The 249,601-nt window shown below is 39.2% G+C and overlaps 2 protein-coding genes across 5 annotated transcripts; one reads left to right on the forward strand and one right to left on the reverse strand.

Annotated features, from left to right (window-relative positions):
* Positions 1-54,841: 54,841 nt before the first annotated feature.
* Positions 54,842-166,950, reverse strand: STS (steroid sulfatase). Of its 4 annotated transcripts, XM_044432594.1 has the most exons (13): positions 166,801-166,950; positions 162,177-162,284; positions 158,443-158,577; positions 141,738-141,926; positions 138,924-139,105; positions 134,270-134,391; positions 131,433-131,555; positions 129,265-129,688; positions 121,690-121,826; positions 95,060-95,197; positions 87,356-87,515; positions 78,418-78,539; positions 54,842-58,507 (listed from the first exon to the last, which is right to left on the reverse strand). In XM_044432594.1, exons 5-13 carry the CDS (start codon positions 139,067-139,069, stop codon positions 58,155-58,157), a joined length of 1,725 nt encoding a protein of 574 aa, XP_044288529.1. In that variant the 5' UTR covers positions 139,070-139,105; positions 141,738-141,926; positions 158,443-158,577; positions 162,177-162,284; positions 166,801-166,950; the 3' UTR covers positions 54,842-58,154. The 4 variants fall into 4 exon arrangements, with proteins under 4 accessions (XP_044288529.1, XP_044288513.1, XP_044288522.1 ...); XM_044432578.1 differs by lacking the exon at positions 162,177-162,284 and having other exon boundaries at positions 141,847-141,926; XM_044432587.1 differs by lacking the exons at positions 141,738-141,926; positions 162,177-162,284.
* Positions 166,702-221,089, forward strand: LOC123024630 (pseudouridine 5'-phosphatase). Its single transcript, XM_044432616.1, has 4 exons — positions 166,702-166,831; positions 186,302-186,520; positions 194,833-195,062; positions 219,573-221,089. The coding sequence occupies exons 1-4, from the start codon at positions 166,753-166,755 to the stop codon at positions 219,750-219,752; spliced, it is 708 nt and encodes a 235-aa protein (XP_044288551.1). The 5' UTR covers positions 166,702-166,752; the 3' UTR covers positions 219,753-221,089.
* Positions 221,090-249,601: the final 28,512 nt, after the last annotated feature.

Here is a 249,601-nt window from a genome sequence, read left to right on the forward strand (position 1 = left end):
AGAGAGAGAGAGAGAGAGAGAGAGAGAGAGAGAGAGAGAGAGTTAACTGCCCAGAGAGCCCTGGCTATTCAGTGGTATAAAAATGGAATGAATGAATGAATGAAAAACATGTCACCCATCATTTCCTTGATAATGAATGTTTAACCTCACTTCAGTTTGGTGAACTGACCAGTACTGATAGATCTTAACAACCAATTAGATTTTATTTAACGTACTTCCTCTTACCTCCTGTAGTCCTGTTGCCAGGCCCAGGATTTCCCCACAGATTTCAGAAAGGGATACCTAGCTGTAAAATGACCATGGACAAATAATACATATACTGTGGCAAATGTGTCTGTTGCACAGTCCCTGGGATGGGGTGCATTTTGAAAGCAAAGAAAGATGCTTAGCATTGCCAAATTGTTTAGGTACAGTCCTTTGGTATTTTCATGTCAAAGAGAAGAAAAACATGTGGTTTCCCTTTTGTACCTGATTCTATGTTGCCAACTGTATCCATTGTCTGACGAACTTTGTCATGCAGTATCCCACAGTACTGAAACTTGTGGTACAGGTCCCTCATAGTCTGCATAGAATGAACTGGTTTCCTGCTCACATCTACAGTACCTATTGGACAGCAACCTTCAGAGAACAGAGGAAGAAACAGGGAGAGAGGAAGGGGCACCAGATGTGCTCAGACATTGCTCCTATCTCAGCCTCCTTGTCACACTGGAGGGAGAGATCAACCTCTTTCCCACTGGGGGTTACATGGAGAGTGTGGGTCCACTGTTCTTCTTCATGCATCTAGGCTATTATCACACCTGGTCAAAGTGCTCATGAATAGCAAAGTGGAGTTCTTGGCTTTTGTCAACAGGAAGTTTAGCCCCCTATGAAGGAACTACTGTTGCTGTGTGGCTGTTGGGTGGGAAAAGTGTTTGTACAATTCAGCTGAAGCAAAATGGAGTTTTCACAGAGAAGGGAAAAGGCATACTTTTCAGCAAGTTTTTCTCATCATTTTGCTTGCCTGTGTCATCTATTCTGTCCTGTTGCTGGACTAAAGTTAAATGAGCATTTGTATCTGGATGCCCAAGGTGATAACCTAATGATGAAGAAGAAAATTGTTTGGTTAAGAAATGGACCTAATTTCACAAGAGCTGGAATCAGTTATGTGAACCAACATCCAGACATCCTTTGCCCTTTTCTGTAGAGTTCTGTGATCAAAAAAGTACCTTAAAATGTGTATATTGAGGGAAAGAGTATATAAATGTGGCAATAACACTTAAAAATTAAGAACTTACAAAAATATGTATTAAGCAAAGTAGCATAGCTATGTATTAGGAGAAATGCATACAAATATTCATTCTGCCTTTCCCCTCATAACTCAGGATGAACCAAACTAAAATACGAAACTGAAAGAATCCCAAATCAATAGATTTCCCTCATCTCAAAGTGTATCTGTCAATGTTCTGGACATAGAAGTGCTCAAATTCCTAGAAATGGTTTGAAGACAGGCTGCTTAGCGCAAAGTGCCTTTTCTTTATTTTTGCCATTCAAATTCCCCCTCCTAGTTTTGAGTTTATATGACACAATATCAGAAAGATACAGCCCTGTGCAATGTGTGCTGTCATTTGACTTGTGGCCTCTCGTGAGTTTATATACTGGAGGTGCTGCTGTGATTAAGTTCTATATTATGCCCATAAATTATGAACTGTCACGAGGACATGGTTAGGGCTTGCAGCTTTTAAAATAGTTATTCCTCCCATTGAATCAGTGGGAGGGATGTTTCTAACAGCAGGTCTGGGGCAGTGTAAAATTGTGCCCCCCATGGGGGGCTGTGGCAATGGAGTCAAGTCATGGCTGGTGAGCATGTACACCATTGTCTCTGTCAGCCAGAATTTCCTGGTGCGCTCATGCATATATGTCTTGGCCAATATGCACCATATGGCATACCTAGGTGCCAGCTGTCATCCCAAAAGCCGGCCAGAGAATCCCACTGCCTTGTGCTGACTGTGCCCCCTTCATGACTCCATCCCTCTCAGCTGTTCCACTAATGTATTTCCTGGGTGGTGGCATATTGGACATTCCCTTGGGAAATCCTAAAGTATTTGGGGTGGGGAAAAGTAAGAACATTTGGCTCCGTGAAGCAGTAAACTTTTAAAATGTTCATCTGTTTTTCTGCAGGCAGTTTTTCTTCTTCCCAAACCATAAAATGATGTGCTTTTAGATTCAACCAGGTTTGGCTGCAATCTAAAGAATGCACTACAATAAACTTTCAATCTAAAGAATGTATTTCTCTAACCCACACTTAACAGGAAAGTCCTGAAAATGGTTTTGTTCCCTGTGTTCCAAAGAAATGTGGGAGGAATATCATCAGAAGCAAAAGGTCTGATTGCCTGATGGCCAAGGTCCAATGTTAGCAGCTGATACTTTTGGGTCCCAGCTGGTGCAATGGTAGAGACTGTCATTCTGTGTCATTCTGCTTCAGCCTCCTGAACCTTATCACCATCACCACAGCAGGTGGAATATTTTACTGCGGCCTGCAATTTACCAAGCACTAATGGTTCTTGTGACTCCATTTGCAGAAAATCTGTTCTGGGAAAGTCAGGAAGCTTTGGTAGTCAGCTGCCCATGCCCCAGATGCTGACACCCAGACCCTGGCCCGGACATGGACCAGGACACTGACACACAAAATCCTTCACATGGACGCAAACCCAGAATGAAACTTAGACCCAGATCCAGACCACAGTACAATAAAAACCTCATACAGACAAAAACATGGAACTGGACTCAGACCTGGACCTGGATCTGGTTGTGGATTGGGATCTGGAAGCCAACTTGGCCTGGAATAAGACCTGGAGCCCAGCCTGAAACCAGACCATGACCCTGACACACACAAACTCTTACACAGATAAAAACCCAGAACCAGGCTCAGACCCAAACCTGGATCTGGATACTGACCCAGATCCCAACCCAGACCATGACCCTGATGCACAAAATCTCCGACATGGACAAAGACCCAGAACTGAACTCTGATCCAAACCCAGACCTACATTCAGATATAAACCTGGGCCTGGACCTGGACCTCGACACACAAAGACCCTCACATGGACCAAATTCCAGAACCAGACATCCTCAGCTCTGAGCAGCCTTAAAATCAAGAACTTGAACAAAAGGCTGTTATGTCCAGGTAACGAAAACATCACCCAGTTTAACATAACAATGTGGTAGAATTGGACCAAGGATGGGTCATACTTTTTGTTAAGGAAATCAAAGCAAAGAGAAAGAATGCAGGCCCTGTGACTATCCCTGTTGCAATTTTGTAAGAGGACCTATGTTTTTTCTGGCATTATCTAGGGATCTGGTTGAGTGCTTTTTGGCCAAATACAAGGCATACATGCCTAGGGCGATGAGGAAATTCTTTGGTATTAATATTTTGTATTTATTTATTTATTTAAAACATTTCTATGCCGCCCCATTCGCCGAAGCCTTGGGGTGGCTCACAACATAAATTAAAATATAATACGTTAAAAATATAAAACAAATTAACAATATAAAATAAGTCGCCCTGGCCAGATAAAATAAGCAAATAATATTAACAATTAAAATGACATTTAAATAAAAAGGTCTTTGCCTGGCACTGAAAAACAAATAACGACAGTGCCAGGCGACCTCTCTGGGGAGCGCATTCCATAGATTGGGCGCCACCGCAGAGAAAGCCCTCCTCTGAGTACCTACCCTCCTAATTTCTTTCACGGAGGGTTTCTGGAGAAGGGCCTCTCCCGCAGATCTCAAGGTGCGGGCGGACGTATATGGATGTAAGCACTTCTTCAGGTAACCAGGACCCAAGCCGTTTAGGGCTTTACAGGTCATCACTAACACCTTGAATTGGGCCCGGACTTCAATGGGAAGCCAGTGAAGCTGACGGAGGACTGGAGTCATGTGAACATAACGCCCAGTCCCCGTCAGCAGCCTGGCAGCTCTATTTTGAACCAATTGAAGTATCCGGACCGTCTTCAAGGGTAGCCCCACGTAGAGCGTGTTACAGAAGTCAAGGCGGGAAGTCACGAGCGCGTGTGTCACCGTCGCCAGGCAGTCGTACTCCAGGTAGGGGTGCAGCTGATGGATCAGCCGAAGCTGAAGGAAAGTGCTCCTCGCCACCACTGTCACCTGAGCTTCCAATGAAAGCTCTGGGTCGAGGAGCACTCCCAGGCTGCGAACCTTGTCCCTCAGAGGAAATGCAACCCCATTCAGGACTACGTTCAATTCACCCTCTCCGAAGCCCGATCCACCAACCAACAGGACCTCCGTCTTGTCTGGATTGAGCTTCAGTTTATTGGCCCTCATCCAGCCCATTTCTCCAAACATAACTCTCAGGAGTATACAGTCAGCATCATATGTGCTATTTGCAAACTTCATCCTTTAAATACCATTCCTAGTAGTCAAAATAACACCAGCCAAACACCCAAGGGGTATCAGCAGGAGATATAGAAACAGGAAAAAGAAGGCAACGGCAACAAATACCAAATGACAATTGAACATGCAATGCTGACTGATTAACATGGGCTTGCTCTTTCAGGCACACATTCTGGGATTTTTATACAGAAAACTCCAAATTAGTGAGACTATTTTAATTGTAGCAAATCCCATGGCAAAAGCTTAACACTCTTCAGATATCATATAGTGATGGTAATTAGCTATAAGTTACATGTAATTCCAGAACTGTCAGAAGCTAATAAGTATAACTATGTCAGGGGCTGATACAACTTGGTGTCCCTTTTGAGATCTCAACAGCACAGGATACAGAGTAAGGGGCTGAAATGAATCCTGGCATAAGCTAACGCAAGCAATCAAAGCAAGGGTTCTGGAAAAAATATGAAGCAAAGGCATACATGCTGAGATTTACTCCAGCCTTGAATTCTTCACTGGAATCTCCATGCTACATGGGCAATACTTTTCAAGGTAGTTTCTTAACAATACCAAGTTCTCAAAGGCAAAAGTGCAACTTAGATAGAGTCCATGTGATGAGCAGCTCAAGAGGCTCAGAGAGTAATAAATCCAAACAAAGAAGCTGGGGCAGTAAAGATGAGAATGTTCCTAGGAAAGCCTCCCAGCAGTGCAATTTCTTAAAAATGAAGCAGTATCTAGGATAGCCTTGCTCCCGAACAACTCTCAGGAGAGTCAAACTTGCCACCACACTCTCTCATGGTCTCCCAGGCAGGTTGTCAGCCTCTTTCTCTGTCAAAGTGGAGTCAAGCTGCTGGATGGGAGTAGCATAAGATTTCCTACACAAGTATGTGCACATTTTGTTCTGTTACTGTCTGGAACTGAAATGGATTTAATTGGCATTGTTGATGTGCTTAAGCTTGACACCTTGAAGGTGCTTTTAAACATGAGGCACAAAAGTTAACACAAACTACCTGGCAATTGTTGATTGCATAAGCTTTCAGCCACCACCCCAACTGGATACTTGGTAGAATCACCTTTGGCAGAAATTTCCACTGAGAGACTTCTAGGGTAAGTCTCTCTCAGATATGTGCAATTGGATCCTGGGATGCTCACCCATTTTTTTCTGACAAAACTCCTGCAGCCCTGTCAGTCTGGGTGGGGAGCATCCAAATCTTGTTGCAGATTCTCAACTGAATTGAAATCTGGGCTTTGAAAGGGCTATTCTAAGGTTCTTGTTTTATACAATTCCATTGTTATTTTGGATGTGTGTTAGGGTCATTGTCCTAACGGAAGGTGAATTTCTGACCCAGTCCTAGGTCACTTGCAGTCAGAATCATCTCCTCTAGGTGCTCTGTATTTGGCTCAATCCCATTTGGTTTCCAAGTGCTGCCAAAAGAAAATATTTACACAACATGGTACTGCCACCACCATGAATCAGCACAGATATGGTGTTCTCAGTGACTCTTGGCTTTGAAATGCACATCACATTTTGCGGCAATGCCAATAACTTCAGTTTTCATCTCATCAGATCACAAAATCTTTCCCACATGTTTGCTGTGTCTTCCACATGACTTCTGGATGAGCTTTGATATAGGTTTGTTTCAACAAAGGGTTTTTTCACATCACTCTTCCAAAAGCCCAGTTTTGTGGAGCATCATTTGTACTTGACCATGGATGGTTTCTCTCATCTCAGCTGCAGATCTCTCTAATTCCTTCAGTGTCACCACTAGCTCCTTGGTTAGTTCTCTGATTAATGCCCTCCTTACCCAGTCACTGAGTTTGGGCAGACAGTCTTTTCTGGGCTGTGTTGCATTTGAACCATATTCTTTCCAGTTTTGTAATAACAATTTAACCTTGCAGTGCAGGATGTTTACCTGTTGTTTGTTTGTTTGTTGTTGCTTTGGTACTCCAATCCCAATTATCCCACTTTATTCTACAGTGTTCTGATAGACAACTGGTCTGCATGATGCTATTTGTATAGATATGTTCTCAAATAAACAGGTTTTCCAGAAACAAATCTTTTAAATCTGAGATTATGTAGTGCTGGAATTACAAATGGTAGATTCCAACCAACTATTTACAGTATGCTGTAAAGGCAAATCACAGCAAAAGTGATGAATACTTATCCAACAAACAAGTGCTAGTTTGTTTTTGTTTACTTTTGTGCCACAATTAAAAAACGCACACTCGCAATATTAAGCATCACATGCATCAACTAGTAACGATAACAATTACATCATTTCAATTCCATGTTGCAAGAGAACAAAATGTGGAAAAATCAAAGTGGAGGTGAACTTTTGCAAGGCAGTGGAAATCTGTTCTGCCTTGCTCTGAGAATAGTGAACACTGAACACTGATTTTGGCATTCCACAAGCTGACAAGGCCCAGTATTACTGGACCACTTCTGATTACAGTTTGACATATGCGCTAGGGACTCGGCCACAACAGAGTTTGATCATAAGCACTGGGACTCAGTCACAACATTGATCATGTGCTGTGTGAGGGAAGAAAACCAGGAAAAAAATAGGAGTGCCATGGAGTATCCTGGAAAAGGACGTGGCTGGCAGCTTAACTTCTTGAACAGGAGGTGGCTAGGCCCCTGCAAACTTTTGTGGCAAATCTTAACTGTATCATTGGAAAGGTGTCTATTTCCATTGTTTCACTGCATGAAACTGTATTAAGATATGGTATGAAATTTTACAGCAAAAAATAAATGCTAAATACTCAGATGAACAGATTACTAAATATTGTGAACTGCCAGGATAGCTTTGGCTATGGGCAGTATAGAAATGTAAATCATCATCATCATCATCATCATCAAAGACAGAATACCAAATTTGAACTGAAACCTACAAGGCATTCTTTGGAAGAACAGTCAAGTGTGTTGTGACTCCATTAAGGTCGAGTATATTCTGTATTAGGTTTTTGTGGGCACTGCCCCTGGAAGACTCAGGTTGTCTTCTGAAAGGTTTGCCTGCAATTTTATCCACTAAAATCTGGCCATCAAATAGTTAACCTTATATAGATTCAATCTGTCCTTTTTATGAGGACACATTTCTATATGAATGAGCAGCTTCACATTCAGAAGGTCAGAGGGTATATCATTGTTGTCTGTCAAAGTATTGTTCAAATGCAGCTGTAATTTAGGAGGCAGTGTTGTACAAATGTCCAGTTGAAAGGCTTTGCCACTGTATACTACATTTTTGAATCAGAAAGCTGATAATACCTGCACTTTAATTCACCACACACACATACACACAAACACAAATAAGCATCACATCTGGGGTGGGAAAAAACACTTAAACGATATGAGACAGAAGCATCTCAGTGAGTTCCTAGAAGTTTAAGACAGTTTGGAACAGGGGAAAAAGGGAAACAAAGGCAAGAACTAAGGTTCTAATAATATTGCTACTACTGAATATTAACATAAGCTTTTCAATTACTATTACTCCTAGGAACAAGAAATGATCTGGGTTGGGTTTTTTCCTTCCTAAATAAACTGAAATATATAGGGATCAAACAGACCATATGTGAAATCCATATCTAGCACCTATGTTCTTTCTTCCATTTCTACTTCAGAGTATGTGTAGAGCTGCCAATCTAGATTTTAAAAATATCCCTACACCTCATGCAAAGATTCTAATCTGAATTGAGGTGCTGTTCTAGAGTTAAAATGGGTTGGGGAAAGATGTAACTGTTAGTCACATACTTAAAGTAATGCATGCTTTAACCTTATCTATCAATTCAATAAAGAACAAACTTTTCAGTTTAACAGCTAATGTTCAGGGCTTTCAACATTCATTCAAGCTACAAAATGTCAGGAAATTACAGCTGTTAAGGACAATGGCAATTTTGCAAAGTAGCCTTCTTTCCTAAGAGAGTGAAAAAAAGAAAAAAGAGAAGTCACAGAAACTCAGAAAAATATATTCTGCAAAATTTTGACTGATCTTGCAATGTTGGCTTAAAGAATGTGTCTAAAGAGTTAAAAAAGGCAAAGTAACTGAAGTACCAAATATAAAAGGACAGAAGGAATTTCCAAATTAAATGATGTTGCTGCAACATTGGAATTAGGGTGGCGAGGTGCAAAAAAAGGACAGGGCTGCTCTCCTGGTCATGCAGGAGAGGTCATTTCAAGCTACACCTGGTAAAACCCCTGCTTCAATATGACTAATCAAGGGGCAAGAGCCTTCTCACCTTTTGCATTTGGCTACCCTACACTGTGAATTCCAATCTGAGCATTCATGTCTTATGCATTCAAAGTTTCACCTTGTTGCCATCCTTCTCAGTTGGATAATAGCTGTAGAGAAAAGGCATGGCATTGCCAAGGCAACAAAGTCCAGTAATAGTTGGAAATGATAAAGCCTATTCTTTTGTTTTGCTTCATTTTAAAGAGGCATAGCTACCAGCTGTGATGGATGACCTCCTAGAGGTAGTGTGAATGATTTTGCTGGCATGTGTGCTCACACACACAAAAAGAAGCAGGGAGGGGAAATAACAATATAATATGACCGTGGAGGAAGACTGAGGGGAAAACTAGTGGACTATTGAAAAAGCTAACATTCTGATTAAGCAGGTTTACTTGGCAGTAAGTTTCATTTATTTCACTGGGAAATGCAAGCAAGTATGCTTAGGAATGGATCTTAAGAAATTTGTCAAAAGAATAAACACATTCAAACAAAAACAATGTTGAGAAATTACAGATCCTGTATAAAAGACAGAACCCAAAGACATGGAATCTACATTAGTTCACACTTTAATAAGATACAGGTATTATGGGAGATCAAAAGGCAGATAAACAAAAATGAGTCAAACATGTCCATGAGTTGCTTTTTACATATGCCAGTAGGAAGCTGCATGGGCTTAGTAGTCATAAGACATTTAGAATTTTCTGAAGAGAGCATTTGCCTTAATCCTGTGTAATAATAATAATAATAATAATAGTGTCAAAATATCACAATTACAACTGAGTAATAAATTGGGAAGAAGCAAGAAATATTCTACAGGCAAAGGGCAATATCCATCGATAGCAATTTGTCAGATCCAACTATGTTTGCCTAGTGAGAATAATCACTAGCACAATGCAAAAGTACTGCTTGCTAGCACAATTTAAGAAACATATTGAAACTATGCTTCTGGAATTGACAAATCCAACAGAGTTCCTCTTGGCAATGCCCAATAACTTGCCCCATTCCTGAAGCAGTAGCTTCAGGCTGTTTCTCATTGCACCAGCAAATGCTACTTTCCCATTGTGTTAGTAGTTGTTTCTACTGATTCAGCAGCAATATTGGATGCTGCTGAAATCATCCCTCAGTAGTATCCAAGTACATCCCGACCCTGCTTTTCTGTCTTCCAAAGTCTTTTCTGTCTGGAAGTAATGGCAGTTACCATAATCAAAAGGAAGGGTTGTTCCCTTCCATTCCATTGTTAGCCCATTTATGTAATGGTGACTATAGGTAGGTCATTCTCAAGTGCTCCTTCAGGACCTTTTGAAAAAGGCACAACTCCAAAAGCATCCTGTCAGTCTGCCAGTCCACATGACTTTGTTAATGGTAGGCACAATGCAGTGGACTCTGAGAACTGTAGTTTGTCAAAGGTGGTCAACCCATGCTTCTAGAGTCCACAATGAACAGTGTTTCATAGGGTGTACATGGAGGGGAGGGGAGACCTAGAGGCAGAGAGATCATATCCCATTTCTACAAAGGGAATGGGGCAAAGAGGTTGTGTCATTAGATACCAGGAGGTAGTGGAATGGTTTTGGAGTACCAGAAAGAGTATAGGACTTCTCTAATCAGGATTCATGCTTTTGGAAAATGCACCTCAGGAACTGGAAAACTCATTTTCCATTTTGGGTCTAATCTTCCAGATCTGTTCTGAGCCTTATTTGGATTTTTACACAATTCCTGGTTCACAGCTGGGCATTGTGTGAACCAGCACTGTATGAAGTAACAAAATATCCAATAACTGACAAGAGGCTTTGAAGCAGCATTCTTCAAATTACTTCCTTTTTAGTCTAGTAGCCTTTTATTAAAAGTAGTACTGGATATGTTATGCTGAGCCAAATATTAGTTAAATATATTGGTAGATGAATCTTGTTAAATCTATACAAAAGCAAAATCAAGAAAAAACAATGACAATGTATTAAATATATGCAGACATGGTAGTAAACCTGTAGTTGTCCATTTGCCAAAAATGCTCTGAACTTATTACTATTCTTCCCTTACTCTTCAAGTGCTGTATTCAGCGACTAGATATGAAGGTGATAATTGCCTCCCTATTGCAAAGACATAAGCTGATTAACATATCTATCCAAGAGAAACAGAATGGCTGTAAAAGTGTAACATAAACATTCCTTTATTTAGAAGTTGCAGTGTATATTTAAAAGATGTGGTAAAATAAAAGCAAATAAAGACTGGCTCAATAGTAATTATTTCATCCACACTTGTGTATTCTTATGCCAGAATTATAGCAATGCCGGGTTTTATATCAGGTTGATATAATGATGGTCCCTGAGTTAGAATAAGCATTAGAATTAGGATACACTTCTAACATGCCTACTCAAAGTCATGCCTACTCAGAGGTCAGTCCCACTGTGTTTAATGGTGTTTACTCCCACTTAAGTGGATACAGGACTTCAAGAGCAGTGCTTGAATGGCATCTTTGTTGGCAAGGTGAAAGGAATGACGGACTTGTTTTTTGTTTCACTGGCCTCCAAAAATGTTAGAGGAGCCTGTACAAGGGACACGATCAGGAGATGGGAGGGTTTAGGAACTTCATATCCTTGGGCACTCCTTCCCTGGCCACTGGCATGCCCCTGAAACTCCCATTGCCCCATGAAGGCAGGGTACCAAATTTGGTGGGCAGCACAGGCCCATGACCTACATTCAGCCTCTGATGACCCCTGCGACCCCTGCTGCACTCCTGAATTTTTGCTTGTTTGTTTAAAAGACAAATAAAATTAAAAGCAACAATGCAATGCTAAAAGGGCCGCATTTAATTTGCAGGCAAGTTAAATATTTACCCTAGAAGATTTTGCATCTTGAAAGTGTCTTGTACCAACCTACTTAACAGGGTTCCTTGCAAATATTTTTTTCCAAATTAGAGTTATTTGGTATTCCACATTTTTCTTCCACACTTATTTTTCTCATTTGCTTACAATTCTCATAAATATTTTGCATATTAATATGCATTATCATATAAAGTCTATGGAATCTATTGAAGCATTCTTACAGAAACATTTGTGTTATTATATTGTAACTTTGAACATTTCAGTGACTTAGGAATATGCTACAGGTAAGATGACATTTCCCAGCTGAATTCAAAGAAGGAACAAAAGGTGTTTCAGAAAAGAAGGTCAGGAAATGAAAGAATAACTGCTAAACAATATACATGTCCAACTATGATGCAAAGAACACAAAATGTTATATTTAAAAAATATAGAAAAGAAAAGAAAAAGACTTAGAAAAGAAAAGCAGGTGGCATCACATTTCATTAAGGAATTGTAACTCAGAAAAGCTAACAAGTAATGAAATAAATAATTACTTCCCTAACACACCTGAGATCTTTGGAAAACAACAGAACTAGAGAAAATCCTGTTTTATGAGAAATGTAAACAATGAACAAGAACTCATTTAAATAATGGAGTAAAACTGCAGAAAGGAGAAAACATTCCACCTTTCCCCACAGAACCCAGCACTGGATGTGACATCTGTTTGCAGAAGATCAATGGCATTTGTACTCGTTTCCCTAATCCATTTTGCTCCCAATTCAGAAATATAATTTAGCAGGAAAGATCCAGTCTGTAAAAGCAGTGTGCCTAGATAAACTTTTAAACTGGGTTCTGTTTACAGCTGCCGTGAAATCTGGGATTTGTTCACAGTGGCAGCTGGTAGGCAGTCTGACTAGTGAGGTGAAAGGCTAGTCACTGGATGCGAGCAGTCCTTTGAATCTCCAATAACCAGCGTCACATACAACACCCAAACTTTAAGTACAAAGGTGTCAGAGGTGAGGACGGGCCACAGAGTTTTGCCAGGGTCCACATCTGTGTCCATCTACCAGCAACGACCCATTGCAAAGGGGCACACACAGAGAACAAGTAGCTGAGGCTGTCCAGAGTTTCAGTCAAGAATTTTTCCAGCCTTGCCAGCACAAGCCAAAAATGGCAACTTGTGCGTGCAAAGCTTGTGGTCCAACTTCTTCTGAACCCCCTTTGCCATCCTGTAAACCTCAGGTTGACAGTGATTACAAATGTTTTAAGTCAGTGTGACCCTCCCACATCCTCCCACACCCATTACATCATTGTAAAGAGCAAGTTTTAATAGTCATCTTACAGTTAAGGCCAAATGAAATGAAGAGTCAATGAACATCTGCTCAATGACAGATATTAATTTATTTTCAGCATAATAGTTTGTACAACATTCAAACTGTTCAGATTCTTGAAAAACCCTTACTTCCCTTAATGAGGCCTCTGAGGGAAGCATTGCAAAACATACCGGAAGGATCCAATTTGAATTTCCATCAGAAGGTAAGAAATGCAATTCTCAAACTGCTGCTCACAAACTTACAGGAATTATAAGCTGTAATTCCTGTTAAAGATCAACTTTAAGCCATCAAATGCTACCACATTATATTCCTCCTTACAGAATTCTTTTACAAAGCAACAACTTGGGGCTAAATTTAGCAGGAGCGAGCAATGCTATTCCCAGCCTCTCTTAGCCTTTTCGATACTTTGTCCCAATCCTTCCCGCTCATTGTCCCTCCTCTGCCCTCCACCTGCAGTAGAAAGCAGCAGAGATTTAGACTGCAGCCTCAGCAAACACATTAATCACAGGTGCCTGAGCTGCACCTTGGTGAAAAATACACCACCACAAGTCTGAAGATGCCACTACTACACACTTAGACTTCAGTACGTAGCTACCTGGCACTGCTGGAGCAAAATTACTTCTTGGTGTCCCCTCAACAACCAACCGTAGAAACTGAGCAAAGCTCAGACATGCAAAAAGGGGGCTTATTGGGTGTGTCAAAAGCTGGCAGTGGTTACAACAACAACAACAACCACAACATCAACAAACCTCTACTTAAAGGCAACAAAAAAAGGTAATTAAAAATTCAGTCTCAACTTAGAAATACAATTAGTTGGAACAAGACAGGATCACGTGTTCTCAGAGCATTCAGGTAAATGTCATGCTTTCCATGTTATAATGATGATAGCAGCCTCAGAGGAGTAGTCCTTCAAATTCAGAAGGAAATCATGACACACTGGGACATACATAACAGATAGCGAGTCTATCATAGATTTACACAGTCAGACAAATGAACACCTACCTCACCCCCCACCCACACATAAACACAGCCAACTAGAAACAGTATTTCAAAGCCACAATCTTCTGTTCTATCAACAAGTGCTACCGCATACTGAATGAAATAATTTATGCTCAATATTTTTGTGGCAGGAGATAGTGATTCACACAAAATACGGCATTATTTCTACTGCTGGTGATTGCAATACTAGCATGGTCATAGCCACACAGAAAAGCAGTCTTTGGAATCCAGCAGCAAGTTGTTAGACCATCCAAATTCTATAACTTTGCATGTTGTGATAATAATGATGATATATCTTTCTACATGTATACAAATTATTTTTAAAAATTATACTGGGGTAAAGGATAAAAGGAAAATGATTTCACCAGACTGATCCACATATACATGGAATTAGGTTTCCCCTGAAACAAATTTCTTTAACCCACCCACGGGAATGAATTAAAATCAGACTGCTGCAACAGCAGCCCTTGCATCTAAATACAGTGATGTCCCTTCCTGAAGAAGCAGGCATAGAATTGTACTACAGTTTGTGGTTTTTGAGAAAGAGACTTTAAGAAATGGAAGAAAAGCACTTGCTTTCTTGGAAGTCAGATACAATTGCCAAAAAACCTCATGAGGAAAGCTACAGAGAGAACAAGAATATCCTAAGGCATGACAAGTTAGGGCCACACTTTCTCCTGCTTCTATAAAATTCTGAAATATATTTTTTTAAAAAAACCAGCACAATGTAGAGAAGAGAAAGAAAATCAAAGTGAAAAAAGAGAACAAGGCATAGACTTGCCTTGACAAGTCAGTTCCACTTGCAATCAGTTCCTGCCAAGTCCCTTCCCTTGATCTATTCCCCAACACCCTGAAAAGCCCCACCAACTTTTTGAAAGGAGGAAAGACATGGGGATACCACCAGAGGAACCTCCAACAAAACCAGTTGCTTACCCACATAGACAAAGTAGCTTTCATTTTGCTGTCCTACCCAACAAAATTTCATCTCAAAGAAGAACCCTGCCTCTATTACAATAGTCGCTGTCTGCTCTGATGCCCTGCTACAGCCAGCCATTGGACAGCCCACCCCCAAGTCTTTTCTTGGTTAGATTGAAGATGATCCAGTCTCCCTACAGCTGCTGGATGGCCTTACCATTGCTCACAATGGTGCAAGCATAAGGATCCGATCATGTTCGGCTTCCCAGGTGAGAACAAAGCAACCTTTTCCATTGTTAGTGTTTCAGAAGGACTAGCCCTCCAAAAAGTCTTTCTTGCACAATTTATTTACTTTGGTCTATCTATTATGTCGAGATGCCACCAAGTAGTCTAAAGCACTCCCTAGGAAACATACTGCAATCAAGACCAAAAATACAACAATCTTAAATTACAAAATACAAAAATTGGTAAAATTGATAAAATTCATCAGTTAAAAATATAAATAACAATAATAATAATTTAACAATGATAATTATAAATCACGTACTGGTGAGAGGACAACCATTTAATAATCTATTAAAACCCTTAAAATTAGTAAAATCATCTCAAAATTAGCTGTTAAAATGAAACTACCAGACCAAGAGTTCAGTCCTAGTTTGCCACTTGGATGGTGCTGCTGAACCGCTGCGTGAGCACTGCTCACAGCCAGAGTTTTACAGAAGACACACTGTAGAGGTTGTGGAAACACAATAGGGTTTTATCATGGACTCCCACCCATGCACATTGATTGAATCCACCCCTGCTGATTCCATGCTCTTAAATCAAATGTTGTTGCAATGCTGTAAAGTCATAACGGAGACCCTAGTAATGAATGCTCTGTAGAATGCCCTGTCCTGGACAGCACTGCTTAACTCTTGTAATGCAAAGCTGTGGCTTACTTTATGGAATTGATCCTTCTCACAGTTGGTGGTATCCTCCTCCTCCTCCATCTTCTACCTTCAACTTTCCCTAGCATTATTGTATTCTTCAGTGAGCCCTGCCTTCTTATGATCTGCCTGCATATGGACCATAAGGTCTCAAGACAAGGACAAACTTGTCATAGGAGCACTACATGCCCCAACAATATTATTTAGCTAGTTATCCAATGTGGCTTGCCAGAGGTGGGAACTGGGGGTCAGTGGTTCCTGGACTTCCCACAGGGGCTCATATCTATTGGAGAGGGAGTCACCATGGAAATCTCCATGGCAGTTGTAAGGAGCCAGGCGAGAGGTCTCAATGTCTGAAAAATTATTCCGTACTTGAAGCTCTGTCTAAGAACACGGAAGAGTTTTCTGAAGAATTTAAAAGTACCCAAGATCCTGTTCAGGACCATTTAATCTTTAATTTGCTTTCTGGAGGGTTTTCGCATGCAAGCATCTCAAACTTCAGCTGCTACTATAAGTCACATGTCTTGTGTTTCAGAATATCAGTAAAAGGAGTGCATTTGAAAAAATAGCCAATAAGTGTTTTTATGGTATTTTAGAACCAATGCTGACATTTATGTGATGTGAAAATAAGTGTAGTCTCATGGCTTCTCCACTGCCTAAGCCTACTGACAGGTTGAAATCTTACACCAAGTCACCTTGGTATACAACTCACTGAACGTGATGGGGCTTAATTCTAAGTAAACCTTTATGTAGACCTGAATAGACCTTAATTTTAAGGTTTCCCTGTAAATATCCTGCTAGGACATGATATCCTTTGTTTTTAACAGTGCATTATTTATGCCTGTTATACCCACAATTATAATGTATTTGCTTTTCATTTTGTAATGATCAACTATTTTGTGTCGTGTCAATGAAATGGCTGGAGGCCAAACCCAGCATAGCTTTAGATCTATGTCTAGTAACTACCTTCTGCTCCTAATTTTTACTGTAGAGTAGATGCAGGGCCTCCAGTTCAAATCAGAACCCTTGTGTGGGGTAGAAAGGCTCTGAAGAGCCAAGTCCACCATTCCTACTCTGGAATAAAAATGAATACAAGGCATAGCTGTTAGGTGCAGATTTAAAGCAATGCCTATTTTGACCCTTATATGTTATGAAGCTTTACAAATACAAAAATCTATGATATGCTACGACATGAAAATATTGTGGAGAAGAGATTACAGTGAACCATTTAAAAACTATTAAAGGATGCAATCCTTCACCCAAACAACTAGAGCTTTTCTCAGGCAATGAATTTTCTTCAGAAAGTTATTATGTGGAGAAAGAAAAATGGATTACTAGTAGAATTCTGCCCTTGGGTATCATGCATCTGTATTTACTTTTGGTTTGTTTGCTTTTTAGCATGGAAGAATTGCTATAGAAACTGTACAAAAATACCACTCAGCAGTTTCCTAGGTTTGAAAATGAGTTCTAGGGTGGTCTCAAACTTCCTTACAAGCTTCTTATAAAGAGGGATGAAAACCACAGCCTTTACTATGTGCAGCTAAGAAAAATGATAATAGGAGTGTGTGTGTGCGCGCATTTCCTATAGTAGATAAATAAAATAACTAAAGGACTTTTAATAAATGAATAATATTGAGAAGCACTACCAACTAGCATGACTATGAATTAGCAATCGGTTTATGTGTAGGTGGGCATAACAGAACATTTATTTAGAAACATTAAATACATTACACACATATTTTACCTCTAAATATCAGGGACTTGGGTTTTGACACTCTATAAATACTGAAGCTGTTCGAACCTGCATTATAAGAGTTTTTGTGGGACAGCTTCTTCTTATGCAGTACACTGCATGCTTGTAATGTGTGATAAACATGTTACCTGCCATGATTTCCCTTTCCGTGTGCAGTATCATCTACTTTACAATGAGTAAAGCCACAGTGGAGGCCCTCACACTTCCAGCTGGGGTGGTCACTTGCCTCTCCACCCAAAAAGTAGACAAGAAAGAGCACAAATTTGCATATCACAGTCTTGTGCAAATTTACAGAGATGCAAATTTAGGAATAATTGTTATAATTTCAACAGAAATGCAATGCAATTTACTAGACGTATCTTGTATGCCTACCCAACCTGCTGTTCATATACTTTAGATGAGTAACATCAAAGGTCCTGCCCTCCCTTCCTGTGGTTCTTTCCTTTTACGCAGGAATTGGATTTGGATTGCCAATCAAACAGAGGACACTTTCAAACAAAGAACTATGTTCTGCCAGTTCTTCCAAACAGAGAACTGTCTTCTGTAAAGGAGGACATCTGGTCACCCTATGTTCAGTTTCTGATTATTGATATAATGTCCTGTATCTGATTTCCCATTTCCCACTGATGAGAAATTTTGAATTGGTTACTTGAATTTTTCCCATCTTAAAAAAAACCCCAACCATTTGAGTCTTTTATATGTTTGCAAATACAGTTTAGCACCAATGTCTTCCCTGATTAAAACTAAATATATTAAAAAGGCCAAAAAATTTTAACATCATGAAGCAGAATTTATTTTTTTAAAAACTTGATAGGTCTAGAATAGAAGTCCCTGAAATGTTTCCCTGCATTTATTGTCTGTTGAGCATTTTGTTTATGTCACCAGGAACAGAAGAAAAATATTCCATTATCTGCCACCTCCTTACATAATTTCAAATTATTTCCCAGCCAAAAGTGTCCATGTATGATATACCATCCTGAAAATGCAAGCCACAGTCATGTTTTCTCTGAGGGTTAAACAATCCATGGCCTGTTTGAGCATTCAGATACACTGAATAGTCAAAATGACCCTGCACTGCATCCCAACTGGACTTAGACATGATGGACTGTTTGATCATGCAAACAGGTCCAATTTCTTCCTTCCAGTATGAAACTTGCACATTTTGAGGTCACAATAACCTGAAGTGCCTGATCCTGCTTAATCTTGGAAGCTAAGCAGGATCGGACTTGGTTGAAATCTGGATGGATGAATTAAATGTTGCAGAACTGCCCAGAGAGCTTCAGCTACAGGTGGTGTAGAAACATTATTTCTACAATATTAGTTCCTTTGTTTTATGAACCACTTCACTGAATTGTTGGAACTGACTTACAGTACATGACCAGTGCAGATGCTACTGAGACTGGTTTAACTGTGAATCACTATCAACACAACTTACATTTGCATTAAGCACAAGAAAAAAAAGATTATTTAACTGTTTTCAAGGAAGCTTTTCCAGATCCTTAGAAATATATATATATATGGAAATACCTATCTTTACTTATTTACAATATCTATTTAAATTATTATATTTATTTTCTACCTTTTTGTCCTTTCAAGGAAGTGCCTTACATAATTCTCCTTCTCTCAACCGTATCCCCATAGCAACAACCCTGTAAGATAGGTTGGACTGCAAGCCTTTTACTGGTCCTAAGTCACCCAGTTAGCTCCCTGGCTGAACTGGGACTAGAGCCTAGATCTCCTGAGTCTCAGCCCCACACTTTTAACCACTGCACCACACTGACCCTTTCATAATAAATTCATAATTAATGCCACCGTATGAAGTGATATGTATTAGACAGTCTCTAAATGGCAAGGAGGTTATTGAGGTTCAGAGTGTCCAAAAGCCAAACTTTTCCAGTGTCCTAAAGCCAAGTATCTTCTTGAAAGCAGCCCAAGTCCTCATAGCCTCTGGTGCTTAAGAAGAGCACCAGAGATAATTGCCTTGAAGCTGTCTTCTCCAATCATTCTTTTCTTTGCAATGAGAACTACCCTTCCAAAACAGCTTCATTCCTGGGAAAAACCTGTATATGTTCTGACAGGCTGTGCGCCAGTGGGAAAGAGGAACTTTATAACATGCATGGCAAGCACAGTCTTTCATTCATGATCTTAGGAGAGAAATTGTCATGTTGCTTACCTAGGCAGCCTCTGGGAGACAATGCAGCATTTCCCGGCCTATTCAGGGATCCAGTAAGCCACAGAGAAGGGAAATGCAAACTTTCTTTCACATGTTTATTGATAACCAGTACCTATTTTTAGGCACTGTGTTCAATGGCCATATTATCTTTGACATGTGAAGTTTTATTTCTTCCTTAGTATCCTTGAACCTAGAGTGCCTTGCCTGCACCAGGCCTCTGTGGTCAGAACAGTTGGAATGGATTCTTTTCAGAACATGCAATAAAGCAAAGCAATCACCTGTGGCTAGCATTTGCACATAAAAATTGGGATTCATGGCATATAAACCAACCAGGAATTTGATACTATCCTAAGTCATTGCACAAAATACTGTGTCTTTTAAAATGATTGGACAGAAGACTGCATGGGTAATCCAGTTCAGCTCAGGATCAGGATGCGATTCAATCAATCAATAAAATGACAATCCATGAGAAGACGCACTAGGACACTAAAAAGTGAAGACAAGGGAGGGCAATTTAAATGCTATTTTCAACCAGTACTGCAAAATCACTGAAGGGAGGAGGAGGTTTTATATTTTGTAGCACTCTTGAAAGCATTCATAACAATTGGAAAGTAGTTTTTCATCTCTGAGCAAACAGTGATCAATGCAAAAGGAGCCACAATAAACTGTGCATACCGAGGCAACATTTTGTGTTAATATGGAATTGATTGACAAAATAATCCGCAATTATTCTGTTGACCTTTCAGTATCCTTGGCCATGGATGAAATGAAGGCGTAAGAGGATATTAATGATTTTTTAAAAGTCTAGATGTTTCATTTCCAGTTATTTCATAGGTGATATGCAGCAGCCTCCACTGTGTTAACAGAAATACTTCTCTTCATTTTGAATAAAGCATTATTGTAAACACTGTATATTGATTTCAAATAGAACACCATTCCGTCCTGCTTTGCTGCCTGTTAGAAATGCCTGAGGAAGTACATTAACATCAAGGACCATACTATTAGAGTACCAGATGTTCCTCCTCTACTGGGAACACTCCAGAAATAACATCTTAGTGCCAACAAATGAGGTTTGTTGCTTGAGGTGTGGTGCACAGAATCTTTAGTTTATTTGACTGAATGCACTTGCTAAACTTGTTTACTTCTTCATTGTGGTTATTCCATTGGTCTAAGATGATATGAGTGATGTACAAATCAATAGGTATAACTTTCATAGGTAAAATCATGCCATCCTTGACATATTGTTAGGCCAGAGAAAAACCCTCTTTTCTAGAAATCAGCACGTGTGAATCCTTGAAACGTAGCTGGCAATGGGCAGGTACCATTCAAAAAAAAATATAACCTGACAGATAACAGCAGCTTGCACAAAGGGCAATTCACACCAGCCCACCCCATCCTCCTCTCTGCACCCCATCTTCTCCGCTCCTTCAGAGGATCTTGTTTAGTATACAAGTAGGAAGGATCATGGCATTGTAACTTTCGTGACCTACTAGAAAGTGTTAACTGTGTTACCCTTGCATAATGTATAAAAGGACCAACTGAGGACTGCTTAGGTGCACCATCTGGATTGGTTTGTTGGCAGACATTAATTGTTGAAACAAATATTTTAAAAGAAAACCTTCCCTGTTGTGTAGTTTGAACACACAGGTAGCAGGATGCAAACCATTTGGTCAACATCAGTACAAACCAGTAAACTTTCCGTAATGCCCAATGTGGCAGATACCTATATTTGAACTAAAGTGTAAATAAAGAAATCCACCAATACAAACACTGATGCCACAATATATGAAGTGGCTCGGCATTGTATAATAAGAAACAAGTGTTCTATGATACTGGTATCTCTGAGATCTCTCTCTCTCTCTGAGCATTCCCTGAGCAATGCCACCAGAACAATGAGTAGTTTAAAGGCCCCAAATGTTATTTTACTACCTGTTTTTATCATTCTTCAGCAAACCTTGCTCTAGAAGGGTGAAGAGCCATTTTGTTCTTGCACTGTGAAATTGAAATGTGACTTGTACCTTAAGTAAACAGGTAGCAAGACTGATAACCTACACTAGGAGGTTTTTTCCCCTCAATGGTATCTATTTGATCAGTGTTTTGACAGCCACATTCATCTATTGCCTTAAGTCTGCTATGTATCCCTGTGAATGTACGGTACATCTTAATTTGTTAAACTGAAACGATTAATGAGAGCTGAGGTAAAGTTACTCAGCAGCCTTAAAGAATTGATGGGCTGTTTCCATTTTCTACATATATCATATAGTCATAGAAATGCATTTGCTTGTACTTTATCTTTCTGCAGAATAATTATTTTTAGTAAACCATTTTCTTGTTCTAAGTGCCATCCCAGACAAAGTTTGGGATGGCACGTAGACTCAATCTCTCAATACCACTCTGAACCTGGTCTGGATGAAAGAAGCTCAAGGACACCCATGGGGCCCAGTCTTCCTTCCACCTGTGGGAATGAAGCAGGAGAAGGGCAGGAGGGAGATGATTTGGAAATAGGTAGTCCCTTGGATGGAAAATGCCAGCCTCCTGAAGATGTCAACCTGAGGGTCCATTGTCACAGCTGCAGCCTGGCCCAATCAGGAGCGCAGAGTGTGGAACACAGGTGTGCCCAGTTCCAAGTGTTCCTACTTCCAGAGACAGGCCCCAAAGGGTTTAGAAGCAAAGTTTTGGGTAAAGAGCCAGAGAGGATTCAACATCTCTTTTTGGTCAGAGGCTTGTGAATGCTTAGAGTCTTCTATGTAGAATAAAATCACTTTCAAGAAGTGCTGGAGAGTCTGTCTTGCGTGTGAGGGAATGCTAGCTCCTGACAAATATATTGAACTCCAGCTGCTCACATCCTCATTTGGCCTGACCATTGTTCATGGGTTCATAAGGTCTGAAGAGGGGTACAAGTGTTTTCAGCTGAACATACTTTCAAAGTGCCCCAGAAGTGAAACCCTGCCTTTTCAGAGCTTCCAGTTGTGGGAAGATGTGTAAGTGCATTCATCCAAACATGCTTGCAATCCCCTTTCAGAGCATGTAAATGTTTCAAAGGATCTGGGTCCATGGGGACACTGGGGCACCACCCCCATCACACTAAACATCCACACTGAGGCAACATTTAGTATATATTTGTTTCCTATCCTCTGCAGCTGCGAACTATGATTTTATCAGTTCTGTCTTTCATACCTTATGTATCCAATTAATGTTCCTTCAGTAAACAATGTTTTCCTTTAGCAGACATAAACTAGGGTAGCACTCAAATGCTCTCCCATTTTAGTTTTGGTGTTGAAAGTAATACCATTGAAAGGATTGAGATATTTTACATTTTTCCTCCTGAAACTATTCACTTGGTCTGATGATGTTCATAGTCATTGGTCACTCTATCCATTGCTAATTGATAAGAAGACTAAACTAGATTTGGTATCATCATGAGGTTTGTTTTAACAGCCCTAGTTGATTCCCTTTCAAATTATCCATGACCCATATATCAAAATTAAAAGGAAGTTCTTGCCAACTTTGGATGCTTTTATGAACTGTTTAAAGGTTTGGGTTAAAACAATATTTTTCTTTGTCTTCATTTATATTTTGTTAAAAAATGAAAGCACATAACTCTTATAGCATCTTTAGAAAGGTCAAAATCCTTCACATGCATAATCTTATTTAGTGACATGGCAAAAGTTCATCCCAAAGATGAAAATTCGAAGGCAAAATGGAATAAAGCTGCCTTCCATCGTTTGGCATGTTATATCCCAAGGAGGATTTGAGAGGTCCTCCTATTGGCATATGCTATTAAAATGATGTAGAGTTGTTCTAAGTCAGTCTGGTAAATTAAAAATGGCAGCAGTGATGACCCAGGAGGAATTTTGAATTTAATGCTCCTACTTCAGACTATTTCCCTATACCTGAAAATAGCTATAATGCCTTCAGATGGAGCTGTGAAAGTAAAGGAAAATTTTATCCCAGCATTAAACTTTAATCAAATTTATGACTGACAGCCTTGAATGGTAAGCCACTCTTATTTTATCTATTACAGTTAAAAACAAAACCAAGACTGAGAAATAGTATTCTTGCATAATTTTCAGGTTCCCAAATGCATAAGCCAACAGTTAAACTTAATTGACAACGTACATGTTATTAAGAAGTCTATTATAAAAAGGGAAAAAATACTGTGACTGCTGCCAGATCACATTCTCCTAAGAGACTCTCCTTAGGATCACAAAAGAATACATTAAGGCACAAGCCTATCAAAGTTACGGACTCCCCACAACTGTGTCTTTCTGAAGGCCAATTCTAGTGAGTGAGAATTGAACCAGGGTTAGCTGCATGTGACTGTGAAACCTGTAGCCACTACAGTTAAACCAACATGTCTTTCTTCCTCCAGTTTCTCTAAAACTAATAAATCAAGAATTACTTTAATATTCTCTCAAACCTGTTGCATCTTTCCAGTTGTCTTTGCAAATGGAGATACAAGAAGCTATTTACTTATGTTAGAGGATAGAAGCATTTAAGTAGACATGTTGAAATACAGCCAACCTTTCAATTCCATTTAAGGTGATTTTCCCTTTCACTTGGATAGTCAGTGACATTTTACTTTTGCTAAGGAAACCTTTCAGAAGAATTTGTTATCTCTGATTTGTGTTGCAAATCTTGTCACTCCTCATTTATGAATTCAGCTGTAAAAATATGGTATGATTTTTTCTTCCCTAGCAACAGCTATTTGACCCAATATTAATGTTATTCTATTTTGATGTCATTTACTTTTAAAAACCACATTTTTATCTGCATTTGCTTCAATGTGACCTGTTCAGCAATAAACTGCAGAATCCTGGGGGAGTGGATACACCATACAATATTCACTTAAAATTAAAATATTTTTGCACCATTATCATAAATAAAAATGTCATTCTTAGCTGGTATGTTAGACTTCTTCCACCAGTCCTAACACTACAAGCTGCAGCTGCAAGCTTTCAGTTCAGACAAGAGCACAATGGGTGGATGTGGGTTTTTTTTTTTTTCTCCTTTTGGGAGAGCTAATAGATATTACGTATATTACATTTCAAACCATTTGCTTCTGTTATGCCATTTAAACTAGTTTGCTATATTTTGTTCCATAACGGATCATAGGTGGAAAATCCAGACACCCTTTTCAGGGTCTCCTTTAGACTCTTTAATAATCAAGCTAATAATCAATGATAATAATAATCAGTCCAGTGCATGAATGAAGCAGGAAGGAGGGATCAGCAGTGGAATACATGTTGTGCATGCAGCAAGTCCTTGGCATTTCCAAAGAAGCTGGAAAATAATCGAGAGCCACTGCTGGTCAATATTGACAACATTGGGCTACTTGGACTAATGGGCTGACTAAGTATAAGGCAGCTTCAGATGCTCTTATACTAACCCCTTGACTTGACAAAATACAAGGCAATTCCCGTGTCCCATTCTGTCTACCAAAGAGCCAAGGAGAAAAGGGTTCAGAAATAACCAATGCCTTAAAAAAGTAAAAATAGTCATCTTAAGGAGCTCTAACGTTTGTTTTCTGTTGCAATCACCTGATAAAAAATTAAACAGATTATTTTTAAGAGAACCACTGTGATTATTGCAATATCTGATGTTCCTTGGGAAGATACCCTTAATGTCTCTGCACACTCAATGTGTCTACCTGGACACAACCACTGTCACCAGCTCTTATTGCTCCTCACCTTGTTCTCATTATAGCTACCACTTGTCTGCTCAACAGGCACAAACCAATGAACAAGTGGCATCTACTTCTCCTCCTCCTTATCACCTCCATGGTGTGGACAAGAGGTTGAAGCAGCTGAAAGAGCAGGTCCCAGTGATCCAGTGGAGGAGAAACTGGACTCCTGCTGGTGTGTAGACTCTCAAAGATGCTCAACTATGCCTGCCTTTAAAGTTAGCCTTTACTTGCTACCATCTTCCAACAGTATGTCCACCCTGACAAGCTCCTGAACAAAATCACTTTCTCATCTGAAAACCCTCCTAGTTTAGTCCCTGAATTTTGCCCTACCCCAATTATTAAGCTGAGAAGTGTCAGTTCAGCTATAACATAAACAAATAAATCATTTGAGCAATGTCCTATGTAGAACATGCATCCTCTCATGACAATAGCAAATTCTTTGGGTGTCACTTCAAGGAGAAGATCATATGTTTAGACTGCTGGCAAACCATTTCTCATGGTAATGAAGCAGATGCAGCTTCCTTGCCTTCCAACATAATGACTTGGTTCTGATGACACACCATGGCCCTTGTTCTTCAGTTGTTGAGTTGTCCAAACTCTGGTCAGCATGAGTTATGTGAGGGTTAACAGAATATGAGTTATTCAGGGGTCGGACAACAATCCCCAGGTAGGGGGTGGCATAGTCAAAATTGTGCCCATACTTGCCTTGCATGCACTTCAGCTTCACCTATATCTGCTGTTGAAGGAATACATGCATTGAAGATCCATGCATACAAGCGTCTTCCCTCATCACCTGTTCTATATACATTGTGTTATGTACTTCATGGATGAATGCACTCATACAACAACAAGAATGGATACCCAGATTGGTTGCTAGATGTGCATATTAAGAAAGGAAAGAAATAAAAATAAAAAGGAACCTGTCCTTGAACTGGTCTCTGTCTCCAGTTCCTTTCTCAGATGTCTTTTGCTTTTATGTACTACCCTCCGCACAATGTTTGTTCCTTGTGTACAGCTGTTAAAGCTATTTTTAGATACAGACAGAGATTGCCTATAGCACTGAGTAAATGAATCTGTCACATTGAAAACCAGCAATTGCAGTCATAAAATAGAATGGATTCCAGGGCATTTGGGGTAGGCCTGCACCAGCTTGTTTTTGCGTGATTTGTGAAAATAGTGTGATGACCTGACACAGTGTGCCCTTCATCCTGTTCCTTATTACTAATAATTCCCCCATTAGTGGTTTACACTCTGAATTGTTTGTGCAAAATGTTAACACTCATTTTCCTGAGATTAGTTCTAACAAATAACTTGCACTGAGCTGGGTATAGCTCTGCTCATCCCCATATAAACTAAATGTGATTCTGCAAGTTCTGCTAAGGTTATGGGAATTTCTGGCTCCACTTAAGATTTTGATAGCAGGATGTTAGAGTGATGGTCAAGGAGTGATGGTATATTTGCCACAGTGCATCATCTGTAGCATTTCAGTGAGCTTGTGTGCATCTGGGTGCAAGAGCCCCTTGCTTCACCTGCTGGTTTTCATGATCCATTGGAGCCATGCTTAATAGGGAAAAGTTTTGCTGTCTCCAGTTTTGGCAGATCCACTAGGTCCTGTCAACTCTTCAGCAAGGGGCGGCATAGAAATGCTATAATAATAATAATAATAATAATAATAATAATAATAATAATAATAACAACAACAACTCTTGCCTTCTCATGCAATGCCATCATTTTCAAGCTTCAGGCAGTAAGATTGACAAGGCTGTTGAAATTCTTCAGTCTCTTTGGTAGCAGCATTAACTGAGTCAGTGGTTAGTGGCTGTGCTAAGAGAATTTGGCACATGGGGGCAAGGATTTCACTTTTCTGTTTGCCATAAAGGTGCCAGACACTGAAGAAGTCTCAGTTCTAGGCTGCAGCTGAGAAAAGCCTCCATGTAATTGGCCTTGGTGAGTTCCATTTTGGTACTCACTCTTTCCATGTAGGAACTGCCACTGCTGTGGCAGAATGAATACTGCTGCTATCCAAGCCTAGAGAAATAGTATTCTATGTTTTCCTGACATATATCCAGAACTGAGACAGATGGTACTCTTGTTATGCTATGATAACAGTTATTGGTTTTCTTGCCAGGTGATGGAGGAGACTTGTGCCAGGGAGAGTCTTTGTGTTTAGGGGAGTATCGTGTGGGCACAGTAACAGAGTGACTTGTTTCATGATTGACATGCAGCTGGAGTTCAGCCAGTGTGCCTCCATCCAGTAGTTTGGTACACGGGACATGTTATGAAGATGCCTCCTCCTTACTATGTTCTAACTGAGTTTGTTTTCCTGTTCCAGGTGTTGATGCAGCATTTGGAGGTAATTGTTATGGGACTTCTGAAGAAGTTTAGGAGGGCTCAGAAACATACAGATGAGGTAACCAGGCACCAGGAATCTCTGGTCTAACATGTTCCCACAGAGGTTATGGAAGGAGAGTAGGGACCATCACATATGAAAGGGATAAGCTGTAGTAAACAAAGATTTCATTTGGCATTAGAGGATGGAAATGGATGAGCCCTTTCACATTCCAGAATTCTTTCATCTGGAATAAAACATTGCAATGCCAATGGCATTCATTCATCTGTCAGATGCAGGGAACGTCATCTTTATCAGAATCTGCAGGTAGAGCTGTGGAATTCCATCTTATGCAGATGAGGGGAGGAGACCAAAGTGGGTCTTTCTGACTTACACTGGCAGGGATGTGTGGAAATTATCAAGAAATAAGTTCTGGTGTGTGCTCAGAAGCTCCATTAAACTGATTGGCAAGTCACAAGGCCAGGGTTGGTCAGCCCACAACCTAGGATACAATTTCCTTTTGGGCTCAAACTCTCTCACTGATTTGGAGTTATGCAGCACTGTGTGGGGGGCAGATGATACAGGGAACCTTCCCCATACACACAGGTGTAGCCCAGGAAGGGGGAAAGGAATTAAGTCTGCCACCTTGCCTGTGCAGAATGATTACCCAATAAGTAGTATAGTTGCCTGCAGGAAAATAAAGACAATTTCCTTGCAGAGCCTAGCAGGTGATTTTTTTGCATTAAATAGAGAGGCTCTAGTTCTGTCCAAGCTCTGGTATCCCTATCTTATTTTGTACCTTCCTATTTCCTCCAGCAACGAGCAATCATAGCATTGCACAAGCACCAGTTTCCACTAGTTCAACATCCATAGATTCAGCAGGAACCTGCCACTGGAGCCTTACCCTCATCTTTTACCTTGATGCTTCTTTCACAAGGGTCAGGATGCTTTGTGCCGAGGCTCCCTTGTGCAAACCATATGTTACCTAATCTGACTGTATTCATGAGGTATTGCCACTGGAAAGTCACTGATGATCTATTGGTTTTATTTGGTGCTTGGAGAAGTGGTATATTTGGGACATAGCTACATGAATATTTAATTTCTAATATTCCTATTTTATGACAAAGTTATTTGAGTTTCGATAAAACTGTAATATAGTTCAGTGCTGTAATGGGGATATTTTAATACAAGCTATTTTTACACATTAAATTTAGAGAACTCTAATGTCGTTATAATGGAGACAGAGCAGAACAAATTCTCCCATCAAGCCATGCAAAATGTTAGGCTCTTTGTTTCATATAAAGAGAACAAGAGCTTTGTTTTATCTTATAGGTATGAAAACACACATTTATATTTTGTTGTCATTGGGGTGAAAAATGTTTCTGTGTCTTTGAAGCATTGAGTTGGGAAGTTTAATCTCCTACCTACAAGACAACATTCTCAGCCAGCCACAGATTAATACATGTAATCAATCTATCCTGTACTGCAGGAAGCAATGAGGACTGGTAATCTATGCTCGCTTGGGAGTAAGTCAACTTGGTGGCATTTACTTCTGATGAAACTACTTTGATTTAAACTATTCACTATAACATACATTGGCACTAAATGTTTACAATAGTTAGCACCACATATACACAACCTAGTCTACAGTGTATTACAAATATGACTTAAATCAGGGTCCAAAGTCTCACTGATTCATATTTTGAGAGTGTTAAAATATAAGTTAAATGGGGTGCACCAAGAAAGGTGTCCATAGATGCACCTATGGGAAGCCTGTTAACTGTGGGGAACTCCATAACTGAGATGATGGTGCTTGAAGGTGGTTGGATTTAGCCACCCTCTTAATTTCCCACACTGCTGCAAGTTAACAATAAAGCATGGCACTGTGAGAAATTCAAGGTTCTGCTCAGACTAGAAAAATGGAAAGGCAGTTGTTTAGGGAAGACACCAACTGTGAGCCCTACCATGCCTGGCAGAAAGTGACAATTTGTGCAGGCAAGTAGACCAAGGCACAAGATACATAGAACTGTCAAAATGGGGGGGGGGGGGTTAGGGCAGGTTAAAGGAAGTATTTCTTCACACAGCATATAGTTAAACTATGGAAGTAGTGTCCTGAGAAGAAGTGATGACCACCAGTCTGGATGGCTTTAGAAAGGGATTGGACAGATTCATAAGGAAGGGGGCTATTAGTGGCTGCTAGCTTTCCTGGTGATGTGCTACCTTCTTTTACTAGAGGAGGCATGCCATTTCCTGAGAACCTTGGGCAGGAAGAGGTCTTGTAGCCATCCTGCTTGACACATCCTGTGAGCAGCTGGTTTGCCACTGTGTGTACAGAGTGCAGGCCTGGGTGGACCTTTGGTATGATCCATTATGGCTTTTCTTATGTTCTTTTGTCTCTTATGAAGGCCCATAGATTCGCTATGTAGTTAGACATGTGAAAATATCCTTCTTGATCCTTTAAGAAGGATGTTATTATTTAGAACTAAAAAAAATGTCTGCAGATCTTGCTTCCTTTAGCCCAGTAGGGACCCTGGATCCATTATGCCAATTCATTGGTATAGATGCACAGGGCTAGATGGACTGAGATGCTGTCATTGACTTACATGCCCTAACCCTACTAGCTACTTTATTAATGTGAGATATAAGAATAACAATGTAATACTATTACTCTTAATCCAGTTAGCTGCCATTCACCATAACTACTGTTGTTGTTGTTCTCCGTGTCATTGTCATTATCATCTCCATCCCAAAAACAAGCTCAGACCCTACACATAATGGTTTTATCTGGCAGTGTGAAAAGGAAAAGAGGGTGTGGTAGGTCAACTCAAATCCTGAAGGTTAGTGTCAAACTCAAATATACAGCTATGCTATGGCAGGCTGGCTCAGATCATCAGGTGATGATTAAGTCTCCTGCTAAAAATTAACAATTAATACTTTTATTCCCTGGAATTTACAGTGCCAGAATTTGCTTTGCATTTTTGAACTTGATCAAAGATTAAGAATAGTAGGATAAGGATGAATACTGAATTGAAGGGTAGCAAAGAAGTGTTTGCTCTAATTTGTATGAACTAATCATTAAAGCCTCTTTGGGGGAAAAATCAACTGAAACTTACACTCCATTGCATACATTAGCAGTGGCTAGTTATTAATCTCATAACCTTTTCTAATTAACAGAGTAAACTCCAAAATGAATACAAATTGAATGCTGCCAAGGACAAAATAAGTGCAGCTATTCAGTGCAAGCTTGTGTTTAGACAAAATTTATTTCATTTATCTGAAGCGCAGGGATGGTGGGTGAGGGATTCCCTACAGTCTGCAGAGATCCTGTGGAAGCTTGGACTCACCATCTTCCACCTATACCCTGATCCAATCTGCCCACTCCCCTAACAACATGGGGCTTGTGATGAAGGTTGACAGTGAAATCTCCTTGTTATCACAGGCTGTGATAGGAGACAAAAAGAGACTTCTCAAATATGGATAAATTTGGGGGGTTGAATGCAAAGGTTGTATTTGTTTAGAATTCCCTTGGCAACTTTGCTCATTGTAGTTTGCTGTGTCTATTTTAGTTTCCTTTTTTCATATTCCTTCTTATGGATTTATGTTAAGAAAAAAAATAAAAGAGACTTTTGTCTACTAGCCAGTTCCCAGTGAGATCCACCTCTACCTTTCCTTTCCACCAAACACAAATGAAGCAGCTGATGTTTTGAACCATCTGGATGATGTTGGAAGAGGGCCAATAAACTGAAAATCAATCCAGGTAAAGCAAGAGATACCTGCTTTGGGCGGTCTGTTCCAGAAGAGGTTGCTGTCCCCCAAAAGAAACAGGTTAGGAGTTTCGATGTGCTTTTAGATTCATTGTCACTAGAAGGCCAAGTGGCCCTAATCCTAACATTTTGTCAGCTTAGGGTGATATACAAATGTAACTCTGTCTGGGAAGAAATTGCTGAAGAATTGCTAAAGAAATAGTCTTGTATTGGTCATGCTCTGGCAACTAGGGATGTGTGAAGATTTCATTTTGGTTTACAAATGACTGAAAAAGGCCCTGTTTGCGGCCCCAAACTTGAGGTCAAACAGATTCAGATGTTTTGTGAAAAATCTGCCAATTCCCAAATATGCCAATTCTTGAGAAAATTAAAGTCCATGTAAATAATAGATTTGCGTTATTAAACTCAATTGACTATGATCCAGAAAAACTTTGGACAGAAACTAGAATGGATGTTATTTAAGGTGCATTTTGTTAGCGATCTTTTTTAGGTTTACGCTGGGTTTTTTTCTTTTTTACTTTAGTAGTTCATGGTCACTACCAAAGTAAGCTACTAGTCTTGTTTTAGCAGTGGGAATGCAACCTCTCCATCTCTTATTTACCATTACATAGTTTATTTTCTGTATTGTCCAACTGTTGATGTCCATGTAAACAGTCACCTGAAAGATATATTTGTGATAAAGAAATTGTTGGCTTCACAGGATTCTATGCATCTCTATCCAAATTAATTTCTGACCAAATGTTTAATTTGGCTTAGTTCCTTACTTTTGCACTCAATTATGATTATCAACATGTCTTGATTATCAACATGTCTTGAAAATGAGTTATCAATTTCTCCTTAGACACTTGCATAAACATTTTTTACTTCTTCAGAATCTCTTCTTGGAGCATAGACTCAAATGATGATCGTCCTGATAAATTTTCCACACATTCTCATTGCTATGATTCAGTCAGACTTTGCATGGTAGCATCTTACTGCTTGTGCTACCTCATTCCTCAGTACTAGAGCTACAAAATAGAACCCAAATGCTCCAAGTACCAGTCCAACATTCTAACCACTACATCACACTGGCTATCAATTCATGTTTGATACAGTGAGACTTTTTAAGGTGTTGGCTTTGACCCCTGAGGTGCCACCTGGACTCCAGGCAGCAAAATATCCTAAGCTTCCCCTGGGTGGATAATTCCACATATCCCTTTACACAGAAACTGTGCACATATTGCTTTGCATGTGCAAAATAAATAAATACATATAAAAATCAAGGGGGCGATTCCATATTCCAATACATGCACATGAACATAGAGAAGTGGTCTTCCAATAAATGATCCCTCCTAGCAGACCTTTGTCTGACTGCAGCTGTGTTAACTAGTCTTCATCCGATAGCAGATGAAACATGCACAGTTCCTCCCATAATCCAGTACCAAAACCAGCACATGCAACACCTTACTCTATGTATGATTCCCGATGCAACACTGGATATGTTAATGGCAGCATGCTGTGTCCCTGCGCATCACACTTGCCGTGCGGGGCACATTTGTGCTTGATTAAAGACAGCAGCTTGCAAAAGATAAATAGTGTGTCTGAGCCTTCGTTACATGAGAGATATTATGTCAAGCCTAATTGATTAAAGAAAATTGTTGTCCACTGGGGAAGAGGGTCATAGTAGATTCATCCGTCCATGGCTTTGAAAACACGAGCTATCAGTATAATATGTCTCAGGTTTGGCACAGACAGTAGATTAAATATAATTATCTGCTTTATATACTTTCAACCATAAAAGATGATAATGAAAATGACATGGTCAGAAGACAGTTATGCTAAATATGAAGTACGAGTCTTTCTAAAATAGATTGTGAATTGCTAACCTCCTCACTGGAGGCAAAGGCAAAATTTCCATAGCACAGAAATGTCTTCTCAATGTAATTTTGAAGGAGTAGCATTTACCTATTGCAGCAAAAGCAACGAAGTATCATGTGGCACTTTAAGAACTCATAGCACTGTATGAGTTTTTCAGGCATAAGGAGCCCTTCTCATATCTCCTACCAATTGATTCCGAAAGTTTTAGGCATAAAACTAACAATGGACCTCTCCATAATCCAAAGCTGTCTGATGCTGTGTAATGCCCACATGAGAATCATGGGCTCAGAATTCCTTTTATACTCCCACATTTTAAGGGCATCCAGTCAATGCTGCCAATAATATATGTATTTCCCCAGTCTTTTAGCTGTATGTAGTCACCAAACCATATTCCCAGATCTTTGTCACTCCACACTGAATCAGAAGGAAGAGACCAGACAGCATGCATTGCTTCTTGAACTTCTTCACCTGAATATTGAAAAAGAATGGAGGTGGGGACATAGTTCACCAAATTGCACTAGAAGCACAATAGAAGCTCCAACATATTTTTAAAAGATGGTCCACCAGCAGTAATAGCAGGAACACATCCTTCTTATTTCTAACATTGCATTATGATTTGTATCCCACCTTTTTCCCTTCTGCAAAGAACCCAAGGTGACACTGGGTCTTTCAGAGACTCTCAGCCTAACCCTCTTCTTTCCAACGTTGCTTTATGATTTGCCCCCCAGCTTTCCCCCTCTTCTCCATTTTAGCCACACAAAAACCCTATGAGATTAGGGTGAGAATCTATGACTGGCCAAATGTCAGCTTGTCAGCTTTATGGCACAGTGGGGACTAGACCTAAAATCTCCCACATCCCAGTCCAGCACCCCAACCACAATATCACAGTGCATTTCAGTGTCATTTTGTTTCTGCTGCTTCTACAAGCAACAGCACCAGCAACTCTCCTGGCTGTTGGCTACCATTCAGCATCATTAACACACTCTTTGATTCACATCACTAGGCATGGAGCAGGGTGAAGATACAGCAGCTACCTGAACAGGAATGGTGAAAGATAGTTGGAGGTAATTCTGTAAAGTCTTCCTTTTTCCTCACAAAGGAGAAATTTCTTCTATGAAATTTCAGTTCAGCTCTGGAAGCAGATGGCTCACAACTCTCGGACTCTTCACAGATTATTATTCATGTGGCACAAGGGCAGCAACAAACATTTCAGTTTTAGAAGCATGTGCCACATATCATCTAACATGGGCAATACTTAGTTATCATAATAAGATGACTAGCTAGAAAACAGCACAGCATCATTTGGCATTGGTCCCTATGCCAGTGTCTGCTCACCCTTAGTGAACTTCCCCCTGTGGAATCTGTTCCTCCTCTCACACACACAGTCCTGCTGGGACAATGCCGATAATGATGATGATTCAAGCTTTGGAGGCAAAATAAATATACAAATTAGCAAGCTTGACTAATTTGCCCAAAGATTTGTTTGTATGGTTGATGGTTTGTTTGTTGTACTTCCCGATCACAAAGCTTGGGATGCAGAAGGCTGCGTATTCATCTTCTTCTTCTCTCTTTCTCTTTGTGTTCTTCTTCCATGCCAAAGATCATATATCTGTGTAGCCTCCAGTGAGCAATACAAATCAAAAGTATTGTTCACTGGAGGCTACATAGATAGATGTTGAGACCTATATCACTAATGACAATGGGTTTTCCTGCATAAGGCATTTCTTGTTCACTCATCATGTCCTACTATCCGTTGTTTATAGGTTCTTTATGAGAAATAGTGACTGCTTCTGTACCTAACGAGCACTTTTTGTGGGGAGGGGATGCTTAGAGCAGCGCAAATGCAGTGCTGAATCATGCAAACAAAAGTGCACTTTTCTCTTGTGTCTTTGTGTGATTCCGTTACACCAGTGTCACAATTACTTTTCTACCAGAACCAGTTAACTGATTGTACCTGCTTTCAGTTTCATAGCAGGACTGAGTTTCAAACACTACATAAGAAACATTTCTTTTACTACTTCTTTGCAGCATCTTGGTGGCACTATGGCATAACAGAACAGTACAAATACACAGAAGGTTTCTAACAATACTTTCAGAAATGAAAAACGCCTTATTTAGAAAAGCCCCTAGAGGTTATATAGGAGAAAAGCATGAAAAGGATATGCTCCTTGCATAGTGTTTGGATCTAAATTCTGCCATGAAACTGAAAAGAGATGGAACAGATTAACAGCCTCATGGAGAAAAGCTGAACGATGCCTCTCTGCACTTGGCAGAGAATGTTTAAGAACCGCTGTAGAAAAAGAGAGTGTAAAGATTACTAGATTAAAGGTTTCAACACATTGGCATAAAAAAATATAAATAAGGGATGCTTTGTTCTGGAGGGCTATCTGAAATAACTTTACTGACGTGGGCATTTCTGAGAAAGAGTTATACATCAGTATGCCAGAAACAAAACATTCAGCCAGTGTGATGTCCTTGGAATATGTTAGTTGCTTGCTTGCCCCAAGGGATGAGAATGCAAACCATTTTTATCTGGGTGTCATGGCAACTAGAGGTGCCAGATCAAGTGCAGATGCAATTCAAAGGATCAGGTTGTCATGCAACACCTTTAAACACCCTGGGTAGCTTCTTGGTGGTGGTCGCATATGTGACATGGAAGCTTTAACATAGTCCATTCATGTTTTCTGTTAGATGTTGAAAGAAGGTCAATGTGAAAAGCTAATAAGAGAGAGTGAAAGGACTGAATAATTTCTTTATTTACTGTTTGCTTTTTTTGTTTGTTTGACCAATTTTTCAGACTATTACTGTCTCTGTGGGGTGGGCAGGGGGTTGACCACAGGCTAGAAGACAAGATGCACAAGAGAAGGGGGTAGAAAAGGTCACAGGGGGAGATGGGTTTTCAAGGCAAGAGCAAAGTGGTGTGTAGGCAACTAATACGCATGCCTTTTTAGTCAGGCAGACCTTCCTTTGCTGGTGGTTCTGTTTCTTTGGCTGATGAATGGAGCCAGAGAGTCTCCCCCTCTTTTCTTTCTGCATTCCCAGGGAAACTTCCAAGGAGCTATGTGGTAGGTGAGAATGAATGAATGAATGAATGAATGAATGAATGAATGAATGTTACACATGACTGCATCTTCTCTGGCCATATCTGTATTATCTGAACAAGAGGTGCAACCTAAATTTCTAATTGTCCTTGGGTTTTTCCATTAAGTACCCGAACTTGTTCTCTCTCTGGAAAACTTGACCATGCTACTAGCAAGATTATCAATCTTTCTGTTGAAAATGCTACAAGTTTGGAGCAGTGGATGATGATCATTTTCCTTTGTTATTATTATGAAATTTATACAATTACAGGACAATGATTTTGGTATCAGTCATCTGGTGAGCTCTGTCTGTCTGTCCATCTGTTCATCCATCCATCCCCTTCATTTCATTTCATTTCATTTCATTTCATTTCATTTCATTTCATTTCATCTTTTCATTCCACCCAGTCACTGAATCTGTCTGATAGGTACACAGCAATTAGAAATTCTGTACATTAACAAAAGAATGAATACCTATTAGCAGAGATGGAGTGGGCTGTTCCCAGATTAAATACTTACAGCTGGTCCCAAGTGGTTAGCAGTGGAGAAAATGGACCTAAGTGCCACGGACTGGTGGGCACTGACAGGTTCTGTAAGATAATAGGGACCTGGCATGTAGGGTTGTGGCACCTGGGGCTCTAGTTCCATTTGATCTTCCTCATCATATTCGGAGACTCTGGTCAAAATATTGTATCTGATCAATGGTCCATCTAGCTTAGTACTGTCTACAGAGACTGAGAATGGTTCTCTGGGATTTTATATGGAGTTTCCATGTCTTAACTAGAAATGCCAGGAAAATGATCTAAGAGATTTGACATACAGAGCACAAGGTCTGTCACTGAGCAGTAGACCTTTCCTAAACACCAGTTAAACATACCCTGAATTAACAAGCAAAAGTATTATTAAGCATAAATTAAAGCTCACATATATTTATTTGCTCAGCTTTTTTGTGCCTTTTGGAACAACTAACCTGCCAGATAAACTTCTGACAAGCCCCACTATTTCCAGATGGCAGTCTCAAACATATATGCAACTCATGGGCAATCATACACAAATCTGTTCAGAAGGAAATCCCAGTGAATTCACTGGGGCTTTAAAGGCCCAGGATTGTGGCCTTTATGTGACCCACAGCACTCTCTCAAGACGTCAAATGGGTTCACCAATCCAAAATGGGTTGGGAGTTCTGACATAAGGCTGTACTTATATGTAATTCTACACAAACAGTGACAAAACAATTGGCCGAATACTGTGGAATACATATTACAATGCATGCCAAATGGCTTTATCTGTGATGCTTTAAGTGGATGGAAGGAACTTCCAGAAGAGAAACTCCAGTCAAGGAAGATGCCTCCGTCTGACCTTTGGGACTTACCCCCTTTCCCCTGTAACACAGTCTACCCCATTCAGCAGGGTCCCCCACCCTCTTTGGAGCATATTGGAGGGGATAGAGGGATTATTGTGTGGAGGAATGAGCAGAAAAGTCTGCTTCCATCAGCCTAGCTGCACGTACATAAATCTGGATCCAACCCTCTGAATTACATTCAACTGCACAGTCGTAGTTTTTATGTTACATATATTATTTAATATTATATTCCTTTCCTGATTCCTACTCTAAATGTGCCAAGATTATAACCCAGCCAGAGAACATTTCAAGGCACATCCTTTTGCAGTGACACATAATTACTCATCATCATTCCTATCAGTGGAGGAAAAGATTTATTGTTTCTAAAGGCAACGAATGCAGGGATAATGGAACAGCAACAGTACTATTTTCCACAAAACTCCCAGACTGCTGGAACATAGGAACAACTTCATTTATGGCCTACCACCCATTCCTTTTGTATAAAAGACCTGCTTTCAGATACATTAATTCTGCAACTTGCCTGGTCAATCAAACTGACAATGACAAAAAGAACCTCTTATTTCAACCAGGCAAAGTCATATCAATCAACTTCATTTTTTCATGGTTCTTTAAGGATTTGAATCCTGCTAACATGAACACAAAAGCTATTTCTAGGGCACTCTGATTACAGGGAACTCAGTGATTTTGACATGCTGAGCAAAGTCGAGGGGATAAATCCTCTTCAAATACTTGCTGAATCTTTACAATCCATATGCATTTAAAAATATTGAACAATTTATTGATGACCGCATCAGGGCCAACAGTTTTCAGCAATAATTCCAAACATGCAGAAAAAGGCTGCCCAATGAGCTAGTGCAAAAAGACAAATTGAACCTAAACATCGGAGTAGTCTGTTTGAATGGTTCTCATGTTCAGGAGGTTAGAATGATAACATGATTAGAATCCAGTCATCATCATTATTATTACAGTTGATAAAAGAAGAAAAATGCAAAAGCAGGACTTCAGGTGAACATTCTTCAGCAATAAATACATTGAAATTGCAACACACACACACACACACACACACACACACACACACACACACCCCTTGGATCACTCACCAATTCAAATGGAGATTTCAACCAAGAAATTTGAAGAAGGCAGAGCCTTGTAAGGGCAGTAATGAAGGAACTAGAAAAGATAATCGACTGCCATTTTGTTTCCTTGGAGACCAAGGTCAAGATCATCCTTTGTATTTCAGGTTATTATGTATGGATGTGAAAGACAAACAGTGAAGAAAGCTGACAGGAAAAAAAAAATGTGTCCAAAACATGGTGCTAGAGGGAAGCTTTGCATATGCTCTGGGCTGACTGAAAGATGAAAGTCATTCCTAAAACAAACTTAGCCAAAACTTTTCCAGGAATTACAATGACAAAACTGAAGTTGTCATACCTGGGACATATCTTGAGAAGGCAATAATTCTATGGAAAGTCGAAGGCAGAAGAAGACCAAATAAGAGATCTGTCAGTTTAGTAAAGGAAGCCACAGCCTTAGGTTTATAAGATCTGATAAGGACAGGATATTTTGGAGGCCTTTCATGATTTAGGGAAGCTCTTACTCATCATAGTATACTCAGATAGATTTGTCCTATTCAAAGGAGGAGGTGGAGGAGCAGAGGGGCACAGGTGATTTTTCAGTTTCAATGTTATATAGCAAAGATACTGGCACAGGGTATGAGGGTCACGTGCCTTGGTAAAGGAAGGAGACTTTCAGAACGGGGTAAGGGAAGAATTAAGGGGGAATTTCTTGACCCTGTCAAAAGATGACAGGCAAAGTGAGCAGACCAATCAGAAAGGCTCCAACATTCCCATCCTCTAGCCCTCAAACAGCAGGAACCAACTTGAGGTGGGAGTCATAATCTTTCTGAAACTGAGGGAAGGAGAGAATGTTTCAGTTTGGAATCAGCTCTACACATGTGCAGAGGCTTCTCCAACATCTCAAAGAGCACCTTTTTAATTATACTGTTTTCTAATTTGATAAGTTCAAGTAAAGGACTGTGCTTCTAAGGTCTTTCTAAGTCTGCTGGAGAAGAATAGAGGGAGGAGTGACCTTCCCACGGCACATTCTTAGGCTGACCATAAATTAGAGATAACTTGACTGCACATAACAACAACAAAGTTACAGTGACCTTTGGTGAGAGACTCGTGCAAAAAGGCTCGTGTATCTCTGTGTTCCTGTGCCTGTGTTCCACAAAGACAGGAAATTAGATACAAGGCTGATGACTTGATAGAAATGCCCTGTGGTCAGTAATAATATTGTGCAATAATTGAATAAATTGTCTTGCTTACAACTTATCCTCCATGCATACATTTTTTCTTGGCCTTTCAGGCCTAAATCCAGATGGGGAAGATGGCTTCCTTGGAATCAGCAGAGGCACCATATTGTCCTAGTCCCGTCTTACTTGTGTCAGGGTTAGAGTCTTACTGTATTGCTGAAGGAATCCTCCTGTGAGCTGACTCATGCCTGGCTTTCATTTGTAAGCAATCACAGTTTGTGACATTGCCATTACTGATACAGGCTGTGTATATTAAGGATCAACCTGTGCATCTAATTTTCTGGTTTCTGGAGCTTAAGCCTTAAATCCGATCCCAAGCCAGCATATTTTTGAATCACTGGATTTACCTGTTATTGCTGTTGCTGTTTTACAGAAAACTACAATGTTTTGGAAAAATACAAAAAATAATTTTAAAAACCCTTATAAGAGATGTGTACAACGTAAAATGATCCTGTTTCATCAGAATGGATTCTGAACCAGATTCCAACATACAGTTTTCCTTTGCTCACCTATTCCCTCTTCATCAGTGATTGATCTATCAGAAAAAGGGAATATTTCAGACTTCAGAATTATTATACCCTTGTCTCTCTTAAATGATTCCTGCTACCCATCTTCCATACTCTGGGTGCTATATGAACACTGAAATTCCTTTAAACGTACTGGACAACTGGCAGCATTCTAGCTTCAATGTAAAATTGAGCATGCCTGACATAGGCTTGCCAGCAGTTACTGCCATAGGCTTTCATGGAGAAGAAAAACCTTAATAGTATTTGAATTGCTACTCAGCACTTCACTGATGCAATGAAAGGTTCCTCTCCTTGACAAACCTGAAAGTATATCAGTAGTTATCACCAAATGCATGTACACACACACAAAAAGGGAGAGAGAGATATACTGATCTACAACTTAAAAAACACACGTATGTTAATTTTCTGCACTTTTTAATTCACTGTCTCTATGGCCATTTTCAATGAATTGTGTTGCCATTTTGCATAATTATGTACTTGATCAGTAGATCATGTTTGCCAAGTTTCACACTATTTGCTGAACAGGTGTCATTTTTAGAAGCAGTACCATCTGGAGGCTTATACTGAGGAGTGCTTTTTTGGTATGACTCACCTTTAACTAAACAGATATTCTTGTGCTCCCTTAATTCCTTCCCATTCAAGTAGCACATTCAAAATCACATGACCATTCATGTGATTCATATTTTCAAACCATTAGATTGGGACCTTTCTCCATCCCTTAGTGTTTCTCTTACTGTCTCTCAAGATGGAGAGAAGTTTGGGTTTTTACGGAATGGATTAGAATGGCCACATTCTAATTCATTTCCAAATGTAGCAAGAGTACTTGTGTCCAACTTGTGCTGTAGCACTTGGCAATATTGTCATATGTATGCATGGTGGCTTGATCCTTCTGCTAAAATCAGGGGGCTGACAGTTTAACAGTTTGACACATTTGTTACAATTAATTTCAATTAGGAACAACAAATGTAAATGAATGTCGAAACACAGTCAACGCACCCATGTGCTATGTCTCTCATCATTAGACATGATTTTCATTCGAGGCAATTACTAGAACTTGTAGACAGTGAATTATCTCTTCCAAACAATCAGCAACATTGGGTAAGCTTCATGGAGTGACAACCCTTAAATAAATTAATATGCTGCTAAACTTTCTAATGAATCATGGCATGCACATGTTATTTTTGTTAATTAATAATGCATAAGCAACAGAGTAGCTTCACCAATCTTTTCATCCATGCTCTCCATTTCAGAGTTTCCAAAACTAAAACAACCAACCCACATTTTCAGGAACATACATATACAACTTTGGCATATTTATCCCAAGGCTTCCATTTTCATGTTCTCCATCTGGACACACTCTTTTTAGGATTTATTAGTGAGGAAGGTAGCCAGTTGATGTGGTTAATTAGGGCTAAATGGACCTTCCAGCAATATTTATCTGGGTCAGGTTACAACCTCAAAGCAACACTGCTCTTCCTCATTAAAGTCACTTCCCTCAATAGCAAAAATAACACAGCCAAAGTAAAAATATGACATGCATATTGTTGATCTCTTATTAAACCCATCAACATTCAAAATTCTGTTTTCCACCCCTCTGGCTCATTCCCCTCTGGTGCCAAAATTGGCAGCTTATAAATATAGATGAACTCTTGACAGAAGAGACACTAATATGGGCCAATAAGCATGCATTTGCTCTTCATTTGTGTAGTTGAATTAGTTGTTTTCCCTCTAAGAGCAAAAACTGCACTTATGGAATCTAGGACCTCTTCTTTAATTTAAGGATGCTATCTACATTCAGTGATGATGTTTTCATTCAGAGGATTTAAAAATCATGATATAAGAAGGAATACTTCTATTTTCAAAGATGAATTTGAAGTGTTATACATAGTCTGCCTTTCTGGACAAAAACACAAGCTGAAATACAAACATTTTCAAGTTCTCTTAAAATAATTGAGCACATGGATTCTTGGGAGTCAGAAACATGCTGTTGAGTTCTTGGAATTTACTTTCTATTGTTCATGGGTAAATCTGGCTTTCCCTCCATGCACTCATGCACACACACAATCAGAGAGAAAGAGAGAGAATGAGAGAGAGAGAGAGAGAGAGAGAGAGAGAGAGAGAGAGAGAGAGAGAGACTAACCTTTGGATGGTAGTGAATTCCCATTGTGATGAATCCAACAACTAATATCCACATGATTACCTATCATATATTTTTTCTATATACAGTATGAAGGAAAACAACACCAAGTGTCCAGTTGAAAGAACTTATTTCTTTAAACCTCTATAAAGAAATACAGGAAATATGAAGAAAGAAAGAAAATATGTACACTGAATGAATGATTTAATGGAGAGGGGATGCATGAAAGCTAGGAAACTATCAATATTTGGTGATGGGGAAAATGGGGGGAGTAGTCAGGGGACAGGACATGGTCTGGAAATTCCAGAGGAACACATCTGACCCCTGGCTCAATGTTCTGTAGTGTCGATTTGGAAGAACCTTCTGGAAGAAGAAACCACTACTGCTAGACTTACAAGGGACTCTCAAATTCATTTAACAGTTCGACATGAGCTAAGGTTGCAACCTCTTTCACTGAATACTGAGCATCTCTTTTTAAACTTCAGGTTGGCATAGAAAAAAGTCACAGTTCCTCCCAGCAATTTCATCCACTCATGTTGTGGACTAACTGTGGAAAAGATAACCTTCTGCTGGAGTTCTTTCTTTTTAAAACACTGTTTTATCTGTCAGTATGTCTGTTGTGCCATTTCATGGTTCTCCAACTTCAAATTCTTAGGTCTCCCTTTTTCCCCAGTTTAATCCCAGGAAAATGGCTGCTTCCCAATTCATACATGCTCTTTTTTGTATGTACCACCTCTCAAATGGCAATGAAAGGAAGTATGTCCCAAAAGAGTCCTCTCATTGGGTAGGGATTTGATGCCCTTCCCACTTTTTCACCTAGAATTGATGGGAGCATGTACTCCTTCACCTCCCTGTTCTAATCAGCATGGTTTGAAGTCCAATATTGTGCTAGGAACTTGATCCATGCACTTCCTTAAAATGTAATATGAGAAAAAGTCTAGATTTCCTTCTCATGCATTGCCCAAAACTCTGCAGCTGGGATGACATATATGACACATCTAGCTGCATCTTTCTACTTTGTACCTACCCACCTTGCTTTTCTGCTATTCTCCCCTAATAAATATACTCTATTTTATGTACATGTGGTACATAACTGTAATAATATTACAGTTTATTCTACCAGTTCTAATTTGAATCTTTTCATTCAAAAGCTTTGCTTCTTTGCTATCTGTTGGGGACTTTTGTCAGTTTTCCATTCTGGAAGAGTTTTCTTAACCCTTCCCATTGTTGATGGTTTCATCTGTTCATCTTAGAGTCTTCTCAGCAGGGAATGTGCGTGGGCAAAGAAGTGTCTCTTCATTTTTCATGTTGCCCTTGTTTTCCTTGCGTTATGATTAGTTTAGATGAGTCAGAGCTCCTTTCCATAATTCCTATGCTACAGCTCTATTTTATAAAAGGAGAGTGTTTGACCATTGCTGCTAATTTCTGCATTTATATTTATGTGCCTCCTGGAAATTTGGTTTATTTATTTATTTGTTTAACCCAGCACAGTTGACATCAAACTCTGAGCTGTGCTAGGTTCCTAAAGCTCATTTGCCTGAAGAAATATAATGATGTGTGGGCAAAGCACCAAGAAAAAGGGTAATCCATCATCATCTACACATACCATATGCTGGACTCTCAAGAAACAGAAGAGACACTGGAGCACTCTGTGGGGAAAAGAGATAGATCCCACTGAAAGACATGGCCAGGTCAAGTGTGCGCAGGACTATGTACGCTATGTATTGACTGGAAGAGAGAGGAAATGGGATTTATATTTGCTTGTCTATTTAATGTGTATATCTTTCAACATATCAGTGGTCATGTATGAAGAAAAATAAATTCCACAGGATTGAAGGGAGGACCTTAGAAGCTACCTAGTCAAAGTCTCAACTTAATGGAGAAGGTATAATAAGGGATGAAATGGTAGCATTCCAGGCAGATGGCCATTCAGCCTTTGTATGCATGCCCCAAGTGAGGAGAGGCCACAATTTCCAAGGCATTCTGTTCCACTAGTATACAGCTTATAATTTGCTTTTGCTTGTCTTTATGTTTAGGCAAAATCTGTTTCTCTGTCATTCCCATTCATTAACACTAATTCTGCAACAGCAAAATCCAGGTCTGCTCCATCTTCTACATGACAGCCCTTCAGATATTTGAAGACCACTAGCAATAATTTGAGATTCCATCAGAAGCTTTGTTGTACATTCCATCACCAAGATGGTTTTATTTATTTATTGTTTATACCACTAAACAGCCAAAGCTATCTCGGTAGTTCACAACAGCACATTTAACATACAACAGAAATATACCATATTAAAAAACAGTAAAAAGTTGACAATACAAAATTTGAAACCAAATTTAAAACAGATGTATGGAACAGATGTGTTTCTGCACACATATGTATAAAATAACTTGAAGAAAAATCTTAAAACTGTTTAACAGATAGCAGGCCTCTAAACTACTTGAATAGTCTGTAGTAAAGGACAGTCTTTCCCTGGTTCCAAAAATATTGTAAAGTTGGTGCTAAGCTGGTCTCAATGGGGGACTTATTCCATAACCATCAAAAAGGTCCATCTCCTTGTTGCCACCATCTGAACCTCCTCTGGAGACATCAGTTGGAAGTAGGGCCCAGAATTTGATAATACTATCTGGGTAGATAAAGGTCAGGAGAGTATTCCACCAGGTATCATGGTCTCAAGGTTAGGTTGGGTCAGGGCAAATTTCAGATTCCAGTGGACTGCACAGCATTGGTGAAGGACTGCACAGCAGTGGTGATTGACTTTGCATATACTTTGTTTACCAGCAAGGCTGGTAGACAAGGCTGTTCATCCAAGCTACTTATCTGCTGCCATGTTACCTACACCTATTTCCCTACCAGCAAAGCAGAGCCACTTGTTCTAACTGAAGCACTTGGCTGCTCAAGCGCTTCACCCACCCTCTGTCATGGCCTTCTAGGAAAGACCCCACTGAAGCCTCATTCCTAGAGCCTCTTGCCCAACCCTGCTGTAACCCCTATTCCAGTTAATGCTCTCCACCTCCCAACTCATCACCTGTCATTGATGCTATCTGCCTACGTGTCCAAGCAGACCATTTCACCTGCCCATCCATATCCAAAGCTGCCTGCAATCTTGCCACAGCTACTGCTACTCCTGCCATTAATTTATTCTTATTTCTTCTCTCCTTTTTACATGTAGCTGTTGCTGCTCTCTTCATTCTCTCTATCCAGTTGGCCCCACAGCTAAATAGACAGACAACTTCCAGGACAAACCCTTCCCCATTTATAGAATTTTAGGTTTTTCTTAACCTTATGATTGAGTAAAAGATCAGGACTCTGGTAATTAGGGAGAAAAGAAAAACACAGACATAGATAGATGCAATTTAACATAATGTTTATTTTGGACCTTGGATATTCTAAATAAAGTAGCCATATATGACCACAAAATAAGACAATGAAAGTGGACACTTTTCTGTATAAAAGCTGTGCATCTAATTTGTATTTATAGATGAAACTTTATACTTAACTATAATGTAAATAGAAATGCAGTACATCTCACTGTAGTATGGAGGACTGTGACCAGTATTTCTTGCTCAGTTAGCTGATCGTGTGCTGTCGATAGGTAGTTTCAAGGCTCCACTCATTGTCTTTAAACTGGACAATGACTGGACAGACTTTCAAGCAGAAGCCATGTTCAAAACAGAAGACAATTTGCTGCCAGTTTTTCGAACAGAGGATTGTCCTCTGTAAAAGAGGACACTTGGCCAACACACTTCTGAACCACAAGCTACTCACTGCACTGCATTACATTACAATGATACTTTGAAAAGTAGCCAAGAAAGAACCTCTATTTTTAGTGCATTATATTTTAATTGATGTTTTGTGAGCCACCCCGAAGCTTCGGTGAATGGGGCGGCATAGAAATTTTCTAAATAAATAAATATTTTAATGAAAAATGTAATGGATATTAATATTACTACCATAGAAGTTGGGTAATATAATAAATGGCTATGAAATGACCAAGAACATGATAGAAGGTTTACTTTAAAACTGAGGGTAAAAAGGTATTCACACTGAGTGCTAAGAGGTTCTCACTGACAAATGCAGTTAATTGTTCAGTTTTGTTCTCTTTGAACATGTTCTGTTCCACAGTTCTGTACATCATGTATAGCACTAATAATACTAATTTTCATCAGACACTTTAGTATCTGAATTTGTTCATAAAATGTTCAGAACTAGTATTAAAAAAACAAAATGAACATTCCTTTCACTTCCTTCCCTCAAAAACAGCATATTTTGTCATATTCCTTGTTACAGAAGTTTTGAAAATTTAATGCTCTAAAGTAAAAACAAAATCAAGGAAAAACAATGGGTTGTTTGATTCATGATTGTTGATTTTCTGAGATAGCAATATAGAAGAAATTAGATATACTGTAAGTCAGATATGTGCTTCTTTGATTCACATATCAAAAACTCGATGCTACAGATTTAATTAAAATATGACATCAATTTAGTTATTCCTGAAATGAAGAGTATTCCTGAACTGCAGAATTATGTGACAGAAAACCTATCATACTTTGTCAAGTGCAAGTAGGAACATATTAATATAATCAGGGTATACTCCTACAGAAGGTTAGTCCCATTGAAGTGAATGAGGATAACTTCTAAGTGGATGTTGTCCTGTTAGGTAACCATCCTAAGCATCTTTAGACAGACATCTTGAAGATGCTTCAATAAATTCTGATCTTGATAGCTAGGGAAGGCAGGACAGAGTCATCAGCTCAGAAGACATCTCTGAAAATATAGCTGGTTGTACACCTGAAGTTCCATCTTCCAACTGATCATGGATGGGTTATAGAGGAGCACACCAATTCACTGGGATGGTGGTTGTATGTCTCTGTGCTATCTATAATTTACATGAATGGGTGCAGGACTTAGGGAATGGTTTTCGGTGGCTATGCAATCCTACTGGTTTCTTTCCTTCCAAAGTGAATGCAAATAGTGTGGAAGCTACCCTGGTTGTTGCTACTGGTAATACATTCACATCCTTCTAGTCTACCTTCTCACTGTGGGTCCAAGCTATTTGGCAGCCCATGCAAAACAGCAAATACCTTATCCCTGAACAAATCAAGGTGCCTCAAACAACCCAAGCTTGATCAAGTTATTTTGGTCCATGAAACCAAAACTCTCACAACTGCCTCTTCCATACTTGGCAATAAAAGTGCACATAGCTATACATTAAAATAGCTATGTGTTAGCTATTTGCAGATTTTAGATGGCACCCTAAATTGGCTGCCTAAGGTGGCTACCTCATTCTACCTAACAGCAGGTCCATGAGCCCCTTTCCTCTCTCTTCATGGTTCCTTTGCTTTCTCTCCTAGAGTGGGAAAACTGAGTCATGCAAGCACTCAGTCACAAAACTATCCAACCCAGCAAGCTGGTCCAGAAAAAGTTGAATACACCAAGGTTTCCAGCAAGTATCAGTATTATTGTCTCAATATAGAAGATAGGCCACATAGTCATTTTCTGTGGATGCTCCACTGTGACCCCAAATGGTTCTTAGACCTACACCTCATATACTTATACCAACCACAATGCCTCCCATCACTTCAAGGTGCCAGTAGAGTATTGCCAAAAGCAGTTCAACACACTCAACATGCTAAGAAATTTTGAGGAGGAATCAGCCACAGGAACCACAAAGGGAGTCACTCAGCTTCTCACTCCAGTCTGATGTTTTCCATGTACAAGGGAGGAGTCTGAGCAAAGTTGTGACTGTTTTCTGTCTCTTTCAGCCCATGTCTGCATTTTGAAAGCTCTCTGTACCTCTCACAAAATTTCTGCAAAGGCCAGAAAGTGCAAAACATCTTGGAAGTGGCCTGATTAAACTCCAGATTCAGCAGGATCTACTGCAGATCCTTAATAATAGGAGACTTATCATGAAGTCTCCCAGGTTCTGGATCTGGAACATCATACTGCTTAGGAAAATGGGTGACTATGTGTCAAACACTTGGCAATTCTCACAGCCTAAATTCTGAACAATGCTATAGCAGGTGGCATCTGCCTTTAACTTTCGAACTAGAAAATGAGCACCTGAGTTTGATGCCTGCAAACATAAACCTCTGTTTCTGTGATTAGAATAAGCAGTCAAAGAACAAACTGCCTACATGGATGAATGACTTTAAAGTTACTGCAAAGCAGTGATTCTAAGCCAGTTCCTTCACTACAGCTCCTGTTTATAATTAATGTTAACAGCTAATGTGCATTTGAAAAGATCTTAATTTACTACTGGCCAAAGTCTATTCTGTTTGAAATAACTCATCTTAGTGCCCCAATTAAAATGTTAGCATACAAAATGATTAGAATGACCTTAAAAACAAATTGCTTGACCTATATAATTGGAGACCTTCTTTAAAATTCTGTCAATAGTATCTTCTATAATGATTTCAAGGGCATACAAGCTATTATACTTTCTTAGATCCTTAGGCTGGAAACCAAAAGAAATTTACCCTAGTCCACTTAATGACTATGTGGAGTGTGGTTTGAGTCCTTTGGGTTCTAGCTAGTGTTGTGCCAAAAAAATTCTCCTACATTGCTTCTACCTTTCTCACTTGTTGTGCTAGAAAAGGAATCACTTTCAAAAATGAATTAAATTGTGAAGAACATTTTAGAGAGACTATCATGGGTTGGGTTTTCTTGTGCTTACCTTACTACGAAGTGGCTGAAGAGTGTGTACAAGTGTCTTGTTTTTCATTTTACAATAATCTCACAGGCGACCTGCAGCCTTCTCATCTTCCCACACTTAAATTAAAGCCTAGGAGAAGACGTCATGAGGTAATTCCTCACATAGGGCTTTTTCGGATCAGGAACTGTTGACAGTCTGGAATTCTGCAGAGTACCCAGCACCACTGGCCACCTCACAGTAATTAGGTAAGTTCAAAGGTACATCCTGAGAATGAGGCAAAACCTTGCAAGCTTCTTTCACAGGAGAATAAAACTTTCAGCCAACTGAAATCTTTGGCATGGCACTAACTCCAGCTGTGTCCTGGAGCTGGGCACGGCACTTGGTCTGCCAACCTGGTGATCCAAAATGGAAACCAGATTGTCAACCAGCTGATGCTGTTGCCATTCTCTGTGCAACACAATCTTCCCCTTGCCTAAAACCTTACAAAAAGAACAAGAGGAGGAGGAGGAGAGGAGGAGGAAGAAGAAGAGGAAGCAGCAGCAGCAGCTGTGCTATCACCCTTACGAGTACTGAGCTTGAACGTGGCAATATCTTCTCCTCCAGGAAAAATTTGGCAAAATGGCCTTTCCAGTTTCCCTGCCCACCTCATATAGGATGGAGACTTTAACAGAGGCCATTTCTGCATGGTGCTAGTTCTAGTTAGTTCTAGCCTCAACTGAGAGTGTAGCTTGCTTTCTTTGTATAAACAACAATCATTTCTGGGAAAGTTCCTGATTTCTTCTGTCAAGATAAAGCAAATTTCATGTGTCAATGTGCTGTCAGTTCTATTCATTCAAATAGGAAAATGGACAAAATATTTAACAGACTATCAAGTTATCCAATGAATACCCATGTAAGCAATCTAGGACCAAAACAGATTCACTTTAAGGACTTAGTGGCTAGATATGGCTTTCATTCATTTTGCTCTACATTAGGCTCAGCTGTCCCAACTGGGATTGGGATGTTCATGTGTGGCACAAGAGTCCTTAACCTTTCCTGTCCACACTCTATGGTTATGCATTTATTCTACAGTAAAAATGAAAGGGAGCCACATAACTGGCCACTACGCTTTTAAACTAACTCTTAGCTCTAAGTTGAGTTAAGTTTATTATCCATGCTTCATATTTGATGCAAGAGAAAGAAGGATGGCCTGGAGAGCTGTGTTGCTGGAAGCCAAAGCCACAATAGGCACAACATAGCCAAGGAAGCTGGAAAGCAAGTGGAACAGTGATGGCTAACCCTGAGAGATTTGGGGGGAAATTTGCTCTGGATCCCCCACAGGCTATACCCCTGCTGCTTTGTCACAGAATTCTATGAACCACTGATCATGAGGAAAAACTCCACCAATTTGCCATCAGTGTTCCTTGGTAAAATACTATGAGAGACTACAGTGTTGTACCATTTGTTCATGTAACTGTTGCACAGAAGTCTGCGGCTGATAGAAGATCCCTTGATGATTGTGTCTGGCACAGCAGAGACAAAGGTCCCCAGGCCTTGGCTCACCGCAGGGTTATTATCATCATGGACTAGCGCAGATGTGGTAGAACCTCTGCTTGCTCAGCTGATGTTGGATTTCAATCTCCATCGGCCCCATCCAACATGAGCAATGGTAATTAGCAAAAGCTGTAACCATCCAGCAACATCTATAGGATCATATGTCATCCAGAGGTTTAAGACTCCAGTGCAGACTAGATTCACAGATTGGATTCATTTTCCAGATGTTCAGTTCATTTTGTCCAGATACATTCATCCTGCTTATTAAAAAATGTGGAGAAGAAAAACAGAGTGGTCTTTCGCTAGGTTTTTTCTCCCTGCTCCCTTACCTTTCTTTTCATCAGGATTCAAAATGCCATTACTCTTCTAATCTGTACTAGCCTGCAAACTGATTTGAGTATGTTATCATATTATTTCATTTCATTCTTTCTGACAACAATCTTAAGAGGCTAATTGAATACATTTCCCATTGTCTCAACTGGGAAGTGAAACTATGTGAAAGGGACTTGCATGAAGTCCCAGGATCCAACTCCTTGCTGCTGCCCTTCTGCCTCCAAAAGTTAGTCAAGTTCAACAATAGCAACAGCAAACAAGAACGACATACAAACAGGGACTTGTAATCAAGTGTTGCGGTATACCCCATTTCCTCTGGGGACTGCTCCTATTCAAGGATCCCTGTATATTCTAGCAACTGCTTATTTAAAATTCAAAAAAAATAAAGGGGGGTGTAAATATAATCTGCTGCTTGCACACTTCCCATGAATGCAGTTGCTTGGGCTTTAGGGAAACACTTTTTGTCATTATCATGAATTTCCAGAGAGGGCAGAATGCCATCTAGCTTCCAAGGATGCTTGCTCATGACAGCATCTCATTGAAAGATAATCAAAGAGGGTTGTCGTTCAGCTGCATAAATCTCTGTGCCTCAGAAAGGATCACCATCCATTTTTAGCAATCATCAGAATGAAGACGGCTGGAACACCGAGATGGTCCTTCGGCAAAGTAATATGTCTCTTAAATGCCTGGTGAATGATGGGATGACAATGAATTGCTGCACTTTTCATATGTAGCTGATGGAGGGGTGTTAAGGCCTGTATTTCCTATTCCTAACAATCTCTCCAGAGCTTAAATACTTACATGGACAAGGACATTAATCAAATATTCCCAATGTGTTATCTAAGATCGACTCTTGCTGAGTCATTGTCAGATGAAAATAGATTGTGTGTTAGTTTTCTTAACCTCCACTACAGTTCTTTTAAAAAGCTGTTGCTGAAGAGATAAATTAGCACATCTAGAAATCCTCTGAGTAATCTTTGTACTAGTATCAAACCAGATAACTCCTTTCCACACTTAAAGACAAAACTTGGTTTTATTCAATAGTGATGAAGAGTAAAACACACAGATAGTATTTTCTGGAGAGTTCACTATCAGATTGTTTTCTCATTTTATCCTTTTATGACAATATGTTACCACAGCAGGTATCTACATTGCTCCAGAGCATGGATAACAGTGTTCTCTTTGTAATGCTTGTAATTGTAATTCCTTTACCATATTAGGATATGGGGTTCAGAGTGGGGATGGAAAGCGTCTGCATGTATGGAAGAAAAATTATTTCAATAAAATGTTGATTTAAAAAATATTGTCTCAGAGTGATGCAGTATAATAATTTCACATTGCCTGAAAAATTAAAAAGATGATGAACACATCAGGATAAAAAAGCATTTTAGAGTAATGAAAAAGGAAGTGGGATTTCCTATGAATCTTATTTATCTATCATATGTTCATATGAGAATGAATGGCACTACCAGTACCCATGAGGAAGGTACCAGAAGGCAGGGTGTGAGGGACGGCAGGTTGCAAAAGCACAAGAAAATGTCCAAATAAGAGGGAGATCTGAAAAGCGTCTATAAAAGAGGGAAGCAGGATAAGAAGGGAAATTTTCCAAACAAAAGCATTCCACTCCAAACATTTTATTACTGATCCCTCTAGTGTTAAATTACTTTTCAGTATGTATATTTTCATGCACTCACATGCACACACACAGTGGCTGGGGTTAACACAACAACAAACCACAGTGGAAGCTATGGTAGCAAGCCTTGATGTTATGTCTGAACTTAGCAACCATGGTTGAAGCACAGTAAGGATAGACTCCATGGAACCACACAGAGAAACTGCAGACTGCTCTACAGTTTCCACACTTCGCCATGGCTTATCTTCTTGTCTGTACCCAGAAACCATGCAGCCGTGCAGTTTCCAGATTCCTTCCATAGAGGTCTGCACAAAGAGCAGCTGCGACTGCAGCAGACACTCCTGCTTGTTCTTGTTGCTGTCAAGGTCTGCCTTGCAGTCAGCAGCACTCTGATTGACTCTCGGTGATCCTTTCTTTCATTTTTCTGTGCACTGCCTTTGGATGCTCACCTGCAGCTTTGGAATTTTGCCAGTATCAGGGCATTGTGTCTCACCACCTCCAGGAGCAGCAACCATGGGGACAGCCATGCCTGGCACCCCTATCTGATTGCTGCACTGAACTGGACTGGAGCTTGGTTATCACACTGTCTTCAGCTCTGCTCTCTTCTGATCTCTTCTGAGGAAAGCTGCCCTGCAGGTGAGGAGCACATGGCCAGTGCATTGGACATCACCAACCGGGTGAGCATCCCAAGGAGCCCATATCCTCTGTGCATGTGGCTGCAGGGGTGGGGGCAAACCCTGGCCATATGTGTGAATTCTGTACACAGAGGAGCATGGACATGTGTGCAGCAGAGGACGATTGATGGGTATGTAGGTGGATATACTTGTATGTTGGCACAGATTAAAGCAGTAATGGGGCATGCTAGTCTAGTGCTACTCCAGAGCAATAGTGTTACTCTATTAAGCAAGCAATTGCTTCACTGAGCAGCAGAAAAACAAACCAACCAAAAAAGGCAGTTGGCTGAAGCCAGACCCAGGAGGCTATGTGGGTCAATGAGGAAGAGCAGGCAATGCAGGCACGAGCAGTGTACTTTGGGATTGGTTTTCAACCATGGGTACTGATGGGATATGTGCCACCATTAGGAGAAAAGTTGTAGGAGGGTGGAAACCACTCACACAGGAAAACCATGTGCCTGTCTGAACCCTGGTCTCAAAGTAAGATGCCATGTGTTTAGTATTAGGTGTGAATGCAGCCAGTGGCTGGGTTCAAACAACATGATAAGCCATGGTGGGCTTTAATCACTGTTGGTCTGCCATGTTGTCCAAACCCAGTCATGGTAAGTCTGGTCTTCAGAAACCTTAGTAAGAAACAATAGCTAGTTCTATGGAGTCTTTGTACTAGTGTGGCTTGTCATGTTATCTGAAACCTGGATCATGGTTTCCACAGTGCTACCAGTTTCCCCTGGAAAGAATGGCAATTGCAGGAGCTGTTCTAGCCATCCAGCTTCTATGTGTGGACCCATGAGGAAGAGGCAGGCAACATAGGAAGGGAGCAATGCATCTTGGGACTGGATTTCAGGCACAGTGGCAGATGGGGTACATGCCAACAACAGGAGGACTGAGCAGGAAGGAAACCATAGTAACACAGAAACCACTTCTGTTGGGCAAATCATCATAAAAACTGAAGCAAAGAAAACATGTGACGATGCTTGTCACTTTGTGTAAACACAGTAAGTCACATTTTTTTGGCTGCATTAGCTCATTTCTGGAATGGCTGCAATCTTCTGTAGAACGAGAGCAGAAAGACAGTTCATATCCTGATAAATGCTTAGCTTAGCATGAGTAAGATGCTGGATTGCTCAGCCTACCATTGTGTGCACCATATAGCAAGGAGCAACAGTGCTGTTCTTGGATAAATCTGCAGTATCAAGCTATGCAGGCAAGGGCAGGGTACTGCAGAAGTCTTTCAAAATAACTACCCACAAGAAATCAAACGAAGAAACCCTTTCTTATAGCATACAACTGAGTACATAGATGTATGCTTCAGCTTTCTAAGGGAAACCTGCATTACTATCTAGTTGTCTCTTCTCCTGAGAGGACATAATAAAACCTATGGGGAGATTCCATAAATTTCCCTATTGTTGGCTTCAACAAGGACAAACAGGATTTCCAAAGTAATGCTGGTGTGTAGTTGTTGTTTATTCTGGTTAGATATAAGTGCAACAAGTCACTTTCAGAACAAACACAATATGGTTTTAAATGCCTGCTGCATCTATTCACAGATAACAGCAGGAAAACACTTACAATTCTGGCAACAAGAGTAAACAAGCATTTTGGCTAAATGTATTCACTGTATCCTGTGATTAAATAAGTGCACAGGAAACCAAGTTGAATGGCCGCCTCTTTTACTAGCAATATAAACAGAGCATTTGCTTTGTGATATCAAAGATATTGCAGTTTTTTCCTCTATACCTGCCTTGTGAACATATTATAATATCTGGAATAGTAGTCAAAAATAAGAGTGCAGTGTATGGCATACAGTATACTGAAAAAAGAATAATGTGCTAGGCTTTTGAAGAAAAGAGTTGGTTTATTTAACACTACGCACCCATATATCTTGAGGTCTAGGCCATGTGCAGTTCTCTTCTCTGAATATTTTTCTCTCGTTTTGCTTTCATTCTTTCACTCAGACTCTTGTAGTTAGACACATGCTTTGCATGTAGAAAGACCGAAGTTCAATCCCAGGTATCTCTATGTAGGGTTAGGAACAACTCGCATCTGAAAACCTAGAGCAGGGTGAAGAAGCTGCTCATTCCAGTGGAAGGCAAGTCTGGAGGCAAGAGTCTTGGACAAAGGCAATGGGGTCTTCGTCAGTCAATTGCACTGTAGAAGGTGACTGTTTATCCTTCTGATATTATACCATCAGTCTTTCAGTTGCCAAAAGGGCAGAGAATTTTTCCTTCCATTTGTTCACTTTCATGAAGTAGGCAAATAATTTAAGAGTGTGTACACCAGTGAATATTAAAGACAAAATTCATGTGCATTACCTCCTTCTGAAAAGAAGCAACTTTTGGAGATCATCGAACATAGCATTCACTGTATTACATCACCATCAACCCTTTATTATAAAGATGCTGTAGGGTCAAATATTTTTTAAAATCCTATTTTGCTAAATAAAATGCAGCCTAAGATAGGCATATGCCAAACAGCAATCCATGCAATCCATACTTATGCATTTTGAGGCCACAACAATCCCTCAAATTCCTAGGTTTGTCTATCAACCCAAAACTGTTAGGGACTCCAGCTGTACACACTCACCTGGCTGTAAATTCTATTGAACTGACTTTGACTTAGTTCTGAGTGCATAAGATCATGCTGGAAATACCCTAAGCCTCGTACTGGAAATATCCTAAGCCCTTAATTTGTAAAAGATATGTCATCATCATGGTGGTGTTGGTGGTGGTAGATTCCACATTTGACAAGTATGATGTTTGCAAATAGCCAAATCTGTTTTGTTCCATGTCAAAACTAATAATAATTAAATAAATTGTCTCATGATATAACATGAGTTTAAAATTATTAACATTGTTCAAAAGCACCACTGACTATTTAAAATTACCAGGATACATTTATCAGCGAATGAAATTGTCTTATGAGCTATCAGTCATCATAGCTATATATATCAATACATTCCCATAATTTTTCAAATTGTAAGGATAATATGAAGTGACCAGCTGAGGCAACAGATGATGGGGATGAGAAACAGCAGTGAGATGTTGAAGGGCAAAGATATGTGTGCCAAGCAAACTGCCTTGTTTCCCATGAGCTTAGTGCTGACCTCAGGTATGTTGGAGAAAGCCACCTTCCTCTGGTCTTGAAATGATCCAGTGATCTTGAGTCATTGAAGATGCTACTGAACATTTGAAAACAGAGTATAGTTCTGACAGGAATGGGACTCCTATTCATTTCATTAAAATAACTTATACTAGCCTTTTCAGCCTGAGATTGAATAAGCCTTGCTACAAAGCAGGGGTGCTAAAACTTCATCCCAAGTGCTGTATGAAGGACCATTCACATTGGAAGTGGGCCAGAATATCAGTGTGGTTGTTTGTTTATCTATTCGGTAAACTCCTGAGAGCAGTTCTTTGAATACTCCTACTTGGTGCTTCAGACAAAAACAGGCAGAAGGGTTCTGTACTGGATGCTTAAATCAAAGTAAATGCGTTTAAGAAGTATGACCTACAGATACTTTGAAAGTATTTTCAGCTTAATTTCCGTATGTGTGAGAAAGAATCTATCATGGTTTAATTTAGAGTAGGCATGCAGCTTTCAAAATCCATGTTTTCAATGATCTGGGCAGGGAATGAGAAATAATTTTGCAATCTTCCCAGCCCCTGCAGGCATGACAAAAGCTTACACATTTTCAGACTGAGAGAACTTATCAGGAAAGGTAGGTACATCTCTATTTTTGTTGCTTTTAACTGAATGTTTCCCAAGTACGGGAAGAAGCTGTGAGGAAATGCAGCCAGTTGGACAGCCATATTTTCCCACAATGCCATTAAAAGAATATTACAATATGAGTTCAGGCCACATCAGGTAAGGGTTAAACAACCAGGCACACATGCATGTATTGCCACCCATGGTGCATCAGCACCCTCCAGGACCAGCAGGTACATCCATCAGATCCCACTGCTGCTGCTTTCTGCTTCTACCACTGGTGTTTTCCTCTACCTGCCACCACAAATTTCCCCCACCCTGCTGCCAATTTCCTCTGCCTACTGCCCTGACAAAAGAGACAGAAGCAGGAGCAGGTGAATGCAGCAGCTGTGCTTTAATGGAAAGGGGAAATGAGAGAAAACATTGGGAGGAGGATAGGAGAGGGAAGGTGAGCGTGGCAGTGATGGGAAAAAACTTCAGGCAGGATAAGGAGAATATGGCAGTCATGGTGGCTGCAGCAGGGAGAAGGAGGGAAGAGGAGAAAGAAGCAGAATTGCTGGTACAGCAGCAAGGAAGGGGCTTTGGAAGGCTAGGACTGAAAAAGTGTGCTCACTCCCTGCCCCACAACAGCAATTTATGGCTTTTTCAAAAAGCCATATATGTTTCTGGCCCTGAAAGGATGACCTCTTTTGCTGCAGATGCATTGAGGAAGACAAGATGGCAGCCCCCATTACGCTTTCCAAAAATGCTGTTGTACTGGCCCTAGATTTCCTGGTAAGTTCACCTTTCTGTGAAAATGCACGCACTTCCAGCAGCCACTCTGTATATGTCAGTGACATACCCAGTGTGTGTGTGTCTGGTGCTATGTAAATGAAAGGACATTTTTCTCATTATATGCTTAGTTATTGTTTGAGGGATGCTGGAGAAGTTCAGGGGGGCAAAAAAATTTCTCCATTTGGGCTGGGAGTCATAAGTTGATCCTCTTTCCCCTTTTGTTTTGTTTATCTCTAAAGCATGAAATGGAACATTTGCCTGATGTCATGTTTCAGGCAAATTTCAGGAATCATGGTCACAGGAGCAAAGCTTAAGGAAGGAGGAGCAACAGGGCTGCAGCCAAGGTTTCCAGAGGATATTCGCCAGTGAAAACTGGTTGGAAACAACAGTTAGTGTCTTGGTGTGGGTCCTCACTGCTTCTTGAATGGCCTGAAGGATTTCATAGAAGCCACTCTCTGTTTCTGGACTGAGTGGGTGCTTTTCTTCAGGGTCCACGGAAAGATCAAAAAGCAAAGGTGGTTCGTGGTATGTGACAAAATTTCCATGACAAAAACACACATGAGAATCATAGCAGCCATTTGAGCCCTCTGGACTGAAATTTGGAGTAAAAAAAAATGCCTTCCAAATCGATTTACCTATAAGCATAGGGAAAAAAGCAAACAAACAGCTGAGAAATGTGAACAATCTAAAGCATACATGCGTATATTAGTTATTTCTGTAAGTTGGAGTATGTCGCCACAGCATTGTCGAAGGAATTGCCAACTCAGTATTCCAACAACAACCCAGTAATTCTTAGTATAAATCTGGAGAATTTGGTTATATCTTATTTTTTACTGTGGCTGTACAGCAGATTCCTGAAGCAAGTTATGCTGGCCTTTTTGAACATCTGCTCTCACATAATACTTCTCAGAAAGAATAAAGGTATTTCAATAGTGATGCCTCTCGGGAGGCTTGTTCACTCATTCCATCCCCAAAGTGTACACTTCATACATGTATAGCTTTTCCTGTACAGACACTGTGGACCAAATACAGCTTAGGCATTGGCGGTTCCATGGCTGGGCATACCCCTGCTTGTACCCCTGCACATAAGGCTTAATGAGCCCACAGCCTTCTAGGAATGCTGCTGGTACTCCTAAAGCTCAACTCAGATATAAAGCAAACAGTACCAGCTCAGTGGTTTTCAGTAGCTGGGATTGTAATTGGAACCAATGAAGAATTAGAGCTCAGCCACCATCGAAACATCTCTCACACACTCAACTTTCTTTCCCCCATCCAACCACTGATTCATTTCCCCTTTCTTTCTGTCCTACTTACCTGGCTACTGGGCTAATGCCTGGACACCAGCAGTAATTGGCAGCACTCAGAAGTTCAGGGGACAGCTGCAAATGTAGATTTTCTCAAGGGTTACTGACCCTTGCTGCCAGGAGGCAGCTGCATTAAAAAAGGTGAGTGGGCTTTGTTTCATGAAAACTTAGTTTTGAAAGCTGCCACTCATTCATGCTGAACAGTGTTTTTTCTAGATAATGTTCTGCTCAGCTCTACTTCTGTCATCTGACAGTTCTCTTGCTTGTTCACACAATCACATCCCAGCACCCTTAAACCCATCTGCCCCACTGAGAATCACACATCTATCATCGATACTTCTGAATATCCCATTTTAATTTAAAATGACAGCCACCCCAATTTCCTGAAGCACTATTTCAGTGCTTTAAAATCCCAAAGAACAAGGTTACTTGTAGAAACTACCAGTCTAGGAACCAAGAATTGGATTATGCTACCGGTGCTACTTCTCATATACATGTGATTTGCCATTTGTTTAGGGTATATACAAAAATTGGCCCTTCCAAATACTTCAGGAGTGAATGTAGAGAGGGAAGGAGAAAGAGGGGGTGAAGGGGCCAGAGCAAGATGAGGTTTCTATATCAACCTGGCTCATGCATTTGAGTCACCTTTGGAGATTCTTTTCAAATTATTCATCACCAAAGTAAGTGATAAAAAGTGAATGAGTGAAATCAGACCTACTTGGCTGAGTCACTTCATCGATGGAATTTCTTCCACCAACATATGAAAATATTTATCAGGTGAAGATATAGGTAAAGATATATAAATTTTCCCAGGTTTTTAGTGTAGCGTTATTTTAGTATGCTGTAGTGATTATATTTTAACCCTGTTTTGTAACTTGTCTTGGAAGCAAGATGCAAATATAATAGTGTACACTAACTAAAACAAAGGATTCTTAAGTATTTAAACTACTAACACTACTAGGAACAGCCCTGTGTTTATTCTTCCCCTTTCCCAACAGATGTATCCCCTCCCTCTATACTGGAACCCATTGCTAACTGCCATGTCAGAAAATTTCCTGAAAAGAGAGAGGACAGGTAAGCAGAGTGTCAGTTGCCTGTCCCTGTTAAACCTAGACTATTCACTCCCCCTGAAGAAAATCCTGGGCCCAGTCCCTGAAGCCCTGGAGAACTGCTACCAGCAGGGACATCAGAGGAATACACAACAGGTTTGAATCAGTTTGGATTTTATGATTGTGCAATGTGGATTCTTCAGCAGACCAATTATTTTCAAGTTGGACAAATTCCATGTTCATGTGTAATTAACACAAATGCATGTAAGTGGTAATAGACCCTTGCACAAGTTAAACAAAATTCTTACGAGGAAGAAAAGGAAAATCTGATTCCAGCAACAAAGAACAGAATGGAACAAAAGATGTCTGACAACCTGCAGAATAGATTTAACACTGTACACCATTAACTGCCAGTCATGGTAGAGAACGCTGAGATAGATGGACTTGATATAAAGCTTGAAAGATCCAACTTGATACAAGACACCTTCATCTGTTTGTAAGCATTGTGTTGATTTTTAAAATATGGCTTATTGTGATTTTATTAGTGACTTCTGATATTAATTTTAGGCTATCTGGGAAGAAATTGGATCCTAAGAGGTGAGATATAAATCACTGTAAGCTAAAAGTAAAGCAATATATGGAACTGCTCATGATTTGTACACTGGCTGGCTTTTAAAAAAATACAGTGGATATATTTAAAGAGTTAATTCTATAAGACACATTTTCTATCATACATCATTGAGTTGGAAAAGTTATTCAGTGACAAATGGACAGAGTTTGGAAATTTCTAGCTGACTTAACACTGGACCGTCACTCAGTAATCAAGGTCCTGTGGGTGAATGTACAACAGCAGATGGGGGAACAAAAGCCCTCTGGATGTTGCTTAGGTCTCTGCAAATGCAGAGCAACACTGCAGCTGAATTGCCTGGACAGACAATAAATCACACCTTCAAAGTCCTAAGGGGGCACTATCTTTAACTGCAGACAGTGACATATGTACAGGTTGCATGTGTTGCCTGAGTGGAAGAAACACAGCTAGCCTTCTATACTGTTCTACACTTCTGAAAGAGCATGTGAGGCCATTTACAAGGACTATTGGGTACTCTAAATGTTGTGATTTTTTCATAGAAGGGAATGCTAGAAGCATGGCAAAAGCGGAAAAGGAAGCTGTATGGAAAATGGTCACGTTGCTTCAAGCCTCTGTGTAAGGTATGTAGAAATCAGTGAAGCAAGATTAATGTTTTGTCTTGTTTGAATAACAAGAAAAAACTAGACAGTGTTCCAGAGACAGAGAAAGTCCTGTGCATGCACATACCAGATAGATGATTCAATTGCTGGTCAGTACTTATATGAGGGCCACATTCCTTCATGGGTAATCTGTCAGGGGCCACGTGCAGACATGGGTGGAAGCCAGTGATAGTCAAGGCAAAGTAAAAAATGAGTGCGTCATTCCTTTCCTTTTCCCTTCCTGTTTCACCTGCCTTTCTTTCTCTCCTTCTTCCTTACCACCCTGGAGACTGCCAGGGTGAAGGTCTGAACTGAGGACATGGAGAAAATAGACTGAGCGTTTGCTTCCCACCACTGGCCTACCGGGTGTGTTAGTCTTAATGTAGCCTTGGACAGTTGACTTTTCTGTAGGGATATTTGGAGTTTGAGAAATCTGTTCTGTGTTTCACAGATTTTCAAATGTAGTTTGTTCATTGACAGAATCAGATTTTTATTTTTATTTTTTTTGAGTTGCGGGGAGGGATGTATGAGAACTGTAGCACAGCTGCACCTGCACACCCAGCCCAATTTAAACACTGGCATGTAAATCCACACAAGTCAGAAGAAAGCTAGTCTTCTATGGAAACTGCACTGGAGGAGGTTATCAGTGGCTACTGGCCTTGTTGGCTATGTGCTGTTGCCTTTACCAGAGGTGGCACATCCACCTACACCAGTTGCTGAGCAGTTTCAGCACAAGGAGCTCTTGCATCCATCCTGCTTGAGGGATCCTACAGGCAGCTGGTTTGCCACCATGTGTACTGAGTGCTGGAATTGATGGACCTTTGGTCTGATGCGGCATGGCTTTTTTATGTTCTTATGGGCACAGATCTATCTGTCAAGCTTCTAACGATCTAAATACTTTGTTCCATACAATACATTATTTTCAAGATCCAGACAAGTAACTGGTTGAATAATATCATACCATCTAACTCTTCACAGTATCTCCCACTTCATTAGGGAAAAGAAGAAGTCACATCAAGTGCATGGCTGTATGCACTGTGCTCTTTGCTGATTTCAGTGTGCATATGATTTGTTTAAAAGATTTGTTATTGATATTGCAGAAAATTTTGGTCTTAATTTCATTTTTTTTAAACTCCTACTAGATTGATTCTTATCCCAGAAGACTTCACATGTTAATCCACCAAAATCATGCTTGATTCAGTTTTGTTTTTATCATTTCCCTTCTGGCAATCTAGTTATTCAATTCCTTCTTGAACTTTGTAAGATATCTTCACTCAGAGGGAGCATGTATCTTAGCAATCTTTCTCTTGTGACCTTAGGATGTTTTGTCCACATCTCTCCATCTATAGCATATCTATAGCATATTTAGCTGAAAAGCACCAGAGATCAAAGGAGGGAAATGTTTCATGTAATGTTAAGAGTTTTGGTTTAGAAATACAATGACTTAAAAATGCTTAGAAAGAGGAATAGAAATAGAGATTTACCAATGTAAGCGAACAGTGCTTGCTTGAAATTCTGAGCTTTCTCTTTCTTTGCATTTTCCAGAACTAGACAGTGGTGAAATATACCAAGCACACTCTTAAGTGGAGATAAAGAAAACAGCCAAGATTAAATCAAGCTTCATAAGGGAGTCAAGCAGGTAGACAGGAAGCATGATAAAGAATCAGAGAAACTGTTTTAGAAAGTTGCTGAGGCTAGTATCAAACAAAGTAAGATAGGACCTTGACTCTGAATTTGCCGGAGATGGCAGCGGGGGGGGGGGGGGCAACACTCTACTGTTCCTTAGCAGTGTCATAATGCTTCACTGCATTGTGTGATTGTGGAATACTGCTGTGACAACAGCAATGAAGCATTAATAGTGGCCTTTCTAATCATTATAGAAAAGTAAAATGCATTAGTTAGATGTTGCATTAGTGGAATGACCGACATAATACTCTGTCAAGACACAAAGAGCTGTCAGAGTAGTAATCTGTAAATTTGATGAACTGTTCTAAGGCTGGTCATTAAAAGGAAGACTGCTCTCTGTACCTCTCCCAGCTGGTATATAATCTCATTGTGTCAGAAGATCGCTGCAAGGATTGAATTAATCTTCCAGCAATTAATAATCCCTTTGTTCTGGTAAAGTCCTGTAAGAGTGAAGCTTCATTAGATACTGAAATTGCTAAATGCCATTCTTTAATGAAATCTACAGTCATAAAAGAATAATACAGCAGTTTTAACACTTAGACCTCCTTTTCAGCAAACTGATGCAGGCTACAAAACTCAGACTCTTATTTGAAGGCATCGGATGCACTAACCCAGCTATGTATTTCATGGGACTGCTCCATAAGTTTCTTATAGCACAATGCCATACCCTTTCAGTCAACATCAAATTGTGGGGTGGGGGGAAAGGGGGGAGAGAGAGTATGAGAGAGAGAGAGAGGTTACAGCTTTGCTACAAAACACGACAAAGCAGCAAAGAAATGGTGGAGCGGTGGGGTAGCTGAGGTTAGGGATATGGAAATCAGAAAACTTGAGCTAGGCAATGTTCTCTGAGTTGCCCCTTGAAACTCAGGCCAATTCATGTCCATATCAGATTGCAAGTTTCCTCTGCTTCTTTTCATATGAAAATCTTCATGTACTTGGTATGTGTTTTTATTTATTTATTTATTAAAACATTTCTAATGTTTTGGATGTGATGTGTACTTGGTATGGACACAGAAGTATGTCATCTTTCACAAATTTTTTTAAAAAAATCTATCCCCCAATGTATTTAAAGTATGCATTTTTTCTAATTTTGAACACATTTTTCCTTCTCTTGTACAGTAACAGAGTTTGGGAATGTATGAGCTTTATGGTAATGTTCAGGAGGTATGAATGGGGTGAATTCTGAGCTTAAACAAACCAAAGTGAATTCTTCATACATTCTTTTATAGGACAGGGACAGGAGCCTATATGGCTGCACTTGTTTTGAGTTGCTCAGATTAAGGACAAAACAACAGACCTATTGCCCCTATTAGTAACTCAAAAAAATTATTAGGGGAAATATCAACACTAATTGAGTATCTGATTATTTACAGCTTGGTAGTCACTTGAGTCTGACAATACCCTTAATATGGAGGGAGGCTATTTGCTGACTATAAGAATATCATTTTTAATTTAACTGGCATCCACATAATTAAAAATACCAGTGATTATTCCTGGAATAAATGGAAGATGACCAGAAGTTAAATAGGGCCAGAATGCACTGAAATATAGATAACGTTCCTTCCAGGCTCAACAATTGCAATGCCTCTGAAAACACAGAACAGAGCAAATAAACTCTCATATAACTATTTTTCATGCTTGTCAAGAGAAACACATCTCCACTGAAAATAATGTGAGCAGAAGTGTGGATCAGTTGATTAGGGATTTTTTTCTTCAACTCCATCTCAACCAGTTTGACAATATCTGTTTAAGCTAGAAATGCTCTCCTCCACTTTGACAGTTATGCAATTTCACACTTACCAAATAAAATACCCTGAAAGTGAATCATGAAAACACCTTCACTGTGACTCTAAAATAGTCATTAAAACAGCAAATTAAGATACATAATGAAGAAGCTGAACTGAACTGCACACCTGACTGCCTTCTGTCTCCCAGCTCTTCTGACAATGAATGGTAGGAGGACCAAGCTAGGCCTTCCTGTCACTTTTGTAAACTGCCCGCTGCTGTCTTGGTTAAGCCGGAGAATAAATAAAACCAAGTGCATGTAGGGAAATGGGATAACTTTAAAAGACTAGAAATATTTCTAAGGAAAAGGATTGAACAAATAGAGCCATGCATGTATCAGGATATCAAAATATTGTGGAACTCAGTTATGTCCAAATAGCAGGGGTTAATCAGAAATGCAGAAACAAAACAGAAAATTGCATTGGCACGGATCTGTACACATTCAATAACAAATCATCATACAGAAAAGGGCTAAGAGAGCCTTCAGTTCTAATACCATACTATCAGCCCATGAATCTACAAATGCATTAAGCATGTGATATCATTGCAGCAGGTGAGTGGTCTGCCCATATTCTGCATTCCATATGCAAAATTTGCTCACCAACTATACTTTCCTGTTGAGCATCTGTAATTCATGCTAGAATTCTAGGGTATGAATTACAAATTATAGATAGTAATGCTTATAGCAACATATAGCAACACTACTTCTATTAACCCTAAAATATGAGGATTATTTGAATTTATTGAGCTGACTCTGCTGAGTCTGATTCTTGGACCATCTAGTGCAGGAGAGGGGAATCTCTGACCTGCCAGATGTTTTTGCCTTGTGACTTTTATCATCCCTGTTCATTGGACATGCTGGCTGGGATGATGGTAGTTTGTGTTCAAGCACACAGGTTTCTCGCGCCTGCTGGGCCAATGTGGTCTACTCGGAATGGCAGTGTTCCTGTTGTTCTGAGGTAACAACTCAGTTCGGAAAAGTGAGGCTTCAAGTGAAGCCAACTCCTCACTACCTCAAGGTATTCATACTATTTTGAAGGTGCTAGAGAGCCATTCTAGCTGTAGCACTATAGCAGAGGCAAAGAAGGAGCTGAGCTGACAATGTTTCTGCATGGATTAATAAGGTTATGTAGAATACAGGAGGCACTTCCCACTTTGGGCTACAGCCCTGTCCACTGCTGCTATGCTTCCACCAGCATTGTTCCTAAAGGCAATACAGTCCACAGGAGCTGAAGACTCCTCACTCCTGGGCTAAAAGAATTGCCTGGTTTTCATTTTGCCATTGTCCTTTTTTGCAATTCTTGTCAGTCTCAAATTCCATGTGCACCTAAAAAAAATTGATTTTATACTAGCTCCTTTTGCAGAAAGTTAAGTCTTGCTATTTATTAATATATGGATGCAAATAATGTGTGTGTGTGTGTGTGTGTGTGTGTGTGTGAGAGAGAGAGAGAGAGAGAGAGAGAGAGAGAGAGAGAGAGAACTGGAACATAGTATTTTTTTTCTTGGTTAATCCACCTGCAGTTCTTACAGTGCATTGTCTATTCTGTTGATAGATAGTGCTTTCTAATAAAGCTTTCAAGTTACTATATTTCATTTCCTTTTATTGTGGAAGACAGTGGTGCTTGCATTTTATTGGCAAAGTTCTTTCATTCCACTTTAATCTCATAAATGCGTGTCTCCATGAATTCCTGCAACAGTTTTAGAAAAATCTTCTTGGCCGATCTGTTGGCTAAAAGCCACTTGGTTAATTTTGTATCTAGTAAGCTGTGATCTGCTTATAGTGGATTTTTGAGCAAATTGTGTACGTTGAGCTTTTTAGCTCAAACTTGCTATGAAAATTCAGTAATAATGCCCAAAGTTTTCCTAATATGAGCCCAATTTCATATCTACTCCAATTAACAAAAGAGATTTTCCCTTAAACATTATTTGCTTATGAATGAATATTTTCTTGAAAATGAACATGGAGAGAAAGCTCCAAATGCTGGATGCAATTTAACTTTATATATAATAGATAACATAACTTTAAGAGAGTACCTCACTGAGCCCCAAACATGGAACAATCTGATGTTGGAGGTGTCCAATCATACTACACCCTGTGGAACTTGGGCAGAAGAAAAGGCAGAGGCTACCTACCTTGAGCAAGTTTGATTCTGTTTGCCGAAAGGGGTGGGAGGAAGTAGGGTATGACATATAAATGGACTTCCAGAAGCATGACTGATATGAAGGTACTTGCAATATGGCTTGACTGGCATAACAATTAGCTCCAGATAATATGTAGCTTGAAGCATAGGCAACATTTCTAAATCTAACTAAAATAATTGTTTAATGTGTTAAAGTGAGACCAACAGTAAGGCATCATTCTATTGACTTCCTTTTGCCAATCTCTCCCCAAAGCCCGTTTCTTGGAAATAGGCTGATGGGATTTTCCACTTGCTGATAGAAAGCAGAATCCATGGTATTAACTCCTAATGAGTCTGCGACATTGAGCTAGTAGAGATGCTTCCAACCTCAAGAGTTCTTTCCCATTTATTTTTCTATAGAAACAATATTGAGGTAAAAGAGCCTTAGAACTTGTTTAAGTCTAGAATGGCAAATAAAAACATTTTGCTTAATTAGGCTATCAAATCATAGAATACTACAAGTTGGAGAGGGCCACACCACTGGATCCAAACCCTTGCTCAATGCAAGACACCATCCCTGACAGATGCCTGTCCAGCTGCATTTTGACTGCCTACAGTGTGGAAGAGACCACAGCCTCTCTGGGTAACTGGTTTGTAGTATCGTAGTATTGATCTAACAGTCAGGAATGTTTTCCTGATGTTCAGCCCAAATCTGGCTTCCTATCACTTGAACTCATTATTCTGTACGCTGCATTCTGGAATGAATGGGAATCCCAGTCTTCCTTTGTGTGACTACCTCTCAAGAGTACTATTATTTCTCCCCTCAGTCATTTCTTCCCAGGTTTAAACATTGCCCATTTCTTCCAGTCTCTGCTCATAAGGCTTTGTTTCTAGTCAACTTTGTTTTCCAGTGTATCTGCCTCTTTCTTAAACTGCAGTGTCCAAAATTTTCTATGGAGGTTGGGATGGGTATGCTTGTTTGTGGGGGAAAAGATGGAACATTGGGTTATCTGCAACTCTGCAACTCGTATGGCTACCCAGATGCTTTCTATGGGCATGGGATCATTTTCCAGCCCTTTTTTAAAAAAAAGAAAACTAAATTACATAAAAATAACACCAATATTTTATTTAGGCATTAATTGCCTTGTTATGGATGCAGATTTCTGGTCTGCAGAGTGGAGGATATGGAAATGACCACATTATTTTATACAATTTTAAACTCCAAGAGGCAGGTTTTGAATTTTACCAGCTTGGGCTTTTTTTACACTGGCACAAATGTATTTTACAATATGACAGCAATGCTGATGTTTAAATAAAAATGGATTATCCTTTTAAAAACATCTGTGTTGATATATGATAATTCAGACCTGTCAACATTTCTTTCTCTTCACAGACATTCCTAATTTAGCACAGGATGGCTGCAATTCAAAAAGATGCTGAAAATAGTCACCTATGAAGAAAAGCTGAAAAACACTTCCCAGTTGTGTTAAATTTTAATCAATTAATTATGCTGTTTTAATATAGAATAGACCAGTACCTAGGTTAAAAATCAAATCTGTTGGTGAATGAATGCTACCAAGTGTCTTCCTGCATCATACATTATTTGTTTCATTCTGCTTCTCCAGTGCTGGAGGGCCTTAATATATTGTGGGATGCACCTGCACCTTTATTGTTGCTGCATTTTCCTAATTGAAGAGGAATGGTGTGGCAAGATGGGAGCATCCCATGCCAATACCCACCTACCCAAATCCAAATAGCAACCATATGTTCCAGTCTTGGCCATCTGGTTCAGACAAAATGGTGATGACTACATTGCTGATTAGTTTCTCTGGGGCAATTGCTAGTCAGGTTGCATCTGCCCAGGAAAACAGCATCATCTGGAAAATCCTTCAAGTGCATCCACATGGCAATTTTGAAGAAGAACAGATGTGAATCCTGTGGTTAAGTATCAGTATCAGTGCCTCCATGCCCTCTAACTCATGACTAAGGCAAGTATAGGGTTACTGTGGGCCATACAACCCGGAATATTGCCATAGCAGCACAAATAACCTGTGTCAGCATCAGGTAGGTACCTAATCTGTCAGCTTTCTACACTTCCATGAAGGGCATAATCAACTAACATTTAGATATATCTCCCAAGAAGTTGCTACTCTACATCCACATCTGTAGGGTATTTCTGCCACAAAACATAACATCTAAGTGATCTCCTTTCCTTGCCAATGAGACTCAGCAATGGAATAGAAAATTACTCCAATAGGTCATAAGAATGTAGACAACTCCCTTATCCGTAGTTAGACCTTTGGTCTATGTAGCCCAGTGTTGTTGACATTGACTCACAACAGCACTTCAGCTTTACAGGTGAGCTTTTTCCTTGCCCTTCCTGAAGATGCCATTCACTGAGCCTGGGGACCTTCTGCCTGCAAGACGGATGCTATGATCCCTTTTCAGCTTACTCTCCAATATCTACTTGCAAATTTGTCTTTCATACTCAAACACAGACTATGCATGAAAAGCACTTCCATTTCATATTTATTCCTGCCCCAGTGGTCCAACTACTGTTTAACAGCTGCTCAGCCAAACACCAGAGTCCACATGAAATTCGAAAAGATTAAGTTATAATATATACTGAGCTACATGGGGGAAGCGGGTGGTGGTAGAATCTTTTCATAAAAGGAAATTAACGAAAGCTGAAAAAAGGAAGAGGCAATATGCATTATAAGAGTTCTGTTCTGCTGCATTGTGTGGCAATGTAAGCATAACAAATACATTTGACATTTCGCATATGAAGCTATTGTAGCATTCATTTTCCAGATGACAATGAGTAGAATTAACAACCCTTTAGTAACTCATATTCTTGGAAGGCTGTTTTTTAATGCAAATCAAATGAGCTGCTTCCTTCTTTCTTGCCCTACAATTTGAAGAGCCAAATATTTCATGAAGTTCATATTAGGAAACATGTGCTAGCATCTGTGTTTTCAATCAAGATAAAATGCCAATTTAGAAGGCCTGGACAAAACTGAACTAGATTGTTTTAAGCAGATAAAAATGTAGACTGATACAAATTCCATGCAGAAGGGAAATGCTTGTGTTTATCAGCTAGCTGTCATTAGTTGGAGAAAGTCCTCTTCTTGTTTTACCTTCAGGTAGACCCAGTTAACTAGGTTTCTGTTTAGTCTCCTGGATTGCTCTTAGGAACTATCATGTGAAAACGGATAATATGACTAGCTCTGTCTTACCAATATTACTGGAATACATCTGTAACTCAGTGGAATAGACACATACTTTTATTTATAATAGTTAAAGTGGTAAATAGTCTTTCATGAAACCAATGAAGCCAGTCTAGGAAACCCAAGACAAAGAGTTCAAGTATAGTGGCAATTCCTGGGTTGTTCAAGTGAAATAAGTCACTATGGTGCCTAATATGAGCCTGTTGCTTCTGCTTTTAATTAGCAATATAGGAATGCTCCATTCCTGAATTATTATCATGACATGCAAAGCCAGAAACTCTGGGTTAACTTAAGGATTAAACAACCTAGAATTAACCCAATGACAAGCCATGAATTAATGCTGCCTTGTTTAACCCCAGAGCAACCAGAGATTCTAGGTTCAAAATGATGATAACAAGCCAAACAAGGTGTTCTGGGGTTAATTAAAGGCAAACGCAGTAAGTGCATAGAAGGCCACATGTTCTTTTTCTGTTGATTGTCCCAGATATCCCATGATTTAGACAAGCCACTGGTTGGCTTTTCATGTGAACTAAGTCATCAAAATGTTGAGACTGTAGAATACACAGCTGAATATTCACAGGTACTGGTAGTTTTAGGGATTTTCTGGTCTGTAACTGTAAAATAAAGACTAAAACTAAAAAGTAAACATACTGGTAGTTTATCCCAGGAATTATCAATCTCTCATGGGAATGAGCAAGCGTACTGTTTTCTACAGGGTTGTAACTTCTGTCTGTTTTCCTTTTTCAAGCACAATTTCATTCCATCATATTTCAACATCAGCTTGTATATATTTAATCAGCACCAAGACCTGTATACAAGCACATTCTCCTGTGCATGAAAATTAATATTCATTTTATGCAATTTCCTCTAATAAATGTATTTTGCAGACCATGTTTCCCAACATGCCTTTATGTATACAGTTCTCATTAACACATTTATGTATATTCTACCTATTCTCAGTACTGGACTCCAAGGTGGCTACCAACATTCTAAGCTTTGGAGACTTGAGAAGAAATCCAAAAAACCATTTTTTCATGAATCCTTTGACTCTGTCAATAGATTCTGTGGAGATCATTTCAACGGAAGTGTTGTTACTCAAAGGGCATTTGAAACAATCACTGTTGTTCTTGAGTATCATTGAAATTACTGTTAAGAAGGAAGGTGGCACAGAAATTCTTCAAATACACAAACAGATCCCTCTACTCTGTGCTATATGAACTGTGGGGTTTTCCAGATGATGGTACACCCCCCTTTTTTTTTCTTTCAAAGATACGATAATCATTTGCTGGATCTGCAAGACCCTACTGACAGGATCCAAAGTTGTGAATGTATTTCAGAAGGATATTATCCTACTACCTCTACTTATTATCTTATGTTTGATTTTTATTCCACCTTATGCAAACCATGTCTTCTGCAATTTTGGTGACATGCTTCTCCGCCTAACCCATCCCTGCCCACACCATTTTGAATTCCTTTTTATATACCACTCATTCAATTCACTTATATGCCACTTTTGTCCAAGGAAGTCATGGAAGCATATATTACTACTCTCCACTACTCTTCCTTTATCCTCATAGCAGCCCTAAAAGGTGGCATACACTGAGAGACATTCAAATTAATCCTTCATGGATTCAGCGCATGTGCAAAAGGGGTTCAGCACCCCAGAACTGCACACAGCTTCTAAGGAACATCTGTTTACAGTGAGGCTAAGTGACATTCAGGTGCATGTAAACAAACCTCCTGCACAAAAGCATTGCAAATCTGCCGGGTAGTAAATTTGCACGTACAGAAAGGGGCTTCTCACTAATGTCCAAGGGGTATTTCCCTGAGAACAGGAAACTGCATAAATCTGCAGTTATGATAGCAGCAACACTAGCTGAAGTGACCTTGGGTACCTCTATGGAAAAGCTCATTTGAACAGCCCTGTCCAAGTTCCCACAGTGAGCTTTGTGTCTGAATGGGGATTTGACCCCGGGTCACCCCAAATCTCCTCTCCAACGCTAACCATCTTCATGAATCTTGAATTTTTCTATTTTATTCTTGTTTCAGAAAAGTAAGCATAAGCTATAAAGTAAAAATACAACCTATTTATGTCTTCTTCTTCTGTTAATAAAACAGATGCTTTCATTGTAGAAAAGAATCTTGATTTGCAACATAAAAGGCAAATATATTGTTGCTGATAAAATCAATTGTCCTGGCATTTATCAGCAGTATCAAAATAATGCTTTTATTAAGAGTATTAAACTAATGTTAGACTTATTAGATCTTTATGATATACAGCTCTTCAAAAGAATGTTTACAAGACATAAAGGAATTTATTACAAGCAGTTATTAGGTATGCGTCTTTATTTATATTAACTTTCACTGCAGTGAGAAGAAAATAAACCTTAGAAAGTGTGATTCAGTGGCCGTATACATTACTACACACTCATTTGCTCTGATATGACTACAGCTCTGTAAGTGGCCATTAAACGACCCCCTGAGTTTGAGTGATGCAAACATCCGACGTAACCAGAGATCTGTTCCTTATCGGGTGACTGCTTTTCCTTGTAATGAAGTTGTCAAAGCAATACATTTTTAATAACTCTGATTCATAGGCCAATAAAGTCCCCAAGCCCTTGCTCATGGTATTTTAAAGCATGACTCCTTTATTTTAATTTTTCAACCATAACAGAAAAAATCACATCTAAAATCTCCTGAAATGTTATACTAGCTACAGGCCCTAAAAGGATGAAAAGTTAGACATAGAGGAAGAGTTCACCACATGAAGCTCGTCCTTATCAGTGCAGCACAAGGCCATACACCTGGCTGTCCTGCGCAATTTTTTTAAAGGAGCAGACTCTGTTCTGAATTTCTGATACACATTGGGCACAGTATATTAAACAGGAGCTCCATCCGCATGGAAGTTAAAAATGAGAACAATGGAAATTGTGAAAGAACATTATCACAAACTTAATCATGCAGTGACATCTGCACTAATAACTTATTCCTCTGTTCCATATCTGCTAGAGTATGAACACCAGCTCTGTTTATGCTCCAGTATTAACTCCTGCATGCTCCAATTAGGACTCTAAGGCATATGCATTGGAATAATCCTGAGCAAATGACAACTGGTTCAGATCATATATCTCCTACATACGGTATTCATGAGCAGAGTCTGTGAATATGTGTGAGCACATGAAATGAATGATGGGTGCGTTGGACATTAGACTGCATTGTTATAGCAGAAGAAGCAGGTGATGTAACTAAACTGTAGTTTTGCCCAATGTTGGTGGACTTGTTTGGGTTCGTAGAGTTCAAGAACATTAACAAGGCACTTGGATAGGTTAGTGCAACTACTTCCATTCTGGATGCTTGCTACCCATAGATTATTAAATCTGGCAGGAATGGAAGACTGGATGGGCCAGGGCAGTTATTATTGCCTCTTTGCAGCTGGGGCCATGAAAGTAACTAAAGTCTCTTTGCAAGAACTGACTGAAAGAGAGGCCATTCTTGAAGAAATCCTCTGAGCCTGTCTAACACAGACTCAGGCCAAGATGACACTTCAGGTGATGCTTCGGCCTGAGATTGCAGAGCCTGAACACCACATGGAGCTCGGTGTTGTTAGTGATACCTTGGGCCCTTCCAGCATCTGGAGGAGAGCTACACCAGGTCCTTCAACAGTGGTGGAGTGTGAGGAACACATCATATGGGGCCTGAGGAATCTGCCCCTTCCATGGCATCAGTGGAGTAGACTAAACCAACACCTACGCCACCCAAGAGAATGCTAGTGATTGAAGGTACAGGGGCAGGCAGGAAAAGGTCCCCAAGAGTAGCATTTTCTCATGAGCAAGGCCTTCTCATGAGTAGAACGTTTGTCAGAGGGTCTATGATGAACAGCAGGAAAGTCCTGCTTGGGAGGTCACATAAGCAGTAATGTGCAAATCAGCAAAACATGAGCTTATCAAACTCTCTAAATTTCATCTAGAAGGACATTCTGTCTCAAGCCTGTATCAGATTGCCAGCTTTGTTTATTCCGCATGAAAATCTATGCATATTTTCTTCCAAATATATATGCTTGTTTTATATGTATTAATTGCATATCTCTTTGAAATGTATTCGGTCTTCTCCTATTGTATTTATGCATATGTTTCAAAAGTACATCATGTACATCTTCCAAGTACATGGATGCTATTATCCTTTTCCAAAGGTTGTTCTCCTGCCAAAGGAGCAGGTTTGTAATTTATGGGTTTTCCTGGGTCAGTCATAGCACTTGAGGCTCAGGTGGCCTCAGTGACATGGAGTATTTCTACTATCGTCAGCTGGTGGCCAAGTTATGTCCCTATTTGGAATGGAGATAATGTGACCTCAGTAGTCTATGATCTTGTAACTTTGCCATTAGATGACCTCAGTACCTGCTAAGAGGAGCTGCCCTTGAAACCTGTTCAGAAGCTGCGGTTTGTGTACGCTGCAGCAACCAAACTGATAACACCAGAAAGTCTGAGCATATGACAATAATTCTGGCCTGCTTGCACTGGCTGCCTGGACATTTCTGGACCCAATTCTAGATTCTACTTTTAACCTATAAAACTTTACATGACTTGGGACCACAACACTTAATGGAACACCTCTCAGATAGAAACACTGTCCAGACACTATGATCAACTTCGGAGGCCTTCTTCTTAATATTTGCTCCAAGGGAAAATCTTTCCACATGGTATGCCATTATGCAATGCTTTCCCACTGAGGTCTTCCTGCCACCCTTTCAGCACTAGTTTAAGAGTTTTCTTTGCTACCAGATATGTTTTAAAACTATTTTAAATTCTTTTTGACTTATGGTATGCCTTGATGATTGGTATTTTCAGCTTGCAATTTTTCTGTACCACCCAGAGATCTTTCCATGCTGGATGGTAAAGATATGAAATAAATGAAATGCAATGTGTATTATTAGCAATGACTTAGAACAGTATAAGATGTACCTGTTGTCAAACCGCTTGTGAAAAGAATAGCCATAGTATTATAAAACGACATATGAGTGGTAAGTGGTGAATTGCCTAGGAGGTCCAGCAAGGTTATATTTAATTTAATAAAAGGGATATGTTACATTAAGAACTTAAGAAATTCATTGCAACAAGATGTGGTATGATCATTGCTTAATTCATGCCTATGAGGGGAGGTCTACTAATAGCTATGCACTGGGTGCAGTAGATAAACAGAAATCCTCTATATGCTACGCAAACAGTGGGTGATGGCAATCACTTTATGCCTGAATGTCCATAAGCATCTGTGCTGGCCACTGATGGATACAGGATGCAGGACAGGGGGAGTTTAGCCTTCCCCAACAATATTTTTAGCTTTCAGGTCTTGCTGACCCATATGCAATTTATACGAATTCTTCTCACATGAATTCCACTGACTTGACTGATTGCAAATTACAGTATCCTGCTCACCTGGGAAATATTTGCTCAACTGGGAAATGTTGTAGATGTTCCGTAATGAGTTTTAATAAATCAAACACTATGCTTGAATATTATAAGTATGTGCCATGAAGCCGACTAACTTGGACGTGAGATCAGCTTATATTGGGGAGACTTCTTTTAATGTAGGACCGAAGGTTAAACTAGCTGGGACACTACATCTTGGGCTGCTAACAAAATTAGTAGGGAAGGCAGATGAATGTTTCTTACTCAATTTGGATTCCATTATATCCAATCGTTAGGCAAGACCACTTTCCATCATGCAGTCTGCAATCCTGCCAGTGCGGTCCCACCACCAAAATTTGGTAGTTTGGTGTCAGGAAGTAACACAGGTTTGATGCCAAATCTGGGCAGCAAGCAGCCAGAAAATTCTGAAGGTCAAAGCAACTCAATTTGTCCTTCTGAAGATTGCATAGCACCTTGTTGCTAGCATTAGCAACAAACCATCACATTTTATTCTTACGTTTCACCATTGCCATGCAATTCTAGGGTATGGCATCAGTTGTAGTAGAGGATCGAAGTTGTTTGCAGCCCATGGGGCACATATTTCTTACCTATGGTCCTGACAGATCACAGGAAACTGGGAAGCTGCCTTATCGGTATAAGTCAGGCCACGGGTCCACCTAGCCCAGCAATCAACATGGATTGATAAGGCTCTCCAAGATTTTTCTGTTCTACCTGGAGATTGCACCTGGGACCTTATGCATGCAAAGTACATTCTCTGTCCCTGAGCTGTAACCTTCATGGCTTAATGTCAAAACAAAGGCTGTCATGTCAGGACATGGCTTACTTTTGACAGATGGAAGGAAAAAAGCTACCTGCGTGGTTACCATTTTAACAGTAGCTGAGTATGTGGTGTCATATCGCTTGTAGTGTTGAAGTGTAAAGGAATTATATTTAATGCTTTTACAGAAATGTCCAAGTAAGTGGTCATAATTTTACGCTGTGAATTCATATAATTTGTTAACAGCATTTTACAGCCTCAGACAGGATCTTAGAGCAACTAGAAAACTGGAGAAGCCTATGACAACAAAACTATCATAGAGATGGTTCTTGTGAATGCCTAACCGGTGCTGATAAAATCAACCACACATCTGAGTGAGAGAACTGATGAAGTGTAGAGATATTTTCTTTGTACAACTGGAGTATGCTGGAGGGAGATAAGCTGTATGGAGGATCTTTGGTGCCTTGAGAATCCCCTGTTTGAATGTTTGTCTATTGTGGCCAGAGAGATAATATATTCATGAAGATTCATACTGGACAAGATACTAGTCAATCAAGTTCTTCTCAGAGGCCGATGGAAGGAAAGAGACATGCATACATGTTTACTCCTTGCCTACATTCCCTAAATAAAGCATCATGAAAATATGAACACCTGAATCTGGTCAGTATCAGTCCACTATTCAGTGTGAAAAAGTGTAAGTGGATCATGAAACAGTGGTGAAAAATCTGCTGCATCTTTGCAAAAGAGCAGAGAAGATGTTGGGAAAATACTTTCTATCCATTATGGCTACCCAAACAAAATACCACTCTTCAAAAAGTATATTACTGAATTCAGGAGAATGTTTGAAGAACACTTTCTCTCTCCTTTTCTCCTGCCTTGATGCAAATTATGTTCATAGGAAGCACATTCAGAGAAAGATCCATGGAGGTGAAAGACTGAAATCTGGATGTTATTTTTTAATTCCTTCTAGGATTAAAATGGCCCTGCAATACAACTACTGCTGTTTAAGAGGTATGAAGGTTAAAAACAAAAACAAAACCTAAGTGTCTAGGCCTTATAAAACCATTAATCTGCCCATTTGTTTTAGCCAAAGAATGAAGACATAGCCATGATTAACAAAACCACAAATGTTAACCCTTCTGGGAATGTTACACCTTTTTTGGATCTATTAGAAAGTAACTAGCATTATTAAAACAGATCAGAATTTGGGCAATAGCGTGTCCAAAGAAAAAACAAAGGGGAGCAGCAAAGAGAGGAGTTCTTGTCCTTTCTAATCAAGCTCTTTGTCATATTTTTGCTTTTTTAACATTTAGAATTCACCCTGATATAGTGAATTATTATACCCTATCGATGGAGGCAGGGCTGTGGCTGAGAAAGTCGGGGTTATACCAGTCCTACAGAGGAAGCCATTTTGTAGTGTACATATGTAGCTAGGGGTGGGGCAAAAGGGGACTGGTTCTCTTGAGCATTGTGCGACTCAGCTGTATGCAAATGTTCAAGTTCGTAAGCTTCAAACAAGCTTTTCAGAACTAAATGAAATAGTCTGTGCCTGCATTTATTTATTTATAACAACAACAATTTATTTTCTTTCTCGGCTGCTATAGGGAAAGCTTTCTGATATAAGGCAACTTTGTCCTCTTAGCTACCCATGCTCTAAAGCTCTTTATGTCAAGTATCTGTCCTCAACACAAACATGGCGGAATATTACAGTCCCCTCAAAATATTGAAATGATGGAAAATTCTGTTCTATTTTACCAAATTAATTATCTAATGCTAAGTTCCTTCCTTGATACTAACTAGCTTTTCCCCTAAGATAAAAGTAAAACAGAGATAAAAAGAAAAAGAAAGGTGAGGCACTTCAAGCAATTTATCCAGAACATAGCCCAAGGCCCACTTTTCCCTGAGACTTTCAAGTTGCATTAAAAAATACATAAAATATTTACATTTGAATAGGCAAATTTACTTACTGTTTCTTGGATGCCAGCGCACTGCATTTAAATATGCATTACAGTAATGGAAAAGAAACTCATGCTTGGATTGGAGAGTAATGCCTTGAAGCAAGGGCATCAGATCATGTCCATCAATAATTCTGAATAAGAAAGCATTTCAAAAACAGGATGTAAGAACCCATATGCTATAGGGCTGAAAAGAAGCTCTTAACTATTAGTTTACATTTCTTAATAAGTGCCATTGAAGTACAGTTGCATCGGGAATACCAGAGTGCTTGCATTTTGTGCTGAGTAAAACCCAATCGGAAGCTGCAGCTAATCCTAGCTTTCCAGTTAGTGGATTTATAAATATCTCATGTGCATTACAAAAATGTAATGCAGTACTTATGCAAATGCAAATACCTGTGAAGCTACATCCTAGCGTTTTCTGTGACATTCTCATAATTATAATAATTCAGATATTGCAAATTTCTTCAATCAAGAAAAGATAACTGAGTTTGCTCCTGATTTTTTCAGAACAAACTACTGCTGAAAGTGTGTGTGCATATATACATTCTATATATAAAAAATATTTAGATCTGGGTTTCCAGACCTGGAAACTGCAACATTGATTCAGTAATGTTGTTACATAATTCCCACAAGAAGATACTTTGAAAAAAGTTGGGAATCACATTTTTAAAATTATATTTAGCTCTCTTTGACTTCATCTATTTTAATTCCCTGTCATTCATTTCCAACCAATGTAAGATAGATTACCACTTAAATACATTTTCTGATGTCTGAAATTCTCCTTGGACAAAACTTTGTCTTCCTAAAACAAAAATGACTGAATTTTAAGAATTGCTGAGAAGCAGTTGTGACTTGATGTAAAGCACTTCAGAGGAACTAATTTTGCCATTTTGAACCTGCTTGGCTTTGTCTTTCCAGACAAATTATTTCTTTAATCCTTCAAGGATAAGGGCTTGTCCTCATACCAAGCTTTCCTTCCATAAGATGCTTCTGAATAGGTTGTATGGGGAAAAGAGTCATGTCAAAATGACAAATCCAAGTGGGCTTTGCTGGAACACTTTAGAGTGACAGGTGCCCTCCAGATGTTTTGGACTACCACTCCCAGCCCAAGACTGGGGAAGACTGACTATGAACTTTATTATGAACCTTCCTACAAAATAAAGATCATACACATATACAGGTAAAGTAGGTACAAAACATAAACCAAATGTTTAAAAAGACACCTATTTCTTACATATCTTCAATAGTTTTCAAAAACCTGCCAAAATCCAGGGAATTTTCTTTACTTTCCACCTGATTTGTTGATTTTCCTTCATGTCAAGCTTTTCCCAAGAGGTATTTATTTATTTATTTATTTATTTATTTATTTATTTATTAAAACATTTTTATGCCGCCCCATTCGCCGAAGCCTCGGGGCGGCTTACAGCAAAAGTATATCTAGGGGTATATCATTTATGTCCCCCTAGAAATGCAGGCAAACATCTAGTTTCCCCTTCCTTGCTGTAAGCTACTTAGGAAACCATATTTGTCACGAATCTCCTTCGTCTGGCCATATTATTAGCAGTTGGTGGAATAGCAGAGAGCAGGACAAGGAGATCTCCCATCACACTTTTCTGTAGCTCAATTTAAAGGAAGAAAAACGAAACAGGATGCCAACTGCCTTTCCGGTGGAAAGAAAACCAGACTTCAGCACTTAATATGAACCTTAGACCAAGGCTGATTTATTTCTGTATGTTCATTGCTTGAAGAAACTAACAGAACAATCCTATGTATGTGTACACCAATGAGTGAACTGAGACTTAATCGAGGTAACCTTGTAAAGGATTGCCAGGTCTAGGATGAACAAATGAAATTCAATTTTAGAAAATATTTTATGAAAGTGGGATCAACTTTATATAAATCTGCAATAGGAATAGGTTTCCATGTCCTAATGAAAGACATGGGACACCAGTTGATATAAATGGCTATTTGGAAATATGTTCCAAACGTTTCCATTCACAGATTCTATTATGGCTGTGAGGGGCCAAAAGTAAACAGAACTGCATTTCTGGAAAGAAAACAGAAGGCTTCCATATACCAAGTTATCTAGCTTTGTATTGCCTACATTGACTAGTAGTACTTCTCCAAGTTTTGAGACAGAAGTCTTCAGTTCTGCCTGGTGACTGAACCTGAGACTTTTTGCATGCACTTCCCTGCTGAGCTTCCACTGAGGATGGCAGGGAGTGAGTAGAGTTCATAAAATGACAGGGCAGACACTATAGCTGCATTTTAATTATTATGCAGCATTAGGTTTATATCACATTGTTTTTCCTAGAGTTCAGAGCAGTTTATATAAAACAACCCTGGAATGTGTATAAGCAACAGGCCCAAGGTCACCCACTGAGATTCATGGTGTGAATCTCTTCAGTCCCAGCCTCACACTATTCCACACTGCAGCAATTGGCTGCATTGGCTAGAGACTGGATGGAATGATGGCTTGGATGCTATGAGAAATGACTAGAACCACACAATTCTAGTCATTGTGAAATAAGGTATTAGGAAAAGGGACACAAGTAGAATACATTTAGGATAGGGGGAGGGGCTTAAGTGTCTCTTACTATCTACCCTTTCTAAACCTGACTTGCTGAAGTTGATTTAGGCTTCACCCACCCACCCAAACACATCTAGTGACATGTAATGCCATTATATGTGGTCTGAGTCCACACAGTGGACTGAAAGTAAAGAGAAGTTTTTCCCAGAATTATCTTCTTTGTTAATACATGCAATCACTGTGTGTTGCATAACAGAGAATATTCTCTTGCTACTTTTAAACTCATGCTTTGAGTAAAGGAATGGAACATTCTACTTAGTGGGAGAGCAGATAGGAGTTGAAGATAGATGCAAACCTAGCAATTATAAAATACCCCATATTTACTTAAAAATGAGACATTTAGTAGATTAATTAATGAAGCTACAGGTTTTGGCATGGTACAAATCACAACATTTACCCCTGTAAAATGTCTTGCCTGGCTATTTGCTGATGAGAGAGAAACCTAGAGATCAGTGTGTATAAGTTTCGTTTTTCCAGGCACTTGATTCCACATTTTATCAGTGTCTTACAAGGTTATACTTTCAGTTTGGAGATGGCACTACCCATCTGCTACCTGCACAAGTGGAAAATAGATGTCTGTCTGTTTTTCTATCAACATTTATCTTATACCCAAAAGCTTTTAGGCTGTACAGGAGAATATCTGAGATTATATTGGATTGTTTCAGCAAGCAAGACTGTAAAAAGTAAAGGACTCAAGTTTTCCTTTGCCCTGTGATGAACCCTTCTGCATCATAAGCTTATTACATATTACTTGCTACACACAGTGACATTCTGTGAAAACAATTTTGCTAGATAAAATTTGTGTGGTAAGTTTTAACTACGGGTAGAATAAAGTAGTTTATTTTATTTGTTCTGAAAGTGTGAGACACACTTGATTCTGATGCTGTGTTTAGAGCTACTGAGTGTGTGTGTGTGTGTGTGTGTGTGAATGAGAATGAGAATGATTACTATACTGTTGAAGCATAAAGCTTTGTGCACGAGGATCTTTCCATGTAAGAAGAAATCCTTTCCAAAGAACTGCATGTCCATGAAATCAGCACACAGTAAGATGACTTGACCAAATGAAAGCATGACAATGTTACCATTTCATGTATTGGATCTCTCAAGGCAATGATGGTTGTAATATTTCATATCTTTTACCCTTCTGTCCTGTCCTGTCTTTTCCTACAAGTGCTTGATAAATCATTGGTTGAATAAGAGTGACTCTTGACCACTGTTTTACTAAAACACCAGTTTGGTTTGTCAATGTGTGCCTCCTCCTACATGGGCTATGCAAAATTAAAAGTGACCTTGCTTTTTTATCTGAAGAATAGTTTGATATCCTAGCAAAATACAGATGGAAAAAGTCATCTGCAAGCTTATTTATTTATTTGTTTATTGCATTTGTATGCTGCCCATAACCCAAGGACTCTCTAATTGTCCTCTTTAAAATGCACCTTAAAAATGGTTGCATGTCCAGAAGCCATAATCCTTAGGGCAAGAAGCATTCAGATGAGAGCTTGGGAAGAAAATGGAATTTGCCAGCAAAGGAAACAGTCTGACTGATCTATGAATAAATTACTTTTGAATCACTATTCATCAAAAGAGGATAGATTCATTGTTGTACTTTGTGATGTGCAAGTGCTGTTATAGTTCTGCATAGTCTACATTCAAATTTCAATCATTTAATAAGGAAAGGGGACAGTGCCAAGTAGTTTGGGACATACTGAATCCAGACAGGAGAAAATGGACAAAAAAATTGCTTAAACGTGCTACCAGCAATAGGTGAATAATACAGTCAATTATTTATGCCTGTGATAGCATAAACCCATTGCAAATTCCTTCATGTTGGGGACAAAAAGTTTAGATGAATGAAAATCATCTTCTGAAGTTGCCTGTTTACAACCCTGCACACTTTTTTTAAAAAGTCCACACATTCCCAATGCATATACTTCAAAAATATATACTTGAAAATGTGCATTTTTCAAAAACATGCATTTTCATGCTTTATCAGTGGATATAAAGCTTTATCAATGACTGAGCCAGTATGGTATAGTGCTGAAGAGTGCAGGGACTCAGGCAGTTCCTGCTCAGCCATGGAACCACCTGGTGACAGGGCCAGTCAGACTCTCACCTTGACCTACCTCACAGGGTTGTTGTTGTGGGGATAAGATTGAGAGCAAGAGGAGAAGATTATGTAAGCCACTTTGAGTTCTTTGTAAGAAAAAATGCAGGCTAGAAATCAAATAAACAAATAAATAAATCACACAGAAATGTGGATTTTTCCTGCTGAAATGCACTGAAACAAGTAAGAAGTTGGAAATGAAAATCCCAAACTGAACTTTCAAGCAAATTGGGGAACTTTGGTGAGTCCAAACATAGTGAGTCTCATCCTAGTAAAAAGAGTTAGGAACTATGGATTGATACTAGCTCAACTCTTCTTCTTCAGTTTTGTTGACAATAGCACCCTTACAGGAATCCCAGAAAAAGCACCAACTTTGTTTTTTTTTCCCCTTCTCATGTCATTGCCTCCTTTTCCACAACTAAGCAGGATGAAATCCTTAATTGTCCACAAAATCAGCCATTAGGTACTCTTGTTCTCAGGTATTTCAATAATGGAAGGGTTGGCTCTTAGACTTGGGTGGGTAGCCAAACTAATTTTAATTGTAAAAATGTCAATAGGAAGAACTTTTAAAATTTGAATTGATTTGCACACACACCAACATATGAACAAGGATACATGCATCCAGCTAACCTAGGTACATCTAGGTAGTGCCCCTATTTTATCTGGCTCCCTTCTAAGTAATAAATTACTGTATTGGCCCAGCTCTCTCAATTACTTCTTCAGTTCCAGCTACTGGTTCTTTATTTCCCCTAGAACTCTATACTTCTGTCCTTTTTCTTTCTCCTTTTGAGCCCTTTTTACCTTAGACTCTTATCTTTTTCCCCTTTCTTCAGCTCCAGACAGTAGTTTCTTGATAATTTCTGCAAACTGAGTTTCTGTTTGAACTGGCTTTTCTTCTTTCTTCCTCTAACCAGTTGATAAACAATACAATCTCCTGCCCTGATAAAGCACAACTTCTAAACCTCTACATTCTAACTAAATCTTTGACCTTTTTGTACATACACAAAAAAGGTGAAAACCCCATTATATCCTAAACACATCTAACACAAAAATGGAAGACAGTTCCAGTTTTTTCAACTGCACAAAATGAACTTTAAAAAATGCATGTGAACTTAAAAAGTTTTAAAGTTCCGAATGAATCAAACTTAAGATCCTTTAAAAAAAAAAGAAAGAAACTCAAGGAAACTGAAATGGACATTTTATCCACCTTTCCATTAGGGCTACATGATTGCAAAGGAAGGAAAGATGGATGGACGGAAGGATAGAAGGAAGGAGACAGGCAAGCAAGCTTATATTTTCAGGACTCTAGTATTATCTATGAAGTTTGAGACCAAATGTTGCCTAGCTATGATTTAGTACCTGGAGAAGTGACTGAAGCTACAGTCTGAAGTGGTATGTTTGTTCCAAAAAAAAAAAAAAAGGCTTTCTAGCTGGACAAAGAGTGGAAATGATATTCTGAATTTAGATTATGGGAATCACTATTACATATTCATGAGCTAAATGAGAACCAGTTGTCAGGATAGCATTACTTTGGCTCTGCAGGAGGGAAGTTCACAGCTGATGATTCATAGACTATTTATAAGAAAGAGCAGAACGTTGTCGGCATCATATCCAAGCATCTATAGTTTGATCAAAAGAAACATGTAAGGTAGGCATAGAGTACTGTCAGGAACAAAACAGTGCTACAGGTGTTATTACGGATCAAAGTGACCGAAGAACTTATTGAAAAGACATGGAAGTTCAACTATTTAGTATGCTGTAGAAATGACAAACGAGTACAATAGCCATTAAAAATACCACCCTTGGTTATGATAGTGCTATAGCCAAGTTACAGGCTGATGTTAATTAATGCTGACTTCTATACGGTATATGCCATTATTAGTCCATGGATATTTGTCTCGTACAGGTTGAGTGCATTTAGTTTCTGTCATGTCCTATTCAAGGAGCTCAGGGACCATTGTGGTATAAACAACCACAGCTCATTTTACCCTCATCTCAATTTATTATGCAAGAAAATCCTGACAGTAAGAGCTATAATCAGAAGAACAGATTGCCTTGGAAAGTGACACCTTTTTAAAGCAGAGGCTGGATGGCCATCTATCAAGAATTCTCTAATAGTGGGTTTCCTGCATTGGTACAGGCTAGAATAGATGGGTTTTGTCTCTCCTGTGCTATCTTTAGTTGAGGTAACTCCTTGTCGAAGGTCATTCCATTCATTTGCTCAGTATTAAGAATGAGTTTCCATATGCATGTTGATCACTTAATGAGTACAAAATCAAGTGAAGGCTGGGTATGAAAGAGACATCAGAAATAAAATACCATGGCTAGAAGCTTCATGTCACCTTCATTGTTTTGATGGGTATAGTTCACAAGGTCACCAAATCATCAAATGATTAATTGCAGAGTGAAGTATATTCAACTATGAATCACCTTTCAGTAAAGCTTTGAGCCTTAATCTCAATTACTTAATTCCACAGTCCTAGACACTGCATTACCTTCTAACAATATCTCTGTTCAAATGTTATGAAACTACATACTTTGTCACATATTTAAAAAGAATTAATAAATAAAATAAAATTTAGGTGCCCATGTGCTTCATGGTGAAACTCCATTCATGGGCACCATTGGAGATGACTGCAGAAACCGTGTGAAGGACCTCTGCATTAGGCTATCAGGTTTCCAGTTTGTATGGAAGCTTCCACTGATACTATGTTCACACTATATGCTCAGATGATTAGGGGGATCATCTAAATATCCTATTTATTATTTTTAAATATGTGTACATATATTTTATGAAATACATACAACTTGCTATGAATTCTACATTAGCTTCAAGAAAATAGACTAAATCTCTAAATAAATGTCTATTTGAAGGGAACATCTATATGCCACCTACATTAACAGTGAAAACATTGGAAGGTCTTCAGTTCACTGAATTAAAAGAAGTGAATGTTTATCCTTCCAATTTTCTAATATTCATCATTTATGCTGAACATTGCTTAATTTACATAAAACAGGTAAATAATTTACTCTGTACATCAATTAATATAAAAGACTATTTCTGTAGAAACTTTATCAGTGTAGTAACTTCTCCCACAGAAGAAGTAACTATTGCATATTGCCATTCTTTTATTATTTTGAAGAAGCATTTGCTGTAACAAACCACCAGCAATTGGCTGAACTGAAGAATACCTTATTAAAGTAATGTTATGGCATCCCATAGCCATGAAATTAAGGTTATTGCTGAATATATGCAATCTAAGGTCCATATATGTGACTGATGCCAATATGGTAACAGGTAGACATATTTTGCAGTGGTGCCTTCAATCTTTTTTAAAATTCGCAAGTGTGTCCAAGGGCCCAAACAGGACTCATGTTGGGAACCCTTGTTCTATACATGTCAATTATAGAGATATTTAGTGTGGGCCTGTTCCTATTTTAACAATGCCTAAATAGAGTTCAAATTAATAAGCTTGTTAAATGCAACAGCAATGATGCAGTAGTTGATCACTTTTCATTCTGCTGAAGAAAAAACCAATGCTGATATAATTAGTCCAGATAAGAGAACCACTTTCTATGCTGAAATAGTGAACTTAGTGTTATATCTAAATAGTGTCCCAAACAGTGTCCCATTTAGTTTATGAAACTAAAATGTAAATATACTTCACAAATTGGGGGTAAAACCAAAGCTAGGATTCTCATCCTTGACTGCTAGTTGGCAATGTGCAGGGAGTTTATTTTATATGCAACTTCAGCAACATATTTGTCCTCTATACTCTGAAGTAACACAGTCTAGAAGTAGTTTTATTGTGTAATAACTTGCCTGTATAGACCCAGGCCAGCCTGTTCCATGAATAAGAAGATATTCATACATTATATATGGCCACTTCACAGACAGTACTTGTCAAGCTCTATGACTAGTGAGACATCTGAAGAAGGAGATCGATTTTGGGTCATTCTGACTAAAATGCTGATTGTGTAGCTGAGCCAGGCAGGGCTGTCTGAGATGATGGAGATGCAGTAAAAATAGCGCACAAGAGGTATGTCCAACAAAAAACCAAAGGGAACATCTGTGTGTAACTATATTACTTTCAGTCAAGACACGAAGAAATGTCTGCCACATACTTGGTCAAGGTGTGAAAAATAATATTGACCACACGTTAGGTTGGTAACACTTGAAGGTGATCAAAGGTAGAGTTTGGTTTGCTTAATTATTTTTTTAGTTATTACAACTAAAGAGACACCTTCCATACCTGTCACTGGGGAGCGCTGCTCCAGCAAGCTTAACTATGGTGGGGAAGACATCCATATTGCTTGTTGGCTCATCAATATGTTGACCAGATTGAAGCAATCCAGGCCAGCGGAGAAGACCAGGCACTCGAATCCCACCTTCCCAATTTGTAGATTTTCCACCTGACAAAAGTGAAGATAATCATTCTCTTCAATGACCTCATTTTCCATGAACAGAGCCCCCTGTGTGAAGGCAAAAACTTCTGCTGATCTGCTGCTGTTGTTACTGATCTGACAATGGTTGGTCAAGAAAGGGGCAATCCAGGGGTATGAAGAAGAGGCCATGGATCCCAAGGTTCCTCATTCTTCTCCCATCCCTGACAAGCACAACCAAAACTAAGGCAGAAACACTTGTTTCCTGCCAAAGCAAAGGTAAGAAAAAGCAAGTTCAATTTTACTATTAAAGTTACTGTTGTTTAATAGCCAAAAGTTACTGTATTTATACTGATAGCTCTCTGATGATTAACAACTATTTATATAAATCAATAAGATACATAAAATACAAGTACAATGAATACACCATAAAATGAACTACAACGGTTGGTATTAATGGAAAGAAATAACAAATTCTGTATAGAGGCTAGAAAAGGGGGGGGGGCAGGTAAATTGCCTTTCTCCACCTGGCTTGCATATATCAACAGAACTAACAGAGCTTAGGAAATGGTGATTCTCTCCCACTTCATGAAAAAGCATATCCTGTTTCTCTTTAAAATCAGTGTGCAGGATTATGAACTATGCATTCTTTTGTAATGGTTTTTCCAATATGCAAGTGGACACACAGAATTCTGTGCTCTTCAGGAAAGTTGACTCCATGAAGTGAGACATCTGAATTGCAATGACCGCCATGGAAGGCTGAAGTGGCAGGAGTATCAGGATTCAGGTTGTAGAGTGGTTTCCTAATTGAAGCCTTTAATTATAGCTGTTCCTGGATTCTATAACATGATGCCCATGAGCACCAAAGCACCCAGCCAGACCTCTCTTGGCACCTGCTTGGGTTCTTGTCCATCCTCATTCTTATTTGATTACTTAGCATGTTTTGTAATTAAACTTCTTAACTGGGAGGCTGCAGTGCAAAGTAGTGCCTTCCAGCAACCTCTTTATTTGACTTCAAATGAATGGTATCGGGTTTCATAGCTCAGGTTCTACGTCTGACTATACTTAGGCTCTTGGGCAAATTCATTTTTCTTTTAATCTCCTCAGTTTGCTTTCTGGAAAATTAGTATTTTGGGGCTTGTCATGCCTATTATGGCAGCCCTTTTGTGAGAAAACCCTGACATATCATCAAAACTTTGAATGTCCACCAGTGCAAAATTTGGTGATAAATTCTAAAACAGCACCAATGCCTACATGCAAGGATGGCTGGAAGGTTTACACTAATCTCACATAGGCAAACACAAATAATTCCGTTGGAAGGATAAAATGATAACGTTAATATATTACTTAGTGCAAGATCAAGTCCCAAGTCTTTGTGATTCAAATTGTGATCAATGATGCATTTTGAAAGGTAAAAGCCTATGAACTGAAAGCAAGGAATCTGTGACAATCGTGTGTCCTTTATCAAGTGGAGAGGGAAGGGAAGGGAAGGGAAGGGAAGGGAAGGGAAGGGAAGGGTTGTCATATTTGCATCTCTCCAAAAGGCACAAAGAGGCTACCAAATTCTTTTTTAAAAAAATATGTAGAGTCATGATCTGGATTAGCTCTGCCCTTCCTCTCCTCAGAAAATAGTATCAACTTGGTGTGCTTTGGTAGTGCAAGTGACAGTAATAGATAAACAAAAGAAAAATGAACAGCAGGAAAAGGCATAGTTTAAGATTTTCTGCTGCCAAGAAAAGGCTAAAGTAATTGTGTAGTTTAGGAAGGAAAAAAAGTTGACTAGATTTGTGGTCCTGTATACAATTGTCTTTAAGGAAATGTTATTGATTTATAGTAGACTGGGTACGATTGCACTGCAAAGCCAACCTATTAAAGATAGATGAAATTAGGGCCAATGCAATGGATAAAAAGATTCCTCTTCCCACTCAAGCTAAAATGAGGATTAGTAAGGATATGGAGGAGAGGCTTGTCCATAGAGGTGAAATGGAACCTCTGTTTAAAGATGCAGTCTATCTCAGAATTCCAGTTTCTAACCCTTCCCAGAGGCATCTGGATGCCCGAAATACAGTGATAGACTAAATCTACTTTGGTACAGCAACTCTTATTGAATATTTATATTCATATTTGCATAGATGCTAGCAAATACATTTTCCACACTTAACATTATTTAATGCACTTCTAAAAAGCAGTTCCCCTTTCTACTGTTTGTGAGTAATTACAGCCAACAGCTTTGTTGGCTGCATTTTTTACCATACAGTACAGTCCTAGAGCATGTTGTCTTTATTGCTGAAATGCCATTGGAGTGAAGAGAGAAAGAAACAAAAATAAAGGCATTTGCTTCATGAGAGAATGAAGAGCAAACATTCATTTCTAAAGCAGAGAAAACCTTGATGATTTCAAGTCTAGAAAACATTATGTCTGGCTGGAATGCATTAGCCAGAAAAACCCCAACTGAATTTCATAAAAGAAAAACAAAGAAGAAGTAAAACGATCTATTATTTCTAGAAATGAAAGGATTATGTGTTCCATATTTTTCTGAAAACAATGACAATAGTAAAAGTTGTATACTCTTGACAGGATAATAGACATTAAATATAGAATCAAAGTGGTGGTAGTTTGGGGAGGGGGTTGCAAAGTCTGGATGGCACTTTAGGAATGCAATATCCTCTGGTGAATAAAAGTGTTGGCTCAAGGGCAGTCTTTTGTTTCATGTCAGTACAGCACTTAACACAACTGGAAGAGCGGAAAACTTTAGGAGTTGAAAGGACCCTTAAAACAAATGCTCAAGTGTTGATTTCTGGCCTACCAGAAATAAACCAGGTACATGTGAGTTATATCAGCTCTTATCCCCCTGCATCACCACACGCACACACTTTTAGGTTTCAGATAGGCTAATATTGTTGATGATACATAGATTGCAACATAATAATAAGGAACAAAGCTATTTGAAAATCTAAAGCTATAGACTAGGTAAAGCAGAGCCTGCTTGTAGGGCAAAACCAACAAAGGCAGTGAAAGGACAGGTGCAGGGAGCTTGCTTCCCCATCCCTGCCAGGAGGAACCCTTCTGTCCAATGGCAGTTGCTCTGGCACTACAGACATAAGGAGAAAGAATGTTCTGGCCCATCATCAGCCAAAGGAATGAGAGCCACTGATGGTGACATCAACGAGGTAAGATCAGCCTGGCCCAAAATGTGTTTAGAAGCCCACTTTGTTCTGGCTAAAACAAGAACAATAAAAACTCATTCTCCTCCACTACCTTTCTTCATCTCCGCCTCTGTTCATCCCTTGTGAGACTCATCCTTTTTGCTTGTTATCCTGATAGCAGTGCCTGCCTGTCCGTCCATCTCTCCATCTGCCTTCCTGTCTATTGCAGAGCGTACATTGGGAGGTAATGACTGGATGACTCCATAAGGCCAGTCGTCACTCATTTTGGCCAGCAGCTGTGAAGAGCGCTCAGCTGACTCCCAAGGCAGCTGAGGCAATCACAGCTGCCCCTGTCTGGCGTTGCAGCCCCTTGGCAGCAACACTGGCAGGGCAGGGCAGGGCAGGGGCATCCCAAGCCACATGGTGGTAGGCTGAGCAAAGCACGGCTTGCTGCACCATCTGGCACTGCTGCTGTGAAGCAGTCACAGTGCCAGATGGCAGGTGTGCACTTCTCAGCCTACTCAAGAGCAGGCTGAGAAGAGTGAGACCAGGTCCCACACCTGCTGCCAAGATCAGCTGCACCTCTGCTGAGATCAGCAGCTACCGCTTTATCACTAAAAGCTCTTTTGCTTCAATATTGGTTCCAATCTGGCTGCACGTAACAATAAATAATTGAGTTCCAATTGTGCGGATGTGTTGAGAGCTTTCGAGCCAGACTAGTGCCAATTACTGCTGAGTAGATTTCAGCATCCCAGATGAGAGGGTTAATTGGGTGGATTCATGGTCATTGGCAGAATATTTATTATTGAGAATCCTCAAAACTATACTGCAAAAACTATACTGATTGAAAATTACAGTCTAATTTCTGTTTATATAAATGAATAATAGCATGTCCTGAATTATAATTGCCATATACACCACTATGCTGTTTTTCTTTACTTTTTCTTTCTGTTTACTGCAGCCCTGAATAGAAAATGTCAGTATTTAGGAGAAAGGACCCCAATAATCCTAATTTTCAGCATGAAGGAGAGTAGTGTCAAAAAAGGGGTGGGAATAAACACAGGTATATTTAAACATATACCTTTCTGAATTCAAGTTTCTTGATCTAAAATCCTGAAGACCATGTTGTACTTTGCCACTGAGCAAGTGAGACAAAGGAAAAAGCTAAATACAGTTTTGAATTTTTAAACAGAAAGTATGGTAAGCAGCTTTTGTCAGGACTGCAAAGCAACTAATAGAACATGAATGTCTCCCAGATTCTTTCTCACTGCAGCATGACAAACAAAGATAAGTTAGGAGGGAGTATTAAAGGAAAAGAGACAAGGTTATATAGAAGGGAGTAGGTTTAATTCTGTAGGACTAAAGTGAGGCTGAAGTCTCACAAGCCATGTCTAAGATATTTTTGTGCCTGAGGCATAACATTAAATGGCTCCCTATACTCAAGTCAAGCTGCACAGTAGCTGAGGCCAATCTAGTTTATTTTGGCACCTGAAAACACCACAAGACCTCTTCTCCCTTCCCTGGCAGTAATATTACTATCATCATAAATCAAATGCCTATTAATTTGCTGTCATTTTGTGACACTCTAACTAGTTGTATAAGAAATGCTATTCCTTTAGATTTTCCAGTATGGCTGGCATTCACCCCTATTTACAAACAAGGCTCTGCATTGTGCTAAGGACAAATCTTGCTCTCCATCCTCACATTGTGTGGTCCAGCTCTCATTGGCATCACACCTGCAGAAAATTGCAAATGGATGTCTGTGTGCCAAATGCACAGCTTCCCTGAGAATACTTGCAATATGCAAGACCTCCCTCGACAAGCACCTGATCTGTAACAATGGCAGACATTTTGCTTGTAATAAATAAAGGCTCCTTGGTCACAATCATGTTCTTCCTGTGTTTCTTTCACATGGGCTGATAAGCATACTCGCTACTCATTACCAAAATATCCACAATTTTCTATTGCCATTTTGTTGGGCCTGACTCATATAGATTGCCAGAGGAGAAATGCTAGTGTAGAAAGGAATCATGTAATTCATCCAACTTATGGGCTTCCTTATAGACATTACAGAGCAATGCGGGATCACATGTAGCCACGGGGAAATAGCAACCATGTCACTATGGCAACCTAGGGATGGTACCTGCTCCCCTCACCCCCCAGCAGTAATCTTATTTAAAATTTTGAATCACATTTTTCAACATGTCTCATTTAATGGCCTAGCCATACAGACTTTGGATGATAGGAATTATACAATCATTTGTTTGATTTTTTTCCTGAAATTAAATTCCAAAAATACTTTATAAACAGACACAAGCAGAATTTTGATATGACTGCCTAGCCTCTCTTGTGCTTGACAAGCTCATTAAACTAATTAGAGACTAAATTTCAGAAGCTGATGTAGCTCTGCTCCCTCTGATATGAAAAGTCAAGCCTTGCATTCATTTATGAATCAAAAAGCATGAGATGTTACAGTTAAAAATGGGAAAAGTGAACATAGAAGTTATACAAGCAGATGAATGTTCATGAATTACTGTGATTTTGTGTCCAGCACTAGAAACTTTGCAGAGGTTGAGATGCTTTGGGGTCTTGGGAAAGGAAAAACTTCAGGCTACAGAGAGTTGATTACCAGTCCTGCCCTCCACAGCTTTTTTCTTCATTACACTTGCCCCAGGTATAGCATACAGAGTATTGGATTCAGGACCTGGGAGATCTGAGTTCTGGTCCCTACTCAGCCATGAAACTCATTGGGTTGCTTTGGGCCAGTCACTCACTCTCAGCCCAACGTACATCATAAGGTTGTTGCTGTGAGGAGAAAATAGAGCTATGAAAACTGCCTCACTTATATTGTGGGTTCCTCACAAGATTAAAAAGGTGGGATATAAATGCAGTAATGTGTACACACACACATACATATTGCCTGTAGCACATTAGTTAAACTTTGTACGAAATGTACAGTTTGCTGCTGACTGATGATTCTTCTTCTGAAGTTTGAACATGGGAATCTGCCTTTATCCTAGAGTGCTTCCAGATAAGGCTTTTAGCATGCAATCTCACTGCTTAACTCATCAAAACTTATGGAGTGGAGTCCAGATGACATTGTTTTTTCTTGCCATCCTTTTTTTTCCCCTTGCTACTTCTGCCTTTTTCTTACCAGAGAAAATGTGTTAAGGAATAGATAGTAGCACAATGCCTTCTGATTGTTTGCACTAGGATCTTTCTATTTGGGATGCCCCTAAGGATGCCACAATGTCCTAAAAAAATCCTACAATACCCAGCATGGCCCAGGCAGCACAGTTTCTCCCTGGTTTGGCAGGGTGTTGGTGCTGTGGACTTGGCAATCTTCTAAGCTAAAATGAAGAAACTTGGAGGGTTTTGCCATCTCTATCCACAATGGCTTCCCACAGCCAGTTCCAATGACTTCAAGACTGCTTCGATGTGTTTGCTTTGTTCATATACTCTTGAATAGATTTAAGATGGAGAAAAACTACTCTGCCACACCATTTTTATGTTGTTTGCTTGTTCTCTTTTGCCCAGCTTGGTGTGACCCTCGCTATATCCAAAAGTTAACCTGTTCACTCTTACTTTGTGATATGTTCTCCATGCTCTGGTTTAGTCTTCCTAACATTTGTGTGAAGTGGGGCAGGGAAGGCATGTCATGTGGCCAAACTGTTAGGCAAATATAAAACTAGAATGATATTGCTGTCTATTCTTGAAGATTGAGACATGGGTGGATGTGATAAATAAATAAGTTTGTTGTGAGAAGAAATAAATCTAATGGGTGTTGTTGACAGACACTGCATGGTAAGTTTAGAAGAATTACTAGAAGGTAGCTGAAATAAGCAACATTATACATAATGTGTTGAATCGCAAACACATTACCAAAATGCACACACTTAGCAGGGATATCCCAAGATGTTTTTCTGTCTGAGGCAAAGGGCATCTGCTTCCTTCCATGTGCAGAAGCTGGTCATATTGGTAATTGAATATCACTTCGACTTTGCCAAAGGAACAACCTACACCTCCTGGGAACAACACAGCTCTGCTTGAAATCATCTCACTACTGTCATCACTCTCCTGAACATGCCCCCTGAAGTAGGTGCCTTCCTCTGCCTAATCTTGGAGCCAGCCTCACATATGATGTTGTGATGTTCTAGGAGTTTAAACACTCACAGACTTGTTCTTAATATCCATTCTTCTTCATTTTTATAAACTTCGATCCAGGTTAGTGCACATGTGACTGACAGGTTGTTGGATTACCGCATCCATCATCCACACCATTGAATAGGGTGGATGATGGATACTGAGATGCAGTAACATCTGTGGCACTACATGCTCCCCACACCTAATGTATTCTTTTACATTTGTAGTTGTACCCATATTCGATCTCTTACAATTCTATGATTCTAAGCAGTGGCCAACTTATACCTTTATATATTCCATTACAGCCACCATGAACTTCTCCATTACTTGATATCTCTTCAAGATGAGCCCCTTGGTCAGATGTGAAGTACACAAGTGTCTTCTCACTTAGTTTCCATTGGTCTAATACATGGAGAACCTGTCCTTTAAAAAGATAATGAAAAGAAGAGTAAAAACAATGACTTAAATAATTCAGTTCAACATACAAAATGTATACCTTGATAAGGAGCTTTGCCTTCAGATTATTGTGAGATATACCAAGCTGCACTATGGAAAGAACTTCTGACATCCTGTCCAGCAAGTCCCCTGGCCATGGCTGGGAAGCTTTCAGGAACGATGAAGCAAGAAAACAGTCCAGTCCAAGGCCAACTCACCGGATCCACCATAGCAAGCATCTAGGTCAGTCAGGGATGTTCAAGAGAGCACTTCATGGGGCAGCTAAAGTTCCACAAACATGTTCAGCCCAGATAAGCAAGGTAAAGCATGGAGTTAAAACTGTTATTTACAAAAGCTAAAAATTTAGCTTTTTAGTTTACAATTTGGCAAAAGAGGATTGGTCATCATAGGGCTTCTGTTTTGAAGTTACTTTTTCAGAGGGATCAGCATATATATTCTAATAGGTAAATATCAATGGAGTCACAACATAATAAGAATTACTAGTAAATCACACATTCAGAAGGACTGCTGTTTGCAGATCTACTTGCAAGCAAATAGAGGGGGGCATCATGCATCTCCTGGGTACTGGGCCTCAACCAACCCCTTACACCAACTCTGCCTGGCATCATAAAATGAAGCCCTGTGTCTGGAATCTTTGGATCCTAGTTGTGTACAAACTCTCTACTCAATGTTTGCATTACAGAGTTTAGGCTAAATAAAAATGTCCCAGAACTAGAAACCCACCTGATATACAGAGATTATTTTTAAAGGTGAGCAAGGTTTGAACGTGACTCCAAAGCCAAAACTGCAGATATCATACTATGAGATCAAAAAATGGATGTTATTAGATCATATAAAATGTTTTTTTTCAGTACCTTGTCTTCCCATAGTCCCAGTATATCTTCTTGTATCCTGTCAAGTCAAACCGATTTATCGTTGCATCTTTCCTGTAATCTATGTTTAATAACTTACTCCTTCAGTTTTTTTAATTATTTCGCTTATCTTTTAGCATGCCAGGGTATTTTAAAATAGGATGCTCCCACCTTTACTTTACTGCATTCACAACTCTTAATTGTCTCATTTCAAACAGAGCTGATCCTCAGCCTTCCTGGGATTCATCATGACATTTTCATTTGCACTCCATTTCAAGCCAGTTTCCACCCATCTTCCCAGCTCACAGAATAGGGCAAGCCTAATAACTATTTCACTCTTCATTCTGATCCACATCTTCTTGTCGCTTGGACTTGTCATGTCTTGCTCTTTCTTTGTTTTGCAGAACCGTGCATCTCTGGCGGAAACTGTTGCCTCTTATTAGATATTAATTTTAAAAAGCAAATATTACTTAAATGAGCACTAAATGATGTTTTATGTGTACGGGATTTTTAATTTTGCAGACAAAAAGGAAACTCGCTGCATTCCTTTTCAATACTGAGTTCACACCACCCATGTCAGGAAAAAAGACAGGCCTCACTTGTCCTTGCCCCACTGCAATATTTGCCTAATTCTCCTCATCCAAACTTGGTGAAGTGTACGGAGGAGGTGCTTTCAAAACACTGAGAACCATGGCTTGTTTTAGGGTAATGGGTTCATTTGCAATCCTGCTGCATGCCTTCCCAAAACTGGGCACAGCACTCTTAATATCAAGAGAGAAATTAGGCAAATTGCACAGTACATGACAAGCACCGAGGGTGAGAACAAAAGGGCACCATATCTTCTTTTCTTTTGTGATCATGCAATCCTGGCACTCTGCAGTTGGTGATCCAGAGCCACAAGTGGGAAAGAGATTATTTTCCTGCTGTTACGTAGACAGGTTAATTGGTCAGAAATGTTTCTTGTTCCCTCTGGCTTTTGTTTTCCTTGGCCTTCCCCAAACTTGCAGACTGCTGTTTAAATTGGTGTTATCTGCTTTATATCGTGTTATAGTATTTTATTGTATATTTATTGCATACTTCCCAAAGGAATATAGACTCATCTGAGTGCATTGTGTGGATTTTGACGGCATCCTTTTTCTAAGCTTGAGGACAGCCAAAAATAACATTAAATAAATGCAGTTAAAATAATTTTTTGTGTAAACCACTGAAAGAGCTTTGGGTTTTGGTGGTATAGAAAAATATTATTATTATTTACTTTTATCAACATTTCATTAAATCTAAGTGCCAAAGAAAAATACAGGCCTGAAGCCCCATTCCATTTAGTGTCACAGCATCCTATGGATGTTTACAGACACACACGTAGCATTATATGCAATGAATGCAGAGATAAATGAAAGTCACCCAGTCCAGAATATGCTCTGGATGTGCAAAGGCAAAACATCAGTGTATACACCGACTGGCCACAGCATTGACACCACATCGCTAGCAAGTTGGGGAGAGTGAAATGTGGCCAATGCTATAAGAACCAAGTCTTTCCAAAGTGACTGTCAGACATATTTTGATGTCAATGCAGAGCTCTGCCACAGGGTGCAGATGCCTTTGCTTCATAGCTTCAAATGCAGCCTCAACCTGTCTCAACCATCACTGAGTCATCCACTGAGAAGGAAGGCAACAAGAGGTCCCTTGTTGTATCCAGTAAGAGAAGCAGAGAAAAGTACAAAACCCATTATTTAAAGGTATACATAGCAAAGGTAGAAGAACTAGAAGCTATTTTGTAGATTGGTTGGCTGCTTGGCTGGTTGAAGTCATACCCAGCATTCCATCAAGAAAATGGCTAACTCATTCACTAAGTGTGGATTGTTATGTAGCCAAAACAGCATCCAGTCTCAAATAACTCTGTCAGAATGAAACTTCTGATGAAAAGAGGATAGATTTGGCTTGCTTGATCTAATGTTATTTGATTGGTTGACTATCAGTAAATATGATATTTTCATATTAACTAATAAAATATGGTATTAATAAATAGGATAGATATATCTTCTACCCTGATCAATTTTGGAATGATTGATCCTCTCTCCATATGGGCTTCCAATACACAAAAACAGATAACATACTTCTCACATTTATAGCAGTGAGAGAGGTGGGATACATGATATCACATCAAATACAATGTGATTCATCTTCACATGCAAAATTAAATGTATGGTGAAACCCAGATTTAAAATGACAAGAAAACTTTGGTGATCTTGGAGAATAGGTTGATTTTTTAAGCTCTGAATGAGTTCCAATGATAATTTCTCTTGTTTCTCATGCTAAACATTTTCCATCAGTTATGGATTAATGGCAATACTTGCAATACTTCTATCAGTTATGGATTAATGGCAATACTTGCAATACTTCTATCAGTTACAGATTAATGGCAATACTTGTTATGAGCAATACTTGCTCATAACTATGTTTGGCTGTCGAGAGGTGCAGCCCGGTATGTAAACATTCCACACATTCTAGAGCAATAAAACCAAAGTCCTTTAATGCTAATTGTCTACAAGATTTACAATTCTATAGATAAGTTCCCTAATAGCGGTCCTTGCTAAGCAGACGTTAGCCCTATAATGGCTTCTCTTCCTGAACCCACATGGGATCACTCTCCCAAGTCACGCCTTTCCTCCCTCTTATGCAGTCTACTTTGCAGCTGTTCAAATCGGCATAAAATACGTCTGTTCTGGGCCCTTGAAAAATCCATTTTTTCTGACGCCTATTGTATCTTCTGTTTCTGGCTCAGGGAGATCAGCATCAGGGGGGAAAGAGGCAGTTTGCTCTGCCTCCTTCTGAGCAGAACTTGCAGCTTCCTCTTTCTCATGACTCTCTCTCTCTGATAATGGTCCAGGCGTTTGCTCAACGTGCTGGGGCTCAGAGGAAGACGCAGCAGCTGGCTCGGCCGTCCCTGCGTTGGGCTGTGGGGTCGACTCTTGGGCACTGGGTGTCAAGTGCAAGGTCTCCTCATGAGTCACTGTTTCTGTTGGGGCTTCATGCATGACATTGGCCATGATGCTTTTACAGTTTCAGGGACCCTTTCATTACTTGAAATGTTAAAAGCTGAGCAGTTACAGCATTCCACAATCCAGGTTTATATTAATTTTCAGTTAATAAATATAATACACAGAATCTTAAGCAAGAACGGAATAATGCATTTGAATGCCCTGCCTTCCCAGTTAATGCACTGCTGCACTGACATGTATTTGAGTTCCTTGCAAGAGGAAGAAATGTGGTATATAAATGTAATATAGTAGTAGTGATATTTCATAAGGGTTAACAGATTTCAGGTTATGTCTAATACAGCAAAGAAAAGATAGACTGGATGTCACATTGTCGTGCTAGACTGGAGTTCACCTGCCTCAGAGGAGGGGAAGTGGGCCCTCTGGAAGACTCAGGTACTCAGCAAGTACCTTTGGTACCAATTCCTGATTCTAGGCCTGGCTTAACGCTGGGTATGCACACCAATCCCAAGAATAGATTTGCTGCTTCTGAAGATCCAAACCTATAAGCTTGATCTACTTAGTGGGATTATACTTTTAGGGCTCTCATGTATATTATGGTACTCTGTTTTAGAAGGAAAAGATCACCCTGCTCTTTCAGACATTTCATGTGAAATTTGCCTCTGATTTCTAACTGGGAAGGCAATGTGCTGGCTAATGACTGACTACTGTTTTAATGCAAGGCAGACACAACCTTTCTTTACCTCAATATATCAAAGTGTCAGAGGCAGAAAGACTGTTCAGGTGAAGTTTGCCCTTAGCATAATTTTTTATCAAACTTTCTGTAAAAGTTATATTTTATGAAAAAAAACAATCTAAGCAGAATTTCTTGACTCCAGTTCTTTTCTTCTTTTCCTTTTTCTTTTTAAATCCATGTCAGTGGCAACACAGGAAAGAATAAACTGAACTGATTATGATGTAGCAGAGCAAGGAGGAAAAAACTGGTTAAAAGAACAAGTTATTTTTAAGAGCATCCATTCCTCATCTGTATTTGACATCTGACAATGTTCCAAGCAGTACATTTTACCGCTTCCCGGAAAAAGACGTCACAAAAATAAGACCAAACCTACATCTCTATTTCTTTCTTGAACACTAAACTTGGGTGCATAAGTGAAGTGCAACAATATAAGGCTATGTGCATGTATTGTGAGATAAAGTAAATCCAATTGGTGTTATGGTTCAACTGTATAAGCTTAGAAGTATTATTGGATGATAGGACAAACAGTATAGAAAATCTAATATAAAGAGTTTTGTGATGAATGCATTACTTAAATGCACACATTTTATTATGTATGTCTTCTTTACAACTATGACTTGAGTGGATGTGACTGAACGGTAATAAAATGCAGTCGTAGTTTAAACTTTGTATATGTATTTAATTCTTATACTTCAATATACGTTATGTGTTTGGTTATGTGGTTCTCTCTTTCTAATGAATTGAGTAATTTGGAATGCCCTGTTTTGGAGCAAGACAAGTAATCACATTTCTAACTAGACAGCATTTATTTCCTGAAAATGTACGGCCACGCATCCATACAGCATTTTTACACAGGCACAGGCATGCCAGGTTACATTCCTACATGCACATGGATCCTGTTCACTAGCTTCTTTCCCTCTGGCAATGGTTCCAGGCTTGTCACACAGTAGATGGAGGGAGGAGCTGATGGCATGACTTGAGGTGTGCAGTAACATGCAGGAGAAGCTGTGGCTGCCAATTTTTCTACTGTGTTGGGGTGGGGGGTGGGTGGGGCAGCAAACCATGGTCCTAACTGTGAAACATTGCTTTCATTTCTGCATGTGAAAAAAGAATTGTGTCTGTTTCAGAGTCTTTTAGCATTGCCTTTCTGCCTTTGAAAGCAGGATGAAATGGTACTGTTTCCACCAATGCCCTTCCTTATGACTAGAAGTCATCCTATATTCTAATTCTGATTCAAGTTGCTGGCTTATCTAGCCAAAAATGACAGCAGCCCTGAAGAAGACAGTATCAGTAGACAGGGTAGGAGAAGATCCTGCAAAGTTAAAGGTGTGTATGACCTTCCACAGTATGGCCCTGCATTCATGAGACCAACTGAAATAAAAAGCCAGATGTCCTGCTTGATTAATTGGGTGAATTTATACCCTATCTTTGCACCAAGAAAATGATATGCTTATGCTGATAGAAAACTCATCTGAGTGTGGAATTTTATGTAGCCAAACCCGCATTACACACATATATACAGCATCAGCATATGGGTATCCAAGTTTCGCAGGTATACAAATGCCTACTAAGGTGCCCCCTCCCAAAAAAAGAGGGGAAAACCCAAGCAAACTAGGAGCTTACATGAAGAATCAGATGCATTCTCTGGAAACAGCACTTCTTGGTAAGCTGGCTGGAATTTTGAGCAGAAAGAATCCACACTTCAATATTCTAGTTGATGTCCATATTGCTTTTTTATGAATGTAATGGATTGCAGGGAATTATTAGTCCTTCAAGAGCAAAGGTTAGCAATAGCTACTGTTTCATAAGTGCAAAATTAAAATGTGATTGGTAATTACTAAGGATTTCCTCAATGTCCCCGCTTACACTGTCAGCTTCTTTCATTATCATAGCATGTCAAGTCACAGAATATGTAGTGTCACCATCCTGACCCTAACCACAGTATGAGCCTGAGAAAGACAGAATTCTCTCTCGAGCAGTTGCTATTAAGACCTCTACACCATAACTGTTTTTGCATTTGCATTTGCATGCAGACTTCTAAAGCTTCAATTGCTTGTTCCCGTACAAAAATAGATCCATTCCTATGGAAGTTGGGATTTCAGCAGATATCAGAGATGAAAATATAGGATGGAACTGCTAGGGGTGTGGGTGGGTGTGGGTGTGGGAACGTTTTCATATTTTACTTTTAGCTTCTGTATATTATGCAAGAGTAATGTTCTGAAGTTTTTGTGTCATACTTTCATAGCCATAACATATATTACATATTAATAAATATTTAAGGTAAACTGCTTTGACTGTATGAAAGATAAATGGTGAAAAAGAATATTGCCTTTCACAAAAGAGTCATATATACAATAAACATTCATTTAGTAGTAGGTTGCAATTCAATAACTAGAAGTTAAAATTCCTGGAAAGTTAACATAGAAACAGAGTGAGTCAGAAGAGGCCTCCTGAGCCATCTAGGTGGCCCCCCAGCTCCAACTGGCTCAGCTCATAACATGCCTACTATGTGCATGTCCAGCCTATCCTTAAACACCATAACCAATGTGAATTCAACTACCTCCCATTAAAGCCCATTCCATACCCTAGGGGTCCTAACCATCAGGAAGTACTTCCTGGCATCCACCCTAAATCTTGGTGCCCTGAGCTTTGGCACACATCCTGCCCTTCACTGTAGGGGGGAAAAAGATCATTATCCACCTCTGCATGGCAACCTCTCACATACCTGCATGTTGCTAACAGGTCCCCTCTGAGTCTCCTCCTCTCAAGGATGAAAAGACCCAGCTCCCTCAGTCTCTCCTCATACGGCTTCCCCTGCAAACCAGCCACCCTCCTAGTGGTCCTTCGGTGCACTGATTCCTACCTTGCTATATCTCTCTTGTAATGAGCGGCCCAGAACTGAACACAATACTCCAGCTGCGGGTGCACCAGAGTTGTATAGAGTTACAGTAATAACTCTCCTGATCTAGAAGCCACACTTCTGGCTATGCATCCAAGGGTGGCATTTGCCATCTTGGCCACCGCATCACACTGCTGGCTCATGTTTAGCCTGCAGTTGACCAGCACCCTGACATACTGTTCACAAGTGCTGCTCTCCAGCCACTTGTCCCCTAACCTGTACTTATGATGCCCATTCCTAAGCATCACTGCTTCCAAAACCATAACTGAAAAACACAAGGGTGCATTCACATGACATAATTCTTCACCCTGCAAATAAGCTGCATACTGAGTGAGTTCAGATAAAATGACAACACACCCTGTAGAGCCATCCTGAAGTACTTCTGAAGTACTGCTTACCCCTGTTGCTAATCTTGCTGCTCATGTCTGTGTAGTTGGCCTTCTGTTTGGACAAAAATGAAAATTTAATATTAAAAAGGTGATTTTTCTCTCTTCAAATCTGGTCTGTAAAGTCTATGACTCTCCAATGAATTTTCTAACATGAGCAACTATGTTACAAAACTTGTTAGAGGCTTTGTACCCATATATTAATTCGGATAATCAAGAAGCCATTCATTTTGGACTTCATTATGTTAGCTTCATGAAGGAACACTTTAAAGAAATTAAGACTTAATATTTCACTCTCTGCCTTTTTAGAGTGCTTTTATTAAAAATAATAATGCTAGGACAGAATGGTTGTGTGCTTTGTAATACTTGAACTGAGGATATGAATATCTTCCTTATAAGGGCTACATGACAAATTCCCTTCAAGGTTAGGCTTAGGAAGCTTTTTTATGTACCCAATGCCTTTTCATGTTCCCTTACATAGTTCTTTATTTGTGCTGGTGGCTAGGACCCAGATTATTTTGTTGTCCAAATCTGAGTGTTTCTTAATTTCATTTTGGCTTATAGATAAATAATAAAACTGTACTTCTACACAGTTAAATATAGCTGTACCTGTGCACTACAACCTCATTTCTCAGGGATGAGGGGAAGATGCATAACTGAAGCTGAGTACGTAGAAGAGAAAGCAATTATAACCTTGGGACCTCAGTTTTCATGACAAGAAAAGGAGGACCAGACAGAAGTATTTAGAAAGACCCTATAATTTTTAGTTAGGTCTCAGCATTATAGAGGCCTTCCAGCCTCTTACTGAGAAGCTCAAATACACAGAAGCAAGGGCCATGTCCTGAGCAGGCTTTCATAGATTAGCTGATGTGATGTAATGCACACTGGAATTCAAGTAGGCCATGAATAAGAACAGGATGGTCCCAGATGGCTACAGGTAAGTTGTGGTATGGAGCTAGAGAAACAAGCTGAATTCTTGCTGTGGCAATTCTTCGTAATTATACCATTCAGTACATATCTGTGCTGCTGCTTTCCATATGCAACCACTTTATGTAATATTTACAGGATCTTAACTGCTAATGTATTTTTATACATTCTATTTTCCGTTTTCACCTGCTTTACTTTGATGAATCACTCTTGCTTGAAAATTGGAGCCAGCTTTTGTCAATTCTGTCCTAATTTTGCTCTCTGTGTTCCAAAGCTGTCCGCAGTGGCATTACTGTCTCTCTCTCCATTGCGTAGCCTATTGACACTGTATTTTCTAATACCATTAGATACTTGAAGAATCTTCTTTAGCTACCAGCTGTAGACAAGGCAAGCTGTGAATTTCTTTGCAGACATAGTTAGGACAAATAAAAAATAGAGCCTGATCATGAATTGCCCTCAAAGGAGTCTCACACAGCTGAAGGCAAACTTTGTTCGGCCTTTCTGGTTGACATTTGGGTTTAGGAAGACAAAACAAGAGGAAATGCATTAAGTTGTGCTTAGTTCCTTATCTGCTGAATCATTTCAGCATATGTGCTCAGGGATTTTGTTGTAGCAGTGGCAGTGACGGTGCCTGCACAGATGGACACTTTGACTAAAACAAACAGGGACTCAGGAAAAGTGACATGAGCCTAAGAACAGGGGAGGGATGCTTGCAACAGATGCATTCATATACAAAGGATCATTTTGCAGGCCAAATCTGCCTCATTTTTAAACATTGTGCATGACCATATTCTACCAGTTGCATTTTGTATTTCTTTACCTTGCAATATAATGTTCACCGCTGCTTTAAAAGCCAAGCTGGTATGTGCATAGCATTCAGTTCAACACAGATTACATTATCCTTGTCCTCTCTCCATTTTTTGCTTTAAAACTCTGTGGAGTCGGTAGAGGCTTTAAGTTAGTAGTGGACTTCATGGCTGAGTGGGGACAAATTTTCATGGATGTATACTAAAAACAAGGCACACCCGGTTGCCCACTTAACTTTTGGAAACCCTGGAGATTTGAATCTAAGGAAAGACAATGCTAGCCATGCAGTAACAACAAATAAAAAAGGCATTGTTATAAACTGAAAACAGGACCAGTATTGGAGAAGGGTCAGGATCCTGAACATGCAGAGAGTGTTTCAGAAGCCAGGAAATCAGTGGAAGGGGGAAGAGTGGAAGAAGAAATGCTCAGGGTGATAAAGGAGAAGAAGTCAAGGAAGGAAGATAAACTGGAGAGAGAAAATGGGCAGATTGGCGAGAGCTCCAGGGCCAGAACTTTGAGAAGCAAGAAGAGCTGTTTATCATGTTTATGACTAGGTTCACATGATCATTTGAGGTGGGTTGCTGCATATGCAAGTATTTGCATTAACTAGAAGTATTTTGAATATTCTTATTGAGGGTAAGTTGTTGACATGGTTAGAAAACCATCCAGAGCCTATGGGCTTGTTTACAGTCATGGATGTTTAGTTAACTATGCCAACAGCTCCCCCTCGGCTCGGACAATATGACAAGCATGGGTGAAGCTTAAGTGTCCATATGCCAGAACCACCATGGCTTAAATAAACCACTGGCTTGATCACATTTCTGTACCCATCTTGCTTGTGGAATCCTCGGGCAACTGATTTGTCACCCTGTGAACAGAGTGCTGGACCAGATGGACCTTTGGTCTGATCCAGCATAACTGTTCTGATGTTCTTTTTAGATCAAAAATTAGGTCAACAGATGGAGGAAACCCTTACTGAATTTCAAGCAGACAAAGTAGTTTGGATAGCTAACATCTAAAAAGACAGGAATGAAATTCAAAAGACCTTGTTTGACAGGAAAACTAGAAAATGGAAGAAAATGAAATTCCACAGTGACACATTCAAAGGTCTACATTTTGAGAAAAGGCAAATGGACAATATAGGGCAGGAATACTTCCCCTTGCCTAAATTCATTGGAATACATATCTCATAATCATATCTGAAGAAAGATGTCAACAAACTAGGACAGAGGAGTTCAGGGATATGAGAAACAAATCCTGTGAGGAAATGTTGAAATGTGGTTATGTGCAGTCTGGAAAAGAGACAACTAAGGAGAGGAATGAAAGCACTCTTCAGATATCTGAAGGGCTGTTATATAGACTAAGGCAAAGATGTGTTCATTTGCTCAGGTTACCCTAGAGGGCATGATTTGATACAATGGGCTTCAGTTAAAAGATGGACTATTTAAGTAGAATTCAGGATAATATTTTAACAGTTTGACAAGGGAACCAACCAAGGAGAGGTGGGATGACCTTTGCTGGAAAGGCAGCATGAGGCAAATATGCTAGAACTGAATGCTGACAAATAATTCTTACTACAGCAACAGTTGCTAAGGGATATGTAAGGCTGGAACTGGGGAAGGAAAAGAAGAGGAGGATAAAGTAGTAGCTGGTTTTGAAAAATAACTTTTTAATATGTGTATGAATGAAGAGCAAAGACAAAGAGCCGCCCAAGAAATGAAAGACCTATTAGGGAAAAGGAAGAATAGGAACGTAAAAGGCATTTAAGAAACAAACAATGGGAGAAGAGCTAAGACCTGTGTGCACATAGTGACACAAACCAAGGAACAGCTAATAGAATCAAAAGGGTTATTTAACTGTAAAAGCAGAGAGGAAATATGTACTCTTATATCAGTGCTATTTAGCTGAAAACTGCAGAAATTGAATTGACATGGTGTTTTTCTTAATCATTTAATTCCCCACTGATATCTGCATTTAAACAAACCCATAGCCTCAACTACCACTGAAGTTTGGGCTAGATTATCTATGAGGTCCAACTCTACTGATTCGCTGCTATAGCATAAGCTGACATGCAATACAGCTGACCCATCTTTAGGTTGCCACAGGTCTCCTTGTTACAGACTGACACCATTAGCAGTCTTCACCTTACCATATCAGGATGGCTAGTTTCATTTTCTTTCAAAGAAAAAAGATCCAGGTTACCTTGCGTAGATCATTAAAGAATGTCTGATCAAATATTATCACTGTGATATGTTGCAATTCTGAACTAGAAGCACAAAACTGCTGGGAAAACCACTGCAGAATTTAAGGGAAGCACCGGAAAGTGTGGGTGGTAGCAGGGGAGAATTGTTCAGAAGACAGTTGGCTTTGTTTGAAAGAGATGGATTATGTCGACTGCCTTACACAAGTCATTCAGCCATTTCAGCCCATGGGTTCTGGGTGGGTAATTAACCAAGGAACACGTCTGAGCATAATTAGGCAAACTGGGGAGATGCCAATGCTACCGTCTGGTCCAAAATTATTGGAGGAATTTCAATTATTGCGGCCCGATGATGTGGACAAGGTGCTTGGACGAGTACGTCCCACCACTTGCCTATTGGATCCTTGCCCGTCTTGGTTAATAAATAACTCCAAGCACGGGATTGGGACCTGGATCTTGGAAGTGGTTAACACTTCTCTGAGGGAGGGTCGAGTGCCTGCCCCTTTAAAGGAGGCGGTAATACGACCGGTCCTGAAGAAAGCGTCACTGGATCCAGAGATGGCCACTAACTATAGACCTGTGGCCAACATCCCATTTCTGGGCAAGGTGTTAGAGCGGGTGGTGGCGGGACAACTCCAAGCACTCTTGGATGAAACTGATTATCTGGACCCATTTCAGTCCGGCTTCAGACCTGGGTACGGTACTGAATCTGCCTTGGTCGCCCTGTACGATGACCTGTGCAGGGAGAAGGACAGGAGGAGTGCATCCCTGTTAGTTCTTCTGGACCTCTCGGCGGCTTTCGATACCATTGACCATGGTATACTTCTGGATAGGCTAGCAGGATTGGGGGTTGGAGGCACTGCTTTGCAGTGGTTCCGCTCCTATATCAATGGTCGATTCCAGAAGGTAGTGCTGGGGGACTATGTCTCTGCGCCATGGCAGCTATGCCATGGAGTACCACAGGGCTCCATTCTATCCCCTCTGCTATTTAACATCTATATGAAACCGCTGGGAGAGGTCATCAGGAGGTGTGGGCTGCGGAATCATCAATACGCTGATGATACCCAGCTCTACCTCTCGTTTTCCACTAATCCAGGTGAGGCAGTGGCTGTGCTGAACCGGTGCTTGGCCGAGGTAATGGAATGGATGAGGGCCAACAAACTGAAACTCAATCCAGACAAGACGGAGGTCCTGTTGGTTGGCGGATCAGGCTTCGGAGAGGGTGGATTTGACCTGGTCCTGAATGGTGCAACACTCCCTCTTAGGGACAAGGTCCGCAGCTTGGGAGTACTCCTCAACCCGGAGCTTTCACTGGAAGCTCAGGTGACAGCGGTGGCGAGGAGCGCCTTCCTTCAGCTTCGGCTGATTAATCAGCTGCGCCCCTACCTGGAGTACGACTGCCTGGCGACGGTGACACACGCGCTGGTGACTTCCCGCCTAGACTTCTGTAACGCGCTTTACGTGGGGCTTCCCCTGAAGACAGTCCGAACACTTCAATTGGTGCAAAATAGAGCTGCCAGGTTGCTGACGGGGACGGGGCATTATGCTCACATGACTCTAGTCCTCCGTCAGCTTCACTGGCTTCCCATTGAAGCCCGGGCCCAATTCAAGGTGTTGGTTATGACCTATAAAGCCCTAAACAGCTTGGGTCCTGGCTACCTGAACGAGCGCTTACGTCCGTATATGCCTGACTGCCCCTTGAGATCTGCGGGAGAGTCCCTTCTCCGGAAACCCTCCATGAAAGAAATTAGGAGAGTACTCAGAGGAGGGCTTTCTCTGCAGTGGCGCCCAACCTATGGAATTCACTCCCCAAAGAGGTCCGCCTGGCACCGTCGTTACTGGTTTTTCGGCGCCAGGTAAAGACCTTTTTATTTAAACATCATTTTAATTGTTAAAATATATGATCTGGCCAGGGCAACTTCTTCTTCCTTCTCTTTCCTCCTCCTATATTCTTTATTTACTTATTTTATACTGTTAATTTTAATTTTATATTATTGTATCTCAGTGTATTTTTTGTATTTTTGTATTTATTGGTAATTTATTATGTTCTATTGTATTTCAATGTATCTTATTGTGTTGTAAGCCGCCCCGAGGCTTCGGCAAGGGGCGGCATAGAAATGTTATAATAATAATAATAATAATAATAATAATAATAATAATAATAATAATAATACCCCTGACATGTGACTGGTACACAGGGAATAGTTAGTAAGCCACCATGGCTTTTAAATGCCTGCTGATCATGTGAACCTGCTCAGCCACCACAAACTTTGTTGACTTGTTCTATAGCCTTAGCTAGACACCATATTTAGGATAGAAGACAGAATGATAGGCAGCTGGGATGGTGAACAACTCCATGTGTTTCGCTGGTGGCGGGGGGAAGAGCTGATCTAATTTGTATTTCCTGGGCTAATATATGGATTGGAGCATAGTTATTCTTCATGTTACACACACCTCACAATTTTGTGATGCAGTTGTCAGCTAAAAAAAATCCTATGTAAATGCATACATTATGGAAAGTTGCATGCAAAAATGCCTTTATTAAGAAAACCTGTATACAAGCATGTGTAGAGTAGGAAAAGATATATACAAAAATAGATTATATTTGTGTGCTATTTCTTTATTCATTCATTTATTTATTATAGTTATAGCCTGCCTTTTTCCATTCAAGGAATTCACATAGTAACATAATTCTCGACCTCCCACTCCTATCCTCACAAATATAATCCTGTGGGTTGGGCTGAGAGTCTGTGACTGGTCCAAAGTCATCCATTTAGCTCCATGACAGAGTGGAGACTAGAATATGCTTTAACCATTACCCCACACTGGCTCTTAAAAATTATTTCAGATGGGTGCTTATCTTACTGTACATCCTATTAGAAAAGGGTGTTATCTTTGTTGCCAAGCATGCCTGGGAGAACACAGATGCAAATTTTGATCTTCTGTCGAATTTACAAGCCTTTAGAGTCATGTTACCTCTTTTCCTTCTGTGCTAGTTAAATGCATTGCTTATTATAGCCTGTAGGATCACGGCCCAGATGGATGTAAGGCACGTGAGCTCCAAGCATATCCATATTGCAGGATAATTTCAGTAGCACTGGGCTGTTAAGTACATGAAGTCAAGGCTGTTTCTCACTTCCTCAAAGAAGTGTAATTCTTGCTACACCTCACAATTAAGAGTATCTAATCAGATTCAGTGAGAAGCAAGTGACTGAATAAACTGGCACTTGAAGGCATATTTTCTCTTAAGCTACCTTGCAAACAGCTTCAAGCTAATGGCTTGGGGGTAGGTAACAAAAAGATTCTCCCCCCCATATGAATCTTCCTAATGTTTAATAAAGGCCTTTCTAGGTGTCCTTGATAGGGAAATTCAGATGGGTGATTATCTTAAACTACAATATCCAAACAGGAATTTGGGTCTACTGGGATGAAGGGAAGTAGATTCTGGCCCCATCATTTGACAGGGGACTAAAGGATGAATTCTCTGAGGAAGAGAAGTCTCTTTTGGGAGCATCTTCTATAATCGGCATGCCTCGAGTATGAAGACTCTGTCCTGTATCTTCCCACCTAAAAGCATTTGGTGGGCACACACAGAGGAGGGCCTCTGAAGGTAACCCAAGGTTCTAATGGGCAGGTATGTGAGGAGAAGTTCCTTTAAGGATGATGACAATTATCTTCCTCCTCCTCCTCCTCCTCCTCTTTCTGTTATTGGTTTCCTGATTTTAGATTGTTAAATTGTTTAAATTGTATAAGATTTCAATCACTTCAGTCACTATGGTGCCCCTATAAAGATAATAAATAAATAATATTGTGTTTCCTTAAACAATTCAAATGACACCCATGCATTAAAAAATCATTTCTGTTCACATTCAGTTTTGACATTACAAACAAGTCAAGCTCTGCTATTTTATGAACTGAACTGAAATTCTCATGCAGTCCTACTGTTGACTTATGGGAGAAGGGGAAGGAGAGCTTTTCTAGCTGAAAATTCCTGGCAAACGGGATGGGAAATTCCTGTGTGTTATATGCATTCCATTTTTTTTTCCAGAAATGAACCATAATTAATCCCACTAGGCAGCATGCTATGTGATCTTACTGCTAATGTAAATTACATTGCACTAGCATTAAGTGACCTCTAGTACAATGCCAATGGCATTTGCTGGCATGACAGATTCCCTGAACAAAAATCTCACTGGTAGACAGTGCTGCCATAATGTACACTAGCATAATGTAATTTACATGAGCTGTAATGTCAAACAGGATACTACCCACTGTTTATGTTTGAAAAGAATTGTCCAATACACATACCGCATTTCCCTAGTGAAAAATATACATTTATGGTGTTATTCATCCAAATACAGTACTGCTATTTCTAAATTCAGCTTACACAATCAAATGGACACTCACACACACACAATGGCATACCAAAGTGCTTTGAAAAAAGCTTGCAGTGAAGGAGAACAACTTCAATATGCAGTGGAAGAAAGACTGCCCTACATAAAAAAGCGAATGAGCCAGCCCTGGATCGCTATTATGGGGAACTACAAAATAAAGATAGTCTGATCACCAACTGGTTTGCTTTACCAGGGTTGGTGTTCCTGATCTTAAATAACAAAGTAAATTCACATCTTTAGTCCCCCTCTCTCCTCAACCCACCAGCTTGAAAAAGTTTACCTGATTAATATCAATGTATTCATTAGATATCCTACCTATTTTTTTTCCTTCCAAGAATTTCTAAGTGGCTTACATAATTCTCTATCTCCTCTCAATCTTAACCTCACAAAAACAACCCTGTGAGATAAGTTGGGCCAAGAGTCTGTGACGGGCCCAAAGCCACCCGGAGCAATGCCCTGATCACCCATGTTAACAGTCTGGGAAGCACTATCCAGACTGATTCAATTGCCCTACACAATATCATCACATTGACTATGTGATCTTCCAATTGGCTGGAATCACTCCACAAATCTGCTATAAGAAGAAGGTTAAGGCACTGAAATGGCAACTTCCTGGGGCAACAATGGCTACAAACAATCTTGAAAGAAAGGAGGAATAAGGGGGTTCCTTCCCCAGAAATAGGCTGTTCCTCTCAAATCTCCCCATTTTCCCTTCCTTTAAAATATCCACAGAGTCATTCAGTGCTCCCCTAAGCTGTTCTAATTTTTAGAAATACAATAGGGAAGATAAAGGTTCTGCATGCTAAAACCTTAGCCATCATTTTATTTTTTTTTTTGTAAATATTGGTTCATTGAACTGAAGATTCATTTTCCCCATACTTACAAATGAAATTACTAAAGGCAAAGCAAATGAGCAACCCTGCCACCAAGCAAAGCTTTCTGCTTAAAAGTTGGGCTCACAACTTCTGGTTGTACATTCTTTAATTTTTCTTTATCCGTCCTTCAAAAACTTCCATCAATACTCATCTCCTAAAAGTAAGTGCATTAATACATTTGTTGAAGTATCATTACTGATGCAACCGGTTGTGTGCATGGTGATGGCAGGAAATTCAGCCTTGTATGTCTAACTACTTGACAGGCAAATTATAACTTCAAGTTTTTATAGTTCAGAACTAAGACTTCACAGACTTTCCAAAGTTTGTCCTTTTCTGCTTTCCTTTCAGTATCCTGAATGGATAATGAAAAGAGTTTTAAGGACCTGCAACACTTGCTTTCATTTTTTTTTTTTCATGTGTTACTAGCATATTAAAAGGATCTGCCAGGCTTTTTCTGTAAATGGTACCAAGATGTACTTTTACTGTAACTTGCATTCTGGCATATCACATCATGTGAGGGAAGGATCCTACATGGACTGATTTGATTTATGTGGCTTTTATTTTACATTGTTTCGTGTTCTATTATAAAGCTTCTTTTCAAATCTTGTGGTGTAACAAACAAATAAATATTCAGAGGAAAGATTCTGCACAAGAGCCAGAACCAATACTGCATTGATACCATAACCCATGATGTCTAGAGTGCAGAACTGGAGGCAGATGGACTGCCAAGCTGCATAGCTGAAGGGTTATCTAACTTATGAATTGTCCTAAAACCAGAGCAATTGGGTCAATTAATGCAAAAAGCACATAAGAATTAAAATAAAATCATTAAATTTGTTTTAAGAGCAGCATCAGCATCCAAATGGAAATAACTAAACAGCTAAAAACAAGGAGATACTTTTAAAATGAAAAATTCAAGGTATTACAAAATACGTAAAAATATTTACAGCTAAAATATTTTTTAAGGACTGTGATAATATACAAAAAAGGGGGGGGGGGTTCCGAAAAGCCAACAAAGTAAGCAGTAGGTACCTTCTCTAAGGAGAACATTGCCCAATTTGGGGGGGGGGGAGCACAACAAAAAAGCTCCGCTCATCAGTACCCATCAACTAATTTTCAGAGGGGTGGGAGCATTTGGAACAGAGCCTCAGATGAAAATCTGGGGTCAAGATCAGAATTGATTTAGATGGTTGATGACACATCTGTTATCTACCAAAACTAAAGATTTGTATGGTTCTGATAGCATTGCCAAAAAGAATGTTTGAGCAAGGACATTGCAAATGACTATTCTAGATACTACTGATGCTGTTCTTCATATCAGCCACATCAGAACCATATTAGATTTGTTATACTGTTTAATCCTCAAGTTTCTTTCTGAGATTAAGGGAAGGATAACACATGTGTGCAAAAAGCATCTTGTGTGTTCTTATAAATGTACCAATATGCTCAGGTCATAGCCATAGATTTTGTTTTTCAAGATATAACACAATAAATGCAACTTTTAATTCAATGCCAACACAATTTAGAAGAAAAGTTATCATCAAGTTACTTACTCCTCAGTATTCTTGGAAATGTCAGTGGTTTGAAGACTGTGGCCATACTTTTTAAACTGCTGCACAGATCAATTGATAAATGCCATCATAGTCTGGAAGCGGGAACATTCATCACAGCTTTGAATTTGTTGGTTTATTTCAATCCCATTTATTGGTTATCTCATCACTTACTGGTTGCTTCCAATAGCATTAAAAGCTTGTACATGTCTTTTAATTTGACAAATGACTATTCATAATGCAAACAAAAATGCCTTCCTTTCTTTACTGAACAATATAACTTTCTGATGGGTTGATTTTAGATTAATTCCAACCATGCTCCTCTCAATGATGTTATCAAATCTGTCTGTTAAACTACTACTCTTTCTTTCTTTCTTTCTTTCTTTCTTTCTTTCTTTCTTTCTTTCTTTCTTTTCTTTAATTCAGTTAACCTGGATGTTTACAGGCACTAAAAATTTTGTTTGCATTGAACTTGTATCATTACTGTTTCTTTATACAATATATGTATATTGCAAAATGGGGCAGGATCCAACTGTGTCCCAGTGATACCACTAATGGCATTGCACTACCATAAAGCAATGCTTGCGCAATGCTTGGACAATTGCTCATGCTAAGGCAATGGAAAAAATGGTTTTATGGTAGAATGTGTGATATAGACATGTCTTTAAAAATTGTTGTTGTTAGTCACGAAGTCATGTCCAACCCATCGCGACCCCACGGACAACATTCAGCCAGGCCTTCCTGTCCTCCACCATCCCCTGGAGTCCATTCAAGCTCACACCAACACCAACTGCTTCAGTGACTCCATCTAGCCACCTCATTCTCTGCCGTCCACTTCTTTTGCCATCTATTGTTCCCATCATTAGGCTCCTCCCCAAGGGAGTCCCTCCTTCTCATTAGGTGGCCAAAGTATTTGAGTTACATCTTCAGGATCTGGCCTTCTAAAGAGCAGTCAGGGTTGATCTCCTCTAGGACTGACCGGTTTGTCCACCTTGCTGTCCAAGGGACTCGCAGGAGTTTCCACCAGCACCACAAGTCAAAGGCCTCAGTTCTTCGGCGCTCAGCCTTCCTTATGGTCCAACTTTCACAGCCATACACTGCAACTGGGAAAACCATAGCCTTGACTATACGAACTTTTGTCGGCAGGGTGATGTCTCTGCTTTTTAGTATGCTATCTAGATTTGCCATAGCTTTCCTCCCCAGGAGCAAACGTCTTTTAATTTCCTGGCTGCAGTCCCCATCTGCGGTGATCTTGGAGCCCAGGAAAATAAAATCTGTCACTACCTCCATTTCTTCCCCATCTATTTGCCAGGAAGTGAGAGGACCGGATGCCATGATCTTAGTTTTCTTACTGTTGAGTTTCAAGCCAACTTTTGCACTCTCCTCCTTCATCCGCATCAAGAGGCTCTTTAGTTCCTCTCCACTTTCTGCCATGAGAGTGGTATCATCTGCATATCTGAGGTTGTTGATATTTCTCCCAGCAATCTTAATTCCAACTGGTGATTCATCTAGCCCCGCCTTTCTCATGATGTGCTCTGCATATAAGTTAAACAGGCAGGGCGACAGTATACAGCCTTGCTGAACTCCTTTCTCAATTTTGAACCAATCAGTGGTTCTGTGCCCAGTTCTCACTGTTGCTTCTTGACCCACATATAGGTTTCTCAAGAGACAAATAAGATAGTCAGGTAGTCCCATCTCTTTAAGAACTTGCCACAATTTGTTGTGATCCACATAAACAAAGGCTTTAGCATAGTCAATGAAGCAGAAGTAGATGTGTTTCTGGAACTCCCTAGCTTTCTCCATGATCCAGCATATGTTGGCAATTTGATCTATAGTTCTTCTCCCTCTTTGAAATCCTGCTTGTACTTCTGGTAGTTCTCAGTCCACATACTGCTGGAGCCTAGCTTGTAGGATTTTGAGCATAACTTTGCTAGCATGTGAGATGAGTGCAATGGTGTGGTAGTTTGAACATTCTTTGGCATTGCCCTTCTTTGGGATCGGAATGTAAACTGACCTTTTCCAATTTGGTGGTCACTGTTGAGTTTTCCAAATTTGCTGGCATATGAAGTTTAGCACTTTTACTGCATCGTCTTTTAAGATTTTGAATAGCTCAGCTGGAATACTGTCACCTCCACTAGCTTTGTTGTTGCTCAGACTTCCTAAGGCCCATTTGACTTCACATTCCAGGATGTCTGGCTCGAGGTCAATGACCACCCCATCGTGGTCATCAGGGATGTTATGCTCTTTCTTGTATAGTTCCTCTGTGTAATCTTGCCATCTCTTCTTAATCTCTTCTGCCTCTGTTAGGTCCCTGCCATTTTGGTTCTTTATCATGCCCATCTTTGCATGAAACTTTCCCTTCATATCTCCAATTTTCTTGAAGAGATCTCTGGTCCTCCCTATTCTATTGTTTTCTTCTATTTCTTTGCATTGTTCATTTAAGAAGGCATTCTTATCTCTTCTACCTATTCTCTGGAATTCTGCATTCAATTGGGTGTATCTTTCTCTTTCTTCCTTGCCTTTCGCTTCCCTTCTTTCCTCAGCTATCTGTAAAGCTTCCTCAGACAGCCATTTTGCTTTCTTACATTTCTTTTTCTTTGGGATGGTTTTAGTTGCTACCTCTTGTACAATGTTGTGAACCTCTGTCCGTAGTTCTTCAGGCACTCTGCCTATCAGATCTAGTTCCTTAAATCTATTTGTCACCTCTACTGTATATTCATCAGGGATATGATTTAGGTCATGCCTGAGTGGCCTAGTGCTTTTCCCTACTTTCTTCAACTTAAGCCTAACTTTTGCAACCAGAAGCTCATGATCTGAGCCACAGTCAGCTCCTGGTCTAGTTTTTATTGATTGCATAGAGTTTCTCCATCTTTGGCTGCAGAGCACATAGTCAATCCGACTTCTGTGTTGACTGTCTGGTGATGTGCATGTATAGAGTCGTCTCCTGGTTTGTTGGAAAAGAGTGTTTGCTCTGACCATCGTATCCTCTTGACAAAATTCTACCAGCCTGTGCCCTGCTTCATTTTGTACTCCAAGGCCAAACTTGCCTGTTATTCCAGTTATCTTTTGGCTTCCTACTTTAGCATTCCAATCCCCCATGATGATAAGGACATCATTTTTTGTGTTATTTCTAGAAGGTGTTGTAGGCCTTCATAGAACTGGTCAATTTCAGCCTCTTCAGCACCAGTGGTTGGGGCATAGACTTGGACTACTGTGATGTTGAATGGTTTGCCTTGGATTCAAACTGAGGTAATTCTGTCATTTTGGAGGTGGTATCCCAGTACTGCTTTTCCTACTCTTTTATTGACTATGAAGGCTACTCCATTTCTTCTGAGCGTTCCTTGCCCGCAGTAGTATACCTGATGGTCATCTGAATTAAATTCACCCATTCCTGTCCATTTTAGTTCACTGATTCCTAAGATGTCGATGTTCAGTCTTGTCATCGCTTGTTTGACCACATCCAGCTTGCCTTGATTCATGGATCTTACATTCCAGGTTCCTATGAAGTATAGATCTTTACAGCATCGGACTCTCCTTTCACCACCAGATACATCTGCAACTTAGTGTCCTGTCAGCTTTGACCCAGTTGCTTCATTCTTTCTGGCACTACTAGTACTAGCCCTTCATTCTTCCCCAGTAGCATATTGGACACCTTCCGACCTGAGGGGCTCATATCTTCCGACATCATATCTTTTTGCCTTTTGGTACTGTCCATGGGGTTTTCATGGCAAAGATACCGGAGTGGGTTGCTATTTCCTTCTCCAGTGGATCATGTTTTTTCAGAGCTCTCTGCTATGACCTGTCCGTCTTGGGTAGACCTGCATGGCATAGCTCATAGCTTCATGAGTTATGCAAGCCCCTTCACCACAACAAGGCAGTGATCCATGAAGGAGGTCTTTAAAAATATCATGAATTATATCCCGACTTAATCAGAGTTGGACTACCAAAAACAATGATAATGTGAATCATAGCTAACTTATGTTCCATTAAATGGAATTACTTTATCACACTTAAACAAATAAGTGTGATAAAGTCTGGATACAATGGAAATGTTCACATATGTATACATTTTTTTCAAGTAGCACTTTGTTGTGCAGCTGGAGCTCCTTCCTAACGAAAGCAATCACTCCAGTTGATACTACAATTCTCTTTATTCTAAACAGTATTGCAATTACAGTCACACAGGATAGAAAGTTGTCCTTTCGTTCTAACTAAGTTCAACCCACACTTGGTTTATGAATCCTTTGTGACCGCCCCTCCAAGGGCAGAGCTCTGTGTCCCTCCTTTTGTGTTGCTCAGTCAAGTCTCGATTCTAGCTGTCCCAGTCTGCCTGTACACCTGCAAGAACAGGCATCCTCAAAAGCCCCTTGCCCCCTATCTCCTTGGTTCTCACATTCCATCTCAGCAACTTGCGAGACTGTTTTCCCATCTACTTCCAAACTGACTTCTACTCACACCTCTGCTTTGACTTCTCCCTGAACCTCCTTATCTGGCCCATTCTCATTCTCAGCATCTGTGAAACTGGGCAGTAAAGCTTGTTCTGCTGACACCAGAAATAGCTCGTCATCAACATTCTGGTTCTCTTGGGAAGTTTCCTCCTCTTGTGTGCACGTAAGGGAATCTTCTGAGCATGTGCACATGACACACTTCCTGATTTTTCAACTGATGAGCTTTAAGTGCATTAATCCTGCAAATCCTGCAAGATACATGATCTCCAGAAAACCCAGAAGTAAACTGTGCAGGAAGTCTCCTGGGATATGCATACCAAATTTATGAAAATTGTACTGATGTGTTCAAGCCTTTTATTCCAATTCTCGAATCAAGTCTCAGGTCTTTACTTTCAAGTGCAAGTCAAGTCTCCAGTCAATGCAAGAGATTTTCAAGTCTATTCTCAAGTCTCTCCCTCCCCCTGCTCTCACCCCCTAGTTCCTTCTTCTCACTTCCTTCCTCATGCCTAAAAGAAGAGCTGAAGTCTTCTTTTCCCCTAATCACAATTCGCTCCTCCCTTTCCTGCATCCACTCCCATGAAACTCCCTCCCTCCTACCTCCTCCGCTGTGTTTGTGCCTGCCTTCCAGCCCATGGCAGATGCCTTCCACCAAGATTGTCCCAGGATATTCTGCTACATGTTGGATGCAAGCAGTAAGCCCTGGAATGACTTGCTGAAAAAACAGCAGAAATCTCAAGTTGAGTTGCTCGCTTATTGCTCCCAACTCTAGCCTGAGTCGAGTTGCTGACATGACTTGAGTCAAACTTGGGAGCAAGTTACTCAACTTGAGTTCCTGATACTGTGGTTTTCTTATGCAAATATATTGTTCCAGGATGATTCTGGCCATGCAGAAAATGTACAATGCAAACTGATACATCAGTTGGTTCCTAGATGAAATACAATGAGCAGCAGAAACAACTGAGGGAAACATAAGCTTACCAGTACTAGAGAGTCCAGTCACGATTAAGTTATAAGTAGATTACTGAATGGTGAGAGACTGACAGCAATTTTTCTATATTACAATAAACAGCAATTTTCAAAGGTTATGGCTAGTTCTGTAAGGAAGAGTACATCTCTTGAACAATCGCTATAGCCTTGCACTGCTCTTGAAATGCATAAAGTGAATTTCAGTGCTAAATTTGGACTACAAATGTGAATGAGCTTGAACTCAGTGTTGCAATCAAAGCATGTTGTTTCAAAGTTCATTATTAAGCATGCATCGACTGCGGAGGTGAAAGTGAGTTTGCGCTAATTTAATAAATACAGCATTGTTGACTGAAAATAATTTTGCACTTTGCTTTATTGAAACCAGATATAGGTTGGAGGTGAATGAGCAGATGGAATGAAAGGTGAACATTATCTTTTAGTTTGGCTGTGCTTCAGCTTGATTGTTTCAAGTATGAACTTGTTTTCACAGATGATTACCTCTAGAGATGAAGAGTCATTCCAATATGCCCACAAATAAAACTGGACCCTTGTAAAACCTGATAGATTAGCACTCTTCTGAAAGCTGTACATATGATGCTCTCTGCCTCACCCTTGCATGTTTATGCAAATATTGCTCACTTTATATGTTAGAATTTCACATAATAACAATTACTGTTGATGGAAAAATCTTACAACAGGTGAGATACATTCACCTCCAGTTGATTTAAAATGGACATAAACTGACAGTGGATTTAGGTGAGGAATACAGGAACTCAAGCCTGGAGCACAAGTCGCTGCCTGAGGTTCCCTGACTAGGCACAGTCACTTATCTTATGGCTCGACTTGCTTTCTCCCAACAATCTATCATTTGGAAGTTTCCTGACGTTGATGCAGTCCTTTGCTTTGCTTTGCTTTGCTTTCCTTGGCTTCGTTACTGGCAATAAGAAATTTAACTAAAATGTTTATTTTATTTTATTTTATTTTATTAAAAATTGTAACCCACCCTTTACAGTGTCTCAGGGCAGTGATAACATAGATAAATAAGACACAACATCACATAAAATATGCTGGGTGGAGATGGTATTTTGCCTCTCCTGCTGTTGTTTTTGTCCTGTATACTACTAGAATAAGGCCTCTGAGAGTTTATAATGTGGGGACCCCACCCCACTTCTAAATTTGCCATTATACCACTGGGCACACAAGTCCATATGAATGAGTACCCGGCATCCAGAAAATTAATCCAGACTCCAGACTGGGCCTGAACTCCTACTAAATGATAATAACAGTGGTAAAAGCATGCTAAAAAATTGAGGACACAAACAGGACCATCCCTGCCTAATTGAACTCTTAAGAACTAGAAGCAGCAGGCTCCATTCATATGCATTTGTGCAAGCTTGGTTGTGCAACCAGTTGAACAAGCAGAAAGAACAACCACTTGAACCACAGAACTCTTGCTGAAGCTCTAACAACACTTGAGTTTGCAGAGTGAGACAGTGGTTACTGCCAAACTATACTAGCATGGATGGCTTACAGCATGTATTTATATAGTACTAACTGGCCATCTTTCATCCAGTAATCTTAGGTGTGAGGTACTGAATGTCATATGGTATTTTCTCTGCACTTCTCCAGTTATTTGGCACAGTAATCGCATACATGTTTCTTAATGTGTATCAAAGATTTTCCCCACCCTCTGGCCACATTTTAATGTGATACCAATCAAAGCACTTTCAGGAGCTTTCTAGGAGGCGGTTTAGGTTTGATCAATCTCTCAGTCAACACATACCTAAAGGAAAAATAACTCACTCATCCATTCAACCCATGTTTCACCATCAAAAATTGCCAAGTCAAACTTTCTAAATACAGCTGTTACATAAAAACTCTAAATTCAGCCATACATGCAGATCTTTGTCTCTTGTACAAGGCAATACATAAAATCACTTACACTAAAGGGAATACCCATCCACAAATGAATATCTGGTCTGTTGTGGGTCTTGATAGGCTTTAGATTCATGACATGGACAAGTCACTGCTTCATGTCTTTTCTGCAACACTATTACCCATGATATCTACATGTAACGTATATGGAATATTGGGTAAGTTTTTGATGGAAAAAACTCATTATGCCATGCATTGCCCTGCTGATACCACCACTGACAGATGATCATACAAGGGTGGGGGGAAGTGGTGGCAATTTTGTGTCTCTGGTTATGTCATTCAAATTGGAAATGAATCACCATGCTTTATCACCAATTTGTCTAATGTCCTTCAAAGATTAAGTTTAGATAGATATCCTGAAATCATTTTAGGACAAAAACCATTTAGTTCTTCTTGCCAAAGCACATGTTGTAACAAGGCTGCTGAAATTTCTTAAAACAAAACAACAAAAAATAGCTCAGAAAACACATAAGCAATCACAGAACATACCTATGCTCCAGTCCACTTCTTCCATAGCATCCCCATATAATCCATGTTCACTCTTTCCTCTAAAGGCTTGGGATGCATAAAGAGCTGTATGGACCTGAGGATAAGACAGGAAAAGAAGAAATGGTGTATCAGTGTTCCTGAAACAGAAAAAAGGAGAAATAAATACAACAGGTAGAAAATTAGAATCCAAGCAATATATAAAAACCTTTCTTTGGCAATATATCATGATCTTTATCAAGAACAGCTCTCAGAGAGAGCGTGTAGCATGACAATACAGTAAGACCCAGTTCTGAGTCAGTTGGCAGTGGCTTGACTCCTATTTATTTCTATGCAACAAATGAAGGTTTTGCATCTGGAAAATGCACCTTCCAATATTTCAGGTGTTACAAAACTTAACAGTTAAACTTAACACCTCCTCTCTCATCAAGTGGGAATATTTCTTCCCCACATGTATAAATATATTTAATAAATAATTAAATGCACAATAATAATTGCATATGTCATAAACACTTTGCACAAAGCAGAGTGTTTCTATCAGCTTACTTCTTGCCCTAAATATTATGACTGGAAATGGAAAGGCTTAACTCTTGTCACTGATGACGTAATAATGAATCAAACATAGATCTTGAGTTGAGAGCTTCAACATAACACTACAGGGTAGAGATCCAGTTTCCCATATAGCAGCACAAAATAATGAAGGGAGATTGATTAAAAACAATACAAAAGGGAAAGCTTATATCTCTTGCAACAGCATCTGATGGGAAGATTGGATTATAGTGCTAAATACAGGACAGGTACAAGTTACCACTTCTATTACAAATGCCCAGTTTCAGGAAAGAACAACTGCAGTTGCAATATAAAATATGCCACCACAAGACAGAGTTCTTACTCCAAGAGCAGGTATCTAATGGATGGTTCATATGGATAGCTATAAAATCAGGCACTGGTTTGCTTTTTACATCTGCCAAGACTGATTGACAGTCAGCTCTCAGGTGAAGAATCTCACCTATTAATATCCTGAAGATTAGAAAATCAGAGGTGGCTGTTTTTCTTATGCCAACCTCTAGGCCGGAAAATAATGATTGACTACCTCTTCTGTGACCTTGAAAATGGAATGGCACATCAACTTGTAAGAAGGAGAGAGATTTGACAATAACAGTTAAAGTCCTGTTTTATTAAGTGAAACACTTCAGCAAATGGCTGCTTTGAAAATTTACTACCGTTCCCTTCTATACAGTTTACCAAGACAGACCTTCCTTTCTCAGTGCATCTAAGTTTTATTCATTGAGGGGGCAAATGAACAGGATTCAACTCACTTTCAGGTGTGCCATAAATGTCTTGTTTAATGGAAAGGAACATAACATTTGGTCTTAAACAGTTGGTCTCCATTAAAAACTAGTAACAACAGATGCTATTGCCTAAGAGTCAGTCTCCTTGAATTGTAGCCTAAGATAAAGTTACCCTTACTGGTACAGTCACAAATTCAACAATATTGTATAATTCCAATAGTGAGAGTTTCAAAACTAGGGATGCCACAAGAAGTCCCCTGATTGATTACTCAGAAGGAGATTGCTTTAATTCTCAAGGTCAAGGCACTCTATTGCTATGCTCTTTCATCTCTTGTCCTTCCTCAGAGGCAGTGCAACTTCTCTGTCTGAAGCTACAGGTCATGGCCTTTCTGACTATTGTAAGCCATAGAATGTGAGAAGAAGGCTGCTGAAGAGCCAAGGACCTTCTTGAAAGTATTTCCAGCAAGTGGAGCATTTTCAACCTCTGGGGATTTGTCTGGGTGTTCCAATTCCAGCCCAGTGTTCACTTACAGAGTGAACCTTGGGCAGTGGAGAAGGGAGGCAGGCAGCAGAGTCATGTGCCTTGAAAGCATTTGAAGAGGATGCTGGCAAGTCCTCAGCAAAGGATCGGGCCTTTGCAAGATGAACAGGGCAACACTCATCCAAACCATGTGACTCTATTTTACAAATGTCAAAATCCCTTCTTTGACAATAGTCAGGTTAAAAAGGTTGCAGAGGACTTGATTGGAAGTATTTCCATGGCCAAGCTTGAGCCCCGGAATCACTAACCTTCTCTCAGTGTGGTGAACTATAATTGCACAGCAGCGCAGAAGAATTCCATTCTCTAATGAGTCATGCTCTACTCATAGGTGATAGAGTCACCTACAGAACCCATATGGAAGCAAGGTCCAGTGGATAGCATGTGTGCAAAGATACCCAAACATGAGGCACTTGACTTTTATGTGCACGTGCAATTTCAGTTCCATCTAATAGGAGGGGAAACCGGGAATGCTCATTATAACGCCACCGGCATCAGCAGATGTCATCAGTAGCCCACACCAAGGCATTTAGTCTCTGATGGAGCCAAATATGGTAGGGTTGTTGTTCCTGATGTTTCTACAAAGCTGTGAGAGGTCTGCCTTTCCCACATCAGTGATAGTAGCACCAGGGCTTCAGCAGACTTAACAGTGGCCTCAAGTTCCAGAATGGGTCAATTATATAATTTGATCAAGGCCTCAATCCAGACTGATGAGGAAGGAGGCTTGTTGGGAATACATGGGATTTCGGATCAATTTTCTCAAAATCATGCCCCTAAACTATGGATTTATCAGATTTGCCTCAAAGGAAACCTTATATTTTTACCCTTTTCCTGAGGAAATATTAATTATATTAAAGCATCCCACCACCACTTGTAGCACAACTTAACTGGCTGTCTCTTTAGGAATGCTGCTTGTACAGCACATAGCATTCAATTCCTGATGAGGATCATACAAACACTAGGCACGTCTGCCAGGAACAGAGTCTTAGAGCTGTATCAAAGCAGGGTGGAACCCAGGGAATCTGACAGGATCCCACTCCCAAAATGGATTCACAAATCCCTCCACTTGCTGATTGGATATGTGCCAATGGTGGGAGGACTGAGTGGGGAGGACGGAAACCACAATAAAGTAGAAACTGCTTGATCATCTGTCGGATAGATCATGGTTAAAAACCATGACTCATGGTAACCACAATGGGTTGCTTGTTGTGTTGTGTGAATGGAATGTATATACAGTGGCAGTTCCAAGTTTTGCACGGGAAGAAAGGGAAATAGGCAGGATGCTTCCAGTGCTCCTCTACTTCTTGCCTGTTGTTACTGGTGCCTATTTCCTTTCCTCTGGGCCCAGCTGGCACCATCTTCCAGAAGAGAAAGCAACATGTGTAGACACCATTCCTTTCCTTTCTTTCAACTGAAGGTCAAGAAAAATAGACCCTTCTCAACACCCCCTTGCCTCACATCACTGTCAAGTTTGCAATAATGATTGTGGAGGAAAATATTTGCTAGTGGGGAGCTGCATATGGCAAAATGGATGACACTTTGTTCCACCCAATTCCTTGTTTTAAAGAAATTTCAGCAGTGCGTTGGTGTTGGGGGTTCCTAATGGGTTCCAGGGGAGAAAAATCGAGATCTCCAGAAGTTGCCCATTCCTGTTCTCAATATTTGCCCACTCAGATAGGCTAAATGAATAGGCAGAAACAGTTGCCAAGAGGCTGGGATCTGGCCTTCAGGAATCCCAAATGCCTGCCCTGTGTGGTGTGGGATTGGTGTGTGTGTGTGCATTTGTGCGAGTGCATGCACATGTGGACAGTTGCTTCACATGTCTTTTTTGCTCTTTCTAAAGGTACTTTATAGGCCTCCTGACTAAGAAACAATGCATACCTATAAATATAAAAGCAAGACATGTACATAGTTGTAAAGCTATTATTTAAGCCAAAAAAGAGTTTGTTGCTTTTGTGAGGCAAACAGTTGATCTAGTTCATATTTTATAGCTTGGCATATATCATGTCAGGAAAGCATTTAAGGTATGCCTGGATTTTAAAACAAGTTAAAAATAAACAGTGTCAAAACCAAATTCAAATATAGAGCAAAAATGAGAAGAATGTGGCTGTCATTCATAGGTTCAGGAGGTTTTTTATTTTTAAGAGAAAAATGTATGCCTGAGTTATCTGTTCCTATACAGAGTAATTTCCCCATGCTTTCAAATAGCTACATATATTTGACATTTATTTTTCAATCCTATTTCAATCTTAAATCTTCAGATATACAATATCAAAAAACTATATATGCTCATTTTCCCCTAAGACTATAAACAGACTTTGCTATCCTCGAGAAAATGTAGAGGATATTTTCTTTTCTTTTTTTTCTTTTCTTGTAAATGCAAGCACAGATAGACCTTTTCACACTGTCACAAATAGAGAAAAAGGTTTTGATCGATAATGAAATCTATGCAATTCAGCATAATGATGTAAAAACAAGAGCATTCCTGAGGCATTCATATGTGGGGTCTTCCATTGTGGGATGTGGGCAGGAACTGCCCTGCTGTCTGTATTGTACTCCTTGTTTTTTCTATTGTACTCTTCTGTTAAATTCCTGCCACCTTCGAGATGTGTGAGAGGGAAAGTCTGAAGAGAGAATTCTACGCTGTTTCTTTTGACATCTTATATAACTTGGTGTGGTCAGGGTTCTAAGAGCAAACCAAAAGTTTTGGTTCAACATTGTCTCTCCATGTCTCCTCTAAGTCTGCACAACCCCAGTTTGGATCTTGACCGTGGTATTTTGAGAAAGAAAGGCTTAACCCTCCTTCCCCATATTAGAGGCAAGGTTTGCTAAAAGAGATGATCAACTGGGATATCAGTGAGACCTAAATTAATGGAGCCTTAAAGTGCTCAACTTTTGAAGGTTGTGTTTTCTATAGCCAGGGAATGGCTTGCTAGACCCAAATACCCGCTTTAATATGTTCTAGGAATATTGGAGGAATGACTTCTATAATATCTAACAACCCTATCTACACACATGCAGGAGTAAACTGAGCTGAATCTGTTTCAGACTATCCATGACTCAGAAGCATCAGGAAAAAATTATTACATTTCATACTTATCCAGCTTCAAGAATGAGGAAAATTTAAATGTATACATTGTATTTAATATACAGTATTAACACATAATATGTACAGTATATATAGAAGGGATGCATTCTATATAATATATAGTACTAATTAATATTCTATAGTGTACAAACATTTTAAGGAGTTTCAGTGTTCTAAACAGTGAGTAAAATAGGATAGTCCAATTACAGACAATCCCAAAAGCTCCACAAATCTTTGAAAAGGAAATGTTGACCATGCCTTTTCTATGATTCTCAACTTCGTTTTTTCTATTTATATTACTTAAAGATAGTTCAATTTGTTTATTTCCAAATAGCAGAGGTCAGTCACCCCAGCTTAGAGAACTGGAGAGTTTACACAATTTTTGAAGAAGGTAATTCCTCTTACCAATGGTACATCTACTGATGATATATTCTAATAAGGTATAAGTGTTAAATACACTGAATGTAGTGTTAATTAAATAATTACCACATGGGGCTGACATCTTTTTGCCATTATCTGCATGTAAATTATAATTAATCTGCTATATACAGGATGCATGCTTATTTCAGTATGAATTTCTACAATTACTTTCCTTTTGTAGGAGAAGGAGAGCGTACTTAAAATTGCTGTTATTTTGTAACATTTATATGTTTATAAAGAGGAAGAGCACAGAGGCAGGAGCAGAGGACTGCAAGGTCTGGGCTGGGTGTGGGCAGCAGGAAGCTAAACAGAGGGACCAGGATCCAGATAATGCAGTCAATAAACTATTTGGCTAAAGTCCAGTCACCAGTCAAATCCAAGTCATTAGCCAGAGCAAGCTAAGGTCAAACCAGAAGCAAAAAGAAGAAGCAAGCAAAGTGTAGTCCAGAGAGAAAAGCATTGCCAAAACAAGCAAGAGGTCAGGAGCCAAAAAGATAACATGAAGGCAGGGATACCTTTGGAGCGCTGGGGTTCAAGGAGAGGATCAAAGTCCAGGAGCAAGAAGAGGAGCCACAGAAGACAGGATCCAAACACTACAGAGTGCTTCAGCTCACTGGGGTCCAGTGTTGCTGAGACAGCTTCTGGAGGGAAGGGCCACTTCTTAAATAACTCTTCTCCCAGGGCTCCTAACTGGAGTTCATGATGTTCCTGGCAGCTGCAGTAGTCTACCAGAGCTGTTATTCTGGCATTTGGCCAGCAGGAGGAGCCCTGAAGCTGCCCAGATCCTGACAATGATGCTTGGTTGAATGTTGCATCAGTTTTTATAAGCACAGCAGTATTTCTGGGTCTCATTTTTTAAAAGCTGTTTTCCTAGAATACTCATACACTTTTCCTAGCATACTCAAAACTAGCTTCTCCAGGCTGCTTAGACAACACTTATTAAGGAAACTAGTTCTCCATCTTTCTGCAGATATGTGTAAACCAAAGTAAGAGGTGAGCCAAACAACATGTTACACTTACATGATGTGTAACTGAGGGTTAGTTTCTGGTTTTCTGTAGTGTAAGAATGCAATTCAGCCCACTGAACACCAAGAATGAAACCTTCCCCACTTACACATATGGTTTTTCTTGAATATTTGTTGTAAGCCACCCTGAGGCTTCGGCAAATGGGGCGGCATAAAAATGTTTTAATAAATAAAAATAAATAAAAATATTTCCTTGAACATATGGGAGGTGAGAAAAGATATCTCTGGGTGTCAATTTCAAGAAAGAAAATGGATGGGGTGGGGGAGCGACTTAACCTTTTCCAGTGGATGCTGGTCCCATGTGGTCTTACATACTAGTATATATTCAGTTCTAACCTTCAAGCTAGATACTACTTGAAGTTACATTTACTATGGCTCTGAGGTGTTCTGCTGCTGTGATCTAAAATTTCTCTTAATGGATATGTCACCCTAAAGTGAAAAGAAGCTTTGGCTGGGTCCACTATAGGCTAATGTATATTAGTAGAGATTTTGATAAACTTTAAATTGATATATATTAGGTGCCAATTGTATAACAGATCATTTTAACCTTTATGTTCAGTGAGCTTTTTGACAAACCTCTTCAAAGTACTCTGTGTATTAAATTACTGAGTAAATATTCATTTACTAGAAAAACAATGGAAGCAAATAAATCCATTGGGATGTGGAATGCCTACAAATATAGTAGCAGCTTTCACTCACATCTTCACACTTCATTTATTTAGCTTTAAATGCTAATGACATGAACAGGTGGAAAATTACGGACACTGTAAGACCATAAGAAAAGTCATCCTGGATCAGACCAAGGGTCCCTCTAGTCCAGCATTCTATTCAAACAATGGCAAACCTTGTGGTGGTCCACAAGAACCCCAAAGCAGGGTGAGGATAAGGCCACCACCTGCTCAAGCTCCTTAAGAACTGGTGTAATGCAGGTAAACCATCTCTGGTAACAGAGATGCACATGGCCAGTAAGGCTAGTGCCATTTATGGCCTCCTCCATGAATTTGTCCAATTTCCTTTTAAAGCCACCCCAATTGGTTGTCACCATTACTTCCTGTGGCAGTAAATTCATAGTTTAACTGTGCATTGAGGAAGTACTTCCTTTTATCTGTCCTGAATCAACCCCCAGTCAGCTGCATGGGTTTGTATTCATCTACCATATCACAGGTACCACTGTAAATCCAATCACACTTGGATTCTAAAACGAGACATACCTACCTTCTTATAAAACTTTTGGCTTCCTCTGTAAATCTTTGAGTTAGGTTCTCATAGTTCCAGGGTTGCTGAATAATACTGTGATTTCTCATCAAGAAGCAGTTTAGATACCGAAAGTTATAAAAGAAAATCAGCAAAATTCCACTTAACACTGCTGCCAGTAGGATGATGTAACCCAGTACTCTGTGAGGAACTTGAATGAGGCCAATATAATGCAGAACCTCCAAAGAAATTAGTGCAATCCCAGTGATCTGAAATGCTGTGGGAATGTACATTTTAATGCCACTGATAAATACGCTTCCCTGTCCAGGTTTGCAATCTCTAATATTGTTCACAGGGATTCCATAGAAATAATCAAATCCATGATTTAAAGGATGGTGGCAGAAGTCATCACTGCTGTGGCAGTTCAGTCCAAGATGCCATTTTCCTAAGCAAAGAAAGATAAATATATATTTCAGAGAGAAATTTAGTTGTAGGCTTGTGGCCTTCCCATTTTAGGAAGAAAGAATATAGAATATGAACCAGGATAGTGAGTCATGTATAACAGGCTGATAAAACTATGAAATATCAAATTAAAAATGGAATATCAACAAAGCAAAACTCCCCCTCTTGAAAGGATACTTAATGTGATAAAGGGGCTTGACAGTGCTAGAGATCCCACGAGGAATGCTGCCAGGAGACCAGACTCGTCTGTCTTTTAGCAGTCACCCATGATGGAATGGTTGAAGCAGAGATACCAGACTAAGATATATTCACCTTCTTCAGGATATTTCTAATAGTGATGGGGGCAAAGAAACTCCTGAGGAGCAGCCACTGGGCTGCAGCGGTAAGGGAATCAAAGGACACCAAGAGAGCATCTTTCACAAACATCAGCAGGGACCCTGAAGTTAACTCTGCTTAGGACTGAGGCAACTGAGTACTGCGGCTTTTCATAGAATCACAGAATAGTAGGGCCAGAAGGGGCCTACAGAAGGGGCCATCATCAAGTCCAACCCCCTGCTGAAGCAGAATACCAGTTATACCCTCCCACTCAGATAACTGTCTATCTTCTTCTTGCATGTTTCTAGTGTAGAAGGGCACAAAATCTCTTAATTTCGTATTTTACAAATTGTTACACCAGGTACTCTCAAGAAGCAAAAGGGGCTGTTTGCCCTCCAGACTCCCTCAAAAGGATTGTGGTCTTTTGTTGGGTTGTATTGTGGACTACCCTAGTTTTGCATTAGCACACGTACAAACCACACAAAGCAAGGAAAGTCTGCTCAGCAGAAAATATAGAGCAAGCATAAAACTCTTGGCCCAATGTTGTCTGGCAGCAAGTATTCCTACTGAATTCCATTCTTTATCTCTATATAAATATAGAACTTCCTACCTAACAGCATTATAGAGAAAAACTAACAGAAATGTGTGTCTCTGTGTGTGTGTGTGTGTGTGTCCTAGCCTGCTATCTGTGTGTGTCCTGAACAGGAGGTTCCTTGTGTGGGCAGGAAGGGGTTTGCAAAGTCCACATTTGGGGTTGTCAGAACTTATCTCACCCTTATTTTCAGAATTTTCCACATTCTTTTTCTAATTCCCTCTTTACCTCTACTTACTTCTATGGCAATAGGAAGCTTCTCATTGTTTCCCAGGCTTATTCTAATTGATGAATGGGTGCTTGATTGCACTTGATGACCTTATCTATTGGTGTTTGCTTCATGATCATGTCTTTGGGTAAAATGGTGAGTTCTTTGTCTGTACTATTGATGGGGTAATTTCCAGGTGCTGGCTATTGGAGAATGGCTATTTTTGAAAGTAAATCAAAGCCAGCTAGATGTCAAGGTAACTTGTAAGCTAGTCTCATAAATACAGATAACTGTAATAATGAAAGTAAGAGAACATTAACAAGCCATAACACCATTTCATCTTAACAGTCATACAAAATTCAATAGTTCAGGGAAAACAAAAGCATCACCCATCAATTGTAATAATCCTTTTATTCCAGAGGGTGTTTGTACTGTATTTGACCATTGGAATTTCTATGGTTTTTACTGTCTTTACTGCTTTATTTTAAATTGACTTACTTGCTGATATTCCATTTCTAATTTCCAAACTGCTTTCAGAGAACCATTTTCTGTCACAAAGAAGGAAATAAATTTCTAAAATAAATTAATCATGCATATTTTATGCACTCATACCTATAATCGCAGTAGAATAACCCTTCTGCTTCAGAAGTTCTGCAAAAGTTATTTCCTCGGTAGGTAATCCCCCAGAAGAGGCAGAAAACAAGAAGACTCCAATTCGATGAAAGCTAGCCATTCCTAAAAAGATTAAAAATACTTTGAAAGTTGAGGAGAAGTTTTCGTTAATAGAATATATTAATTGGTGCTGGCTGGGACATGCTAGTAAGTATAGGGCTTTTTTCTGGATAAACACGCATAAGATTGTACATTTACTACTATTATTGTTATTGTTATTGTTATTATTGCTCTATAAAACTCTTAGGACAGAGGTGCCTAACTTGTGGTTCTCCGGAGAGCCTTTTCCCTACAACTCCTATAAACTCACAGTTGGGTCTGCTAGCTTGAATGTGGGCTGTAGTCCAAAACATCTGGACAGTTCCAAGTTGCTCACTACTGCCCTAAAGAAAAGCTCTACGTGCAAGTATATTTTAATTGGTAATTATTTCCATTACTTTGGTACCATCACTGAAAATATCCTATTTCTTGTGTATGATAGTCTGATTATTTGCAAAGTTGGTAAAGAAAAAGGGCCTTGCCAATACTTTCTTATTTATAATTCGACCCTTTATAGCACTTATTCAGTAGTAAGTTTAGGAAGTTATTCACAGGAAAGTGGGCATAAAAACCGTTGTTCCACACCAGCTGTAAGTTGGGAGTGAGAAAATGGCTGCTTTGGGTGCTTATTCTCAAGGACTGCTGGCTGGGATTCATCAGAAGCAGAAGCAGAATGGGAGAAGTTTGGAGGTATGCGCAGTGTGGAGTCACTGAGATGAAAGATATGGAGGTGTTCATCTCAAGGCCAGGCAGTCCCAGAGTCATCAGCAGAGGCCAGAGGCCCAGTTAGATAACTGGTGCATGGAGAGGAGGTATGCTTGCTTTCAGATTAGCAGCAGCCTTCTAAGGTTTCAGGCAGAACTGTTTGTCAGTGCTACCTAGAGATGACAGGGATCAAAATGGGACCTTCTGCTTGGATGTACTACATACATGAAAAGCTCACATCTGCCATGAAGTCACTGGGTATCCTTGAGGATGCTACTATCTCTTACTGTCAGCCCCATTTCACTTTCAGGGTTGAGCAATAATGACCTACCTTTTGCAAGGCTTAGAAGTTTACACATGAGAACCACTTTGGACAATCAGACTAATACATAAGGGGGAAAGGTTGAAATCTGAAAAAATTAGGGGGGTATTTGTTTCTTCTTGCACCTTTCTGCACACAATTCCCTTCTCCCAGACTTAAATTCCTTCTCTGTTATCAACAACGACATGATATCAGTTGTATGATTCCTTGATAAGGTGTTAGGTATAAAATATATCCAAGGTCTGTCCCTTTGTGGAAGGAAGATTGAAAAATATAAATGACATTACAGGACTGACAGCAGAAACAATACTTATTTTCTCCCCTCTATACAATGTAAGTAAGGAACAGACACACAGGGAGAGTGCCTTAAAGAGGAGATCCTTCCGTGAATGTATAATGATGCTGGGTTGCTTAGGACAAATGTAACACTACTAACACTCCAGCTGCTGAAATATCTCTGTGCATAAATATTGCAAGCACATGTGTGTGTCTGGAATAAGCAAGCTGCTTGGGAAAACAAACTTCAATAGTATGGTAATACTATTGTACAAAATGGTAATAGTACAATTCTATATATGTTTACAGAGAAGTAAGGCCTATTGTTTTCAGTGCAGCTTGCTTGCATGTTTGAAAAGAATGTGGATAGGATTGCAACCTAATCTGCTTAGGTTGCAGTGAGTTATCAGCGCAGATCTTAAAAACTGTTCAAGTTAAAGTTATGAACCTCTACTTGTACAGATTAAAAGAGTTCACACAGAAAAACTGAACCTATAATGGTATGTAATAACACCAACTGTTAAAATGTCAATTATGCCCCAACTGATATTTTAAAAATAATATTCTTGTGATATTCTTCGTAAGTCTTAATAACTTCACTAAAGAAATTGAGAAATTCAACAGAGAAGCCTTATCCTATGGTGGGGGGGGGGGGGGGGGGAAGAAGGCACAGGTTCCTGCAGCGAATATTATCAAAAGAGAAAAGAGTTTCGCAGAAGAAGAAATGCTGCTATCTGATATCAAAGTCTAATGTGAGGCTGCTCAGATAAGCCAGGCCAGTAGAGCAACCAACTGGACTTCTCCCCTTCCTAAATCAAGGTGCAGTGTCGCTGGAGGCAGTCAAGTTATCTTGGCAAATGAGACTGAATCTCTCCTGCCCTTCCAACCCACGACTTCCTGGAACTAAGAACACAGCAGAAATAGAACAAATAATTAACAATTGACTGCCCTTTCATGATGTCCCAAAGCAATGGCCTGCTGCAAATGCCTCAATCTGCCTAATGATTAGAGCAACCTTGCAGATTAACTACTTGGTTCAACAGCTCAAGAGTACAGCACAATATAAAATGAGGGCACTGCAGAGCAAGAATCTGTTTTCATATTCTTAAGAGTATTCATAGTTATTAAAAAAAACTATAAACAACAAAAAGATATGAAATAGACTAAAGGATGGTGCTGCATAAGAAAAAGAAAAATCTCAGCCAGGCAGTTCTCTTATTAGGAATAAGTGGAAGATAAAGACTTCTTGGTTTCCAACATGAACTTACCCTTTTTCTGAGAGTCTCTTTCCTCAGTCCCTCAACCTGCTTTTGTAACATGCTGCCTGAGGAAGAACTATGGAGATTGCCTGCCATTTTGTACATGATGGCCAGATCCTAATAATGGCATTGTCCAACTGTGTATTTTGGAATGAAAATTTAGGAACATACTTTACCTGATCTGACAGGATAGCGGCCTGTCAAGAAAGCAGCCCTGCTTGGAGTACATAGAGGTGATGCAACTATATGATGAGTCAGTTTTGTTCCTTCTTTAGCCAACTTGTCAATATTGGGAGTTCTGAGGGGGGAAACAGCATTATTTCAAATATGAGTAAATGCAGACAATTTAAAATGTTCATGATATTCACCTAGCTTAGGCTTATCCAACTGGTTGTTCTCCATATAGTTTTAATTGTGGCTCTTACTGGCCTGAGACAACATGCTATGGTTAGGGATGATGGGATTTGTTGTCCAAAACTTCTGGAGACTATCATGTTAAGGAAGCCTGCTCTAGGTTATGACTTGTACAATACATACAATATATCAGAAGAGCTGGTTGGCTAGAACTACACCACAGTGTGTGTGCATGCGTGCACACCTGCATGTGTGAGCGAGAGAAAGATGATAATGATGGTGATGATTAGCATACTATATCAAGTAAATAAAGATTTGAAGGAATGTATGCTTTGAAACCACTAGTTGATCATATATATCCTTTACTCAAATTTATTTGCACTCTTAGTCTGTGCTTAAATATGGAGGGAGATATTTTCAGTTCATGTTTTTTCTCTTCTCAGTCTACATAAATCATAACATTCCAAAGAAGGATAAGTGTATAAGCAAGAGAATATATCCCGCCCTTTGCAGACTCCGTAGCTCTCAAAACTGCCAACATCCTTTCTCCTTGGGCAATAATGCTTAGCCTCCATTGCTCAGGGGAAGCAATGGTGACAACTACTATGTCAGTGGGGCTCCTCATCTATGGCAGCTTTTCTTTTCAGCTTTGTAGGAGCTATCTGTGATGCTGATCTCCATCTGAAGAATAGGGTCACTATCCTGAAGCACCATGGATAGCTTTTATAGAGCTGAAAAGGAAAACTTCAATGGATAACATACCTGCTGGCCACAGGAGTTACCAGAATACCCCCCCACCACCACCACCACCATTATTCATGACTTAGTAACTTCCAGAACATTGTATATGGAGCTTCATGGGCAGATTGGAAAGGTCTCCTAGGCTTCACATGGAAACATATGTGGTTATTGTTTAAAAACACAACACATGCTCCCATTCTAATTTTGGGCATGTGCTGTCAATTATCTTTAAAGCATTGAAAATCTTGGGGCATGGGTGATAAGCTGGCCACTTACAAAGCACCAGTAGATGAGGTGACATGACTTTTCATCAAATTTGGACCATCTGCACGTATTTTTTAATGTGCACTCATGAAAAATTATAGTAAATCTTCCTATTTACTATAATTTGAAGGAAGTAGGAAAACCAGTGGAAAAACAGTTGGAAAAACAGTGAGCAGGTAGCCTGTATACCAGTTCAGTCCACTACCCAGGTGGTAATTGTTGACAGGCAAATTCTTGCTCTGTCATGCGGACTTGGACTGGACAGTCCTTTAAATAGTGGATAACTCAAACAGAAGGCTGTTCTCTGACTGTGCTGCATGCTCTGATACTAAGACTGGAGGTATCATGTCTTCCCATACAAGCCTGCCTGTACACCAAGCTAATCTTTGGAAGTCCTCTTCTAGGAAGCCCATCAAACATCAGGAACGTGATGATAGGAGAAAGGAGACTTCATAGGATTGGCAGTCCACCTGCAGAAGTTACAGGAAGCATGCCAGGTGCCTTCTCCAGAATATTTCACTGCTACAGGTTTACATTTTTATTATTCCAGACCTTTCACATTGTGCATGATAATTATATTATGCCATTTGTGGCTGCTATCCTTTCCATTATACTATTGTTTTCTTATGTGTTTTATTGTTTTCTTTCTGAATTGTTTCAGAAATATTTCCAGTGAAGGGAACATAGAGATTTGTAAAATAAATATATAAACCAGGCTACACAATGCTATATATGTGTGCCTGGTAGTAAGTCATGGGGCAGATTCACTTCAATGTAGATGTGTACAGGATTGTGTAGTTGATATATCTAGGGGATTTGTGGGGGAATTGAGCCATAAAACAGTTGCTATGGAACATGCAGTGAACAGCATATGCCATACAATATTGTAAATAATTTTCATTGTAATTATTTACAATATCTTTATTGTAAATAATTGCAAAATTATCACTGCTGTTTGTTGCAATTTTTATGGAAATGGCTATTCTCCTTTCTTGCTTATTACAATCAGTCCTCCATAGCATTTATTTATTAGTTTTGCTCACAATCTTTCTAACAAGACAGTACACAACATAACTTACAATCACAAATAAAACTTGATTAGAACAAGAATAAAATATTAAAATAAATTAAAATGCAGCAAGAAAAAGCAGCATCTAAACCAACAGAACCACTTACACACTTGAAAAAAGACATCTTTTCCTGATGGAAGATGGACAACAGAGAGAATGAACCAAGCTATTCTTGGTTCCATTGTCTGAGAGTAGCTACTGTGAAGTATTCCCATGTCTCACCACCAATTATGCCTCTGAAGGTATCAAAAGAAGATCTTCCAAAGATCTCAAAATCTGGGTGGACTTGAATGGGATAACACAGCCTTTCAAGCAGCCTGGTCCTAAGCTACTGAGGGGAATCTAGGTCCTAATCAACACTTTGGATTGCTCCCAGAAATAGGCTGGTAGGCAGGAAAGCTGTTGTAATAAAGGGGTCATGTGTTCCTATAAACTGCCCCATTCAACCCTCTGGCCACAGCATTGTGGATGAGCTGAAGTTTAGGAACAGTTTCAAAGACAGCCCCATGTACAGCATATTACAGTGGGCTAAACAAAATGTAACTATGGCATGCATGATGTGCCTGGATCAGGCATCTTTAGGAATGGACACAGTTCACCCAGTAGCCTTTGCTGTTCAAAACATACTCCTGGGTGTTGCCAAAAGTTGAGCATCCATTTCAAGTGCTATCTTGTTGCTGAAAGTAAGAGGTCTTCCAGAAGAATGGAGAATGCAGTTCAGCACTGCAGATATTATTGAATGTAGATTAAAAGACAAACTTTTAAGAGCTAAGCATTTGACGGTTCTGCTTGATTGGGCAAATCTGTCACAGTCACATTCTTTCACTTTCACATTAAAAAAAATATGGTTCTTTCCATTCACCTTGCTCAGATGCCGTGACAATCCACCATGGGCACCCATCTATGGTAGGTTGTTTTGTATGAACCTGGCATAGTTTCTGCAGGGTTGCTTATTTTTCATGAACAGGCGGCAGAATCAATCCTTAGTTTTTATCTACCCCTCTGTTGCCTCACAAATAGATTCCAGGAACGCATTCTCCCTGGGGCTGCCCTCAAAGCAGGATCCATGGCTCATGCAGAATGCACAGCATGTCTCGATACGGATGTGAATAGACATGAGCATGGTCAGCCAGTATTACATTCTCTTTTCACTTTGCCTCCTGGCTTTCTGGCAGGGTTTTAGGAAATCTTTTTGTGAGTTAGAAAATCATGAGTCTTTGGGATACCTGAGTTTAATGCTATAAAATAGCTTTGACTGTTTTTCTTTTTTAGCTTTGCTTTTTTATTTTAGAAATACTATTTCTATTGCTTCACAATGTTGTTGTAGTGTACATTGAAGGTTTTTGTGTTTGGGGAGTATGGTAGGATTGAATAAAAAGCATACTATGTAAAAATTCTATTTTTTCTGTCCTTCCAAGACTATGAATTCCTGTTTAATGGACTTGTTTAATTAAACAATTGTATATAGTGAATGCTGATGAGGATGAGCTAATGCCTTGAGGAACCTTGGACAACCTGGTCAGTGCCAGCTCTAGGTTTTTGAGAGCCCATGGAAAAGACACAGTCTCCCCCAGTAAGTCTACCTTCCCACAACCTTTGTGACCAGTTGCTACAAATCTTCATCCTCTTTCTCCTCATTCTTTTTACTTAGTTACTTGATAGGCGGAGAACTAGTTATTAGGTAATAACATTTGCTCCTCCTTCTCACCACTGCAGTTGCCTGAGCCTGAACAAGAGACAGGTAAATAAGCAGGTTACAAGGCTGAATAGGAGAAGCAATTCCAGTCAGCAGGCCCCTGCTGAAATATGGTCCATAAACAGTTGCCCAGCTGTGCAGATTCTTGACAGTGGCCCTGTTCTTTATGAAGTTCCTACTCTGTCAGAAGACCGTAGCACATTTACATGTATGGCATCTCATTCTTGACATGAGAATTATAGATAAATTTGACAGTGCTTCAAATACAGTTGGATCTAGCCACACTTTCTCATGGCAATTGTGGGAATTCAAAGGATAGCCAGACCTACTCATGCCAGTACTTTAAATGTAGGGTCATAAAAAGAAATAAAATAAAGAAAAAACGGGGGGAAAATCAGCCATGAGCCTTATGAGGGTGGCAGGTTCCGAAGGATGCTCAAGGATGCCATTAAAAATAGTTTTTGTCTCTTACTAGAAGAAGCAAATCAAGGTCATCCAAACAGAAGAATGCATTTTTCCCAATCAAAAAAGCAGCCACAACCAACTTGAAGTTGTGCTGTGTTGATTTTGATCTTCCACAAATGCTCTGACCAGAAGACCCCTTCTGTAGTGGCATGCATCAGGCTGAAAATCATTACAGTTGAAGTATTTCGAGTATATATTTAAATAAATCATGCACACAGATCACCAAGAATGTTAACAAACCTTAGAGTTGTGTTTCCATAGCATCCCAAATCTCCAATGCCAAGGTCATCTACCATGAATAAGACTATGTTCGGCTTTGAAATTCTTCCATTTATTGCATTGCTTGTTTGCCACAGATAAAACATCATCTGAAAAAGGATCATCATTCTTGCACTTTAATTGCTGGATTGCTTCAAAGATACCTGTTTCATAAAGGAATGTTGTTTTATGCACTAATTCTTTTCAAAATTTCCATAATAATTTGACCTTGCAGTTATAATGAAAACAATACCCAAAGGACGAAAGTTCCTTGTGAATCTAAAAAATTATTCATATTATCAGTTTAGAAGAAGTATTTTGAGTTAGACCTTTCATATTTTAAATAGTTTATAATGCCTGTATTTTTCCAACAAATGAAATGAAAAAGAAAAGCCAAATTTTAACAAACAATGGAAGCCTTCCTTTCATATATTTAATAATGTTCAATGACTTTTAAGTACATTGTACCATAATTTCATAGTAAGCCAAACACAGAATCAAAAGAATTACTATCCAGAATAAATACATATTCAAAGTTCCATCTGGATGAATGGGAAGGCATGAAAACGGAGGGGAAAAACATGGTACCCATATAGAGTATTGGAGATTGATTTATTAGCTCTATATCACACCTTTTTATTCTTAAAACAATTCAAAGTAGCTTACATCACTCTTTTCTCCTGTTCTCCATCTTATCCCCACAACAATAACCCTGTGAGGTATTTTTTAAAAAATAATTTATTTTAGCTGCCTTATTACAACATGCCATATCTTCAAAGACCATGAATGAGTAACTTTTACTTTAGAACATGACGCTGTTTGGCATTACACAACAGAAACTGCTATTAAGTTCTTTATTTTGTAGAATTCTAGGTGCAGTCATGCTATAGGCTGAGTTAAATTTTCACCTTGCACTTGGAAAGTTGCTGATCCAATACAAGGACTGTGTTCATATCTACCTCTCGTCAGACTGTTGACCTTCCATTATTGAATGTGCAGCACCTCAGACACGTACAGTGAAGCATAGTCTTGCTAGGACACCAGATGCCTTGTCTAGTTAGAGGAAGCTTTTCTGTGTATAGGGAACCCATGTTAAACCCCCATCACAAGTGTTCCAGCTAATGTGGAAGTTTACATGAACTGATGGACTTGCCCCATTCAGATATCCATGGAAAATGAGCAGATGTATACGGACAATGAGTTTATGTTGGAATAAAGGCTAAAGGTTGCATAATACATGGTAATGTTTGAAATGACCTTCTGATGGTGGCTGAAATGAGGGATATAACATGGCTGGTAGATCATGCCATAATCTGATTTCTGAAAGGCACGCTGCCCTTGTGCCTGGTTTGGAAGCTGCAGCAAGTACAGAGTGAAGCAGCAAGTGTAGCACCTTTGCACACACTGTTTGTACATCTGAGCTAAGGAACCGGACTGACTACCTATTACTGAGTCATTTTCAAAATAATGTTGCTGACATATGAAACTCTTAATAACTTGGGACTGGGATACCTACCAAGACACTTTATGAAGAACAAAGGTAAGCTGTGAGTATGTGATGTTCCTTAAAAATAAACTAACAAGTACACTTAATGAAAGAAAATGATGTTTGAAAAGCACAGCAGTCTTCGCTGAGTTTGCTTCAAGAAAAAGGGTTTGCCCATCTAATTAAATATAATGGGCATGTTAAGCAATATGAAGACTAAGCAAGCAAAAACATTAATAATTAGCTTCGCTAATGACAGGAACTTTTTGAGTATCAATGGTTTAATGGTAAATGTTGCACTGAAAGTAGCGTCATGATACTCCCCGTAGGCACACCCACAAGGAGACGATGGCATTGATGATGGTAACAATTAAATAGAATCGAAGCTCTCTGGGTGGTTCACAAGAGCATCTCAAAAGTGCAGACAGCTGTGTTGATCCTAGCAACAAACCAATTCTAGCTGTCTTCATCTCCAACAAGAACAGGTATTTTGCAAAGCTAATGGGTCTTAATTATCCAGCAAAGCGTTTGCTTTATAGCAGGAGACAATGTATTGTTTCTGGGAAATTTAATCTCTACCCAACTATGGTGGGTTTGCCTCAAAGTTTAGAGGGAACAGCAAATTGCCAGGGGACATCTGCATCCCAGGTAACTGGGAAGTGCCAGTGCTGAACCCTGTCTTGACAATGCTGCTGTTGGTATTCAGCTCATGGGGAGCTCTCTTCTTGGAACAGGCAAAGCAGCCACTACTCTATGTTGCTTTCACACCTCCTGGATAATGTGCAAGACTTATGAGGCATAGTCATGCCAAGGCCAAGGTTGGTAACCACAGCTTTCCTCCATGCATGTACTGCTTGTAAATTACAGAATTACTGAACAGGGATTTTGTGTGTGCATGGGCGAAATCACATTCCAAAAGGCCAATCAATCATATAACAATAGATGAAACAAGTGCATTCTTATTTTGAATGATCTTATCCCTGAAAAAAAAATCTACAGTTGCATTATTAACTCAGTGATAAGCATATCAATCCTTATCTAGTATGGTCAGATCTGCTACCTTCGAGATGGTCTATGGGCATGTAATTTACATGAACCTTGAAGATAGTTCAGAAACATTAATTGGTACAATATATAGCCATCCAAGTGGCTCATGTCAGCTGGAAAACTGAAACATGGTCTTCCTGCAATTCTATTGGTTGCTGGTACATTTCTGGGCCCAATCAAATGTGCTGGTCTAATGGTTTAGAAACTGATTAACAAAAGGACCACCTTCACACATACATCAATATCTGCATTGGAGGCCTTACACAAGTGATTTCCAGTAAGGTTTACTAGGTTGTTTGGCACAAAAGACAGACCATTCTTGGTGGTGGTCCCTCGAGTATGGAATTCATTTCCATATGAAATGCACTTGACCTTATTCAGCTCAGGATCTCCAAGAAGGGCTTAAAATTCAACCTCTTCAATGCTGCCCAATGTTCTTCAGTGCAACTCCCCTAGAATATAAATGTTTTGAGTAGTTAGGAACTGCTTTCAGATACCTATAAATGAACATTTGGTCTATCTGATGTGTCTCTGTTATTGTTTATTGTCATGCATGTGACTTTGCAAGAATTTGGCCTGAAAAGTGCCCAGAAATAAATATAAGCATCCCAAATGATGTGGCAAAGAGACAGAGAAGCATGCAGTAAGTTATTGTACCCTGTTTAATATGCTTCAGTGACAATAAATACCATGTCAGCCTGATCTCACTGCTCAATCCTAACACTGGTTATCCTTTCTAAGTGCCCCTTTTTGATAGAGATTACACTTGATTCAATATAGCACAAAACATAGGAGATGCTACATAGACAATGCAATGTGCTCAAAAATGTAGCAAGCAGAAGTATATTAACTGTTCACAAAAAGCCACTCATATTTTTTCTGCCTAACCATGTCCAGAGATTGCCTTTGTCATATGACACCCTATCTTCTGTATGGCACATTGCAGAATCTCCTCCCCGTTACGACGATTTATCTAATATTTGCTATTTTTCTGCTCCCCTCTGGTCTTCTACACAATAAATTGACACTTGACGAGTAGCTGCAATCTTGTACACAGACTTTCACAGAAAAAGTAGAAAGTTCAGTCTTCTCACCTATTAGCTACTTGTCATCACCTGATCATTCTAGAAACACATAGCAGATGTAGCACAGTTTGTTTCGAAGAATCTTCCAATCCATTTTCACTTCCTAACACATTTTCAAAGCATGACTAACTGGCTGATCTTCACGATATTTCTTTAATTCAACATGTCATGAAAATGTTTCAGAAACACTGCCTATGCTTTCTTGTACAGTATAAAAAAAAGTTTATACAGATAATGAATGTGCAGAGGGAGTCTTCAACATACAACACAGTGATTAACATGGGAACCTAATTGTTTCAAGGAGTTAACAATATTTATTAAAGGCAAGTATTAAATCCATCAGATTTGACAAAGTAAAAGGCAAGGCAATGCTAGGATTATAACTATAACTAAATTATGAACCAAGGATAAGGTCCAAACTGCATGTCCAGTTATTTACTTATCCATTTATTTATTTATTTATTTATTTATTTATTTATTTACTTATACGTGTATTTATGGGCCATCTAAAACTTCTAATGCCTTCCTAGGTGGCTTACAATACATAACATATATTAACAAAATAAAACACATTAAATCCAATTTAAACGCAACAAATTAAAACATCAATGAAAGCAGTATAAAAATGGCCACAGCATTCAGAATAAGTGTTAAAAAATTTCCTAAAAGGGTATGTCTTTACCTAGCGCTGAAAGGAAAATAAGAATGACGCCAGGAGAATTTCCCTAGGGAGGGAGTTCCAAAGATGGGGAGTGGCAATGGAAAAGGCCTTTGCCAAGTTGTCACTCCTCTCATCTCCCTGAGGGGTGGTTCCTATAGAAGAGCCTCCTGAGCTGATCTAAGTGGGTGGGTAGGTATATATGGGTGTAGACAGTCCTTTAGATCTCATAGATGTAGCTAACTCCATCTGTCTGGCTTTAGACTTCAGTAGTTTATATGTTAACTAGAGTAAGTGGTGATGGTTGCTTCCAAAAGTATTTGGAAGCCTGTGGGTATCACTCACAACCTACAGCATCCTGTGGGTACCCCCCACTGGTAATATATGAATGTTATTACTCCTTAAGCTCATAAAATCAGATGGTCATATGGTTTTTCTTTTTTGGGGGGGGGGAGCAAGAATCATGCCACACCAGGAAATAATCAATGGATTTTCCCCATTGTGTGATAAAATACAGGAAAAGTGGGGAAAACACACACAGCATGACTGTAAGAGACTAGTGACATTGTGTAGGCAGTCTGAAAATTCCTACAAAGAAGGCACACAGATTTTATCCTTAACACTCCAATCTGGAATAGAGGAAGAAGAGAGAGTATGAAGCAGTGTTATTTTTAAGGATAACAATGGATTTGCTATGCCAGAATACAATACACAGGCAAGACAGCTAGCAGCCAGAGTACTAACAGCTGCTGGTAACTTGTAACTCTTCTTTTCCAACAAGAACTAGGAGCAGGTGTTCTGTGGGTGGCTGCAAAAGGTCCCTGACAATTTTGTAGATGTTTAAAAATGTTTTTTCTAGTTAATTCAATTTCTTTGTTCTTTATCTTGCCTCTTTTCAAACAATACAAATTGTATAAATTCGGAGCCCAGAACATTAGGAATAGGCTGAGATAGAAATCAAAATCAAGAGATGAATAAATAAAGAATATGTATATCAGATTATGTGAAGAATTGTATGTCTGGATTCATCCCTAGAAAAATAATAGCTATCTAGTATAGCCATTTCATCTTTGATTAAATCATATAAAATTGTAGGTTAATTAATATCAAACAAATAAACCCAAGATTACCATTTCAGTATGGTAGACAAGTAATTAATTTTATGAATTTAGACTATACTTCTTTGAGAAAGAGTCAATAAGTCTATCAAAAAATCCAGGAAACCAAGGATAGATGAGCTTAAAACGGAAACGGTCTCTTTAATTTTGTTGTGGCTTATGGCCCAAAACAAATAGAATATTTATGAAGTGTTCATATATTTCAGAAAACCATGTACATAATATTTAATCAGGGCTAATCCAAGACATTTTGCTCCTTGAGGCAGAGGAACAAGCCTGTTCTCTCAAGTCACAATGCACCATATATTTAAACCTAAGCAGCAAGATGCTGATGTTAAACTTAATTCTTCAAAATCTCAGGCTGATGTCTCATACCCGCGGAGACTTGATCTCTCATAGGATTTCCACAAATATGCAGGTAATGTTCAGTGTTCTCTCAGTCTTGTCATACTGACATGCTGAAAGAGTGGGAAATTATCTAGCTTTTGCAAAGAGAATCAATCTTACTTTGAGAAGGCTGTCTCTGTATGCAGTCTGTCATTTAGTCCACTGTAGAAATTCTATAGGTGGGACACGGCTTGAATTCTGAAAACTGCCAGGCACTGAAGATTGTTCCTGTTGTTTTCAAGGATGTTCTTCTTTACTCTAATTTCTTTCCTCCCAGCTGAAATGACATTCTGATGTTGGCCTGTTCTACCTGTTTCCACCCAGTCACAGTGATCTATGAAATGTCCTCACTTTGTGAGCAGTTACTGATACTAATCCTAACAATGTTTGTGTCAGATTGGGCACAACCACTTGATTTGTGTCTCTTAACTGGGCATAACTTCAGGATAGAAGCATGGTACTGTACTGGAAATACTTGTAAATTATTCCTATTTTAAAAAGGATTAAGTGCTTAATGAACCCATGACACAGAAGCTAATTGAACTTTCATGAACCTACTCAGGTTCCAAGCTATATGGAAATTGCTAGACCTAATTTATCCTGTTTGGAACCAGTACTACTAGCCTTTCAGGCTGATTCAAATCACAATATCTTGGTCATAAAAGATGCAATAGAACATTTTATGCTATTTTAAATTAAACTTATAAATGTAATGAGAATTAGACCACTTCTGATGTTGTAACTTGCATGGAAAACAGGAGAAATAATCCATGTTCCCCTAACTTCATGCAGATATCTTCAGCTACCTTGTCAGCCTACACAACAGTACTGTCTGTGGCATTAGTTTGCTTGAAAAACTCCAGATCAGTGCAGACTGAAATAATTTCTGTCTAGTCCTCCTAATATTTAAGGGCAGCTTTTTTGCTGGTGAATGGCTTTGATGCAAAACATAAATGAAATCCCCTTCCCAGAAATAAAACCCATGCCTACCACAGTACCAAAGGAATATTATCTTGGGGCACATTTCTAACAAAGTAAACAGCTAAACACAATTCCACCACACTTATTTAGAATACAGATTACTCTTGGGTGGAGAACTGGATACAACAGAGAAGGCGTAAACTCTCTAGCCTCTGCTAAGAAATTACTCATTTCTTGTATTGTCAAAATAAATTAAAAGTGAATCTAAATCTTATTTACATCTAATGAATTTTAATTAAATTTCCTGTCAACATCCTGATACTACTTACATGTTTTAAATGTTTGCTATGGTAGCCAAACCATATTAGCAAAGGCATAGTTAATTACCTGAAGATCCAGGATTAATACATACATTTGGAAACAGGTTAATGTTTTACATTATAGGATTTGTTCAAGGAAGAAATAATTGTGAAACATTTTATCAGTCTTTACTATGTAAATGAGTAACTATACAATGCTTGCATATTTCAGGAAAATATCATTAAAGTTTGTCTCCTAATAATCACCATGTCACTTTAAGGACATAAGACTTGTTCTGGATCCTTCAAAATACAGATTAAATGGACTATATATTCTGTATTCTGAAGCTATAGAAACTTTGAAAGAAATAAATTAGTTGGTTTTATTCTCTCATACAGTTAAATGACTGAATATATTTAACCAAACAATACATTAACCAAATAAAACTGAAAAATAATAGGATTAGGAAAAGTAACTCAAGGATTAAAGTATTAAAGTCTTTAAGATAATAAATTTTACAAGTAAAGAATCAGAAGATAGACAAGAGCCCACATAAATATTGCTGGGACTGAAAAAAAGGTCTAATAAAATGTCTTTTAAAACAGTGCTTGCTCTCTCTATCTCTCTCTCTCTCACACACACACACACACACAAATTCTATCTATGCACAGGCCCTATCTTCAGATTATTAAGATTTGCACATTATTGGAAGATCTGGGACAGGAAATCCATTTCTTCTTCTATTATCTCATTCACTGGTTTTCCTGAGTCAACAACTGAATTTTAAAATTTCCATACAGTGGCAGAACAGCCTGGTCCTCCAAACCAGGGCACAGAGAGTTTCCCAAAAAGCCACTGTGAATGCATTGGTGATGGCAGAGTATGGGGAGAAAACACCATACACCTGTATAGCTGGCCCTCTGATATGTTCCACATTCACATTCCATTCTTGCAACCTTATCCCATGTCAAAAACTGCACTGATGCCTGTAGATACCTCCATCTGTGTCTTGTCCTAATAACTTGCCTTCCCCTGCTTTTGGTTCCCTTAGCAGCTCCTGGCAAATCTCTACTTGCTTAGCCAATGGTCAGATATGCTGAGACGTGAAGTTCAAAAACTCTGGAAATCTTAACTTCCACCTACCCCTGCATGTACTCAGAAATCCTCGGTTATGCCTATCTATATTTTTGTCCCTGTTTACTCATTAATTTGTTTTATTATATCCACTAATGGACAGTGTTTAAATATACCTTCTTACCTTCCATTAACCACAGCAGGTTTCTCTGCAAGAAAGATTATTGAAAGAACTGTTCAAATTCCACAAGCCATGCAGGTAATGTGACTAGCTAAATATCTATTTCCTCTTCGTAACTAGAATACTGAGCTAGATTTCATTGCAAATCTATGTTGTGTAACATATTTGTCCAAGGAACCTGATCTGAAACTTCAAGTTTGCTGAAGAGAGTATTTTAGAAAAGGTTATTACAATGCACTAGCTTTCACATTGTGGAAAAACAATCCCCAAGTAAAAATTACACATTTCTTGAATATAACTCTTCTGAGAATGCAATGGCTTAAATGTCAGGAAAGAAATCTGTATTTCACAGCAGGGAAATGCTATTCTTAGGAATCCCACTGCTTCCCATAGATTGTCACTGGTATCACACTCAGAGTTCTAAAAGGCTTTTATGCACAAGAAAACTGATTGTCCAGTATTGGAATCTTAGGAGAGAAGTCTGAGGACTACACACACGCAAACACACACTCACCACAAGATCAACGGGCAGACTCTGTTTCAGGGTTACTAGGATAGTGGCAGATAAAGCCACCTATTCCTGACGCAATGTCATGCTCTCTAGGGGTAGTGGAAGTGATTGTCCTTAGCAATGTCTAAGCAGAGATGCTCAGCTGCTGCAGAGTGTTGGGAAAATTTGGATAAATCCTGTCTGAAAAGCATTACTTGTGTGTGCTTTTGCATTGTGGGATCAAAGCCTGTACTCCTTCTCAAAACCAAGCTATGTCACTGTTTAAAATGGCATTCCCCCGCTCCTTTCTCTCACCTTTAGCTGTAGCTACAGTAGACAGGCCATTTAGTCCAAATATACATTGTTAAATAATCATTGTTGGAATTCACAGTTTACAAGGAAGTATCTTCCTAGCCCAGAGGGCTTCATGTGCCCTGGTCATTCAGAATGTCTAGAGTCTAGATAAGGATTTGAGTTCATAGTTTCTCAGTAGCTTGAATTTACATGTCTAAACAGACCTGGAGATGGGTTCAAGTTACTCAACTAAAGCCGCCCCGAGGTTTCGGCAAGGGGCGGCATAGAAATGTTATAATAATAATAATAATAATAATAATAATAATAATAATAATAAAGTGTCAATACACTGCAATCAGAATATTGTAATCTCATTGTCTCTGTATGATTCACTGATATTCCTGACAGAGCAAGGGGAAGGATTCAACAGCCACATGGAGGACATAGGGGGATCATACCACATGTGTCTGGAGATGGCAGATTGTACACCCTTGCTTTCAAACAATGCAGTGGGTATACCTACTTTTTCATAGAATCTTTTTTGGGTAGGCATATGAACAACACCTTTTACTGCATTTATTTTCTTGGGAAAACTATCCTTGAACACCCTCACCAATGGGGCCTCAACCACCTCCTGTGGAAGCCCATTCCATACCTTCGGGGTCCTAACTGTCAGGAAGTACTTCCTGGCATCCAAATTGAACCTTGGTTTTGCATACAGCCTTTCCACAAAAGGTATCCCAAACAGATAACATATAATCCCATACATTCTACTCAGGAGTAAATTCCATTGACTTTAAGGAGGCCTTATTTTTAGATAATTACATAAAGGTTTCATGGGGTAATGGAGAATTCAAAGATAATCTAGAATCTTCCTAGTGGATGGGAAAGGAAGTAAAATGGGAGTGCCCCATGATTCAAACCAAAACAGGGAATCTAGAAGACCAACATTCACAGTATGGGTGGAGAACGTGTAGCTTTCCAAACATTTTGTCCCACAAGTCCTGTGATTCTTTATCATTAACTATGCTGGCTAGACATTGGTAATTATAGGCCAAAGCATCTGGAGGATCACAAGTGCAAGGCCCTGGTAGAGTATTAAAAGTGGCCAGAAAGTCCAGAAGAATCAAGAAGACACTGATCTTTAAAGGGAACTGTATTAATCTTCTGTTTAAAAACAAATAAAACAAATTCTGAAGATACTATGAAGAATTTATTATCTGAAAATGAGTATCTGACAAATTTTGATTTATGTTCTCTTTGTAGAGAGAGAGAGAAATCTTATAAAATGGCTTAGGAAGTTATTCCAGTGAGTTAGAAGAAAGAAATGAATAGTGATCAAAACAGTGATTAACAGTTTAAACGAATCAGTAATCATATGCACCAGCCTACACAACTCCCAACTATGCTGATCTAATACCAGGAGTTACGTTGCAACAGACCTGGAGGGCATCACATTTGAGAAGGCTGTTATTATATGATACTTAAAAACAATTTCTGCTGAGGTCAGAGAACCTGAAACCATGGTAAGTATAAGACTTAACAACAGAAACAAAATGCATATTTCAGAAATATTTTATAAACCAAACTTTGTGCCAACAACATAAAAAATGTTCAGTCACCATCCCATTCACTAGCCAGGGCAGTAGCCACTGATGACGTCTTCCTTCTCCATGTCCTCGTCCAAGCCCCTTTTAAAGCCATTCAAATTGATGGCCAGCACTACTTTCTGAAGCAGTGGGTTCCATTTTTTAGCTAAGTGTTGTGTGAAGAAATGCTTCCTTTTATCTGTCCTAATCCTCCCACCAATCAGCTTCATAGATAACTCTGGGCCCTAATGTTATAGGAGAGGGAGAAAATCAAATTTCACATTAAAGGAATAAAGGATTAAAAGAGCATATCCAAAATGCATCCATTTATTTAGCATAGTAGTATGTGATAAGTATTGATACTTCAAGTGGCATAAAAATAAAGCAAGCCTGTTTTTTCTGAAATGTAAACTCCTTTTTATTTCACTGTAGAAAGTCACTGCTATCTCCCCCCCACCCCCAATCTCTTACTGGGAAGAAGTAAATTTTCTACTCTACCCAAATCCAGGTGATAAGTTTGGAGGGAAATGCATTAGCCAAACTCTCTGTCTTTCTTTTCATAAAAACATTAAGAATAGCCGTTCAGGATGAAAGCAGGGCTCCATCAGGTACAGCACTCCTTTCACACAGTGGCAAAATAGCTGTCCACAAGTTCCCTCAAGCAGGATGGGTCTAAGACCTCCAAGCTTCTCTGCCATCCATGTATGTAGGCAAGCTGCCTCTGGCAATGGAGGTACATAGCCAACCACTGACAGCCTCCACTTTCATGTATCTGTCCAAACTCCATTTAAAGTCATCCAATTTAGTAGCCATCACCACTTCCCATGGCAGTGAATTCCATAGTTCAACTATGCATTATGTGAAAAAGGGCTTCCTTTTATCCATCCTAAACCTTCCACCGATCATTTTCATGGGATAACTCTGGGTTCAAGTGTAAAGGGGGAGAGAAAAAAATGTCATCTTCTCTACTTTCTAAGCATTTTCCTCTCAAACCTTTTCTAATCTAAACAGTCCTAGTAGTTGTAGGCACCCTTCATAGGAGATTTGCTCTGTCCCGTTAATGCTTTTTGTTGTCTTTCTTTGTTTCCCTGGTATAGTTTTTTGGACTGGGAAGGAAGCTTTATACCACCCACAAGCATAGGAAGTGTACTTTCCTGTCAACAACTGGGATTAAAAATTACAGAATCCTTGAAAAACTCACAGTCTGTAGGCCTTGGAGGACATCCTCCTCCACATGATTACAAATGCATGAATAAGACCATAGGAGACACCTACATGGCATGCTTGTATGATTTAAAAATCTGCACAATGATGGTGAAGAGCCAAAAGGCAGTGGTGTTAATGAGGACAACAGAGTGGAAGTGGAACCAAGGCAAGTAAAATTCACCTATCTGTATTCTCCTGTAGCCCTTCCTTGCCATCTGTCCTTAATTTTTTCCCCTCTCTGATTTTGATTCTGAGATACTTGGCAAGAAAGTTGATGAACATGTGTTTCCCAGCTTTTGCACAAATCCCCCAAACTGGACTTTCTCCGTGGCTGTATTTTCACTGCCTATTCACCCATTTTCCACCTTGCTCTATGTGCCAAGCTATTTGGAATTCCTGTATAAGACTTTGGCATAGGGCGTTCTTCCAGCTTTCTTTTGAAGGCTTTCGTGTGTTAGACCTCTGGAGAAGAGTTGCCCATGTTACTCTAGCAGTGCAGGTATCAAAGCTCTGGTTCAACTGTCATCACTATAGGAGCTGGATTTTTCTTTGAGAGTAGTCAGCTGTGCAGTTCAGCAGTAGAGTTGATATATGCTAGTTGTTGTGTTCAGCGCTGTGCTGAAGCTAAGAATGTATACAGATACTTCAGCTGTGAGTTAGTTGGTAGAAAGCTGGAAGGTGATGGATATGGATAAAAGAAACAATGGTTCATAATAGAAGCAACTGTGCGTACCTTGACAGCTCGTGCATGGGCTGGAATACTTATGGTGACTTTATTCAGAGTGTGACAGCAGGCTTGGTTGCTAAAGAGTTCCTCCAATCCTTTAAATAGGCTCTTAACCCCACCATGGCAGTCATATATACAAACAGTATAGGTTTACTGATTTTTTTTCTCCCCTAGCAGCTGCTCCTGTTGAATTTGTGTCATGCAGCAATTAACCTCTGTCAGGAAGGTCCTTAGAGTCACTGGGGATAGGGGACATTTCTCCAATGATTATAGCCTGAAGAATTTCATCAGACATGTCTTTTCCCATCACAATAATGTTGTGATGACAGGAAAAGTCATATTTAATGGAATTTTACCTTGTGTGCAACTCATCATCGGTAACTTTTAAATTAAGGATACATTTTAAAGTAAAATACATTTTAAATATTATATTCTTTCTGTAATTGCCTTCAAAATATGATTGAAGGGGGTATAAGAATACTTATAAATAAACTATGTATTTAAAATTTTAAAAAAATCCAGAAGGCACTAGATCAGGGGTCTCAAACTCAACTTACCTGGGGGCCGCTGTAAGTAGAGTCTGGGTGAAGCTGGGCCATATCAAGTATTCCACAAAAAAAGGATTTCAAGTATTCCAAAAAAAGTACAACTGATCCAATCTTCTCAATCTTTACTAATAATAATTCAGAACATGAACGGTTCTTCAGAACATAGGCTTCTCTTACTTCCTCCTGCTCCTTGCTGCCAGAGACCTGACAGCGCTTCCTCTTACACAGCTGAGCCACATTTGGCTTGAGGGAGAAAGCAACTGAGACCCTCAGTATGGCTTGAAGATGCTCATCAGTAAGTTTGGACCTGAACTTTGACTTATTAAAGTTCATGGTGGAGAAGAGCTTTTCACACAGATAGGTGCTCCCAAAAAGGCACAGTCCGCTTGAACATCCTGGAAAGCTCAGGGAAGGTAAGGGGCAATTCTCTCAAAAATTGTCCAAGCTTGTCTGCTTTTCCACTCACCTCCCTGAACTTGGCTTTGAGTTCAGAATTGCACTGCAGATCAATTAGCTCCATTTGAAGCACAGGGGGGCATCTTCCACATCGAAGGAGAAGGGGTCAGCAAAAATTTGAAAAGTGGCTCTGTGTGTCTTGAAATCTGCAAACCTGTGATCAAATTCTTCCTGTAGCTTTACAATGGCATCAGCATACTTCTCACCACTGAATGGTGTGCCAGAATCCATGAGTGCCTTGCATGCTGGGAAATGGCAGAGGTTTGTCTGAGAAAGCTGGGCTTTCCATAACACAAGTTTTGTGGAGAATGCTCTGACATTGTCATAGGCAGCACTGACAAGCTGCCCCTGGCCTTGTAATTTATTTATTTATTTATTAAAACATTTTTATGCCGCCCCATTCGCCGAAGCCTCGGGGCGGCTTACAACATAATTTCTTGTTCAGTACATTCAGCTCCTGTGTGATGTCAACAAGAAAAGCTAAGTCCATGAGCCATTTGGGATCACTTAGTACAGGAACAGCCATCCCATCTTTCTCCATGAAGGTTTTCACCTCTGCTCTCAACTCAAAAAACCTCTTCAAGACGTTTCCCCTGCTAAGCCAACGTATCTCGGTGTAGTAGAGCACATCCTCATATGCTGACTCTATTTCCTCTAAAAAGGCGCGGAACTGCCGGTGCTTTAAGCCCCTGGATCTGATATGGTTGATGCATTTCACAACGTCAGACATCACATTTTCAAACTTCAGGCATTTGCTGCAAAGGGCCTGCTGATGGATAATGCATTCCAGAGCAATGGCCTCTTCCACAGCCTCTTCTTCCAATTTTCTTTGAACAAGTGCCATGACTCCATTTCTCCTCCCTGTCATTGATGGCGCTCCGTCAGTTATTATTCCAGCAAAACTCTTCCATAGTAAGCCGGCATCTGGAATGGCATCACACAGCTGGCAGAATATCTCCTGAGCGGTGGTCTGGCCATGCATTGGAATCACTGTGAGTAACTCCTCCATCACTTCAAAATTGTCGTCAACACCACAGACATATATTGCGAGCTGCGCAGTGTCAGTGACGTCTGTGCTCTCATCAAGAGCGACTGAGTATGCATGAAAATGTTTAGCTTTCTCACGCAGTTGATCGTAAATGTTACCTGACAGGTCAGAAATGTGTTCTGCCACTGTGTTGACTGAGAGGCTGATGTTGCTAAACTGACCCTTTTTTTCCGGGCAGACTATACTTGCAGCCTGTAACATGCACTTTTTGATGAACTCGCCATCTTTAAATGGCTTTCCTGCCTTAGCAATCATCTCAATCACTACGTAGCTGGCTTCGACTGCCGCATTACTCTCTTCACTTGCTTTCTTGAAAAAATCTTGTTGCCTCAGTAGACATGTTTTAAGTTTGACGACATGGTCCTCTCTCTCATCTCCCTGGTATTTTGCCTACTCCTCAGCATGTCTAGTTGAGTAATGACATCTGATGTTGTACTCCTTGTGCACCGCAACTTTCTCTGTGCATATAAGACATGTGGGGATGTCCCTGTGCTCAACAAAAAAATATTCCGTCTGCCACTTCTCCTGAAATTGTCTGTGCTCATCGCCAACCTTTCTCTTCATGGCAGGTTTTGAGAAAGAAATGACTGGGGCTGGGTGACAAAAAAAAGTATTTGTACTGGGTGACAGGATATATTTTCCCTTCACTCGGTGACACTCCCAAATCACGTTTCAAGTGACTAACATTGTAAATTTGCGTTGCTGTCACGATCCTGAGCTATGGTAGTCCACAGGTGACAAAAAATATAAAACGCCCAGGCAATGTTCCCTCTAAGCTGCGCGCCGGGTGGTGGTGGGCCGCTCATCCTGCATGGCTCCCAGAGGCTGGCCTGGGTGCCGCCGGTGCTTTGAAGGCTGCAGGGCCCCTCCCCTGATCCCTGCCCGTCCCGGTGCACAGCTTAGAGGGAACATTGCGCCCAGGGTAACGACTCACGCAGGTGCGTGTGAGAAAAACGCGCGGGCCGCACTATCACTAAACTTTGATATCGAGTGGGGGCCATAAATATCGTCCCATGGGCCACAATTAGCCCGTGGGTCGCAAGTTTGAGACCCCTGCACTAGATTAAAATAACCATAGAATGCAATCCACTTTCTGCATACAGAAAACAGAAATTTCCCTTTTTGGAATGTACCACTTCAGTATAGAATATAAAATGTTCTTTTGGCACTTGATTGTGAAGGTTCCTTTTGTCTGTGAAGTTTGTCTAACTCTCAACAAACTTTATAGCTCTCTTTGCCCCTGGAGCTTCTTAAACTTATGACCCACGCCAGATGAGGCTGCAAGGGGCATGGGCAAACAAGTGCTGAAAACATGGCCATGAAGAAACCCTTGTGTGATTCTGCCAGGCTTGGCTTACAGTACATGCCATTCCCAAGCATGATGTTTGAAAATGCATGTTCAAAGTGTATATTGAACCAACCACAAGTGTGAAAGCTTCACAGATTGTCAGTTCACAGTGATTACAAGAACCTTGGCTATGGGATGGTATAAAAATGAAACAAACAGACAAACAAACAATTGGCAATCCGAATCTACATTAGGTCCTAAGATCATGCTCCACAAGAAACACAAAAAGCACATTCATACTTCAAATTGTGAAACCCATAGAGAAGGAGTGGGGGATGTGCAGCTCTCCAGATGTTGCTGCAACAGGTTTACAAGATGCCTTTGGTGGAAGCCAAATGAATTTTATAAACCTAACTGCTGCAAGGGCAAGGGAGAATAAATTGGATTTTAACTGGAAAAGAGAAGGTTAATTCTGTCCACCTAGCTATTACTTTTTCCTTGAAAATTACCTACTTGCTGTAAGTAGCCTTGGGAAAAATCCTTCATTGTCCTTATTACATTTTTATACCACTCATTGCTGAAGCTCTCTGGAAGGTTCACAACATTTAAGTCACCCATCCAGACTTTCAACCAGGTGTGACCCTGCTTACCTTTAAAAATTATGCAGGAACAAGCACTTCAGGCTATATGGAAGTTGCTGGAGGGATTTCCCAAGTCTAATTACATTAGGGGAAGTGGATAGTCTTGTTAGGGGAGTGTTCAGAGAAAGAGAGAGACAGACACACACAGAGAATATGTACCTGAATGCATTGGTGCCAATAAATGTATTTGTGCAATGTATGAAAATGGCTGTGTCAGCCACCTTCCCAATGGTTAGACTTAAGGAGTGGAGCCTCTGAGCCAAAAGATCCTACTGCCTCGTCAACAATATGGATTCAGCTCCACTGCTATGAGCCCACATTTTCCACGATATTGCAAACCTGTCAGAGCTTCTTTAAGCAATGGCAAAACAATTCTGAGATGAGCTACTAGCTTAACTTGTGACATGATGAAATGATTATACAAACATGTCACTGTGTGCTAAATTCCGCACAGACCTGCACTCCCAGCATGACACTATGGCCATGTGATGCTGGAAAAACAATATTTTGGGAAGCAGAGAGACTTGAAGGCAGAGTTAAGCAGGAATTGCCGCTTGCCAGTTTCACTCTGGTACAGAGGTTTTGCAGATTTTTAATTGTCTCAAACAAACAAACAAACAAACCTGCAGATCCCTTTTAAGCAAAATAAAGTTGGACAAAAGAAATCCATGTTTATCATAAAGTATAGGAAGGAAACGCTTGGACTATTCTTAAAAACCATTTTCATTTTTTCAAAACCTGTAGCACTGCATTCCATGGGAAAAGTGCCTGTTTTCCTGATGCAACGTGTCTCCTATTTCATATATTTCCTGACATCTCTACTTCCATCAAGTAACAAACAAAGCTATTCCGCTCTTGACAGAAAGAGGAGCTCCTTTTCCCAGTGGAGATGACACTCATTGCCACTGCATCCCAGTTGATTTCTCCAAGCCTATAATCAGATCACATACAGCAGCAGGGATGCTGTCTTGAGGATTCTTCCAAGATGCTTTGCAGACCTGAATGGTGAACCTAACAACTAGGATTTGAGGTTTTACACTGCCGGCATATGGCTTCCCCCATGGGAATACAAACCCTGGGTATTCCAGATTGGCTATGACGTATATCAAAGAACAAGGCAATGACCCTTGATGGATTTGCTATATGCAAGTCCCAAACGGGGTTAAAAACTAAAATTAATCTGTAGCCAAAACTGAACCCTTATAAATTTATTGACAAGGATAATAGATCAGAGGCAATTGCATCAACTTCTGAATGAAAACCAAAGACAATTTCACTTCCCCCCACCCCCCGGCATGTGCCTTGGAGAACTGTAAGACAGACATAATTTGATTGTGTGAAACTTACAGTAATTGGAAAAAACATTATATTATTGTTGGTTATTGTCCCCTGCTGTGGACAGGGGTGGTCAAGCTGTTGGCCCACCAGATGTTTTGGCTTACAGTTCCTCATGCTTCTCACCATTGGCTATATTGACTATGGCTGATGAGAAGAGTAGGGCAAAATATTGGTAGGGTCACAAGTCATATGGAAGGACAGCCTGGCATAAGTGGTGTAAGCCAAAAAATATCTGGTAACCATGTAGCAAGCCCCTGATTTGGTCTGGTGTTTCCTTTCCAAAGACCTGGTTTTCCTAGTTATTAGTAGCTTGTAAGATAAAAAAAGGATCATCATTATATAAAATATTGGCCTCAGGAAAGTACTTTTTGCCTAATTAGGAACATACATCAATATTAAGCATGAATATTTTATTATTTAATATATCTTTATAAAATTGAATTAACCTAATTTGTTCCTAGTCCAGACAAGGGCATAGTTGTTAAACTAAAACATTTAATTGAAAACTATTATGCTGGACCATGGAAGCAAGCTGTCAAACTTTGTTGTTAACACAACAATAATTTGTTACAGATTCTGGTAAGGACCGATTTAAATGGCATGTCTAACATTTATAAAATAATTGTACAACAAATCATTCTGTAATAGCTCTGTGTGCGTGTTTCAGATAGCTGCATCATGATATTGATGATGAATTCATTAATCATATTTGATGCTTCGATGAATTCTTTTATATTTCATATTAAGTGCTTGGTTAACTGTGATCACTTTTAACAAGGAGTCATATTTAATTAATAATTTTAATTACCATGGTAGTTAGCCATAAAAATTAGCAGCATCAGAAGATACACTGTCACTTATAATTTGTGGGAAGACTTGGTATAGAGAATGTCCACCTTGTGCTGGTAACTGCTCTAGCCATAGACATTAATCTTCCTTAAGAAGTTCTAGATCATGCTTTAAAAAGTTTGTGTGGGGGGGGTCCTCCTAAATAACAATCCCATCATATCTGGATAGGTAGGCCCTGAGGGTAGGACCTTAGCTTATCATGGGAAGAAAGAAATAAAGAAGGAACGGCATTCCCTTCCTTCATAACTGTGCATCCACTGGTGGGACAGGTACAAATCATCTGTTCTCCTGGAGCCACTTGCTCTTTGATTCTAGCAGGTGGTTGTGGTGCCCCTGTCATAAATTATAGCTATTGCAGATCCTGACTGAGAGCTGAGAGCAGTAGCAGGAAACAGCCACTTTCAGAGGTTCTAGCAACTCCTGGTAAATAAAAGAATAGCTGAGCTGAGCTGAGCTTAGAGATGGTTGGGGCTTCTTGCTACCTGCAATATCCCAGGGATCCTGATGGAAGGAGGGAAACAAAGGAATTTTCCCACAAACATTCCTTTTTCAGCGTCTTGGCTTTGGGCATGTCTATGCATTTATGTCATCTGTACTTGGAAAAACAAGGGCAGCCTAGGAGTATATAAACACACCACCAAAACCCCTAGAAGATTCTACTACAAAGGTGTTTTCCATTCACCCCCAACTTTAAAAAATGCTAGGAAAAAAGTCTGCAGTGGATTATGGTTTCCACTATACAGAGAAGTGTCAAAATTGCAACTTTTTACCTCTGGTTATCCTTGGAAGGCACCTCCAGCATGCTGCAAATGGTATGTCAAGGTGTGGCCACCACTGAAAGGCTCACTTTGGCGCAGGGGACATCTCAATACTCCTTCAGTGTCCCTTGAGATACTGTGGAAAGACTGTGGATAGAAAAGGTGTGAGGAGAACAAACACCACCCCCGCTGTGCCTGATCATCTGTCCCACACAGTACATGGTTAAAATCCCCAAATTATCATCAAATTATCACCCGGAGCTGTTCAGTGCCAATTACCTCTGCGCCGCCCCCTTTGCTGACTGAATCTATTTACCATGAATGTACTTCCAGAGGCACATGACCCAGTACTGGCAAATCCAGCAATGATTTTATTCTTTGTGAAAACACCACAAGTCTTTCACTTCTTGTTTTAGATCTCTCTCTCAGTGTATCAAGTTTAAACAGGCTTTTTTTGCTCCTGTCTATGCGCTGGTGCTGCTGGGTAATTACCTCTTGTGCTTTTGAGGTGGGCACTCTGCCATGATAACCTGGTGCCTGGGTGATCTAGAAAGAGCCTGCAGCAGGGAGTAATTGCTATGCGGCAGGGATACGGCATGATGATGTCTCAGGTCCTCTGGGATCCCACACTTTAATGTCACAGCATGATTAGCGCAGGGCACTCGGAGCTGTTGCTGAGATGCTTCCTGGAAATTTACATGGTGCATCACTCTCCGGTTGCGGTTTCACTGGCAGCCATTTGATTTTTAAGCATAACTCAAAATGCATAACTCAAAATGCAGACTGACTTTTAAAAATCAGTCTGGCCATTTTCACATAAGGAGTCTTTCCATATGAATCCATATTCCTTAATGAAAAGATAATGTAAAGCAGCACTGCCCCATGTATCATTGGAATAAATGGTGAGGTATGAATTTCTTTTCCTGTTTTTCTTGTTTTTGATACTAATTTACCCAAACTTTGCCATGAGAAGAACATTTAATTTTATTTTTAATTTATTTTAATAGAATGTAGGAAAAACGGGAACTGACAAATTTGTCCACTCAGATCTAAGGCTCATTCTTAACGTATTTATTCTTAAAAATCTGTCTTTGCATTTCTGTGGATTCACCTATGTTAGTGCTGAAATCCACTTTTTTTTCTGACAAGCTTCTCACCTTTAGCAGCAATTTGACAGGAAGACACAACATATTCTATTCCATGCTGGAACAAAACTGTATCAATCAAAGCTGTCCAATGCATTGGTGGCATAAGGTTCAAATACAATCGAGATATGTTAAAGATTATAAAATGTGGGGTTTTTATAAGGAGTTAACAACATTTGACCAAGTGATCTTAAAATCAGATGAGAAAATGATTAAAAGACTGTATAATGGGAGAATGGAAGATGACCAAGTTACGGAAACTATGATAACATGGGCACAAAATTTTGGATATAATATTCAAATACTATAATATTCTCATATAACCCAGTCCTCTATCAGCTCCACTGGCCTCCCAACGAAGTCCGGGCTCAATTCAAGGTGCTAGTTATTACCTATAGAGCCCTAAACGGTTCGGGACTTGGATACCTAAAGGAACGCCTTCTTTCCTATTTGCCCTCCCGCCCCCTGAGATCGGCAGCAGAAGCCCTCCTCTGGGAATCTGCTGTGAAAGAAATTAGGAGGCAGAGCACCCGGAGGAGGGCCTTCTCTGTGGTGGTGCCCCATCTATGGAATGTGCTCCACAAAGAGATCCGCCTGGCACCGTCATTATATGTTTTTCGGTGCCAGGTTAAGACCTTTTTATTTCATCAATAGTCTAATAAGTTTTAATATGGTATTTTAATATTATATTTTTAACTGCAGCCAGAGTGGGTCAATTTGTTCATGTTGATTTTTATGTTGACATTATGTTATCATTTAGTTTTATTGATATTTGTATTTTATTATGTAAGCCGTCCTGAGGCTTTTGCAATAGGATGGCATATAAATATCACAAATAAACAAACAAACAAACAAATAAATATTGAGTTACAGAAATGGCAAAAGTTGTGGGAAAGAAATATCAAGGTAACTTTAGCAACCTCATATAAAGAAAATCTTTATAAAATGTTTTATAGATGGTACCTATCACCAAATAGATTAGCAAAGATGTTTCCAAATATGTCAAATGGATGTTGGAAATGCAAACATAAACCGGGTACTTTTTATCATATGTGGTGGACTTGTGATAAGGCAAAAAAAAATATTGGGCTAAAATGCATAAATGGCTTGAGGAAATGTTACAAAAATCTTCAATATTTAAGCCTGAAGTCTTCTTACTAGGCATTGTACCTGATGATGCTGATAAACAAGCAATGTTTTTGATTCTACATGTAATTACTGTGGCAAGGATTGTATTTGCCCAACATTGGAAGAGTGAAGAACTACCCACTGATGAACTGATTTTAAAAAAGATTCTGGACTGTGCTGAAATGGACAGACTGACTTTGTATCTGAAGGAGAAAGAGGATACTTCTATCAAACTTGGAACTCTTTTTATTATTGGCTAGAGAAACGGGACTATGCGTAGATTTGAATATTTCTACGGATTGCTCTAAAAAAAAATAGGGGGCTGACCCAGTAGGTCTAATTTTTCTGATGACTGATGTTTTTTAGTTTCTTTTTTTTAGTTTGTAGAAAATAATAATAAAATTTACTTTAAAAAAAGTTGTCCAATGCAAATTGGTGGTAATTGCATTTCAGTTTCTAGTACAAATTTATCAAATGTCACAAATGTGTCTTTGTAGTTGGTAGTTATTTGCCAAGTTTCTTCATTATTCCATATGGAATGAACTTGAGATTTAAGACATGAAATCTTAAATGAGGGAGAAAGCAAATCCAACAGATGTGTCCACTCCTAGGTAGATAATTTCTTATTGTGATGAAATCCGAACAGTGGTGTTTTCAGGGACCTAGTAAATTGCATTCAAGAGATGCAGACCAAGTTCAGGGTCTTAACAGTGCAATTCTATGAAAGTTTTGACAGAAAAAAGTCCTTTAACACCCAGAGTTCCCCAGGCAGTCATGCTAACTGGGCAATTTCTACGAGTTATGGAAGTTTGTTTTTTGCTTCAATTTGTATTGGATTGCTCAGTTAGAATATTTGGAAGGCTCACGAATAATTCACCTCAGTAGTTGTATCTCCCAAGGAGTCCCACTGAGTTCAATGATACTTACTTCTAGGTAAGTGGGGACCCTACAGCTTCAGAGAAGGTCCCAAATAAATATCCAGAAGTGGAATGTAAAGAAGCTTTTTACCCTTCAAGGTACCAAGCAACTTTGTCTGCCTACACCCATAAGATCATGGTGCAACCTTTTCCAACCTGGTTTGCACAATTTGTTCTAAGTACATGTGACAGGATAATAAAATCAAATTGTCTTACTTTAAAAATGATAGTTTTAAAGTACTTCAAACATGCCATGAAATATAAATGTAGATGTGGCCTGCCTTCAGAGACTAACTACAGGATGATATTTCTGATGCTCATGTCCATCGATCTCACTGAACACACAAGAGGTAAAGGGTTTTGCCTCATTAGCCATAGCTCGTTAGGTATCATTCTACTTTTTTACCTACACAGAATGTTCCCACAACTGTTATTCAAACAGGTCATGCCTCATTATATCCCAAGGAAAAGTTTTCTGTATTTGTATCACATTATCTAGTTGGAGCTATTCTTCCATTGAAACCTAAGTGACATATTCAGTATTGCTTGGACATACAGAAATGGGGATTTGTCTTTTCTTTAGCGAAGGACCAGGTCCAGGATTCCTTTGTTACGCAGCTGAATTTGTTCATGTGTGGGACACCTCTTCTACTGTAGCTGTCCTCTGTGAAAGTAAGTAATGAGCACACTTTGAAGTTCTATTAAGTTAATTATCTAGTCTCTTCTGTGAAAACAGCCCCACTCAACCAAGCCTAAATGTCCAGACCAGTGGAAACCAATTGAATTCCATTTTATTTGTTTTGACAAGGCATCCCTATTCAGAGGAATGGATGACAAGAGATTACATGAATAAGGTTCTAATATATCATTAATTCAGAGGATAACAGCCACATTTAAAAAGACTTCTCACAGAAGAAAAGAAATAGGAATAATACAGTGGTTCAAGTTAATGCTCATATCCTAATTTGACAACACCATAAATTTAGTGGTTTTTATAATTGGTCATAGAACAGCTAGAAATTGAGGTGGAGTGTTCCAGTGATGATAGCAATGAAAAGTGTCACTGTTGTTTCTCTGGATGAAAGCCAGTATTCAAAAGGTGTAACTGTATGGCAAGCAGTATAAATCCCAAAACATGTTTATACCCTTTTATACACCATCGCATTTATCCCAGGTTGTTTTTCCCCAATAAGTGAGAACAGAACCACCAAGTAAGCATTTTCAGCACAGATTTGTGTTTTGCAGACTTTCAAAGAGACTGTATTTCTCAAATGTACAGAATGTATTTGCTATTTGTTTCTTATTATTAATTTCATTGCCATCACCCCACTACTTTTTATTAATACTTTTTTAAAGCAGCTGGGATTGCTTCAAAGCAAACTAAGTGTTTATAGGTGCTGCCATCTTCATTTTCAGTTAATGTTTCTAGATCACATAGGGGCTTAAGACGTTCTTAGAAAATGAGGGTGGTGGCTTGCTGGAGGACAGCTCTAGCCACCAAGCAGAAGAAGGGACTTCTGATCTACTTCTCAAGGCAGCCCTTTTGTGATGTCATCCAGAAAAATTTGTCAATGTGCCATAGTTGTCCGCAGGCCTAAAAGGTTGCCTACCTCTCAATTAGACTAAGAGCTTTTACCTAGAGCATTGAGTTTTATGGCAAGACAGAAATATGGGTTCAGTTCCATCTGGCACTCACTTTTGCCTGCCTCTCAACATAAAAGTCCATCCATCCTCAACAGATGCAGTTCAGGTTGTATGATGTTACAAATCCCTTTTATTATTTATTCTTATGTTGTCAACATTCTCATCTTTGGTATGTCAACATCATTCTGTAGATTCTCAGAAAAACTGTATCCACTTTGTGCACTTTATTAAACTGTAATTGCTACTATCATTAAAGTCACATACAAAGTTGCACAAATAAACAATCAAAGCCCTATGATCCAAGCCGGGTTGTCTCCAGTTTGTTGTTTATTGAAGGTCTGCCATTTAAATTAGTTCCTACCAAAAATAACTTCTGATTGTCAACCTTGTGAACATCCTTCAGACTGTTGGATAAATGATGTTTAGTACACTAAATGAATATTTTTTATATTTGTAGTTCTCAAATTTTCAGAAATCACTGAACTGCAATCTCATGTACACTTATTTGGGAGTAAATGCCAATGGCATCAGTGGGATTTACTTCTCAGCCAGAATCAACTTGCAACAAAAGCTAATTTGTTGTAGCTAAAGCTTTCAAAGACTAGAAAATATTGCATCTGCTACTTTAAGTAGACTTTAATCCACAAAAGCATATCAAGTAGTGTGAGCCTTTAAGGTGCCAATAATTCTTCCCACTCCCTACCCCCAGCCATCCATGAAATCTTGGTGCTCAAGGAAAGCCTATAGTAGCTTTCCTTCTACATCTGGTACCTTCCAGATGTTTTGGACCAACACCAAGCAAACCCAGTCAATATGGTCAGGAGTGATGGGAACTGACATCTAGAACATCTATGGTTATATTCAGATGGATGTTGGATCAACTGCATTGACAGAAGTGGACTTTACCACCTTCTCCTTCCCACGGCATCTTCCCAATAGCTTCCTGATCTCCCCAAATTCAGCAGTGAGTATTCCACAAGCAAACCCCTTCATCTTATAGAAGGGATATCCTGGATCCCTCTTCTAGGGGAGCATTGAGAAGGTTTTTCTATTAGCTGCAGACCGTTGTATAAATAAAAGGACGTTGTGGTGGGATTTATGTGGTAGGGTTTATATTTCTGTATTAAGTATAGGGAAATTTAATAATTTGCAGTGACACAATGAGAATGGGCACAATGAGAAATTAAACACATGGGCACACATGTGAGGTTGGGATATAGGGAGTCAGCTACTTGATGCAAATGTGGATGCAAACAGCAGAACAAATGTAAAATTCACTGGGCATCTTATAGCTTATTCCTAGGCAGAAGTAAACCCCATTGAGTTCAATGAGAATTACTGATGAGAATGATTAAGAGTATAAACTTGACATATTTTAGCACCTATGTTACACGGACAAATGAAGCCGTGTAATCTCTGTATAATGATCTTGAAATCCTTGGAGCAAAAAGTATATTCAAGGATATCTGTGTGACAAAGGGATAAAGCCGAGAAATGGTTGGCTAGGCACATGGGTAAAAGCATGAGAAGTTCTTCCAAAGTATGTTTATTTGGAATTTAATCTCAGTGTGTTCAGTGAGGTTTACTGCCCCTTAGTAAGTGTAGCTAGAACTTCAACCTTGATTTCATCTATACAGAAGTTAGTTACGGCTGCAAGTGCTTATTCCCTTTTACCTGGTAGTAAGTTCCACTTCATTGAGTGAAGCTTATTTCTGACTAGAAATGTATATGGGTTGAGCTTAGTAAAGGTGGCAACCCTAAGCTGAAAAAAGACATGATAGTCTCTCTTCCATTTTTATTGTGTGCTGCCTGTTTCACAATGCACAGCCATATGGCATTGTGTAACTAAAGCACTTCCATAAGGTCAAATGCCAGGCTTAAATGAGGCTGTGGAAGTGCCTAGCTCATTGGCACAGTGCAGCTTTTGCATTTGAAACAAACGATGCAGCAAGATTCCCAGGTAAAGGAGGAACACGCACATCTTTAAAAGAAATAACAGACTAGCTTTTTCCAGCCTTGCAGTATTTATGTTTTTGACTTCAATTCCCATCAGGCCCAGCAAGCAGAAACCATGGTCAACCTGAGCATTGTTAACTAAAATGTGGAAGACACGAGGCTGGAAAAGACTGCTGCAAATAAGTTTGCCAAATGTCTGATCCCAATTCTCCATTCCTGTAAGAAATGCCTCCTCTCCCCATATGCACTATTAACATTCTCTAGCTGCCTATAAATGGAACCTGCCTGCCTAAGCAAATCTATATGGAAGTTAGCGGATCTTAAAACATGCCACCTGCTGCTATCCCTCCCCCAACCCCACCTCAACTCCTGTTATTGATCAGGCTCCCTGGAGCTACTCTACCCACTCCCCACCCCAAAATTAAGACGTTTTTGCAAGGTAGGGTGCAATTCTATGTGAGTTTAGACAGAAAAAGTCTTACAACTTGCAGTGTGCTGGAAATTCTTTATTGCAGGATTATTTTTCCCTGTCTAAAATGCATGGGTTTGTAGCCTTGAAGTAGCATCTGCTTTGATCCTCTATAGCAGACCTGGGCATCGTACGGCCCACGGGCCACATCCGGCCCGATGGCTGACCCTGACTGGCCCGCATGAGCTCACTGGCTATTTAAAAGCCAATGCAAATATATATCATCGTAATATAGATGCAAGCAATACAACTGCACTGCTTTTATTTTGAAGGATCTGCTAAATTGAATATATTGCTTTTCATGTAATGTTAATACTAATGAATATTGTGAATATTCATTAGTGTTGTTCTGTGCTCCACATTTTCATTGTATCATTGTAATGTTTCATTTACTGTTTTTAGAGACACATATTGAGCAGAGCTGTAAGTGTACTGGTCCGGCCCTTAACAACTGTCAAAGTTTCTCATGTGGCCCCATACGAAAATTAATTGCCCACCCCTGCTCTATAGGATCGCGCTGTTATTTCAAAAGAGCAGCCCCGGTTCCTTAAGAAGTGTGCGAGGAGAATCCCCATTCCCCACAGTGCAGCGAGGAATAGACAGACTTCAGCTACTCCTTCCATGGCTCGAAATACAATTGCAACTGCCGGCCCTCGCTCCTTACTCCACGGAGGTGCTAACAGCTGCATTTCGCGCATGAGCACACACTTGACTTGCCCCAACAACCCCCCCCCCCGCCATTCCCGCAGTAATGCTGGCATCCCTGCGATCGACTGCACACCTCTGCCCCGCACCCAGAGACAAGAGACGGGCTGCCCCGGCGCATGCGCAGAAAGCGCGGTGCGACCGCCTCTTCGCGAAATAGGAAGGAGCTAATTATCTGAGGCGCGTGCGCAATAAAAGCCTCGCCCGACACCCAGCCTCCGCTTTCGCCAGGGCCATCTTAGGCTCCGCCTCCTTCGTCCAAGGGAGGGGTCGGCGCTGTGGTGCGCGCGCACGACTCGGGCTCTTTGCCCCGAGTCCAGGTTGCGCTGCGGCTGGTTAGTGGCGCTGTTGCAGCACCATGGCCGAGCCCTCGTTGCGGCCGACATCGCTGCGACCCGTCACTCACCTCATCTTTGACATGGACGGCCTCCTCCTGGGTGTGTAGCGTGCTTCCCGTGCTCCGATCTCTGCTGGAGAGTATGCCTCGGGCAGGGGACGGCAGAGGCGGCCGTTTCCCCCGGGCTGCCCTCGCTTGTGGGGTCGCTGCGCAAAAGGCGGAGGTTCTGTATGTGCGGTTCAGCTTTTCTCCTCCTCTTTCTTCCCCTCCCCACCAATTCCCCTTTGATAGCAAACGTCGAGGTGACACGTGCTTAGAAAGGCGAAAACTCACTTTGTTTTGCTGTTCTGGAAAAGGGAGCAGAAGGGGAAAGCAGGCAGCCGTGTTTGCTTCTGGCTGCCCTACTTTCGGAAGTGATCCGTTCACTTGCCTGCTTTAAATTCCACGTTTCGCCATAATGATCTTCCCCTGGTCACCACCACGTGCATGATTTGAACGTCCGCACAGGGTGTATAGGAAAGGAAGGTATGGGGAACGCCGCGCAACGTAGGCATGGCACTAAGTGTGGCTTTTCTGGACGTAAAAATAAGATGATTGCTTTAAGGGTAGACAACCTGGACTATAGTTCTAATGAAACACCATTATGGCCAGTGTTAGAGATTATGAGAATTGTATCCTGAAACATCTGGAGGGTCCCAGGTTGCTTTTGCAGTTGTACTAAAATGAATTGACTGCAGTCATGTGACCTGGGTTGCGACTGATGCCAGAGATCTGTTCTTGCTTTCTTTGAATTAAGTGCCATTGAATTCGGTGACACTGATCCACAACACACAGTTGATCTGCATCAGCCACATGCTACCTAAGTTTGTTCAGAAGCATGTCCTTATTGATTTCAGTAGGACTCTGTTCTAAGTAAGTTTTATAAAACAGGTTAGGATAAGGAATGAATAGAATGGGAATAACAAGATACTAGTAGTAGGAGGTTCAGATACATTAAAATAGGCAAATAATTTCAGTTCAGGATATTAAAGATGACAATGTTACAGACAGATCACAGATTTGTAAGCACTGCAGTGACAATTACATTATAAAGCTTTTGTAGGCAGTTGCTGGAATACTGAGGAAGCCCATCTTTCATCAAATTATATTTTACTCAGGATCCAGGTAATGGGTCTGTTTGCATGTAATGGCAGAAAATGTAGATTAATTAATCCATGATCCAGGAGACTTCATCTGTTCACATGAACATAGGAAGCTGCTTCATACTTAAACAGCTCCTTGCTCCAGCTAGATGAGCACTGTTGTCCTGGAGTAGCCATGCCGAAAGCATTTTACATAGAGAGTTTGTGTGCCCTGCCTGGAGATGCTGGTGACTGTCCACTGTATGTGTTATAGTTCTGAGCTATGGCAATGAGAATGTGCAGTATTTACCATGCTAGTGCACATTTCATTAAAAACAAGTAGATGGCTTGTTATCTGCTAGATAGTGATCAAAGTTTCCTTGACATTTTTGGAGGTACAAATGCATGGCCTTGTGAATCACAGTATTAAGCAAGGCCTTGGTTTCCACTTGCCATGGAATATTTGTGTAATGGATTGCTACATGAATTTGTGTAGGAACTGTATGTCATGCTGCTTATGTTGACTAGTGTGAAAATGAGTTTTCAAAATATGTGTGGAAATATTGGAGAAACTATTTTTGAAAAATGTAATCTTTGTATGATAAATATTTGTCAGCATGACATTAACATGTATTGTTGAAAGTTGCTTCTTGTACTTGGCTATTGGGAATATTTTTGGATTGTCCCTCCGTTAAAGGAATTGGCTATATAAACCAGTAAAAGAGTAACAAACATAGATAAGCAAGAGTAATACACACAGATAACTATTTCAGGATTGGTAGAAGAATATTCCACTGTTAAGCTGTCTAAAGGATAGTAAAGAACAAACAAGCTAAACTCTAGATTGGAGACTTAACAATTGGGGTGCTGCTACACAAAAGGCCCTGTTTTGTGTATCAGTGAACCATATTTCTCTAGGAGGTGGGACTTTGATGAGGTCTTAGCTCACCTTATCAGTTTTTCTAAAGAACAGCTGCAATAGGCCTGACCTTTTGTACCTACTACAGTGCATGTGTATTTTTAGCTTAAATATTAACTATGCAACCTATTTGGCATTTAGAATTTAAACAGGTTCAGAACAGTAGCTTAATTTAACACACATTGTTTTCACAGTAATTTCAACTTGCATCTTTTTATTGCAGGCTTGTGTGATATGTGATTCACCAACATCCAACACAGCCCTCTCCCCTTGTTTCAGTAAATAGGCAGCATTTTGTTAGTTGCCTAAAATTGTAAGGTATTTTAGACAATATTGCAGCTACTGTTGTCTTGTGAATCCTCTCTAAGAAGACAAGTTGTATTCAAAGATGCAGTAATTTGAAGTATATGCTATAAAGTATTAAACCCATTCCACTTAGAGAAATTCTTGAGAGCCGCTTTCTAGTGGTGGCAGGGCTGAAGGCAAAGGGGGCATATCGGAATTGCTAGCAGCAGGAGATGTATTTCAGCATTTTAGAATGGGGAAAAAGGCACAAAAATGGAAAAGGAGCATGATCAGTAGATCCAGGAAGGGCAGGACTGGGATTTGACTGAGGTTCTGTAATGGTGTTTCTGGAATGACATATTGCTTGGCTGCCCCTTTCATTGTGCAAAGTTCAGAAAACACAGCATATTCTCTCTTTCCTGTTCCCACCCCACTTTCCTAGCTGACTTTTTACTGAAAGCCTGAATAGTTAATTAATTGCAGTACAAGTTTATCGGAATTGTAATGGGCTGTACTAAAATTCTTTTCAGAGTCTGATTTCTGTAATACATATGTAACAAGATTTAGTTAGGCAGCTTAAAAATGGAACATTCTTTACTGTGAAGCGCATCCCTGAGGGAATAGGAATAACTACATTTTAATTTTTGAAGTATTACTAGATAGTTAAGATGTATAGGTGATTTTGCATGTGTGGCAGACAAAGAAAAGGTGAACATTTGATTCTTAACACATCCTTTTACAGCTTGATTTTTGTAACTTGAGAAGAATGCTAGCACTGCTACAATTAATTCATTTGATTTGTACACTATTTTTTCTTCTAAAAGCTAGTTCTCAATCAACCTACATAGATTAAAATTATGTATTAAAATACAATCAAACTGCAATGGTTACACACAAAAAAGGAAAAGAAAAAGCAAAGGTTCAACAACCAACAACCGCTTTTCTTGAATGAATCAGAATTTGCCTGCAGGCAAAACAACAGCAGAGAGGAGTATACCTAGGTTCTATTGGGAAGGCTTTCACCATAGGTTGCATGAATAAACAAAATCCCAAATGAATGCTGGAGCTTTCAAAGGCTTGTTCCTAGCTATTCTTTTTTCTTCTCTCTAGCCAATGCTGTCATTTGAAAACCTCTGCGAGACTGACTCTAGCACTTTGAATACAGAGTTGTACAGTAAAATGATGTTTTGTTTTCCATATTTGTTGGCATAACAATGGCCCACAGATTGGAAACAGTATACAGTATACATTCCAGGCCTCAAGAAGAGATGTGAAAGAGTGTAGCAACTGTAGGACTGTTGCATTAATTTTTCATGCAAGCAAAGCTGATGCTCAGGGTGTTGCAACAAAAAATATCACCTTACAAGAAGCAACAAAGGCCTGGCATTCAGGTAGGATTACAAATATACATTGGCTACTGGAGTGCGCCAAGAAAAAAAAAATCAGTGAATGCTATATAGACCGCAGCTAAGCCTTTGTGTGGATCACAAGAAGCTATGGATGACCCTGAAAGAAATGGGTGTGCCTCAGCACTTGATTGTCCTGAAGTGTAAAACTGACTTCTGGGCAAGAAGATAGTGCTGGGTCAGAATAAGAACGGTTTCTCCTAGGCAAAGGTGTCAGACAAAGCTGTGTTTTATCTTCTATGTTCATTGTGTATTCAGAGCATATCACAAGAAAACCTGGGTTAGAATAAGAGGAAAATGTGCAAATTGGTGGAAGACAAATGATAATTTAAGATTCGTAGATACCATATTACTGGCAGAAAGCAAAAATGAAGTGAAATGAGTGATGATGAAAAAGAAAGCCGAGCATGCAACAGCTGGATTGCAGCTGACTATTAAGACAATGATTACAGAAGAATTACAGATCTTTATTGTTAGAAATAAATTATAATTATGAAAGATTCTATATATATCGGCTCAATCATCTGTTTAAATGGAGACTGTAGCCAAGAAATTCAGAGAAGATTGACCCTTGGAAAGGCAGAAGTGAAGGAACTAGAAAAGATATTAAAATACAAGGACATTTCACTGAAGACCAAGGTCAGGATACATCCACACTACTGTATTCCAGATCAATCTGTGCGCATGTGAAAGGTAGACAGGAAGACAAGTGATGTATTGAAACATGTTATTGGAGGAGACTTACCCTCGACTTCTAGATAGACAAGGAAGTGGGTCCTAGATCAAATCAAACCAGAGCTTTCCCTAGAAGCAAATCTGGCAAAATTTAGACTGTCACACTTTGGCCATGTCATGAGAAGGCAAAATTCCCTGGAGAAGACACTCTTTATGGAAAGTTGAAGGCAGAACTAGAAAAAGAAGGCCAAATATGAAGCCGCAGCCTGGAATTTACAAGATCTGAACAGGGCTGCCATGAATAAGATATTCTGGAGACCTTTTATTCAGTAGCTCACCATAAGTTGAAAACAACTTGATGGCACATAACAACAAAACAACATAATATAAAATGTTTTATGTTATGAAATTCTAAAAAGGCTTATAAACTGTCATAGCACTTGTTGAAGATTTTTTTAGCAGGAAAAAGAATGCTATAGATTTATTCTGCAGCATAGCTAAATGAATTAAGATAAATTTCATTATGTAGGATGTCAGGGAACCATCTGAAATGTATTGCCTTTCAATCCAGTGCCAAACTTGGGTGATTAGTTTTATAATTGTGAAGAAAGCATAGTGTAAAATGTTTGGTACCATTATACATACACACTTGGAATTCAGAATGCAATGGTTCATATGAGGACTAGAAAAACTAAAGGGAAGTAGTTTGCTTTTCATTGGTAGTTTTACCATCTGGCAATAACATCTTTAGATTGTTGTTTTGAATGAAGTTATATGCCCTTTACTGTGCAGAGACATTTGAAAAATACACAACATCTGGCAGCATCTATTTGGTCAAGTAATCATAAACCATTTTTGGAGTTCCAATTAGGACAATTGAGCCATTTACTTTGAATGTATATTCAGCAGTACCAAAAATAGGTGTGTGTTTCTTTCGTAAAAGAAAAAAAAAAGGAAAAAAATCTTCCAAAAAGTTTCACTCTGTTGATAATAGGATTATATTTATGTATGTGAAAGCTTTCACAGTGACTGCATTCTAGGGCCTTCCACATAGTGCTAGACTAAAGCAATACTTACACTGATGCTGTAAGAACTGTGGTGTCCGTGACAATAAATCTGTGATACCAGCAAGGTGTTTTGGGAAGTGTGCTTTGTTTTCAAGCAGAGTAGCCTCCTTTTTAGCTCTGCAGAATGTGCCATTGTGCTAGCACGTGCTAATGATATCATGCAAGTGTGGTTTACACTGTCAGTAGTATTAGCGCATTGACTCCTGCTGGGGTTACTCCTTAAGCTGTATGGAAGTCACTCAAGTAATATCTGTGGTGGGAATGGGATCTCTCTCATTCTACAAGTCCTTTCTAACCCAGCCCAAGTGAGGTAAGGCTGCATCTACTTTCATTGTCTTTTGCACATACTAGAGGGGACTTGAAGAGTTTATAAGCTGATAGTATCCAAAAAATAATTAGATAATCCAATATGTGTGGTCACTTGTACTGAGAAATGCATCAGTCTTATGAACTATGTTACAGTCTTTCTCCCCAAAATGTGCAAGTGCTGCTTAGGCCAGCTTGGAACTGAACCCATGGATTGGATATGTTATCTCACATTTGTTGGTACAATTAATATGAATATAACCATAGTGGAAGAACTACTTAAAGACAGAAATTGCAGGAATTCAGTCCCTTCTACATTCAAGTACCAATTTGAATTCTACTTATTTTTATAGACATACTATTTCTATAGTATTGTTGTTAATATTCTGTGAAAATGGAATATTAAAGAATTAATATTAAATTTGGTAACAGCAGCAAAATTGATAATAGTGAAGAACTGGAGGGAGAAACTGGTTCTTTAGTTAATTGAAAGAAGTTTGGAATGTAACTGTTAATGATAAATTGATGTGTGGGGTTAGGGTGAAAAAGCACTGATAAAGAAGAATGGTTTTAACAATATATGGGGTTATTGAAAATTAATAAGAGGGGAGGGTATGCAATGCATTTTTGGATGAAAGAAGATATTCCTGAAAGAGCAGAAATATCAAGGGAAAAAATATACAAAAATGGTCCTGGTGGAGGCGTGCACTTAGTGTGATTTTTAAAAATACTTTCTTTGGTTCTTTTTCACAGACACACATTTTTAAGTGTATTTTGCTATTTCCTTTTATTGTATTTGTAACCTTTTAAAAATAAAATATAAAAAAGATATTCTATTTGTTTATTCTCTTTGACTCAAAAGTGATGAATTACTTTGTGCATTTTGCTTTTGCATGCTTGCGCTGGAGGCTTTTATAAAAAAATAAGTGAAACATGGTCACATACATTTTTGTACCATGAAGAAAATGGTAGAGAAATTTTGTCCTCAGTAATAACAAATGCACCAATTTAGTTTCATCTCAGTTTTCTATTTACTTTACTATGGCTTTAATATGAGAATTAATCAATTAAACAAATTGTTTGCCTTATTATTCTATTCAAATAGTTGAATTACAATTGTGCCAAGTAACTATTTTCTGACTCCCTTGTCCCTGCAGGTGTATCATTTTGCTTGTGTTCTAATGAATATCTGCTGTGTTCTGCTAATGATGTAATCCAACTTTTATCTTCTAAGGAGTAAATGCTATAGCATATATTGGGAGTTACTTCTGACTAACTTGCTTTAGAATTCTTTTACACAGCATATGCATGACTGAAAAAAAAGCTTTATTTATCCCAGTCTTTCTTTTACTGAAGAGGAAAAACAGCCCTGAGTCAATAACCTGTAGTTTGTGCAGCTGATATTGATATAATGTTCTGCATTTGCTCTCAGGTCCTGTTTTGATCTTAAATACTTCCAGCTTCTATAATTATAAGGGATATGCTTGTTTGAAGTAACATTGTAAGACTGATTTTGTGTAGTCTTTATTTTCTTATAGTGAAGGCAGATAATTCTGGATTCTGGGGTATATTTCCCTAGTATCTTCAGAGTGGGTTCAGCTGTCTGCCGTAATGGCTGATGATAAATTCAGAAATAGCTTTAGGATTACTCTTACAAAAAAAGTAACAATTCATCTATCTGTTCTGACTTGCATATCACAAGGTGGTAGAACTGGCAAGAGATATGCTTCAATTATAATTGTGGACAAACAACTGGTTAAAATAGATGCAGTGTTCTAAAAAGAAAAAAAAAAACCCTTGTTTTTAAGAGCAATAGCTGTGGAGCCCAAATACTTGATAGCAGATGTCTGGGTGTTACTAGGGATATAAAGGATATGAGTAGGGTAAAGCCTTGTCCAGTATACCCCTCATTCACACTTAAATAGGTATCAGTAATTTGCTATTGCTATTATCTTGAGTTTGCTTACCTTCGTAGAAACTAAACTAAAAATAGGTGATTAAAGCAATAATGAAACATCTATAGTTAAGACAAGGTTCAAATCAGAACAATGACAATAAAATCACCACTCAGGCCAACAGACATAGTTAGCATATTATCAGTTTTCTATAGACTGAAATCAGTATTGTTGTAAACATGCTTTGGAAACTTATAATTTGGGGTCATTAAGTTTAAAGTTTGTGGTCATCTAAGGGAGAGGCTATGCCAGCAAATTTAGATAACTCAACAGTGGCCACAGGATTGGAAAAGGTCAGTTTACATTCTGATCCCAAAGAAGGGCAATGCCAAAGAATGTTCAAACTACCGCACCGTTGCACTCATTTCTCATGCTAGCAAAGTTATGCTCAAAATCCTATAAGCTAGGCTCCAGCAGTAAGTGGACCGAGAACTACCAGAAGTACAGGCAGGATTTCGAAGAGGGAGAGGAACTAGAGATCAAATTGCCAACATATGCTGGATCATGGAGAAAGCTAGGGAGTTCCGGAAAAACATCTACTTCTGCTTCATTGACTATGCTAAAGCCTTTGATTGTGTGGATCACAACAAATTGTGGCAAGTTCTTAAAGAGATGGGAGTCCCAGACCATCTTATTTGTCTCTTGAGAAACCTATATGTGAGTCAGAAGCAACAGTGAGAACTGGACACGGAACCACTGATTGGTTCAAAATTGAGAAAGGAGTTCGGCAAGGCTGTATACTGTCGCCCTGCCCATTTAACTTACATGCAGAGCACATCATGAGAAAGGCTGGGCTAGATGAATCACCAGTTGGAATTAAGATTGCTGGGAGAAATAACAACCTCAGATATGCAGATGATACCACTCTCATGGCAGAAAGTGAAGAGGAACTAAAGAGCCTCTTGATGCGGGTGAAGGAAGAGAGCGCAAAAGTTGGCTTGAAACTCAACAGTAAGAAAACTAAGATAATGGCATCCAGTCCTCTCACTTCCTGGCAAATAGATGGGGAGTTAGTGACAGATTTTATTTTCCTGGGCTCCAAGATCACCACAGACGGGGACTGCAGCCAAGAAATTAAAAGACACTTGCTCCTGGGAAGGAAAGCTATGGCAAATCTAGACAGCATACTCAAAAGCAGAGACATCACCCTTCCAACAAAAGTGCATATAGTCAAGGCTATGGTTTTCCCAGTTGCAGTGTATGGCTGTGAAAGCTGGACCATAAGGATGACTGAGCGCAAAAGGATTGAGGCCTTTGAATTGTGGTGCTGGAGGAGACTCCTGCGAGCCCCTTGGACCGCAAGGCGATCAAACCGGTCAGTCCTAGAGGAGATCAACCCTGACTGCTCTTTAGAAGGCCAGATACTGAAGATGAAACTCAAATACTTTGGCCACCTAATGAGAAGAAAGGACTCCCTGGAGAAGAGTCTAATGCTGGGAACAATAGATGGCAAAAGAAGTGGACGGCAGAGGATGAGGTGGCTAGATAGAGTCACTGAAGCAGTTGGTGTGAGCTTGGGTGGACTCCGGGAGATGGTGGAGGACAGGAGGGCCTGGAGGAATGTTGTCCATGGAGTCAGGATGGGTCGGAAATGACTTCGCGACTAACAACAACAACAGCAAGAGAGAAGCTAATTAGTTACAATATTTTATAATCTTGCTGCTATATGTAATGTAATTTTTCATTAACAAAATGATGATGTGTGTTTGTTGCATTACTTTGAGTTTTAAGTGTTTTTTGATCTGGCTTTTATTGATATTGTACATAATTCAAAAGTTTAATTAAGGATTAATTTTACACCAAAGTAGCTGAAGGGATAGGAAACTGGAAAAAAACTTAGAAAATATAGTGAAAAATGTTGAATATATAGAATTTATATGGTGGCTGGTTACAAAATTGCAGTGAAGCTAATCTGAATAGAGAAAAAAGTTCAGTTGTTAAACACAAGAAATAAAGTCTGAAAGGTTTTAGTGTAGGGCAGCACAATGTTAATTTTGGATAATATAGTTTCTCTTGCGGAACATTCATTTAAATAAGTAACATCACAAATTTGAATATAACTAAATCATTGTATATGTGGAAAGGTTGATTGGGCACTTCAAATCTGTTCTAAATGGGCAGATTTTATTCATAGCATATAATTGCCACTGCAGTGCATGGTGTTTTGTTGGTTTGCTTCTTTATTTGGAAGATTCATGTTTCCCTGTGCATGAAATACAAATACAGTTAATTTGGATATGTGTGCAAACAGAGTTAGGTAGTTCTAAACCTGAGCAAATTAATAACTGAAGGCATGTGTGTGCTGGGTTTAAACTTAGATTCCTGGGAAAAAAGTCATTAAGTGTGAGAGGGAGAACCGAGGAGAGGCATCTTGGTACACAAGCATGTTCAGGATGCTCCCCACTACCTGCTACTATGAATTTGTGGATTATAAGTCTGTTGCACTTCCTACGTATTTTGTTGTTGTTGAAAAGTGTGCATTAATTCAAGCATGACCTTAATTTTTCATTAATGCCTTTTGATTTTCATGGAGGGGGATTACTATGTCTGATCCCCTTACTGTAAGTTGGAGGTGAGGCAGTTGGGAACTATTGGGATGACCAGAACGTTTGATCCAAATGTGGCTTTCTCCAAGTACAGCTATTCCTCACCTTCAGCCACAGCAGGTCAAGGGTGCCAGTTTATCTGGAAGAATCTGGCTGCCCTTCTCTCTGACCAAACACATCAACAGCCTTTTGTCTCATAACTTTTCAAGTTAGCAAGTTTTGCTTTCCAAAGCACATCTTATGTAATAAAATCTAATTGTAATGCAGAAGTCCCAACAGTTTTAAGCCCAAAATAGTGTTGAAGTTGAATGAAAAAGAAAGTCACAGCATTTTGACTTTGTAACCGTTTTTTTGTTTGAGTAGCTCTAATTTTATGAAGCGGTAAATTGAAAGGGTCAGAGTACTATGACCACCAGGCTTTAGTCTCTCCTGGCTTTAAAGGGCAAAGGTGCTGTTTCCACTGGCTCAATACAGCCAGCAGGGAGTGTGCACAAGCACCATAATGTTTCCTTCCGTTTTCGCATCTGTCTAAGCTGTCTGTCCTGACTCGGAGCACTTAATCTGATAATCTAAATTGTATACCAGCATTGGAAGGCAGAGAGCAATTTGGCCACTTACCTGGAAACAATTACAGTCTGGTTCATACAAACAGTGATGTTTTTATTTTGAAGAAACTGGTGAACTATCTGTTCGCCTGGACATTGCTACCCGCATTTAAGTGTCTGTGGTCTGGTTTATGATGATATCTTTAGATGATGACTTTTTGAAACTTAAAAAAAAATGTTGAGGAATTCTGAAATATCTCTTAGAGGTGAATTATTTCTTAGAAGTGATACCCACACTGTATGTCATTACATTTTGTTAAATGCAGATCACTTCAGAAATCGTGCATTAGGAGTACCTCTGTAAAAATATTGTTAAAATAAAGATAAAGCATCAGGCTGTTCAGATGGCCGCCAATATTTATCATTAATTTGCTCAGTTATTTTTCCTCTCAAAACTTGAATAGTACAATGTGATGTTTTTGCAGTAACTCCTATACAGTGTGACTTGAGCCCTGAATCAAACTCCTGTTGAGATAAGCACCTGCTAAATCAGGACTGCAAATAGGATCCCTTTTGTTTCTTTGCTGTACTAAAAATGTAGCAGTAGCAGAAATACATAGTTTTGTGAACTAACTTCTATGGAATTCCACTTTGTATTCTATTCCTGTTACTTAGTAATAAAAGTTTTGATACAATAGCAGTTTATAAAGGACTTGCTGACCTAACATAAAAAATGAAACTGCTTTAATGATAAATGGAACTTTTATTATAGGAAGTCCAATTAATATGGAACAAAGTGGAACCTGTTGTTGATACTTTATATTTTAATGTAAATCTTGCACAATCGTATATAGTTGATTTGAAGTGATTGAAAAACTAGTTTTGAAAACTATAATTATTTTCTTTACAAGCCTCAACAAAGTACTGATTGATAGAAAAATAAAAGTCTTTGCTTTTTGGGAAATCTGCCAGGTTATGATGTTATATTTGTTTAAGATCCCTTAGCATTCGTTCCCTTTTTTCTTTTCTGATTTCTTTGTATTTTATTCTTTAAGAAAGTACTAAAAATTATTGACTGTGTAACTCATCTTAGAAGGTTTGACCAAGATAAAAATATTCTTACACATGGCAGTAGAAACATGAAAATTGAGGTTTTTCTTCTTTTAAACTAAAAATAGGCCTACATTGTGTAGAATATATTAGTATTGTCCATAGTTGCCATTGCCATACCAAACAACTTTTTCAATGGGAGGTATTATAATTATTTTGATCCTCGGTTTCCTATTTGTCTTTGAAAATTGTTGTCTAGAGACCTAATTAATGGAAGTTGATGGCTTATTGGATATTGCCTTGTTGAAGTGAGGTCAGTAAAAGCTCTGCATGCTTGTATTTCAAGATACTTCCTCCTCCCCATGTCAACAGTTTTCATTTCTTGACCAATTTTTGGAAATTGATGTTTTTCTCTCATACTATGCTGTAGCTATTTGCAATATGAAGAATACATAAAATATATCCAGAATATTCATTTGACATCTGCAGCGGAATGTTACTTTAAAAAGTCTATTGCATGAAGTTGGACCCAGGGTCTTAGCAGTGCTCTTTTTATGGCATTGCTTCCTATAACACTATTTGAAGTAACTGCAGTATCTGCAAAACCTTTTGCCTTTTCTTCATTAGCTGGATACTTATTGAGAATCTGTGATGTTTACCATACTGTCCCTTCTAAAATCTTGGAGATAAAGGACTTTCCTTTGCTGAAGCCATGCTGATTTTGTTTCTCCCAACAAGGCTTTCTCATTTCTGTGTCACTACTTATAATTTTCTTCCAATTTATCCAAGACTGAGAATAGGTTGTCTAGCACTTTTTAAATAGTGTTATTACATATGTATTTTTATGAAATGTACAGCAATTTCATATTTGAGTTGGTCAACTACCCTATTTCATTTTAATTTTGCTGTTCAAGCAGTCCCTTCCTCAGTTGATTCACCTTTATTTTAAATATGAAAACCACAAAATGCAAAACATTTTATAAAAATAATGTAAGCAGCAGTGAAATAAACTAAGCGATCTGTAAAATTAGTTCAAGCCATATCTGAAGCATTTGGGCACAAAAAAACCCTAAAAATGTTGGGTGAATGTCATTTAGCTCTAGGCATTTGATGATTTGTATTTTGCTAATTAGCTCTCAAACTTTATCTTTCCTCATCTCTGTTTGATATAGTTCTACAGATGTTGTCTCTTCCTAAGAGTAGTTACAATGTTGATATTTTTCCAACTGCCAATATGAAGACATTTGCATTAGATTCATTTTGGATTTGCTGATCCCTCTGGGTTTGTTTCCCTGTGCACACAGCACTAAGCAATGATGTGAAGGAATAGAACTGTCTTCCTTTTTTAATTTAATTTGAGCTTGGAATATTATGAGAATTAGTTTTTTTATTGGTCAGTTTCAGCCAAATGGTCAGATGTTTAGTTATTTCATAAGAATCATGACCTGCTTAGGAGTCCAAAAATTTGCAGAAGGCTGAAGTCGGAGGTTTGGTTGGAGGAAAAAGAAGAGAAAGATGCAGTTAAAATCAGAAGAAGAGCTTAGAGTAAAAGGAAGTTAGGGCAAAGTGAATCAAAACAAACAACTACTGTTTTGCTTGATTAGAGTTGGGGAGGGAAAAGACTAAGCAAAATCAGAGAGGTTTGCTTGCTCAGTTCAAGTCACAGAGGCTTATTTGAATTTTGGCATGCACAGGAAATAATTTCCATCCTTACAAGGCATGGTTTGTCATATGATCTGCATCTGAACAGGTGTGGTAAGGCTTCTCAGAAGGGAAACCCCTCCAGTAATCAGTGGGCTGTTGAAGCTTATCGGAGAGTATTGAGCAATGCTGCTGGATACCAGAGACACAAGAAGCATTGTGGAACTTGCTCCAGGTATGGCCCACAGTTTAAATAAGGGGTGGTGGCTTATTTTGATAATGAGAACCAGGTAAGAGTGAAGGCAGGCTGGCCGGCCGGCAAGCAAGGATCAGAACTTCAGGAATTGTGGAACTGATTGAATGCTGGGCTTACGCAGCTTGAATAAGAGCACTGTGTGGAGATGGTGCTGAGCTTTTTCACAATACAGCTTTTCCAGCAAGACAGTTCAGATGTTCATAAAAAGGGTAGAGGGGAGGAGTTGGCAGGTGACTCTGCTTAACCTCTTGACTCTAAGTCAGAATTAACGAGCAAGATTAGTCAGACAGTGCTTGAGGACCAAACTGTCTTGGGCATGGAGGGAGGTACTGTAAAACTAGCGATGAGGAGGAAAAGTAAATTCCTAGACCATTGGAACAGTGCCAGGCCAAGGGGGCATACTATTTATGTAACATCAGGTGTTTCTCACTGTTTGGTTTACATGCAATATGGTCCGCCCGGAAGGTGGACTCCAAGCTTGGGGAAAACAAGAGGAAGAGGGGACTCGGTCATTTTGGAAGCAGCTCTTCACTTGGGTAGAAGCCTTTCACAGATTTGCTTCATGCAATTCTTGCAAATTCATTTATGCAATTTGTTAACAAGTTTCATAGAAAACTCCCTATATCATGACAAAACCTGTTAGGCCGCAATAATGGACCATATTTTTTAAGTGTATAAATTATGCTCTGCTGGAAAGGAAAAAGAGAAACCCTGGAAAACAGTCCGGTTAGCTTACCAGACACAGTCTAGTTAGGTTATCGGGTTATGTTTATCCGTGACTTTTTTGTTAAGTTGTTGTTTATATGATGTTATATATGCAATATCTTTATGCCATTGCACTGAAAGTACAACCATTATATACTTAATCATGTTCAGAGTAATTTTCAAGTGATATGAAAGTGTCTCAACTCTGAAAATATACTGGTAATAGTTTGTTGCTTTTCTGTGGTACCTATAATTTGCCTTTTGCCCTTGCATGAATCAAATGCTCATGCAAGAAATGCCTTCAATGGAATGCACTAGTCAGCCTTCTCAGATTGACTTTTTACCATATAAATTGTCCTTTAGGGTGGTGGTATGAAGATTATCATATATTGAAAAACCCATGTGCCTTTATGCGATCGCATTGGTGGTTATTTCTTGTGTGCATGCAGACAAATTTAAATCAAAAGATGAGCCTTATTAGTATAATGATGCTAGTTTAGGAATTGCCAAATGATACGCTCTCCAGGTTGAGGAAGTAAGGGAAAAAAATAGAAAAATGACCTATTCTGCTTTTAGGGATGAACCTAAGCGTACCTGCTTGATTTAGCCAAAGACCACTGTTAAAGGTAAACTTGCTAAAATGAAGTATTTGCATATTACTTGCATTGGAACTATGGCACTTATGCTTTTTAGGTAGTAATTATTTTCTTAAGAAAAGTTGTCCCTACTGTGTCCCTGAATTTATTCCTGAACCTTCTGGTGGTAACAATTTGTGAGAGTGCTCTTTAACTGGGGGTGGTCTTTCATTCTTGCAATAATGATTTCTATTCTTAATAATTGAAGAATCAAGCCAGGAGCAATTATTTTTCTTGGCTGTAATGAGGCACGCATTTACAGCAAGCTACATTGTAGCATACAGAATATCAATTTATAGCAGGTACTTATGCTTTCTGTGTAATATGGCAGGATAAAACTTATTTTCAGTAGCTAAAGCTTTAAAGAATGGAGTGTCTGCTCCCCATTAGGATGAGTTATTGATAATTGTATTGAATTATGCAAAGTGTTAATCAAAAAACTTAATTTCAAATCATCACTGAGTTAAATTAGCAGCAATTGGAGGTTCTTGGCAATCACAAGAATATTTCTTTTTCTTACTCACTGAATATTTTTTAAAGTACTAGTAATCTACCCTTCTCTTTCGTATATACATTTCTATTTGTGGTATGCTCTGGAAAGCTTTCAGATTTTTTTAAATATATGCATAATATAGATCATTAGGTTATCACTTATACCACCGAGGAGAGGTAAGGCTATGTTCTTCTTGTAAATCAGCAAGAAAAGTTGGTTGTTTTGAAGATTTTGTTGCAGAAGAAAGGGACTGGAAAACGGTAGAACTGTGGAGATTCACTTATTTCCTCCCTTTTCTGCACTCCTTACTGTCCCAGTGCATTCTCCAGAGGAGACTCCACAGGGGAAGATGGAAGAGTAAAAGCTCTGCCCCTTCCCTTCTAGCTGTGGGACAGTCACATGAATGGAACACAACTCAAAGGATGCTTCCTCCAGTGGAAGCAAACTCAGGATCTGAGCTATTATATTTATTACCGTATTTTGCTCTAGTATTGCAAAGTGTACCAATTGATAGAATTTATTTTCCCCTGTCTTTAAATGGCTCAGTAATTCTTTTAGATGGAAGCAACAGTTTCTCAACACTTGAGAAACAGAATTCAGAGTGAGCCATCTTCATCAGGCTGCCAGTTCCCCTGCTCATGTGCTTGCTGAGAGCATCATGTAGGAGAGCCAAGTGAACAGGGGTGTGGGAATTTTGCTTTTTCCATCCTCAGGCTATCAACCTTGGCATCTTTCAGAGTCCCTAGCATTTGTGCTGACGGAAAGAAGCATTGTGATATATAACCTGTGTTATTTTGAGGGGCCCATGATTACAATGGAAAGATGCTTAACTTTTCCCCTGAATCTCTCCTGACCCTTATGTTACTTGCAGTATATGGATCATCCTGTCATTTAACAATATAAAATTGACCTGATGCTGACATGGCCTTAGATTGATATAAAGTATAGCTGAGTTCAGGTCAGTGATACAAATCCAGAGATTTTGAGCTGGAAGCTGCTTGGGAGAATGCCCACAATGTTGAAAGCTTGCCTCGGATAAACAAGTGGTGTTTATGCATTTTTATGCTGATGGATTAAAAATGCACATTTTACTAGCTATGAAGGCACAGTCTGGATGAAGCAATTTTTGAGTGATATGGTAGAATATGGACATATATTTATCTTTCTACTCTGAGCTATGGTTATCTGAATAAACTGACCAAGTTATTTGTGTTATCTTTATCCTTGTCTGCATGTTTTGCTTTTTCATATGAGGAGAAGGAAGCATAAGCATATGCTTGCAGCTTAGGCCCCTAGACCATAAACTTGTGTCATTTTGTAACAGTATTTATCTTATACTGCCAAAAAAGAGCTTCAGTTTTGGTGAGCGATTAGTTGGGTAGCAAGAGTCACAGGGAATCGGAATTAGAAATATAGTGTTTCACCTAATCTGTGTATTTCAGTTGTATGTCACGAACATTCAAGTTAATTTATGTTCACTTGGCAGAAGCCAAGGTGCATTACTGGCTATGCATTTCTTCCATAATAGCATAATTTTTGACCTCTAAAAACTCAAGTACAATACAAAATCTCCTGAATTGTCTCTGTAGTTGTGATGGCTAGAAATTTTAAATTGAATTCATACAGAAGTCTATATGTTACACAGAGTGTTCTGAAATGCTAGCTATAGATATATTTTACTCATCTGTCAATGAACTTTTGTATGGATTTTCTAACAAATTACTTCCTCACCTATTCTGTATTCGATCCACAACACGTCAGCTTCTTGTTTCCCTAAGTAAGCTGTAATTGACCATATTAAAATAACAACTTTTAAGTTCTTTAAGGCATGCAGTGGTTTAAAGCAATCTCTGCCCAGAGTTTCACATTACTGATAGGGCTGATACAGAAGAAACATATATTGGGAGGCAAGAAAATGGATATTATATTAGTTAGATATATGTTTATTGGCCAAATGAATTGGCCACTGGGGAAGATAGTAGTAGAAAAGAAGGAGCGAAATGGCAGTTGGTCCCAGCCAACTGGAATGACTGCTCATTCATGAATTTGGCATGTTACAGTTTGTAGACAATGTGTCTTTGTTCCAGAGAAATATAGGAGAAGTCTACATTGTTCATTCATTTATCAGCATTCAGAGCAATGGAATCCCCTGGTGTCACAAGTACCATGTTTGCAGAACTGGAGACTTACTAGTTGCTATGGTGGAAAAGAATCATTAGCAGAAGGTTAAAAATTATGCTGGAAGAATAGCAAGAACTGAATAAATTTGGTCTGGGGCACCATCAAACAAAAGGTAGACAAAATCAAACTGATAGCCTCAGACCTGTCCGTCTCTGGACTTTACCAGTTTCCAATCTCTCCTTCGTGGTCTCTGTACATCACACCTATGGGCTCTGCAGTACTGGATGCCTTCTGGCAGCTTGTGTTGTACTGACTGGCCTGAAGCCTTGGAGCCAAGGATAGTTTTAGTGTGCTGATTTCTAGTGAAAGCCTATGCCAGCTCTGTTCTTGAGCTTTCCTGAGGCTCCAAAGAGATAAGTAGATAATTTTCCTGCTCCTTTGTATGGTGAAATTTGTCATGATGATGGATAGATGGAGATTCCATGTGAAGATCAGTGGCAATGCACCATTATCCATTTGTATAGTGGACTTTGATTTAAAAAATGGAAGAGATAGTATCAATAGTCCTTCTGATTCAAACCAACTTCAAGAAGTGCTTGCAAACCAACCTTTCTTTGTTTTTCCCCCTTTTAAACAGCCTCAGAAAAATCGTATTACTGTACATATGTTTGCTTGTCTCTTTTTAAAATTAATAAATTCAGAGGAAGTTTTGATATGCATGAATGTGGCCTGAAGATAACTTACTCTTAAACCCCCTTGATTATAGGTTATAGGGTTGTAATGGAAGTAAAATCAGATGTAAGTATACTAGTGCCACTGGCACTGTAATGAAAACTGTGGTGTCTTTTGAAGAACGTATAAAGGCTTGTTCAAAGGCTTGAAAAATAAATTTATAGTTTAAATAGAATATGTAATGACATCCCTTGAGTACCAGATTTCCCTCTTCATTTGTCATCTACAGTTTCATGATAAAGATCATCTCCCAATTAAGGCAATGTTTTGCTTGCACACATGCGGTTAGATATGAACGACACTTAAAACCCATCATTGTATATTGCAGCCCACAATAGTGTGTTTTAATTTGTAATTAATATTAATTTTAATATTAATTTTGATTAATATGGTTCAGTCACCTTCCCCAGCCCACTAGGAATTATGCTACAGCAAACCATTGCACTGTTTCCGTGCAGTCTTGTGTCTGAAATTGCAAAGGGACTTACTGGGCTATGGAGGAAAGTAGTGGCAAAGTTATTTTTCCTCTTAAGAATCTTGGGTCATTTTATTGAAAGGTAAGCTTTCCCTCACCTAAAGTGTCTTGGATTTTTCTTCAGTCCAATTGAGTTGGGGGGATTTTGGCTCTCCCCTGAAATACCTTCCAAATTTACTAATCCTATATGTGTAAGTAAATTTAACTTTATGTCTGCGTTAGAGAAAATGTTATCATCCTTGTTACTTCTCTGTTATAAAATTGATATAATATTGGTCTGGTTCACACATTGTAACAATTCATGGGTGAACATTCTTGATTCTAGCGGTCCTAGCTGTAGCAATGTAAGTGTGGTAGCTATATGTAGCAATTAGTACAAATGGGGTACCATTTGTTGATGATGTGAGAGGTGGGTTTTTCTATTTCTTCAGAAAGAAAGCACACATAAAGTACTATTTTTGTAAGCCTGAATTTGCTGCTTTAAGCTTCAGATCTTCTTTGCAAAATGCTGCTGCTTACATTTGAATTTCCTGGATTTGGGGATCTTGGTTTAGTTGTTCAATGTTTTGAAATCTGAGTGATAAAACACCAGTGGCATAAAGTTACTAATTCTGCTGTCTGTCTGTCTGTCTTTTAGATACTGAACATCTTTATACTGTTGTGTACCAAGAAATTTGTGACCGCTTTGGAAAGACCTACACCTGGGATGTGAAATCCTTAGTTATGGGTAAAAAAACATTGGAAGCAGCAGAGATAATCCGAGATGCCCTAGACCTTCCAATAACCAAAGAGGAATTAGTGTATGAAGGTGAAATTAAGCTACAAGAAATATTTCCCACAGCTGCATTGATGCCAGGTTTGTAATTTGTTAGATTTGTGCATATCAAATTAAATCCTGGTAGTCTTAATTCTAATTGTTCGTTTCACAAAATAGCATTTTTCATGTGCTGGTTGTTTTCCTAATGCCTTGGAAGTTTGAAGAAAATTGTCATTAAAAAAGAATTACTGAGATTTCTTCCAAGAACCGAAGAATAAATATGATGCACTTTTCAGCAGTTCCATCTGTTGTCTTCTGAACATGGCAGTTAGATTAAGAGGAAGAAAAATAATATTTTCTTCTTGACAACTCTGAATATTTTCATGGTTAGTTACAACATATTTTAAGCTATTCCTTGATCATTTCTTCGCACTGCACAAATCCTGTTATCACAAGTGAATGCCTCATTCTGTCTGACTGCCTGGGCCACAAATGCCCATGAACAATTTTTCCTTCCCCTCAGCAAATTATAGTGTTAGGTAGAAAGGTAAGTTCCTCCTGCCAGGTTATCTGGGTAGACTTTGAGACAAGAGTCAACCTTTCAGTTTTTGCTAGGCTTTCTTGAAAGGACACTGTGAAGTAACAGAAAGGACCTTTTGAGTCTCCAGGTTGGTTGAATTTGATCTAAAGATCTGAGGTTCAACACCCCTTGCAAAAAACACAAATGAATTTTCAGTGTAAATTAGTTCTTAATTCTTAAAAATGAATTAAGATTCATGGTATTCTTAAAATATTAAAATTGTGTGTGTGATATATCATGACTACATCTATATTAAGCATAGAGCAATGAAAGCTGATGGGATGGGAGCTATTTCTGTAAACAAGACTGCACTTTTGCCAGGCTATTGAATCATTGTTTTCTCATCCATGTCTTGTTCAAGTAAATGTTTTTTCCCCATTCATTTTCTAAAAATGGGGGGTGGGGGGTGGGTAACATAACCTTGGGATGAATTGATACCAATATCTTCAACTGGTAGTGATGTCATGAGTCCTTCTTACAGCAGACACAAAAGTATTAGCAATACTTCTTAAATTACCACTACATTTTTGGAGTTCTTTACTAGTTTCTTCTTTCAGAGTATAAACTATTTCTGGAGTTTGCCTTCACTCAGTAATTCACAGTTGCTAAAGTAATGTTTATGCTTTTTGAAAAAGTCAACACACAGTAATCTTCCATTTTTGAAATCGAAAGCTGTAATACTTAAAAAATAAAGAATCTCTGAGAAGCATTAACAGATTTCTGGGAATTATTATTTAAGGGCCAAAGAGTTTCAGATAGATCCTACTTTGCTGACAAGAAACAAATACATCATCCCACAGCTATACCTGAGTTGTGAGCATAATGGAGATTTGCTTTTTCCATCTTGAATATAAGCAATTACTTACAAACTCATTGGTTGGTAGAAATACCATGATTTACAGGGAAATACAATGTAAAATACACTGTCAGTTATGGTTTCTGCTGTTGCATTGTGTTCTGTTTTAGTTCCGAAACTACACAGTAGCATAAGAGAATCATTGCTCGCTGAATTTGCCATTGGGATTTATACTGTGTTTAAGACAGTTTCTTGTAATGTGACTACCAGATATGTATATTAATATCTGTCTAAATTTAAAATGTGGGTTCCCTTATATCCATCTTATATTCATACTGATTTGTACATGCTTGTTACATTTCAAGACTATGTATGTATGTATGTATGTATGTTAAGGAAACAAAAGAGATGTAATGAACTGTTTGCATTCCATCAATACGTCTATTATTTTTAATCGATAACAGCAGATTCTGCAGGTTTTAAAAATCCTTCCAAATCCTTGGGCTGTTGCGTCACCAAGACACCATTTGTCTTAAACATACGGATATGATTAAGACTATCATATACTACCTTATTTGGATTGCTTATTTTAGCAACTTCTAGAAATTTTGTCTGAAATGTAACACCCATAGGTATTATAAAAAAGTGTAACTGGTCAAGATAAAAGAACAAGATGGAAGCTGAGTACTTGAAAATCCTGTATACCTTTTACATCGCAATAAACAGGGTACCATCTACAGGAAATGTTGAGCTATTGCAGTTTCTTAATAAGACCTAATTATCGCTGTGATGGTAAAACTGAATCCCTATTTTTGCACTGCTAAAGTAGGAAGTCAAAAGACAACCAGAATAAGCTCTATGCAGTCAATAAAAACTAGACCAGGAGCTGACTGTGGCTCAGATCATGAGCTTCTGGTTGCAAAAGTTAGGCTTAAATTGAAGAAAGTAGGGAAAAGCAATAGGCCATGACCTGAATCATATCCCTGATGAATATACAGTAGAGGTGACAAATAGATTTAAGGAATTAGATCTGATAGGCAGAGTGCCTGAAGAACTAGAGATGGAGGTTCACAACTTTGTACAAGAGGTAGCAACTAAAACCATCCCAAAGAAAAGAAATGCAAGAAAGCAAACAGTGCTGGCTGTCTGAGGAAGCTTTACAAATAGCTGAGGAAAGAATACTGTCACCTCCACTAGCTTTGTTGTTGCTCAGACTTCCTAAGGTCCATTTGACTTCACATTCCAGGATGTCTGGCCGTCGTGGTTATCAGGGATGTTAAGCTCTTTCTTGTATAGTTCTTCTGTGTAATCTTGCCACCTCTTCTTAATCTCTTCTGCCTCTGTTAGGTCCCTGCCATTTTTGTCCTTTATCATGCCCATCTTTCCATGAAACGTTCTCTTCATATCTCCAATTTTCTTGAAGAGATCTCTTGGTCCTCCCTATTCTATTGTTTTCTTCTATTTTTTTGCACTGTTCATTTAAGAAGGCATTCTTATCTCTTCTAGCTAATCTTAAAAGACGATGCAGTAAAAGTGCTAAACTTAATATGCCAGCAAATTTGGAAAACTCAACAGTGGCCACAGGATTGGAAAAGGTCAGTTTACATTCCGATCCCAAAGAAGGGCAATGCCAAAGAATGTTCAAACTACTGCACCATTGCACTCATTTCACATGCTAGCAAAGTTATGCTCAAAATCCTACAAGCTAGGCTCCAGCAATATGTGGACCAAGAACTACCAGAGGTACAGGCAGGATTTCAAAGAGGGAGAGGAACTAGAGATCAAATTGCCAACATATGCTGGATCATGGAGAAAGCTAGGGAATTCCGGAAAAACTCATTGACTATGCTAAAGCCTTTGATTGTGTGGATAACAACAAATTGTGGCAAGTTCTCAAAGAGATGGGAGTACCAGACCATCTTATTTGTCTCTTGAGAAATCTATATGCGGGTCAAGTAGCAACAGTGAGAACTGGACACGGAACCACTGATTGGTTCAAAATTGAGAAAGGAGTTCGGCAAGGCTGTATACTGTCGCCCTGCCCATTTAACTTACATGCAGAGCACATCATGAGAAAGGCTGGGCTAGATGAATCACCAGTTGGAATTAAGATTGCTGGGAGAAATATCATCAACCTCAGATATGCAGATGATACCACTCTCATGGCAGAAAGTGAAGAGGAACTAAAGAGCCTCTTGATGCGGGTGAAGGAGGAGAGTGCAACAGTTGGCTTGAAACTCAACATTAAGAAAACTAAGATCATGGCATCTGGTCCTCTCACTTCCTGGCAAATAGATGGGGAAGAAATGGAGGTAGTGTGCAGTTTTTAACACCACCCACCTTTATGCTGATACTGTATTCATTTGAGGATTGGCTTGGTTAAAAATTGAATTATGAGAAATCTTTTAAAAGTCATAGTATGTTAGTGGGGATTGTGAGAAGTTCAGAAGCATGCATTTGTGCAGTTTTTAACACCACCCACCTTTATGCTGATACTGTATTCATTTGAGGATTGGCTTGGTTAAAAATTGAATTATGAGAAATCTTTTAAAAAGTCATAGTATATTTTATAAAGAGGTCTAAATATATCAAAGACATATTAAAGCTTTTTAAATAGATGGGTGAAAGGGAAAGGGAAATTTGGAAATATGACTTCGGGAGTCAAGTATTTCAAATTTAATATGATAGGCCATGTTGTATTTATTATGTTGGGTTTCCTTCTTGAATGAAGAACTGGCAAATCATCAGAGAAACTGGGATGCAGGAAATATGACCCTACATTTCACCAAAGACATCTTCTAAGGGCTCCTGAGATTATCTTGTAGTTCTGTTTTACATCTGCACCTGAAATCTGTAATATAATCAGTTATGAATATTTATGACTTTACTAAGCAAACAAGGCTATTCATTGTCAATCTCCTATTCCATCCAGTGACTCTTTTTGGAAAAACCTCTAGACCCTCACTTGGAAATGGAGTAAAGTTACTTAGTGTCCCTGAAGCTGTATAAAAAAAGACAAGCAGAAATCCATTAATTTCACAATTCTACAATCCCAACATGCCTTTATGCAGATATGTCTGCAGTGCAAAATACATGTGGGCTGCATGATCAAAGCTTTCCGATTATGCTCCTAGGTAGTATGCATGCTCTATTTAGTTGCAAATCAGTATGTTTTAATTTTAAAGCAACTTACTAGTATGCATGCTGGGTCAGGAAAGTATACTGTATGAGACTTCATTGAAATCACTCCATCCTGGTATTCATTACCTTTTATCTCCAGCATCTTCACAGAATATTCAGCTCTTTGAAAGTACCTTTTTTTGGATTTAATATAACGGAGGCCTGTTTGACAATTTAAATAAATTCTAAGCAATATGCACATTGCTCCATTTTTCAAGTATGACCCTTGGGCTTCCTGTAGCGCCATGTGAACAAACATATTTTTAATTTCACCTGGATTTCAGGGTTTCAGGTGAGAGGCTGATAAATATTTTCTAAACGGGTGTTTATTTCTAAACTGGTTAATAAAACTTCAACAGCTTTTCAGAATAGCGGTTCAAGTATAGACCAGGCAGTGTAATGACATTTATATACTCACAGTGAATTAAAAGTAACTTGACTTTTTTAGTATCCAGATATACAAGTGATTTTAAAGTGCTGTTACTGTGTTTGGAGGGTCCCAGGAAGCATACAAAATTAGTCACAGGGGTAGGTAGAAAAAAAACATTTGTAGTCAATGTTTTGACTATTTTGATATCATTATACATGATTAATACTTTATGGAGAACAAAATACATAAATAACAGAATCATGCTGCCAGAATAGTTATTGCCACCCCAGTTTCAGCCAACTCGAAAGAGGACAGACACCAAGGGGAATGATAAAAGAACAAAGAGAGAAGGGAAGAAAGAGGAGGAGGAGGAAAAGAAAAAAGTTTAATTTGTGAGATTTTGTCTTCTGTATTTTTAGAACTTTCAGATAGAAAATGCTGAATAGTTCCTTTTGAAAGCTTCTGTAGTCCCATGAGAGTTCATCCTGTCAGTTGTTTTTCCCCTATGTCTGTGTTCAGACTTCTTAATTTGACATGTGTGATTAATCATTGTTTAAAGTTGCTGAGGTTTAAACTTGTTCCTTCCAGCTTACTTTTCTATATAAAGCAAAATATGCACCTGTGCAAAAAAATAAAGTAAAAAACCTCTAGCTGAGGCCCCTTTTTTTGGGTGGCGGGGGAGTAATCCCACTGCTGTAGCTATCAATGATGGAGAAATATCCCTTTTCACTCGGACCATCCCACTGCTACTAACATCCGAATGAAGAAAATCCAACATTGTCTTGCCATTCTCTTCCACTGGCACCATAAAGCTACAAAGCTTTATTTAATGAACCCTTTTTGAAATTAGGGTTTTTATGTTACTCTTACCATTAATCCAGTTCTAAAAGCTATAGTTTCTAACTTTAATCAAAATTAAACCAATTCCCCTGTCAGGGTGCATACCAGTTAACACACATGCCTAGCAATCAGTGTCTGATGTTCTAGTAATACTTGATTTACACCCATTAACTTTAATGATGATTTACTAGACTTTCTTTGATCTGGTCCAGCAACTGGTCTGCCTTCAGATGGTCCCAACTGTCACCCAGGGCTTGTTACCCCTGGTACTTTGTTCTTTTAGGGTTCTTCTCCCCATACTTTCTGGCTTTTTTCTGTCTTGCCCATATTTACCTTAGCTACCCTGTCTAGCTGCTGCTATGCTATTGTCTTCCCCAAGTTCTCAGCCACTCCTGAAAACATTCTTCCATTGCTATTATTTTCTAGTGACACTCTAAAATTATCTGCCTCAGACACGTTTTTTCTCCCGAATGCCTTTCAGCAGCTGCTTTGTGCTTGCTTCTGGCAAATCCCACCAGCCACTCAGGTTGCTGTGGCCAATATTCCATCATACCATTGCTGCACTAACACAGGACCAATGTGGATCTTCAGAAAGTTTAGCTATACTCCTGTTAGATGGTACCAGTTTCAATCCTGCCATACTATATTCAGGACAGAACCACTGGTCTAATATTCTGTTCCCTTCGCAATGATACTCAAGTGTTGACTGTTCTTGAAATGTGATGTGTAAACCTAGCTATGTCACCAATCTAGAATTTGTAAATCATGAACAACCCATCAGAAACCCATGGTTTATTATTAGTTTTGAACTGCGAGTTGTTTGTACCTAGTAATTAGAACAGTGGAGTTCAGACAAAACACCAGTGATGGCAAACCAATGGCACGCATGCCACAGCAGGCACGCAGAGCCCTCTCAGCATTGCCGCAGCAGCCATACACATATTTGGAAAGAGTAACAGCGCCAGGCGACCACATCACTTATTAGCTGTGACTCGCTGCAAGAGGCAGCGTCGGACAGGTGGCCAGAGGCAGGTGCATCAGCTGCAGCAGGTGTGCCAGGAAGGGAATGGGCGAGCGGCGAGCGGGTGTGCCGAGCACTGGTGGTGGCACCCTCCTCCTGCCTCCGCCTCCCCCTCCTCCCGGCCTGCAGCATGTGAGCGGCCGCCCAAGCTGCCCTCCTCGCACAGTGGCGGGACCCTGCCGGCTCAGTAGCCACAGGCGCAGCCAGGCAGCCGCGTGCCCGCCTGCCCACACACCCCCTCTTGGGCTGGGCTCCTGCACCTGTGGCCACAGGTCGGGGGAAGCTGGGAGAAGGGAGTGAGTGACGGGGTCGAGTCAGTGGAGCAGCAGCTGGAGTGAGGGGGAGAGAGAGGGTGCCTGGGATTGATATGGTGCTTCCCTGTGAGGGAGGCCAAAACGAGGAAAAGTGGAGGCTGGAAGTGCTGTGAAGCGAGAGGAGTAGACGTGTGGCAGGTCTTCCCTCCCCTGCTGACCTCACCAAGACTTGGCAGCATCGTGGGGGGGGGGGCACCTCGAGGAAGATCTCAATGGAAGAGTGGAAGGGATCAGCGATAGCCTCTTCTCACCTTTAGTTTAGGTCTCTCTCCCCCGCATTCTGCCCATCCGGGAAACTTTCAAGCACCGCCAAAGCTCCTGTGGCATTCCCAGTAGCTGGTTTTGGGGCGAGGAGGGAGGGAGTGTGCACACCTGGGCGCAAGCAAGCCCGGTGTCCCCCGACTTGGGATCGCTGAACAGGAATATGACTCCTCCTCTCTGCTACTGTGTTTTTCTTTTAAGACAAAAGATGTTAATGTATGAGCTGTTTTTTTCTAAACTAAAACCTCAGTATTCAGGTTTTATTGCAGTATTGCCACTTTGTGATAAATAAGTGGGTTCTGGGTTGCAGTTTGGGCACTCAGTCTCTCAAAGGTTCACCATCACTGCAAGACACCAACAGCAACACATGTACAACCTGTACTCAATCTTGAGTATGAGTTGAGCTTTTCTAGGTAAAATGTAAAGCTGTAGCTCATGAAGTATATACAAGAAAGAGCAGTCTTTTTGGAAGTAGGACTGTAACTCAGTGGTGCAGCTTCTCATAGCAAAGGTCCCAGGCTCAATTTGTTTGGGCATGAAAGCTAGGCCTGCCTATGCTTGGTCAGATGTCCTACAGAAAGGTTTTTCTTATAAACGGATGTATGTAGAACTTCTCGACATACAAGGAGGTGGCCACCCCTCTCACATGGAAAAACTCCATCTGAATATCACCCATAGCACAAATGCTAGAGAAGCAATTCCTCTGCAGAAAGTATGGTTGTAGCACACTTCAGTGACAGAATTAGTCTCCTGCAAACCTGCCTAACTTATTTTGCTGTATGGCAATAGCGTCAATATTAACTTTACCATTATATTTATCCTTAAGGTACTATTTTTGGGATTCTATTTGAATATTTGCAGTTTGTCTGTATGTCACTTAAATGTATGTAATATAGGCAGAAACAACAATGTTGGTCTTGTCTATGCATTTAACCCCAAAAGTGCAGAAAAACTGACAGCGGGAAATATTGTGTATGACAGTATAGGACAGAACTGATAAACTGTTGTTTGTACAAGTGTATTTTAAAGGGTATACTTGTGTTTTACAGGAGTTGAAAAACTAATTCAGCATCTACATCGACACAATGTGCCCATAGCTGTTGCCACTAGCTCGTCTCGAGTGTCATTTGAAATGAAAACCGGTCGACACAAAGACTTCTTTAATTTGTTTCATCATATTGTATTGGGAGATGACCCTGAAGTGAAGAATGGCAAGCCAGAGCCTGATGTGTTTTTAGTCTGTGCAAAGAGGTTTAATCCACCTCCATCTCCAGAAAAGGTAGGAATAACAAAATAATAGTAGCAATATATAATCCAGGTCATGTTTTGATCTTCATGTGTTCTGGGAGAGATTTGATAGCAACTTTAAAAATGCATTTGGAAAGTATTGGCAGAGATTGCAATCTTCACTGTATATAATAGCTTGTAATGCAAATGTGTATTGATTTGCTTCTGCATAGTATAGTACACAGTAACAAGAATGTTTTAACTACTTCCAATATGTCTATAAATCTGAATGCTGAAGTTCACAAACATAGAATGTTCTCCATGCAACATTTGAGATCTTATACACAAGTTCATAAGTATTCTCCGTACGATATAGAAACTTCCATATCATTTTGTGTGTTGGATTCCAAGTAAGTATTTATTTACAATTTAACTTGCTGAATCTTTCGGTTGACACTAAATAATATCTTAATCATGAAGTAGAGTTATGTCTGTCTGCTTTCCCTACTCTCTTGCAAGTATGCATTACCCCAGTTCGGATTAGGACTATAGTATTTCCAGATGGGAGAGTTTAAGCTGCTCCATCCATTTTAAGAATTCCACACTCCTCATGGCCAAGGTGGGATTTTGTTAAAAGTGGGGAAACTCTCCATTGAATACACTTTTTTCCCCTTTTTAAATCCCCCAGTGGGGCAAGTGAGCAGAATTTTTGCATAAAAAACAGGTGTGGCAGAAGCTTACATTCCCTTCTCATAAAGCACTGTGGTCCTGATCTCAACAGGGGCTATGCGTCCTTGTAGGAGAGGAAGGAAAACAGTCATGCATATCCACTAAGCCTGATTAGGAAAACATTTACGTTTTTATTTTATTTTAATTATTACAAAACTCTCTGAGTGGTTCACAACATCTAAGCAACTTTTTTCCACAGGCCACCACACTGAAGAAGCCAGATGTTAAGCTTCAACTGCATTAATCATAACATTTTAAAGGTTGTGCAATGGACTGAATCTTAGCTGCTAAAGTGATTTATTTCCTCTTGGTTTCAGACATTGGAGTAGTCCTTTTACTACTACTACTACTACTACTACTACTACAAATGAGGAATCATGTGCCTGGTTTGTGTTTCTGGAAAATTCATTCCCTAGTCATATCTGATATGTTACAGAAGTAGGGAATATTTGCCCAGGCCATCCCTCCCTCCCTCGCTCACATGCACGCACATTCTCCCACCTGGCAGGCTTCTAGTACTGAAGTTGTCAGGGAGAGTTCTGAAGTTCTTGTACTGAAGTTCTCCCTGTCTCCTTGAGCTGTGGAACTTTGATGGCTAGGTCTGAGGATGTTACCCTTAGTCTTTCCAGCTACCTCCAAGTGTCCACCAGACTCTTCATACTGCATCTGGCTGATACTTAATTTCTAAGCCTTCATAGGACCCAACTCAACTTACCCTGGGACTATTTAATATAGACAATGATTCCACAGCCAGTACAAGTCCCGAGGGAGGCAGAGTATTTCTCTTGTTGCACGGTCTGCCAAAGAAGTACTAATGCGAAGTGGTGGGGTGAGGAATGAAGTTCATGCAGCCATTTCCGTTCACCCCTCCGCAGAGCCATAGAGTGCTGCAGCTATCCGCATACCTTGTTTCTTTGCAGGAAGCAGCATCCCAGATCTCTGCCGGTCCCCACCCTCTCTATGATGAAGAAGGGGTTAGATACTCCAGTCGTATCCCATAAGCTTTATGTAAATAAATCCATTGATGGTAGATTACCTTACTGCTTTTGCTTCCTTATTAACATATACATTTGATTCTTGGTGATTCAAAGAAAAACTCATTTTTAAGAGATACTTATCTTGCTATTATATGTACAGCCTTTTGAAATGGGCTAGAGAAGTGTTGAAGCAAGTTGCCATTAAAGGGTATAGCAGTAAATAAATTTGCTAATTTTCAAGGCAGGTCTTCCATTCCATAGAGCTCCTTTATTTATATGTCTCCGGGTGTTTGGTTTGCAGGCTGAGTATAATGGGCTAATTTGTGCTGCCCTAATGCAACTCCTGTTAGTTGTATCCATTAAAACTTACTGCCAATTACATTTGCCACTTTAAGCTCGAACTGAAAGGTTTAAAGCTCTAACTGTGCTTGGGGTTCTTTTGTACACAATGTTTTCTCCTTAGATTTTTCACTGCTATGTTACTGCTGACTGCATTATCGTGTACAAAGAGCCTATGTGTAGCAATGAAGAATATCAGAAATTATCAACCTGTAAACATGATGCACGTCCCTGCAAGGAGGAACTAATTGCCTGGTTGAGGAGGTAGTGGAATAGAAAGCTGCTTTTTCATTTGCTAGCTCATAATTCTTACCTTATTCGTATCCAGCATATTTTCCATTTTACACATAGGAACTAAAGCACTAAAGGAAAAATCTGGCTAGCAGCTACATCTTTTTTAATACTTTTATTTTAGAGTATGTGGAGGGCCCCTAATCTAGATCAAATCCCTAGCAATGGAAGATAGCGGAGTGATTAAGATATGGATCTCAATCTCCTTTTCCTGAGTCTGAATTTTTTAAGATGTATCTGCTAGACGGAGATTTAAAGTAATACCAGTTGTGTCCCTTAGCTCTACATGACATATAAAATAAAGTTTCTGAAATTCTTCAGTGACACCCAGTGCAGCTGGGAGCATGCTAAGAACCCAGGCAGGTTTTTGGAAACTTTTGAACCTTCTTGTTGCATCTGCTTTTTGATCCATTTGTGTAAGCCATGAGAGTCCTGTATATTATCACCTGCAAAAGAAGAACAGCAGTGTTGTTCCCCCACCATCCATCCTGGAAAGTTGTTTTGAACAGAAGGGGATTTGAACTGATGTACCTGGTTAAAAGAAGGTATTGGTAGTAGTCTAGCATACCTGCAGATAACACCTAGTTTGGCTCTCAACAGTAGTGCAATGAACTTTGCAAACCATGTTGCTTTGTTTTCTATAGAAGTCCAAAAGAAGGATTATTTCTGTGCAACTACAGACATTTTGTATCTTCTGCTGGCACCAGACTTTGCATGAAGTTTGCATTTCTTGAATTATTCTTGTTTATAATCCATGAAAGGGTGGGAACAGAGTACAGCTAGTACAAGTTACAACAAAACTAGGAGAAGATTGCAATAGCAAATAGAAGATTGCAATGGCTAGCATGTTTCCCAACATTGCTTATTCCTTCGTTTCCCAAATTTTGGCCATCTTTTGTTTTTACTTGTATTTGCGAAGGATATAAACAAAGCTAGACATTTAATTTTCCTTTCTGTCATAAGACTCGTGGCTAGCCGATTTCCTCATTTCTAGCTAGCCTGCTTTTTATATTATGTTTATGTTGAAATTAAGATGTCGCTGCATGCGTTGAAAGTAATTTAGCTATTCTGTGTGCCAGATGTCGGCAGTTTTTTTCTGCTATGTTTATTTGTGGATTGACTTGAGCTTCTTCCTATAGCTAAATAAGTCAAATATTTTAGAAGGGAAAGTCTAGTCAAGCCATCATGCCTTAGCTGCTGGTGAGGAATAAGGGAAGAACTGTCATAATTCTCTCGTATTCTTTGGGGTGTCCCTGTTTTTGTTTGCTGGGAGAAATGAATAGATTCACTTGTCTTGATAATATATCAAGGAGCTGGTTAAAGAAATGATGAAATATGAAGCAGGATGATAAACTGTATTTTGCAGCTCTATTTCCCTTTACTTGATGCTGATGTGAAAGCATGCAATATTGGTAAAAAGCATTATATTCAGATTAGCAGGTCACTGGGGATGTTCGACTAATTATTTTATGGAGCTTATTATAAGCATTGTAAGATATTATGCACAGGAAATGAGGATAATTTTTTTAAAAACTCTTTTTATGATGAAGTATTCATTGAGTTACATTTCTCCCTCTTTCAGGACAGTTGAGTAGTTTTGGTGATGTCAAGAACAACAATTGAATAGTTAGATTTAATTTAGAGGAATTCTTTCATAAAATGTTTTTAGATCTATTCTGGGTTCTGGCAAGCCATGAATAAATCCTCTTCTTAAAAAGATTCATCGTATTGATCGTTTCACTATAGTGGATGTTGTTCTTTTAATTACCCTGGTGCTTGTCATAACTGCACATCTTCATAGTCTTAGAACAGAGGACTACTAGAACAAGGACTTGCTTTGTTAGCATTATTTTTATTGTTCTGTAATTTATTATTCTAGAGGGACCCACATGATCCTCTGAAAGGCCTAATGTATTCCGTGCTGCTACTATAGCCTTTATTTTAAAGACATGTTTTCAGTATTGCCCACCCCCGCAAAAAAAAGCTTTTGAAAGTATTCCTATTTTATTTGCCACTTCTTAGTCCATGGGATGCATTTGTTGTTGCTGTTGTTGCAGCTGTTGCTGTTATGTATTGATGTACATAAAATGCCAACAAAGTGAATTACAGCTTATGCATGCAACTATTTATTTCATAAAAAGGGCAAAGTATCTCATACTAGTGTAAAGACCAGCAGCTATGAAATTAATGCAATCATAAGGTGATTGTAAATGGCAATTTATAGATCACTGTTTGGAAGCAAAGTGTATCTTAGGTTTCAATTTTATAAACATAAGAGATGGGAAATATAATTGAACTCTGCTGGTGTGGTGGTGGTGATATTTTTCCCCATTACTACCCTTTATAAATCACCAGCATTTAACCTTACTTACCACTATACTGGATGCATCAAGTATTTGGAAGCTCCATGTGGGTAGATAAATAAATACAGACTTACATTTCTATTTACCTATGTGCCTACTTTGCAAATGCTTCAGTAGTAGAAATTGCAAGGGAGGGTTAAAGTTTCCCTACTCCTGTGCAAGGGTTCCGATCTGATTTAGGGCCTCTGCATCTACACTCGAGTAAAGAAAAAACATGTCGGCTTTGGCCCTCTATTATCTCATGTTTAGCTGAGCTTTGTAGTCAACTGAAGTGGTGTGATAAACTGACACTGTTTTTCCTGCGTCAAAGCCCAGCGCAGTATGGAAAATCACCATCTTACTCACACACCCTAAGTCTGAAAATGTGGGAAATATTAGGAAAAGTCTCTTATGCTGTGCTAATCCATGGAAACTGTATGCATACGAGTGCTTCAATTTCCATGTGTATACCAGAGCAGCTGTGCCTGTTCCACAGCCTGTGCCATATGAGGGAACCTCCCATCTTCCAAATGGTCCTTCAGTATTAAGGCCATGTGGTATTGAGGATCTCAATAGGTCCTTCAGTACTGAGAAGGCATGGAAACTAGTGATCATTAAAGAGTTTGCTTACATTCTGGCTTTGCTGGATTAGTTTTCTGTTTTATAAAGAGTGATAAATTCTATAGAGCTGTTTCTTTTCTATCTGATACATTAAGATTTATGCAAGAAAGAAGAAAACAGAAAATGGATTAAACAAACTTTTTTTATGAACAATTGATTGTTTTGAATAATCCAACTGTAGTTTGTCAAAAGTTTGTTTCCTTTTTAGCCAGTCACCATGTGAAACTAGTTTGTGATATTTGGCTTTGTGTAAAACAATTACTGGAAAAGTGCTTCAGGCTCAACGCCATTCCAGGGATGAAGAAATTCATCTGTAAAAGTTTTATATTTTAATAAAAGGATTTCCCTTTGAGCACCAGACAAAACTGTCGTGTATAAGCTTGTTAGCTTAGGAACAGATCAGATGCCATGCATTAAAAACAAGGCATGGCTGCAATTCAATGAAATTGCTTAATATCCATGTCTAGTATTTTAAATACAGGGTACCAGTGTTCTCCAACCTGCAAACAAGCCAGAAAAAAGGTAACAAAAACGTTCAAGTGTCTGGAACAACTTTCCTGTCTGGAAAAATTACAGGTTTGGGGATGTTTAGCTTAGAAAATCAGTAAGCAGAAGGAGATAGGATACGGGTGTACAAAATTATGCATGGTGTGGAGAAAGTGGGTAGGAAGAAACCCTTCCTAAAGTCAGACCTCTAAATGCTAGAATCCTGGATCATCCCATGAAGCAGAATGGTCTCCGTTTTAGGACAAATATGTGCTTCTTACTCATACGCCGTTGAACTGTTGACTAGATAAAATTATTGATGATAAGATGTTGAAGGTGATGGTATTGCTATATAATATATTACCTTCAGTATTGGGGCAGTAAGCTGGTTGCTGTTCCATTTGTGTCCTACCTGCAGGTTTTCCATGATCATCTGGTAGGGCACTACACAAACAGAATGCAGGACTAGATGAGACCAGCTCTACTACAGAATTGTTTGGATTCTTGAGACCCAATCTTAGACATTTGAAGCGGATGTGTCTCATGTCACATCTGTGGTGTGATGTGATGTGAGGACATGAAAAGGGTCTCTTAGTTTTTTTGATTTCAGTTCCAGGAAGGTATGTTAAGGACCATTAATCTGCCTTGTAAATAGGCCTCTAAAATCAGAGTTGCTTTCTTTCCAAAATCAATTTCAACTGATTTTAATGTTCACCTTGTGTATTGCATTGTATTATTGTTGTTTTTGCATCTGCCTCTTTATCAGATTATTATTATTATTAGTGCAAGGATTAAAAGAAGGGTTTAATCCTTTTAAAGACAAGACTGGATGTTCTATTTATAGAGAAATGAATGTTCTAAAATGAACTGCAATTGTTTCTGTAGTAAAATTGTTTTTTGTTTTGACAGGTTAATAAATCTCAATAGAAAGTCTGAATGAGATATTAAAAGCTTGCATAGCCTGATGAAACAATTACCCTTTCTTTCCTTTTGTATTTCTTATAAGTACATTGTACAGTAACTTGGGTGCTTGTTTTATGTTTGTTTGGGTGGTGGTGGTGGTTTTTTCCCCCTCTCATTTTTAGTACAAGATCCAAATTGACTTAATTTACATCTCAGAAAAATGCTACATTGCTTGAACACCTATACCAGCTCAGACACAGTGCAGATGTTCAAGTGCTAGCTTTGTATTGACATTATAAGCTTTTTACAGGATCAGTTGTTTTATGAACTGTACAAATTTTAAATCTACCAACCTTCATGGATTTGACATTGCCTGCTCTAAGGATTTAGTTTGTCACTGTGTGCGCATTGGTATGGAATGGAAAGTTGACCAAGAGGCATTACTGAGATGGAGGAATATTTCAGCAGCACTATAGAGGTTGCTGCTGCTTTGGTGTCTAAGGAGGTTCATTGAACTACATTAACTGCTTCATTTATACAGAAAGTTTATTTAATTTGTACCCCAAATTTCCACCAAGAAAATGGCACCAAAGTTTGCCATTTGTTTGCAAAATAAATCATCATCATCTTAATTTCTATATATCCCAATAGCCAAAGCTCTCTGGGCAGTTCACAACAATTTATCAGAGTACAGAAATAAAGATAGATATGTAAGAAAAAACACAGAATAAAATTCTACTATACACAATATAGTTTAAACATTTCAGTAGAAAGCAGGCATGTTAAAACAGCTGAGATATCCCTTCATATAATTTTAAATGCCTGGATGGAAGGTAGTTTTAACCTGATGCTGAAAAGATGGCAGTGTTGGTGCCAGGTGTGGCTCAGGTGTACCTCAGCCAAAGCAAGCAGGCCAGAATTGTTTATATAACTTTGGACCTATGGGTCCCTGTTAGGATTCCAGCTGCTGCATTATGCTCAAGCTTTAGTTTCTGAACAGCTTTCAAGGGCAGCCCTGCATAGAATGCATTACAGTAGTTTGGACATTTTCAGAGTTAGTTTACTTGTGTGCCCTTTAATATCTATCTACACATGTACACAAGTGTGTGCGCATGCACATACCGACACTAGACAGGGAGAGGAACTAGGAATGTATAATGGCATGTTATGGCAAAATAGCTGACACCACCTTCTCACTGAATATTAGGTTTGTGTCAGGTATTTAATGTCATAAAAGCTTAAAACAGCATGAGTACTTCATGTGACCTAGACAGTTGTGCATCATCAAATGTTTTATACAGTAGTGTGATCTAATCACTACTTTAAAATACTACTTTCTGATTATATATATTTTATTGTATTTTATTATCTGTTTTATGAACTCTTGTAAACCATCCAGAGAGCTTTAGCTGTGGGGTGTTATGCGTAATCAGAAGTTGTATAAAGTGATGTGAACTAATCACTACTTTAAAATACTGCTTTCTGATTTTATATATTTATATGATATGCTATTATCTTTTTTATGGACTCTTGTAAACTACCCAGAGAGCTTTGCCTGTGAGGCAGTATAGAAATTAATACTACTAATAATACTAATAGGACACTTAAAATGTCAGGCAATGCAGGCAATTTATTTATTTACTAGATTTATATCTCTTCTTTGTTCTTTTTTAAAGAACTCAAAGTGGCTTACATCATTCTCCTCCTGCTTTCAGTTTTACCCCACAACAACCCTATGAGGTAGGTTGGGCTGAGAGTCTGTGACTGGCCCAAGTCACCCAATTGGCTCCATGGCTGAGCAAGGACTAGAATCCAGATTGCCCGAGTCCTAGACCTGAGCTTAGCCACTGCATCACACCAGCTATCCAGTTCTTCCTATACCAGGGAAATCCATCTGCAATGATGTGCTGACATCAAATATCTGAGATTGGGATTCCTTTAATTGGATACGATCGAGACCAAAGTACAGGGAACACTATTTCTTGTGGTTTTACTTTGTCAGAGCTCATTTGTAAGGTCAATGCTGCCTTTGACCAGTGAGAATGAACCTATGCATGCATAAATTCTGTAGCAGCTAAGTGTGGAAGGACTCCTTTCTTGATTAAAAAGACAATGTAGTCACTGTGGTCAAAGCTCATGTACCTTAAAGTGAAATAGTCTATTGACATACACCATTATATGTAAATCACACACAGGAAAGCTAGATGCTCTTTGATCAAGCCAAAGTTTCTGTGGGAGGAAGAAGAGGGAAAAGGGATATTCCCTTGCCTTTTTTCTTGGAGCCACATGCACCTCCCTTGCAATTGCAAAGAGCTCCAACCCAATCAAGAGAAAATCTGAGAGGACTTTACTCTTAAAGGTGGCTAGAGAATCCATAGAAATACATCTCTTCCACTTCTGAGAAGGCACTACAGGATTATGAGTCTTATGCAGTAGGAGGAACCACAACTGGAAACAAACCAGTAAATGTAAGCTATTCATAGCAGGAACAGAAGATGTTATCCAATGTGTAGAGTAACTCAGTTGAGGTGAATTGGTCATAAGTTACACTCACATGGGGGTCCATCCATTAGATACAACACAGAGCTCCATGCTGTTGCTTTGGCTTCCCAGAATTTAATGTATTACAATCTTGAGTGCAGTACAGAGGATCAAGAGTTGCTACTGGGAGAGACAAAGGGAGGATGGGACTTCAGGTGGTAGGCAAGAGTATTCATTCCAAAACCCAAAGGAGAATGAAATTAATGCAGCCACATTTGTTTTAAGGCAAAGGGAATGTAATGATGCAATTACCTTGAAATTGCAGCAATGTTCTTGTTTTTCCCTTTCACTTTTGTACAGTTGATCTGAAGTTTGGCAGGTACTTTTTCTGAAACACCAGCATCAAGTAGTTGCTTACTAATTCTACTATCATTGCTGTTTGTTTTTCTGTTTTGCTTTTGTGTGAATTATTTGCTTTTGTGTGATTATTAAAAATCACATAAAAATTAATACAAAATCAAGCATTTGCTTCCACTAAAGTCATATGCAAGGCTGTCACTACTTTTCCTAGATTAATTTCAAGCTCCGTATCTTTGAAAACCAGGCATAAGTTATTGATGTGTAAAATAGTATCTTAGTTTGGCATGGCAACCATTCTTCTCTTTTAGTTGCTCATTTGGTAGTGCTGACTGTTGCTTTGCAACACATTTTAGTTTTAAGGTATCAGATCACATTTACTGTACCCTGAGAATGTGCTTTGTATTGGTTTGCATTTTGTAAATAATCGATCTTAGTAGTGATCTTAGGTAGCATTGAGTTAACATTAGAATTGCTATGGAACCATCCTAACTGTAATTGATCTTCAGTATGTTCAATTTTAAAGAAAATATTAGCATTCTTCTGTTATATATTTATGCAGTTCTTCAATCATACAAAGAAGATTTGATTTTCCTTTGCATATGAATTTATTTAAATCAAGCTTGGGACAAAGTACCTTCCCAAAGAACTTCATAATGTCTCTGAAATTGCTGGAAGTGGTGCTGTTCTGCTTTTTCATGTTTGAACGTTCATAATTCCTTAGATATGTTTACTTATTCAGATTCCTTCCTGATTCTTTTGTATGGAATATCAACTAGATGCCATGGGGGCATCATCTACTTTTTTATGTAGGTTCACACAAAGGGTTGTGCATTTGCTGCCTTCTTTAAACAGCAGCTTTTGAATACTCCCCTTGGATTCAAAAGGAATCATCCATGCAAGCTTTGGGATTAATGGATGATAAATGCAAGTCTTAAACTTCATTCAACTTAGACAACAGGTTTTGTGGTGCCTTGTATCCTAGGCAGGAAATCTTGTGCATCATTTCTTTTTTTCTTCCTTTCTTCTGCAGCATATTTCTAGAATACTGCTGAGTTGGAGAATATTTCCTCGGCAGTATCACATTTTGGATGTCTTAAAATAAGGATACCTCATATTAATTCAGCCATGGTTTCTTTCATCAATTTTTGTATGCATCTACCAACCCTGATAGTTGATTTTTAAGGTGCTCTTCAGAAGTGTGTGTTGGTGTAACAGTTTCACTTGTAACTGTTAAAAATTTAGTCTCCACTTTCTTTCCCAGAAATCTGTTTACAGTTCAAAATCCTCAAGTTCATATGAGAACAGGGTTACAAAGCAGTCAGGTGTCCTTATTGTTTTTCCACCTCTTCTCATGGCCAGTAATATGGCAACTCCTTGTCCCCTTACAACCGTGCAGCTTTGTTATTGTGCACTGGTTGCTGATCTTCACTACCTACAAATGTAAGTGGATGATGACTGTTCAGCCCTAAGCATTTTGAATAGTAGGTTGTTTAAATCAGGGATGGGGACCTGGCCAGTGGAAGCTTCCTCTCAAGCCCAATCTCCTCTTCCAGCTCTAGAAAAAAAGAGCCAGTGGAGGTGGTGTAAGACCTCCAGTTTGTAGTGTGAACCTCCAAGGAGCTCCTCAAGGTGCTGAGTACAGCAGTCAGCACCATGGACAGTTCCTCTAACATTCTGCTTACGATCCAGAGTGGATGTACCACGGCATTGACATTAGATCCACTAGCCACCACTGAAGCCACCTTTTCACTGTTGCTGAGGCAGAAATGCGCTTTGAATTTGTGATCGGTAGACAGTCGTCTTTGTCCGTTGCTTGTTTCTTCCATTTGGTATTCAGTTGTCTCTGACTAGACTGTCTCATCACATAAAATGGTTTGTCATCCATTACCTAAGCATTTAAAGATCTTCCCTCCCCCCTTTCGGTTTTTCTCCTTTCCTGTAGCTTGCCTTTGCAAGTGTGTAAGGAAGCTTGTGTCCTTGATCCTGAAAGAAATGCACTTTGTGCCCCCTGTTAATGACTCACTGACTTCAAACTGGCCATAAAGGCAGCATAAAATAAATGCACCTATAAAAGAGAATAAGATTTTAATAATCCCCTGCAAGGGAGCAAATCTCTTTTCAGACAAGTAGCTAGGAAGGTCAATAAATAGACTTTGTAATACAGAAACCCGAAACATGGAATATAATTGTCATCTAAATGCTAGAAGTGTAAACTAATGAAATTATGCTGGGTTTTGGCACTACAACATTAAAGTGATATAGGAATTAACAGGAAAAATATTTGAAGGGCAGTCAATATATCTGTATGAAATTTCATGATTTCATTGCTGCAGCTTTAGATGCAGGCCTTCAGTTCTCCAAGGCCAATGTCCCCTTGTACAATAAAATTTCACATCCATAAAATGAAATACTATAGTTTGCTGTAATTACAGAAAGGCATTTAGATGCATCTGTTTCAAGGATTAGAAGATAAAATTTTAGAGGCATATAACTTCCTGAATGCATACAACTATTTAAACAATATTTCTTTTCTATGTAATCATTCTAATTATGCCTAAAAGGTTTGGTGTGGCAAACATAATAGCTGACATGTTTAGCAGTAAACAGTTTTGATAAGCACATTGTGATGAAGGGAGGGCATCTTCTATTTATAAATCTCGTATTAATACTAGCTCATATTTGTGCTGCTATAATTTGCTCCAAGCATAAGAGGATTCATCCTCAGCAGTTTTTATATGTGCTTATTCTGCTGGTATTTCCAGTTTTCAAGGATGTTTCAAGTTTCCCTATAGCAAGGTATGTTTATAGCAATTTTTACCATGCTAACATGGGGAATAATTTCAAAGAAACATGCAGAGATGTTTCCATGCAGTTGCATTTTCAGCAGCTACAAAGATGCAAAGTAGATGTGTAAAGAGGGCAATTAAGACGTGAAAGTTTTGAAACTTAAGCTGATCTAGTTGGCTATATTCTAGAAGCCTGGGAGAATGACGTGTGCATTATCAAAGGCTTATGTGTAATATGTTGTAATTCAAAAAATAGATGCACAGTCTTTCTTGAAAACAGGAGGGAGGAAGGGAAAAGTTCCACTCTGTGTGTGAGAAATGCAGACAATATCTGGATGCATATAATACCAGTTCTGGGCAATGTGAAGGATCCTCACATTGAAAATTTAGAACTTAGAAAAGGAGGATTAGGTGTTTTGTCTTTTGAACAGCCAACTGTCGTTCAGTTATAAACTGCTCAGCAAAGCTTCCTTCATTTGAAAAAGCAGCTTGCTATCTGGCATGAAGGACAATTCTTTTAAAAACAGAAGCAAAAGTTTATACAGGTATGTAGAATCTATTGCCTGGTTCTTAAGATTCCAGCCAGAAGACTGCAGGTAATGGAGAAATGCACAGTACATTTATGAAAAAGAAGACACATCAAAATAGAGAGCGCTTACAAGCACAGCAATTTCTAGTTCAATGTTAAATACCTAAAGTGGAAAAGTGTGAGTTACCTGAAGTACTGGGACCTCTGCCACTGAGGTACTGCTTTCCCTCTCCACTTTATGCAAGGCATGGGCAATTCCCGTTGGGCCTTGTTGTGGTTCCTTGTGAAGTGTTCAAGAACATACTCCTGTGCAAATATGCATTCTGAAGAAAGATCAATAACAGTGGGTAAGCTGTCTTTTGGGGAGCTGGTATACCTCATTAAACATCTTAGAAAGCCTTGTATTGATTGAAGCATAGCTTGAAAACTGCTGGTATTAAGTAATGTTGGATCAAAAAGGTATTTTTTGTAGGAATCATACCAGTTTGGTAGGAATCATACCTTACTAAGCCTAACAGGATTCCTAGCATGCTGTTCCCTAAGCATACAGGCCTCTTTTAAAAGAGCATGGCAGCCATTTGGAAGAATCAGGGTAACTTTACATGTACATAGGACTTTCTCATTACTTCAGATTCACATTGTCTCTATTCAGCTGCCTCTTACGAAAGTACTTGCTTTCACTTGAGAGCATCCTGAATAGATACGAGAAAGTAACCATTTCCTGTTTCATCTTTTCTGACTCCATTCTGAGGATATGCTTCAGAGAACCTTCTCTGATTTTTTTCCTGGCTTCAAAATGGAGTGGCAGTTATGCGACATCTAGTTTTGCAAGGTATTCCAGCGTACAGTTCACCAAAGAGCATTTAGTACAAACAAATCTAATGGTTTTTCAGTCTGTGCCAGTGACTCATTTACTTCAGAAAATACGCAAGTTAATCCTTGAACCTGTGTTGAAAACTTATTTAATGGAATCTCTCCATTCTGTAACAACAGTAACATACCATTAAGGTCAAAGGAATTATGTGTGCATGCTTTTCCTAATTCCCACCTTTACATAAACATTTGAATATCAGAGCAATTCAGCATTTACAAAATTGTAATGTCAGATATTGGTTAAACATTAAGCTGAAGCAGTGGGAATTTTTGTACTAGCCAGCTATCAGCTGGACATGTAAATATCTAATGGATTGGATGTAAATACCTGGCTGAAGCAAATCTTCAAGATCAGTTCTGTACATGGATATGAAGAGACACTGCCACCTGAATGGATAAGGTGTGCTTAGTGTCCGGGCAAAGGTGCCATGAAATCTATGAAACTTAACCATTTTTTATTCAAACCGCCCAACTTTTATATATTTGACTCCTTGTGGGCTTGGTATAGGAAGAGAGATTGCTGAGGGCCTTAATCAGATCCAGTGAAGGAAACTGGCTGAAATCTTTTTCTTGGATCCAACACAAGGATTCCACAGAGCTTTTCTTCAAAGCTGGGAAATTTCTTCAATCTTTATTTTCTTTTAAATTAGTTCAAGGACTCATTGAGATCTAAATCTTGCATTTCTGGATTACATTAATTGATGATACAGCTTTTTGGAAGATACTCCTGGAATCTGTCAGATCCTTGAGCATTTATGCGAAAAACTGTTCCCCACCCCACTAGTTTGAAGGGGCTAGTTCTGCACTGCCAAATTTTATTTATGGGGCTACATTTATTCCATGTCTTCTGATATTCTGTGTGCATGTTCAGATGTTTGAGAATATATTTCATCTTAGGATAACTGAAACTTGCATGGCTTTGCAGACAGCTTTTGTATAGTGAGAAGGAATGCTCGAACGCAAACACATAGCCCTTGGAGAACCAAAATAAGCCATGTTTTTGTTCTTTTAAAAACCTAATTCTTCAGACAGTTTACACAGCAGGAGCCCAAAACTGCAAATATTGTAGCTATTTAAAATTCATTTATTCGTTAGTACTTCAATAGAGCTCCTGTTAAGTGGGTCAATCAAACACATTTCCCTTTTATTCTAGATATTTTGTATATCAAAAGCAGAAAAAAAAGAAAGCTCAAATAATGCAAAAGCTTTACTATGACACATTACTAAAATGGTGCATTTCTAATTTACATGTTATATTTCTTATAAAAATGTTATGCTATTTTAGTACATCTTGGTGTGTATCTGTACATTATTAAATGCAGACCTTAACGACTATCATAACTGTTACCTAAAACTCACGCTAGTCATATTTTGATGTACTATTATTTGTCTATAGTTGCATGAAGACAACCATTTACTCCGCTTGAAACATGTTGCGCTACATTTTGATCAAATGTAGTTGAGCAAAAGCAGCTTGTTGATATAGATACCTGTACCTATGGATACAGAAAAAGTACTAGAGTTTAGGAATGTGTATAGCTCTAATGTTAAAGAATGAATGCATATTATGGAAACATACAGAATCTATGAGTTCATGTATTATTCTTAGACAAATTAGTAAAGAATATTTGCTTTTTTCAAATAGCTTCATAAAAAATGTTAAACTGTATTTTTCTGATTCTATTTTAGGTATGAGCAATCTGTACTAGCAACTCACTAAAGACCAAACACAGCCTGAGTTATAGAGGACTGGCATTTTTTTTAAAAAAATGTGATTTTCACAGTGAATAGGAGATTAAATGAGTGGCTGTACACTGTTCCTTAGATGATTGCATATCCACACTTGCTAGTATTCATATAAACTTTTTAAAAAAACTATGAACAGCTGAACCCACAAACATCATTGTCTGTCAACTGGGCATAAGTATACAACCAAACTGGGATACTTTGCATGTGATACGCATCTTACAATGCAGTCCCATGCATTTAATTTCATTTTTCTTTTTATGTCCCTATACCAGCAAATAGCCAAAGTTGCTTCAGTGGTTTACAAAGGTAAAAATCCTAAAATATAGTGTTATATATGTCTACTCCATAGTAAGCCTGGGACTTGCGGCAGATAAGTAGCTATAGGATTGGAATCACAGGATGTAAGCAACATGCCATTTCAGTCTTATGGCTGGTATTAAACTATTCTTGATTTGACAGGTACAAAAATATGCTTCAATCCTCTCTTTTTTCTGTGTCAGAGTGGGTACAGCAGAAGGTACATAAACGGCTTTTACAATTTGATTTTAGCAGCACAACTAAAAGGCAGCTTTCACATTATATTTTGGCCATGTTTGCCATTAAGTTTGCAGTGCACCCAAAGCTAAATTGTAGTTCTGTGACTAGACCTGTACACTAGCTATACTTGCAAACACATTTTATTTATTTTCACATCTTAGGTGTATACCACAAAACAACTTAGATGTAACAAGTGATTACCCTGCAGAAAACATAATAATCACTATTAACTAGCCAGTACCAAACAGAATACTGTGCTAGTAGAATTGGGATTGACTATGACTGCGAATATTTATCAATCTTTCATACAGTACCAAAGGAATGCATCAGTAGAACAGCAAACATACTGCATTAGCAGGGCTGACGAACATGTTGTATTCTCCAGGCAGCAAATGAGATGTGCCTGATCTTGATATGAATGCAGTAATTTTATCTTGATACAGCATGAGATGCTTACCTGTTTAATCCATGAACTGCAATGCAGATTTTGAAGTTTAGCTGTGGATGGCACTGTGTCATGTGCTTTCTCAGTAGCTAGCTTAATACTTATTTCATTCTTTGCACAGTGTTAAAATTCATAAGGGCTTATTTCATTATGGTAAAAATGTTACACATTTCAGATCAGTGGCTACAATGACAAAAATAAATACTATTTTTATTTTATTTTCCATTACCTGAAATGGTAAGCAATTAATGAAACAAGCAGTCTTCTTATTTTATTCAACACATTTTAGCCACTTGAGCCAATGCTTAAATGAATCTTTTAAAAAGATGTCAGCGTATTTCAAATCACAGATTCAAGATCAGTTTTCATACATGGATCAGCAGGAAGGGCTTTTCCTGCTACCAACTAGCTTTGATTCAATAGTTCCAAAGTCCTGTAAAACTGCATAGATCTGTTCAGTGTGTCTGCACTCCTATTAAAAGCTTAATGAAAAGTGTTATATACTCTTGTGTTTGCTGGCCATTCATAAATGGCTTAATTTTAAAGGATTCTATGCAGAACAGTGTCATGTCCTTAGTAATCTCACTCTTAAATTATTTAATGTTTTGTAGACAAATGCTACCATATCCTGTAGTAAGGATAAACTTTGCTAACTTCATAACCCTCGGGCCATGTTATTGAGCTGAATGCATATTAGCAGCATACTACTACAGGATGCAGTTCAGATAAGAGGCAGAGGCTCCCCTTTCTGCCAAAGCAAATTCCAAAGTTTGATTCTTGTAGCTCAGCAGTGGTGTGATGCTTGCCACAAGCAGTGTTGCCAAAGAACTCTTCTATCCCTATGCAACTTCACCAGCCTTCCATTTAGATGCCTAGGCCTTTCCTAGAGCCTCCTTTAAATTATGGGAAAACTAGCTCTAGCATGTACTTTAGTAGGGCTAGTTCAAATTTAGCATTGCTAGCACAGTGTCTTATCCCTGCATAGTGAATGAACTGGAACCTCACTGCAGTTTGTACCCCCTTTTCCATGTTAACTTGAGCCTCTGTTTTCTCAATGTACATATTATGCATTCCAGTGCTAGTGGGAGATGTTGACATCCTAGACTTTTCCCTTCCCTTCCTTCCCTTCCCTTCCCTTCGCCAGTGGTGCTTGGAGGCAGTAGTCTTGCCAGACATCGTGGGGGGTTTTCTTCCACTTTTTAAAACAGTAGTGGAGTATTTCTTGCTGCAGTTTCACAGTGGGGAGCCCACAGTCATTAAATCAAAAACACCTTACTCTGAAATCGCAAAGAAGGTCAGTTTCAAAAAAAGGTGTTGTCGAGATCTGGAGCTGTGGTGCACTCTCTTGGTGATGAACAGCATGATTTACCCTGCAGGACCCAAAGCAGACTGTGGGTATTTGCAGTGATTGGAGTGCATGCAGCCATGTGCCAGAGCGGGGAGTTCTGAAAGGTTCAGAAAAGGGTTCCCTGTACCACTAAACTTCAAACAGCCACACAGGCCTTTTTGCGTCTCTGGCTTGTATCTGATCCTGCTGATAGTCTTGTTCACAGCCATGCCATGATTCCTGCCAGCCCCTGCTTGGGCCCTTGCCTTCAGTTGAACCCTGCCTTCCTAGTCCTCTCTGACCTTGCCTTGCTCCTGACGCTGTTTCTCTGTGCCCGTGTCTGGCCTCAATTTGCTCTGCACCTTGCCTTCTCTGTCCTACCATACCTTGTCAGTATCTGATCTTTTCCTCCTTCAACCGTGCCATTGCCTCTGGACCTGCTGTGCCTTGTTATTATCTGATCCTTGCCCCTTCCTGACGCTGCCTTCACTTTCTTCATTTTTGGTTCTGCCCTGTCTTGTCAGTACCTGACCTCACATCTTCCTGGCTCTGCCTTCACCTTTGGACCTGCCATGCTGTTTATCTGACCCTCAATGTTCCTTACTACACCTTTGTTTCTGGTCCTTCTGCATTCTGCTAAGACAGCTGTCCACCTCCATCATAGCCAGTCCTCTCAACTAGAATATTGGCAAGTTAGCTGTGATGTCTTTTTAGATAGATCAATTTCGAGCATGCTTTTTGTTCACGCAAAGTGTTGGGTGGCCAGTCATCCTGTTTGCTATGTAGGTGTATGATCATGGGATGACACCAGCAGCGCTTACTCATATACTTAACCATCTTAGCTGTCCCATTCATTGTTGATATACCTGAATTGCTTTTATACCCAAGTATTGTTGCATTAACTATTATTCTTAAAAAAAGGAGGAGGGTCATGTTGGGAGCCACAGTCTTGTAGTGGTTAAGAGTACAATTCTAGGACTCGGGAAATCAGGCTGCAGGTTCTAGTCCCCACTTGGCCATCGAGCCAACTGGGTGACTTTGGGTACATCACAGACTCTCAGCCCAACCTACCTCACAGGGTTGTTGTTGTGGGGATAAGATTGAAGGCAGCAGGATGAGAATGATATAAGCTGCCTTGAGTTCTTTAAAAAAAGAATAAAGCAGGATACAAGGCTAATAATTCTAATAATAAATAAAACTGATTGAGATACAGGGAAGTAAAAATACAGATAAAATTCTTACAAGCATATCTGTCTTTGGGGCTGGAAAAGTAATTCCAATTGTATTACAAACTGCTGAACAATCCTCATATCTTTAGATTTAGTGTATTAATAAGACGACATAACAGTCAGTCATCTCCCATTTTGTCAGTGATCACTTCCATTATTCAACTTTTGACTTTATTTTTCATATTCTATTTTATCCTGTACTGTATGCTTTCATGCTGAATCAGTTGCAATGGCTGTAGTTTTGTTGTTTTATGTTAATTTTTGTTAATCATTTTCAAACTTTGGTTAACCACTCAGTGAGCCTTGGCTATTGGGCGGTATAAAAATGAAATGAATAATAAACTCAAAATACTGCCAGGATGTTGGCAATAAATGTCAACCAATGAAAACTGAAGGAAGATTTAGTACATTTATTTGTTGTAATATTAAAACTAGTGTACTTATGGGTCATTTTCCAAGCTGACTTGGCAATGAAGAGTTTTAATTGCCTCCAGTTCCAAGGAATTAGTTAAGCCTTTCCATTATACTTACAGCATTCCATGGTCACTGTTGTTTTTCTCACAATAAGCTTAATGACATCATTGTAGTCAATAAGGTCTATCAAGGGAAGGTCAGAAGTACATTTATTTCTACAGTGTGCATTAAAGAAGAATTTCCTGAACAGCCTCGATGATGTGATTATGTACAATGCAGAAATATTTAAAGGTCATATATGTCAGAGTTGTTCCTTTCTCTGCTTTCTGAATGGAATGGGAAATTAAAAGACATGGGTTTATGACTCAAACTGACTCATATTGTCCACAAACCTGCACATAGGAGAGCTCCATTTTACAGCAGTTGCTCCAAAGCATAACAAAATTTGTTGGATCCTTATTTTTAGCAGTAGCAGTGGTCAGTAGTCTGTGACTGAAAGAGTATTAAGGCATTATCATGAGCAACACTTCAGTTATTTTCGGAGGTGTAGTGTGGAGGGCTGGGATTTGTGATTCAGATTAAAACCCTACGTTAGCTCAAATATGCATTTGGTTTTTAATTTTTTTCACTTCGTATAAAACATGAATATTTGCTATTAGCTCATTGAAGATTTTGAAAAGCATTCTGAGCATCAGATGTGAATGCTTTAATCTTCATCTCAAAATAAAAATTGAATGAAAGAATTTTGAGAACATGCAAAGATGATTTATAAAAGAGGAAGTTAAAAAGAATTCATGTTAGGTTTAAATCTTGGCCTATTATATTTCTGAAAAGACATCAATTAGATTAATATAGTTCAATCATTGTTCGCCAATATATTTATTTTCATAAGATACCTATTCCCCTATATGAAAAAGAAATCACACACAAAAATGACATGTTGCATTCAGGTCCTGTCCAAATACAGTTGACATTGGTATCTGGTTCATATACACTAGATACTTTGGAAATCTGAATATTAAATTTACCTGTCTGTAGACATGAACCAGCTCTCACCTTAGTCCTGGCCCTTTTCCCCTTACGTCTCTACATGTAGTCTGAGAAACAATAGTAGAAACAGCACTAGCACAGAAGTTCCGGGCAAGAACAGAAGAAGACTTAGGAGACATATGAAACAGAGAGCTGTTTTGGCTTGCTCAGAAGCAAATGAATTGGGATGGGAAGCCTAATCAGTTACTCTAGCAGTAGGATAACTGAGATGATACCACCCAGACTGTCCCTGAAGCAGTCCACCCCAAAAAGGTGTTGGATGATTGTAGGAAGTGGTAGCAAGCCACATCTCTATCTTTATTGCTCAGACTTCTCTTTATGCACACTTTTCCCAAGTGCCTACATAGGTTTTCACCAAACTTCTGGATCCAAGGCTAAAAGCATGTTCCATCAATGTGACAGATAGCTTTCAGATACTCTTACTAGGAAAGGACGTTCTTCACATTTTAGATGAGAATCTGAAATGCCATTGATCATATAATATCATAACCACCACATGATTATTTCAAAAACTGGAATTCCAACAATTGTGTTGTTTTTGTTTCAATGGTGGTAAAATGAAACCCTGTGAACTGTGCTACTCAATACCTATCAACTTTTATTTTTGAGTACATGGTGTTCTGTTGTACTGTTATGAATATTCATTTCTGTACAGGATTGGTCACACAGAACGATTGCCTCACATCTTTTTGTAGCCCTACTTTTATTTGTTTTGCTCATATTTTCAATTCTGCCAAACCTGGAGACATCTCAGGATTTACCATGAGAGCCTTCAATTCTGATCCATTGGTTAAGACATGCAAAATTAAAACTCAACTCTGCCACTAATTCCACTGGTATCCCTTAAAATCATTTTCTTAACATGAACTGGTCTTTCCTTTCTTCAAGCTTTAAGTTACTTTCTTCCTATATTTCATTTCCAGAAAAGCCAGAGCTGGGTAATGGAATCAGGCCATTAGTTGTTGTTTAGGGCAGATCTGTCTGAGTTAGTTTGGCAGACAGATTCTGTTTCTAATCTCTTAAGTATATAACCACCTAGGTTTGGGCAGTGTTGGTCCTGCTTCCTTATGCACGCCTACTGAGCATGTTGCAGGATCCATGCAGGAGAAGAATGTATGGTGCAAACCCATAGGAACTGTGTTATTAGGAACCTCCTGTGATGTAGCTTTGCTTCATAAGGATAGAAATCCTTTTGCACTAAGCAGCATAGGGCATGAAGAATCTTCAGTGGTAGGTGGTATCATTGTTTCATTACAGATACCATATTAGTCAATGTAAGTCAGAGGTGTAGCTTTCCTCTTTGGGAAAATGTTTTTTCAAATTACTTCCAGATACTAATCAGCATCCAAATATTCTCTTCTTTTTCTCTATGAATTTCTTATTTAGTTAATTAGTCAAATTTGCAACCTGCAAACTTTTAAAATCATTTATTCATAAAGGAGACAGTTTAAAGTCTGTACCCATTTCACGTATCTGCATCTTTAAGGTACTTCTGACTGTGGCACGTTCAGCTGTGATAATAAAAAGACAAATAGAGTTATCAAGAACAGAATACCCATTTAATGTATCATTGCATTGATATAGCAAATCATATTACACAAACACAGCTTGTGAACCTGAGTTTGACAGTAATCTTATGAAGGTCCATCAAGTTGCCATTGAATATTAGGGGGAAAAAATAAAGTTCCCCATTTAAAAAAAAATAAAGCAGGCACTGACTGATATATTTTATTAATATATTTCTCACCTTACATACATAGCATCTGACATAAGTACTTTGTTCTTTAAGCACGATAATCCCAGATTCCTTCTATTCTGTGAGCAAGAATATCTGCAGTCCTATTTAGCCATTAAAATAAGGTTTATTTTATATCACATATGCCTATATCACATTTCTTTTTCAGGCATCCAAATTTCCTCATGATTATCTGGGGTCAGGGTACCTTTGCCACTACAGCTGTAGACACCCTCTTTCTTCTCCTTTTTTCCTTCCTTCCTTCCATACTCACCTCATGCACAGATAACAGTGGGAGTGGGGCAGATACAATGCATGTGATGCTGTAGGGCAGACTACAGAGCACATCCCTGCTCCTTGTTCACATGCTGAGGCAAGCCAGATTTCATCTCATGTGTAACGTGCTTTATCTTTCTGAGATAACTTGCTTTCTGAGATAACTTTCATCTCATGTGTAGCATGCCCTTCTCCAAGTTGTCCAGGGCAATAGTCTTGTGGTTTATCCATCTCATCCACAAAGCGATCCAGTGGAGTAGCATACTGACTATAAATGTTCTGATTGTGAGCACAAGCCCATGTGCATCCAGCCGAGAATGCATATAATTGTCTTCAGACTTTCCACCCAATGTATGGAAGTTGTATGGAGTGAACAGGGACATGGACGTTGATGGGGGGACAGTTTTCAAGGCCCCATTTTTCTGTCCTTCCAAATATCTTTAAACTTATGGAGAATCTCTTTCTGAATAGGGATTCTGACACCTAAATTCAGCAGAATTTCCATATTTTCCAGCAACCATTTAGATGAAGAGGAAAGGAAAATGTATAGTGAAATTATGATTGTTTTTAAATATTGTTTGTTAATATAAAATGTGTTTCTCCTGAATGTAGTATGTAGATAGTATCCAAAACTGTAGCGTTAAAAAGCCATGTGTGTGTTACATTTTATATGAACTATGAGCTTGTATTTCCATTTTATAAATGTAAACACTTGGATTGTTTTATTCTGACCTTTGCTTTCTACAATACTAACAGATCATTTCAGACAAACTGGAGACCAACAGATTCTCTTTTGCAGATATAGAACTCTTACATTAATAACTAAAATAGGATAGTAGAAAGAATATAAAGAAGTGATATTCATTACTCATGAACTCATTTAATTTTCAAAATACAGGACTGATGTGTATTTATTGCATAAGAAAGAATTTGTTGCTTAATAAAGAGTAAGAATGGCTTAATAAAAGGTTTGTTTCTGGAATTTGTCTCAGACCAAGAACTGAGGCATACATAAGCAACAGTATAAAATATTTTGACTGTAACATGTTTAGTTTTTAATGACAACAGTAATGCATAGTTATAGCTGAAGCACTGTGCTAATATTACATGAAATAACTCTGTTCCTTTTTACTAGCTCAGATGTGTTCATAATGATAAGTACAACAAAACAGTGCCATTTTTAATTGTATTTAATGAGCATACCTTGTCCAAATTAATTCCTTAATTTGCTGAATGCATCCTACTGATCATGCTTTGTTCTTCTGAAGAATAACATCTTGGAAGTATAGAAAGGCATTTTTGAGCCCTGCTTTTTATGCTTTTGCCACTTCCAGATTTTTTTTTCTTCTATGTCTAGATACCCCATAAATAGTGCATTTGTTTAAAATAAATTCTAAATTTTCATTGCATGTGTGATTTTCCCTTCTGCTTACCCCATGTTACTGTTATGGCACGGGCGTATCATCCAGATAACAATACCTGTAAAACATAGAGATTCTTGTATAGAAGAGCGTGAAGCACTCCCATGTCCAGTATAATTAGATGGTGGCAGTATAGTGAGACTTTAATTTTTGCATTTTTGTTTTGATACAGGAGTTGCAGGGCAGGAAGTTGGGAGGGAGGCAGAATGTTTCCAAACCATCAGAAAGAGTCACTGGAATGTTATAGGTCTGGTAAAGATGTTGCATCTTCAATTGCATCCAGCATGCAATCACTAGATTCTGTTGAGCAAATAATACTAGATAAGTCTGGTGTACTTTAACATGTCTCTGGACCTGTCTGTTTTATTTAATTGTGCTTCTATAAGGCCTGTAACTTTAAATCTTACATGCCACTGTTCTAATATACCCATTAAAGCAATTCTTCAAATCTACCTAATAGAAGCAGTGTGTATTCGGCTCTTGACAAGATGTTACAACCAAACCAGATGTTTAAAAAATGCATTGGCAAACTGTTTATGGTAACTTCCTCCCCAAAGGCTAATGTCCTAGGAACTAAAGCCAAGTAATTATTATCTGCTGAATATACTGTTGTAACAGAATGATTTTCCACTTACTAATTTGCTTTTCTTTCTAATTCTCAGTGTCTTGTATTTGAAGATGCTCCCAATGGGGTCAAGGCATCACTGACAGCTGGGATGCAAGTGGTCATGATTCCAGATGAACACCTGAACAAAGATCTTACTAAAGAAGCAACTCTAGTACTCCAGTCTATGGTGGATTTCAAGCCAGAACTATTTGGTTTACCACCATTTGATTCATAACCATTTCATTTATTTTCATTGGTTTAATTCACCCATCTGGCAAACGGTTCCATTTTGACCATTTTGGTAATTACATTTTATCTGATAATTCTATTCAGTGGTAAGGTGATTTGTACCATATGAAGAATGTTGTAACATATCTCTCCAATTTTATTTTTTAAAACAATCTCGTGTGCTGTTGGACAATTTCCCCTTCAAACTTCAGAAAATATCTTTAATGAAGCACAAGGATCTGTTATCAGAGGAAAGATAGTGAAATACTTGACCTTGTAAGTTCCTTTGAATGCCTAAACAGTCTATGAATCATGTCTATTGCTGTCTTGTTTGACGTTTTAAGCAGAGCTATGCTGTATCAAACCAAGGGTCCATCTCATCCAGCATTGTGTTTACGCAGTAGTGGATGAACTACCTGCAGAAAACCCACAAGTAGGATGCAACTGTAACAGCACCCTGCTGATGATTTTCCCCAGCTGTTACGTAGGCACATTCCCTTTGATATCAGAGATGCCATATAATCATGAGAGTGAGAATTCATTGGTAGCCTCATCCTTTGTCTAATCATTTAAAGCCATCTAAATTGATGGCCACCACTCCATTTCATTGTAGCCAGTTTTGCAGTGTAACTATGGTTTACTTAGTTTAACTTGTTTCTCTAACTTTGTGTATTCATCTTGAATGTAAGTTGGTATAGTCTACAGTTTCTCAAACATGCTATTACAAATCCCTTGTTTGCCTGCATCAAACCAAGCAAATAGATAGAAGGCTGCAGGTTGGCCTTTTTAATTTTTACCTTTCTTCCGTGGTTTTCCCTGTTTTAAAAGTAATCAGTTCAGTAGGGTGATTTTTATAGAGCCAGTTGTTACCAGCTCAGCCAAGCATCTCTCTTGTTATTGCCTTTACTTATGCACAGGTGACAATTTTCTATTCTTATTTTCTTGGTGGTTTTGCCATTTTGCCTTTCCTTTCACTATCAGTGTTACAGAAAACATCTCTTGTTGGCTCTTGGGAACCCAGTGCTCTTGAAACTCTGCTATGTGGAGTCGCAATTTTTCTATTTCTCTTCTTCCTCCCAGCTTACCTTCTTTCTTGATCAACCCTTATCTGATGAAGCCATGACTGTCTCCTTTGTTTATAATCAACTCACTGAATGCTGTTTCCTTTGTTGTCTTTTCTGAAGTTTCAATGTAAACCTTTTAAGTATGTCTATATGCCTCATGATGGTATCTGCAACGTAACCTATGGAAATAGAATTGTCTATTCTTAGCACTGATTCACATCCAACTTCTGCCCCTGGGAAAACAATGTATTTTCAATAAATGTTGCTAGTTGATAAAGTTTGCATATGTTGTCTTTCTATGTTTAATTTTATTTCTACCAACTATAAAGGCTTAGCAGTATACTACATAGATTGGTGAAGGCCACCTGCTACATATCCTGTTGTAGCTTCTTAATGCTTCACTACACGCTGCCCATATGTTCTCATATTTATCTTAAAAGATGCGGGAATTGCAGAATGGAAAATGTTCTAATAACACACTCTATCGTTCTTGCCACAGAGCGCATTTCTGAGCATTTTCCTGCATTAGACCAAACTGACTCCTCATAGCTGAGGTACAGAAATAATTGGTACTGTCTGAGACTTCTGAAATCAGCCACTTTATCAGTAATTATGGAAGCTTTCTGGAATTCATCTCTTCTTTGGTATCCATTACCCATTCATTACCCAGTACGATTTGTCTTTATGTAGTTGTTTAGATCACAGTTTAGTGTAGCTGTATGTTCAATGTTTGGCATATTCATTCATTGGAGGTTGTATCTACACGCTCCTACCTATTCCTTTCTACTGAGGAAGCTCCAGCCTACTAATGCTAACAGAGATAGCCTTTTCTAACAGCTCCATATCAGGATGGAGATGTAACTCTTTATCATTAATACATCCTTGTGTTAAACAGTCCTGCAGTTCTGAAGGCGGTATGCAAGCCTCTCTCCTTTGAACAGCTTCTATTATCTTGTTTAATACAATATTCTATTCTAAAGTCAGCATGTTTGTTTTACCCTTCTCCGAAAATGATAAATACCTTCCTAGCCTAGAAGAGCCAATAGCCTTTTTCATGTTAAAATGGGTCTAGGCTACTTGCCTGTTCACCTGGGAGGGTGGGGGAAGCAAAAAAGCAGAAGTAAACCTGAAATGGATGCCCAGCAGAGATTTCAGTTGTAAATACCCCAATCCTTTTATGTTATTACATTTAGCTCATATGCGCTTGGTGCAGGTGCTCTTGACATCCATAGATCCACTCGCATTTTCCTGCCATTGCCAAATGTCACCATAGCTGGAGAGTCACTACAGTTGAAGACTGCTTTAATGTGTAAAATACTTACCTTTGGGGCTGTCCTTCTCTCATGATGCTCATAATTGTTGAATTCCACCTGGGAATTATTAGGTTGGATGAAGTCTAATAAGTCATAATTAGTATGTTTTTCAAAGCATATCTGCCATTTCATTTTACAAGAAATAAAAATGCCATGGCACATCTCACTGATAACCTTCTCCCAAAGGAATGGCAATGGAGCACTGGAAGTTTTATAGAAAGACACATTCATTTTATAAATGGTAGCTAACTATTGCAAACAAAGTAACATTATGTAATATTATATATGTGCTATAAACCATATTCCACTGCAGCCTTGTTTATGAAGCAGCTTTGCCTTTTCCAGAATTAGTACATACAAACTCAGCATGAAAGAATCTCTTCCTTTGCCCTCTCGCTCATAATATATTTAAAGAGAAAACAAATGCAGTTAGCCATCCACTTACCTCTGCTGATGGGCAATCTTCATAATTAATGTAGGAACAAATGGATCAGATCAATTTTGAAGAAAGCTGAATAGTTTTAAATCTGTATAGATACCAAATGACTTTAATTAGTATCAGTCTGACAGCCTAGTTAGCGTAAGAATATTCAGGTTATGTAAGAATATATACATAAGAAGCATTCATCTCTTTTTAACTTTTTCCATATGCTGTGTTACATATGCTGGAACTGAAATGGATTCATCTGGCCTTGTTACCACTTGATATATACAAGATACTCAACACCATGAATATGCAAAATATTTTTATTCTTGTACACAAGTTATGTAAACAAAACCAAACTGGCATTTTTTGGTTGCCTAAGTAATCACACACATACACCCAAGTCAATACTTAATAGAAACTTCCTTGATGGCAATTTCAGCCACATGTTGTCTTAGGTAAGCCTCTATCAGCTCTGAGCATCTGGATCCTGCAATGTTTGCCCATTTTTCATGGCTAAACTCTCAGGTTGTGTGGGGACCATTGCTTTACAGAAATCTTGCCAAACATTCTTAATGAGATTGAGGTCTAGCTTTTGACTGGGCCATTCTAAAACTTTCAAGTTCTTGTTTTGCAACTACTCCCATGTTATTTTGGCTGTATGTTTAGAATTATTGTCCTGCTGAAACGTGAACCTCCACCTAGACACAGGTGCCATGCAGACTGAAACAGTTTTTCCTCTAGAGTTGTTTTTGCCTCTCCACTTTCCCTTTCCTTAGAAATCAAAGCAAGAAGCTTCTAACTACTGTCCTTTATTGAGTTTTTCATTCTGGATTTGTAATACAGAGTAATATAAAAGTTGTGATAGGCCTAAATAATTCCTGTTAGCAACAACGTGGGTTGATGCTTATGCAGCCAGCAGCTGTTGGTTTGTTTTTCTTAATGTTTGTGTCATTATGAACATCACGTTAAATCCATTTCAATTCCAGGTTGTAACACAACAAACTGTAGAAAGGTCAAAGTGCAGTGAACAGTTTTTCAAGGTCCTGAGAATTCTGTGCTCATTGATGATTAGACATACTAGAGTGTTATCTGTGAAAACCCTCTCTCCATTTTCCCTTAAACAAAATTGTTCAAAATCCTGTAGGCCCTTTTAGGAAACCTTCTATTGCTGTCCATAGCAGCAGTATAGAAAGTATAGAATTACAGGTTATTTTATTACAGGTTAAACCAAAGCACCAAAGAATGTAATTGCTTCTAAATTGAAAGGCTAATGAGGTTGTAGCCACTAAATTATAAGGTTGAGTATACAATAACTTAAGAGACAGGCAACACGAAACAATTCTTGACAAGTCAATAATGATTTTTGTTTGATCTTATGTACCAACAGTCTATTTATTATACCAATAGAGTGCCCTAATCTTTTTAAAATCTTCACAGTGCAACCTGACCTGTGACACTAGATTGCAAGAGAATGCAAGAGAATTTAATTTATGGTCACATCCAATACCCAAGTGTTTGCTTTGGCTTCCATGAAGAGGACTCAGCACTCACTGACTCAAGTCAGTCTGCAGCCAGCCCACTCTTCTTTCATCCTGGAGGCTACATACTAAATGTACATCCCTGCTTAGCATTAAAACAGGGCTAAGGACACAGAACATCCTAAAAACTATTATTATTCATTATGTTCCTGTACCAAGAATGGCTTAGTTTCTCATGCTTTTGAGAAAAGAACTGTTGAATATTGCACTACAGCATCTCTTAGAAGGAAACGATATACTGTTCTTACATAAGCTACATATGTAGCCACAATAAATAGGTCTCCTGCCCTGAAAGGCAGCCAAGAATTATGTAAAATAAGTAAATATAGAAGAAATGCTTTCACACTTTTCTCACAATAGCCAATTTGCCGTTTATATTCTCTCTTTGTTTCTGTTTCTCTTTTTATTTCTCTTTCTCATTCTCTCAGGGTCAGAAATCCTACAGGAAAATGGGTGCTGCATTGATAGTTAAGAAAGCATTTAAAAATCATTGTAATAAAAAAAAGTTAATGAGTTATTGCACATTTTTAAGGCTACCTGCAAGAATATGTGGGTGGTTTGTTGCCTGAACACTTTATTGTAGAGAAAGACAAGCCCATCTGCCTAAGAATTAGTTGGGGATGCTTCTTTTTAAATTATTGATATTCCTTCCTTTCCTCCAGGGAAATGAGGATTTAGCATACACAGTGACTGCACTTTATGTATTTATTTATTAGATTTTTAGCCCGCCCCATTAGCCACATTGCTCCCTGGGTGGGTTACAGATGATCAAATCATATAATTGATTGCATAAAATGTTAAAACACAATATTAAACTGTTTATCATAAAACAATAAAAGCATACCCATGTCACATCTTAAGAGAACCTACAATTACATAAAAGACATAACCACACTCTGTATTAAAATATACCATCATTAAAACCAACCTAACAAAAAGCTGGTGAAAGAAAAAGGTCTTTGCCAGGCACCAAAAAGAATACAAAGAGGGTACCAGGTAAACCTCTCTGGGGAGCTCATTCAAAAGTCAGGGTTCCACTCCAAAAAGACCGTTCTTCTTGTAGCCACCCTTCTTATTTCCTCGGAAGGGGGTTCCTGCAGAAGTGCCTCAGATGACAATCAAAGGCAGCCTTCAGAGGCATTTGGACCACAACTCCCAGAATTCCCATCCAGCAGTGCCATTGACTGGGAATTCTGGATGTAACAGTCCAAACATGCTGGAAGGCACAAGGTTGGAGAAGGCTGATCTAAGGAGTTGGGTAGCTCATATGGGAAGAGGTGTTCCTTTAGACACGCCATCCCGAAACTATTTCGGACTTTAGACACTAATGTTAACATGTTGACCTGAGCACAGAGCTCTCTTCGCAACCAGTTAAGGTGGTACAGGACTGGCTTCGTATGATCATATCTGCCAGTCCACATAATCAGCCTGGCTGCCCTGTTCTGGACCAGTTGAAGTTTCCAGATCATCTTCAAGAGATGTCCCACATAAAGCACATTGCAATAATCCAGGCAAGAAGTTACCAGTGCGTGAATAACTGTTGCCAGGTCCAGTCTGTCCGGATAGGGATGCAGCTGATACATCAGTCTTAGCTGATAGAAGGTGCTCTTGGCCACCAAATATACCTGGAATTCCAGCAATAATTCAGAGTTCAAGAGCATACCCAAGCTACAAACCCAGTCCTTTAGGGGGATTGTAACCCTGTACAGGACAGGCAAGACATCACCCATATGAACAGACAGTGCCCCCACCAACAGTATCTGGATTAAATTTCAGTTTATTGGCCCTCATCCAATCCATTCAGAACAGCTACTGCCACACCTGTGTCAGATGAAAAAGAAAAGTAGAGCTGAGTGTCATCCGTGTACTAATGATATCAGCCCACACCTTCTGATGACCACTTCCAGCAGTTTCATGTAGATATTGAAGCATGGGGGAATAAGACAGAGCCCTGTGGGACTCCATGGTATAAATGTCAGAGTTCCCCAGCACCACCTTCTGGGCACGGCCAGTGAAACCACTGTAGAACAGTGCCTCCTATTCCCAGTTCTACCATCCTGTCCAGAAGGATACCATGGTTGATGGTATCGAAAGCCTCTGACAGGTTCAGGAGAACCAACTGGGTCTTTCTTCCAGCAAAGGTCATCCCACAGGGCAATCAAGGCAGTTTCTGTTCTGAATCTTGGGCTCAATTCCAACTGAAATGGATCAACATGGTCCATTTCATCCAAGAAAGCCTAGATTTGGCCAGCCACCACCCCCTTGAACAACTTACCCAAGAACGTATTAGTGACTAAGTTACAGTTGTTAACATCTCCCGGGTCCAGGTTGGCCTTCATGAGTGGTCTAATCACAGCTTCTTTTAACAAGGCTGGGACTGCTCCTCTCTTAATGAGGCATTCACAGACCCCTGGACCCAGTGGTGCACCCCCTCCTTACCTTGTGTGACCAGCCAAGATGGGCAAGGGATGAGCATACAGTTAGTAGGCCTAGAGTTAAAATCAAGCACCTTATCCCCATCCTTAAGTCTCAACTACTGAAACTCATCCAATAAACTCAGACCAGATGGTGCACTGGATGCCTCAGCCAAAAGAACCGCATCAACCAGGGAGTCCAACTTGCCCCTTCCCACTGTATTTTCTCAACACCACTGAGAGATAGGTTAGACAGGCAAAGAATGACTGACCAAGATGACTTGGTGTCTACCTGAACATAATCCAACAGCCTTAACTACAGTACCACAATTTCTTGGATTCGAATGTAGCTTGTGGGGGAAGGTATGCATCACAGCCTTGGGCATCTTGCTTTACTATACATTTATGCTATGCTATGCTATGCTATTCTGTACTCTGAATATACTGAGCATGTGTGCAGGCATATTTTGTGATAACAGTAGAAGAACTGATGGATTAATATAGTAGAATGGAACTGTGAGAAAAGTGAGCTAGTGCAACAGGCCTGTTAGTAATCTGCTCTCAAAAATGGCCAAACTGTGCTCTGGATATATATTTGCAGACGTTCTTTCTTGTTTCAAAAGAATTGTTCTTTCTTCTTGAGCCAACAGTACACAGTACACAAACATATAGTCCACAAAACCCTATGTGGCAGCTAGTGTACATTTAGAATAGCATCTGTTTTGGCCCTATCTTGTAGAGATGAGTGTTGAGACTGAGTGTTGGAAATGCAGAAATGTATGTATTTCTGAGCCATTGTGTGTTCATAACCACTGAAGTTGCTGTGTGGGTGAAATGCACCCTGTATATACTGTTCATAACGTTTTGGTGGAACAGCCCAATAACACTGAATACATAGGCACACTTGGCTATCAAAATGTTTCTAGGCTGTGATGAGGATGCCCAGTCCTGGCTATTCAACCCAGCAGTGTATGAGTTTGCGATTAAAAAAAGAAAAAGTTCCCTGCCACTGTTCTGAGCCAAACTCATCAGTTGTAGAACAGAGTTCAATAGCTAGATTCGGAATTTAATTTCATATTTCAGAAGAAAGTATAAAGAAGGTACCCTGAGGGAGATGCCTAAAGGTCAGAGCCATATATCATTGATGGTCTACTACTGAACCATCAACAATGAGGCTGGAGATCTTTCTGTTCATTTGCAGAGAATCCACATTTCTGAAAATATAACATCTAGAAATCATCCGGAGACAGATGCTGAGGCTTGTTTCACCTCCAGGTCTTACCTGGAAGATAATACAAGCCATTTATGTTCAGTAAATGCTGACATCTACAGCACCCAAATCAGGGGACATTGCAGTGTCCCTCTGGTTAGTGTCATGCTAGATTACATAACTTCCCTGCAGATAATGCACATACATTATATGATTAAATCATGACTACGTTAGCCTTGTAAGATCAGAACTTGTTTCTTCAAAAATGATCTGGAGACTTTAACAAACCCAAGGGTTCTGTTTTTAATTGGAAACAAATTTAATTATCTAGTTAAAATAGTTTCTTGTGAACATGACAAGTCTTAAAAAAAACAGAGATTCAGTGTGTATTACAGAGACCAGGGAGCTGGGAAGTGTTCCAACACTCCAGATGGTTAGAAAAGGACACCTAAATCCAGCAGAATACATGATTCAGTAAATTAGGATGCTCCATGTCTCTCATACTTGGTTTGTTTCTGCCCAGTAGTTCCACTCTAGTCACAGGACCATTTCTTTTCATGAATTACAAGATTTATAAAATAATGTATTTCTAAATTCTAAAGGCTTGGACCAGAATATATAAATGATGCAAAACAGGAATGATTGTTAGAACCAAAGTTATTTAACAAAGAGTCAGAATTAGTATAGAAGGGCTCTGTAAAAACTATTCACCATCCTCTGTTCTGGTTAACATATTTATAGAGGGTGGAATTAACAAAACAGAATAAATAGTAGACCCAGGATAAGTAAATTGGAAAGATTAAATGGTGATAATGGCAGATAAGAATGGAAAGTAACAGAACTTACTTGATGCAATTCATTTTTTTCAGAAAAATAGACCAAAAGTAAATGAGAAAAAGGAAATATATTAGTGACCATTATGTTGTAACAAATATGTCTATGTGTTGCAAATTAGGAAAGTAAAATAATTGAAATATCTGAGAAGCAATATAACAATTCACATAATAAGTCTAATGAAGCAGAATTTATATAAGAAAGAAACTGTGGCTCACTTAAAGAAAGCCCCTCCCAAAAAGTCCTGGAGGTGCTTACTAGATTGGGTTCAACAAAGCACTCTGTGCATGTTCATATATTCATTCTGAGTGATTTATGCTTTTGATCAATAAAGAACACTTTGAAGGGAAAGCACCCTGTGGCTTTGGAATGCCAGCTCACAACAGAACCTAACTGGAAGAGGAATAAGTTTTCCTCTGAAACATATTTATAGAAACATTCAGATAAAATTTAGTACCATATAGGTATGAATCATGAACAACAAATAAGAAAGAACAGGATCCTTTAAAAGGTGATACTGGAGGATAATGTATAAAGTGAATTGAATATAAAGAGAAGTACGCGAAGAAAGGTTGGGTAAGGATGAAGAGGCATTCAGTTCTGATAAGGGTACATTTGAAGAAATTGAGGACTTGCCCTCAAGAGAAGGAAGAAAAATGGAAGGAAGTTCTAGAGTGCATGGGCAAGGACACAAAACAGCTGTGGAAGACTAGATTCTATCCTAGTTTCAAGCATATAACACAAGTTAAATAAAGTAGAAGAAAAAGATTAAGATGCTTGCGGTCACTGATAGAAGATGCAACTCAGAACTTCCTTGTGAGTGGCAGTTGCTGGAGACTCTAGCACTAACAAATGGGAATCAAACTGCTAAGCAGAAGTTATATTGGGAAGGATCTGTGTACAACCCAGAAAGAAACCTTCACAGCCTGGCTCAGGCAGCCTGATAGGGCACACGTCTAACTACATTGCTGGCAACTCCGGGCGAAAGGAAAGAGGAACGGTATTTCTTCTGTTACAGAATTCCAACTCGCTAGAGGGTCTCCACGCCTCACCAACACTCGTAAGAGATGCACAGCACCTGACTGGGGTCAGTCCACAGGTTGATCCAAATGGCTGGGTTTTCTGTGAGCATCATGCCCTGTGCTGTTCTTGCTGTGGACTTATTTCTGATGGATAGGGTGGGGGGCAGAATTTGTAACAGGACAAATGGCCTTTCATCTTTCATTGAGCTTTGTGTCTGTAGTGACACAATAGGAATTTTTCCCTCTTGCTCTCCCTCTCCCTTCTCTCTCTCTGCAGGCAACAGGATGACTTAAGTTCACCTTTTGTTTTTCTCATGTGTCTTACAGACACAAAATTGTCTTTTATTTTAGAAAAAACTCTCTCTCTCTCTCCCCCCCCCCCCCCCCCCTTTCTCTCACATTAGCAGGAATGGTCTATTTTCATCACTGTTACATGTGCACTACATTTTCTTTTAAAGTTCTAAACCAACCGTCTGAAAACATTGTGAATTTGCTACCCTCCTGGGAGGACTTTCAGTTCTTTACACTAATTTATGATTTATGAGATGTATCAAACATACATGGTGCATTATATCTATGACAGATTAGCTTTTTCATCACTAATGATCCTTTTGCCTGGACTAGCAGCTGATGTTTGTCATTGGGAAGGGAGGGAGAGAGAAATGTGCTGCAGATCACAAAGAGTGTTTCACAAAAATCAAGAGACTCTTTCTCAATATGAACAATTGTCTGCATAAAATGAGGGTAGCTAAAAGTCTGCATCAAGTAAACTTTAGGCTAGCAGTTTCTTCAACTTTCCAAATGTTATAGGCCTTGGGACATATGCAGGGTAGGCTCTTGAGTTACACTATTCCATTGCATGGAATGTTCTGAGTGGCTGAAAACTAAATAAATGCAAGCTGATAAAACTTCAGATTTTAGTATCTTTAGAGGCAAGAGTAGAAGAATCAATGGCCCTTCAATGGCAATATGATAAAAGGAATGATACTAAAGGCTTCTAATGCATGCCTGTCAGCCATTGTGCTATTATCTGACTAAACTAATGCAGTTATTGTCACTGCCACTCATTGTTCCATCAGAATTTTTAAAAGTTGTTATTTTTCTTGTTGTATTTTCTTGCTTGATTCTGAAGGTTCTGTAAATGAATCTCAAGACAGGCTTTGAAGGTTAGAATGAGTCACTTCCATCTTCTTGTGTACCAACATGCCTTTTGAGATTTGAACACCCACTGCCCCAGTGATTCTAGCCACCTCATCCGCTGCCATCCCCGTTTCCTTTTGCCATCACTCGTTCCCAGCATCAGGGTCTGTCTTCTCCGGTGAGTTGTTCCTGCTCATTAGGTGGCCAAATATTTGAGTTTTCTCTTCAGTATCTGGTCTTCTAAAGAGCAGGCAGGGTTGATTTCCTTTAAGATTGACTGGTTTGATCATCGTAACATATACTAACGAAAATACTATATGTGGTCCCTATGACCTAATTGAGTTGCCTTCCTTTGTTGATGAATGTGGAAGCTGAGGTGGGTTTGTACACCGTGTGGTGGCTCTGACTCAGCTTGGGTCAACCTGAGAGGCTGTGATGGGGCACACATAGCAGGAAGTTAATTCTTCGTTTCTGCACTGTTCTGGCAGCATGTGGTGCATATCCCCCTTTACAAGTAATGCACCTGGGAGGGACAACCTTTGGGCCACAAAATGGCAAGGCTGTGATTTTGCAGTCTTTCACAGACTTATGCCTGGCTAGCTACAGATGGCCTGTGATGTAAATCCTTCACTTGAATGTCTTACACATGTTGCTTGGTGGTACTGGGACATGCCCAGAAAGGGTCACTGAGGCATGTAAAATAGGGTATTCTGGGACTTGCAACATACTTGATGTCTCTTTCATGATCAGTTCATTCTCCATCAGAAGATTTCACAGATTTAGAGGGAGCTGTGTAGGCAAGACTGTATTCACCATCGGATTTTGAGAACAATTGTGATCAGCAGATCTGCAACAGGGCCTCCAGCAAGTGTGTGCAGGGGCTAAAGGGTTCAGCAGAACTTTACTTCTCCCTCTGGTAGGCAGATGCAGGCATTATTCTGTTGGCTTCCATGCTGGTGAGCATCCATGCACACTTTAACAGTGATTGGCAGTTCCAGGGTTTGGCTCCACATGTGGAGATAAGGTTTGCCTCTGAAGCTGATTCACCCCAATCACACAGACCTTCTGGGAGGAGCTGGTACAGGAGGCTACTAACATGCATGGAAGTGCATGTTCAGACACCACCTGGCAGGGGTTGAATGCCTTGCCTGATAATAATACAGGATAGTCACCTGTGAAAAAGTAGCAGACTCACCATTCCAACCTCTGCAGATGTGCTTTAGATAAACGTGGCCTGAGTTTATTCGAACATGCAATCTGTCTGTCTTCCTGTCTTCCTTTTATTTGCAAATACCACTTTCCTGAACCATTTCCCACATCAAAACAGAAAAGAGAAAGATAGAGGGAAGGAGAGAGGACAAGCACCACTGACATGTGGTTATTAATCCATATGGTTATCAAAAAGAATGTCCAATTCCTGGTACAGAAATAGATCTAAAGTGCTCCATTTCAAAATATTTTTTCATTTTACATCTTATCTATCCCCAGTCTGTCCAAATGTTTGAATGTGGTGGGTGAAAGATATGCTGACCTTTGAAGGAGAGGATATAAATTATGGAAATCAATCATGTCTGTTATTGATGAAGGAAAGTTCAGTTTTGTATCTTTGGAAATGTTCCTTGCATGTGTTTTGTGAGGTCTCTAAATATGGAACTGTGTGTGCTTAATGCATATTCCAATGATACTTTGGGGTAACAACAATCTTTGCTGGATTATTAGAGAAAGAAGACAATCAACATACTTGTTCATACTTGAATAAATCTTGTTCATTAAACCTACATGTGCATCCTGTAGTTTAGAACTGAGGGCTAAATTCGATGAAAGCACTAGCCATGCAGTCATGGAGACCATGTCTCTCTCTGTCTCTCTCTGTCTCTCTCTCTCTCTGTCTCTCTGTCTCCCCCCCCCCCCCCCCCCGTGTATGTGAAGCTGGAAGGGAGAAAAGGAGTTTGGGGATGGGTGCCTATAAGCCTTGCCCTTCTGATCTGGATTGGGTCCTGTCTTTGCTATTTGCACTGGGGGGAAACACTTGTTTTCATGATTCCTAATTGTGTGAAATGAATGGCATCATATCTATGCAGCTGGCATGGCTAAATAATCGAGAAACGATACTAGGTATTTTACTTTTCTATCCTAATTGTTAAGATACTAATTTGGAAACATCAAAATGGCTATTTACTCCACATCTATACTCTTTTCCTTTCAGCATATTGAGAGAGGATTGCCTCTCTGTCCTTATCAAGTTGTAAAAAATTCTCCTCATTCTTCTGCTAATTAACTATCGGTAATGACAGTACAACACATGGCACATGCCCAATGCACTGTACATTAACATTTCTAGCTTTTCCCTGCTTTCTTCACTTCATTAAAAAGGGAGGGATCTTAATTAATTAAATGTTTACACAGTAATCTGGACAAGTTAAGTACTTTAAAAGTGCTAAGGATTATTTTCCCTTGCTTTCACTTCTTTTCCAAGTGTCAAGTTTACTATCATTTAATTTCATCTTTTTCTGTGGCAGTCCTTGACTATATATCTCTTAAGGATGGACTAAGCTGTCAAGTTCAGTTATGATCAGTTTCTTATTTTTTCTTCGTAAAATTCATTCTGTTACATTTCCATATCAGTTTGCCTTTTTAAAAAAGTTCACATGAACATATATTTTCATACATATTTATCTAAATACAAAGTTTTTGTATGCATTCTTTCACATATACACATTTTTGTGCACAATTTTCTGAACAGAAGCACTTTTGTTCATATATTTCCAAATGCAAACATTGTTTGCTTGCTTTTTCCCCATAATATAATGAGGAATATAGAGTATATAATGCTGAACTGTATATTCTTTCTTCCATATTCGTAGTTATATTTCCCTCACTGTAATTATCACTGCTAGTGTTTGTAGTAATATTTTATCCAACTATTCCTCTAAGAAAGTCATTCTTGCTGCCATTGCCCATGCTTACCCAATGAGCTTCATGGCAGAATAGAGTTTTAAACCAGTTATCCTGAATCCTAACCCAGCACTGAATTTTCTACACCACTTTGGTTTAATAAACAAGAAACATTATGCTTGCCATTCTGAAGGCATACTGAAAGCCCCTTTAGATACAGGCCTGTTGTGATGCCTTTCCAATGCAAAATGGGAGATGATCTTTGCCTCCCCATTCTCTTGGTCCATCCTTTTCACTACAGAGGCTTTTTCACTCACCTAGCTGCAGTCCCTCAGAACAAAAGAACCTGGAGCTGCTGCAGGTTCCCTCATATATTGGTCTATTCTATCTTCACTTGAACCTGCCTCTCAGATCACCCCTTTTAACCATTCTCTGAGGTCACTTTGCCAACTCATCAAGCATCCAACATTATGCATAGAATAGAATCAGAAGAGTAGGTGGGAAGGGGCCAGGAAGGCCAACAGATCCAAGCCCCTGCTGGTTCAGGATGCCATTTGTACCATCCCACTCAGATAACTGTCTAGCTTCTTCTTGAATGTCTCTACCATGCAATAGCACACAACCTCTCTGGCAACTGGTTCTACTCTCATATTACTCTGATGGCTAGGAAGTTCTTCCTTGTGTCTAGCATGCAACTGGTGTACTGTAGTTTTAGTTCACTTTTCAATGCCCTACACTCTGGAATGAGTGAGAAGTATTTTCCTTCTTCATTGTGGAAGCTTTGAGGTACCCCCTTTGAGTTGTTTGGAAAACATGCAAATATGCAGTTTCTATTGTTAAAATATGATGAAATCCTAACCCTAACCTTATTTATTTATTTATTTATTTATTTATTTATTTATTTATTTATTTCATTTCTATACCATCTGATAGCCAAAGTTTTGTAGTAGAGCTTGTATGGCTCTGTAGTATACCACGGAGCTGAGAGTGTTGAAACACATCAGGAGATGGCTTGAGCGCAGATGGAGGAAAACTGCTGGTGAATACAGTTGAGTCCTGGCGTGTGTTTACAGTCAAATATATTGGAAAAAGCAAGAGTGGCAGAGAAGCAATATCTGACTGCCTCCATTCAATCTTCTATCGGCTGCCCAGCAGAACTCTTCAGAATCTGGAGTCCAGAATTGCCATTTGAGGCCATCAGTAATAGATTCACAAGGAACTTCCAGGACAAAATCTCTTGTATTCACCAGTACTTGAACTCCACTGCTATAGCAGTTGAATCAGGTGAGACATCTAGTGCACAGTCAGGTCTAGTTGTGTTGGATGAGTTCCAGTTAGTACAGCTGGAGAATGTCAGCAAGGTGCTTGGACAGGTTTGTGTGACTACATCTGTACTGGATCCTTGCCTCTACTATCTAATAAAAGCCAGTAGGGTTCTCCAGATGTTTTGGCCTACTATAGCCATCATTTCTAGTCACCATCGCCAATAGGAAGAGAATCAAGGGACTTGAGGGCCCAAACACAGAGGGCCACATTTGGCCGGCCATCCTTGCCCTAGAGGATGCTACTGGAGTAATGAAAGGAATGTGGAGTAGAATCTCTCTGCTGCTAGCAAAAATGAATAAAGATGTTCATAATCAAAACAACTGAGCATTGTATTACTCCACTTCTAGGTTATGAATGTTTTTGTTGTTTTCCTAATCCAAGCTTTATCCTTTGTTTTAGTATTCTTCCTTCCAAGCAGTTCCATAAAATGCAAAGCAAGTTACTGGAGCTGTAATATGTTTTAAGGTCATGCCATTGCCCAGGGCAGTGTTTAAAGAGATTTCCTTCTGCAGGTCAACTTGCACATAACTTTGAGTGCATTCTAGGACAGAATTTATCCAGGGTAAACATCTTTATAGTTCCTGTCTATGTTACAGTTCCTCTTACATCAAATATTTTCACAATCTAATTTTGGATGTTCTTCATTCAATCAGTGAGTATGAACAGAGGAAAGAGGGAGAATGATGTTCAGATGCAGACAATACAGAAGTTTCCTTTCTTTCTTTCTTTGACTCTAGTTTCGATCAGAAGATAAGCAAATTAAAACTAAATTTATGATTCTGTATACTGATGATATACAAGCAGCTGTCACTCAAAAATATCAGGCATGTGCCTGGTTCCCCTATCCTTCTGTAATGTCAAATAGAGCATATTTGTCTTCCAATGTCATAAAATACTGTATTATGCTCCACAAGTAGTCAATGATGTGAGCATGATCAGGAAAATCAATGTCTCTGGCATCAAACATGGGCAAGTTGTACCTGTGTGCTTGCCTTCCAGGGGCCTCATACCCTGAAATAGAAAATAAAATTCTTTTTTTTTCTGCTAGGAAACATGAAGCCTACATGTATATGAGGGGTCTGGTGGCAAAATAACCCCTAAAATTCTTGAAGCTTCCTACCCACTATTGACGAGTGGTGGCACCGTCTGGATTCATATATCCAGAGTTAGAGACACAGTGAGACACTGCTTCCAGTCTCAGTATCCCAAGTTATTTACAGAGCAGAGGCAGTCACTTTTCTTAGTCCATATGTGTCCATCTCTCTCTTTCTCTTTTACAATAAAATTGAATGAATGGCACAGAATAGTTCATAACTCTTGTATGAGACAGCTCTTAATGACCTTTAGTTTCAGGCATTTGGAAATTGCCATGAATCGGAACCCAAAATTCTTGTACTTCGCACACTTCAGTTAAAGCAACAAACAAAAACAACAACATGCACCAGACTGGGAATCAGGAAGTGCTGGATCTAAATGCATTGTATTGTGGTTGAATTGTAATGGCGAAAAGATGTCTACATTTCTGAAAATGTAGAAAAGGGAAGCCATCCTATGGTGCAACAGAGAAATCCATTCCGCAGCCAATCTTTCTGAGTCATTCTATCAGGCATGAAGTTTTAGGGAGCAATCATCAGTATTAAAGGAGGTCATTGTCACAGACTAGACATTCTGCACAGTCTCCCATGTTAAGTACAATCCTTTAGAGAGCTGAATGTCCTTATCAGCTCATGGGGAGGATGCTACTGTTTCTCTGTGAGTGTGTTTCAGCATGAGTTAATTCAGAGGAAGATAGGAACTCATATATGCAATGATGTGCAAAACACTTCTACAGAAAGTGAAAAGAAAACCATGAGGACAGCACAAAAGAAAGATCCAAAGCCTTTGATATCCCAGCCACACTAAATTCCGTTTTATGGCTGGAAGAGCAATTTATAGTAAGTGCAGCAAGTGAGCTGAAGGATTCATTTGCTGACTTTTTTTGTCAGCTACAGGCAAAAAGCAATGATACATGGCCCTGAATATGCACTTTCTAACTCCCACCCCCTTTTTAAACATCTCATCAGATTTCTAATTCTTGTTCTGTTATTATTGAGAGACTGGAGGGAGGAAACTTTTCATACCAGTTCCATGTATTCTGCCCTGATATTTATTTGCTGCTGCAATGGAAAGGGACATTTAGTTCTCTTGTTTTCTGCCTTTTTTCCCTGTCCAATTGATGACCAAAGGAAGGAAATTCAAATAGGTTAGGTGTGCTTAAATTCTGCTGAACTTAAAGTTCGATGTACAAATATGCCCAGATCCATTTGCTTGTTAAAACAACAGTGAATAAATGAGCAAATAAAATTGCTGCTGGCATGATCAGAAGGTCAGTCTAGCCATTACCCTTGCAAGTTCCATCGCTACTAGTCCATATATGGACTTTAAACAAAGGCATGCAATTACAAGCCCCACCAGAGTACCAGAAAGAAGCAAATGATGTAGCATCAAAGTTGAATTGAATCATTATGTGTTACATAATATAATATTATTATATATTATTACAATATAATATTATACTATGCAATTGCCTCTTTTACGTTTACTGTGACAATTATCATGTTGCCCTAAGCAAGCCATGGGGCATGTATGTTGACCTAATCTGGCCCATGAGGATTTCCTTTTGGAAACAGAGTCTTTTTGATGCCACATACCCACTGCAACTGTTTGTTTGTTTTTTTGCTGGAATGCTTCTACATGACATTATCAATCCCTGGAACAGCAATCAATTACGAGACATTTGGGAGACTGCATTGCAGCTCCAGATGTTAGTTAGTTAGTTAGTTAGTTAGTTAGTTAGTTAGTTAGTTAGTTAGTTATTTTGTATGGCAATGGTACAATTAACCATGAAGTCTACAGTGTTCATGCAAGTTTGGCTGCCTGAGATTGCCAGCTCTTCAGTTCATGCTTGCTCGCTGTCCATGGTGTACCAGAGGGGTCAGGTCCACTTTGCACATGCAAAGCAGCAACTGCTGATCTCCAGGAGTGTTGGCGTCCTCTGGTCTCTCTCTACCACCTGTGCTGCTGCTCCTGTAGGTATGACACGGGGCTGATTGTCACACTTTCCACACTCCAGACATTGCTGAGGTAACAGGTAAGTGTTCTGGAGAAAGAAAAAGGATGGGTGGAGCTGCTTCTTAGTGAGTCAACACTTTGATGTGCTCCAGGTGCTTCAAAGTACTGCTTCCCAAAGACTCCATGTACCACTCACCTGTCCTTCCAGAAAGTGCTTCAGAGTGAACTGCTACTTTGGGACACCTGGCTTCCTCCTGGAGGAGTCCAGCTATGCATTTTTCTTGACTTTCCCAAAGGTACAGAGTGTCCAGAACCAACCCCAGAGGATACATGGAGAAAGAGTGTGTGTGAGCTGTTGTAAAGGGGTGTGTGTATTTGGCTGTCCAGGTAATTCTATGTCTATGTCTAGAATGGAGGGATGTGGCATGAGCAAATAAAAGGTTCATAGAAAGGGACAGTGTAGTTGTAGCCTGTTTACTATTGGATGTGGTCTGATGTAGCCCCTTCTTGGTGTGGAAGTGCTCTCAGGCCAAAATAGGTCCTCACTCCTGCTGTAAGTATATAGGCAGCCTTTCCCTGCCATGTACTCAGCCTATGACAGTTGTAATACTGAAAGTAGCTCTATATCTCACTGACCTTCTGAGTAAATTGCCAAGCTGCCAAGTGCAGTTTTTGGGAATAGCAGATCATATGCGCTGGCTCCCCTGTGTAGCCACTTTTAGTTCATCAAGGAGGAAGCAAGATACAGTGCTTGAATATATTTAAATGGGTCACTGATGTTTCTCACTTCTCCATCATTTTATATGTGATGCTTTGCTGAAACTCATAACATTGCTTACAGTTGAACTGAACAAATAAAAGTGAGGCTGCAACAAATATATCCATCCTTTCACTGATATATCTTCTAGAACTGACACATATTAGTGTCTTAAAAGAAGACACTAATGCATGTGTCCATGATTTTAGTGACCTAATTCCTGAAGTATCATTTTTGTATAATTAGGCAAAACTAATTATACAAAAAATTGTCTTACACATGAGTAAACATTGTAAAGCTGGTGTTGCAAGGGCCATTCCAGTTGTTTTCCAGGATATGCCCTGACTTCCTTTGTTTACATGCCATTCCTTGGATGGATCTAATATACCATGCATTTCCGCAGCCAACACTTGTTACTCAAGCTGTATTTCCACAGCTGTCTAATGAGCATTGGCTACAGGGCCCATTGGGCATTGTATCCCTTCTTCCAAATGAGTTATTTGTAATTCTCTCTGTATACAGACAGCAAAAGCTTAAAAGCTTTCTGGAGATAAACAGTTTTGTCTGCAGTGGTTCTTCGGTGCGTTACTTATGGACATTCTTGACTCAATGTGAGATAAATGGGAACAGGCGAGGCAATTTTCTGCTCTTTTCTCAGTCAATGCAATACTAAAGTCCCACAACCTGAAGTAAAGTTTAAAAAATCATTTAAAGAGAAGAGAAACCAGAAGTGCTCGTTTTGACCCTTTGCTGATCCTTCACAATATGCATTTAGTTCAACAACCAGCCTGGCCTTTAAGGAAAGCCTGGTAAACCTTCTTTGTTACAGCACAGATTTTGGTGAAATAAAATCTTTAAAACTTCTGCACTCACATAAAGTTTGTTATATTATTTATTGCCTGTAAATGGCTGGGAGGAGTGGGGGAAACCAGGAGCAATTGCGGGAATGGATCTTTTCTTTTCTTGCCTTATCAGAGTTACCCACATTTTGACAACTGAAAGCATAGGACAGTTTTATAGGACAAGAGGCATCTTTGCACCAAACCCATAGATCTCCAGAATGCTTATGCTACAATACCAGGGCTTTAAAACATTCTGTATGTTTTGTTGTTAATATTAACATCTGGCACCAGTGGTAAATGGGCACAGTAAAAAGGTTTCTTGAGAAGTGTCGTGTTCCATAAAATATGTTAGAAACTGGGAAGCCATTCCGTTAGGTGCTGAAGTGAAGTACTGAAATGCATTAAGCAGATTTGATTGTGTAACACTTTGAGACCAAGATGCTTTACAAATTTGAGGAACCCATTTACAACTTTGTCCTTTGAGAAATGTAAATACAATTTGGAATGTTATCATATTTGAAACTGTGCGTAATGGAATATACTTTTAATAACAAAAGTTGGATTCTGTGAAAGGAAGGGTTCCACTTGTGGAACACCCTTCCCAGGAGACACACACCATAGTTCATCCCATTCAGCAGGTTCTCCTTTCTGCACTTTCAGGGAGGGTGGGGCGATACAGAGAAGAAGGAGGTGGGAGAGGATCTGTCAGTGCAGTTGATTCAGATGCATCCATCCAGATTAAATATGGCGCCAACAACAATAATACTATTCAACCACTCTTCAGTAGTAATTAAATATGGATTCATGGCTAGTAAAAATGGGCAGGAATCAATGAGTCCACTGCATCCACACTCATTCCATTACACAACTGGAACTCACCCCTAGCACAACAATGTGTGCGCGTAACTCATTTCTGGCTTGTTCTAAAAGCAGACACAGATGTGAGTGAAGATGCTCCTTTCTGAATCGGAACAGATAGGCACAGCACCCTTCCTGAGAACTCCACTGATTTTCTGTATTCCAGAAATGACTACTTCCCCTTACATTGGGATTCTAGACCTTCTAGACCATAGTAGATCTAGATTCTACTAGTGTGTGGGCTACATAAGATACTGCCCAATATATAAATAACACTATATAGAACACATCTAAGTCCCATTTATTCCACTTAAAGAGATAATCCTGTATTTAAAATTCTATATTTGAAGGCCATTAGAATAAAAGAACTACTTAACTGTGGATGGTTTTACTCTTAAAAATTATTCAAAACATATTATTTGCTTACAGAGTCTTTAGTATGTCTTCTGATTCCAGAGTCTGTAATGAAACTACTTTTTCTTCTGCTTGGGCAATTCAAAAATGCATCCGATATAGAGACTGCAACATATGCAAGTTAATCCAGCAGCTCTGACATCCTCTCACCTACACAAGTAAGCCCAGAGGAGCCTTTCATTGCAGTAATGCAGTCCTCCTATCTGCCTATCATTTTGTGGCCATGGAATTGCACATGGAAGCTTTAGGTTGGGTTCATGCAACCAAAGGTGTTCCTGTGTTCCACTGCTCCTTCAGGTCAGGGTTGCCTACGAATGAAGGCCCGAATTTAAGTGGATGCAGGAACGGGTGGGCCTTAATCATCTAACAGGATGATTTTCTGTGCAATTGTTCCTTTCTCACGAAGTAGGAAGGGTTCTCTAGCACCACTGTTATAAGAAGCACAGAGAAAGATCACTTGTTACACATATGCTTTGTATGCAGAAGGTCCAGGTTAATTGCCAGTATCCATGGATAAAGCTGGGAAATACAACATGGTCTTGATATGATCTGATTAATCTAGGCTGTTTTTCTAACTCCCTAGGGTTTTCTGCATGATGTTATTCACACATATGGAGCTAGAAATGTAACCAGATCTGTGGGACAACTATAATAAAAGAAGGGGTGAACCAAGAAGCTAAAATCCCTGGAAAGGGGCAATTTTTTTATCAGTGCTGAAGGTGGTTAGGGGAAAAGTTACAGATCACAGAGTATATAGTAGCTTTCACTTCTTAATTTAGAGGTGCCAGATTCTAAGAGGTGCTACTGTGAGCTGTAAAACTCTGCTTCAGCTCTATAGCTGAGCATTGTATCATTACCTGCAAGGTTCCATAAATAAAGAGACCAATTCTGAAATGTTACTAGACAATAGAAAACAAGAAGTTATCTCTGTTCTCCCTCTTCTGCCTCTTGAACCATGCTACTGCACGATACCAAGCTGGGAGTGAGAGAGGGATTTCAAAGGCAGGCATGTTCTATCCCAAACTTGAGCTCTTCTGAAGAAGTGCCAATACAGAACTCTTGACAGTGTTGAGAGTGAAAAGGTTGGCAGTTTGGGGCAATCATTCTCATGGAATGCTGGCTGCCTCCCAGATGATTCAGAATCAGAAAGTGAAATAAGTTACAGTGGGATTGTGGAGGATGGGCTAGGTCAAGACTCTGAGATGAAGAAGGTGGAGGTGGTTATCTCAAGGCCAGATGCTTCCTAGGCAGGCTGTTCCTAGAAATGGCCAAGATGTACAGCCAGTGGGAAGGGTCTCTGGGAATGAGGATTTCTCCGAGGCAGACCAGGCACCCCCAGTTCTCAACCCCCTGGCAAGGCATCAACAGAGAGGAAGTGTGCTCACCTTCAGAAAGCCCATCTCAAGGGAATGGGGCCCAGGATGTTCATCAGTAAAGTTCCGAGATGGGTTCAACAAACTGCTCTGTGTATGTTCTGGGTGATTTGTAGTTGGGAGCAATAAAGTATATTTTGCAAGGAAAGTGGTCTGTGGCTTCTGACTGCTTGAAAGAGGAACTTCTGTTCATGACAGACAGCCTTAATGGGCCATTTGGCCATTACGCTGTTCTGCAATGCTTACCTTTGAATTTGTAAACAAAGTAACACCTCATTTATTTGGACTTCCCACAGCCATATTCCTTTATATACCAGATGTGGCTTATGTACACTCCTTCTGTTGAGCTCTGCACTTTTTATGTCTGCCTGTATTGTGCACTGAGATAAGAGATTCTATTCTACTATTCTAATGACATACCATTTTGTTGATAGATTAAATAGGATAAGAATGGTAGCATCAGATTTCCTGCAGACAGGGCTAATACAAAGCAAACACATTGTTATACTGTGTGCATGCATGTGTGCGTGCGTGTGTGCGTGCGTGTTGTCGTAGTAGTAGTACTAGTAGATGTTACTAAGATGGATACCCTTATTCCAAGGTTCTAAAAAGTGATCTACAATACTTTAAAATGCATAAAAAATTACAATGGCTCAGCAGCATAATCAACATACACAATCTGTGTTATAGCAGAATGAAATGTTGAGTTGGACACTGAATAAATCAGTCATAGTTAGATCCTATTGAAATCAAGATGCAAAGTAACCATGAGTATTTATACTGCTTTCAGTGGAAGCTGAATGTGACTCACCTGGATCCAGCTACTGAATATTTATTTCTTTAAATGCATAGGCTCACCAGGGAAAATATAGCAATCCATGTTGGAAATGGGAATCTGTCAGAATCCCTGGGCTCGTTTCCCTGGACTCCAATCCACTTTGTCATGTTTCTGTGTCCAAGTTCCTGGTAAGTGTGTCCAGGACCCACGGGGCATTTGCAAGGAATCAAGTGCAAGCACCATCCCCCTTCTGTGTCACATGCTAGGGCTGGAGCCCTGCTCGACCGCTGTGCAAGCAGCACCCCTCTTCCATGCCATGTGCAGCAGCCTTTGGTTGTGGTTCTGCATGTGATGCAGAAGAGGTTTGCTGCTTGTGCAACCTTAATTCCATAAACATTCATGGCCTTTGCCTTGGGTCAGTTCACTTTACCAGACCCGGCCAATCATGAGAGGAAAACTACAAATGCTAGAGGGATAGATTCGGCTGAGCTTTGTCCCACGTCTAAGCCTGACCATCACCTTAGAGTCTTATAATGGGGTTCTAAGTCAAAATGAAACCCCTGCAAACCAGGGTAAATGGCTTGATTCATTTATCCACTTGCATACAGTGAAGGGGGCAAAAGCACTGCAGTACATGAGGAATTTCAAAACTCCGGTCCATGACAGAAGGGGGCAAAAGCACTGCAGTACATGAGGAATTTCAAAACTCCGGTCCCTGGCATGCATGTCCATCCAACAATCCTCCAAGAACAGCAGAACTGATCATAAGTCCTGATAATCTTAGTACTGTATTGAGCTGATGTATAAAGGATGAGATGCTCTTTCAGATGCTCACCTCTCAAATATTTTAGGGATTGATGAATTAACATCAGTGCATCAAAGGGAATCAAATTGTCTGATTTCTTACCGGATAAGAGCAAAGATCCATTTAATGCTACATTCTTTCTCCAGCAATGGCCTTCTAGTAACTTCTGGGAAATTCACAAGAAGGCCATGATGTTGGCAGCTTCATTGTTTGGTTCTAAACACGGGGGTTATAATTTTAGATCCCATAGCCAATAGAACTGTATTATATAAATGTTTTTATGTGTCGCTTGAAGAAGCACTTCTTTTGTTGCTTTACTGAATGTAGCACAAATCAATATTATTGGATCACTCTGAGTTCTAGTGCATTGAGAATAAGTGAAAGAATATAATTTTGCTGTATTGAAAATCCAGCAACTTGCAGGTTTGCAGTCAGTCTGATTATCATCTGGGACTTGTTTCCTCCTGCAACGCTAACAGGTTTCTCTTGACTTATATATACAATACAGCAGTTTGGGAGGCATTACTTCAAGATAATTTGGAACATGTGCATTGTGCAACATAATGTCAGGTGATTTAAGCAGAAAAGAAGTGATGCATATAAAGATTTCACAAAAGAAGGAAATATTTGGAGGAAGGATGTAATTTCCGCAGTGATTAAAAACAAAACAAAACAAAACAAAACAAAACATACAGCATGTCCTGGAAGCATATTCCTAGAAATTGCCCAGTATTTCAACAATGGAAAATGCATTTTGCTCACTTAATTCCTCCCTCCCCTCCGCCTTCCCTGGAGTGTCAGCTATGGGAGAGGAAGACATCTTGCATTCAGTGCAGAAACAAGAACTTGTTGCAATTGATTGAAGAGTTTTATCTTGGAGTTTGGAAGCATACTGTCCCCAGTAAATTAATATACTTGCAACTAACTTGTTCTAATTTCTATAGAACAGTTTCAGTGGAGCTCAAACTCTTGGAACAACATACATATTCCACAAGAAATTTTCCAAGGTATACTGGGGTGGTAAAATATCCTAAAATCAGAAATGTGTTTATAATGTGATGGAATGATTGATGATTGATTGATTGTATTTCTGTACTTCCCAGCAGCAAAAGTTTGTGTTTTTTTTTTGGGGGGGGGGGAGTTTCACAGAAATTAAAAGTATAAAATACAATGCAATAAAAAGCAATATAAATGTTTAAAATTTACATTTATTGCATAAAATAAATTAAGACTGTAATTAATCCAGCAAGTGCACAAAACTTAAGACGTTTTAAACAAAAGAAACTGGAAAGACAAAAGGTCTTTGGTTGACACTGAAAAGAGCACAACACAAACATCATGCACATCTAGAAGGAAACGGGTGTTGCACCAAAAAGGCTGCCTTCTTAATATCCCCCACTTCATTTCCTTCGGCAGGAGCTTGTATTCAATGGGTACTGAAGATACATTTAGTGTCTGAGAAGATATATGGGACATATGATTGTTCAGGTAACCAGGTCCTAAGCCATTTGATACCAGATTGGGCTAGAAATGGACTGGTAGCCACTGCCAGAAAAGTACTTGCGTCATATAATCACATTGCCCACTCCTTGTTAATAATCTTCCCACCTGCTTTAGACAAGCTGAAGTTTCTGGATCATTTTCAAAGGCAGCTCTACATTTAACACACAGCAGTGATCTACATGAAAGCTTTTAATAGTATGGATAATTGTAAATAGATTATGGGCCAGCTTACACTATCACTGCAGCCCACACTGGGTTACAGTATAGATGGTAACCATTCTGAATGTGCAATGCGCATTATGACTTGCTATGGTTTGTCATGTCTACTAGTCCCAGGTGGGTGGGTGGGGTGGGTTTTGAGATAATTTGAGGGCTTGTTTTCCACATTTTTATCCACACCTTTCCCTCAACACCATCCATTTACACATGCTCAATTGTGAAAATAATGCAGCAAAATGGAGTCCATTGTTGTACTGTGGGAAACCCCCAAGGACTCTATTTTTCTGTTGGAAATTCCTCTTTCCACACACAACCTTGGGTTAAATTGGTTTTTCTATACTTCAAGTAAGAAGGTTATAGGAATGTTATTTTTTTCTGAAATGTTAATGCATCATGCATTGATCCTCCAATTACTTCACATGGAGTGAAAATGAAAGACAGATAATGCAGTAAGACAGCGTGAATGTTGTTGGTGGCAGAGAATACGTACCAGTAGTTTTTGCCTTAGCAATCATACTTAATAGTGAATGCACACCAGCATGAAAGCAGAGGTATGCACTTCTTGCATAGGTTCTACTAGCTGTATAAATGCATACAAGTTGCTCTATGCTTTACAGGCCTTGGGGTTTTAGAACTGTTTTGGTCCTTATGCAGAATTTGAAAAACTGTTCCCACATGTTACGCACACTTTATATCTTTTCCATGACATTCCCACAGTTTATTTTTTCAGTGTTTTAAACCCTATGGAGACCAGTCCGGTCTTCAGGAATTTTACAATGCTAATCTTTATACTGCCTGGATACCGAATTTAATGCCCTACTAAAAATCTGTATGCAAGTTTGTGAAAAACTTTAAACTCAATCTCTGGTGTTGTTATTGCCTTAATACATTGCTACAGAATGTATACTGTTCCTTTGCCCCCTTGCCTTTGAAAATTCATTTCAAATCTCTTTTTTCAGTCTGCTTCATGACCTATAAAGTCAGTAATAATGCATGTGAATCATGCTACATCTTAAAAACAATTGAACTGGACACACCAAATGTGTTGATTAAAGTAATTTACTATTACACTTATTTATTGCAGTTGCAGAAATGACATGAAGTGCTGATCCACGGTGTCTTACAAGTGGTGTTAAACTTATGTTCAGGTGTTTTCCTAGCTTTATGCTAAAGGCAGAACTACTTGCAAAATCTAATCCAGTGTTTTATTGCACTTCCACAAATTGAAAACAGAACTGTGCACTAGTTCCAGTTTTTACAAAAATCTTTTTGAGGGTTTTTTAGAATTTTGCTAACCATTGAAATGTCATTTGAAATTAAACTAGCATTATTAAGGTGTTACTCTACAGGCTAATTAAGAAAGATTTAAGAGAACAAATTAGTAATTTTAGTCCTCAGAATGACATGATGGATTTTAAGTTGGTAATAAAAAAAATCCCCTAAACCTTTCTACAAATTATATAGCAAGAACATTTAATGGTGCTGACATCCTTCTAGATGTGTTGCCAAGGAGCATATGGATTTTTTTAAAGTCTTTCCTCTGCTAGATTAGTAGGATACAGTTGTTACCTACATGAATTTCCTCTGTATAAAGACTGTGGTTTAAAGACTTCCTGCTAATGTCTGTGTTATGTCAGGTATTGAACAACTGTTATGAGTCCGTGCAAGATGCTTGTATATACTTAAAGACATGTAAGTACAGACTTCATAGAAGTCATGGAAGCTTAGGGAAGAAGGTGGTGGAGGAGGAAGAGGAAGAGAAAAAGACACAGAAGAAGATGCTGCATGTGAAGCTGATTTTCTATATTGTGGATACTCAACCCAGTTGAGGAAGAGGTCTTGGATTCTTGTGTTAATTTGTATTCAGAAAGAACACTTGAGCTTTGCAATTCTAGAACTTATGCAATAATGCCGTTGCTAAGGACTTGGGTGTACAAGTTGTACCATTTTGTTGTCATTATAATGGCTTGTGTTATCTGTTATTTAAATGTGAATAAGAAGAGACTCATTTTGTGAAATTGTGTTTGAAAATGTTCCTCAATAGATCTCTAAGTAAACAAATAGCTTCATAGAACCTACCGGTGTTATACTCACAGAACACAAAGCTGCATAGTCAGCTCTCTGTTTTAAGGGACACCTGAGCTCTGCTGGTACATTTCTGAATCTCAAGTAGGCATTCTGAGGATAGAAGAACCTATTTACAATTGGTTCACTTTATGAATATTATTACAGAGCATATTGATATTCAGTGGACTATTCAACAGCGCTAACAGTCCTAAAATTAGAAGTTTATTACTATATATACTATATTACTATATTTTCTTTATTTAGCTAAAAGATCTTTAGGTATCTGCTTTTCACCCCAAAAGGACCAGCAGAGTTGCTTTCCACGATCAATAATGGGCAAGGCTGGTGACTCTTGTTTCAGCAGAGCCCCTTACTCACTGCAGGTCTAGCCCAGCATAATAGGAGCTGTCCGTGGTGCTGAACTCCACCCTCAAAATACGTTTATCACATGGAGCACCATGAAGAACTCTCACAAAGCTCAGGAAAAAAAGTTGTGGTTGATAAGGAGCCCTTCTGGCACAGGAGTCACTAGCAGTGCTCAGTAAGAGGACTGTGGCTGCCCTCAGCCTTATAATCTTAAAGACATAACATGAGAAAAAGGTAAATAAATTGAGAGGGGGAGAGCAAAAAAGTAAAATTGGGCCCTAGCTCTTAGTTACAATGGTCTTATAAGGATCAGATGGAATGGAAGTCAGTATATTGTTCTATATGGCCCCCAGTCCACACTGGGATCTAAGGGTGGGTAATGGTTTGGGCTTTGAAAGATTGAATCTTAAGATTCTTGCACCTGCTCTAAAGTGAAAACAGAGGTAGCTGTTTGAAGTAGTGTCCCTTAATCCTAATGAATTCAATGTAAGTAATCACAATATAGCATTTCCTCCCTAATTTGCAGCAAAGGTATTATCTAAAATGAAATGTTTGGGGGCTTTTTTTGTACAGATTGGATCATTTGTTAAAAAGATGAAATGTTTTCAGCCAGCTGGTTTACTACAAGAATACTGCACTTTAATGACAAACTGCAATTTAGACATGCTAATTCTGTGGCTTCTATCAAAACCAAGATATTCCAGGGCAGATAAGTGAAATATGCGCTGGTAAAGTCCAACTGTGGGATGCTTTTTGAAAAATCAGAAATATTTTTAATGAATACTGTTTTGAAAGTTTTAAACATTTTTATGCCCATTTTATGCCCATTTAAGTGACATTGCCATGTTAGTATTTCATTACTGAAAGTAGAAAAATAGTTTCCATTCATTGAAATGTATTTTTTCATAATGTCTCATATTCACAGTTGTGCTACAAATGACTAATTTAATGGAAACATATGTATCATACCTTATTGCATCTATTGAATTGCCCTTACAAGGAACTGATAGTGTACCCAGGATCTGTATGTGCAAATATCTGGCATGACATCAACATTTTGGGATTGCTTAAATGTCCCACCAAACCTTCCTGATCACCTTTTCTGTTGCTTTTCACAGTTTCTTTTCCAATCTTCCTGGCAGCTGTCTCGGAACTTTACACACTGTTCAAACAAACAAGCAAGTCAATATTTCTGGATATGTAATTCCAGCTAATCAGGAACCTGCATGATCATGTCATGCCACTGTGTAATGAGTCAATTGTGGTCATTTGATTACCTCACTGAGGACAAATGTAGCCAATTATTCATCCACATTCAGAAAAGCCGGGATAAAACACACCTCCAGTGTTTTATCCGACCCAATTCTCAGTGAAGTACAGTGCGAAAGAGCTTGGCGTGTTATTCCTGTTGTCTCAACAACAAATAAATGTTTTCAGCTTCACAGTTCACAAAGAACTGTTACCCTCTGAATAATTGTAGGAAGAGGTGGCACTTTACAATGGTGCATAAAAATTTTAGCAAAAAGCAGACACCTGTGAGGGCATGCTTCTTACCTAGAGAAGCTAAATATTTGGACTTTCCTCTCTATGGCCCAGTGAAGGTGATTTAACTTTTCCCTAAAAATTCTTCTAGGCAGTAA

Source organism: Varanus komodoensis, unplaced genomic scaffold, assembly GCF_004798865.1.
Source record: "Varanus komodoensis strain SLA01 unplaced genomic scaffold, ASM479886v1 scaffold1, whole genome shotgun sequence".
NCBI lineage: Eukaryota > Metazoa > Chordata > Lepidosauria > Squamata > Varanidae > Varanus > Varanus komodoensis.

Bases quoted from the DNA above. Each gene is read 5' to 3' on its own strand.
- LOC123024630 (XM_044432616.1), top strand. From the start codon at position 166,753: ATGGCCGAGCCCTCGTTGCGGCCGACATCGCTGCGACCCGTCACTCAC. The intron at 166,832-186,301 runs GTGTGTAGCGTG...TCTGTCTTTTAG, and splicing joins CATGGACGGCCTCCTCCTGG to ATACTGAACATCTTTATACT. The intron at 195,063-219,572 runs GTAGGAATAACA...TCTAATTCTCAG, and splicing joins CACCTCCATCTCCAGAAAAG to TGTCTTGTATTTGAAGATGC.
- STS (XM_044432587.1), bottom strand. From the start codon at position 139,069: ATGATGATCCTTTTTCAGATGATGTTTTATCTGTGGCAAACAAGCAAT. The intron at 134,392-138,923 runs GTTTGTTAACAT...TTCCCCCCTCAG, and splicing joins TATGGAAACACAACTCTAAG to AACTCCCAATATTGACAAGT. The intron at 58,508-78,417 runs GTAAGTAAATTT...CTATGCTTATAG, and splicing joins GCGCTGGCATCCAAGAAACA to GTAAATCGATTTGGAAGGCA.